General features: G+C 39.2%; 3 protein-coding genes and 1 pseudogene across 15 annotated transcripts; 1 reads left to right on the top strand and 3 right to left on the bottom strand.

The window, feature by feature from the left end:
• Positions 1 to 30,866: 30,866 nt before the first annotated feature.
• Positions 30,867 to 32,629, bottom strand: LOC147633974 (uncharacterized; annotated as a pseudogene).
• Positions 32,630 to 77,318: 44,689 nt separating this feature from the next.
• LOC147633975 (uncharacterized) lies at positions 77,319 to 125,977 on the bottom strand. The gene is made up of 2 exons (XM_086805613.1): positions 125,843 to 125,977; positions 77,319 to 77,765 (listed from the first exon to the last, which is right to left on the bottom strand). Exons 1-2 carry the CDS (start codon positions 125,975 to 125,977, stop codon positions 77,319 to 77,321), a joined length of 582 nt encoding a protein of 193 aa, XP_086661739.1.
• An 8,747-nt stretch (positions 125,978 to 134,724) lies between these two features.
• Positions 134,725 to 201,662, top strand: LOC147633976 (uncharacterized). 6 transcript variants are annotated; one of them, XR_015266957.1, is made up of 3 exons: positions 134,725 to 134,874; positions 134,954 to 134,994; positions 201,555 to 201,662. XR_015266957.1 is itself a non-coding variant. In XM_086805059.1 (3 exons), the coding sequence occupies exons 1-3, from the start codon at positions 134,863 to 134,865 to the stop codon at positions 198,545 to 198,547; spliced, it is 339 nt and encodes a 112-aa protein (XP_086661185.1). In that variant the 5' UTR covers positions 134,725 to 134,862; the 3' UTR covers positions 198,548 to 198,624. The 6 variants fall into 6 exon arrangements, 1 of the variants encoding a protein (XP_086661185.1); XR_015266955.1 differs by lacking the exon at positions 201,555 to 201,662 and adding an exon at positions 198,288 to 198,624; XR_015266956.1 differs by lacking the exon at positions 201,555 to 201,662 and adding an exon at positions 139,349 to 140,191.
• Positions 163,457 to 201,729, bottom strand: LOC147633977 (disease resistance protein RML1A-like). 8 transcript variants are annotated; one of them, XM_086805051.1, is made up of 8 exons: positions 201,577 to 201,729; positions 201,294 to 201,416; positions 200,856 to 201,181; positions 200,592 to 200,749; positions 199,217 to 200,343; positions 198,885 to 199,133; positions 163,768 to 165,714; positions 163,457 to 163,670 (listed from the first exon to the last, which is right to left on the bottom strand). In XM_086805051.1, the coding sequence occupies exons 1-7, from the start codon at positions 201,727 to 201,729 to the stop codon at positions 163,774 to 163,776; spliced, it is 4,077 nt and encodes a 1,358-aa protein (XP_086661177.1). In that variant the 3' UTR covers positions 163,457 to 163,670; positions 163,768 to 163,773. The 8 variants fall into 8 exon arrangements, with proteins under 8 accessions (XP_086661177.1, XP_086661176.1, XP_086661178.1 ...); XM_086805050.1 differs by having other exon boundaries at positions 163,457 to 163,676; XM_086805052.1 differs by lacking the exons at positions 163,457 to 163,670; positions 163,768 to 165,714 and adding an exon at positions 166,525 to 168,394.
• Positions 201,730 to 288,358: the final 86,629 nt, after the last annotated feature.

The following is a 288,358-nucleotide window of genomic DNA, read 5'->3' on the forward strand; positions in this document are numbered from 1 at the left end:
CAATGTACTTAGCTCTAGGTGTAGGAGTAGAGTAACAGTGCATAAACACCATTAACCTTTTACAAAGAGGGAGCCTTCTATTTATAAGAAAAAATGAGCCTCTAACCAAGCAAACTGATTCTAGAAATTTCCATATCAGTTTGGTCAATTTTTAACCATTTTTTGGTCACTTTAGCTTACTTTTTGGATCTAGTTGAAATAGGAGAGAGGAGAGATGAAAATATCTCATTATTTATGAGTTTAAAACTCCTCCATATATGTAAAATAGGTGCCTCCTTCATGAGGAGAGATCCCCACACTGAGGCGTCAAAAATGCATCATTTCATCTTAATATCTCTTCTTTTTTAACTAATAAACCTTGTCCTTATAGTCAACTCTTCATCTTATGTGAGCATTTACTCATTTTTGGGGTTTTTTCTTTTTTTCTTCAATTTATCTCCTCCCTACATGTGGATTAATCTTATTGGTCCATAGGAACCTTAATTGGACCATAATCTAAAAACTTCTAAAAATTTGGACCCTTAGGCTAAGGTCCTTTTTACCTATTTTCAATTAATTCCAATTACACATTGGAAAGTTCTTTTTGAATTTCTGTGTTAGGAAAAACAGCCACTAGGAAGATTTTATATCCAAAAATATCTCAATTTTAATTACCTCCCTCTAGATATTTTCTCTCTCTAGGCCAAAATAGGGTAAAATAGGATCTTTCTTTTATTTCAGAGAGGGAATAATTATAAGATCAGAAGGGGAGGTTCTTACATATGCACACCTCAAAAGCTGGAGGGAGGAATCTTACATCCTACCCCACTTAAAAAACGCGAGATGTCCTCATCTTGCAACTATAGGACAATTCTTTCCCTTAAGATCCAACTGATTCTGGGATTCCTTAAGGTCTGGTGAACCCAACAGAATCCTGGGATAAAGATCCCTTATATAGAACTCATCATTAGATAACAATTCCTTCAAATCATAACATTCATATCCTTAACACAAATATGGTCCATTAGACCGAAATTTCCATCTGAATATTCCTCCAAGGGAAATTTCAATTATACAGGTTTTTAATTGGTCATCCCTTAACTTGATTCACTAGGCCAAGTGTTAACAGTAGCAATCTGTGAGCACAATCCACAAATCTCATAGTGATTTTCTGAAGTCATTATCGTCATTCTAGTTACGAACATCATTCACAGCAGGGACTCGTCCCATTCATACTACCAGTAAAGAGCTACAGTTATACCCTCGGTATATACGGGTAGTCACGGTCCTTGAAACTATAAGGTAAATACCATCATGTCTAGGCCTCAAGCAAGTCAGGGCTTCCATATAATTGTGGTACTTCCATCTAAAGACCAAGTTACTAATTTATGATTTTCAGTCAGAATATCAATTTCTATAAATTTTATGATACAATTATAACCTTTTACTACTACTTCATAAATTTTTAACATTTTTGGCTTCTCGGTTGATCCACATTAGCCAAATTTGCTCTGATACCAACTGAAAGATCCCTATCCCCACCGCGCAATGAATTCAAGAGTGCTAGCAGTGGAAGTAGCACTTCTTGCACGGGGCAGGGTCCCTCACTCGGGGCCTCGCCCACGGATATCCGGACAAGAGACTAATCCCTCGGTTCTTACAAAACCGAACCCGGAAAAACTTCTCGCCCGAAATGCACGGGCGATTCCTCCAAAATATTTTTATTCTAACGTAGTCAAAAGCCTTAACTTATTGAAATGATCTGACCAAACCCGTAAGTCCCACAGTCAGATCAAGGAAAAGATTGCACTTGGATCATAGAGACCAACGTTTTTTTCCTCATAAAGAGGCACAGCTGTTGATTCTTTTTCATAGAATAATTTTTATCCGGGATTTACTTCATCTATCGTACCATAACAGAATTGAGTCTCATTTTAGGGATCCATCAGTCCAGCCTAACCCCATCCAGTCCCGTGGCTTAGCCAACCGTTCAACCACTGTAGTGATGGGATCCAATTAGGAATTTGGTTAGGTTTTGTCCCGAGTACCAGGGAGAAAAGAGTTTCTAGGTCCTCTAGCCGGATATTCATGCAAACTTAAAACTAGTCACACCACTTACACACCCAATTTGAAATTGCCTTTTTCACAGATTCAACTATCTTTAAAACAATCATTTAACAAAATCATAGTGTCACTGATCATAATCCTCAAAATTTCCGATTGAATTACCTCCCTCTAGATATTTTCTGTTTTAGCAAAAACCATTTTAGACACTAGGAAGATTTTTGAATTTCTGTTGTAGCAAAAACCATTTTAGACACTAGGAAGATTTTTATATCCAAAAATATCTCAATTTTGAATTACCTCCCTCTAGACATTTTCTCTCTCTAGGCCAAAATAGGGTAAAATAGGATCTTTCTTTTATTTCAGAGGGGAATAATTATAAGATCAGAAGGGAAGGTTCTTACACCTAATGCACATTTTTAAGAATATAGCCGAGGTGCTTTGGAAAACCTTCATAAGAGCAAAGGAGAGCAAGGCACAACGAGATGATTTACAAGAGGTTCAACGCATGCACCACTTATGGGTCCAAAATAGAGCAGATGGAAAGGTGAAGCTATCAGAAGCACCTTGGGTCATAACAAAGGAAGAGCAACGGCATATAAAGAAGTGCATTAGTGAGTTTCGTATCCCTACAAGATGCATGCATTGCTTGAAGGGAGCATTTACAAAGGACGATGAGCTTAGTGGCTTGAAGAGTCATGATTGGCACAAATTCTTGCAATTCATACTTCTTATAGCCATCAAGGATTACCTCAACGATGACATTAGAGCAACAATTTACAAAATTGGTGCAGTGGTGCGTTGGATATCAAGGCAAGAGATTAGTAGAGACACATTGGAAGCAGCATGGTTAAACTTCATTGAGGCTGTTACAATGGCTGAGAAATACTTTACAACAAGTATTTTAACCATTCAATTGCACTTACTAGTTCATGTGGTTGATGAAGTTACTGTGGCTGGGGTTGTCCATAACTAATGGATGTTTTTCTTGGAGAGATTTATGAAGACACTTAAAGGATTTTTTCATCAAAGAGCTTGTCCTAAAGGTAGTATGGCAGTGGGATGGCTTGTTCAAGAATCACTTGTATATATAACTGAATTTCTCAGCACATCTGATCCCGATATGCCAAGATTATGGACACAAGAAAAAGATGATTGACTAGTTGGGGAAGAGCCACAAGGGAAAGGCCTTGTGAGAACAATGGATGTAGAATTATGTAAGAAGATCAATAAATTTTGTATCTTAAACTCGCATGCTATGGAGAAATGGATCGAGAGATATAACTTGGTGAAGGCTGCAAGGGACCAAGCTCATTTGAGTTTTAGAAGGAGTCGAACAACAACCTGCACAATACCGTACCCAACAGAACTTGCACTTCTTCTAGGCTTTCCTTCTAATAAATGGCTCAAGGAGCAAACCATACTACAAGCTAAACACAATGGGGAATCAATAAGTGATGAGGAGGAGAAGCTTGCATATGGTTGTGATTTCCATGTATGTGAGTTAGAGATATCTACGCATTGTCTTTTATGTTGTGCTTTTGTGCACTTATACAATAAAAGTTCTTATTTATTGTGCTTGGAGTATCGTAAGTTTGAGACAATTTGGTCACATGGACGTCACTTTCGAGTAGAAAGAATACATAAAAAGAGAACAACATTTGATTGTAGTGTGAAGGCTAATTTCATGCAAGAAAGTCGTTCAAGTGCAAGTGATGGCAATACTGAAGTAGGCATGCTAGATTATTGTGGAACAATCCAAGATATTATCAAGGTTGAATTCAAAAAGTTTGATATGTTCATTTTTTATGTGAAATAGTTCAAGTTGGTAACTCAAGGGACGCATGTAACTGTACGCAAAGACAGGTGTGGATTTCTTCAAGTAGACTGCACAAAGATATGGACTGACTGAAGGAACACATTTGTGCTACCAGAGCACTGTGAGCAAATCATCTTTGTGGAAGACCCGACAAATCGTAAATGGTTGTTTGGGATCCAAATAAATCCACATGAAAAACAAATATTTGAAGAGGTGAAAATAGCAGTTGACTGTTTGAGGAACTCCCCCAGATCATGTGATGGTTGAGCATACACCACTAGCACCTGTTGAACAACTAGAAGAACAAGAAGAAGATATACTAGTTGAGGAAGTAGGTGAGGCTCACACAGGATTAGGATCAGATGAAGGTGTACTCATTGAGCAAATACATCTTGAATGAGAAACAGACACTAGAGATAATCTAGAAGAAGAAGAGATTCAAGCTAAGTATGATCATGATGCATCGACAACGCTCATGCTAGAGCTAGAAGAGGATGATGACATGGATGAATTACCTTCTACTACTACAAGACAATCAGTTCTACCAATTGACAACAATCATGGAGTATTTCTAGAAATAGATTTATTTGGAGCCATGGATCTCGCTGAGGACAAGCAAGCTGATGATGAACTTTAATTTCACTGTAAAACAGAGCACTTTCTAAATTGGACCTTTGTGATGAGAAGGAGCTAGCATTTTTTCTCATACAAAGAGCATAATGAAAGTTATACCCTTCTCTCTCCCCCCTCGCCCCCCCTCTCTCTCTCTCTCTCTCTCTCTCTCTCTCTCTCTTTATCTCTCTTTCTCTTTGATCTCTCTCTCTCTTTCTCTCTCTCTCTCTCATAGACATATATGCTTGTAAAGAGGTAGAAAGAGAAGGCTAAAACACACCCGAGGATGGGAACTAGCAACTATTATATATAATTTTAATTTTTTTAAATTGGACTGTTATTTCGATGTCTGTTTTCACATATATTTCGACACACTTTTTGACGCATATTTCGATGCACATATGGATGACGTGAGCAGGCGTGGAATCTAAGCATCGAAAAACAATGATTCTCTTATAGTGTCTCTATATATATTAAAAAATATTTTATTTAAAACAAAACAAATCATTCTACACTCTCCCTTCATCTTGTATACACTATAGAGGAAATATATACACATACATACATACATACATACATACATACATATATATATACATACATACATACATACATATAAATATATATATATATATATATATATATATATATATGCATATATACATACATACATACATATATATATCATTCTACACTCTCTCTCTCTCTCTCTCTCTATATATATATATATATATATATATATATATATATATGTATGTATGTATGTATGTATGTATGTATGTATGTATGTATCTTTTATTTAAAACAAAACAAAACATTTTTCAATTTAAAAAACCCAAAATCATTCTACTCTACTCTCTCTTTATAGTGTCTCTTATATATATTTAAAAATATTTTATTTAAAACAAAACAAATGATTCTACACTCTCCCTTCATCTTGTATACACTGTAGAGGAAATATATATATACATACATACATACACATATATATATATGCATACATACATATATATATATAGATATATAGATATAATGACCTTGAGCAAAATAAACCACCTTGAGTAGTGAAGCAGCTAGAAGAGGCGAAGGTGCTTGAGGAGCTCGAGGAGGCAATTAATTATTTTTTAATCAAAACAGTGTGTGTGTGTGTGTGTGAGAGAGAGAGAGAGAGAGAGTTCAGAATCGTGGATGTGGATGCGTGTGTTTGATTTATGCTCCATTATTATTTATAGTTTTCATTTCTATTATATACTGATGATGACACATATCACCTTATATACTGATGATGACACATATCACCTTGAAAACCAATATTGATGATGACACGTATCACCTTATTTATAGAAAAAAACAATCTCAATCAAACACTAAATATACCTAGGTCCTAGGTAGTACGAGATGCTGGTTTATTATTGGCATTATTACAAATTTATATCTTTCTAAGAGAAAAAAAGAAAATCTCTAAAAGATATACATACCTAGGTAAAATAATGACGCACACATCTAAGCATGATATGGCTTCTATGGGTATGCGTCTTGCGATGACGCGATGCACAATATGCATGCCTTTGTTGTTTAGTGGTGGTGAAGATGATGATCATGAGAATGATAATCGTAAGGATGAGGTGGTGTAGTACCTGCCTTTTGGCCGCATCCTTCTCTTCTCCGCACAATCACATGTCATACTCCACTTTGCCACCACCATCCAAGAATGGTCTACCTCACTATTATTAAGCTTGTTGAATTCCCAATGCTGGAAGAAATGGCATAGAGGAGCCATGGGAACATGGGACATGAGGTGGTAATGAAGAGAACCAAGTGAGAATCATACAAAAAGATAAATTATAAAGATCTAAGTTGTTATTTTTAGGGCCATAAAGCCATGTGATATGTAGCGACTCATCTGAGATATACGAGATGAGGAGCCAAAAGACACATGGATATATAAGATGTCATCCCATGAATGAAAATGTGTGGTTTTTGAGTTTATCTCTTATTCTAGTCATTTGATTTATTGAACTTTGATTATCTTACCATTATTCTAACATGCGTAGTAGAGAGCGCCATCATCGAAAAATAATGGGTGCACAAATATAGTGCACATGATGAAAGCATGGTAAGAAAGCTTTGGATCAGAGATATGGTCTCTCCAACAAGCAAGAAGAAGACATAGGATGGATGGCTAGTAGCCTTGGATGGGCCAAGAGAAAATCAAGAGCCTCAAAGAAAGAGGCAATTTGGAAAATTGTAGCAGAAATAATTTATGAAGCCTAGATAAGAGAAATAGTTGTGAAGCTCAAGAAGCAAGAAGCAACACTAGCAAGAGACGCATCCAAAGACAGTTCAATCAAAGGGGAGCTAGCCTCTAGGCTAGAGCAGCATCCAAGCTTAAGTAGGATGCAATTGAAGAGATGCAAATTCAAGCTGAGAGTATTTCAACCTACGCATGCTTCAATCATGGAGAATGAATAGCCAACTTTCATGGCTAATATGCAAAGTAAAACACAAGAAAAAGAGCCAACATGAATCTCTATAAAGCATTGAAGCTGACAAGCAAGCACATTCACAAAATAGTAGGTGCTACCAACAACAAGAATTGGAGGCTTTAAGTAGCAGCGTGAAGGAAAGAGGAGCCGCATAGGTTGAGAAATCTCAACACGCCAAGGTTGTTGCCACCCACGAGGTGCCCACTATGAAGTTTGCCAGCTCGCAAGAGGCGCTATAGTGAGAAGAAGCAAAGGAAATTAGCTCATAGTCAGAAAAAAAACTTCAATATTAGTGATGAAAGCACCATGGAAAGGTGACAATAGTACAGTTGCTAGACATATGTTGCCCACTAGCAGATATAGAGATAGGAGAGACATAGCTCATCAAGCGCTATCAGAAAATCTGAAGCGGTCCAACACAAGAGCTTACGTAGTGGAAGCAAGAGAGAGTGAATTTCGGCGCAGTAGGGCTTGTGTGGAGGAACAATGTCACCATTTGGCCATATAAGTGGTCTTCCTCTATTTTCGTGCCAAGGTACGGGAGGCTAGGGAGCTTTGTGTCGCCCGTACTAAGGCAAGGACTCGCCTCACCTACACGAGGCCAGGCCTCGTGTCACGTGTAGTGTGGCCAAGACATGGAACCAACTATCAAGGTTCCCAGCTTAGGCTTCCCATTGAGCCAATTATGTGCTCAAGAAGACCTCCTATTTATAGGTTCCAAGAACGGGAGATATTTCCATTGCATAAAGCATATGCATGCATCTCTGCTTGTTTGAAACTGTTTTCACGTGACTTGTTTTCATGTGGATGCCTATTATGACGTGTCCAGTTCATGGGCAAGGGACACCCACCCATGAGCCATGTGAATGCCCTGTATTCTGACATGGTTTGTGGCATGTGAATAGGTACAAGGTATCTGGACCCCTCCACCTTCTCTCCCCCATTATTCTCCACCTCTTCTTCTCTTGGAAGCTGGCACCTGACTCTCCTTTGCTCACTTCCCTTTTTCTGATGTGTACATGTTGAAACCCTAATTGTACTTATTGTACTTGCTAAAACCCTCACATTTGCTATACTTTGCTGAAACCCTAACTGTACATATTGTACTTGCTGAAACCCTAACTGTACCTTATGTACCTCTTGTACCTGTTAGAACCCTAACACTACCTGTTGTACTTACTCAAACCCTAACTATACAAGCTGTTCTTGTTAAAAATCAAAATTATACTCCATGTTGTACGTGGTGAAACCCTAACTGTACCAACTGTACTTGTTGCTGAAAAATCAAAACTTTACTCACACGAATGTACTTACTAAAACCCTAATAGTATAGGTTTGTGTACCAGATCTTCTACAAGTACCTATTTGTGTACTTGTAGAGTGTGAGAACCTGTTTATGTGCCTACACTTGGGAGGACCACGCCCTTTCCTTTGCAAGTTGTGCAAGCGAGTTTCTAGTACGAGAGTGCCTATTCATGTTTTGTCTTGGAATGACAATTTTGTGTTCAGACAACTCCAGGTGTATGAGGAGCCGGTTTTGGTTGTATTAACTTATTCGACGACTTCGACTTCGACATTCTTCACCCGCAAATACTTGTTTGGGTAAGATGTCTTCATATTATGCATTGCATGGATAATCTCCCTAGCAAACCCTTGGAGCTTTGTACACAAATAAAATACTCCAATAATATACTTCAGTATTGCCTTCTCCTACTGATAGAGACGAGATATAAGGAGGGGTCGGCCCATTCTCGGCCCCAATGGTGGTGTACTGTCCAATGCTTCTCTTTTGCAAATTGTCTTGAGCATTGATGTATATTTCGGTGATTATGTGTATTGTGGCTAGTTCATTTTTGAAAGATCCCTGTCCCCACCGCGCAACGAATTTAGGGGTTCTAGAAGCGAAAGTAGCAGTTCTTGCGCGGGTCAGGGTCCCTCACTCGAGGCCTCACCCACGGATATCTAGACAAGCGACTAATCCCTCAGTTCTTCCAAAATCGAACCCGAAAAAACTTCCCTCACCCCGAAAGCACGGGTGATTCCTCCAAGATATTTTTATTCTAACGTAGTCAAAAGCCTTAACTTACTGAACTGATCTGACCAAACCCGTAAGTCCCACAATCAAATCAAGGAAAAGATTGCACTTGGATCATAGAGACCAACGCTTTTTTCCTCATTGAGAGGCACAGCCGTTGATTCTTTTCCATAGAACAATTTTTATCCGAGATTTACTTCATCTATCGTACCATAACAGAATTGAGTCTCATTTTAGGGATCCATCAGTCCAGCCTAACCACATCCTGTCCCGTGGGTTAGCCAACCGCCCAACCACTGTAGTGATGGGATCCAGTTAGGCTTTGTCCTCGGGTACCAGGAAAAAGAGTTCCCAGGCCCCCTAGCCGGATATTCATGCAAACTTAAAACTAGTCACACCACTTACACACCCAATATAAAATTGCCTTTTTTATAGATTCAGCTATCTTTAAAACAATCATTTAATGAAATCATAGTGTCACTGATCATAATCCTCAAAATCTCCGGTTGAATCTTAATTTCCAATCATTCCTTCATCGGTGTACCTATGGCATCATTGGCAACCAGAACGGTCACCATCTATCCACTCAGGGGCCTTTTCGATGGTTCCTAGCTCATAGTACTTGGCAATATATTCACATATCAAAATGGAATCTCCATTGAAGATCAGCAAGATCAACCAACGGACACATATAAAAGAGACATGGACTCATCCGTTGAGGACCAATAAGGTCAATCAACCAGATCCATGCCCGAATTTAGAAAACAACACTTACTCCTTGTTTTAATATCTTCCTCAACGCACGCGTGGGTATCGTCGCTGACCCATAGCCCAAGCATGGTATGGTGAGCACCCTCTAGGATCCTTCACAGGTGACCTAGAGCTTCACTCATAGGCCACTTCCTTAGTCCCTCATCCACCGTACTGGAAGCTCACCATTTTAATCGAGCCAAGGCTGGGCCATCTTCCTTGTCCTTTCTCCTATTACATAATCACTATCCATCTATGATCTTCTAATATTTTTTTACAGCAAAACTTCATTGCACTCTCCATAGAATACCCTATCCTCACTCTCGCATTGTGTTCTACAAGAAGCACTTTTTAGCATTGCCTAACCTTAAAGAAAATGCCACTTGAAGATATATATAAGAGAGCACCAAAGTTCAGGTTACATGTAGATTTAGCTGCTGAGTATGCTACCATCCGTAGCTCAAAAAAAAGTGTTGTGACCAATGTGCCATTGGGTACTCTTCGATCACAAGGGTGAAAATGTATTGACCTCTAGACGAGTGGATTCATATACCCTATTGACCCGCTCACCAATGCTCCACCTCATTTTGTTAATATCACTACATTTCTTACGTATGTAGGTGATGGAGCTAATGCTCTATTTGGCTATTGTAGGAGGCCTCCTTTTGTTGCAGCTTAGGAATCGCGTTCAAGAGTGCATTTTCAAGGCTTATGGCATGAGTTACAGCAGCAACACAAGAAGGACATTGATAGGCTTAAAGAAGTGGTGAACAACTTGAAAACTCAGAATCAAGAGCTCCAGAAGAACAACTTGTTGCTTAAGCAGGCCTTTGATATTGAACAGGACAAGATGAATGCAGCCAAACAAGATGCACGAAACATGCAACGACACCTTGCAAGCCTGAAGAAGCTTCCAGTAGGCTTTCGATAACGGAAGAGAAAGCATCAGTCCCTAGAAACCTTGGCAACCCTAAGTGGAGCAAGAAAACGACGTGTACAAGAAACAAGGTAACTTCTATTCTTGCCATTGTTTTGCACGCCATTCTGTTTTGTGAAACATATTGATGTTATTTTGTATTTATGTTCCATGTAGAGATATTGCTGGGGATATGATGGGATATGAAGGTGGTGCTGAGGAATGTAGAGCAGGCATATTGAAACATGTTGTTAAGTTATCAGACATATCAAAGCTGCTAGAACATCCCACATGCAAAATAGCTAAGCAAATCTGAAACAAAATTTATGGAGAGCTACAAAATATGGTAAGCCCCATACAGATTATGGATGCATGTGATAGTGCTGGTGTCAGTAGGAAGGGATATGAAGCCATTTACAGGGTGTTTACACTAGGTCATCGTGCTAAAGGACTTCTACGACCCATGCTACCAACTCCATACAGTGTAACCATGGCAAGAAAAAGTGCAAACTCAGACATTGCAAACATGTTAGGTGGCTACCGTCATGTGGAGGATGCTCTGCCTGTATGTACTTCTAAGGTATTTGAATACAACAAGTACAACAATGTCTTTATTGATTTAAGGACCCTTCAAAGAGCTATGATTTCTTATTATGGTCTAAGCATTGAGGAGTGCCAAGGTTAGGCTGTGTTTGTGTTAAAGCTTGATGAGTGTCAAATTGTAAAAGGATGAAAATTAGAAAGAGTCAGCCTAACACTTATGAACAGGGCTATCAAAGGAAATCTGGAACAGGATGATAATCTTCTTGACTATAGTGCAGAAGCCTCAAATTCCAACACGGGAAGGCAATCTCAGGGAAAAGATTACTATGGAGTGCAATCAGAAAAGAATATATGGTGGTTGTCAGCATTTGAGCTTCCATAGGAGACGAATGATACATTGCGATGGTACCTTACCCGAACAAGCATCCCAAACGTCATATCATTGCAATCAAAAGGAGAGAGTTTGCATGTGGAAGATGTAGGAACATTTACAGTTGAATGGCACATGGCAGGGGATTTAAAGACATTGAAGTGTATGCTAGGATGTAAGCTAGGAGCAAATACTTTTTTTCCATGTATTTATTGCTGCCATTCAAAACCAGAGTATATTGAACGCGGCAAAGCTTCAGGCAAGGTTGCAGCCACCAAGACAACCAAATCTCATGCAAAGGGCAAGAAAAATGCAATGAGTACAATGCAAAACAAAGATCCAAAGAAACCTATGCAATGGGTTAATGGCATTATGAGTTGTAATACCAACTGTCCGCCTAATCGTGATCAAGAAGATATCTCATGGAGCCCTATATTAGAGATTCCACTTTCCCGTGTTCATATTTGCATGCTTCATGCTAGGTTATGCATAATGGACAAATCACTGAAGTTACATATCAATTATGCATGGAATATGGAGCCTGAACATCTTTGCAACAATGAATGCATCAGTAAGATGAAAGATGTCCTTTCAAGCGTGGGGCTTCATGGTGGTGCTATAAAGTTAACTAAGGATACTAAAAAGTCAGGACCGGGTCAGGATAATCCAAACAAAATATGCATGGGTGGGTCCAAAGCTAGACACCTTCTCTCAAATTACAAGGGGTACAATAGTCACACAAAATATGAGATATGGAAGGCCATTTGTGAATGCACCACTTATCGTGGGAATAATGCAGAGCTTGGTCTCAAGCGTGCAAGGCTGTGGGAGTCACTTGATAAAATGATTCAATTGCTAGAAAAGGCTCCACTTGTTGCTGAGGAGATTACAAACTTAAAGACTGCAATACTTACATTTACTCAGCAAATGGTTGATGCATGGGGAGAAACACATATCACCCACTATACGGTATTTACCTTTCCATCTATTTACTGATATTAATCGCCAAATAGTAAAATTCTGATATGATCTTTGTTTTGCAACACATTATATTTGCCCACGCACAGTTTTTTCTCGACCAATATGGTCCAATGGCAATTTGGAGCACCCAAGGAATGGAGCGCTCTCATTATCAAGCTAAGGCAGTATACTTTAAGAACACGCGACATGGTGGTGGTAAGGAAAAAAGCAATGCCTTGCATAAGATGTTTAATTGGTTTTAACGCAGTTTGGGAGGTCGACACCGACAGAAACCAAAAGGGCAGGTGTCATTTTACTACGAAAGGTTGTAAAAAATGTCAATTTGCAAACGAGCAATTACATGGCTAGCATCAAGTGCCATGCATGGGATGCGTGAGTGGTTCGGTGCACGTAGGCATATCAATCGAAAATGGGTTCCATATTAAAAAATTGTACCCTTTTTTAAGTCAAAGCTTTTTTTTTAATTTCTAGAGATATTCTTTTTATCAATAAGTTTTTTCAAAAACTATATAAACCTGTAAAAGTCAGTTTTAAAAGTACATTTTCACATTCATTCACTCGTGTAAGTCAATGGATGGCTAGAACTAAGCACACTGCATGCAAGACTGAGAACCCAAATGTACCGTCTAGTGCACACAATTTGATACAGGCAGTCGCCGTGGCACAGGCATTTCAACAAGTGCAAAAACGCATCAAAAAGAAGCATACAAGCATGGACAGAGAGGTAGAGACTCAATAGGAAGGTGTATAGCAGGATGTGTTTTCAAGACTGGACAATATTAAGGATGTCTCCAAGTAGCCTGGAGACACCGGCTCATTTAGAGCCATGCGTACACCATTCCCCCGACCTCTCTCAGAGGCTGAGCAGCAACAGCGTGTGCCCTATAGAAGAGCAACAATGCCAGATTGATGAGGAGGCGCATAGAAGAAGAGAGCAAGAGCAAGCCCTACTCCCTCAGCAGCTAGAAGAAGAGCTAAGGGTCACATTTCAGGAAGACCGGGAAGCACTTCTTTGTACTGAGCAAGAGCAGTATCAACAGGCTACTGACTTCTATGAAGCAGAGGAAATAAGTCCTCGCTCGTGAGGAGCAGGATAGGCTCTTAGCACAAACACTACATGAGAAACTTAAGAGGCATCAGCCCCAGCCTCCACCTAAAAAACAAAGAATAAAGATTTGTGTCAAGAGAAAGAAGGAACGTGCAAATAGGCAGCCAGAGGTGGAGATGGAAGAGGAGGAACGATGACAAGAAGAGGAGCAAAGTGAGAGGGAAAGACGGGAGTAGGAGGAGCAACAAAGAATTCAAGAAGCACGCAAATTAAAACAAGAACAAGAAAAGAAGAAGGCAGAAGCAAGTAAAAGAAGACAAACTCTAGATTCAGCCGAACAAGAAAGGCGAAAAAAATTTAGAAATGATAGACAACCATGGGAAGAGAGGTCGCATCCACCACCACCCCCTGTAGCCAAAAAGAAGAGAAGATGGAAACCGGGGGCCGTGGCTCTACGAGAAATCAGAAAGTACCAAAAGAGCACAGGCCCCATCATGGCAAAGGCCCCTTTTGCAAGAGTTGTAAAAGAAGTCATCGACAAGTACAGTGACAGGGTCACTCGGGTCCAGAGTACGGCACTCGAGGCCCTCCAAGAGGCGTCAGAAACAATTTTGGTCTCTCTATTTCAAGATTCGGTGCTGTGCCATGCTCACGCCAAAAGGGTGACCCTAAAGCCTGTTGACATGGCACTTGCACTACGTCTACGTCAGGATAAAGCGCTCCATAGGGAAGGCTTTATTAGATTGGATTAAGCTTTTATGCGGCCTTTGTGCCTTTTGTAATCTCCATCATTGTAATATATTTTTTTGAATCTATAAGATATTGTAAATGACTCGTTAACCAACATTTTTATTTGTTTCAACTGTGTTATAAAAGCAGACATTTCATTTCATGTACTATGGTTTGAATAGGTAAAATTGTTGATTATCTATTAAGTGCTTTAGTCAAACAGGAACAAAATTTGTATTATTGATAAGGTGATTGTGAAAACAAATATGAAATTTGATTATTATCTTGTTATACGTGGTATTGTTGTTGGCATTGAATAAAGGATCCTTACATAGTGCACAAACAAAATTAAATTGAATTTATTTTAGGACCAAAAAAGGCTTAATGCTCAATAAGGCCTCAGAAAAGCTCACGGACAAAAAAAAAGCCATTTGGGGCTCAAAATCACCTGGTGAAGTCTGGCAGTAGATACAACATATTTAAAAAAATTAAAAAAAAATATGTTTCTAGGCAGATTAATCATAAAAGTGTACACAATGCATGAATGAGTAGAAAAATTAAAAAAAAGGCCTGTGCGCTACGGCGCGAAATTAAGCCTGTCTTCAGATTTGAAATGCATAAATTCATACCGTAGCACACAGGCCTTTTTTTTCATTTTTCTACTCATTCATGCATTGTGTACACTTTTTTGATCATTAATCTGCCTACAAACATCAAAAAATATAAAATATTTGATTTTTTTTAAATTGTTCAGATTTTGTACTGCCAGATTTTAGCTGGATGTTAATTGACAATATTTGATCATTATCAATGAAATTTCATTGATCATTATCAATGAAATTTCCTACACATTCACATGGCTGCCAATAGTTTATAGGGCATAGTGCTGACACAACAAATAAACAAGAGAAATGGTTGAGAATTCTTAAAAACATTACAATTAAAAAAGTATACATTTTGTATTGAATTCGTAGAAAGAAAATTACAAGTTCATGAGAAGATTTCTTAGAGCTTCTTTATCTTGGTCACTTTGTGTGGCTTTCTCACCTAGGCTATTAGCTATAATACTAGGATTGGTTACACCTTTTCAGATTGATGTAGCACAATGGCTTAGCACATGGCCGGTGTAGTTGCCTGCAAATGTATACATAGCTAGCTCTCTACATTTGTTTGCATTGTTTGCTAGCCCATCTTCGGTGAGAACCCCACTTAGAGCTTTACACTTGATGAGCTCTGCTTGTGCCTCCTCAGAGTACTCTAAATGGATTACTCGATTCAATGATGGAGAGAGGCTAGGAAGGTAATGAATCAGGGAGGTGTCTCATCCATTGGATTGCACATGAACTCCACCTCCACGTGCAGCAAACTTGTCAAAAATATAAGCTTTCTACAAGAGAAAAAGTTTAGGTGTTCGTAACAACTCACTTATAAATATGAAGGCACGGCTTCTTAGAACTTTGATTTAACCCCACCTCAATGTCATCATCACATTGGCTTGTGCGTGGGTTGCATATGTCTATACTGCTTCCACGCTGCTCAACTGATGTATCTACATGCAAGCGCTTATGTGGTTGAAATGCTTCTTGAGGGACACTTTCATACTCTGCTGCTACATTTTCTATAGCAACAAGAGCATTTGAAACAGTTTCCTCAATTGTACGTTCTATATCATAACCTTGGAATGCTAGCGCTTTGGTAAGATTATGGTCATCAAAATCTATCTGTACACCTACAGTCTGTTGCTCAGGTGTGTCTTCTTTGTGCAGAAACTAGACCCAATTGCTAATATGCGTAGGGCCTCATCCTCCCTTAACCTCAAGGACTTACAAATGTCATCAAGGAAAAGAAATTCCTTGTTATCCATGATGATGGGACTCAAAGTGGTTACATCCAACTCAGGGATCAATTCCACAATTTCATCCCCTCGAGGTCACGATGAGGCTCTTCATCCTCAGTTGACCCTTGTTGGAGAATCACCAAGGCCATGAACGCTTCAGCTTCATCTGAGAAAACCTCTTCCACCTCGCCTTTGGATTTCTTCACAAGAGCTACTTCTTTACTCATTGCCTTTCCCTTCTTTTTTTCTCCATCCCTGGCTTCTTGCAGAAACAGTGCTAATGTCATATCCCATGAAAGGAAGGTGGTGCCTACAATACCAACCTGCAATTCATAAACGGTGTCATCTTCTTTGACCCTGTAATTGCTAGATGTAAGCCCCTTTTGAGCCTGAATCGGAACGACTTGTCACCATGGTACAGATGCCTGATTAAGTCCACTGGAACCCATTTAGTGGTGGACTCAGGCAATTGCATGACATATGGTGCCACTACATCATTCATGTACTGGACCTGCTCTTGAAAAGCCTCTGCATGAAGGTCTATAGTTCTCTGCATATAAATCGCCCCCTCAAAAATGGGGATGTTCTGACCTGCACCTGTTGAGAGCCCAATTTTCTCAAGCTTTGCGCGTAGCGAGTTAGAGCTTGAAGCCATGGCGGGATATTGAAGGGAAATAGAAATTGTGAGATCTTAAGAATGAAATGAGCTTTAGAAACCAAAACCTTTTCTTATAAAGCATTCCATTTAAACATTTAATAAATTTTTAAAACATACTTAAAAATTTTAAAATTAACAAAATTAAAATCCAAATTGGAGTGAAATACAGAGGACATTAGGGCTATGGTGCAACCAAAATTTTTGTATTCAAAAGTACACCACTACAAATTATTGCCAAAATTCACTCAAAATGTTACCTAAGTCTACAACTTAATAGTCTTTCAAGCTAAGGACCCTAGGGGGCTCCAATGACACACAGAGTGTATGTTTCTCTAACTTGTGATGCATAGGTCAATTAGAAACAAGAGAATTGGTTCCTTACATTAAAGGACATAACAATACAATCTCTCAACTGAGCGAAATTCCAATCATCATTAACTACCACTGTATGCTCCTCTCCTGGGTGGGGTGAACTTCAATATGAAGTTCTACCTCCTCCCTAGCATAGAGATCAGAGTCCAAAGCTTCCCATTCAACATGCGAGCATTTCCACCTTCTAATTGGGTACACCATAGTTAGATTTGCTTGCCTATCTGCTGATACCTGCATCTTACCATTGACATTACCGCTGAGCACTTTATTACATCGCCCTCATGTTCTGCCACCTTGGTGGTCCAATCACCTTTTAGAAATGTATCTAGAGCTTCAAAGGTCCCATCTTTGCTTATCCACATTGTTGGGGTGCGATGGAACTTGCCTACTTTGAAAATAGCAATAAACACATGTAAAGGCATGAAAAGAGATACACTTATCCTATGGGATCCATATGCAGCCTTTAGGCTTGACTGAATGTCATGGAAAATCCTGCGCTGAAAGCTCTCCATTGTGGTGGGGTTTGGAATGGGCCATTCCGGGCTATTTAGTGCAGGAGGAGAAATTGGCTCAAGTGCTCCAAACCTTCCCCTCTGTGGCACAACATATGTTGCAGCAAAGAAAAATACTCCTCTATTTGCAAGTTCGGAACTTGTTTCCCTAGCATACATAAGCCTACCTAGATCAACATGACATGCTTCGAAGGTCCCTATAAAACATTCTAGAGGCTGCCATTCCACACATGTTGAAGGGAAAACATCTGCATACAATAGAATACATTGGAGTTCTTGATATTCCCATAGTCTTCATGCAAGCATTTCTCTAAAGCAAAGAAACTATAAACAAGTTCTGAAACTTACAGTTAGTTGGGAACCGTGGTGAGTTCTCATCTTCAAGATGTATTTGGCTTGAGGTGTAAACATGTTGCACCTTTGCAAGCCGTTTTCAACCTTGTGTGCACCCCTCAAACTGGGTTGCATTGTTATCCACATGAACTACTTAAAAACGGTAGGAATCCAATAACCTTCATCATCTTGTACTTTTTTGAAAATAGCCATGGACCCGATATTGGAGGATGGCCTGCGTACACACTGAGAAGAGTCATAAATTGCCCAAAAGAAAAGAAAGTGAATGTTAAGAATATGGCAAAAAAGCAAATACCTGCTCAGAGAGAGAGAGAGAGAGAGAGAGAGAGAGAGAGAGAGCGCTAAAGCTTCAAAGAAGATCGCTACAAATCCATACACACACACACACACACACCATGCACACACACAAAGAAAGCTAAAGCTTCAAAAGAAAGCTAATGAGAGATTGCATTAGGTGCCTGCTTGCAGAGAGAGAGAGAGAGAGAGAGAGAGAGAGAGTTTGATAACAGAGCTTCCTCTAGAGAGAGAGAGAGGCTAATAAACAGAGCTTCCTCTGAGTAGCTGGTAGCAAAGAGCTTTCCTCAAAAGAAAGCTAATGAGAGATTGCATTAGGTGCCTGCTTTGCAGAGAGAGAGAGAGAGAGAGTCTGATAGCAGAGCTTCCTCTAGAGAAAGGGAGAGGCTGATAACAGAGCTTTCTCTGAGTAGCTGGTAGCAAAGAGCTTTCCTCAAGTTGGAGATGAAGATAGGGCTGCAAGTGAGGGTGTAGAGAGTGGTAGATGGGGAAAGTGGGTTAGTCTAAAAGGGAGGAGAGAGAAACACGCCCCTACTTTTGGAGGGAAAAGGGAAGTGAGGGGGAGTAACTTTTTAAAACTTTTCCTTTATAAAAATATAAAAAGAAAAGATATTGAAGATTTTCTTTGCTACTGCAGATCTGATAAAGGTAAGATTCTACCTTTGACCACAAGATTTAGGTTCTTAATCAACCCAACATTTTGAAAAGATATTGAAGATTTTCTTTGCTACTACAGATCTGATAAAGGTAAGATTCTACCTTCGATCACAAGATTTAGGTTCTTAATCAACCCAACATTTTCGTACACATGTATTTTTCCTATTGGCCTTCACACTAATTAACTCTTTAATCTCATGGTAGCTTAAAGGGCCCCCATAGACCTCAACCTTCCCCTAATGCATTTAAAAACAGATCATACATACAGTTTCTATAACGAACTCTCGTCATTCCACATTGTTCCATTATCAATCCACATTATTTAATTCCACAACCATTTCATAAGTATTCCTATTCTCATCCAGTCACATCATTTTCATCTCATTACATCTTTCCTCAATTTAACCTCATCAGATCTCATCCTCTCGCATTTACCCATATCCACATCTCATCTACCCATATCCACTCGCATCTACACATATCAACATCTCATCACATCACATTCATTCACATCTCATCCATTCAGATCACATCACATTCATTCACATCTCATCTATTCAGACCACATCACATCTCATTCATTTTACCTCACATCTCACTCATTCATATCTATCCCGATTCACATCCCATCACATCACATTCATTCATATCCATCACATTCATTCTCATCACCATTATATCATGTCACTTCTATCCACATCATATCTCATTCATACACACCTCATCTCATTCATCCACATCATCCACATCATATCTCATCATACACCTCATCTCATTCATCCACATCATATCTCATTCATACACACCTCATCTCATTCATCCACATCCATCCAATCGTTCACATGTACGACTACTCACATCTATCCATACATTCATATCTATCACTTCACATCCACATATATTCATGTCACATCACATCTCTTTACATCACATTTTATTCTTTCACATACACATCTATATCCATTCTTTCACATACATCCACATCCATTCTCACATACTCATTCACATCCATTCTTCACATAAACATACACATCCACATCCATTCTTCACTCATACACATCCACATCCATTATCATCACATACATTTACTCACATCCCATATCATTCATTTACATCCACATTTCCATGAAAGCACATCTCATCTATTCATTCACATTTATCTGATTCACATCACATCTATTCACCTCACATCTCATCACATCTATTCACCTCACATCTCATCACTCACCTCTATTCACATCACATCCATCCATTCATTCACATCTATTTGATTCTCATTACATCTATTCACTTCACATCTCATCACCTATATTCACATCACATCCATCCATCCATTCATTCACGTCTATCTAATTCACATCACATCTCATCACATCTATTCACCTCACATCTCATCACCTCTATTCACATCACATCCATCCATCCAGTCACATCTATCTGATTCACATCACATCTCATCACATCTATTCACCTCACATCTAATCACCTCTATTCATATCACATCCATCCATCCATTCACATCTATCTGATTCACACATCTCATCACATCTATTCATCTCACATCTCATCACCTCTATTCACATCACACCCATCCATCCATTCACATCTATCTGATTCACATCACATCTCATCACATCTATTCACATCACATCTCACCACCTCTATTCACATCACATCCATCCATGTATTCACATCTATCTGATTCACCTCACATCTCATCACATCTATTCACCTCACATCTCATCACCTCTATTCACATCACATCCAGTCATAGAATTTAAACATAGATTTTAAGAGAATTCTAATTTTTATATAAAGCTTCTTTATGCATCTATTTATGCATAAAAATCAACTTTTAATGAGAATAACACTTTAGAAATAAAAATAATTCCTTTATGCATCTTTCTATGCATAAAATCAATTTTGATGAGAATAACACTTTTGAAATAAAAATATTTCCTTTATGCATCTTTCTATGCATAAAATCAATTTTAATGAGAACAACACTTTTGAAATAAAAAATAATTCCTTTATGCATCTTTCTATGCATAAAATCAATTTTATTTGAGAACAACACTTTTAAAATAAAAATAATTCTTTTATGCATCTTTCTATGCCTAAAATCAATTTTAATGAGAACAACACTTTTGAAATAAAAAATAATTCCTTTATGCATCTTTCTATGCATAAAATCAGTTTTAATGAGAACAACACTTTTGAAATAAAAATAATTCTTTTATGCATCTTTCTATGCATAAAATCAATTTTAATGAGAATAACACTTTCAAAATAAAAATAATTCCTTTATGCATCTTTCTATGCATAAAAGTAAATTCAATGAAAACAACACTTTTATAATAAAAATTTTCATTATGCATCTTTCTATGCATAGAAATTAAATTCAATGAAAACAACACTTTTATAATAAAAATTTTCATTATGCATCTTTATATGCATAGAAACTAAATTCAATGAAAACAACACTTTCATAATAAAAATTTTCATTATGCATCATTCTATGCATAGAAATTAAATTCAATAATATCCATGCATATTAATAAGTGAATATGTACATGGAGTAAATTAGAATATTTCTTCTAGAATGCACAAACGGTGGGAATTACTCTTTTGGAATAACAAAAAAATAAACTTTTTCACAAAATTCTCCTTTGTATAGCTGACCATTTCTCATTTTTAACATTGTATTTTTAATTTAAATTAACCTCAAATGTAAAGGACTCTAATCTACTCAATTTTCACTTTCCAAGAGAGTAAATAATAATAAAAGTTTAATTGATCTTTTTGTTAAATATTCTAGGATAAAGAAAGGCTGAATTGTAAGGAAGAGAAGGGGATGGCCTTTTCATCAAGGCATAGCATCAGAATTTACTTTAATCATTTATAAAACAAGAAAAATCAACAAAACCATAGATTTAAATTTAAAAAGTAAGAAAAATTTAGCTTGCATAGAGTTGTAAGCTTTCCTTTGGCTTGAGGGATTGAGGGTTCTACTCTTGTTTGAATCAAGAGTGGCCACCAATTACTTTGGAGAGGATTAAGCCAAAAACAATTGAATTATCAAGAAAATTCAATGTAATTGGCTCTAGGTGTAGGAGTAGAGTAACAGTGCATAAACACCATTAACCTTTTACAAAGAGGGATCCTTCTATTTATAAGAAAAAATGAGCCTCTAACCAAGCAAACTGATTCTAAAAATTTTCATATCAGTTTGGTCAATTTTTCACCATTTTTTGGTCACTTTAGCTTACTTTTTGGATCTAGTTGAAATAGGAGAGAGGAGAGATGAAAATATCTCATTATTTATGAGTTTAAAACTCCTCCATATATGTAAAATAGGCGCCTCCTTCATGAGGGGAGATACCCACACTGAGGCGTCAAAAATACATCATTTCATCTTAATATCTCTTCTTTTTTAACTAATAAACCTTGTCCTTATAGACAACTCTTCATCTTATGTGAGCATTTACTCATTTTTGGGGGTTTTTTCTTTTTTTCTTTCAATTTATCTCCTCCCTACATTTGGATTAATCTTATTGGTCCATAGGAACCTTAATTGGACCATAATCTAAAATTTTTTAAAAATCTGGACCCTTAGGCTAAGGTCCTTTTTACCTATTTTCAATTAATTCCAATTACACATCGGAAAGTTCTTTTTGAATTTTTGTGTTAGGGGAAACCATTTTAGACACTAAGAAGATTTTATATCCAAAAATATCTCAATTTTGAATTACCTCCCTCTAGATATTTTCTCTCTTTAGGCCAAAATAGGGTAAAATAGGATCTTTCTTTTATTTCAGAGAGGGGAATAATTATAAGATCAAAAGAGAGGTTCTTACATATGCACATCTCAAAAGCTGGAGGGAGGAATCTTACATCCTATATTCCCACTTAAAAAACGCAAGATGTCCTCATCTTGCAACTATAGGACAATTCTTTCCCTTAAGATCCAACTGATTCTGGGATTCCTTAAAGTCTGGTGATCCCAACAGAATCCTGGGATAAAGATCTCTTATATAGAACTCATCATTAGATAACAAATCCTTCAAATCATAACATTCATATCCTTAACACAAATATGGTCCATTAGACCAAAATTTCCATCTGAACATTCCTCCAAGGGAAATTTCAATTATACAGGTTTTTAATTGGTCATCCCTTAACTTGATTCACTAAGCCAAGTGTTAACAGTAGCAATCTGTGAGCACAATCCACGAATCTCATAGTGATTTTCTGAAGTCATTATCGTCATTCTAGTTACGAACATCATTCAGAGCAGGGACTCGTCCCATTCATACTGCCAGTAAAGAGCTACAGTTATACCCTCGGTATATACGGGTAGTCACGGTCCTTGAAACTATAAGATAAATACCATCATGTCTAGGCCTCAAGCAAGTCAGGGATTCCATACAATTGTGGTACTTCCATCTGAAGACCTAGTTACTAATTTATGATTTTCAGTCAGAATATCAATTTGTATGAATTTCATGATACAATTATGACCTTTTACTGCTACTTCATAAATTTTTGACATTTTTGGCTTCTCGGTTGATCCACATTAGCCAAATTTGCTCTGATACCAGCTGAAAGATCCCTATCCCCGCTCTGCGCAATGAATTCAGGAGTGCTAGCAGTGGAAGTAGCACTTCTTGCACGGGGCAGAGTCCCTCACTCGAGGCCTCGCCCACGGATATCCGGACAAGAGACTAATCCCTCAGTTCTTACAAAACCAAACCCAAAAAAACTTCTCGCCCGAAAAGCACAGGCGATTCCTTCAGAATATTTTTATTCTAGCGTAGTCAAAAGCCTTAACTTATTGAACTGATCTGACCAAACCCGTAAGTCCCACAATCAGATCAAGAAAAAGATTGCACTTGGATCATAGAGACCAATGCTTTTTTCCTCATAAAGAGTCACAGCCGATTCTTTTCCATAGAACAATTTTTATCCGGGATTTACTTCATCTATCGTACCATAACAGAATTGAGTCTCATTTTAGGGATCCATCCGTCCAGCCTAACCCCATCCAGTCCCGTGGCTTTGATTCACATCACACCTATTCACCTCACATCTCATCACCTCTATTCACATCACAACCATCCATTCATTCACATTTATCTGGTTCTCATCACATCTTTTCACCTCACATCTTATCACCTCTATTCACATCACATCCATCCATCCATTCATTCATGTCTATCTAATTCACATCACATCTCATCACATATATTCACCTCACATCTCATCACCTCTATTCACATCGTATCCATCCATCCAGTCACATCTATCTGATTCACATCACATCTCATCACATCTATTCACCTCTATTCACATCACATCCATCTATCCATTCACATCTATTTGATTCACATCACATCTCATCACCTCTATTCACATCACATCCATCCATCCATTCACATCTATCTATTTCACATCACATCTCATCACCTCTATTCACATCACATCCATCCATCCATTCACATCTATCTATTTCACATCACATCTATTCATATCACATCCATCCATGTATTCACACCTATCTGGTTCACATCACATCTACTCACCTCATAGCTCATCACCTCTATTCACATCACATCCAATCATAGAATTTAAACATAGATTTTAAGAGAATTTTGATTTTGATATAAAAATTCTTTATGCATCTATTTATGCATAAAAATCAACTTTTAATAAGAATAACACTTTTGAAATAAAAATAATTCCTTTATGTATCTTTCTATGCATAAAATCAATTTTAATGAGAATAACACTTTTGAAATAAAAAATAATTCCTTTATGCATCTTTCTATTCATAAAATCAATTTTAACGAGAATAACACTTTTGAAATAAAAATAATTCTTTTATGCATCTTTCTATGCATAAAATCAATTTTAATGAGAATAACACTTTTGAAATAAAAAATAATTCCTTTATGCATCTTTCTATGCATAAAATCAATTTTAATGAGAATAACACTTTTGAAATAAAAATAATTCTTTTATGCATCTTTCTATGCATAAAATCAATTTTAATGAGAATAACACTTTTGAAATAAAAATAATTCCTTTATGCATCTTTCTATGCATAAAATTAAATTCAATGAAAACAACACTTTTATAATAAAAATTTTCATTATGCATCTTTCTATGCATAGAAATTAAATTCAATGAAAACAACACTTTTATAATAAAAATTTTCATTATGCATCTTTCTATGCATAGAAATTAAATTCAATGAAAACATCACTTTTATAATAAAATTTTTCATTATGCATCATTCTATGCATAGAAATTAAATTTAATAATTAATATGAGTAATATCCATGCATATTCATAAGTGAATATGTACATGGAGTAAATTAGAATATTTCTTTTAGAATGTGGGAATTACTCTTTTGGAATAACATAAAAATAAAGTTTCTTTCCATAAAATTCTAGAAAATTTTACCATAACCTCCTTTATATGGTTTGGCTGATTATTTCTCATTTTTAACATTCTATTTTCAATTTAAATTAACCTCAATTAGATGTAAAGGACTCTAATCTACTCAATTTTTACTTTCTAAGAGAGTAAACAATAAGAAAAAGTTAATTTATCTTTTTGTTAAACATTCTAGTTTAAAGAAAGGCTGAATTGTAAGGAAGAGAAGGGGATGGCCTTTTCATCAAGGCATAGCATCAGAATTTAGTTTAATCATTTATAAAACAAGAAAATTCAAGAAAACCATAGATTTAAATTTAAAAGCAAGAAAAAATTAGCTTACATAGAGTTGTAAGCTTTCCTTTGGCTTGAGGGATTGAGAGTTCTACTTTTGTTTGAAGCAAGAGTGGCCACCAATTACTTTGGAGAGGATTAAGCAAAAAACAATTGAATTATCAAGAAAATTCAATGTAATTGGCTCTGGGTAGGAATAGAGTAACATTGCATAAACACCATTAACCTTTTACAAAGAGAGAGCCTTCTATTTATAGGAAAAAATGAGCCTCTAACCAAGCAAACTGATTCTAGAATTTCCCATATCAGTTTGGTCAATTTTTGACCATTTTTGGGTCACTTTAGCTTACTTTTTGGATCTAGTTAAACTAGAAGAGAGGAGAGATAAAAATATCTCAATATTTATGAGTTTAAAACTCCTTCACACATGTGAAATAGGCGCCTCCTTCATGAGAAAGGATCCCCACACTGAGATGTCAAAAATGCATCATTTCATCTAAATATCTCTTCTTTTTTAACTAATAAACCTTGTCCTTAGTCAACTCTTCATCTTATGTGAGCATTTACTTATTTTTGAGAGTTTTTCTTTTATTCTTTAATTTATCTCCTCTCCACATTTGGATTAATCTTATTGATCTATATAAGAAGCTTAATTGAACTTTAATCCAAACTTTTTTAAAAATTTAGATCCTTTTTACCTATTTTCTATTAATTCCAATTGCACATTGAAAAGTTCTTTTTGAATTTCTGTTTTAGCAAAAACCATTTTAGACACTAGGAAGATTTTTATATCCAAAAATATCTCAATTTTGAATTACTTCTCTCTAGATATTTTCTCTCTCTAGACCAAAATAGGGTAAAATAGGATCTTTCTTTTATTTCAGAGGAAAATAATTATAAGATCAGAAGGGGAGGTTCTTACACCTAATGCACATTTTCAAGAATATAGCCGAGGTGCTTTGGAAAACCTTCATATAAGAGCAAAGGAGAGTAAGGCACAACGAGATGATTTACAAGAGGTTCAACGCATGCACCACTTATGGGTCCAAAATAGAGCAGATGGAAAGGTGAAGCTACCAAAAGCACCTTGGGTCATGAAAAAGGAAGAGCAACGGCATATAAAGAAGTGCATTAGTAAGTTTCGTATCCCTACAAGATGCATGCATTGCTTGAAGGGAGCATTTACAAAGGACGATGAGCTTAGTGGCTTGAAGAGTCATGATTGACACAAATTCTTGCAATTCGTGCTTCCTATAGCCATCAAGGATTACCTCAACGATGACATTAGAGCAACAATTTACAAAATTGGTGCAGTGGTGCGTTGGATATCAAGGCAAGAGATTAGTAGAGACACATTGGAAGCAGCACGGTTAAACTTCATTGAGGCTATTACAATGGCTGAGAAATACTTTCCAACAAGTATTTTAACCATTCAATTGCACTTACTAGTTCATGTGGTTGATGAAGTTATTGTGGCTGGGGTTGTCCATAACTAATGGATGTTTTTCTTGGAGAGATTTATGAAGACACTTAAAGGATTTGTTCATCAAAGAGCTTGTTCTAAAGGTAGTATGGTAGCGGGATGGCTTATTCAAGAATCACTTGTATATATAACTAAATTTCTTAGTACATCTAATCCCGATATGCCAAGATTATGGACACAAGAAGAAGATGATCGACTAGTTGGAAAAGAGCCACAAGGGAAAGGCCTTGTGAGAACAATGGATGTAGAATTACGTAAGAAGATTAATAAATTTTGTATCTTAAACTCACATGCTATGAAGAAATGAATCGAGAGATATAACTTGGTGAAGGCTGCAAGGGACCAAGCTCATTTGAGTTTTAGGAGTCGAACAACAACCTGCACACTACCGTACCCAACAAAACTTGCACTTCTTCTAGACTTTCCTTCTAATAAATGGCTCGAGGAGCAAACCATACTACAAGCTAAACGCAATGGGGAATCAATAAGTGATGAGGAGGAGAAGCTTGCATATGGTTGTGATTTCCATGTATGTGAGTTAGAGATATCGACGCATTGTCTCTTATGTTGTGCTTTTGTGAACTTATACAATAAAGGTACTTATTTATTGTGCTTGGAGTATCATAAGTTTGAGACAATTTGGTCACGTGGACGTCACTTTCGAGTAGAAAGAATACATAAAAAGAGAACAACATTTGATTGTGGTGTGAAGGCTAATTTCATGCAAGAAAGTCGTTCAAGTGCAAGGGATGGCAATACTGAAGTAGGCATGCTAGATTATTGTGGAACAATCCAAGATATTATGAAGGTTGAATTCAAAAAGTTTGATATGTTAATTTTTGATGTGAAATAGTTCAAGTTGGTAACTCAAGGGACGCATGTAACTGTATGCAAAAACAAGTGTGGATTTCTTCAAGTAGACCGCACAAAGATATGGACTGACCAAAGGAACACATTTGTGCTACCAAAGCACTGTGAGCAAATCATCTTTGTGGAAGACTCGACATATCGTAAATGGTTTGTTTGTGATCCAAATAAATCCACGTGAAAAACAAATATTTGAAGAGGTGAAAATAGCAGTTGACTGTTTGCTAGATGCTGAGGAACTCCCCCCAGATCATCTGATGGTTGAGCATACACCACTAGCACCTATTGAACAACTAGAAGAACAAGAAGAAGATATACTAGTTGAGGAAGTAGGTGAGGCACACACGGGATTAGGATCGGATGAAGGTGTACTCATTGAGCAAATACATCTTGAATGAGAAACAGACACTAGAGATAATCTAGAAGAAGAAGAGATTCAAGCTAAGTATGATCATGATGCATCGAGAGCGCTCATGCTAGAGCTAGAAGGGGATGATGACATGGATGAATTACCTTCTACTACTACAAGACAATCGGTTCTACCAATTGATAACAATCATGGAGTATTTCTAGAAATAGATTTATTTGGAGCCATGGATCTCGCTGAGGACAAGCAAGTTAATGATGAACTTTAATTTCACTGTAAAACAGAGCACTTTCTAAATTGGACCTTAGTGATAAGGAGAAGGAGCTAGCATTTTTTCTCATACAAAGAGCGTGATGAAAGTTATACCCTCCCTCGCCCCCCCTCGCCCCTCCCCCTCTCTCTCTCTCTCTCTTTATCTCTCTTTGTCTTTGCTCTCTCTCTCTCTCTCTCTCTCTCTCTCATAAACTTATATGCTTGCAAAGAGGTAGAAAGAGAAGGCTAAAACACACCCGAGAATGGGAACTAGCAACTATTATATATAATTTTATTTTTTTTAATTGGACTGTTATTTTGAAGTCTGTTTTCACATATATCTCGACACATATTTCGATGCACATATGGATGACGTGAGCAAGCGTGAAATCTAAGCATCAAAAAACAATGATTCTCTTATAGTGTCTCTATATATATATTAAAAAATATTTTATTTAAAACAAAACAAATCATTCTACACTCTCCCTTCATCTTGTATACAGTACAGAGAAAATATATACACATACATACATACATATATATATACATACATACATACATACATACATATATATATATATATATATATATATGCATACATACATACATACATACATATATATATCATTCTACTCTCTCTCTCTCTCTCTCTCTCTCTCTCTCTCTCTCTCTCTCTCTCTCTCTCTCTATATATATATATATATATATATATATATATATATATATATGTGTGTGTGTATGTATGTATGTATGTATGTATGTATCTTTTATTTCAAACAAAACATATATATGTATGTATGTATGTATGTATGTATCTTTTATTTAAAACAAAACAAATCATTTTTTAATTTAAAAAACCCAAAATCATTCTACTCTACTCTCTCTTTATAGTGTCTCTTATATATATTTAAAAATATTTTATTTAAAACAAAACAAATGATTCTACACTCTCCCTTCATCTTGTATACACTATAGAGGAAATATATATATATACATACATACATACATATATATATATATGCATACATACATACATATATATATATATAGATATAATGACCTTGAGCAAAATAAACCACCTTGAGTAGTGAAGCAGCTAGAAGAGGCGAAGGTGCTTGAGGAGCTCGAGGCAATTAATTATTTTTTAATTAAAACATCGAAAATCATTCTACACACACTCTATATATATATATATATATATATATATATAATCTTTTATTTAAAACAAAACAAATCATTTTTTAATTTAAAAAATCCAAAATCATTCTACTCTCTCTCTCTATATATATATATGTTGTGTGTGTGTGTGTGTGTGTGTGTGTGTGTGTGTGTGTGTATCTTTTAGTTAAAACAAAACAAATCATTTTTTAATTTAAAAAACCCAAAATCATTCTACACAATCTCTCTCTCTCTCTCTCTCTCTCTCTCTCTCTCTCTCTCTCTATATATATATATATATATATATATATATATATAATTTAAAACAAAACAAATCATTCTACACTCTCCCCTCATCTTGTATACACTATAGAGGAAATATATATATATACATATATATATATATATGCATACATACGTATATATGTATAGATATAATGACCTTGAGCAAAATAAACCACCTTGAGCGGTGAAGCAACTAGAAGAGCCGAATGTTCTTGAGGAGCTCAAGGAGGCAAAGGAGTGCTGAGACGAGGGGGGCAGCTAGAGGAGACAAAGGCACTTGAGGAGCTCGAGGAGGCGAAGGAGTCTTGAGGTGAGGGGGGCAGCGTCATGAGTGATGGGAGGGTTGTCTTCCTACGCAAACAACCAATAGGGCAGCTACTCTCCCTCTATGCTTGAGATGGCATTACAAGAGGGTTGAGAACATGTGGAGCTGGCGACGAACATTGCAAGAGGGTTGAGAACACCTAAGCTGGCAACAAGAAGACGTGGAAGTGGACCCAGTAGACAACCGTGGGGGTAGAACACTAGAGCTGGAGCAGTAGGCGGAGGACAGACAATGCAATCATGCGGCTGAGGTTGTATGACTAGACTAGACCCGCGATGGTGACCTGACGTCAGAGCGTGAAGTTCACGTTTCTCCAACTCGCTCGAATTCAAAATGGCGAAAAGCGTTTTTTTTTTCTTTTTAATTTCAGGCCACCTCCTTTACCCACGAAGAGGGAGGGCCACTCTCCCTTTATCTTGTATAGATTTCTTCTCACGTTTAGCAGCATATTTCTTCTTACATTCTTGATAACTGAGCTCGCCAACTGCATAAATAAGGTGTTAATATTAAGACAAGATTTTTTTAAAATTTAACAAACACATTCATCCACAAGAAAAAATCCAAAGCATACCCTCGTTGATTAAACGCATAATCAACCTTGAGGATTCAGAGGGAAGTCCGACAATATCTTTCAAACTTATCTAACTTGGAAAGTGCCTCGGTATCCTCTTTGGAGCTTAAGCAGATAAACCATGATGAACAATGTTTTCAGCATGTAAGATCGCATCTACAAAAAAAGATCCATACATAGAATTAATATGCACTTCGAGAAAATAATCAAACTTCTAATGTACAGATCAGAACTTGTGTTAAATAAACTTACTGCCATGCGCTTCATCAAATTCAAAACCAGGTTTTTGCGAAGCTCCTCCAAAGACACTTGGCCTGCCACCAATAACTTGTAACAAGCGACTTGTGTGTAAAAAAAACCCAAAATCATTCTACTCTACTCTCTCTTCATAGTGTCTCTAATATATTTTTAAGAATATTTTATTTAAAACAAAACAAATGATTCTACACTCTCCCTTCATCTTGTATACACTATAGAGAAAATATATATATATGTACATACACACATATATTTATATGCATACATACGTATATATATATATATATATATATATATATATATATATATATATATATATATAGATATAGATATAATGACCTTGAGCAAAATAAACCACCTTGAGTAGTGAAGTAGCTAGAAGAGGTGAAGGTGCTTGAGGAGCTCGAGGAGACAATTAATTATTTTTTAATTAAAACATCCAAAATCATTCTACACACACTCTCTCCCTATATATATATTTAAAATCTTTTATTTAAAACAAAACAAATCATTTTTTAATTTAAAATACCCAAAATCATTCTCTCTCTCTCTCTCTCTCTCTCTCTCTCTCTCTCTCTCTCTATATATATATATATATATATATATATATATATATATATTAAAACAAAACAAATCATTTTTTATTAAAAAACCCAAAATCATTCTACTCTCTCTCTCTCTCTATATATATACTTAAAAATATTTTATTTAAAACAAAACAAATCATTCGAGTCTACGGGCTACACAAACCTTTCCAGGAAGTGTGAACATCCTTCTTGATAACATCTAAGGCGCATGGGCGCGACTTCCATGTGAGTTTCACATGCTTCACCCAGGCTTGTGTGGGCTTTTTTTGCTGCAGCCTAGTATAAAAGCTGCAACATAGTTTGTGAGAAGTTGAAGAGAGAAAAAACATAAACAAACACAAAACAACCCTAGTAAATACCATTAGACATAAATAAAAGAAACATGTTTCAAGGATGGTGCTCTTGGTGCCCCCTTAGTCCTCGGATATACCCAACCTGATTTGTAAAGCACACAAATCCATGTGGCCTCTACAGAGTGATCAGAATGCCCATCACCTCATCTGTGAGAGCTGGAAAACCTTGAAAGGAAGAGGTTGAGAGGATGATTGAACAGCACTGTAATACATGGTCTGGGATATCAAGGGCTCTCTCAAAAACATGGAGAGCACAAATAAACAAAGTAGAGTGAAAATGTTGAGTACAACCACAAATAAACAAAATAGAGCACATTACTGTGAGTAGAGGACTGTAAACATATACTTGAAAGAGAAGCACTCACTTTCGCCATCTCCATCTCCTCAGCCGCGGCTACTTCTAGTAGAGGGATTAATTACATAACGAACCGAACAGCTTGGTGGAGGAGGGATTAATGATGGTGGGAGTTTGTGTGTGTGTGTGTGTGTGTGTGTGTGTGTGTGAGAGAGAGAGAGAGAGAGAGAGAGAGAGTTCAGAATCGTGGATGTGGATGCGTGTGTTTGATTTATGCTCCATTATTATTTATAGTTTTCATTTCTATTATTTACTAATGATGACACGTATCACCTTGAGAACCAATATTGATGATGGCATGTATCACCTTATTTATAGAAAAAAACAATCTCAATCAAACACTAAATATAGCTAGGTCCTAGGTAGTACGAGATGGTTTATTATTGGCATTATTACAAATTTATATCTTTCTAAGAGAAAAAAAAATCTCTAAAAGATATACATACCTAGGTAAAATAATGACGCACATCTAAGCATGATATGGCTTCTATGGGTATGCGTCTTGCGATGACGCGATGCACAATATGCATGCCTTTGTTGTTTAGTGGTGGTGAAGATGATGATCATGAGAATGATAATCGTAAGGATGAGGTGGTGTAGTACCTGCCTTCTGGCCGCATCCTTCTCTTCTCCGCACAATTGCATGTCATGCTCCACTTTGCCACCACCATCCAAGAATGGTCTACCTCACTATTATTAAGCTTGTTGAATTCCCAATGCTGGAAGAAATGGCATAGAGGAGCCATGGGAACATGGGACATGAGGTGGTAATGAAGATAACCAAGTGAGAATCATACAAAAAGATAAATTATAAAGATCTAAGTTGTTATTTTTAGGGCCATAAAGCCATGTGATATGTAGCGACTCATCTGAGATATACGAGATGAGGAGCCAAAAGACACATGGATGTATAATGAAGAGAACCAAGTGAGAATCATACAAAAAGATAAATTATAAAGATCTAAGTTGTTATTTTTAGGGCCATAAAGCCATGTGATATGTAGCGACTCATCTGAGATATACGAGATGAGGAGCCAAAAGACACATGGATGTATAAGCTGTCATCCCATGAATGAAAATGTGTGGTTTTTGAGTTTATCTCTTATTCTAGTCATTTGACTGATTGAACTTTAATTCTCTTACCATTATTCTAGTCATTTGATTTATGGAACTTTAATTCTCTTACCATTATCCTAACATGCGTAGTAGAGAGCGCCATCATCAAAGAATAATGGGTGCACAAATATAGTGCACATGATGAAAGCATGGTAAGCAAGCTTTGGATCAGAGATATGGTCTCTCCAACAAGCAAGAAGAAGACATAGGATGGATGGCTAGTAGCCTTGGATTGGGCCAAGAGAAAATCAAGAGCCTCAAAGAAAGAGGCAATTTGGAAAATTGTAGGAGAAATAATTTATGAAGCCTAGATAAGAGAAATAGTTGTGAAGCTCAAGAAGCAAGAAGCAACACTAGCAAGAGACGCATCCAAAGACAGTTCAATCAAAGGGGAGCTAGCCTCCAGGCTAGAGCAGCATCCAAGCTTAAGTAGGATGCAATTGAAGAGATGCAAATTCAAGCTGAGAGTATTTCAACCTACGCACGCTTCAATCATGCAGAATGAATAGCCAACTTTCATGGCTAATATGCAAAGTAAAACACAAGAAAAAGAGCCAACATGAATCTCTATAAAGCATTAAAGTTGACAAGCAAGCACATTCACAAAATAGTAGGTGCTGCAACAACGAGAATTGGAGGCTTCGAGTAGCAGCAAGCAACCGCAGTGAAGGAAAGAGGAGCCGCATAGGTTGAGAAATCTCAACACGCCAAGGTTGCCGCCACCCACAAGGTGCCCACTATGAAGTTTGCCGGCTCACAAGAGGCGCTATGGTGAGAAGCAGCAGAGGCAATTAGCTCATAGTCAAAAACAAAACTTCAATGCCAGTGATGAAAGCCTACCATGGAAAGGTGACAATAGCACAGTTGCTACACATGTTTCCCACTAGTAGATACATAGCTCATCAAGCGCTATCAGAAAATTTGAAGCTAGTCCAACACAAGAGCTTACGTAGTGGAAGCAAGAGAGAGTGAATTTCGGCGTAGTAGGGCTTGTGTGAAGGAATAATGTCACCATTTGGCCGTATAAGTGGTCTTCCTCTATTTTTCGTGCCAAGGTACGGGAGGCTAGGGAGCTTTGTATCGCCCTACTAAGGCAAGGACTCGCGTCACCTACACGAGGCCAGGCCTCCTGTCACCTGTAGTGTGGCCAAGACATGGAACCCACTATCAGGGATCCCAGCTTAGGCTTCCCATTGAGCCAATTATGTGCTCGAGAAGACCTACTATTTATAGGTTCCAAGAACGGGAGATATTCCCATTGCATAAAGCATATGCATGTATCTCTGCTTGTTTGAAACTGTTTTCACGTGACTTGATGTGTCCAGTTCATGGGCAAGGGACACCCACCCATGAGCCGTGTGAATGCCCTGTATTCTGACATGGTTTGTGGCATGTGAATAGGTACCATTAATTATGGTGGGTTGTGCCACATGGCACAAGGTATTTGGACCCCTCCACCTTCTCTCCCCCATTATTCTCCACCTCTTCTTCTCCTGGAAGCTGGCACCTAACTCTCCTTTGCTCACTTCCCTTTTTTTGATGTGTACATGTTGAAACCCTAATTGTACCTGTTGTAATTGCTAAAACCCTAACATTTGCTATACTTGTTGAAACCCTAACTGTACATATTATACTTGCTAAAACCCTAACTGTACCTTATGTACCTCTTGTACCTGTTGAAACCCTAACAGTACCTACTGTACTTACTGAAACCCTAATTGTACCAGTTGTTCTTACTAAAAATCAAAATTATACTCCATGTTGTACCTGGTGAAACCCTAACTATACCAACTGTACTTGTTGCTAAAAAATCAAAACTTTACTCACACGAATGTACTTACTAAAACCCTAATAGTACAAGTTTCTATACCAAAGCTTCTACAAGTACCTGTTCGTGTACTTGTAGAGTTTGAGCACCTGTATGAGGAGCCGGTTTTGGTTGTATTAACTTATTCGATGACTTCCACTTTGACATTCTTCACCAGCAAATACTTGTTTGGATAATATGTCTTCATATTATGCATTGCATGGATTATCTCGCTACTAGCAAACCCTTGGAGGTTTGTACACAAATAAAATACTCCAATAATATACTTCAATATTGCCTTCTCCTACTGATAGAGAAGAGATAGAAGGAGGGGTCGACCCATTCATGGCCCCAATGGTGGTGTACTGTCCAATGCTTCTCTTTTGCAAATTGTCTTGAGCATTGATGTATCTTTTGGTGATTATGTGTATTGTGGCTAGTTTCATTTTTGAAAGATCCCTGTCCCCACCGCGCAACGAATTCAGGGGTGCTAGCAGCAGAAGTAGCACTTCTTGCACGGGGCAGGGTCCCTCACTCGGGGCCTCGCCCACGGATATCCGGACAAGAGACTAATCCCTCGGTTCTTCCAAAACCAAACCCAGAAAAACTTCCCTCACCCGAAAAGCACGGTGGGCGATTCCTCCATGATATTTTTATTCTAACGTAGTCAAAAGCCTTAACTTACTGAATTGATCTGACCAAACCTGTAAGTCCCACAGTCAAATCAAGGAAAAGATTGCACCTGGATCATAGAGACCAACGCTTTTTTCCTCATTGATGAGAGGCACAACCGCTGATTCATAGAACAATTTTTATCCAGGATTTACTTCATCTATCGTACCATAACAGAATTGAGTCTCATTTTAGGGATCTATCAGTCCAGCCTAACCCCATCTAGTCCCATGGGTTCCACCAACCACTGTAGTGATGGGATCCAACTGCCTAACAGAATTGAGTATGAAAAATAGAGTGTTGTCAGCTCATTTAATAAATCTCAGCTCATTTAATGAATGGTTTTCAATCTAAAAATTTTCCTCGTTCAGCTCATTTAATAAAAGTGCTTTTTTCCTCTAAAAATTTGAAATGTTCTCTTCGAAGTTCCTACGTCATTTAATGAATGGATTTCCCTCTAAAAATTTCGCACGTTTTGGAGGTTATCTCTTCTGCCATCTCATCTTCTTCTATCTTCTTACATCTGCTTTTATTTTCTATTTGCTTCCATGGAAACCAGACGTCCTAGGTATCCCTGCTCCTCTACTCGAGCTATTATAGTATACAACAGTTTTTATATGGATAATCAAAGGTGGATTCCTACCACAATCTTTATTGTTGGTAGCTGGATTATGTTGCATACTAGGAAGCGAAAAAAACAAAGAATGAGTTCATCGACACTTACAAAGGCAGAGTTCAAGACTTCAAACTCTTTGACACAAGTAGGAGCATTAAGTAAGTCCTTATACAACATGCCTACATGCACTTAGAACTACGTCTCCAACATTTTCCTGATGGAATCCCACTCCATAGACCAAACTGTAAGTAAATGTTTTTACATTATGTTTATGTAATGTGTTTCATTTCTATACTTATTCTTCTCTTGTATTTGTCTGTATAGATATATATCCTTCAAACTTGGTTGACTGGTAGCCTATAGATAGGATTGTGGGAATCTTTGATGTTTTTCATGCATCTATTGGTGAGTAGCTATACAAAGAAACATCCAGTAGGTCTTTGGCGGCAGAGAGAGGATTTTTCTTTTATAATGAATTTTACACGGCACCTCATAGTGTTACAGGTTATGGATCTTTGAAAGCATTACCACTGCCTTCATTCGATAGTCCAAATGGCCCATACCAACAGCAGAAACAAGTGAGTGCTTTAGATTAAAGATATACCAAGATGTGTAAAGGTGTATAAGACCAAATGTAGCAAATCGTCAAGTGAAAATCGTTGTCTTTATGCCATTGCATGTTTTTGTCGACTTCTTTTATAACAAGGAGGTCAAAAAAACATTGTTAATGTTTATTTGTAAATCAAAGAAATGTTTGGATTTCTTAGGTCAAAATTGGGAAATGAAAGAATTAAATGGGGTTACCTACAAAATCCATAGGAAATCTATTGTCTGTAAATATATGATTCGCTCCCAGAATTTTATTTTGGCCTTTCATTATATGAGATGACATTATGTCAATGGAAAACTTGTAGCAATTGATGAGGACTTGGAGGATGACATTGAAAATCCATTGATGTTATTAGAGGTATGGTTTGAACATGAACTTTGACAGTACTCAATATAAGGTCAAAAATCTCATTGCGTCAAGTGAGAATAGACTTGGTAACCTCGAAAAAGTATTCATTCCAAAACTATGCCATAATCATTATTACTTATATACATTACTTTGATTTTTGAAAATAGGTACCAAGGAGAAAAGAAAGAACCATTCAATGTATAGACATTACAAGGAAGCAAGTTTTCGTGGTGCAAACGACCATCACATAGAGATAAATGGAGATAAATGTATTTTTGACAGCATATACTTACATCAATCATGATAAAATTTTGTATTTCTTAGAGCAGTAGAAACTAATACAAATATTCTACATTTTCTTATTAGATGTTTAAAACATTGATAGCATGTTCTTATTTTTTCCTACGAAGCGTGCTATTGTGTGTGGGATGATTCTTGTTGTTGGGGCGGTGAGGCTTGTCGTTGAGGGGATGCTTGCTCTTCGGGACGCTCTTGGGTTGGTTACTCTTTGGGATGCTCTTGGGGTAGTTACTCTTCTGGATGCTGTTGGGGTGGTTGCTCTTCTCGAACTGAAGCTTGCTGTCATTGTTGCAAGGTTAAAGCTTCCAAATTGACATCTTCAGATTCATCAGATTCTGGAAGCTTCGACAACAAACCTGTCGACTTATGTTCGGGGGTACTGTCATGGCAATTGTCCTGGTCGCGGCCGTGGTGGAGGGGGCACAAATACAACAGGGATATTAGGCAGCATGCTATGAATGTTGACAATAATATACTCAATGGCCTCTTCCCTGAATAGCCCTAAATCCACGGAGTATTTTGATAATCGTCGTGGATTCTACAAAAAGCCAAAAAAAATATACATGTGCCAATGAGGAAGGAAAACAACATATCATTAAAAAAAAGGAGCATGCTTACATTTTTTGCGAGTGACGAGAGAACTAAATGTAGCAGCAACTTTGCATTATAGTACACTCTCCAACGGCAACTATGGCCATCCCGTTTCTGCAAGACTTTGCATCTCACAGTCCTTGTGTGTTCTAGTAGTGTGTCCTGGATTATGGCCTCGAGAGCAGTTATTAGCTTTTTAACCGATCTGCGCGCACGAAACAATGCTGTTGTCAATACTAAAAGTTCTCTAACTACTTCTCCTTCTCTCTCTCTCTCTCTCTCTCTCTCTCTCTCTCTCTCTCTCTCTCTCCAACTCGTTTTACAATATATAAATACTGAATGTATGGACTTACTGTCTCACGGTGCCATGGAATTCTTCACCTAAATTGGTCAAGTAACAAGTCTTAGATTCCATATCGTAAAGGATCAAACTCCAGTGTGAACTACAACATGCAATTAGGAGTATCAAAAATAAAATAAAAAATATATAGTAAATATAGGTTACAATACTAAGACTATAAATGAGATTGCATGTCACTTACTCTTCATTGTATGCCATTAGGATTATTTGAGCTACATCAAAATTTATCAAACTAAACCACGTACATACATCAACCAATGAAGTATGTTGTGCAGTAAGAACTGAGGAAAGAAGGGAATCTACAATATATACACGATTTTGAACATCGAATGGGAGATTTGATACAACCAAGCTGCATAAGATTACATTATATTAGTTACTTTGGACAAGCAACCCACTTTACAATCATGATGATGAAAAGGACGTAGCAAACCTTAGAACTGTTATGATAATTCTATCGTTGACCTCCCTCAAAACATTGGACAAACCATCAATCTCCTCCGCATCGAAAGAGAAACATTGCACGGTGCCTTGCATCGGAAGTCTAACGTGAAACGAGGGGACAAAATAACTCAAAGCTCTGATATTCGACTTATGCATTTCTCGAATAGCTGATTTCTTTAACCGAGCAATTCTTGGAGCTCCTGCATCCTGACTTCGTCGCCAATTCTTCGTGCGTTGAGCCTTGTGTCACGTGAATGACTAGCCTCTGTCACTTCAAAAAAATCTAACAGTTTAGAGGAATTACATCAGTGGACATATAGGAAGCTTGCACACAAAGCCAAAAAGAAGCACCAGTTCAAAGCAATGGCGAGTAACAAAACAAAGAAATGGGAAGATTTGGATACCCATAGATCCATGATCAACATTTCAAATTCAGAAATGATCATATGCAAAATTGTCATGACATTACACGAGAGAGAACATTATTACAAGAGATAGGAATATACTACTACTCCTTAACCTACTCACTAACATCCTTGGGTGCATGAAGCCTTGCCCTTTTTGAAGATGTCTCTACAACATCCTGTAACTGGAGGAACCCTCAGTTTTGTGAATCTCAAAAGCTCCCTTTTGCCATAATCACTTAGCATATTGGGATCCTTAATCCCACACGCCAATCCATAAGCAGTATAGGCTAAATAATATTTACTCCTTAGTGCATAGACTCCAGGGCCCTGTCCAAAGATTCGCAATGCTAACTGCTTCTCCAAAAGCATGACTTTGTCTGCATTCCACCTGACGGGATATGCCCCAAGGTATCTGGATAATGTCTTGATTGCAAACAAAGGAAATTCTGCATTGTCTTTCGAGAATTTCTTGTGGAATATAATGAATTATGGAAACTTTAATCAGTTTATGTACTCTCCGAGTGCTGAGTCCATTCCGAGTCCTCCCGTGCGTTTGCCTGCTCCGCGATCGAGAAACTCATCCTCAAACACAACCAGATGCAAAACAATATTGTTGATGAGCCAACACAACAAATAGAATAAGCTACTCCAGCACGATAAAAAGTAATTAACAAGTAAACACCTGAATAGCCTGAAATTCCCCTTCAATGGGAAGGTTGGATTCATAGCTTTTTACATCCTTGTACATCATGGATAATGTGTCGGTAGCAGAATGGAACTCACTGTCCTTGACATTTGAATCCAATAAGAGATACTTATCCAAATCTAGATCCACAAAATCTTCATCTTCCTCAAGATTCTGTGCAATGATGGCCAGACAGTAGTCTTCCCTTATGTCAAAGAGAGCTTGAATATCTGTGCAATGATGGCCAGACAGTAGTCTTCCCTTATGTCAAAGAGAGCTTGAATATCTGTAAATCCCTTGCTTCCTCTATCGTAGAGGGTTGCTCGTCACCTATAACCACTAAGGTATCTTCTCTTCTGAGCGCATCAAGTTCACTTAAGTCCCTCTCTGTAGCCAAGTTTATCTCCTCCGCAATCTCTTGAACTTCATCTTCTGCTCTTGGAGGTTCCTCTGGCTTCTCCTCAATTTTTTCATTTGCAACTTCTTCATCCTCAAGTAGCACATGCAGGTAGTAGATAAATCCATAGTGGTAAGCAACAAGACGACACTTGCGATTGTCAATGGGGTACTTACTGTGTGTCTTCTTCTTATCATCTGGCACCTTTAAAACATCCCTGTTCAACTTTTGTCTCAGGGTTGTTGAAGGCATGATATCATTCACGTGCACTTACTAGACGCTATCAAACATGATTGTACCACTCAAAGTGGTCTGCTGAAATTGCTGCCCTTTCTCCTCAAGATACGAACAATCAGAAACGATCATGTCTTTGATGGAGAAATTGAAATTAAACATGCGTGAGATTTCAGGATGGCACGATGATGCTGTCGAGCTTTATACAGGAAGTCGAACAACTTTTCATCCGGTTCCTTGAAGGCCAGCATCAGACTCAACCTCAATCCCGAAAGGTTCCATCTACAGCTAGAAAATATGTTAGGAGGACGACGAAAGTTCTGTGTAAGATAATAAAGGATTAGCCAAGATCAGTATAACGCGATAAGCGTTGGAGAAATCTCATCAACATCTCTAGTCACGTTGTAGTAATTTGATGAAATATTAGTGAGAAAATGAAATTGCAAGGAAAAATGTACCAAAATCACTACAACACGATACGTGTGGGAGAATTCCCAACAAGGAGACCTCTCTTCACGTTATAGTGATTTGATGCAATATTTCAAAGGCAATGACGATTGTAACAAAAATCACTACAACACGATACGTGTGGGAGAATTCCCAACAAGGAGACCTCTCTTCACGTTATAGTGATTTGATGCAATATTTCAAAGGCAATGACGATTGTAACAAAAATCACTACAACACGATACGTGTGGGAGAATTCCCAACAAGGAGACCTCTCTTCACGTTATAGTGATTTGATGCAATATTTCAAAGGCAATGACGATTGTAACAAAAATCACTACAAGAACACAAGTAGGACAAATCACTATAACGCGATATGGGTGGGAGAGTTCAATCAATTATTTGTAAGGAAAAAATTAATTTCTTAAAAATCTAAACGATGAAATCTTTGAAAAAGTAAAAAAAGAATGACAGTAGGACAAATCACTATAACGCGATATGCTTGAGAGAGTTCACACCAAGACCTCTTCTCGCGTTGTAGTGCAAGCAAATTACCATTGTGGAGGCAAAATCACTACAGTGCGATATGGGTACGTTAGTTCTCACCGAGATCCCTCTTCGCGTTGTAGTGATTTGATGACATATTTGGGAAAAATAAATTAAATTCTTAAAAATCTAAAAGCAGCAATCTTTGATGGAATATTTATAAAACAATTATACAACTTCGACCAAATTGAAACACGGAAATATTCAAAAACATACTGCGAAATTCACTAGGAGAGCAAGAAGCAACCAATAAAGTTGACTATAGGAGAGCAAGAAGCAGGGTGAAGGTGATGACTGCGAGGAAGATTGCACGAGATGACTGCGAGAAAAATTACACGAGAGCAAGAAGCAATGAATGATGAATGTTGGTCACCTTTATCCACGGAAACTAATGGTCTTTACATGTACCATGTGCTCTGCGCACATATGATGACACGTGTCAAAATTTGATTGATTGTAATCATCATGAGTACGGTCCCACGTCCTCCTTGTGGCACGTGTGGACATGCTCTTTCGCACGTGTGTTGTGCTTGTCCTCGGTAAATGTGATACTCGTCTTCGGTAAATGTCAAGTTTCCTTGTCTTTTGTCGCCATTTCGTTCTGCCTTCTTCAGCTACGTGTATTCCTCCGTCGTGCCTCATCTACGCCATCTCAGTGATTTATCAAGCAAGCGTCCATCACTTCAACATTTTCCCTGCATAATTCTTTAGTAAGTTATCAAGCAATCACTCTTGGTATTAAATGTTATATTCAATTATATATATCATGTATTACCTACGTTCATTAGATATTGGGTCAAACGAAAGGCAATGTCTGACAAGTCACCACGACGCGAAGAATGAATTACGATTTGTTCTGATGTAGCCATAAAACAACATCTCGACTAATCAAGATATGCTTTAACTGCGGATGATATAATCTGTAACCCTTGCTCTCAGCACTGTAACCAACAAAAATGCATTTGACAGCTTTATCATCCAATTTTCTACGTTGTTGCACAGGCACTAAAGCATAGGCCAAGCAACCAAAGACACGCAAGTGACCAATAGAAGGCTTCGTGCCATGCCAAGCTTCATATGGAGTAATAGACTACAAGGCCTTAGTGGGACACCTGTTGAGTACATATGCAGCACCACACATGACAGCCTTAACCCAAAACGCATGTGGCAAAGCTTGGCTCTTGACCATACATCGTGCCATCTCCATAAGTGACCTGTTTTTCCTCTCAGCAACACCATTTTACTGAGGGGTATATGGCACTGTACATTGGTGTTTTATCCCACGACTAGCCAGAAATGCATCAAACTCTTTAGACATGTACTCCCCCCCTCGATCAGAATGGAGGGTGCCCACAGTACAATTGGATACATTTTCAACCATAAGTAAAAACTGTTTGAAGCACAAAAACACTTCGGACTTTGCGTTCAGTGGATATACCCATGCATGCCTTGAGTAATCATCAATGAAAGTCACGAAGTACAATTGTTTACCAAATGACGGAGTTTGCATAGGCCCACATACATCACTATGCACAAGTTGCAATTTGCGAGTGGCTTGCACAGAACCATCCTTTAGAAATGCAAAACGCTGCATTTTGCCCAAAATATAGCCTTGGTTTGGTTCAAGAGAGAGAAGAGATAAAAATATCACATTATTTTTGAGTTTAAAACCCATTCAAGCATGTGAAATATGCACCTCCTTTAATGGACTCCCCTTCCTTACATATGTGTCAAAATGGAATGACTATACCCAAAATATCTCATATTTTTAATATTGCTCATAGTTTTTTACTAATAAACCTTGTACATTTTCAACTCTTCATCTTATGTGAGCATTTACTCATTTTTGGATACCCAAAATATCTCATATTTTTAATATTACTCTAAGTTTTTTTTACTAATAAACCTTGTACATTTTCAACTCTTCATCTTATGTGAGCATTTACTCATTTTTGGGTATCTTCTTTTACAAATTGGATTTATCTCCTCCATACACATGGATTGATGCTATTGGCCCATAGGAACCTTAATTGGACCATAATCCAAAAATTTCTGAAAATCTAGACCCTTAGGCCAAGGTCCTTTATACCCATTTCCAATTAATTCCAAATTGCACATTGGAAAGTTCTTTTTTGAATTTTTGTTTCAGGGGAACTTATTTTAATAAGATGAGATAATTTTCTATCCAAAAATATCAAAAATTTAAATATTCTCTCTCTAGAATATTTTCTCTCTCTATGACAAAACAGGTAGAGACGAGATCTCTTATAATTCTGAAGAGGGAATTGATTACAGGGAAAGATGCTGGACATCTTGAAAGGCTAGGGAGGAATCTTACACCGCTCAAAAAGGTATTGTGCTCCTCTTCCATGTCTGCTGCATGCACCCATGTTTGTCTGAGATGGGTTCAAGAACTTGGATGATCATCCTAGTGTAAAGCATCCAATGGATGGCATTCACACATCAACTATTCAAACCTTAATGGAGTTATAATCTTAATAATTTATAATATGCAAGTTAATGAGATATATCCTAAAAATTTCTCTAAACAAAGTTTCGGTCTATCCTTCTAGTCATTCAGTCTCTCATAGTTTCTTAATTTGATCGCCCTATGTTTTTCCTCACAAAAGGTTTTATCCCCAATCATATTTCTCAAATTTACTGTTCAAATATTTTTCATGTGCACCCCCAAGATACAAGCACAATTTCATAGGATGATTGTCTCAACATGTGAGGACATTCAAACCACTTCTATGGCCAGTAGAGATGATTGATTCATCCTCATATGATAAACAATCACTTGTTTTAATCCCTTGATAGTTAACCTTTGATGAAAAATCAATCCTAGGAACTAAGATCGGCTCTGATACCAATTGTAAGGTTCCCCCTTCCAAAATAGGGGAAACACTTAAGATAGTCCACTAAGTCTTATCTTGGAGAAAATTTCCTACTCATCGACACCTTGACCATGCAGAGATTCAAGGATACGATTCATAGGTAAGACCTAGTTCTATCCTGCAGGGGGAGCGTGGTCTTCCAGAAATCAAATAACCCATAGGGTAATTGTTCATAATTTGGACAACTACTAGTCTTGATTCTTAGAGACAATGCTTTTTTCCTCATCCATGCAAGGCACAGCCGCTGGCCTAGTCTTCTAGAATAGAATTGCCTAAGAACCGATTTATCTAGCATAGGGCTTTCACTTAATATGTTGGAAACCTACTCGACTAATCGGGTCCACCCGTCCATAGGATGGTGCCATCGGGGCATTCCATCCTCCCACTTTTCACCCTACTCACGCATCAATTTGTTTTCTAATTAATCCTACCACACTGTTTGACATAAATAAACATGTTCCTTAATTAAGGCCATTTTCACAGGGTTTGTTAAAATAGCCTTTTTTCACAGTACAATAATGCCAAAGACAAGATTTATAAAAAAAGTTTATACATGAATCAATTCCATACAAGCCAAACCGGCTCTCTTATTCTTTTCCTTTATACTGCAGATGATCTAGAATTCGGCCTTCCAACCTCTACATGCTGGGGGTAAAACCCTACGAGACCATACACCTCATTGTCGACCATTGGGTCGAGGACTCAAGCCGGCCTATCACCCTCTCAGGCTCCATCGCTCGATCCTCCCGCCCCTCAGAGGGTTTTTTGAAAATTACACATATGGTGCCTTGGGATTGACACATCCAAATATTATCAGGGATTAACACGTCTGAGATGATTAGTTTTTGAAAACTACACATCTAGTATCTTGGGATTAACACATCTAAGAGCATGATCCTCTAGGAATTATACATCTGGAGTTAGTGTCTGAGATGGGTTCAAGATCTTGGATGATCATCCTAGTGTAAAGCATCCAATGGATGGCATTCACACGTCAAACCTTAATGGAGTTATAGTCTTAATAATTTATATTATGCAAGTTAATGAGATATATCCTGAAAATTTCTCTAAACAAAGTTTCGGTCTATCCTTCTAGTCATTCAGTCTCTCACTAGTTTCTTAATTTGATTGCCCTATGTTTTTCCTCACAAAAGGTTTTCTTCCCAATCTTTTTTCTCAAATTTATTGTACAAATATCTTGCGTGTGTACCCCCAAGATACAAGCACAATTTCATAGGATGATTGTCTCAACATGTGAGGACATTCAAACCACTTCTATGGCCAGTAGAGATGATTGATTTGTCCTCAATCACTTGTTATAATCCCTTGATAGTTAACCTTTGAAAAATAAATCCTAGGAACTAAGATCAGCTCCGATACCAATTGTAAGGTTCCCCCTTTCCAAAATAGGGGAAACATTTAAGATAGTCCACTAAGTCTTATCTTGGAGAAAATTTTCTACTCATCGACACCTTGACCATGCAGAGATTCAAGGATACGATTCATAGGTAAGACCTAGTTCTATCCCGTAGGGGGAGCGTGGTCTTCTAAAAATCAAATCACCCATAGGGAAATTGATCATAATTTGGACAACTACTAGTCTTGATTCCTAGAGACAACACTTTTTTCCTCATCCATGCAAGGAACAGCCGCTAGCCTAGTCTTCTAGAATAGAATTGCCTGAGAACCTATTTATCTAGCGTAGGGCTTTCACTTAATATGTTGGAAAGCTACCCGACTAATCGGGTCCACCCGTCTGTAGGATGGTGCCATCGGGGCATTCCATCCTCCCACTTTCCACCCTACTCACGTGTGTGGTTGAAAGTAGATAAGTTGAATAAATCATGATAATGATGAATAGAGAGAATTCCACTATAATGATGTTAGACGATTAAGACTTCAGCAGATCACTATGAGATTAGTGGATCGTGCTGTGACAGATTGTTCATAGCTTGACCTTTGACCCAATGGACCCAATTATGGAATGACGAATCGAGAACCTGTATAACTGAAATTCCCATGGGAAATGTTCAAGTGTTAATTAGAGATTACTGGTCTGATTGACTATTATTATGTTAAGGATATGAATGATTTGCTTTCTGATAATGAGTTCTGTATGTTTCTTCCTATAGAAGGGATATTTATCCCAGGATTCTGAGAGGGTTGACCAAGCTTTAAGGAACCCTAGAATCAGTTGGATCTAAAGTTTAACTCTTGTTGAATTTGAATTATAAATAAAATGGTCTTTTCACCTGAGTGTCTTTGTTAAGTTGGGAAAAGGGACTTGACAAAGAATTTTCGTATTGACAAGATCATGGATCGAGGTCGTCGTGGTAGAAATGTTAACCCCCGACTCGATGAGGAAGAGATTGATGAGACGATGTGCACAAGGCTCTCCACAACTTCCAAACAACCAGAACCCTTCTCAGGAGAGAAGTAGGAAACTTAGGAGTAGCAATTGAAGATTGGATCAAAGTAATGGAACATGTGACGGAGTATAATGGTGGCAGGAGCAAGATGGCCCTTGTTGCTAGACTAAAAATTACTGGAACGGCCAGGGTAGCTTAGAGGAACCATTGTGAAACAAATCACTTGAAATTAATTTTTGGAATTAAGTACCACCCTCCGAATGAGGAGATGATTTTTTACGAGATTACCCCTAGTTTTGCGAGATGAGGACATCTCGCGTTTTTAAAGTGGGGTAGAATGTAAGATTCCTCCCTCTAACTTTTGATGATGTAAAGATGTAAGAACCTCCCCTTCGGTCTCTTGCAATCATTCTCCCTTTCAGAATGGAAAAAGATCTTGTTTGACCCTGTTTTAGTCTAGAGAGAGGTAATACAATTTTGAGATACTTTTGGATATGAAGTTACTCTTTAATTTTAAGATGAATGCCCCTGAAACAGACCTTTTAAAAGAGTTTTCCAATGTGCATTAGAAATTAATTGATTATGTGCACTGGAAACCTTAACCTAGGGGTACCTATTTTCAAAAAAATTTGATTAAGGTCCAAAGAGTGTTCTTATGGGCCAATGAGATTAATCCAAGTGTTTGGATAAGAAAAATTCAAGAATAAAATAAAATCCTCAAAAAATGAGTAAATTCTCACATAAGATGAAGAGTTGACTATAATACTGGTACTTAACAGTATAAAAATGTGAATTTTGGCACCTCAGGAGGGTGTGTGGATCTCATCAAGGAGGCCCCTAGAATATCTATCATTACCCAATTTTTTTATTCAAAAAAGCGAGATATTTCATCTCTCCTCTTTCAAACTGGATCAAACAAATGGGTTTAAGTAGTCCAAAACTTATCCAAATTGGATCAAACTAAAGCTGGAAGCCTCTAGATCCCAGTTGAGCTTGGTTGGTGGCCTCCCTCACCTATAAATAGAACCCCATTACTTTGTATTTTCATCTTAGAGTATTTCCATGCTAGTGTAATTTTCATTTTAGTGTAATTCCTTCTTCCCTCCTCCTTGCCTCTCCATTGTGAAGCTTTGGGTGCTTCGCTAAACCTCTTCTTCTCTTTAAGATTACCCTCTTCTCTTGGTGGACAAGGCTCTTCCTTGAGGGATACATATCTCCTTGCAAGGTAAAGAATCAAGCATACCAAGGGTAAGCCTAAACCATGATGTTTATACTATTTTCTCTCCTCTACTTGCTTGGGAAGCATTTTATCTCATGGTTTCTTCTTAAAACCATGCCCTTCTTGAATTATGTTGTTGTTTAGATGAAGTAATGTTAATCTCATATGCTTAAGTATTGTTTATGATTTATATTCACTCTTTATGAAGGAATATTCACTTCTTAATCTCATTTCCTTACCCTAAACTCTAAGCTTATCAAGCTAGAGATGAAGGTTTATGCATAAGTTAAATTTTATGCTAAAAGAGGAATTTTGAGCATTCTCATTTCATAGAAAATGCAGGAAAACTATGGTGAAAATTTTATCATTAAAATGAATTTAAATTTATGCATAATAAATTTTATGCCAAAAGTGGAGTTTTGAGCATTATTCATTTGCCAGAAAAATAAAGGAAGTTATGCATATTTTTTTCTAGATTCATTCAAATGGGATTATAAATATAATTCATTTAGATAAAAATGAATTAGTATGCATGCATAAATATTTTATGCTAAAAGAGGAATATTGAGCATATTCTATTTTGGAAAAATTAAGAAAATAATGTAAAAATATTCATAGGGGTGCATCGAGAAAACATAGATAAATTTTAATCAGAAAGAGAAATCACGAATATATTTAACTTTTGGAATTATGAAGTATACATCTAGATTCTCAAGAAATCTTAAGTATATTTTGAACGGAAAAAGGATTTCCCAGAAAAAAGACCAAAAACATGCTTAGTTGGATGAATGTAAATACTTGTGATGACTGACTTATTCCTAGATTCCCTGGAAAAGGATTCTAGAATTTTTGAAAGGATCAAGGATCCAAAAGTGAACGAAAATTTAGATTTAAATTGAATTAAGTCGAGAAAAAGTTACCTTTAACGAAGCCAAGTGATTGGCCGAGACTTAGAATTTCTATCATTATCGAGTAACTGTACTCTTAATCTAGTTGATTGTGGAACAAAAATTCTGATAACTAATCAACGAAAGTGACCATCTTGTTTGGGAAAAATGGGATGATGTGAATGTCTGTGGAATGAAAATGTGGGAATGATGTGGGGTGATGTGAATGTATGTGGAATGATGTGGGGTGATGTGAATGAATGTGGGAATGATGTGGGGTGATATGAATGTATATGGAATGATGTGGGATGATGTGAATGAATGTGGGATGATGTGAATGAAAGTGGAATGATGTGGGATGATGTGAAATGAATGTGGGATGATGTGAAATGATGAGAAATAATGTGGAATGATGAAAAATGATGAGGAATGATGTGAAATGATGAGGAATGATGTGAAATGATATGGAAAGATGGAAATTTTGCTTGGAATCTATATTTGCATGTGAAACCTGTTATTGAAGATTGTTTTACGTCAAGTATGCTGGGGGAAGCATTTTGACTATCTTATGGAAAGAGTTTGTGGACCTAAGTGGAGAATGTTGCAACAACAGCCAGATGGAGAGTCAAAGAAGGACGTCTCATGTGGCAAGGTTGGCCAAGGTCTTGACCAACCTCAGTTCGGTTAAAATGGTGAGCTTCCAGTATGGGAATGAGGGGCCAAGGAGGCGGCCTATATGTGAAGCACGAGGTCACCTACAAAGGACCGTAGAGGGTGCTGACCATACGGTGCTCAGGCTCTAGGTCGCCCAGGATACCCATGCGTGCATCGAGGAAGAAAATGGAACATTGAGTTGGAGTTATTTTCTGAACACGGGCATGGATCTGGTTTGATTGACCTTGCTAGTCTTCAACGGATGAGTCCATGGCACCTTTTTGATAAATGGATCTTGTTGGTTGATCTAGCTGATCTTTAACAGAGAGTCCATATGGATTTTATGATATCATAATCCTGGGTACTATGAGTTATGAACTATTGAAAAGGCCCTTGAGTGAAGTACTAGGTGAGCCTAGAGGAACTGAAGAGGTGGTGGAGCGTTTTGGTTGCCGATGATGCCATAGGTACGTTGAGGAAGGAATGACTGAAATTTAGATTTTATGGAAAAAAAAGAGATTATACTCCTGGGTACTATGAGTTAGGAACTATTGAAAAGGCCCCTGAGTGAAGTACTAGGTGAGCCTAAACGGACTGACCAAGTGGTGAACGTTGGTATGCCGAGGAAGGTATGACTGGAAATTCGATTTTATGGTTGGAAATTGGAAAAGTTGGAACTTGGACCCTGAAACTGGAATACTGAGGATCATGATGGAAACAATGTGGTTTTATTGTAATTTTGTTTTAAAAAGGAGAAAAGGAAATTTCATGTCGGGTGTGTAAGTGGTGTGTCTATTTAATTTTTGCATGAGGCTAGGGGGCCTGGGAACTCTTTTCCTTGATACCTGGGACAAAACATAACTAAATTTTTATAAAGAGGGATCCCACTAATACAGTGGTTGGGTGGTTGGCTAACCCATGGGATTGGATGGGGTTAGGTTGGATTGGTGGATTCCTACAATAAAGTTCAACTCTGTTCAAAGTTACGATAGTTGAAGTAAGTCACGAGATAATCCTTGTTCTATGGGAAAGAATCAATAGCTGTGCCTCTTTGAATAGGGAAAAAAGCATTGGTTTCTATGAATCAAGTCTATAAAGATTGTTCCTCCTTCAAGTCGATCATCCAAGTGAAGGATAGCCTAGACTCTTGACCCTGTTAGATAAGTTTTCGTTAGAAGATTTTCCTAGAGGAATCGTCTTTGTTTTATGGGCGAGGAAAGTTTTTTTGGGTTTGGTTTTGGAAGAGCCTGCTAGACTAGTCCCTTGCCCGGACATTCGTGGGGTGAGGCCCCAAGTGGGAAGCTCTGCCCTGCGTGTAAGGTTGCTACTTCCGCTTCTAGCACTCTAGAGTTCGATGTGTAGAGAGGGTAGGGGTCTCACAGAAGCTTTGTATCGAGTCTCTCAATAATACTTGCTTTTATCTTATGTTCATCCATCTATAGCTTCTCTTAATGGATTTGATTGAAGTTCTTGTGAATATTGCTCCTTGGTTCTTTTTCTTGTGAAGTTGCGAGACGTGTTATAGAGGCCATCTCTCAGAACCGTCACACATTCTGGTGCCCCCACTGAGGAGTAGAGAGTTATTATATAGGACTTTGATCATTGGAATCCATCTAAAAATCAGCTCAAGACTCATGGAAGGTATTGGATACAAGACATTCAAAGGGGAGAAAGGTGAAGATATAGACTTGTTTTTGAGAAGAGTCGAGTTGATAGCACTTAGCAGTAATAGGGATGATGATGCTTACAAAGGTCTAATGGGAAGACATAAAGAGTGTTTTGAAAATGTTGCTCTACAAATGAAGAAAGAGAGAATTGGGGACTGTTAAGAGGAGCATTGAGAACAAGGTATGAAAAGGCCGATTGTAAGATTCCTCCCCCAGCCCCTCATGATGTCCAGTATCTTCCCCTGTAATCAATTTCCTCTTCAGAAATATAAAAGATCTTGTTTCTATCAGTTTTGGCCAAGAGAGAGATAATATTCAGATTTTAAATATTTTTGGATAGAAAAATATCTCATCTTATTAAAATAAGTTCCCTAAAACAGAAGTTCAAAAAGATTTTCAGAAGATGCATTAGAAATTAAGTATAATCTATTCAAGAGGCATTATCCTGGGAGTGAAGATTTTTTCAAAATTTTAAATTAAGGTTCCTATGGACCAATAAGATTCATCCAAATGTAGGGAGGAGATAAATGAAGAAATAAAAGAAAAATTCCCCAAAAATGAGTAAATACTCACATAAGATGAAGAGTTGACTAAGGACAAGGTTAATAGTTAAAAAATGGAGATATTTAGAAGTAATAATGCATTTTTGACACCTCTGCATGGGGGAATTTCCCTCATGAAGAGGGCGCCTATTTCACATGCTTGAATGAGTTTTAAACTCCCAAATAATGGGATATTTTTATCTCTCCTCTCTCCTGTTTCAACTAGATCCAAAAAGTGACCAAAATTAAATGGTAAAAAATTGACCAAATTGATCTGGAAAACTCTAAAATCAGTTGGCTTGGTTAGAGACTCCCTTTTTCCTATAAATAGAAGCCCTCTCCTTTGTTGAAAATTAATAGTGTTTTATGCACTGTTACTCTGCTCCTCCCAAGCCAAGAACTCTGAATTTATTAATAATTCACTAGTTTTTGACATTTCCCTCTTCCAAAGATTGGTGGCCACTCTTGTTACAAACAAGAGTTGAACCCTCAAACCATCAAGCCAAAGGAAAGCTCCAAGAAATTATGTAAGTAGAGATTCTTGTATTTTTCTTTATTGATTTTATGTTTCTAATGTTTATGATTGTTTGAAGTGATAAATGGATGTTATGCCTTGATCGAAAGGCTTTTCTCCTCTCTCTTCTTAGAATCAATCCTTCTTTATTCTAGTTAAGTGAAAATTATTAAAATTAAACTTTTTATAATGTTTTCTCTTTTATAAGTGAATTTTGATTAGTATAGATTACTTTAAATCAATTAGAGTTAATTTTTAAGATAAAATTAAGTAGGAAAAATTAAAAAATGGTCAGCCATACAAAGGAGGTTATGATGAAATTTTTGGAAATAAGAATTATCTTTTATTATGCTAAAAGAGTAATTCCTATCAATTCTACACTCTAAAAGTGTCATTTTCATGCATAGAAGATGCATATTGATTATTATTATTCTTATGCATAAAGGAATAATTTTCTTTTATTATGAAAGTGTTACTTTCATCAAAATAGATTTTTATGCATAAAGGAATAATTTTCTTTTATTATGAAAGTGTTACTTTTATCAAAATGGATTTTCTTTTATTATAAAAGTGTTACTTTTATCATAATTGATTTTCATGCATAGAGGTATGCATAAAAGATTATTATTTTATTGTAAAAGTGTTACTTTTATCATAATTGATTTTCATGCATAGAGGTATGCATAAAAGATTATTATTTTATTATAAAAGTATTACTTTTATCATATTTGATTTTCATGCATAGAGGTATGCATAAAAGATTATTATTTTATTGTAAAAGTGTTACTTTTATCATATTTGATTTTCATGCATAGAGGTATGCATAAAAGATTATTATTTTATTATAAAAGTGTTACTTTTATCATATTTGATTTTCATGCATAGAAGTATGCATAAAAGATTTTTTTTTATAAAAGTGTTACTTTGATCATAAATAATTTTATGCATAAATTAGATGCATAAAAGAAATTCTTTTATATTAAAAGAGTGATTTTCATCATAAATGATTGTATGCATAATCATATTTATAAAAGATATTTTATAAAATGCATAAGAAAATTTCTTTTATTCTAAAAGTGTAATTCCTACTAAATTGAATTTATGCATGGAAAGATGCATAAAGAAATCTATTTTTAGTTCAAAAGAGTTATTTTTGTCAATTTTGATTTTGTGCATAGGAAGATGCATTAAAGATTTGATTTTCTATTCAAAAGTGTCATTCTCATTTAAAATGAATTTATGCATAGGAAGATGCATAAAAGATCGATTTTTATTTCGAAAGTGTTAAAGTCTCCTTAAAATGGACTTTATGCATAAATAAATGTGTAAAGAAATCTTATATCGAAAATAAGAATTCTCTTGTATTCTATAAACAGATATGAGGATGTGAAACGAATCAATTAGATGAAAATGAACGAGGAATAGATGGAGATGTATGTATGTGAAAGAATAGATGTAGTTATATGTATGTGAAAGAAATGATGTAGATGTGGAATGTGGATATGGATGTATGGATGAGAATGTGAATGTGAATGGGGATGTATGTGAATGTGAATGTGGATGTGTGAATGTGGATATGGATGTAGATATGGAATGTGGATGTGGATGTATGTAAATGTGAATAAGGATGTGGAATGTGGATATGGATATCTGAATGTGAATGTGAATGGGGATATGGATGTAGATATGGAATGTGAATGTGGATGTATGTGAATATGAATGTGGATGTGTGAATGGGGATATGGATGTAGATATGGAATGTGGATGTGGATGTATATGAATGTGAATGAGGATGTGGAATGTGGATATGGATGTATGGATGTGAATGTGAATGTGGATGTATGAATGTAGATGTGGATGTGGATGTATGAGTGTGGATGTATGATTGTGGATGTGAAAATGGATGTATAAATGTAGATGTGAATGTGGATGTACGAATGTGGATGTGTGTGTGGAATAATGAATGCAAATATGAATGTGAATGGATATGAAGTCGATATGAGCAAATGGATGAGATGAGATGTCATGTGAATCAGAATGTGAATGAATAATATAAGATTTGAACGAAGGAGATATAATGACAAATGGATATGAGGAGACGTAATGTAAATTAAGAAAGATAGGAATGGATGTTATGTGAAGTGAATGAATCCCATGTGATGGGATAGAAAATGATGTATCTGGTCAAGAATGGATACACATATGAATTGGAATTGGATTAAATAATATGGATTAATGTGGAATAATGTGAAAAGACGAGAGTTCAATATAGAAACTGTATTTGTGACCTGTTTGTAAATGACTGTTTTATGTCAAGAATGCTGGGGAAGCATTTTGACCATCTTGTGATTAAGGTCATGGAGACCTACCTGATAAAGTTGCAACTGCTGAGACGGAGAGTCAATGGAGGACGTCTCGCATAGCAAGGTCGGCCGAGGTCTTGACCAGCCTCGGTTCAATTTAAATGGTGAGCTTCCGGTACGGTGGATGAGGGACCAAGGAAGCGGCCTATGAGTGAAGCGCTAGGTGATCTGCGAAGGATCCTAGAGGGTGCTAACCATACGGTGCTCGAGCTCTGGGTCATCGAAGATACCCACACGTGCGTCGTGGAAGATATTGGAACAAGGAGTTCTTAAGAGTTGTTTTCTGAAATCGGGCCTGGATCTGGTTGATTGACCTTGCTGGTCCTCAACGAATGAGTCCATGGCTCTCTTATATGGATCTGTTGATTGATCTTGCTGATCTTCAACGAGGATTCCATCTTGATTTTTATATGTGAAAATATTGTCGGGTACTATGAGCTAGGAACTATCTAAAAGGCCCCTGATGAGTGAAGAGGTGGTGAGCGTTTTGGTTGCCAATGATGCCATAGATACTCCGATGAAGGAATGATTGGAAATTAAGATTTAATAGGATACTTGGAAGTTTATAATCAGTAACACTATGATTTCTTTAAATGATTGAATTAAATACATTTGAATCTAGGAAAAAGGCAATTTTATATTGTGTGTGTAAGTGGTGTGACTGGAGTTAAATTTGCATGAACATCCGGCTAGGGGGCCTAGGAACTCTTTTCCTTGGTACCCAGGATAAAACCTAACCAAATTCCTAATTGGATCCCATCACAACAGTGGTTGGGCGGTTGGCTAGCCCATGGGGCTGGATGGGGTTAGGCTGAATTGATGGATCCTTAAATCGAGACTCAATTTCTGTTTAGTTCGATAGATGAAGTAAATCCCAGAGAAAAATTGTTCTATGGAAAAAGGATCAACGGCTGTGCCTCTCGAGGAGGAAAAAAGTGTTGGTCTCTATGATCCAAGTGCAATCTGTCCGTTGGGATCTAACTATGGAACTTACGAGTTCGATCAGATCAGTTCAGTTAGTTAAGGCTTTTGACTACGTTAGGAAAAAGTTATCCTGGTGGAATCGCCAGTGCTTTCCGGGCAAGAGAAGTTTTTCGGAGTTCGGTTTGGCAGAATCGAGGAATTAGTCACCTGTTTCGGATATCCATGGGCAAGGCCCCGAGTGTGGGACCCTGCCCCACGCAAGATGTGCTACTTCCGCTGCTAGCACCCCGAATCCGTTGCGCGGTGGGGACAAGGATCTCACAGTTGGTATCAGAGCTATTTGGCTAATGAGGATCAACCGAGAAGCCAAATATGTCAAAAATTTATCAAGAGGCACTAAAAGGTTGTAATTGTGTGATAAAATTCATACAATTTGATATTCAAACTGAAATTCATAAATTGGTAATTGGGTCTTCAGACGGAAGTACCGCAATTGTATGGAATCCCTGACTTGCTTGAGGCCTAGACATGATGGTATTTACCTTATAGTTCCAAGTTCCATGATACTCGTATATACCGAGGGTATAACTACAGCTCTTTACTGGTTGTATATACGAGTAAATCTAAGACTTGAAATTATAAGCATTAATGCTATCCAGTTGATGAATTCGAATGTGGTTGATATGATTTTTAAATTCTGGTTGAGAACTGATGAGTTGATTTGGATTCTGATTGAAAAATGATGATCCCTGAAAATTGGTTGAAATGTAATAAGCTAAGCGAAACCGCAATGAGGATGAATGGGACGAGTCCCTGTGATAATGTTCGTAGCTAGAATGAAGTTTATGACTTCAGCCAATCACTATTGGATTAGTGGATTGTGCTGCCAGATTACTACTGTTAACTTTTGATCAGTGGATCAAGTTAAGGGATGATAAATTAAAAATCTGAAAAATTGAAATCTCCATAGAGGACTGTTCAGATGGAAAAATTTAGTCTAATGGACCATTACTGTGTTAAAGATATGAATGAGATATTCTAAATGAATTATTAACTGATAATGCATTCTATATGAGTATCTTTATTCCTTGATTCTGTGGGGAGCCGACCTATTTAGAGAACCTCGGAATCGGTTGAATCAAAATTCGATTTGAATCATAAATAAAGAGACTTAACAAGAATTTTCGTACTGATAGGAACATGGACCGAGGTCGTCGTGGTAGACATGTTAACCCCCAACTCAATGAAGAAGGGCTCGACCTAGATGTTCGTAAAACTCTTCATAGTTCGCAACCTGGACCTTTCAAGGGTGAAGGGGAAAACTTAGGCGAGACTATGGAGAAGTGGATCGAATCAATGGAAGAATACTTCGATGTCACCGGGTACAATGAGAAGAGCAAAATGGCTCTTGCAAGGCTGAAGATAGTGGAGATAGCCAGAGTGGCATGGAGAAACCATTGCGAGACAAACTGTCTCGACCGAAATACCCAAACTTGGACCGATCTCAAGGCTTACCTCAGAAACAAGTTTTGTCCCCCAGGCTTTCTTGAAATTAAGATGAATGAGTTCTTGGAACTAAAGCAGGGAAGCCGAACAATTGAAGAGTACCATCAGGCTTTTGCCCTTCTCCTTAAATATTCCCCACAATTGGATGAAGAACAACTGATGGCCAGATTCATTCGGGGAATGAACGAGCCATTGGATACTTTAGTCAAGAATGCCAAACCTATTTCCATGGCCAAAGCAGTTCGGATGGCGAAGGATTTCGCCAAAGCCTTTGATGTCAAAGTCCCGCCAAAGCCAGCACCATCACCTTTGAAAAGGTTTTTATTCCCAGAAGATGATTCCAACCTTCCTCCGCCTAAGAGATATCAGAGTCAAACCCAGGATATGAGAAGTTCTAGAATGGAAAAAATGTCCTTTTCCCGAAACTCAATCCCCTGGATTTCAACTTCAGAAGTTCCACCCTTGAACAAGAGAGTGAAATGCTATAACTGTCAAGGGTTTGGACATCGCAGCATGGATTGCCCAACTCCTTTTGGATCAAGGTTTTCAGGGCAGGGAAATCAAGGGTCAAGATTCCAGACTCCAGCCCCTTCCTTCCAGAGTAATCAGGATTCTATCCCCGCCAAAAGCAGGGAAATCCCAGAGGTAGACCCTCTATCCAACCTGCAGTTTCAATCCAAAGTAATACAAGACCTCCACCTCAGAATAGGGGAAGTCAAAAAGAGTTGTTCCCAAATCGGCCGTCCACTTCCAAGAAAGTAACGCTGGAAGTGATTGAAGAAGAAGAAGATGATGAAAAAGATCATACTCCACCTGCGAGATGAGGACATCTCGCGTTTTTTAAGTGGGGTAGAATGTAAGATTCCTCCCCCAGTCCCTCATGATGTCCAGTATCTTCCCCTGTAATCAATTTCCTCTTCAAAAATTTAAAAGATCTTGTTTCTATCAGTTTTGGCCAAGAGAGAGATAATATTCAGATTTTAAATATTTTTGGATAGAAAAATGCCTCATCTTATTAAAATAAGTTCCCCTGAAATAGAAGTTCAAAAAGATTTTCAGAAGGTGCATTAGAAATTAAGTAGTATAATCTGTTCAAGAGGCATTATCCTAGGGGTGAAGATTTTTTTGAAATTTTAAATTAAGGTTCCTATGGACCAATAAGATTCATCCAAATGTAGGGAGGAGATAAATGAAGAAATAAAAGAAAAATTCCCCAAAAATGAGTAAATACTCACATAAGATGAAGAGTTGACTAAGGACAAGGTTAATAGTTAAAAAAGGGAGATATTTAAAAGTAATGATGCATTTTTGACACCTCTACATGGGGGAATTTCCCTCATGAAGAGGGCGCCTATTTCACACGCTTGAATGAGTTTTAAACTCCCAAATAATGGGATAATTTTATCTCTCCTCTCTCCTGTTTCAACTAGATCCAAAAAGTGACCAAAACTAACCTAAAAATTGTCAAAAATTGACCAAACTGATCTGGAAAATTCTAAAATCAGTTGGCTTGGTTAGAAGCTCACTTTTTTCTATAAATAGAAGCCCTTCCCTTTGTTGAAACTTAATAGTGTTTTATGCACTGTTACTCTGCTCCTCCCAAGCCAAGAACTCTGAATTTATTAATAATTCACTAGTTTTTGACATTTCCCTCTTCCAAAGATTGGTGGCCACTCTTGTTACAAACAAGAGTTGAACCCTCAAACCATCAAGCCAAAGGAAAGCTCCAAGAAATTATGTAAGTAGAGATTCTTGTATTTTTCTTTATTGATTTTATGTTTTTCTAATGTTTATGATTGTTTGAAGTGATAAATGGATGTTATGCCTTGATCGAAAGGCTTTTCCCCTCTCTCTTCTTAGAATCAACCCTTCTTTATCCTGGTTAAGTGAAAATTATTGGAATTAAACTTTTTATAATGTTTTCTCTTTTATAAGTGAATTTTGATTAGTATAGATTACTTTAAATCAATTAGAGTTAATTTTTAAGACAAAATTAAGTAGGAAAAATAAATGGTCAACCATACAAAGGAGGTTATGGCAAAATTTTTGAAAATAAGAATTATCTTTTATTATGCTAAAAGAGTAATTCCTATCAACTCTATACTCTAAAAGTGTCATTTTCATGCATAGAAGATGCATATTGATTATTATTATTCTTATGCATAAAGGAATAATTTTCTTTTATTATGAAAGTGTTACTTTCATCAAATTAGATTTTAATGCATAAAGGAATAATTTTCTTTTATTATGAAAGTGTTACTTTCATCAAAATGGATTTTCTTTTATTATAAAAGTGTTACTTTTATCATAATTGATTTTCATGCATAGAGGTATGCATAAAAGATTATTATTTTATTGTAAAAGTGTTACTTTTATCATAATTGATTTTCATGCATAGAGGTATGCATAAAAGATTATTATTTTATTGTAAAAGTGTTACTTTTATCATATTTGATTTTCATGCATAGAGGTATGCATAAAAGATTATTATTTTATTGTAAAAGTGTTACTTTTATCATAATTGATTTTCATGCATAGAGGTATGCATAAAAGATTATTATTTTATTGTTGTAAAAGTGTTACTTTTATCATAATTGATTTTCATGCAGAGGTATGCACAAAAGATTATTATTTTATTATAAAAGTGTTACTTTTATCATATTTGATTTTCATGCATAGAGCTATGCATAAAAGATTATTATTTTATTATAAAAGTGTTACTTTTATCATATTTGATTTTCATGCATAGAAGTATGCATAAAAGATTTTTTTATATAAAAGTGTTTCCTTTATCATAAATAATTTTATGCATAAATTAGATGCATAAAAGAAATTCTTTTATATTAAAAGAGTGATTTTCATCTCATAAATGATTGTATGCATAATCATATGCATAAAAGATATTTTTTTATATTAAAAGAGTGAATTTCATCATAAATGATTTTATGCATAAAAAGAATGCATAAGAAAAATTCTTTTATTCTAAAAGTGTAATTCCTACTAAATTGGATTTATGCATGGAAAGATGCATAAAGAAATATATTTTTAGTTCAAAAGAGTTATTTTCGTCAATTTTGACTTTATGCATAGGAAGATGCATTAAATATTTGATTTTCTATTCAAAAGTGTCATTCTCATTTAAAATGAATTTATGCATAGGAAGATGCATAAAAGATTGATTTTTATTTCGAAAGTGTTAGTCTCCTTAAAATGGACTTTATGCGTAAAGAAATCTTATATCGAAAATAAGAATTCTCTTGTATTCTATAAATAGATATGAGGATGTGAAACAAATCAATTAGGTGAAAATGAACGAGGAATAGATGGAGATGTATGTATGTGAAAGAATAGATGTAGTTATATGTATGTGAAAGAAATGATGTAGATGTGGAATGTGGATATGGATGTATAGATGAGAATGTGAATGTGAATGGGGATGTATGTGAATGTGAATGTGGATGTGTGAATGTGGATATGGATGTAGATATGGAATGTGGATGTGGATGTATGTAAATGTGAATAAGGATGTGGAATGTGGATATGGATGTCTGGATGTGAATGTGAATGTGAATGTGGATGTATGTGAATGTGAATGTGGATGTGTGAATGGAGATATGGATGTACATATGGAATGTGAATGTGGATGTATGTGAATATGAATGTGGATGTGTGAATGGGGATATGGATGTAGATATGGAATGTGGATGTGGATGTATGTGAATGTGAATGAGGATGTGAAATGTGGATATGGATGTATGGATGTGAATGTGAATGTGGATGTATGAATGTAGATGTGGATGTGGATGTATGAATGTGGATTTGGATGTGGATGTATGATTGTGGATGTGAAAATGGATGTATAAATATAGATGTGAATGTGGATGTATGAATGTGGATGTGTGTGTGGAATAATGAATGTGAATGGATATAAAGTCGATATGAGCGAATGGATGAGATGAGATGTCATGTGAATCATAATGTGAATGAATAATATAAGATCTGAACGAATGAGATATAATGAGAAATGGATGTAAGGAGACGTAATGTAAATTAAGAAAGATAGGAATGGATGTTATGTGAAGTGAATGAATCCTATGTGATGGGATAGAAAATGATGTATCTGGTCAAGAATTGATACACATATGAATTGGAATTGGATTAAATAATATGGATTAATGTGGAATAATGTGAAAAGATGAGAGTTCAATATAGAAACTGTATTTGTGACCTGTTTGTAAATGACTGTTTTATGTCAAGAATGCTGGGGAAGCATTTTGACCATCTTGTGATTAAGGTCATGGAGACCTACCTGATAAAGTTGCAACTGCTGAGACGGAGAGTCAATGAAGGACGTCTCGCATAGCAAGGTCGGCCGAGGTCTTGACCAGCCTCGGTTCGATTTAAATGGTGAGCTTCCAGTACGGTGGATGAGGGACCAAGGAAGCGGCCTATGAGGGAAGCCCTAGGTGACCTGCGAAGGATCCTAGAGGGTGCTGACCATACGGTGCTCAGGCTCTGGGTCGTCGAAGATACCCACACGTGCGTCGAAGATACCCACACGTGCGTCGTGGAAGATATTGAAACAAGGAGTAAGAGTTGTTTTTAAAATCCGAGCATGGATCTGGTTGATTGACCTTGCTGGTCCTCAACGGATGAGTCCATGGCTCTCTTATATGGATCTGTTGATTGATCTTGCTGATCTTCAACGAGGATTCCATCTTGATTTTTATATGTGAAAATATTGCCGAGTACTATGAGCTAGAAACTATCGAAAAGGCCCCTGAGTGAAGAGGTGGTGAGCGTTCTGGTTGCCAATGATGCCATAGATACTCCGATGAAGGAATGATTGGAAATTAAGATTCAATAGGATACTTGGAAGTTTATAATCAGTAACACTATGATTTATTTAAATGATTGAATTAAATACATTTGAATCTAGGAAAAAGGCAATTTCATATTGGGTGTGTAAGTGGTGTGACTGGAGTTAAATTTGCATGAACATCCGGCTAGGGGGCCTGGGAACTCTTTTCCTTGGTACCCAAGATAAAACCTAACCAAATTCCTAATTGGATCCCATCACAACAGTGGTTGGGCGGTTGGCTAGCCCATGGGGCTGGATGGGGTTAGGCTGAATTGATGGATCCTTAAATCGAGACTCAATTTCTGTTTAGTTCGATAGATGAAGTAAATCCCAGAGAAAAATTGTTCTATGGAAAAAGGATCAACGGCTGTGCCTCTCGAGGAGGAAAAAAGTGTTGGTCTCTATGATCCAAGTGCAATCTGTCCGTTGATCTAACTATGGAACTTACGAGTTCGATCAGATCAGTTCAGTTAGTTAAGGCTTTTAACTACGTTAGGAAAAAGTTATCCTGGTGGAATCGCTAGTGCTTTCCGGGCAAGAGAAGTTTTTCGGAGTTCGGTTTGGCAGAATCGAGAAATTAGTCACCTATTTCGGATATCTATGGGCGAGGCCCCGAGTGTGGGACCCTGCCCCGCGCAAGATGTGCTACTTCGGCTGCTAGCACCCCGAATCCGTTGCGCAGTGGGGACAAGGATCTCACACCGATAGTCTAGAGGTACTTTGGAGAGAGATAAGCATATTGTATCAAGGCAAGGAGGAAGAAATTCCAGCCTTTGTCAATAGGTTTGAAGGAATTTGGAGAAGAATTATAAGGGTTTTGGGAGAAAATCAAGTACCTCCTGATTTTTTAAAGAAAGACAAGTTTGTGAGACAAGTTTGTGGGTTTTGGGAGTAAATCAAGTACCTCCTGATTTTTTAAAGAAAGACAAGTTTGTGGGATTGATCCATGGTAGCATTAGAGAAAAAGTGGAGCTTAAAGATCTAGATACTTATGCTGAGGCTGTTAGAGTGGCTACAGAGCAATGGAGGAAGAAGGTAAGGAAGCAAGAATTAGCCAAGAAGGAGAGAGGAACATGTTTACAAGGGTGCCACGATCATGCAACATGAGGATTAATGGTAGACCCTTTACCTGTAAACATGCATGTGGAAAGAGAGCTTCCTGTGGAGGCTCCAAGAGCCATTGAACCAAATAGGGGCCAAGAAGATCTTCATCAAGAAATTCAAAGATACTTATTTCCATGACCTTCTTTGTTGTGAAATGAAACGCTCTGTGCAAGAAATCACTACAACGCATTGAGGGTATGACGATTAGGTCTGATATGCCTCTATCGTGATGTAGTGATTTGGACCTATTTTATCATCATAGGTGTTGTTAGGTTATATTGGGTCAAACAAAAGGCAATGTCTTAAATGTTATATTCAATCATGTATATCATGTTTTACCTACGTTCATTAGATATTGGGTCAAACGAAAGGCAATGTTTGACAAGTCACCACAATGCAAAGAATGAATTACAAATTTTTTTTATGTAGCCATATCGCGTTATAGTGTTTTGGACATACTTATTTCCATGACCTACTTTGTGAAATGAAACGCTCTGTGCAAGAAATCACTACAACGCATTGAGGGTATGACCATAGGTGTTGTTAGGTGTATTTGTTCTTGCGTTATTTTATCAAATGAAAGGGTCTCTTTGAGAAATCAATACAACCTGAAGAGTTGATGTAGATTTTTTCTGAAGTACCCATATCGTGTTGTAGTGATTTGAAGCTAATTCGTTATCCAAGTTAACTTTTTCAGTAGTTTTTGTATTATTGTCCTATGTATTTATTGAGAAGCTTACCATGTAACATTATACACATAAAAGATTCAAGATGTCCTCATCTCATGAGCTGGGGTAGTATCTAAGTAAATCCTTTTGTCTCATCCAAAGTGGTGTCCCCACACTAGGTAGAAATCTTCTTTTATCTAAACATAGTTCTTCAAGAGTCCCTTATTTCATGTGTTCGGCTCGTTTTAATGTGCCTCCAAAAGGTCTTTATTATTCTAAAGTTAATTGGCCTTATTATCCTAATTTCATGCATCCATATACCTCTCATATGATATGAACCTTCGAATTCCTTATTCTATACCCCCATGTAATATGGTACTTAACAAATTGTCATGGGAAAAAGTATGGGAATCAATCCTTTACGCAATCTAACTGATAAAGGCAATTTCATACTCTTAGTATCGTCTTGTAGAATAGCTCTATTCATCATGCACATTACTTCACATGAATCTTGCACCAATCCTCTTCTATTTACTCATAGAAATACTTGTTGAATTTGATTATCTTCAACCTTACTATCCCTATTTCTTAACCTAATTTTTGCTCTAGCTCATGATTCCTTGTAGCCAAGGGTGGGCTTGACGTTTCTCTTGAATTAGGGGACCTCTTCTTGATTAACATGGAAGAACTCATGTCCTTCTTGACATTTTTTATATTTTTAAAAAAAACTTTATCATAGTCTCTAGCTATAATTATGGCTTCTCAAATAGAGGATGGTTTTACATTCTTGACGAGGTTATTCAATGGTAGTTTAAGCTTCCAAATGAATCAATGGAGAAGAGTTACCTCATCCATCTCTCGAGCTAATCGGATAAGTTTTAGCAAGATTTTGGTGGTATTCTTTTAGGGTCTTCCCTTCTTGGGTTAGCTCCAAAGATTCATTCATTTTATCCTCTCAAAATCCTAGAGGACAAAACCTTTCTCGAAGGTGTACTTTCATGGCATCCCATCACTGATTCTGGTTCCAATGGTTAGATTAACAACAGTGCTTCCAACTAATTTGGCATTTCATATACGATTTTTAGACGCGAGCAAGGGTGAACTTGCTTCTTTCATTGTATCCATTAAAGCTCAAAACTATCAAATACTTATCATAGCACCATATTTGAAGGCAGTCAGGATTAATACATCTGAGATCTTCATTTTTTTGGGAATTACACATATGGTGCCTTGGGATTGACACATCCAAAGATTATCAGGATTAACACGTTTGAGATGATTAGTTTTCTAAAAATTACACATCTAGTATCTTGGGATTAACACATCTAAGAGCATGATCCTCTGGGAATTACACATCTGGAGTTAGCCATGTTTGTCTGAGATGGGTTCAAGATCTTGGATGATCATCCTAGTGTAAAGCATCCAATGGATGGCATTGACACATCAACTATTCAAACCTTAATGGAGTTATAATCTTAATAATTTATAATATGCAAGTTAATGAGATATATTCTGAAAATTTCTCTGAACAAAGTTTCAGTCTATCCTTCTAGTCATTCAGTCTCTTACTAGTTTCTTAATTTGATCGCCCTATGTTTTTCCTCAAAAAAAAATTTCTCCCCAATCTTATTTCTCAAATTTACTGTACAAATAACTTACGTGTGCACCCCCAAGATACAAGCACAATTTCATAGGATGATTGTCTCAACATGTGAGGACATTCAAACCACTTCTATGGCCAGTAGAGATGATTGATTCGTCCTCATATGATAAACAATCACTTGTTTTAATCCCTTGATAGTTAACCTTTGAAAAATAAATCCTAGAAACTAAGATCGGCTCTGATACCAATTGTAAGGTTCCCCCCTTCCAAAATAGGGGAAACACTTAAGATAGTCCACTAAGTCTTATCTTGGAAAAAATTTCCTACTCATCGACACCTTGACCATGGAGAGATTCAATGATACGATTCATAGGTAAGACGTAGTTCTTTCCTGCAGGGGGAGCGTGGTCTTCTAAAAATCAAATCACCCATAGGGTAATTGATTATAATTCGGACAACTACTAGTCTTGATTCCTAGAGACAATGCCTTTTTCCTCATCCATGCAAGGCACAGTCCGCTGGCCTTGTCTTCTAGAATAAAATTGCCTGAGAACGCATTTATCTAGCGTAGGGCTTTCACTTAATTTGTTGGAAAGCTACCCGACTAATCAGGTCCACCCGTCCGTAGGATGGTGCCATCGAGGCATTAATCCTCCCACTTTCCACCCTACTCATGCGTCAATTTGTTTTCTAATTAATCCTACCACACAGTTTGACATAAATAAACAAGTTTCTTAATTAAGACCTTTTTCACAAGGTTTGTTAAAACAACCTTTTTTCACAATACAATAATGCCAAAGACAAGATTTATAAAAAAAGTTTATACATGAATCAATTCCATACAAGCCAAACCGACTCTCTTATTCTTTTCCTTTATACTACCGATGATCTAGAATTCGGCCTTCCAGCCTCTACATGCTGGGCAAAACCCTATGGTACCGTACACCTCATCGTTGGCCCGCTGGTGAGGACTCAAGCCGCGGCCTGTCGCCCTCTCAGGCTCCATCGCTCGATCCTCCTGCCCCTCAGAGGGATGTCTATGCACTAGGGTGGGCTAATTTACCACACTAGCTTGGGTCCTCAGAACTAGGTAGCATCACAATCACTCGCCTCAATCGGCAAACCTCATTCTCCCAATGGTATGAGAGATACCATGGGCGAACTCCGGGCCTTACTAACATCTCCGCCGTCCGGCTATACAAGCACAAGAACGGGGTAGCGTCAAGGCAGGGAGAGTTGTACCTTTACCTTAATTTAACCAAGATAACAATCCATATACTCAACTATACCATAGGACTAGAATCCATGTTATCTTCTTAAGAAAACAATCCTTTTCACAAAGATTTTAGCATTTCAACTTGAGATTGCGAGATAAGACATTCTTTATTGAGGCATATGATGTTGTTTAAAGGAATACAAACTTTAACTAGTAAATCAATCAAATAGATCACTATTAACAATTAATAGAGAAGCCAGGGCCATACCTCAACCCCTAAGAAAAATATATAATTGAAAAACAAAATACATATATACCTTATAGAAATTTATTGTTTATCATTGTCATTGCTCGTTTTTAATAAGAGTTTCAAAACTTGATATATGAGAATAGAGAGTCTTCTAATACCTTCTCTTATGATTGAAATCATCCAATCATCCCCAAGATTTATCTCCTCTTACTCGTACTCTGACTTTTCTCTCTTTCGAAGGTCTATAGCAAAATAGCCTTCTTTGCAGGGCTACGGCATACTATTCTATCTTTAAAAGAAAAGCTATGGAGTTTTAGTCTCTTTCTCCGAAAGACAATAGCAATCTAAACTTCTTTTCTAAGATATTAGATAAGAATGAAGGGATATATACATCTCAAGCTCTAGGATTACCTTGAGGCTCCTTGCTGCCTTCTTATAGTTTTCCCTCTACCCTCACAGAATCAACAAATTGTTTTGGCCATAACTCTCTAATAAAACCTCAGAATATGGTTGTATAACCAGTCAAAAGAATCGGAAGGCATCTAATCTACAAGCTTGCGCGAGTAGAATAGGCAAAAGAATCGGAAGGCATCTAGTCTACAAGCTTGCGCGAGTAGAATAGGCAAAAACGTCTGTTTTTAGCCACAAACGTGCCATCTTTAGAAACCCGTTGCTTTTCCACATTTTTAGTATGCATGGACTCTAAATATGTAAAAGTACTCTAAATATGACCTCTTATCACCTAAATTCGAATTTCTATTTTTGGAGATATCTCTTAATAAAACTATTTTTTCCTTGTTATTTCTTTTAGGATGTTTGGAGCTAATAAATTTATTCTAACACTTTCCTAATGTTTCTAGCCTTAAATCTTCTCTAGGTGCACTCTTTTTCCTTCTTGAAATCTATATTAAAAGAGACACATACATAAATAGACTAGGAGGGACCTTACAATCTCCCCCACTTAAAAGATTCGAGATGTCCTGATCTCGGGAGCTGGGGTAGTATCTAAGTAAATCCTTTTGTCTCATCCAAAGTGGTGTCCCCACTAGGTAGAAATCTTCTTTTATCTAAACATTGTTCTTCAAGAGTCCCTTATTTCATGTGTTTGGCTTGTTTTGTTGTGCCTCCAAAAGGTCTTTATTATTCTAAAGTTAATTGGCCTTATTATTCTAATTTCATGCATCCATATACCTCTCATACGATATGAACCTTCGAATTCCTTATTCTATACCCCCTTGTAATATGGTACTTAACAAGCTGTCATGGAAAAATGTAAGGGAATCAATCCTTTATGCAATCTAACCGATGATAGCAATTTCATAATCTTAGTATCGTCTTGTAGAATAGCTCTATTCATCATGCACATTACTTCACATGAATCTTGCACCAATCCTCTTCTATTTACTCATAGAAATACTTGTTGAATTTGATTATCTTTAACCTTGCTATCTCTATTTCTTGACATAATTTTTGCTCTAGCTCATGATTCCTTGTAGCCTAGGGTGGGCTTGACGTTTCTCTTGAATTAGGGGACCTCTTATTGATTAACATGGAAGAAATCATGTCCTTCTCGACACTTTCCATTTTTAAAAAAAACTTCATTATAGTCTCTAGCTATAATTATGGCTTCTAAAATAGAGAATGGTTTTGCATTCTTGACGAGGTTATTCAATGGGTAGATTAAGCTTCCAAATGAATCGATGGAGAAGAGTTACCTCATCCATCTCTCGAGCTAATCGGATAAGTTTTAGCAAGATTTTGGTGGTATTCTTTTAGGGTTTTCCCTTCTTGGGTTAGCTCCAAAGATTCATTCATTTTATCCTCTCAAAATCCTAGAGGACAAAACCTTTCTCGAAGGTGTACTTGCATGGCATCCCATCACTGATTCTGGTTCCAGTGGTTAGATTAACAACAGTGCTTCCAACTAATTTGGCATTTCATATACGATTTTTAGACGTGAGCAAGGGTGAACTTGCTTCTTTCATTGTATCCATTAAAATTCAAAACTATCACAAATACTTATCATAGCACCACATTTGAAGGCAATCAGGATTAATACATCTGACATCTTCCTTTTTTGAGAATTACACATATGGTGCCTTAAGATTGACACATCCAAAGATTATCAAGATGAACACGTATGAGATGATTAGTTTTCTGAAAATTACACATCTAGTATCTTGGGATTAACACATCTAAGAGCATGATCCTCTAGGAATTACACATCTGGAGTTAGACCCATGTTTGTCTGAGATGGGTTCAAGATATTGGATGATCATCCTAGTGTAAAGCATCCAATGGATCAGGACATTTGAGATCTTCATTTTTTTTAGAATTACACATATGGTACCTTGAGATTGACACATCCAAAGGTTATCAGGATTAACACGTCTGAGATGATTAGTTTTCTGAAAATTACACATCTAGTATCTTGGGATTAACACATCTAAGAGCATGATCCTCTAGGAATTACACATCTGGAGTTAGACCCATGTTTGTCTGAGATGGGTTCAAGATATTGGATGATCATCCTAGTGTAAAGCATCCAATGGATGGCATTCACACGTAAACTATTGAAACCTTAATGGAGTTATAATCTTAATAATTTATAATATGCAAGTTAATGAGATATATCCTGAAAATTTCTCTAAACAAAGTTTTGGTCTATCCTTCTAGTCATTCAATCTCTCACTAGTTTCTTAATTTGATCGCCCTATGTTTTTCCTCACAAAAGTTTTCCTCCCCAATCTTATTTTTCAAATTTACTGTACAAATATCTTGCATGTGCACCCCCAAGATATAAGCACAATTTCATAGGATGATTGTCCTATGGCCAGTAGAGATGATTGATTCGTCCTCATATGATAAACAATCACTTGTTTTAATCCCTTGATGGTTAACCTTTGAAAAATAAATCCTAAGAACTAAGATCAGCTCTGATACCACTTGTAAGGTTTCCCCCTTCCAAAATAGAGGAAACACTTAAGATATTCCACTAAGTCTTATGTTGGAGAAAATTTCCTACTCATCGACACCTTGACCATACAGAGATTCAAGATGATACGATTCATAGGTAAGACCTAATTCTATCCCGCAAGCAGGGGGAGTGTGGTCTTCGAAAAATCAAATCACCCATAGGGTAATTGATCATAATTTGGACAACTACTAGTCTTGATTCCTAGAGTAGATGCTTTTTTTTCTCATCCATGCAAGGCATTGCCGGCTGGCCTAGTCTTCTAGAATAGAATTTCCCGAGAACCTATTTATCTAGCATAGGGCTTTAACTTAATATGTTAGAAAGCTACCCGACTAATCGGGTCCACCCGTCCATAGGATGGTGCCATCGGGGCATTCCGTCCTCCCACTTTCCACCCTACTCGTGCGTCAATTTGTTTTCTAATTAATCCTACCACACTATTTGACATAAATAAACATGTTCCTTAATTAAGGTCCTTTTCAAGGTTTGTTAAAACAACCTTTTTTCACAGTACAATAATGCCAAAGATAAGATTTATAAAAAAAGTTTATACATGAATCAATTCCATACAAGCCAAACCGGCTCTCGTATTCTTTTCCTTGTTGGCTATATATAGAATGTCTCTATATATAGCCCTAGGATCTCCTCTATATATACTCATCTATTGTGTGTATTCCACACACCTTTTGGGGATGCATATGACGTGTCTCTCTCTCTCTCTCTCACACGTTGGTTCAACATGGTATCAGAGCTGTAGAGCAGACCACAAGCGAGTATTTTCATCATAGCTGACAAGGGAAATCGAATTAGTAGATTTGGCCAACGCTATGTTTTTGGAAACGACGATACGATCAATTTTCGTATTCAGAATTTTGTCATTCGGAGACCGTACGACCAAGTTACGATTGATTTTCTACAGCTGTCCTGGAAGATGACGATTTCTGTCTGCTCCTGTTCTTTGGCTTCTTGTTGTTCCTCTTCTTCTCTTTTGGTGTGTGTATATGCATATGTATGCATACGGTTGTGTATTATGAATAGAAGAAGAAGCGGTATACTTCTCAATGTCGGGAGCAGCGCTTTCACAGAGGTAAGTGCTTACGGCTTTCTTTTATTGCTCAATTATGATAGAGATTGTGTGTATATGAGGGGGCATAGTGTGGGAGCACACACACACAAGCTTTTGCATGCACACACAAGGAGACTCTGCCGGTGTGCCATCGTAGAGAAGGTCATCTTCATCGTGTAATCATTCTCCCAATGGTATGAGAGATACCATGGGCGAACTCCGGGCCTTACTAACATCTCCGCCGTCCGGCTATACAAGCACAAGAACGGGGTAGCGTCAAGGCAAGGAGAGTTGTACCTTTACCTTAATTTAACCAAGATAACAATCCATATACTCAACTATACCATAGGACTAGAATCCATGTTATCTTCTTAAGAAAACAACCCTTTTCACAAAGATTTTAGCATTTCAACTTGAGATTGCGAGATAAGACATTCTTTATTGAGGCATATGATGTTGTTTAAAAGAATGCAAACTTTAACTAGTAAATCAATCAAATAGATCACTATTAACAATTAATAGAGAAGCCAGGGCCATACCTCAACCCCTAAGAAAGATATATAATTGAAAAACAAAATACATATATACCTTATAGAAATTTATTGTTTATCGTTGTCATTGCTCGTTTTTAATAAGAGTTTCAAAACTTGATATATGAGAATAGAGAGTCTTCTAATACCTTCTCTTATGATTGAAATCATCCAATCATCCCCAAGATTTATCTCCTCTTACTCGTACTCTGACTTTTCTCTCTTTCGAAGGTCTATGGCAAAATAGCCTTCTTTGCAGGGCTACGGCATACTATTCTATCTTTAAAAGAAAAGCTATGGAGTTTTAGTCTCTTTCTCCGAAAGACAATAGCAATCTAAACTTCTTTTCTAAGATATTAGATAAGAATGAAGGGATATATACATCTCAAGCTCTAGGATTACCTTGAGGCTCCTTGCTGCCTTCTTATAGTTTTCCCTCTACCCTCACAGAATCAGCAAATTGTTTTGGCCATAACTCTCTAATAAAACCTCAGAATATGGTTGTATAACCAGTCAAAAGAATCGGAAGGCATCTAGTCTACAAGCTTGCGCGAGTAGAATAGGCAAAAGAATCGGAAGGCATCTGGTTTACAAGCTTGCGCGAGTAGAATAGGCAAAACGTCTGTTTTTAGCCACAAACGTGCCATCTTTAGAAACCCGTTGCTTTTCCACATTTTTAGTATGCATGGACTCTAAATATGTAAAAGTACTCTAAATATGACCTCTTATCACCTAAATTTGAATTTCTATTTTTGGAGATATCTCTTAATAAAACTATTTTTTCCTTGTTATTTCTTTTAGGATGTTTGGAGCTAATAAATTTATTCTAACACTTTCCTAATGTTTCTAGCCTTAAATCTTCTCTAGGTGCACTCTTTTTCCTTCTTGAAATCTATATTAAAAGAGACACATACATAAATAGACTAGGAGGGACCTTACAATCTCCCCCACTTAAAAGATTCGAGATGTCCTGATCTCGGGAGCTGGGGTAGTATCTAAGTAAATCCTTTTGTCTCATCCAAAGTGGTGTCCCCACTAGGTAGAAATCTTCTTTTATCTAAACATTGTTCTTCAAGAGTCCCTTATTTCATGTGTTTGGCTTGTTTTGTTGTGCCTCCAAAAGGTCTTTATTATTCTAAAGTTAATTGGCCTTATTATTCTAATTTCATGCATCCATATACCTCTCATACGATATGAACCTTCGAATTCCTTATTCTATACCCCCTTGTAATATGGTACTTAACAAGCTGTCATGGAAAAATGTAAGGGAATCAATCCTTTATGCAATCTAACCGATGATAGCAATTTCATAATCTTAGTATCGTCTTGTAGAATAGCTCTATTCATCATGCACATTACTTCACATGAATCTTGCACCAATCCTCTTCTATTTACTCATAGAAATACTTGTTGAATTTGATTATCTTTAACCCTGCTATCTCTATTTCTTGACATAATTTTTGCTCTAGCTCATGATTCCTTGTAGCCTAGGGTGGGCTTGACGTTTCTCTTGAATTAGGGGACCTCTTATTGATTAACATGGAAGAAATCATGTCCTTCTCGACACTTTCCATTTTTTAAAAAAACTTCATCATAGTCTCTAGCTATAATTATGGCTTCTAAAATAGAGAATGGTTTTGCATTCTTGACGAGGTTATTCAATGGGTAGATTAAGCTTCCAAATGAATCGATGGAGAAGAGTTACCTCATCCATCTCTCGAGCTAATCGGATAAGTTTTAGCAAGATTTTGGTGGTATTCTTTTAGGGTTTTCCCTTCTTGGGTTAGCTCCAAAGATTCATTCATTTTATCCTCTCAAAATCCTAGAGGACAAAACCTTTCTCGAAGGTGTACTTGCATGGCATCCCATCACTGATTCTGGTTCCAGTGGTTAGATTAACAACAGTGCTTCCAACTAATTTGGCATTTCATATACGATTTTTAGACGTGAGCAAGGGTGAACTTGCTTCTTTCATTGTATCCATTAAAATTCAAAACTATCACAAATACTTATCATAGCACCACATTTGAAGGCAATCAGGATTAATACATCTGACATCTTCCTTTTTTGAGAATTACACATATGGTGCCTTGAGATTGACACATCCAAAGATTATCAGGATGAACACGTATGAGATGATTAGTTTTCTGAAAATTACACATCTAGTATCTTGGGATTAACACATCTAAGAGCATGATCCTCTAGGAATTACACATCTGGAGTTAGACCCATGTTTGTCTGAGATGGGTTCAAGATATTGGATGATCATCCTAGTGTAAAGCATCCAATGGATCAGGACATTTGAGATCTTCATTTTTTTTAGAATTACACATATGGTACCTTGAGATTGACACATCCAAAGGTTATCAGGATTAACACGTCTGAGATGATTAGTTTTCTGAAAATTACACATCTAGTATCTTGGGATTAACACATCTAAGAGCATGATCCTCTAGGAATTACACATCTGGAGTTAGACCCATGTTTGTCTGAGATGGGTTCAAGATATTGGATGATCATCCTAGTGTAAAGCATCCAATGGATGGCATTCACACGTAAACTATTGAAACCTTAATGGAGTTATAATCTTAATAATTTATAATATGCAAGTTAATGAGATATATCCTGAAAATTTCTCTAAACAAAGTTTTGGTCTATCCTTCTAGTCATTCAGTCTCTCACTAGTTTCTTAATTTGATCGCCCTATGTTTTTCCTCACAAAAGTTTTCCTCCCCAATCTTATTTCTCAAATTTACTGTACAAATATCTTGCATGTGCACCCCCAAGATATAAGCACAATTTCATAGGATGATTGTCCTATGGCCAGTAGAGATGATTGATTCGTCCTCATATGATAAACAATCACTTGTTTTAATCCCTTGATAGTTAACCTTTGAAAAATAAATCCTAAGAACTAAGATCAGCTCTGATACCAATTGTAAGGTTTCTCCCTTCCAAAATAGGGGAAACACTTAAGATATTCCACTAAGTCTTATGTTGGAGAAAATTTCCTACTCATCGACACCTTGACCATGCAGAGATTCAAGATGATACGATTCATAGGTAAGACCTAATTCTATCCCGCAAGCAAGGGGAGCGTGGTCTTCGAAAAATCAAATCACCCATAGGGTAATTGATCATAATTTGGACAACTACTAGTCTTGATTCCTAGAGTAGATGCTTCTTTTTCTCATCCATGCAAGGCATTGCCGGCTGGCCTAGTCTTCTAGAATAGAATTTCCCAAGAACCTATTTATCTAGCATAGGGCTTTAACTTAATATGTTAGAAAGCTACCCGACTAATCGGGTCCACCCGTCCATAGGATGGTGCCATCGGGGCATTCCGTCATCCCACTTTCCACCCTACTCATGCGTCAATTTGTTTTCTAATTAATCCTACCACACTATTTGACATAAATAAACATGTTCCTTAATTAAGGTCCTTTTCAAGGTTTGTTAAAACAACCTTTTTTCACAGTACAATAATGCCAAAGATAAGATTTATAAAAAAAGTTTATACATGAATCAATTCCATACAAGCCAAACTGGCTCTCGTATTCTTTTCCTTGTTGGCTATATATAGAATGTCTCTATATATAGCCCTAGGATCTCCTCTATATATACTCATCTATTGTGTGTATTCCACACACCTTTTGGGGATGCATATGACATGTCTCTCTCTCTCTCTCTCTCACGTTGGTTCAACATGGTATCAGAGCTGTAGAGCAGACCACGAGCGAGTATTTTCATCATAGCTGACAAGGGAAATCGAAGTAGCAGATTTGGCCAGCGCTATCTTTTTGGAAACGACGATACGATCAATTTTCGTATTCAGAATTTTGTCATTCGGAGACCGTACGACCAAGTTACGATTGATTTTCTACAGCTGTCCTGGAAGATGACGATTTCTGTCTGCTCCTGTTCTTTGGCTTCTTGTTGTTCCTCTTCTTCTCTTTTGGTGTGTGTATATGCATATGTATGCATACGGTTGTGTATTATGAATAGAAGAAGAAGCGGTATACTTCTCAATGTCGGGAGCAGCGCTTTCACAGAGGTAAGTGCTTACGGCTTTCTTTTATTACTCAATTATGATAGAGATTGTGTGTATATGAGGGGGCATAGTGTGGGAGCACACACACGCAAGCTTTTGCATGCACACACAAGGAGACTCTGCCGGTGTGCCGTCGTAGAGAAGGTCATCTTCATCGTGTAAGCTCGCACGAGACGCTTGCGTGAGAAGGGAGAAACAAAGGAAGAGGCTTCCCGAATCCATAAGAGGTATTTTGGTGATGCTTATTGTTGTTTTAGGGTTTGATTATGCTCAGCCTTGCTTCCCCTACCCATCTCTATCACTCCGTCTCCATGAAACATGCGGTCTAAGTACTATGCGGGCGGGAAGGGGAAGAGAGAGGAACAAAGGAAGGGCCGTCTCAAGGCCGAGTTTTGTGATGAGGATTCTTCTTCTACTCTCTTATGATGTTTTTAATACATATCCCTACTCCTCTTACCTATCTACATCATCATCTGTGGCATATGAGAAGAATAGCAGTGAAAAGTGTTTTTTTCGGCAGGCTCAGGGGGCTGTATTGCAGAGGGCATAACTTTCTGTAGGAATGTTGGATTTCAAAGATTTTTATATCAAAATGTAGCCCTGATTAAGCTCTACAACTCTTGTGTGATGCAAATTTTCTGGTTTGGTCATCTTCATGCTCAAAAATTCGCCACAAAAACCGGCAGAGAGCGGTTTTGGCAGTTTTGCAGGGAAATTTGATTTTTTTGCCATTTTGGGGGTGGATTTTGGAGGTCCTGCACTACTTTTTTGCAGGGGGTCCAAAGAGACAAAGTTGTTCATTTTGTTTCCCTCTACAACTTTGAGGGGGTAGAGGGTGGTTTTTGGTGTAAATTGAACATTGGGGAACCTAAGAGGAGATATGGGAAGGGTCCCTACGGGAAAAGTCGGATTCACCCCGAGAGGTCCCAGACTTAGCATTTTTTTAGCTGTTTCTAGTTAGGAAAGTTGAGCAGTGAATTAAGTATTATTCCTTGCAGTAAAGTATGATCAATGTGCTATGGAAAACGGTATGCTAAGGTGTTGTTTTGCATGAGATCATGCATGGTTGAGATTATGGTTGAGGGTGGAAACCCACATGGTTATGATGTGATGTAAGTTGCAGGTTTATTGATGGCGATCGGCAGAGGTCCGATAGTGAGAATTGTATTCCTGATTGGCATGCATAAGGGTATATATGATTGATATTGTGGTTGTGGGTAGAGACCCGTATGGTTATGATATGCTGATGGGTTGCAGGCTCATTTGTTTGTGATCGGCTGAGGTCCGATAGTGGAAATTGTATTCATGATTGCTATTGGTTGTACCCTGATTGTTGAGCACTTGTGGTATGCATGAGCATATGGTTGACTAGGCTGCAGAGTCCGAATTGCATTGTGGAACTCTTCTGTGTCGATGTGGTTGTTGTGAAGCAACCACTGCCATGTTTCATACTCGGTGTGGCTCTCCCGATACCGCACCGCCTCTCGAGTTGGCCGCGACATGGTGATATTGTAAAACTTATCCTTCCATGCATCTTTTCCGCCGGACCCGTAGTGCGTGGGTGTTTGGCGCGCCCTTGCATCCCTTTGTTGGGAGTGTGCTCGTTGCCCCGCCGCCTGCTCGTTCATCTTCTCTTCCATCGCCGTCTCCCACTCTACGTCGTGGACTTGGCCGGGGCGATGATTATGGTTAGGGTCTTCGATGGCCTTGCCTTAAATTGATCGTGACTTATGCCATGGTCTGTGCTAGCTATAGGAATCACATGATTAAGCTTGGACGTTCATAATGTATTTATTGACAATCCAAGGTCTTATCACATGATGGTAATTATGCCTTTCTTTTCGATCAACTGCTGATGATATGTATATGGATTTTGTTCATCCTACCTCGGTGATGATCTGATTGTTTTATCTTATGACTTCAGAATCGTTACAGTTACTTTCTCATGGTCATCTCGGCGATGATCTGATCGTTTTAACTCATGACTTAGGAATCGTTATAGTTACTTGCTCATGGTCATCTCGGTGATGATCTGATTGTTTTATCTTATGACTTTAGAATCGTTACAGTTACTTGCTCATGGTCATCTCGGTGATGATCTCATTATCCTTTTATCTTGGCGGTGATGTTGATCTCTCGTTTGATTATTCTCACAAGGAAGTTGTGTATTTGTTCTTTCTATAGCTTTGAGGAAGTTTGTCTTGTGCGTAAAGAGGACTTTATTGATGCTTAGCATGCTGTTACTACTCGAGAGGCTTTGTAAGCATGCAACTATTTCTCGAGAGCCTTTGCAAGAAATAGTTAAAGGTGCCATGTGTTCTACCTTTGCTTGTTACATTATAACTAGTCTCACAGACTTGACAATTATGATTTTAAGCATGCAAGCCTCGGTGATTCTGACAGGTTTGGTGAGTTTGTAATTTTAGTGCCTTGGTATGATGCCATGGTGGTGATGGTTACACATTTTATCGATATATGTATATGTGTTCATTGCATTGATGTAATTCACTCACTACAATCCATGATGCCATGGTGTTGTTCCATGATGATGGTTACATGTTTCGTGTTCCGTGATGATGGTTACATGTTTCGTCGATGATGGTTGACTATGTTTCCATGGATTGTATCCATGATGCCATGGTGTTGTTCCATGATGATGGTTACATGTTTCATCGATGATGGTTGACTATGTTTCCATGGATCGTTGTTTCATGATGATGGTTATATGTTTCGTTGATGTTGGTCATTCCAAGCTATATGTTTTGTTGATGTTGGTCATTCCAAGCTACATGTTTCGTTGATGTTGGTCATTCCAAGCTACATTTTCGTTGATGTTGGTTCATTTGGCTAATCTATATTGGTTGATTGTGTTTCCATGGATTTTATCCATGATGCCATGGTGTTGTTTCGTGATGATGGTTACATGTTTCGTGAATGATGGTTGACTACGTTTCCATGGATTGTTACCATGATGCCATGGTCATTGGATGCACCGTGCCTTGGCTTTGGCTCATCAGATTGACTAGGTTTATTTAAGTCTATCAATGTCTTTTGTGGTCGACAATGCAACCATGCAGGTCTAAATGGCTATAATGGTGGTCAAGTCTTGGAATTCAATCTATGGCAACTAACAAGAAATTCTGTATGAGCATATTTCCCAAGAGGTTTGATTTCTCGTCCTATCAGCTTATGAGGTTTATGTTCACATCATGTCATCTTGGCTACATACTGCCTACGGATGTCAAAGGTTTGATTTCTCGTTCCGTCATCTTATGAGGTTTACTATCCTGATTGTGAATGTCACACGTTTGATTTCTCGGCCTATCATCTTATGCGGTTTACTTTCAAGTACGTCATGTCAGAGGTTTGCTTTTTCATCCTGTCAGAGGTGTCTACATCCTAATTGTTGTTTCATGTCAGAGGTTCGCTTTTTCATCATGTCTGGTCATCCTACTTATGGACGTCAGAGGTTTGATTTCTCGTCATGTCATCTTATGAGGTTTACTTTCATATCATGTCATCTTGGAGGTTTGATCCAAGTTATAGTTGTCTCATTATCTTGACTCATAATATTGGAGGTTTGATCTTATGTCATAGATTTTTCCCATGGCAAAGATATGATTCTAGCTTTCCATGATATCCTTACTAACTAGTGTCATTTTCTATTTTAGTGTTTATTGACAGGTCAATCTTCCAAGTCAACTTCTCCAAGTAACCAGATTCTCTTACCAAATCTAGTTCATTTGCCATTGATTGGATGATCTTCCACAAGTTGACATTACCATGCATGTCCTTGCGGATGGACTATATTCCTAAGCAACCATATAATAGATACCTTTATGTCTATTTCTTTACATACATCTTTTCGTGTACATCTCATATTTCTATAACAAAATTATGGTTTTCCATTTGTTATGGAGACTTCTTCCATATTACAGGGTTTATGGATCAGCATTGTATTTGGATATTGTTGAGCTTCAATATAGAGAAGAGACTACAAAAATATTATTTGGCATCGTCACGAAGATAGACTCGCACCCAACCTTCATGAATGGATCAAGACAACATGAAGATGGATGACCTTCAAAGCCTTCATGGCTATTGTGCACATAAGAGTGATGAAGTATATATGGGAGTGATGTAGCTTCTTCGCAGCCTTCATGGCTATTGTATATATGGGAGTGATGTAGCTCCTTTGAATAATACTTTGTAACTATAAAATAATTTAATATAGCGGTAGGTGTATATAGAGCTGTGGGTTTTTCCCTTAAGCCCCCAAGGGTTTTTTCATCCACAGTTAGAGACCCTTCTTTGAGCGGGGGTGTTGGCTATATATAGAATGTCTCTATATATAGCCCTAGGATCTCCTCTATATATACTCATCTATTGTGTGTATTCCACACACCTTTTGGGGATGCATATGACGTGTCTCTCTCTCTCTCTCTCTCTCTCACGTTGGTTCAACATTTCTTTATACTATCGATGATCTAGAAATCGGCCTTCCAGCCTCTACATGCTTGGCAAAACCCTACGAGACCATACACCTCATCGTCGGTCACTGGTGGGGCGAGGAACTCAAGCCGGCCTATCGCCCTCTCAGGATCCATCGCTCGATCCTCCTGCCCCTCAGAGGGATGTTTACACACTAGGGTGGGCTAATTTACCACACTAGCCTGGGCCCTCAGAACTAGTAGCATCACAATCACTCGCCTCAATCGGCGAACCTCATTCTCCCAATGGTATGAGGGATACCATGGGCCAACTCTGAGCCTTACTAATGTCTCCGCCATCCAGCTATACTGGCACAAGAACGGGGAAGTGTCAAGGCAGGGAGAGTTGAACCTTTATCTTAATTTAACCAAGATAACAATCCATATACTCAACTATATCATAGGAGTAGAATCCATGTTACCTTCTTAAGAAAACAATTATTAGCATTTCAACTTGAGATTGCGACGATAAGACATTCTTTATTAGGGCATATGATGTTGTTTAAAAGAATACAAACTTTAACTAGTAAATCAATCAAATAGATCACTATTAACAATTAATAAAGAAGCCGAGGCCATACCTCAATCCCTAAGAATGATATATAATTGAAAAACAAACTATATATATATACCTTATAGAAATTTGTCGTTTATCGTTGTCTTTACTCATTAATAAGAGTTTCAGAACTCCATATATAAGAATAGAGAGTCTTCTAATACCTTCTCTTATGATTGAAATCATCCAATCATCCCCAAGATTTATCTCCTCTTACTTGTACACTGACTTTTCTCTCTTTCGAAGGCCTATGGCAAAATAGCCTTCTCTTGCAGGGCTACGGCATATTATTCTTTCTTTAAAAGAAAAGCTATGGAGTTGTGCGCTTTTGCCGCACAGGTCGTAGCTGGGGACTTGCCAGACACCGTATGCGAGCCACGAATGGCTGCAAGCATACAACCAGGAAAGCAAGCTCAAACAGAATGCAAAGGTGTGTCACTCACCGCTCTAACCGCCGTGAAGGATTCCCGCGTCGCACAGCAGTGAAGAAGGAGCCACCGTCGCCGCTCTACCGCCGTGCCGCTACACAGTGCTCGATCGCTCTCTCACTCTCTCTCTCTCTCTCTCTCTCTCTCTCTCTCTCTCTCTCTCACACACACACACGCAGGAGAAGGAAACCAAGGAGATAAGGCAAGAGCACTCTTGTATTCACAACACATGAGAATAAGGGTTTTAGGGTTACATTTGACTCTTATAGGTGACTTGGCCGTTCACACTTGGGCACCCATACATGGCCGGCCGACCCTAACCCTTATCCTACTGATATTCAAGGTGCGCCTCTCATCGGCGATCACCCGATCCCTTTATCCTTTGCATATGGTGCCGACAAGCCCGACCCATGACTCAAAATAGTTAAACTAATTACATGACGTAAAACATAGTACGTCTCATTGTCCATCATAGGTTAACATGCCCCCCTTCCTGATGTAGATTCCGTCCTCGGAAGCTATGGTATGGTAAGCTCGATAGGGTTGTTGTGGTAGACCGTCTGCAAAACAGGGAAGTAGAGTGAAAGTATGCTAGAATTCAAAAAATATAAAGTGTATCAATTCAAGCATGTTAGACCACAATGGATGTTGCTATGAGAACTTAGTTTAAAGGGTCACATGAATGAGCTAGTGTAGCAAATTAATAGGAGTTTAAAATTATTGAAAGTAAATCAAGAGTTAGCAAGGTGTCAAAGGTTAATCAAGGTTTATAATTGGCCTAAGTCAAGGAAAATAACCAAGCTTAATAAATAAACAAATGACCACACTGTGTTACTCTAAGGACAAGTTAATACCACGAGCCTAGGGACACAAGAAACATCAGAGTTACAGGAGCCTTTTGCCTTTATTTTTTTAATGCACGTGACAATTTTTACACATAATGGTGACCTTCCTAAGGCAAAACTAACATCGATCCTGGTACCATGTTTAACACAAGGCATTATCTAAGAATCTATTAGTTCACCTTAGGCAAGGCTACCCCCTACCAACCAAGGCATCGGTCTCGAGTAGAATACTCCTCGCCTACCAAGTATCAATAAGGCGATAGGCCAACATTAAAGCACATCATAGACTTGTATTGCCATTTATTGTAGGCTTTTTTTTTTATCTTCGCTCTCCTGAACTATAATTTGTCTTGCATCCTTTCGACAAAGGGGTAAAAGCTATGTCCTAGAGGTCAACACACACATGGCCAGGTGTCAAACATTAAGATGGTTTGATCCTAGACCTAAGACAATCGTATTCCAAGGTTAACTAAAGACTGCATGTATTCTCAAGAATATATCCAATAAGGTTAAACTCATTAATGATTCACACTAGCACGTCAGGCGACTTCAAAAACTAAGTAGCACATTGACAATTTCCATGTGGTCATGCATTATAGTTCATGCAATTAATTGAACAGTAAAAAATTAAAGAGAGTGGGCATGGAAGAATTACACTTGAAATTGGAGATCTCCTTGATTTGACGCGACAGCTTGCAATTTGATGTAGATATATTTTGATGAACGTTGCGGCAGTCTCACGACTTGAAAGCAAACCCACCTCAAACTTTTTAACCTGTACAATCAACTAACAAGCACTATACCTCGAGAGGCACATCAGTGTAAAAATTCAAGACTCGTTTAAGGACTCCAAACTAGAAACAACTTGAAAACACTAACCTACCTACCAATCACCACACTACTACTGAGGATATGGGAAGAGGATGTTGTAGAGTCCTGCCTCTAGCCCTAAGGCTAAGCCTCTATCCGCATCATCCAAATAAATAAAGTCAACCTCAGTAGTGCCATGAGTTTCATCCATCCATTCATCATTGTCAGATATTTCCTTTTCAATTTCCCATCCACATAAACTCATCAAGAATGTAACCATGCGAGGATAGTCATCTTGTGGAAAAGGAAAGCATTGGGCTAATGGGGATATGTCCTCTACGGAGTAGGGGTCAGTCATGGTCAATAGGCGAATTAGCCATTCTAATTCCTCAACATTTTCCTCTCTGGCTAGTACATCTATATGATCCCATTCAGTTTCAATTACAGGATAGCACATGTGAAATATCTGAGAAAGGTACAGATGATACCTCTCATCAAAGGTGGGAGTGGATGAAGTGTATGATGATCGTGCATCTGCCATATCTGCAAACACAGATATAGCATCAGTAGGTTTATGACAGGTCAATCTAGTTTTTGATTGGATTCAGATATTTCTCCTCTTTTTGTGCTCTTGCTCTTTTTACTATTTTTTATTTTTCTTTTCTTGGTTTTTTTTTAAAAAAATATATGAAGCTATATATATACATCCCCTTGAATTTGGCAATTACATGGTCAGGGGAGAAGGTTAAGGAGGAAGCATTAGAATGTCGAGCGTGAGTACATGCTCCCCCTTTCCTTGGGTAGATCATATTATTTGCAATGATGTTGCAGCCTCTTGGAACCAATTTGTCCAGCGGGTCATAGGTTGTGATGTGGGCAGATAGCTTTTTATGACCCTTGTGGCCACATCCAATTGTAGAGATGGTAGTGTACGCTCCCATTGACGAATGGAGGAAATGGTTTCCGACAATACTATTACAAGGGGAGATGTAGACTCATCGGTTTTTTGTTGGGTGTTGACAAGAGTAGGTGTAGAGCATGTAGAAACTTCTATATGAGTGTGTGCCTGGCATGAGGAGCTAGAAGCTTCATGTGGCTCCCCCCTTCCTGAGCTAGGTGGTAATGATCGATATCATTTGGGAATCCAAACTAACTCTGGAAGAAGTGGTGCGGAGCACTCTATTACCTTTCCCTTACCACGGTCTTGAATTGTCATTGGGGTGGCAACAATTGGTTTGCAAGGTTTTACAGGTGATGTAGAGGGATTCAGCTTGTGTTTAGGGACCCAAATCTGGTCATTCCCCTCGTAGTACCCTTGGGCTACTAATAATTTTTTTGGGATCCATCGTGATGTTACATTTCCCTTTCTCGGGTGGGTAGCTGCTTTCCTTTTACGAGGCTTCTTGGTGGCTGAACAAGATTGAGCAGGGGAAGTAGCTATTGATGAAGCTTTTGGGACCCATTTGTATGTGTTTTTTGGCATAGTAAGCGGAGCTTTAGAGACCACCCTGCATGTTTCCACTCTTGGCGTTGAAGCGTTAGAGGGGTGGCAAACAATCAAAGGTGGTTTTGCCACTGGACTTTATGATTTTTCATTATCTAACATTTGAGTGGATGACTTAGGTGCGGGATTTTGAGCGGTCAGACCTAGTGTTGGTTCTTGCGTTGTGACTCGTCTGGTTGCCCAATCGATATTGCACTTGGTGGCCATCATCCATTTGCGCCCTAAGTTTACAGTCCCTTCCATGGTACCAGCAGGCATAACCAAAAAGGAATTATGGTCCCCTTGTCATAAGCAACCGGAGTGTGTAGAATTCCTTAGACAGGGGTTTTCTTCTTGTTGATACCTTGAACTTGGATAGCACTCTTGGATAAAGGTGGTTTTCCAAGTTGACACCACACGCCATATGATAGCAAATTGTGTTGAGCTCCTGTATCCAATAATGCATTATACAGCACCTCCCCGTAAGGACTCTGTAACTCAATTGGGTATCTTAGAGGTGGGTCAGATTCCAGTGAATCCTCCTCTGCCTCCTCAAAAAATACTTGCGTAATTCCCAAGTTGGCTTCTCGTTGTCGCCTAGCACGCTGTTGACGTTCTTTGGCTTCGACTCTCGCTTGTATCTCTTGAAGCTCAGCTTGTTCTTTAGCTGCCTTCTTTTGATGGATTGCATGTAACTCCTCTTGGCTCAGGGTGTCATAGTATCTTTTGAATTTACTCCCATTAAGGAATCCAATGGTTTCGACTCCGTCTCGAGAGTCTCCACTCTAATGGTACCTTGTGGGGTAATTTCACATATTCTATACGGTCCCTTACCAGCATATTTGAGCTTCTTCTTTTCGTTATGCACTCCATACATCAGGACTTTATCCCCAACCTTGATGTCCTTGTCCTTGAGGTGGCAATCAAACCATTTTTTCCTTCTATCCTTCTCCACAAGGGCATTGTATACAGCCAATTGTCTTTCTTCGTTTAGCCGCTCAAGGATATATAGAGGCTCTACTAAGGGATTACCATCCCAACCCTCTTGAGTAGCAACACGAAGACTAGGAATGACAAATTCCCACGGCATGACTGCTTCTTGGCCATATACCATTTTGAATGGTGTGCAATTAATAGCCACTTTGTACGTAGTACGATAGGCCCATAAAGTTGTCGTAAGCTTTAGATCCCAATCCGTGCGATGAGCTTCAACTGTCTTTATCAAAACAGAGATTAAGGTCTTGTTGGTACTCTCAGCTTGGCCATTCGCTTGCGGATAGTAAGGAGTAGATTTATGATGGGATATCATGAAATTTTTGTGAGCTCCTTAATCACTTCATTTATAAAATGCGTACCATTGTCGCTCATAAGTTCAAAAGGACAACCGAAGTGTGTGATTATATTTTCAAAGAGGAACTTGGCTGTTGTCCTTGCATCTGCCTTACGTGTCACCTTCGCTTCAGCCCATTTGGTCATATAGTCAGTGGCCACAATAATATAGCGAGATTGTGTGTTTCGGGCCGCTGGGCTAATTGGACCTACAAAGTCTAAACCCCACTTTTCAAATGGTTGGTTTACTTTGATCGGATGTAGGGGCATCTCCTGATCTTTCCGCTGGGGTTTCTTGTATCGTTGGCATTCATCGCATCCCTTCACAAAGAGTGATGCATCTTGGAACATAGTGGGCCACCAATACCCTGATTGTAAGATCTTTCGCGCAGTTAAGTCTCCTGAGAAGTGACCACCGGCTACACCCATATGTGCCTCTTGCAAAATGTATAGATACTCATCCTCTCAGGCACAACGCCTAAGAACGTCATCCTTTCCTCTTTTATAAAGAGTCCCTGCTATCAGGCAATAGGGTTCGCATTCTTTGATCAGCTTTCGAGCTAGATCTTTACGAAGCTCCTTGGGTGGAAAGCCATTAACCAAAAAGTTAACAATCTTCTCACTCCATTTAGGCATTGTCTCCACCATGAACAGGGAAGTGTCAGGTAAGTCATCATCAACCCCCGTAGGAGCCTCACCATTAGGTATGCGAGACAAATGATCAGCCATAACATGTTTTTTACCAGGTCTCACAACAACAGTGAAATCAAACTCAAGAAGAATCAATAGCCATCGTGTGATTCTTCCTGTGGAGCATGGTTTGTTTACCAGATACAACAATGCTTGATGATCCACATAGAAAACAAACTTGGTGGCAAGGAGGTAATAACGAAATTTCCTTACTGCATACATCATTGCCAACCCTTCTCGCTCCGTAGTGGTGTAGTTCATCTCAGCATCGTTCAACTGGCGACTGGCAAAGCTAATGGGGTAGTCTAGCTTGTGTTCTCCAGGTTGAGTTAACACACACCCAATAGCAAAGTTTGATGCATCAATATGCACATGGAAGAGTAAATCCCAGTTAGGCATTCTCAAGATTGGAGCACTCGCCAAGGCCTTCTTTAATAGCTCATAGGCACGGTCACATTCTTCGGTCCAAATAAACTCGATGAGAAGCTTATACAATGGTCGAGCTATCTCGGCGAAGAAGAGAATAAACCTTCGATAATAACCAACGTGGCCCATAAAGCGTTGGACTCCCTTGTAGTTGGTGGGTGGTGGCAGTTCCAGAATGACCTTGATTTTACTCTCATCCGTGGAAATCCCATTTTTGGACACTATATGCCCTAAGATAACTCCGTGTTTAACCCAGAATTGGCATTTGAAAGGATTCAAAGAGATGCGATATAATCTACACCTTTCAAATATTTTTCGTAAACACATCAAGTGCTCATCCCAAGAGGAATGAACACAAAGATCATCTAAGAAAGCTTCACAGAAGTCCCTTAGATATTCCTTAAAGGCCGTGTTTATCAATCGTTGGAAAATCGTTGGAATGTTGCAGGTGCATTGGTCAAGCCAAAAGCCATGACGCGAAAGGCAAACACTCCAAACTCTGTGATGATAAATGCTATTTTAGCTTGGTCCTCGACTGCAATTGTGATCTGATTGTAACCCGAGTACCCATCTAAAAAGCTATATGCCTCTTTGCCTGCCACTCTTTCAAGCACATGTTCAGAATATGGCAAGGGGTAATGATCCCTTCTGGTGGCTGCATTAACCTTTTTAAGATCAACGCACACTCTGAGTTTCCCATTCTTCTTTGGTACGATGACTATCGGAGAAACCCATTCTGAGTGCTCAATAGGGTATATGAATCCACATTTTACAAGCTTTTCAATTTCCTCTTGTACAATCTTTGCGTACTTAGGATTCATTGGGTAGGGATGTTGCTGGACTGGTTTAGCAGTGCTAATCATTGGAATCGTGTGTTGCACCACCGAGGGTGGAACACCCTTCATATCATGATATGTCTAAGCAAATATGTCCTTGAATTCTTTAAGAAGCTACGTAAGTGCAGCTTCTTTTGCCTTGGTGAGGTCTTGAGCAATAAAAACTGGTTTAGACTTCTCACCCGGATCTGCTAAGTCTATCTCCTTAACTACCGCAGGGCCATCGTAGACACCGCTACTCCCATTGGTAGGCGTTCGTTGGGCTTTTGTGTAGACCACTTTACATTCCCCTGTGGTGAATGATTTGAAATGCTCGGGTGCGGGGTGTAAGTCTACTGGTTCTTGTTGTGCCAGGCTTTTTTCTTTCAATTTCGCTTCCTTTTGTTGCTGAGCCAACTCTTGGTTTTGCCGCCTTCTTGCAGTACGACTTAGTTTCGGCTTCTCTTCGATTTCTAATTGGGCGACGTCATGAGGTTGCGGAATACACCACATGACACTTTGGAGGTATTGTCCCCAATTATCCGCTAATTTCCGATGAGCATCACTGGCTCCTACATAACTAAGCCATTCTGTAGAGTGGATCTTTCCTTGTTTATTGCAGTGCGTACATTAGCTCGATAGCGTTGGCGCTTATGTCTCGTTTTCTTCTTACCAAGTTTTTGATTTTTGTTTCTATCAGATTCGAACTCACTTGGTCGACCTTCACTTGTGTCTCCCTCACTTTTGGATGAACTGCAGGAGGTTACTGTCCTAGGCCTTGAGCACCTTGTTTCCACATTTGGGTGAATATTTGATTCATCCCCTCCATCGGGTTCAGAGTCAGTTCCTTCTTGATATTCATACTCAGAGTTGCATTGGTCAGAGTCTTCGCCACTTTCAGTGTCAGTGGAGGTTGCCGCTTGCTCGCCATCAGGAGTCAAGTGCATAACACCTATCATGTTTATTGGCACTAACGATGGCATATCTTGCCCCTCAGGTGTTACCCAACTTGTGCCTCTATTTCCCCATGTGTCTATGGTTGCCGCTAGGTGTACCCAATCCACGTTATCTCACTCCGTCATACCCGGTAGGACATCCATATAAGGAGAATCTTTCCCATCATCAGTCTCTTTTTTGCATGTATAGCAATACCTTAATGGGGCGGAGTGAATAGTGGTATCCGATCAATTATCGATGATAACCTTGCTTCCTAAAGGATGTGCACGACCCTTCTCAAGATCAACTCGAATGACAGAGTCTTGGAATTGTAGGTAGACATGGTTTTTCGACCAGTCATGCACCATTGTGCTTCCCTCATGAAAGGACGTCCTAAGATCATTTGATATGACATAGGATGTTTGGAGAAATCCATTACAATGAAGGTATGTTTTACCTTGTATCCCAGGACCTTGATCTTAAGGTCCCTTAACATTCCAATAGGTTTAGCTATGGTTCCGTTTGCCATCTTAACCACTATGTTTGTGACTTCGAGGTGAGGTCTTCCCATAGATTCCCAACAATTTTTAGTCACAATGCTCACACCAGCACCACCATCAAGGATTCCCTTTAGAGTTAATCCCTTGGTAGTAATGGGGAGGGTTGCATTAGATTCGTCACCTTCAAAGTACTGTCCCAACTTGTTAACAGGTATTTCACGACCGAGTCTTCATCTGGGTTGGGTTGTAGATCCCAATGTTCCCCTTCATCTTGAAGTGTGTCGGGTCTATCCATATTTGCAAATTGTGGTAACCCCGCCTTTAGTTCTCCATTGAGAAATGCCGAAGAGCTAAGAATAGCTCAGGATCTCCGTATAACTTGGATATGATCGTGGTTCTGATTTCAGAGGACATGAAATCCATTAGCTTGGACACATTCAACGGTACTTTTCAAGACATCGCCCCTTGACTAGGGACTACCAGTGAAGATGGAATCACTTCCTCTTCGATGGGGTCAGGCATTCCCTCACTAAACATTCTTTCAAGCAAAAAGGGTGTTTGCCCACTTCCTGATGTCCTATCCTCACTTTCTTCCCGAATGATACTAGGTATAGCTAGCGGTTTATGGTTCCTGTGAGGCTGAACTTGTGTTGGAAACAGTGTGTTTGGAATTTTGAATTTTCTCGGGTTTGGCTCCAGTTCTCTTTGTGTTTCTTCCACCAAACCTCTTAAGTGTTGCACTTGTTCAATCTCCTCAATTGGGTTTGGGTAAGTTCCAATCTTTTTCTTGAGGGTTTTTAGCCCACTTGGCTTGTCTTGGGGAGTCTCAGTCAGTTTGGGTGGTCGAGAGGGCATTAACTGACTTGGTTGTGGGGCCGAGGAAGTTTCCTTCTGTTTCCCCTTATTTATGTACTCGCTTGATTCTCCTTCATTGAGCTCCCGAGTGGGTTCCTCCCTTAAGGTAGTGGCTTTGGTCCCCATGGTTTCTATTGAATCGGAATCATCTTCAGGATCATTCATATACACGGGGTCGTCTCCTGTCCCTATGTTAGTCTTTGAACTAGGCTTGGAGCTCGTGGCATTAAGCGATCTCTTCCGCCGTGTTTTCTTTTTCTTTGCCTGAGTGATTGATGCAGTATCCCTCTCTTCAAGAATGTAGTTTTGATTTTGAAGCATTGATCGTGTAACTACATTCGCGGGTACAACGGGTGTGGTTCCTCGTGCTTGGTTGGTGACCTCAACCAAATTCAATTGCGTAATCTTGGGTGCATTAGGATTATGTGGACATTGAGCAATTAAATGATCTATGCCACAACGATTACATGTAAGTACCGGCATTCCCGATGTGCTCCCTTGATTTGGTTGCGTTTGAGTAGTAGCGATCTTCTGTAGCCTATTAGGGCACTCCGCTACACGGTGCGGTCCACCACACTCATAGCATTGAAGAGGTGGTCTCCTCGCCAAGGTATTAAGGTTTTGCCCTCTTGTGTGGCGAGAGCAGCCGCTTGATATACAGGCTTGACTTGCCCGAAATGCCATGTAGTACTGGGGAATCATTTCAAACGTATCAATCCCATATGGAGCAGTGGGGTCACTGGCAGTGGTAACGGCACAGACTGGACTACATTCGGATTCCTTGGAACTATGTGCTGTGACGGTTGCTCGACAGGTTGTGCAGGCATTAGCGCAGGTACTTGAGGTGTGTTTGACCAGGCTAGTGGTGCCTGATTCGCCATTAAGTACTAGGCAATCTTAAGATTGATGGCCATACTTACCACATGCATTGCAATTCCCATTGAATTTGACTCTGAATGTGGGACATTCACTCGTGCTATGTGGTCCTAAGCAAACCGAACACCATTGTTGCTCTCTTCTTGGGTACATATGGCTATTTTGAGGAGCTCGATTACCCCTAAAGTATTCTTGGAGAGCCTTAGTAAGGTCGGTCACAGACATTTCAGATATCTTGGGCTCCTTGGCAATAGGTTTCACCGTCATTAGCTCGTGCCCAGATACTTGCGAACTAACGGATTTTGTTTCTGAAGACACCTTTTTACCTGCAATCATCAAGTTGTCTTCTAACTGGATTGCATTGGCAGTGACTGCTTCCCATGTTGTAAGACCTCTAATGACTAGGCCATTGTATATGTCCTCATGGCGTAATCCTCGGATGAATCTATCGAGCAGTTGGTTATTATTGAAGCGCTCATCGGGAGTGCAGCGAGAATTTAGATGCTTCAATCGACTTATAAAGTCTCTCACTGACTCCCCTTCCTCGCGTTCAGCTTTTTGGAGTTGAGATGCTACTCCCCAAAGCACACCCTCACGTATGTATTCTTTCAAGAACAATCTCTTGAGAGTGGGGTAGTGAGTGTGCTCTTCAACCCTTAAGGTTCGATACCAATCTCCGGCCTTCCCACTCAAGGTTAAGCCTAAAGCTTTACACTTATGCAGCTCATTGTGCTCTTCCAAGGAATCACACACATGCTCAAAAACTTCAATGTGCTTCCTAACATCTTCGTTACCCCACTGAAGTTTTGAGTGAGCTTAGCCACTTGTACTGCCTTGCTTCTAGGTTCTCTCTCAGGCATGCCCCGCATGTTTTCCGCAATGGATCATCCGATCGTCTGAGCAAACGCTGCGAGATCACCTAGGTGAGCAGGCATAGCTAGTGGAGGCACTTCTGGGATAGCCTGGCTGATAGGAGATAGCGTTGGTCTGAGTATGTTGGCAAATGACTTAGGATATGATATGTGACTAGGCCTAGCTCCTCTTGGATAAGGGTTGTGATAAGGCGGTCATGGAGCATACGCCATTGGGATACTAAGAGGCGTAGGAGCTACATGAGCATGAGTAGCGATAGGTACATAGGGTCGATAGGCACTGGCACGCACTGTTGTAGGTACTGTTCCACTAGGTAGTGGTGTCGTACTAACTACAATGGTAACAGGTGCGCTTTCTGTCATGCTCATCATTGGGGTAGGCATTGTGGATTCCTTAATGGAAAGTTGAGCCAAGGTTGGAAAACTAAAGTTACTGCTCGTGGGCTCAACTTGCATTGAGACTCCAGGCGAAACAACATACGAAGGGTCTATGGGACTCACCGAAGGAGTCTCCACCAATTGTGATAGGGTTGGTTGTTTGGCCTTGCCCCTATCCAAAAATCTCATAGGACCAATGGAAACTAAGTTCACTCCCCTATTTTGCCTCTCAATTTGGATAATTCTATGAATAACCTCACATATCATTTATTGTTGCTCCTCTAGATTAGTGGCGCTAGATGTAGATTGTAGGACTTCTAACCAACCTACATTGTATGTGTAACCCGTATATAGGTCAGTTAGAGTCTCTGTGTGTAGATCATATTCCCAATTTTCATTGAGAAATATCCCATCCAGACTTGGTGTGCCAAACGGTTCTCTTGAAGTGGACGCAATGTCACTTCTTATGGATTGGCTTGTAGGGACCTCTACTTTAGGAAGAGCATCGGAATGTGGTAGCTCAATAGGGCCCTCATTAAACGAAGTGGATAGAATATCCACATGGACACTCTTTGGGACGGTAGGGTCCACATAAGATGTGAATGGCGAATCTACTACCCCTTCTTCCTCATTTACTTCGCTTGTCGCATGTTCAGAGCGTGTAGCTCTACTAAAGGTCTCTATTAGACGACTAAACATGCTAGATCCGGGTTGTGGGGCCCAAACTGGCATGTTTTGGCTTATCTCCTCAAGGTTCTTGGTAGGGCGCCCTTCCATGGCTTCTGAGTCAGAGGACGAGTCACTATCCACTATTCGTGGATCTTGGGTTTCACTCCCTTGGGTTCCAGCCGAAGGCCAAGATGCTAACGTGGAGGGGATGGTGTGAGCCTTCGTAAACTGAAACGCTTTCTAGTGGCTCAGGCTCTAGCACCCGACCAGAGCGTAGATGTATGTGACGTGGTTACCCCACGGGCGTTGGTGACTACCCTTGAAGTCCACACAAGTGGTTTCTTAGGTGTTTGGCACCCCATTTTTACTTGTTTTTAGATTGTTTTTAACTCGTTTTTGACCCCCTTACTTACGGTCGAACTTGGACTAAAGCGTGTGATAGCTCGAAACGAGCGTATCGTTTAAAGGGTCCTAGCGTGCTTTACAGCACCGTGTTCGCCTATCCAGAGCTCCTGTGGTCCTCAAAACAGTCCGTTTCCCTATGGGGGAAGGGGCAAAAGCCTATTTGCTTGTGGAGGAAAGGGTGAGGGCTTTATCCCACATGCTCACTTTACTCCTTGGGGAGTGGGCTACATATAGGGCACGACTTCCCATAAGCTCTCACTTGAAAGAAAGCTATGGAGGCTCACTCTCCTATATATATATATATCAAAAGACCGAGGCCGGGGTCGTGGGTCATGGGTCAATTGGGGTTTTTTCTTTTCAAAAAAATTTTTTCCAAATAAAAAATCTTTCCTCTCCACACGTTTGGTTTTTTCTTTAGAAATAAAATTTATTTTTTTTATTTTTTAATTTTTTTTAATTTTTTTAAATTATTATTTTTTATTTTTTAATTTTTGAGATAAGTTTTCTAGGGTTTCTTTCTGGGTTTCAGCCTTGGCCGCGGCACGGTTCGCACACAGCACAGGTCTGGGGATTCACAAATCTCCCCTTGCACGTAGAAACCAGATAACAGAACGCACGCCCACACGCGGAGCAGAAAAATAACAAAAAGAAACAGAAATGTAGAAGAAAAATTACAGAAACAGATTGCAAAACACGGAAACACCTCGACAACAAACGCATAGTCGCTTTTCTACAGTGTAAATTAAACTTCACACAGCAGCCCGAGCTGTAAACTGGAGCTTGGTGCAGGGCAACTCCCCGGTAGCGGCGCCAAAAATGTACACTTTTGCCGCACAGGTCGTAGCTGGGGACTTGCCAGACATCGTATACAAGCCACGAATGGCTACAAGCATACAACCAGGAAAGCAAGCTCAAACAGAATGCAAAGGTGTGTCACTCACCGCTCTAACCGCCGGCGTGAAGGATTCCCGCGTCGTAGCAGTGAAGAAGGAGCCGCCGTCGCCGCTCTACCGCCTCTCCGCCCCGCCGCCGTGCCGCTACACAGTGCTCGATCGCTCTCTCTCTCTCTCTCTCTCTCTCTCTCTCTCTCTCACGCAGGAGAAGAAAACCAAGGAGATAAGGCAAGAGCACTCTTGTATTCACAACACATGAGAATAAGGGTTTTAGGGTTACATTTGACTCTTATAGGTGACTTGGCCGTTCACACTTGGGCGCCCATACATGGCCGGCCGACCCTAACCCTTATCCTACTGATATTCAAGGTGCGCCTCTCATCGGCGACGATCACCCGATCCCTTTATCCTTTGCATATGGTGCCGACAAGCCCGGCCCATGACTCAGAATAGTTAAACTAATTACATGACGTAAAACATAGTACATCTCATTGTCCGTTCATAGGTTAACAGGAGTTTTAGCCTCTTCCTCCGAAGGACAATAGCAACCTAACCTTCTTTTCTAAGATATTAGATAAGAATGAAGAGATATATAGATCTCAAGCTCTAGGATTACCTTGAGGCTACTTGTTACATTCTTACAGTTTTCCCTGTATAGAGACCCTGACGGAATCAGCAAATTGTTTCGGCCATAACTCTCTGATTAAAACTCAAAGTATGGTCATATAACCAGTCAAAATAACCGGAAGGCATCTAGCCTAACGCGGGTAGAATAGGCAAAAACGTCTTTTTATAATAGCAAACACGCCATCTTTAGAAACACGTTGCTTTTCCACATTTTTAGTATGCATGGACTCTAAATATGTAAAAGTACTCTAAATATGACCTCTTATCACCTAAATTCGAATTTCTATTTTTGGAGATACTTATCTCTTAATAAAACTATTCTTGCCTTCTTATTTCTTTTAGGATTTTTGGAGCTAATAATTTTATTCTAACACTTTCCTAATGTTTCTAGCCTTAACTCTTCTCTAGGTACACTCTCTTTCCTTCTTGAAATCAATATTAAAAGACACACATACATACATGGCTTAGGAGGGACCTAACAATCTCCCCCACTTATTAAAAGATTCGAGATGTCCTCATCTCGCGAGCTGGGGTAGTATCTAAGTAAATCCTTTTGTCTCATCCAAAGTGGTGTCCCCACTAGGTACAAATATTCTTTTATCTAAACATTGTTCTTCAAGAGTCCCTTATTTCATGTGTTTGGCTCGTTTTGTTGTGCCTCCAAAAGGTCTTTATTATTCTAAAGTTAATTGGCCTTATTATCCTAATTTCATGCATCCATATACCTCTTATACGATATGAACGTTCGAATTCGTTATTCTATATCCCAATGTAATATGGTACTTAACAAACTATCATGGAAAAACATAAGGGAATCAATCCTTTTTGCAATCTAACCGATGATAGCAATTTCAAAATCTTAGTATCATCTTGTAGAATAGCTCTATTCATCATGCACATTACTTCACATGAATCTTGCACCAATCCTCTTCTATTTACTCATAGAAATACTTGTTGAATTCGATTATCTTTAACCCTGCTATCCGTATTTCTTGGCCTAATTTTTGCTCTAGCTCATGATTCCTTGTAGCCAAGGGTGGGCTTGACGTTTCTCTTGAATTAGGGGACCTCTTCTTGATTAGCATGGAAGAACTCGTGTCCTTTCTTGACACTTTTCATATTTTTTAAAAAAAACTTTATCATAGTCTCTGGCTATAATTATGGCTTCTGAAATAGAGGATGGTTTTGCATTCTTGACGAGGTTATTCAATGGTAGATTAAGCTTCCAAATGGAGAAGAGTTACCTCATCCATCTCTAGAGCTAATCGGAGAAGTTTTAGCAAGATTTTGGTGGTATTCTTTTAGGGTCTTCCCTTTTTTGGGTTAGCTCCAAAAATTCATTCATTTTATCCTCTCGAAATCTTAGAGGACAAAAACCTTTCTCGAAGGTGTACTTTCATGGCATCCCATCACTGATTCTGGTTCCAGTGGTTAGATTGACAACAGTGCTTCCAATTGATTTGGCATTTCTTATAATTTTTAGATGCAAGCAAGGGTGAACTTGCTTCTTTCATTGTATTAAAGTTCAAAACTATCAAAATACTTATCACAGCACCACATTTGAGGGCATTCAGGATTAATACATCTGAGATCTTCATTTTTTTGAGAATTACACATATGGTGCCTTGGGATTGACACATACAAAGATTATCAGGATGAACACGTCTGAGATGATTAGTTTTTTGAAAATTACACATCTAGTATCTTGGGATTAACACATCTAAGAGCATGATCCTCTAGGAATTACACATCTGGAGTTAGACCCATGTTTGTCTGAGATGGGTTCAAGATCTTGGATGATCATCCTAGTGTAAAGCATCCAATGGATGGCATTCACACGTCAACTATTCAAACCTTAATGGAGTTATAATCTTGATAATTTAAAATATGAAAGTTAATGAGATATATCCTAAAAATTTCTCAAAAAAAAGTTTCGGTCTATCCTTCTAGTCATGAAGTCTCTCACTAGTTTTTTACTTAAGATAGTCCACTAAGTCTTATCTTGGAAAAAATTTCCTACTCATCGACACCTTGACCATGCAGAGATTCAAGGATACGATTCATAGGTAAGACCTAGTTCTATCCTGCAGGGGGAGCGTGGTCTTCTAAAACTCAAATCACCCATAGGGTAATTGACCATAATTTGGACAACTACTAGTCTTGATTCCAAGAGAGACAACGCTTTTTTCCTCATCCATGCAAGGCACAGCCGTTGGCCTAGTCTTCTAGAATAGAATTGCTCGAGAACCTATTTATCTAGCTCGAGAACCTATTTATCTAGCATAGGGCTTTCACTTAATATCTTGGAAAGCTACTCGACTAATCGGGTCCACCCTTCCATAGGATGGTGCCATCGGGGCATTCCATCCTCCCACTTTCCACCCTACTCACGCGTCAATTTGTTTTCTAATTAATCCTCCCACCACACTGTGTGACATAAATAAACATGTTCCTTAATTAAGGCCCTTTACACAAGGTTTGTTAAAACAGCCTTTTTTCACAGTACAATAATGCCAAAGACAAGATTTATAAAAAAAGTTTATACATGAATCAATTCTATACAAGCCAAATCGGCTCTCTTATTCTTTTCCTTTATACTGCCGATGATCTAGAATTCGGCCTTCCAGCCTCTACATGCTGGGCAAAACCCTACGGGACCATACACCGCATCGTCGGGCTGGCGAGGACTCAAGCCGGCCTATCGCCCTCTCAGGCTCCATCTCTCGATCCTCCCGTCCCTTAGAGGGATGTCTACGCACTAGGGTGGGCTAATTTACTGCACTAGGTTGGGCCCTCAGAACTAGGCAGCATCACAATCACTCGCCTCAATCGGCAAACCTCATTCTCCCAATGGTATGAGGGATACCATGGGCCAACTCCGGGCTTTACTAATGTCTCCGCCATCTGGCTGTACAAGCACAAGATGGGGCAGCGTAAAGGTAGAGAGAGTTGTACCTTTACCTTAATTTAACCAAGATACCTCTCTTAAATCCATTTCTATTATCTTAAGGGTTTTCATTAATGTGTTCTATGAGATGCACATCTTATTAGATTGTCACATATTACCATCATCCCTTGGCATGAAGAGTACTGGCTTCAGCATACTCACCACATCTTGCAGCGCTACCCTCAGCCAAGGTGGCAACCCAACTATCTCCACCCAAATAGAGCAGGCTTCCTTCAAGCTTTTGTTGATGTCAAAGGAAGGGTTGAAGGGCATTGCATGCACCAAATTTGAGCCCATAAAGAGAGGAGCTCTTGTAAGTTATAGCCGCAAACACGCCATCCTTAGAAACGCATTGCTTTTTCACATTTTTAGTATGCATGGACTCTAAATATGTAAAATTACTCTAAATATGACCTCTTATCACCTAAATTCGAATTTCTATTTTTGGAGATACTTATCTCTTAATAAAACTATTCTTGCCTTCTTATTTCTTTTAGGATTTTTGGAGCTAATAATTTTATTCTAACACTTTCCTAATGTTTCTAGCCTTAACTCTTCTCTAGGTACACTCTCTTTCCTTCTTGAAATCTATATTAAAAGAGACACATACATACATGGCTTAGGAGGGACCTTACAATCTCCCCCACTTAAAAGATTCGAGATGTCCTCATCTCGCGAGCTAGGGTAGTATCTAAGTAAATCCTTTTGTCTCATGCAAAGTGGTGTCCCCACTAGGTAGAAATCTTCTTTTATCTAAACATTGTTCTTCAAGAGCCTTATTTCATGTGTTTCATTTTGTTGTGCCTCCAAAAGGTCTTTATTATTCTAAAGTTAATTGGCCTTATTTATCATAATTTCATGCATCCATGTACCTCTCATATGATATGAACCTTCAAATTCCTTATTCTATACCCCGATGTAATATGGTACTTAACAAATTTTCATGGAAAAACGTAAGAGAATCAATCCTTTACGCAATCTAACTGATGATAGCAATTTCATAATCTTAGTATCATCTTGTAGAATAGCTCTATTCATCATGCACATTACTTCACATGAATCCTGCACCAATCCTCTTCTACTTACTCATAGAAATACTTGTTGAATTCGATTATCTTTGACCCTTCTATCCCTATTTCTTCTATTTACTCATAGAAATACTTGTTGAATTCGATTATCTTTAACCCTGCTATCCCTATTTCTTGACCTAATTTTTGTTCTAGCTCATGATTCCTTGTAGCCAAGGGTGGGCTTGACGTTTCTCTTGAATTAGGGGACCTCTTCTTGATTAACATGGAAGAACTCATGTCCTTCTCGACACTTTCCATATTTTTAAAAAAAACTTTATCAGTCTCTGGCTATAATTATGGCTTTTGAAATAGAAGATGGTTTTGCATTCTTGACGAGGTTATTTAATGGTAGATTAAGCTTCCAAATGAATCGATGGAGAAGAGTTACCTTATCCATCTCTCTGGAGCTAATCAGAGAAGTTTTAGCAAGATTTTGGTGGTATTCTTTTAGGGTCTTCCCTTCTTGGGTTAGCTCCAAAAATTCATTCATTTTATCCTCTGGAAATCCTAGAGGACAAAACCTTTCTCGAAGGTGTACTTTCATGGCATCCCATCACTAATTCTGGTTCCAGTGGTTAGATTGACAACAGTATTTCCAACTAATTTGGAATTTCTTACGATTTTTAGACACGAGCAAGGGTGAACTTGCTTCTTTCATTGTATCCATTAAAGTTCAAAACTATCAAATACTTATCATAGCACCACATTTGAAGGCAATCAGGATTAATACATCTAACATCTTTGTTTATTATAGAATTATACATATGGTGCCTTGGGATTGACACATCCAAAGATTAACACGTCTGAGATGATTAGTTTTTTTAAAAATTACACATCTAGTATCTTGGGATTAACACATCTAAGAGCATGATCCTCTAGGAATTACACATCTAGAGTTAGACCCATGTTTGTCTGAGATGGGTTGAAGATCTTGGATGATCATCCTAGTGTAAAGCATCCAATGGATGGCATTCACACATCAACTATTCAAACCTTAATGGATTTATAATCTTAATAATTTATAATATGCAAGTTAATGAGATATATCCTAAAAATTTCTCAAAATAAAGTTTTGGTCTATCCTTCTAGTCATTCAGCCTCTCACTAGTTTCTTAATTTGATCGCCCTATGTTTTTCCTCACAAAAGGTTTTCTCCCCAATCATATTTCTCAAATTTACTGTACAAATATCTTGCGTGTGCACCCCCAAGATACAAGCACAATTTCATAGGATGATTGTCTCAACATGTGAGGACATTCAAACCACTTCTATGGCTAGTAGAGATGATTGATTCGTCCTCATATAATAAACAATCACTTGTTTTAATCCCTTGATAGTTAACCTTTGAAAAATAAATCCTAGGAACTAAGATCGGCTCTGATACCAATTGTAAGGTTTCCCCCTTCTAAAATAGGGGAAACACTTAAGATAGTCCACTAAGTCTTATCTTGGAGAAAATTTCATACTCATCGACACCTTGACCATGCAGAGATTCAAGGATACGATTCATAGGTAAGACCTAGTTCTATCCCGTAGGGGGAGCGTGGTCTTCTAAAAATCAAATCACCCATAGGGTAATTGATCATAATTTGGACAACTCCAAGTCTTGATTCCTAAAGACAACACTTTTTTCCTCATCCTGCAAGGCACAACCGCCGCCGCTGGCCTAGTCTTCTAGAATAGAATTGCCCGAGAACCTATTTATCTAGCATAGGGCTTTCACTTAATATGTTGGAAAGCTACCCGACTAATCGGGTCAACCCGTCTGTAGTAGGATGGTGCCATCGGGACATTCCATCCTCCCAGTTTCCACCCTACTCATGTGCCAATTGGTTTTCTAATTAATTCTACCACATGTTTGACATAAATAAACATGTTCCTTAATTAAGATCCTTTTCACAAGGTTTGTTAAAACAGCCTTTTTTCATAGTACAATAACGCCAAAGACAAGATTTAGTAAAAAAATTTATACATGAATCAATTTCATACAAGCCAAGCCGGCTCTCTTATTCTTTTCCTTTATACTGCCGATGATCTAGAATTCGGCCTTCCAGCCTCTCTACATGCTGGGCAAAACCCTACGGGACCATACACCTCATCGTCGGCCACCCACTGGCAGACTCAAGCCGGCCTGTCGCCCTCTCAAGCTCCATCGCTCGATCCTCCCGCCCCTCAGAGGGATGTCTACGCACTAGGGTGGGCTAATTTACCGCACTAGCCTAGGCCCTCAGAACTAGGCAGCATCACAATCACTTGCCTCAATCGGTGAACCTCATTCTCCCAATGGTATGAGGGATGCCATGGGCCAATTCCGGGCCTTACTAACGTCTCCGTCGTCCAGTAAAACAAGCACAAGAATGGGGCAACGTCAAGGCAGGGAGAGTTGTACCTTTACCTTAATTTAACCAAGATAACAATCCATATACTCAACTATACCATAGAACTAGAATCCATGTTACCTTCATAAGAAAACAATCCTTTTCACAAAGATTTTAGCATTTCAACTTGAGATTATGATAAGACATTCTTTATTAAGGCATATGATGTTGTTTAAAAGAATACAAACTTTAACTAGCAAATCAATCAAATAGATCACTAGTAACAATTAATAGAGAAGCCGGGGCCATACCTCAACCCCTAAGAATGATATATAATAGAAAAATAATATATATATATACCTTATAGAAATTTATCGTTTATCGTTGTCTTTGCTCGTTAATAAGAGTTCAGAACTCGATATATGAGAACAGAGAGTCTTCTAATACCTTATCTTACGATTGAAATCATCCAATTATCTCCAAGATTTATCTCCTCTTACTCGTACTCTGACTTTTCTCTCTTTCGAAGGTCTATGGCAAAATAGCCTTCTCTTGCAAGGCTACGGCATACTATTCTTTCTTTAAAAGAAAAGCTATGGAGTTTTAGTCTCTTCCTCCGAAAGACAATAGCAATCTAACCTTCTTTTCTAAGATATTAGATAAGAATGAAGGGATATATACATCTCAAGCTCTAGGATTACCTTGAGGTTACTTGCTGCCTAACATGATCATAAATTTTTTTGTTAATAACGTGTGTTAACATGTTATTAACATTTTAACATGTTAACATGTTCCCAAAAAAGCCGGTGGGAGGTTCCTTGATAACCGACTAAAATCCCGTCGGGATTTTGCAATACTCGGTGGCCCCGTCGAGAAAATTAAAAGCCCGGCGAGTCTCACCGGGGTCGTCATCTAGCTCGGCGAGCTACAATTTTCTATATATATGGGCCCGGGGGGCCCTTTGGGAGTTCATTGTTGCTGACAGTATACACAGGTAATGAGAGTTGTGGGTGTGTGTGTTTGTGTGGGTGTGGGTGTGTGTGGGTGTGTGTTCGTCCGGGCAGCTGCCCATTGTTGCAATGCACGGCAGGATGTGGGTGGTCCGCCACACGAGGGGTGTGTGTGTAAGGCCATTCTTCGGAATGGTGCTTACCCTAGGGCACTTAGTCGGTAACGCGGCTAGTCTATGTCCTATGGTAAGTATGGCACGCCGTAGAGCGGTACTAGTCGGTAACGCGGCAAGCATAGTATCGTTATGGTGATGTCACCTTCCTTTCCCTTCCCTTTGTCAAATGCGGGCATATGGTCGGTAACACGGCCAGTGTATGTCCGTATCCTATTCGTATTCCCATAGAATCGGGCGGCATTTTGTCGTTAACACGGCAAGTTGGTGTCGTCCGCTAGTGCATATATTGTTTTTTGCATATTGCGGCATTTGATCGTTAACGCGGTCGAAAAAATGTCGTAAATTTGCTTGCATATTACGGCATGTGATCGTTAACACGATCAAAAAAATGTCGTAAATTTGCTTGATTTGACTTGTATTGTTTTTATTGTGTATGATCCATGCGATACTTGGTTGGTAATGCGGCATGAGTATTTCATGGATCAAAGTTTACATCATATTGTCTTTACGTTTAATTTCATAATATCGTAACTCGAAAAAATGAATATCTCTCTCTCTCTTCCTCCCCCCTCTCTCTCTCTCATGATACACTTCACAACTCTTTCTCTCTCTCTCTCTCTCTCTCATGATACACTTCACAACACGATAGATGTGTAGATGAGGATTTCTTTTTTTCCTCTTAAAATATACATAATCCCTAATAAATTCTTTTTTCTCCCTCTATTTACTTAAAAAATAAAACAGTATATTATTTTCCTCTCTTTAGGAACTCACAAAAATATTAAAAATGTCATCTAATGTTTCTTCTCTCTATTTGTCACAACTCTCTCTCTTCCTCCCTCTCTCTCTCTCTCTCTCTCTCTCTCATGATACACTTCACAACTCTCTCTCTCTCTCTCATGATACACTTCACAACTCTCTCTCTCTCTGTATCTCTGTCACGATAGGTGTGTAGATGAGGAGTGTTTTTCGAAACTATCTTTTGCAAGGTCTGACTAGAAAACTACTTCGAAACTATAATGCACATTGCACCCCCAATGAAGGATGCCTTTTGTACCCAATTAAGGATACTTTACACAATCAAAGATCTATGCTTGCCCAATACTCTAGTATAGGACAATAGACCTTCTCTAACATTCACAAAGAAAATCAAAGATCTATGCTTGCCCAATACTCTAGTATAGGACAATATACCCTTGTCTACTCTAAACTATATCAAGTATCAAGAACCAATACAAGCCCCTAAGCAGGACTCTTGGCTCCATCAAACCATTCATAAAGCAGAATGAGGTAGATTACCTACATAGCTCAAATGCAAAGCTGAATGACTCCAACTTTGTCCCTAAATCTCCGCAAGTATTAGCTACGAACCACACCCTACCCCCAATTCAAAGAACTAAGGACGAGTGGCTCAATAGCCTTAGGAGTGCCTATAAGGAAAGATGACAACCCCTAAGATAAGGACGTTCTTCCCAAGAGGACACTTCTAGCAACTTGAGAGCTCTACAAGTACTTTGAGGAGAGATATCACACCCCCAAAACAAGGACTATCTTCCCAAAAGTTTCACGATGGGTGTCGGGGCAGTGTTTATAAACAGAACAGAACCCCGCCAAGGTTCTTTTGTTTTCCCGGCGTACAAATCCCAATGGGCCCGCCCGGAAAACAAAACGCTTGGAGGTGTTACAGGACTAGTGGGTTCTGGTAGGTCATTGCTTAGGTCATGTGAATATACAATGTGATCACAAGTTTTAATATGTTAACAATAGGTTTTGTTAACGTGATCACGAAATTGTGAAGACGTTAATGAAATCCCTTATTTGACATAAATAAACATGCTTCTTAATTAAGGTCCTTTTCACAAGGTTGTTAAAATAACATTTTTTCACAGTACAATAATGCCAAAGACAAGATATATAAAAAATATAAACATAATTAAATTCCATACAAGCCAAACCGGCTCTCTTATTCTTTTCCTTTATATTGTCGATGATCTAGAATTCGGCCTTCCAGCCTCTACATGCTAGGCAAAACCCTACGGGACCATACACCTCTTCGTCGGCCATCGCTATGGTGAGGACTCAAGCCAACCTGTCGCCCTCTCAGGCTCCATCTCTCTTGATCCTCCCGTCCCTCAGAGGGATGTCTACGCACTAGGTTGGGTTAATTTACCGCACTAGCCTGGGCCCTTAGTACTAGCAACATCACAATCACTCGCCTCAATCGGCGAACCTCATTCTCCCAATGGTATGAGGGATACTATGGGTCAACTCCGAGCCTTACTAACATGTTCGTTGTCCGGCTATACTAGCACAAGAACGGGGCAGTGTCAAGGCACGAAGAGTTGTACCTTTATCTTAATTTAACAAAGATAACAATCCATATACTCAACTATATCATGGGACTAGAATCCATGTTACCTTCTTAAGAAAACAATTATTTTCACAAAGATTTTAGCATTTCAACTTGAGACTATGGATAAGACATTCTTTATTAAGGCATATGATGTTGTTTAAAAGAATACAAACTTTAACTAGTAAATCAATCAAATAGATCACTATTAACAATTAATAGAGAAGCCGGGGCCATACCTCAATCCCTAAGAATGATATATAATTGAAAAACAAACTCTATATATACGTTATAGAAATTTATCGTTTATCGTTGTCTTTGCTCGTTAATAAGAGTTTCAGAACTCAATATATGAGAATAGAGAGTCTTCTAATACCTTCTCTTATGATTGAAATCATCCAATCATCCCCAAGATTTATCTCCTCTTACTCGTACTCTGACTTTTCTCTCTTTCGAAGCTCTATGGCAAAATAGCCTTCTCTTACAGGGCTACGGCATATTATTCTTTCTTTAAAAGAAAAGTTATAGAGTTTTAGTCTCTTCCTCCGAAAAACAATAGCAATCTAACCTTCTTTTCTAAGATATTAGAAAAGAATGAAGAGATATATACATCTCAAGCTCTAGGATTACCTTGAGGCTACTTGTTACCTTCTTACAGTTTTCCCTGTATAGAGACCCTGATGGAATCAGCAAATTGTTTCGGCCATAACGCTCTGATTAAAATCAGAATATGATTGTATAACCAGTCAAAAGAACTAGAAGGCATCTAGTCTACAAGCAATCGCAGGTAGAATAGGCAAAAACATCTTTTTATAACCGCAAACGCGCCATCTTTAGAAACGGGTTGCTTTTCCACATTTTTAGTATGCATGGACTCTAAATATGTAAAAGTACTCTAAATATGACCTCTTATCACCTAAATTTGAATTTCTATTTTTGGAGATACTTATCTCTTAATAAAACTATTCTTGCCTTCTTATTTCTTTTAGGATTTTTGGAGCTAAGAATTTTATTCTAACACTTTCCTAATGTTTCTAGCCTTAACTCTTCTCTAGGTACACTCTCTTTCCTTCTTGAAATCTATATTAAAAGACACACATACATACATGGCTTCGGAGGGACCTAATAATCTCTCCCACTTATTAAAAGATTCGACATGTCCCCATCTCGCGAGCTGGGGTAGTATCTAAGTAAATACTTTTGTCTCATCCAAAGTGGTGTCCCCACTAGGTAGAAATATTCTTTTATCTAAACATTGTTCTTCAAGAGTCTCTTATTTCATGTGTTTGGCTCATTTTGTTGTGCCTCCAAAAGGTCTTTATTATTCTAAAGTTAATTGGCCTTATTATCCTAATTTCATGCATCCATATACCTCTTATATGATATGAACGTTCGAATTCGTTATTCTATATCCCAATGTAATATGGTACTTAACAAACTATCATGGAAAAACATAAGGAAATCAATCCTTTTTGTAATCTAGCCGATGATAGCAATTTCATAATCTTAGTATCATCTTGTAGAATAGCTCTATTCATCATGCACATTACTTCACATGAATCTTGCACCAATCCTCTTCTATTTACTCATAGAAATACTTGTTGAATTTGATTATCTTTAACCCTACTATCCGTATTTCTTGACCTAATTTTTGCTCTAGCTCATGATTCCTTGTAGCCAAGGGTGGGCTTGACATTTCTCTTGAATTAGGAGACCTCTTCTTGATTAGCATGGAAGAACTCATGTCCTTTCTTGACACTTTTCATATTTTTTAAAAAAAACTTTATCATAGTCTCTGGCTATAATTATGGCTTCTGAAATAGAGGATGGTTTTGCATTCTTGACGAGGTTATTCAATGGTAGATTAAGCTTCCAAATGAATCGATGGAGAAGAGTTACCTCATCCATCTCTAGAGCTAATCGGAGAAGTTTTAGCAAGATTTTGGTGGTATTCTTTTAGGGTCTTCCCTTTTTTGGGTTAGCTCCAAAAATTCATTCATTTTATCCTCTCGAAATCTTAGAGGATAAAAACCTTTCTCGAAGGTGTACTTTCATGGCATCCCATCACTGATTCTGGTTCCAGTGGTTAGATTGACAACAGTGCTTCCAACTGATTTGGCATTTCTTACAATTTTTAGACGCAAGCAAGGGTGAACTTGCTTCTTTCATTGTATTAAAGTTCAAAACTATCAAAATACTTATCATAGCACCACATTTGAGGACATTCAGGATTAATACATCTGAGATCTTCATTTTTTGAGAATTACACATATGGTGCCTTGGGATTGACACATCCAAAGATTATCAGGATGAACCCGTCTGAGATGATTAGTTTTTTGAAAATTACACATCTAGTATCTTGGGATTAACACATCTAAGAGCATGATCCTCTAGGAATTACACATCTGGAGTTAGACCCATGTTTGTCTGAGATGGGTTCAAGAACTTGGATGATCATCCTAGTGTAAAGCATCCAATGGATGTCAACTATTCAAACCTTAATGGAGTTATAATCTTGATAATTTAAAATATGGAAGTTAATGAGATATATCCTAAAAATTTCTCAAAAAAAAGTTTCGGTCTATCCTTCTAGTCATGAAGTCTCTCACTAGTTTTTTACTTAAGATAGTCCACTAAGTCTTATCTTGGAAAAAATTTCCTACTCATCGACACCTTGACCATGCAGAGATTCAAGGATACGATTCATAGGTAAGACCTAGTTCTATCCTGCAGGGGGAGCATGGTCTTCTAAAACTCAAATCACCCATAGGATAATTGACCATAATTTGGACAACTACTAGTCTTGATTCCAAGAGAGACGACGCTTTTTTCCTCATCCATGCAAGGCACAGCCGTTGGCCTAGTCTTCTAGAATAGAATTGCTCGAGAACCTATTTATCTAGCTCGAGAACCTATTTATCTAGCATGGGGCTTTCACTTAATATGTTGGAAAGCTACTCGACTAATCGGGTCCACCCGTCCATAGGATGGTGCTATCGGGGCATTCCATCCTCCCACTTTCCACCCTACTCACACGTGTCAATTTGTTTTCTAATTAATCCTCCCACTACACTGTTTGACATAAATAAACATGTTCCTTAATTAAGGCCCTTTACACAAGGTTTGTTAAAACAGCCTTTTTTCACAGTACAATAATGCCAAAGACAAGATTTATAAAAAAAGTTTATACATGAATCAATTCCATACAAGCCAAACCGGCTCTCTTATTCTTTCCCTACGGGACCATACACCTCATCATCAGGCTGGCGCGAGGACTCAAGCCAGCCTATCGCCCTCTCAGGCTCCATCGCTCAATCCTCCCGTCCCTTAGAGGGATGTCTACGCACTAGGGTGGGCTAATTTACTGCACTAGGTTGGGCCCTCAGAACTAGGCAGCATCACAATCACTCGCCTCAATCGGCGGACCTGATTCTCCCAATGGTATGAGGGATACCATGGGCCAACTGTGGGCCTTACTAATGTCTCCGTCGTCTGGCTATACAAGCACAAGACGGGGCAGCGTGAAGGTAGGGAGATTTGTACCTTTACCTTAATTTAACCAAGATACCTCTCTTAAATCCATTTCTATTATCTTAAGGGTTTTCATTAACGTGTTCTATGAGATGCACATCTTATTAGACTGTCACATATTACCATCATCCCTTGGCATGAAGAGTACTGGTCTCAGCATACTCACCACATCTTTCAGCGCTACCCTCAGCCAAGGTGGCAACCCAACTATCTCCACCCAAATAGAGCAGGCTTCCTTCAAGCTTTTGTTGATGTCAAAGGAAGGGTTGAAGGGCATTGCATGCACCAAATTTGAGCCCATAAAGAGAGGAGCTCTTGTAAGTTATAGCCGCAAACGTGCCATCCTTAGAAACGCGTTGCTTTTTCACATTTTTTGTATGCATGGACTCTAAATATGTAAAAGTACTCTAAATATGACCTCTTATCACCTAAATTCGAATTTCTATTTTTGGAGATACTTATCTCTTAATAAAACTATTATTGCCTTCTTATTTCTTTTAGGATTTTTGGAGCTAATAATTTTATTCTAACTCTTTCCTAATGTTTCTAGTCTTAACTCTTCTCTAGGTGCACTCTCTTTCCTTCTTGAAATCTATATTAAAAGAGACACATACATACATGGCTTAGGAGGGACCTTACAATCTCCCCCACTTAAAAGATTCGAGATGTCCTCATCTCGCGAGCTGGGGTAGTATCTAAGTAAATCCTTTTGTCTCATGCAAAGTGGTGTCCCCACTAGGTAGAAATCTTCTTTTATCTAAACATTGTTCTTCAAGAGCCTTATTTCATGTGTTTCATTTTGTTGTGCCTCCAAAAGGTCTTTATTATTCTAAAGTTAATTGGCCTTATTTATCATAATTTCATGCATCCATGTACCTCTCATACGATATGAACCTTCAAATTCCTTATTCTATACCCCGATGTAATATGGTACTTAACAAATTTTCATGGAAAAACGTAAGAGAATCAATCCTTTACGCAATCTAACCGATGATAGCAATTTCATAATCTTAGTATCATCTTGTAGAATAGCTCTATTCATCATGCACATTACTTCACATGAATCCTGCACCAATCCTCTTCTATTTACTCATAGAAATACTTGTTGAATTCGATTATCTTTGACCCTTCTATCCCTATTTCTTCTATTTACTCATAGAAATACTTGTTGAGTTCGATTATCTTTAACCCTGCTATCCCTATTTCTTGACCTAATTTTTGCTCTAGCTCATGATTCCTTGTAGCCAAGGGTGGGCTTGACGTTTCTCTTGAATTAGGGGACCTCTTCTTGATTAACATGGAAGAACTCATGTCCTTCTCGACACTTTCCATATTTTTAAAAAAAACTTTATCAGTCTCTGGCTATAATTATGGCTTCTGAAACAGAGGATGGTTTTGCATTCTTGACGAGGTTATTTAATGGTAGATTAGGCTTCCAAATGAATCGATGAAGAAGAGTTACCTTATCCATCTCTCTGGAGCTAATCAGAGAAGTTTTAGCAAGATTTTGGTGGTATTCTTTTAGGGTCTTCCCTTCTTGGGTTAGCTCTAAAAATTCATTCATTTTATCCTCTGGAAAACCTAGAGGACAAAACCTTTCTCGAAGGTGTACTTTCATGGCATCCCATCACTAATTCTGGTTCCAGTGGTTAGATTGACAATAGTGCTTCCAACTAATTTGGAATTTCTTACGATTTTTAGACGCGAGCAAGGGTGAACTTGCTTCTTTCATTGTATCCATTAAAGTTCAAAACTATCAAATACTTATCATAGCACCACATTTGAAGGCAATCAGGATTAATACATCTAACATCTTTGTTTTTTTGAGAATTACACATATGGTGCCTTGGGATTGACACATCCAAAGATTAACACGTCTGAGATGATTAGTTTTTTAAAAATTACACATCTAGTATCTTGGGATTAACACATCTAAGAGCATGATCCTCTAGGAATTACACATCTGGAGTTAGACCCATGTTTGTCTGAGATGGGTTGAAGATCTTGGATGATCATCCTAGTGTAAAGCATCCAATGGATGGCATTCACACATCAACTATTCAAACCTTAATGGATTTATAATCTTAATAATTTATAATATGCAAGTTAATGAGATATATCCTAAAAATTTCTCAAAACAAAGTTTTGGTCTATCCTTCTAGTCATTCAGCCTCTCACTAGTTTCTTAATTTGATCGCCCTATGTTTTTCCTCACAAAAGGTTCCCTAATCATATTTCTCAAATTTACTGTACAAATATCTTGCATATGCACCCCCAAGATACAAGCACAATTTCATAGGATGATTGTCTCAACATGTGAGGACATTCAAACCACTTCTATGGCTAGTAGAGATGATTGATTCGTCCTCATATGATAAATAATCACTTGTTTTAATCCCTTGATAGTTAACCTTTGAAAAACAAATCCTAGGAACTAAGATCGGCTCTGATACTAATTGTAAGGTTTCCCCCTTCTAAAATAGGGGAAACACTTAAGATAGTCCACTAAGTCTTATCTTGGAGAAAATTTCCTACTCATCGACACCTTGACCATGCAGAGATTCAAGGATACGATTTATAGGTAAGACCTAGTTCTATCCCGTAGGGGGAGCGTGGTCTTCTAAAAATCAAATCACCCATAGGGTAATTGATCATAATTTGGACAACTCCAAGTCTTGATTCCTAAAGACAACACTTTTTTCCTCATCCATGCAAGGCACAGTCGCTGGCCTAGTCTTCTAGAATAGAATTGCCTGAGAACCTATTTATCTAGCATAGGGCTTTCACTTAATATGTTGGAAAGCTACCCGACTAATCGGGTCAACCCGTCCGTAGTAGGATGCTGCCATCGGGGCATTCCATCCTCCCACTTTCCACCCTACTCACATGCCAATTGGTTTTCTAATTAATTCTACCACATTGTTTGACATAAATAAACATGTTCCTTAATTAAGATCCTTTTCACAAGGTTTGTTAAAACAGCCTTTTTTCATAGTACAATAATGCCAAAGATAAGATTTACAAAAAAAATTTATACATGAATCAATTCCATGCAAGCCAACAAACCGGCTCTCTTATTCTTTTCCTTTATACTGCCGATGATCTAGAATTCGGCCTTCCAGTCTCTCTACATGCTGGGCAAAACCCTACGGGACCATACACCTCATCGTCGACCACTGGCAACGACTCAATCCAGCCTGTCGCCCTCTCAGGCTCCATCGCTCGATCCTCCCGCCCCTCAGAGGGATGTCTACGCACTAGGGTGGGCTAATTTACCGCACTAGCCTAGGCCCTCAGAACTAGGCAGCATCACAATCACTCGCCTCAATCGGTGAACCTCATTCTCCCAATGGTATGAGGGATACCATGGGCCAATTTCGGGCCTTACTAACGTCTCCGCCCTCCGGCAAAACAAGCTCAAGAACGGGGCAACGTCAAGGCAGGGAGAGTTGTACCTTTACCTTAATTTAACCAAGATAACAATCCATATACTCAACTATACCATAGAACTAGAATCCATGTTACCTTCATAAGAAAACAATCCTTTTCACAAAGATTTTAGCATTTCAACTTGAGATTGCGATAAGATGTTCTTTATTAAGGCATATGATGTTGTTTAAAAGAATACAAACTTTAACTAGCAAATCAATCAAATAGATCACTAGTAACAATTAATAGAGAAGTTGGGGCCATACCTCAACCCCTAAGAATGATATATAATAGAAAAACAAAATATATATATACCTTATAGAAATTTATCGTTTATCGTTGTCTTTGCTCGTTATAATAAGAGTTCAGAACTCGATATATGAGAACAGAGAGTCTTCTAATACCTTATCTTACGATTGAAATCATCCAATTATGCCCAAGATTTATCTCCTCTTACTCGTACTCTGACTTTTCTCTCTTTCGAAGGTCAATGGCAAAATAGCCTTCTCTTGCAAGGCTACGGCATACTATTCTTTCTTTAAAAGAAAAGCTATGGAGTTTTAGTCTCTTCCTCCGAAAGACAATAGCAATCTAACCTTCTTTTCTAAGATATTAGATAAGAATAAAGGGATATATACATCTCAAGCTCTAGGATTACCTTGAGGCTACTTGCTGCCTTCTTACAGTTTTCCGTCTATAGAGACCCTGCAGAATCCTTAAAATGTTTTAGCCATAACTTTCTGATAAAAACTTAAATATGATCGTATAACCAGTCAAAAGAACCGGAAGGCATCTAATCTATAAGCCCACATAGGTAGAATAACCAGTCAAAAGAACCGGAAGGCATCTAATCTATAAGCCCACATAGGTAGAATAGACAAAAACATCTGTTTATAGCTGCAAATGCGCCATCTTTAGAAACACATTGCTTTTCCACATTTTTAGTATGCATGGACTCTAAATATGTAAAAGCACTCTAAATATGACCTCCTATCACCTAAATTCAAAATTCTATTTTTGGAGATACTTATCTCTTAATAAAACTATTCTTGCCTTCTTATTTCTTTTAGGATTTTTGGAGCTAATGATTTTATTCTAACACTTTCCTAATGTTTCTAGCCTTAACTCTTCTCTAGGTGCACTCTCTTTTCTTCTTGAAATCTATATTAAAAGAGACACATACATACATGGCTTGGGAGGGACCTTACAATCTCCCCCACTTCAAGGATTTGAGATGTCCTCATCTCGCGAGCTGGGGTAGTATCTAAGTAAATCCTTTTGTCTCATCCAAAGTGGTGTCCCCACTAGGTAGAAATCTTGTTTTATCTAAACATTGTTCTTCAAGAGTCCTGTATTTCATATGTTTGGGTCTTTTTGTTGTGCCTCCAAAAGGTCTTTATTATTCTAAAGTTAATTGGCCTTATTATCCTAATTTCATGCATCCATATACCTCTCATACGATATGAACCTTTGAATTCCTTTCATGGCATCCCATCACTGATTCGGTTCCAGTGGTTAGATTGACAACAGTGCTTCCAACTAATTTGGCATTTCTTATGATTTTTAGACCACTTGATACCTTTTGCAAGTGCTCATACCACTTGCAAGTGCTAAGGCCACTTGTAAGTGTTCATGCCTTTTGCAAGTTCTAAGACCATTGGAGCAAGATTCATGTGAAGTAATGTGCATGATGAATAGAGCTATTCTACAAGACGATACTACGATTATGAAATTACTATCATCGGTTAGATTGCGTAAAGGATTGATTCCCTTACGTTTTTCCATGACAATTTGTTAAGTACCATATTACATGGGGGTATAGAATAAGGAATTCGAAGGTTCATATCGTATGAGAGGTATATGGATGCATGAAATTAGGTATATGGATGCATGAAATTAGGATAATATGGATGTATAGAATAAGGAATTCGAAGGTTCATATCGTATGAGAGGCATATGGATGCATGAAATTAGGATAATAAGGCCAATTAACTTTAGAATAATAAAGACCTTTTGGAGGCACAACAAAACAAGCCAAACACATGAAATAAGGGATTCTTGAAGAACAATGTTTAGATAAAAGAAGATTTCTACCTAGTGGGGACACCACTTTGGATGAGACAAAAGGATTTACTTAGATACTACCCCAGCTCGCGAGATGAGGACATCTCGAATCTTTTAAGTGGGGGAGATTGTAAGGTCCCTCCCAAGCCATGTATGTATGTGTCTCTTTTAATATAGATTTCAAGAAGGAAAAGAGAAGAGTTAAGGTTAGAAACATTAGTAAAGTGTTAGAATAAAATTATTAGCTCCAAAAATCCTAGAAGAAATAAGAAGGCAAGAATAGTTTTATTAAGAGATAAGTATCTCCAAAAATAGAAATTCGATTTTAGGTGATAAGAGGTCATATTTAGAGTACTTTTACAAATTTAGAGTCCATGCATACTAAAAATGTGGAAAAGCAATGCGTTTCTAAAGATGGCGCATTTGCGGCTATAAACAGACGTTTTTGCCTATTCTACCCACTTTGGCTTGTAGACTGGATGCCTGCCGGTTCTTTTGATTGCTTATACGACCATATTCTGAGTTTTTATCAGAGAGTTATGGCTGAAATAATTTGTTGATTCTCTCAGGGTCTCTATACCGGGAAAACTGAAAGAAGGCAGCAAGTAGCCTCAAGGTAATCCTAGAGCTTGATATGTATATATCCCTTCATTCTTATCTAATATCTTAGAAAAGAAGGTTAGATTGCTATTGTCTTTCGGAGGAAGAGACTAAAACTCTATAGCTTTTCTTTTAAAGAAAGAATAGTATACCGTAGCCCTGCAAGAGAAGGCTATTTTGCCATAGACCTTCGAAAGAGAGAAAAGTCAGAGTACGAGTAAGAGGAGATAAATCTTGGGGATGATTGGATGATTTCAATCATAAGAGAAGGTATTAGAAGACTATTTGTTCTCATATATTGAGTGTTCTGAAACTCTTATTAACGAGAGCGAAGACAACGATAAACGATAAATTTCTATAAGGTATATATATTTTTTATTTTTCAATTATATATCATTCTTAGGGATTGAGGTATGGCCCCGGCTTCTCTATTAATTGTTAATAGTAATCTATTTGATTGATTTACTAGTTAAAGTTTATATTCTTTTAAACAACATCATATGCCTTAATAAAGAATGTCTTATCGCAATCTCAATTTGAAATGCTAAAATCTTTGTGAAAAGGATTGTTTTCTTAAGAAGGTAACATGGTTTCTAGTCCTATGGTATAGTTGAGTATATGGATTGTTATCTTGGTTAAATTAAGGTAAAGGTACAACTCTCCCTGCCTTGACGCTGCTCCGTTCTTGTGCTTGTATAGCCAGACGGCGGAGACGTTAGTAAGGCCCAGAGTTTCAAAAATCACTCGTAAACTTAGAGTCCCTATCACTGACTATGTCCTGCGGTAACCCATACAGTCTAAACAATTGCTCGATAAACTGCCGAGCTAATTGTGTAGCTATAATAGTCTTCCGGGTTGGTAACAATCTAGCCATCTTTGTCAAGCAATCTATCACAACTCAAATAGAATCGTGGCCTTGATGTGTTCTTGGCAATCGGGTAATAAAATCCATGGAAATACTTTCCCATTTATTACCTGGGATTTGCAAAGGATGTAACAACCCAGCCTGTCTAAAGCATTCAACTTTATTTGCCTGACAAATTTGACACTTGAGAACATAATCTTCAACATGCCCTTTCATCTTTGGCCAATAAAAAGTGTGTTTCACTAATGATAGTGTCCTGTGTACCCCAGGGTGTCCAGCAGAAGGGCATCGTGACACTCCTTCAGAATCTTGGACCTAATGTCCGGGATCTGTGGCACACAAATTTTGTCATTACAGAACAGTAAACCATTCCAAATCATCCACTGGCCTCCTGCAGCCTGAATGGTAGACTGCTCAGTCATCAAGTCTTGGTCAATCAATGAGCTCCCGTCCTGGATCTTATGCCAAAATGGAAAATAACTATCAGTCCTGCAAAGCCCTCTCAATGACTGAAATAAGTCAGTAGAAATCTCGGTGAATGACAAAGTATTCACCTCCCTAATCCGACTAAGCGCATCTGTAATACTATTCATGCCGCATCACACACATACTTGATTGACTGATGATCAGTCAATACCACAAACTTGGAGCCATATAAATAATGTCTCCAAACCTTGAGAGCATGAATCACAGCATAAAGCTCCTTCTCAAGGGTTGGCCAACGAGATTGAGTGTCGTCTAGCTTTTTACTTTCAAAAGCAACCGGTCTACCATCTTGAAATAAAGCAGTCCCGATAGCATAATCACTGGCATCAATTTCAAAAACATAAGGCCGACTAGGATCATGTAATGCTAAGATAGGTGCTTCCTTGACTTCACTCCCTTTTACACAATTTCACATTTCCATGCACCCCATTTGCATGCATATTCACACTTTCATCCATAAATAGACACACGTCCTTGCACACTTGCACATGTAATCGTACGTATGCATGTGCATCCACACGTTTTCACATATGCGCACATGCACAATTGCATCCGCCGGCTCACCCACACCTATCCACACGCTTGCACGTACAATGCCCCCACTCCCTCTCAAAAAAATCCCCCCCTTCCCCCTTCCCCTTCTTTCATTTTTTCCTCCCTTCTCTTAATTTACACCCATCTTTTCCTCCCTTTAAAATAAAAAAGAAAAAAGGAAAAAGGAAAAGAAGAAAAAAGCCTTTGTCTTTTTCTTCTTATTTTTATTTATTTTATTTTATTGTATTTTTTCTATTTTTTTTAACCAAAATGTCCATATTTTTTTTATTTTATTTTAGTTTTTCTCTTTAAAAAAATCCCACATATTTCTCTTTTTCCTTATTATTATTTAATTATTAAAAAACTCCCCTTGTGTTTCTTATTTTTCTCTATTAAAAAACAACCCCCTATTAGTTTTCTCTTTTTTATTTTAATATCAAACTAAGAAAAAACAAAGGAGAGAAGAAGCCCTCCTTTAACTTACTAAAATTAATTAGAAGTTTACCAAGAGTATTTAAATCATTCTAGTGTAAACATTTTCTACTTATTTATTATGAAAAACTTGATTTTATCCAATAATCAATCATCTAGGATAAAGAATGGTTGGATTTACTAAAGAAGAGAGGGGAATGCCTTTTTTTCAATGAGGCATAACATCATTTGATTTTAGAGAAGACAAAAATCATAAAAAACCATAAAAGAATTAGAAAAGAGAAGAATCTCCAACTTACATAGATAATTTGAGAGCTTTCCTTTGGCTTGATTGTTTGAGGGTTCTACTCTTGTTTGAAACAAGAGTGGCCACCAATCTTTTGGAAGAGGAAAGGTCAAAAACTAATGAATTACGAGTAAAATTCACTGTTTTTGGCACTTGGGAGAGGCAGGGTAACAGTGCAAAACACTATTGAGTTTCAACAAAGGGAAAGGCTTCTATTTATAGGAAAAAGTGAGCTTCTAACCAAGCCAACTGATTCTAGAATTTTTCAGATCAGTTAGGTCAATTGTTGACCATTTTTGGGTCAGTTTTGCTCACTTTTTGGATCTAGTTGAAACAAGAGAGAGGAGAGATAAAAATATCTCATTATTTGGGAGTTTAAAACTCATTCAAGCATGTGAAATAGGCACCTCCTTCATGAGGGGAATTCCCCCATACTGAGGTGTCAAAAATGTATCATTTCATCGAAATATCTCTCTTTTTTTACTATTAACCTTGTCCTTAGTCAACTCTTCATCTATGTGAGTATTTACTCATTTTTGGGGGATTTTTCTTTTATTCTTCTATTTATCTCCTCCCTACATTTGGATGAATCTTATTGGTCCATAGGAACCTTAATTTAAAATTTCAACAAAAAAATCTTCACCCCCAGGATAATGCCTCTTGATGAACAAATTATACTTAATTTCTAATGCACCTTCTAAAAATCTTTTTGAACTTCTGTTTCAAGGAAACTTATTTTAATAAGATGAGATATTTTTCTATCCAAAAATATTTAAAATCTGAATATTCTCTCTCTATAACAATTTCTCTCTCTCTAGGCCAAAACTGGTAGAAATAAGATCTTTTATATTTCTGAAGAGAAATTTGATTACGGGGGAAGATGCTGGGGACATCTTGAGAGGTTGGGGAGGAATCTTACATTCTCTTCCACTTGAAAAACGCGAGATATCCTCATCTCGCAATCTGGGGGTAATCCCATAACAGGTCGGCTTCATTCTCCCAGGTGGCATCTTCAAAAGGATAGAACTTCCATTTTACCAATAATTCTCTGAGAATTCTATTCCTGAGAATCTTCTCTCAAACATCAAGAATTTCTTCAGGTTGGAGTTCCATCTGCCCTTGGGTTAAAGAGGTTAGGATTTCATCATCAAGTACATGATTTGGACTTGGCACATATTTCTTTAGAAGCTTACATGAAATACATTATGAACTTTGAGATGAGAAGGCAGAAGAAGCTCGTAGGCTAAGTCACCTACCTTCTTTGTAATCAGATATGGCCCACAATATCTGGGGGATAACTTCTTGTACTTCCCAAGAGATAGAGAACTTCTTTTGGTCCGTACTCAAATGAAGACCATATCTGCTTCTTTGAATTCTCTGTCTATCCTCTTCTTATCTGCATATTGCTTCTATCGATCCTGGACAGTTTTAATATCTTTACGAATTGCCTGCATCTGCTGTTCCATGTCATCAAGCATCTGTCTAGACATCTCGACCCTAATCAATGAGTCAGACCAAGTTAATGGAGTTAAGCAATCTTGTCCATACAAAGCTTTAAAAGGGCTCATCCCGATACTTCGGTGATAAGAAGCATTGTAGGCAAACTCGACTAGATACAGATAGCTTAGCCACTTCTTGGGTTTCCTGCCACACAGCATGACCGAAGTATATCTTCGATTACTTGGTTTACCCTTTCAGTTTGACCGTCGGTCTCAGGGTGATAAGCTGTGCTGAGATCCAAGAAAGTTCCCACTGCTATGAAAAATGCAGTCCAGAACCTTGAAGTAAACTTGGGATCTCGATCACTTACTATTCTCCTGGTGGGTAGGCCATGCAATCTGAAGATTTCTTTGAGGAACACTCTGGCCACATCCACTGCAGTGTAGGTTTCTTTTACTGGGATCAGATGGGCAACTTTGGTTAGTCTGTCAACTACCACAAAAATGGAGTTGTAACCTGATTGCACTGAAGGTAATCCAGTAATAAAGTCCATACTGATACATTCCCACTTCATCTAGGGGATGTCCAATGGATGTAACTTCCCAGGCATTTTTACTCTTTCAGCTTTGACTTTCTAGCATGTCAGACATTGACGTACATGATTCAGTACATCCTTTTTCAGACCAGGCCAAAAGAAGCTTTTCTTTACAGACATGTAGGTTTTGATGAAACCTGGATGTTGCTATAAGGCTGTCATGGGCTTCCTTCAAAATTTGACTCTTGGTTCCCTCATTGGGAATGCATAGCCTGCGATTATAATACATAATGCCATCATCCAAGCTGTACCCTTGAACTTTGTTCAACTCCTGTGGAGTTTTTCTTTCCACCATAAGTAGGGTAGCAATAGGGCCAAAGAATCTATCCTGCATGATCTTCTCTCTTGCTTCAATAATCAAAGGATTTGATATTACAGTAATTGCAAGCAAGGAGGCTTTTCTGCTGAGGGCATCTGCTACCACATTTTCTTTGCCTAGGCGGTACTTGATTTCAAAATCAAATTCCTGCAGGGTTTACATCCACCTTCTTTGGCGCATGTTGAGATCCTTCTGAGTGAAGATCCACTTTAAGCTTTGATGATCTGTCATCAAAGTGAACCTTTGTCCCAGTAGGTAATGTCTCCACAACTTTAGGGCATATACTACTGAAAGTAGTTCCAGGTCAAGGATAGCATAATTTCTCTCATTATTGGAATTAGGGTTGCAGGAAAGCACACAAAGCTTGGAGAAGAAGAAGCAAGAATGCACACAACACAAAGTGTATTAGATTGTGTCAATGTACAAAAGATAAGTTAGCCCTAGAAGGATGGGCGTATATACAAGCCGGGGGAAAAAACCTCCTAAAGAGGAAAAAAGTGCCCCGACGGTCCTAAGTGTGTTCACACATATCACTGCCTATATATATATACATGAGAGCTGGCACTCATGTATAGGGGAGTGCCATGCCCGAAGTAGATCAGTCCACAAAGGGGAGCAAGCCCAAAGCTTTGCGGAAAGCTTCGAACTTCTCATGAGGAAACGCCTTTGTGAAAAGATCGGCGAGGTTGTCCTGTGTTGGCACATAGGCCAAGCTGATCTCTCCTGCCGAGAGTCTCTCCATGACATAGTGATAATGCACCTCAATGTGCTTTGTACGAGCATGAAAAACTGGGTTTCTCGCAACTACCAATGCGCTCTGACTGTCAGTGAAGATAGAGGTGGCAGACTCCTATCCAACACCCAAGTCAGCCCCATAAGCCGTCTGAGCCACACACACTCAACCGTAGCTGTGAAAGCTGCCCTGTACTACTCAGCTTCACAACTAGAAGTGGCCACAGTAGGTTGCTTCTTGCTCAACCAAGATATGCATGAGCTACCGAGCATGAAACAAAAACCACTTGTGGACACTCTTGTGTCATAGCAACCAGCCCAATCTGAGTCCGAAAAAGCATGTAAATCTGGCGGCAACGATCCCCCCTTGGGATAAAACAACCCAAGATGTATGGTGCCACTCAAGTAGCGAAAGATGCGTTTAACTGCCTTCCAATGCTGAGACCCTGGGCTATGCATAAACCTGCTCCCCTACGAGACTGCAAACTGAATGTCCGGCCTCGTAATGCATACATAAATGAGGCAACCAATAGCTATCTGATAGAGTGTGACATCAAAGTGATCTTTAGCATCATGAAGACTCAACTTCAAACCTGTCTCCATTGGAGTAGCAATAGACTTGCAGTCTTCAAGGCCAAATCTCCGCAACAATGTCTCAATATACTTTGTCTGACACAAAGCAATACCTCCATCACACTGCTTAAATTGTATCCCCAAATAATGATGCAAATGCCCCAAATCTGACATCTCAAAAGAGGCATTCAAATCAGCCTTAAAATCAGCAATATGACTCTCATTTGGTCCTGTGAGCAGCATGTCATCGACATAGAGAGCAATGATTAGATGTATATCATCCACACGTTCAACATACAAAGTGCTTTCTGTTGGACTATTCTGAAAACCATGTGTAGTCAAATATGCATGTATCTTTTCATACCAAGCTCGTGGAGCTTGCTTTAAACCATATAAAGCCTTTTTCAACCTGCACACTTTGTTTTCTTGCCCTCTTTGAACAAAACCACGAGGCTGCGATACATACACCTCCTCATGCAAATCTCCATTCAAGAACGCAGTCTTTATATCCAACTGATGTACATTCCAACCATTATGAGCTGCCAATGCACAAATGCTACGAATGGTAGTCATACGACAAGTGGGAGCAAAGGTCTCATCAAAATCAATGCCCTTTTCTTGAGCATAACCCTTTGCAATAAGCCTAGCCTTATAGCGATCAACACTGCCATCTGGCTTTCGTTTCAACTTAAAAACCCACTTACATCCAATGGCCTTTTTACCAATAGGCAAATCACACAAAGACCATGTACCATTCTTCATTATAGCATCATATTCACTTTGCATTGCAGCCAACCAATTTTCTGATTTTTGTGCCTCATCAAATGAAAGAGGTTCTTCCTCTTCACACATACTAGACACAGCCAAAGCATAACAATCTGATGCATAAGAGGCATGCTGAAAACCTGAACGAGTACGACTAGATATAGGTGCATCAATTTTACTATCATGCAAGGTTTGCACCAGCCATTTAGGCATACCTCTAGCCTGCTCATTTTTAGCCCTATCCTCATGAATTATATCCTGTAAATCTGCATCAGAAATAGGCTGATCTATGATGTCGTTTGAAATCTGCATAGGCTGAATATTTGCCTCATTAGGACTCACATTTGAATTTCCACCTTTAAATAGAGGCAACAACGTATCAAATACATCCCGTGAGCTCACACCTGTCTCTTTAGTACATGATAACAAAGGCTGCACAGCATCTTCCACAAAAATAACATCTCGACTAATCAAGATACGCTTTGACCGTCTGCGAATGATACAATCTGTAACCCTTGCTCTCAGCACTGTAACCAACAAAAATGCATTTGACAGCCTTATCATCCAATTTTTTGCGTTGTTGCATAGGCACTAAAGCATAAGCCAAGCAACCAAAGACACGCAAGTGACCAATAGAAGGCTTCGTGCCATGCCAAGCTTCGTATGGAGTAATAGACTACAAGGCCTTAGTGGGACACCTATTGAGTACATATGCAGCACACATGACAGCCTCAAGCCAAAACGCATGTGGCAAAGCTTGGCTCTTGACCATACATCGTGCCATCTCCATAAGTGACCTGTTTTTCCTCTCAGCAACACCATTTTGCTGAGGGGTATACGGCACTGTACATTGGTGTTTTATCCCATGACTAGCCAGAAATGCATCAAACTCTTTAGACATGTACTCCCTCCCTCGATCAGAACGGAGGATGCCCACATTACAATTGGATACATTTTCAACCATAAGCAAAAACTATTTGAAGCACAAAAACACTTCGGACTTTGCCTTCAGTGGATATACCCATGCATGCCTTGAGTAATCATCAATGAAAGTCACGAAGTACAAGTGTTTACCAAATGACGGAGTTTGCATAGGCCCACATACATCACTATGTACAAGTTGCAATTTGCGAGTGGCCCGCACAGAACCATCCTTTGGAAACGCAGAACGCTGCATTTTGCCCAATATACAGCCTTCACAAACATGTTTTAATGGTGCCTCAAGAGGAGGCAATGAAGCAACCATATCAAATTTCTGCAAACGCAGCAAACTAGCAAAGTTCAGATGACCAAAACGAGCATGCCATAGTTTTGCATCTGAAACTGCCTTTTCATCAGAAACTGCATTTGCTGAATCTTCCGCACACTTGTCATAAGAATTGAGCCTATATAGCCCACAAAACAAGGTGCCAGATACAATAATCGTATCACCAGAAGTCAAATCATGAACAGTACATCTGTCATCCACAAATTTGACTACTAGTCCAAGTCTAGCAAGCGCAGAGACAGACAATAGATTCTTCTTAATCCCTGGCACATACAAAGCATCTGAAAGTGTGAAAGCGCTGCCATTTGCAGCCGTAAGCATAATTTTACCAACGCCCTTCACTGGGTAAGAAGCATTATTGGCACATGTGACAGTATTCCCATTAGGGACAGCCTCAAGAGAAGTGAACATATCACGATGTGAGGTAATGTGCTTTGTAGCACCACTATCAAAATACCAAACATGAGAGTCAACAGAAACTGCCAAACATGCATCATGTACAGATGGGTCATACTGGCAATACACGCTAAACGCCCATTCTATATCCTGCACAACATTTGCAGAATCTGCATTTGTAGAAGCATCCGCTATTGTGGCTGCATTTGACTCTTTCTTCTTTGCCTCTTTAACCTTTAGCTTAGGGCAATTCTTAATGACACGATGCACCTAGTCTTTTTCTTGCCTTTATCAAGAGCCTTCTCAGACTTATTGTTGCTACCTGTGGAAGGAGAAGAAGTTGCAGACCTACTAATAGGAGAAGAAACAGTGGAAGGGACTACCTTACCACTTCTTCTCTGCTGCTGGGTAGCAATAAATGCTTGATCAACTACACGCTGCCTGGCCCTGTTTTGCGTGGACTGCGCTTCTTGCAAAGAGCTTGTTGACTAAAGTATCATACTTGACAGCATCAGGTCTGTCCTAAGTAAGAAGTCTCCATGTGGAAGCAAAAATCTAATATGTCTCAGGTAAAGTATCAAGAACAGTCTGCACAAGAGAATGATCAGGAATAATCTCACCTGTAAAAATCAACTGTTCTTTGAGATCTTTAATCTCAGTAAGAAAAACATTCATGTCATCATCTTCCTGCATAATCTTTAATTCTAGCTCTTTACGCAGGTAAGCGATTTTTGCCTCGTTTTACGACCTGCATACAAACCAGCTAGAATATCCCAAGCCTGTTTTGCTGTTTTAGCTGAACGAATATGTGGGGTGATGTTACGTTTGACAGAAAGTGCAATCAAGGCATGAGCCTGCGCATCTTTACCATCCCAACGAGCTTGTTCAGCACCGGGTAAAATAGCAGCAACAGTAGAGCTGCTAGAACCTGCAACATCCTCAACAGATCCTACATCCATAGAACCTGGACGTACATCCATACCCTGCACAATGTTCCACACTCCTTTTGTAACCAAAACATGCTGCATCATGTATGCCCAAAGAGGGTAGTTGCTGTCTCCATCCAATTTGTCATCAGCAGATAACATGCAAAATACATCATTGCTATTATCAGCCATGGCCACTGGCTGAAACTGATGCAAAAGCTACCTGTAATGAAGCAAAGACTAAACAGAAAACAACTCGTGCTATGTAGCACGGTCCACAATAGAGTATGTATACCTGTTTTGCAAAAAACTGCACTGTCAAAATTTCTGCAGAAAATGACGAAAACACCTGTGCAAAACTTGAAATGCAAAAACGGAGCCCGAAACGACCTCAGATGCGATTTCTGAGAATGCAAGGCCCTACGGGTTGATTTGTAGAGTATAGGGACCTGCAAGTGCTCGTGAAAGCTCACCTCAATCGGAGAACGTGAGTCGGAGGGTGCTGGCAATGTAGCCCTGAGAGCCGATGCCTGTTCTGATACCAATTGTTGGAATTAGGGTTGCAGGAAAGCACACAAAGCTTGGAGAAGAAGAAGCAAGAATGCACATAACACAAAGTGTATTAGATTGTGTCAATGTACAAAAGATAAGTTAGCCCTATAAGGATGGGCGTATATACAAGCCGGGGGAAAAAACCTCCTAAAGAGGGAAAAAGTGCCCCGGCGGTCCTAAGTGTGTTCACACACATCACTACCTATATATATATGGCAACACTCATGCGTTCTGAGCTTTCAGGATTCATAGGCCACTGCATGACCTTCCTGCATGAGTGCACCTCCTAGGACAAAACCACTTGCATCAGTTACTACCTCAAAGGTAGAGAGAAATCTGGCAGCTTCAGAACGGGATTGGTTATTACCAAGGAGGTCTTCAGCTTATCAAAAGTATCCTTGGTTATTACCAAGGAGGTCTTCAGCTTATCAAAAGCACCCTGGCACCTGGCGGACCACTGAAATGGGATATTCTTTTTGAGAAGGTTAGTTAGGGGGGAAGCTATGAGAGCATACTTTGGTATAAAAATTCTATACCAACCAGTCAATCCCAAGAATCCTCTGACTTCTTTCACTGTCTTTGGTTCAGGCCAATCTATGACTGCTTGGAATATCTTTGGTTCAGGCCAATCCGGAGAAATTCCATCTTTGGATACCAGAAAGCCTAAGTATTCAACGTGGTCGGCAGAGAAAGTGCATTTGCTCTTTTTTGCAAAGAGTTGGTCCTTCCTTAGAATCTCAAGAACTTTTCTAACATGAGTCTCTGGTCAGCTGCATTCTTTGAGTAAATCAGAATGTCATCAAAGAAAACTAGAACAAAATCATCCAAGTATTCTCTGAGAATGTCCTGCATTAAGCGATTGAATGTAGCTGGGGCATTTGTCAATCCAAACGGCATGACAGTAAATTCATAATGCCCATAGCGAGTATTGATGGCTGTTTTTGGTATATCATCACTCTCGCATTATCCTTTCTGTGCCTTTTCCTTTTGCTTCTACTGTTGGTTTCTTTCCTTCTCCTTTTAAGACGACAAACTTCTTTTTCCATATTTCTAGTTTCTATTGGCAGCTCCACATTTTCTTTTTGTAGTTCTTTAGTCCATCTACCCCCACTGCTGCCTCCTACGTCCTTTTCAGCTCCACTCAAGGCTAGGGCATCCGAAGCCTTTCTAGATTCTGGTCTCGATGATGTAGGTAGATCTGTATGTCTTGACCCTCTGTCCGAATTCCTGTCTCCTGGTTGATGTAGAATTATCTATTTACAGGTAGGTATGGGTGCTTCCAAGTATGCCCCCAAACCTCCTTGAGCTCCTCCAATTCATGTGTCTCCCATTGCTCCGTCCTCTCAGCCTCCAACTCGTATACCTCTACATACTCTTTGGCCTCTAGCACTACCAATCGTGCCTCCGACTTCACCAGGTCCACTTTGTCCATGTCTACTCTATTCTAAACATCTATTATTATTCTTAGGTGCTTCTCCCTAATCAAGGCACCCTGTGCTTTCATTCTCCTTTGCCTATGGCCCCGTTCAATCCTCCTACATTTGTTGTGCTCACAGGTCCCATCTAGCCATGTTTCTTTTTAATTCTTCCACCTCCTGCCGCCCTAGCCCTTTGTTGGACTCTTAGAGCTCCATTAGCTACCTTTGCAGGTCATCTACTTGGTTGGCTACTGCTCTCCTCCTACACAGCTCTTCCTACAATGGCTCTTGCTGGCTCCTCAAGGCCTATAGTGCGTTTGTGCTTTGACCACATGCCTTGTCCTTCTCCCTCATGATTGTTTACAGTTTGGTCATTTCCTTGAGGCCATCTATCACACGAATCTATGTAGGTAGTTTAAAGCTCCCTATACCTAATCCATTTTTATTGTCTCTAGAAAACTGGATGGGCTTCGTACAATCGAGGCTGATTTGGGCATTGTGGATTTTAGCTGTGGAAGCTACATCTCCAGTTATACTATGGTAGTGGAGGATGCTTCCTACTACCTGCTATTGCTCCAGCCTCTAGGACAGCAACATGAATTGGCCCAGTGCAACCAAATCCTGCTCCATATATTGACTACTTGGCCCTTCCACTCCTTCACTAGAACCACCCTTAAGGATCTTCCCCTTCTTTGTGCTGACCTTCTTCTCTCCAGCCTCTAGGACAACAACACGGATTGGCCCAGTGCAACCAAATCCTCCTCCATCTATTGACTACTTGGCCCTTCCACTCCTTCAATGGAACCACCCTTAAGGATCTTCCCCTTCTTTGTGTTGACCTTCTTCTCTCCAAGCTTGCTACTCATGTTCAGGAATGCCTCTTCTCAAAATCTGGTCTATGCTCATTTTATATAACCATCCTGCCACCACCACCGCGAATGACTTACCTCAGAGAGTAGCGAGCAAAGCTTGCTATTCATGTTCAGGAATGCCTCTTCTCAAAATCTGGTCTATGCCCATTTTATATAACCATCCTACCACCACCACCGCGAATGACTTACTTCGGAGAGTCAGCTTTTTCCTCTAATCCCTTGACATGTACTATAGAAAAGACAAGTTGGAAAGGAATTGCAGTATTTCATCATACCAACTTAGTCTCTCTTCATCTATGATGAAGAGGTGTGCATCTGGGAAATCATCCTCCATCCCATCTGGAGCTTCTCCTTACTCCAATCTAGATAGAAAATAAAACACACCCCAGGAATAAACATGTATGGTGTATGGGATGTTTTATTGTGAACTCAAACTCTTACAGTAATAGCATCCATATGGCTAGCTTCATTGTTAATTCTAGCTAGTTTACTAGATACAAGAGTGCCTTATGGTCCACATGAAATTCGAAAACATTCCCCAACAGATAATGCCTCAATTTGTTGATTGAGTGAATCATCCCTAGTGGTTCCTTTTCTATGGTGGTGGAATAATTTCTCTTAGTTTTTGACAACCTTTTACTTGCATAATACACTGGTCGGAACCATCTTTCATGTGATTCCTACATTAAAGCACTTCTTATGGCCAAGTCAGAGGCATCCACCACAAAAACGTGAAACACCAACTCAAAGTTTGGCTACTAGAGAATCGATGCCGAGGATAGCATTCGTTTCAGATTTTGGAATGCTTCATGATATGCTCCTGACTAGACATATTCCACATCCTTTACAGTTAGGCTGTACAAAGGTATTGTTACATTTGCCAGGAATCTCATAAACCTACTATACCACTTAATTAATCCTATGAGTCTTGCTAACTCCTTATTATTCTTAGGTGGTTGCAGCTTTACTATGATCTCGACTTCCGTCGAGTCCAAGTTTGCTAGTCTTTCTATGAAAACTATGTGTCTCCCCAACAAGGATCCACTTGTGACTGCAAAGGCACACTTAGCTTTGTTAAGACTCAATTTGTCCTTTTTGCATTTTTCTACACATTATTAAGTGCTTTATGTGATCTTCTTTTTTCCCAAACACACTGAAGTCATCTACAAAAACCCTCATGAAGGTGGTCAAATATTCATATAATATTTCTTGCACCATTCTTTGGAATGTGACTGGAGCATTCTTCAGTCCGAAGGTCATCACATTAGAGGTGAAAGCCCCCCATTCGATCACAAATGTCGTTTTCTCTTTGTCTTCTAGAGCCATGCGCACTTGGTTGTAATTGCTGAATCCATCCACCAAAAATGAATATATCTCATGTCATGTACAACATCCAATAGTGAGTATATGAATGGTAGAGGGAATGGATTTGTATTGTGGAGGCATTCAACTTTGTGTAGTCTATGCAGACTCTAAGCTTCCCATTCTTCTTGGGGACAACGATTATACATGACAACCATTCTACTTTGTCTATTGGATGAATCCCACTCTTAATAGCTTATCTATCTCCTCCTTGACTTGCTTGGCATAGTTAGGATTCATCTTGTACCTACTCTACCTTATTGGAATTGCATCCTCCTTCAAATTGATCTTATGCTGATAGAAGTTGGGATCAATTCCCTTCTTGTCAAAGTAGTTTCACATGCAAATACATCTTTGTAAGATCTCAACAGATAGCTCCAAGAGTTTTTCTCTAAATTCGTGACTCAGTTTTGCACTGACTTTTACTATTTTGGGCTCTTGGTCATCTCCTACTTTATCTCTTCAAGCTCATCTTCTTGCACTCTGATGTTATATCTCTTCGATTTGCCTTCTTCTTTCTTAATAACAAACATGGCCTTTTCTTACTATGCATGTATCTGTGTTATCTTGTCCTGATTGTCTTGAATTTCTTTATTTTCTCCCCCGTTTTGTTGTTTTTGATGTCCTTCATTCATTAGCACCTCAGGTTGGGTAACCAGGATCTCCCCCATTTTTATCTTCAAGCTCATCTTCTTGCACTCTGATGTTATGTCTCTTCGATTTGCCTTCTTCTTTCTTGAGAACAAACATGGCCTTTTCTTGCTATGCATGTATCTCTGTTATCTTATCCTGATTGTCTTGAATTTCTTTATTTTCTCCCCCATTTTGTTGTTTTTGATGTCCTTCATTCATTAGCACCTCAGGTTGGGTTACCAGGATCTCTAGATCATACCTTTGGACAATCTACTCTATGTCCACTTCAAAGAGCGACAACAGGTTCGGATTCTTTGTCAAGATCTGCTCTTCTTTATCATCTTCCACTCCTTCCAAGTAGTTTAGACCTTCTGCATGGAATGGTCGGCTGGCCAGACTCATCTTGTCCTTCCCTGCGATGCATACTTTCTTCTTTCCTTTTTGGATTGTAATCCTGTCAGTTTCCCAGTTGTGTTTAATTTTTCCACTCTTGAGACATAGTCTTTCTAACAACATGGGATATGCACCCGAGATCTCAGTCATCTTCAGTGAACATACATCCTGCCACTTCAATTTGCTCTCCTCTGATGATTCCAACTGGCCAAACCCTTCTTTAATCAGCCATCCTGATCTAGAACGGAGCAAGTTGCATTTCTATAATTCCTAGCTTCTTCACCAGGCTATTTGATATTATATTAACTCCCAATCCTCCATCTAGGATGACTCATAATACTGTTTGCCCTCTTATTTTTATAATCACTTCAAGAATAGATGTGTCGCAATCCTAAACTATTTCCACATTTCTACACTCTGCAAATCCAAATTCTCCATTTCTTGAATGGGCACTTGCACCAACTTTTCACTTGGCACTCTATGGCTTGGAGAAACTCCTGCCTATAAGTTGGGTACTAGATTCAACATTTAATCTAGTGTGATCAGCTTCATTTTGCTGAGATCCTCCCACAGGTCATATTCCTCCCCAGGGTCATATTCCTCCCTAGGGTTGTTGCACCTCACTTTGTTCATCTTTCCTTCTTCTTTATTGGCTTCTCTTTCTTTTTCATGACCTTCCTATGTTAGTTCTTTTATCCAGACTTGTTCCAGATTCTTTTCAAATTCCTTTTGCGAGATGCTTTTACTGCTCTAGGCTATTTTAGGCTCCAACTGGCATTCCTGAATCCCTTCTTTAGTCATCTTCACACTGCCTAGTGAGAGAGAGCTAATATAAGAGTATAAGCTAGGTTGTTATGTGTGGGTAAATTTGTCATGATTTATAACAATTTATCCTTTAAATATGCTTGAGCTTCATTATTTTATAAAAGTACTTATCTAGTAGTCATAGTTGGAAAGTTTTGTAGTTCTTGGGATGCTCAAGCATGTGTGGTTAGCTATTGGGATGATGATTCTAATAATTAGGAAAAAGGTCATTTTGTCTATGTTAATAATTACCTCTTTTAAAGTGGGAATTCAATCTTTTAATGTTAAGAATAATGGCCTAACCACTTATTTGTCATGGTGTGGTAAATTAGGATGCATTGTATAAATGCCTTTTGATTGTTTAAATTCTTGGTTGAGCTATTTTCTTGGAATTTGTGTGCTAATCTTATGGCAAGGTTATATGATAAGTCAATGTTTGGTATGAATTCTTATTTGGGTCTTTCCATGGATTAGTGAAGGGACTGAATAAGTGTGGGTGTGTCTCTAAGGGATCCAACACAAAAGATTTCAACTATTGGAATTAGTTAACAAGAACAAACAAGACGTGGATATGAGTATTAGTTCCAAGTCTTAAACATGAGAACTAGTTCCAGACTTTGTCACAAAATATAATTGTGAATCTCATTTAGGGACAATCTAGACATTGCATGAAATTTGTTAAGGATTCTAAGGATAAAAAAATGAACCCCTAGTTGAACTTTTATTAGAGACTCAATCCCACAGGGATGGAGCTAGATGAACACATTAAGATATGGAATAACCAAAGGATTAGATCGATTTATATTCATTGCTTTATGTGTATGCAAACTGAAGGACTTTTTGGGTGAGGATGGCCTCCCATCCGAAGGATGGACACCAATCTTCACGTGTGGGGGGGTGGTGATCCAAATGATTCCACTGACTTATCAATGAAGGAAAGGCATTGAGGGGTATTGAGCCAATCCCCTCCTCCACTAGGTGTGACCAAGACAAGGTCTTAGGATGTAGTCCTTGGAAAGACCATGAACCACGACTCCTGGAAAAGTCATGAAGTGGCTTGAATGAGAAATCTTAGGGTAGTATATTCATGTATTGCACCAATGGAAGTACGAAGGTCAAGCTAATAAGGTATTTGGAGATGAATCTAGTATGGGCAATCAATGAACTTGCACAATGATGAGGACCTTACCTCAAGCGAAAGAATTATTTCAAGATAAAGTTGATTTGAATGGATGTTTTTTTGTCTAAATGAACTTAAGGGAATACCTTAAATCCATCCATAGGGACCAAGTGGAGGGTGGTGGTGGCTGGATCAAAGGGTCCACAACCCAAGCTTCAATACAAGCTCGAGCCTCCTTCTTCATTTCCTTGACAGAAACGATGAAAAGAATAAACTAGAATTGTATTCCCCTTCTACCAAAAAGTTTTTAAATTGACCAAAAAATTGATATTGATTTTGAGACCCTCTTGGGTTTGGAGGAATGTCTATCCAGATCCCAAGAGGGGGAAGCTGGGTTGGGCCTCACAATACGCTTTTTCTAGCTTCTTGTTGTAAGGGCTAACCGAGGTTTATAATGCAAGCAACAAAATGCTCCTCTAATTCTTAAGATTTATAGATATCTTTATTCAAATTTTGATAAATTCATCAAGAATCCAAGATCTAAATCAATATTGTCAAATCAAGAGTATAATTTCAAAGAAAATAACAATGGCAAGAGTATAATGCAAAGGTCAATACTCCTTGTTAGGTGAGCAACATGATCAAATGGATCAAATTGACCCATTTTTCTCTAGAAATCTTACAAAAACGGTGAATGCATTGAGAATTAATAGGAGTGTAAGTTAAATTAATGAAGAAGTCACGCTAGTATTGCTGCATTACATGAATTGTTCCATGCTTTACATTTATGCTTAATTAAGAAACAATGGAGTGCTACAAATGAGATAAATAAGTGTAAATATGATCTTGTGTTTGTCAAGGTAATCTTTGTGTTTATGCATTCCAACAAGCATTTCCATATCATGAGGTGCATTGTACACTCGAAAAAGTATCCTTAGGGAAACTCAAAAGAAATAATATCAAGACTTTAAATATTACAACAAGAGGTGCATATTAAAAGTAGGTCCTAGTAGATAATATTTGGAATGGTTGGTATACCAATATCACACTTCAAAATACTTTTAGCCTATGTATAAAAATATGTAAGGGTGCAGAGTTGGCGTGCTTCATTTATAAAGTATGAGAATCAATCCTTCTCTTTTAATCTGTCCATGGTCATAACAATCTCAATGATCAATGTTCATTGATATGTTCAATCAAACAATAACTAACAAAAATGGACTCATGCAACTAATCCATTCCTATGCTTATAGATGGAGTATGAGCAAATTTCCAATAGGGCGTGAACAAGTTTTTGTTGGAATTTGGAATCATATGTGTATGCGTTCACCAATGTTGTGTTTAACCCTTGTATGTGCATGAGGGTATGGCTAAGCTTTTGCAAGAGTATACAGATGTATTTGACATGCCCAAATCCTTGCCACCTAAGGGGGATGTTGATCATGGAGTTGAGCTTGAGCCAATGAGCTTGAACCAAATGCCAAGCCGATGAATAAACCCCCTTATTGTCTCCCAAAGGTGGAGAAGGATAAAGTTGCCAAGCAAGTGAAGGAACTAATTGATATTCATTCTCCTTTGCTTCACCCATTCTCTTGGTAAAAAAGGAAGTTGGTTCCTTCCACAGATGTATTGATTATAGGGATCTCTTAACAAGATCTCTATAAAGAATAGATACCAATTCACAAGGTCCCAAAGGTGGAGAAGGATGAAGTTACCAAGAAAGTGAAGGAACTAACCGATATGGGATGGGTGGAACCAATTTAATCTCTATTTGCCTCACTTGTTCTCTTGGTCAAAAAGAAAGATGGTTCCTTTTGCATGTGTATTGATTATAGGGATCTCTTAATTAATAAGATCTCTATCAAGAATAGATACCTAATTCCTTGCATAGATGACTTCCTTCATGAGCTCAAGGGAGCAAGGGTGTTCTCTAAGATTGATTTGAGATTGGAATACCATCAAATTTGTATGAAGAGGGTGATGAGCATAAATTTGCCTTTAGAACCGAAAGGGGTCTTTTTCACTTTATGGTGATGCTGTTTGGTCTATGCAATGCATCCGAAGCCTTGATGATGAATAAGGTACGTCAGCCTACCTCTTCAAATAGGTCCTTGTATTCTTCGATGACATCTTGGTATATAGCAAGGACGAGGAAGAACACTTGAGGCATGTGAGAGAAGTATTGGATGTGAGAGAGCCAACCACCTTTATGCGATGGAAAGCAAATGCACGTTCATGGTGGCACATGAGGTGGAATACCTTAGCTATATTGTGGGCAAAGATGGCATTGGAGTGGATCCAAGGAAGGTCTAATTCTACTCAACTAAGAGGGTTTCTTTGTCTATCATCATTTTATGGGAGATAGATAATTTGAAGAGGAGGGCATTCTTTTGGGATGCCCACCACGGCTAACAAGAGCTTTGAAGAGCTGAAAAATATGCTCACTTTAGCCCCTATGCTTGTGTGTCTAGATTTATTAAAGCATTTCACCACACAAGGGTAGATGCATGTGGAAGAGGCATTGGGGTTATCTTGTATATCGACCATGGAGTGATTGCATATGAGAGAGTTGAAAGCTACACGATAAGGAGATACAAATGCATGTATGTTGATCAAGAGATGATTGCTATCTCACATGCCATTAAGAAGTGGGTGGCATCACTACCTCTATGGGAGTAGATTTTATTCGAAGGGTGCTCGATGCTAAAATATTTCTTATGTCAGCCCAATCTCTCTCCTAAGCAATGAAGGTGGGTTTCTACTCTTCAAATTATGACTCTAGATCACTTACACAAAGGGGGAAGGACAATGTGGTTGCCGATTCACTCTCTAGAATATGGGCATGTTCATTAGCAGCCATATCAGAGGTGCATAGTGATTGGATCATTGACATACAAGAGGAGTACTTGCTCGACGAAGAGGTATCTCAAACGGTAGAGAAAATACAAGATCCTTATCCATTTGGCATTTTAAACATCTTGAGACAAAAGCATACACGTCTCTCTCCAAAGTCCTTTCCAATGAAAGCATTTTCTCACGATATCATAAGTCTTGAAGAGACCCAATTGACTTGCCAATGGCATGGAATGCATTTCTTTAAGTACCTTTCATCATTCAAGCAAAAGGTGTTTGAAGAAATGCATTCCATGCAATTGGCAGGTCACTTGGGTCTCTTCAAGACCTATATGATAGCGTGAGAAAGTGCTTTCATTGGGAAGGACTTTGGAAGAAATGCCAAATGGATAACAGAGAGACATGGTTTGATTCTGGCCTACTTTGCCCTCTCACTTTGCAGCAGCGAAGGGTTGAGATAAATAAAGGGCCCAAGGAGTGTTAATTCCTCTCAAAAAAGAAAAAAGGTTTAACTAGATCTAATGCGTTTGAAAAAAAAGTTTATATTAACTGTTCCAAATCTGTCATACACCAGAGCTGTTCCAAAAAAAAGTTTATATTAACTGTTCCAAAAAGTTTATATTAACTGTTCCATATCTGTCATACACCAGAGCCAGAAAAAGAATATAAATAAATATTATTGGTCAAAAAAAAAGTTTAGATCTAATGCTTTGGAAGAAAAAAGTTTAGATGAAAAATGTGGAATAAAAAATGTTGTATAAAAGAGGAACCCTAACATTTTGAAGGTTTCTTCTACTGAGGCTTCTTCGTCCGTCTCTCTGAAGCGTGTGCTGTGTGTTGAGCGGCCTGCCTACATTCAGCTATGGCGGAACAGGTGCGGTGTCCGATTCCCTCCTCTTTTTGTCATCTACACAACCTCTCTTCCTCTCACCGTTTGCTCTTTTCTGCTGCAGACGGAGCGCGCTTTCCTCAAGCAGCCGAAGGTTTTTCTCAGGTGACTCTTCCTCTTTTATGGTCTGCTTCCTGTTTTTCTTTAGGGTTTAAGACTCCCAGAGAAGCCATTGAAGGTAGTGCTATGCCATTTAATGTCATTATAATGTGATTTGTTTGTTTTAGGTATAATTAATTGAGGGCACGGCTTGCTGTCCAATGCGAACCGAAACTTTGTCTGTGTTTTGGGTTACGGAGGCCATTCAAGGTGGGATTTGCAGGTTGTGTTGTGATAAGCATATGAGATAACCAATTGAAGCTAGGGTTTCTGGTAAATGCGAGTGTCATACTAGGGTTTAAAATCCTTAGAAGGATCCATTGAAGCTAGGTTTCCTTAGGTAAGTGCAAGTGTCACCAACTTGGACAGATTACCAAAGTTGCCATCTAGGGTAGGGTTTTTATTCAGGTTTTCCCAAGTATCTTCCTTTGTATCAGGATCCTAAGGCTCCTAGGGTATGTTTTACATTTATTTTCAAGTTATTGAGATGCGATTAGCACTTTAATAGGCCTCAAGGCTCCTGAAAAGACCTTTCAGATGTGGTAGTTTGTAGTTATGTGTTAAACTTGGTAAGAACCCTATGATATTTAGGAAATAGCAGCTCTGTAGTGGGGTTATTTTGGGTCTGATGGAGTTTATAGCCAAAGCCTCCTTAGGCATTCCTGTAGGCAGGCAGCTTGTTGAGCTGTCTTGAAGTTTTTTCTTTTTATCTTTTATTTTCTTTTTTCTTTCTTTTTTCTCTTTTTTTATTTAATACAATAAATAAGCACCAATTTTTTATTTTATAAAAAACCCTAATCCCCCTATGGCCCTCCCCTTTGCGCCCACTCCATAACCCTTTTTTAACATGAGTATTATTCCAAAAGAAAAAACACCTAACCCTAACCTCCCCTTATGATGTCAACATTCCCCCCACCCCCTAGCCTCATGCCTACGTAGCCCAAACCCCGCATGTCTCATAGCCCAACCCCTCCCCTCCCTTTGATACCCGTGCATGCTAGCTCCTAATGCCAACTCCATCCATGCCAGCTCTGGCAATTCCCCTGCGACGCCAACATTCCTCCACCCCCTAGCTTCACGCTTGTGTAGCCCAAACCCCCCAAGCCTCATAGCCAACCCCTCCCCTCCCCTGTGTGCCCCCCCTTTAACACGTGCATGCTAGCTCCTGATGCCAGCTCCACCCATGCGAGCTCTTGATAATGTCTCTTCTTGCATTGTAGCCCCCTTCTCTCTAAAACCGCTCATTCCTCTCTAGTGACTCTCCTACTCTGCCAATCCCCTCCTCTCTGGCTGGTTGTTGGAACATGTCAAATAGGTATCAAATTGTGGGATGTTCTAAGGGTCACCATTTTAGATCAAGATGTTTATCCCACATGGGAGATTTTGGTTGTAACCTTTTGGTGCCTATATAAAGGCAAGTTGAAGTTATGCACAAGTACTTTTCTCATAATCTCTCATGTCTAGATTTCTCTCTCTCTCAACTCTTGTGAGTAATCATTGTCATTAGCATTATCCTAAACCCTAATCATGATGCTTAATCATTACCATCCATCCTAATCCTATGAAGCCGTAATTTTCCTACATAGTATTAGAACCATGGTCTCACTAATCCCAATTTTCCTCTTTCACCTTTGCCAAAATACCCCTACCAAGAATGATTTGCTTGGTTCTCCCTCTACACAATGGACCAAATCATAAACTTTTTGGTTCAAACGAAAGGTCCTTCAATTGCTAAACTACACATAAAATGGCCCATCTTAAATGCAACACGCAGAGCAAACAAGCACCTTTGCACATCAAAAATTGATGAATTTCTCAAGCAATTGGACAAATTCCTTTTAGGTATGGCTTATTGATAAAAGCTACCTCCTCATGAAATTTCAAGTCAATTGATGCTCTGTATAGGTAGCTGGGAGGAGCAAAACAAAGAAATGCAGATTTTGGACATTTTTTTACAAAATCTTTAAAACCCCTTGAGGTGTTATTTAGCAATGGTTCGAGCTTCCCATAGAACAAATTGCAAGGCTTTTCATCAAGTGGATATAGTGAGAACCAATCAAACTTTTATTTTTTGTATAGTTCCATTAAGCAATGATTAAGTAATCAAGTGCATAAATTTTAGCAATTGAGGGTGCAATATTGACCTTGGAGATTTCTCCATCACTCTATTGCCTTCTTTTATAAAAGCCCCTTGGTTTGGTCCCCTAGTTTCAAGCTCCAAATACTTATAGTTTTTAGCTTAGGTGGAGCATCAATGTTTTCGTTATCTGTTAGCATGTAACCACTATGGTTGAAGGTTTGGTACATGATTATGGCTTCTTAATCTCAAAAGCAAAAAGCCTAAGGCTAGGTTCAAGGTGTACTACAATTGCCATGTCGAAGGACTAGGTTTCTCATAGTATCTTAGCACCAACATGCACCTATATGGTGAAGGTGTGTTGATGCGAGATGAGCGAGTGGAAATTGAGCCGATAATGTAAAACCATGAAGATGCCACTAAGTCCAAATTAGTGGACAACTTAAAGTCTTCAACAAAAAAAAGTCTCAAGTTGTTCAAAGAAGAAAGGTGAAGTTCAAACTGTCTACTCCAATAATGGTTCTTTCAAATTTAAAGAAGAAGATCGTTTGTTCAAGAAGAAGATGTCATCAGCACAGTGTGAAAACTATGAAGAAGTTTCAAATCAAGCCTTCAAAGAAGAGGCTAACTTTATCAAAGATTTATGAACCTTTTAAGTCTTGTGTGGTCTTGGCCAGTCTTAGTCCTTACTTCTCCTTATGTATTTATGTTATCATGTTTACTCCTTGTTTGTCAAACATGTAAAGTATTCCTTATATGGCGAAGTTGGTGAAACCAAAGCAAAAAGTATGCTTTGTAATCCAAATCACCCATTATATTAGGAATCATTATTTGAGGGGGAGTGTTGGAAAATGTCAAATAAGTATCCAAGTTGTGTGATGTGCTAAGTTTGGTGCCTATATAAAGGCAGGTTTTCTAATTGAAAGTATGCACAAGTACTTTTTGCATATTCTCTTTTGTGTCTTTTAGCAATCTCTCTCTCTCAACTCTAGTGAGTAATCATTATCATTAGCATTAACTTAAATGCTAATCATGATGCTTAATCATTCACATCCACCCTAATCTTGTAAAACCCTAAATTTCATACACACTGGTCAATAAGGAAATGACATGCTAGCAGATCTCCGGTTGTTTGTGAGCTTGGCATACGTGTTGGATAGTGTAACCATCACAGAGATAGCGAAAACCACACAAGAAGTCCTTGTAATCATCAATGATACTCCCTAAGGATCTTGTAGATCATGTAAAGATGTTCCCTACTCTGCAAGAGCAATGCCCCAATGATTCCTTGTTTTCCATCTTTGCATGGGCAAGTGCTCACAGTACTGCTTGGGCACCAAGACTAGACGTCTTTGTCTAGTTCTCGCGCTAGTTGCCCATAGCTTCATGTGGTGAGTAGTTATGCCCACAAACACCTTACACTTCTAAACCACGCTACAATTTTCTCTTCAAATACCTATTACCAAAGCTAGGGTTTGCTAGTCTTGATCTGAATGTATGTTGCTTGCTTTGAGATCCTATTGACTGGATGTATATATCCCATCTAATAGATTTAGAATACATGTTTCTTGTTGTAGCTTGCCATGCCCTACCTCAAGACCATATCATGTAGTATATATCCCATCTAATAGATCTAGAATGCATGTTGTTCTTGTTGTAGCTTGCCATGTCCTACCTCAAGACCATAGCATGTAATTTTTAAAGTACCATGTTGTGCTTGTTGTAGCTTGCCATGTCCTACCTCAAGACCATAGCATGTAATTTTTAAAGTACCATGTTAGTATGTGAGAGAGAGGTTGAGAGAGGGTAAGAGTTTAATGAGATGTTAGTCCATGACAGAGAGGTTGAGAGAGGGTAAGAGTTTAACAAGATGTTCCACATGAAAATTAGGGTCACACATTCTCTTTAGGCAGCACCTTTAGGGTTTGAATACGTATGCATTCTTTTCTTATTGTTAAATGACTAGTCAACTCTGGAAGAAAAATAGCAAGAGTAGCTATGCAAAAGTAAGAGCGCTTGATTCACCCCTTGAGTGCATGAGAGTGGGGTTTAACCCTTTATAAGCAAGCAGATTCTTGTCACCGTCATTAAGAGAGGAAGGGAAAGGCATTGATAAGTTCCTATGGCAACAGAAGAGTGTAAAAGGAAGGGTGTGTGTGTGAAAAGAGATTGACCGATCTGTTTCCTTTCAATGTTTTAACCATGTTAAGTGCAATCACTTATGGTTTCCATGCTTACCTTATTTTATGTACATACATGTGTATGGGTGTATGGGTATGGAAGCGCGAAAGTGTGTACACATTCTTGTGACAGCAAGCAAGGGTTTGTGCAACAAAGAGAGTACAAGATCTATTTCCTTTTAAGATTTTAAACCATTAAATGTACTCACTTGTGGTTTCCATGCTTACCTTCTTTTATGAATAGAAATGAAGAGGGTGTGTGTGTGTATCATAAGAGTGTGATATTCTCTTAACTTTTAAAAATAATGATTGCTCATGTTCATGCAATATTGCCTTTCTTCTCTAGCATGTTACAATGATGGTGTTTTACATTTTATCTTGGGGCTATATGACCTTGTTTAGCCGCAAACTGAGGTCATCTTTTTGGATGTCAACATAGTAAGCACATTCTTAGTGCTTTGATTTGTGTGTGAGAGAGATACATTGAGTAGATAAGAGGAAAGCATGTGAGAAAGAGCAGAGGGATTGAAAGAGAATAGGAAAGAGAGACTTTATGCATGCTCTATACTAAAGCTATTTTTGAGCACATGCACAACTATTTGCTAATGCCATATTCTTGAGGTAAGTGTTGTGGTGAAGCAAGCCCAAGCTCAAGCTTGTGTGTAGGACAACAAGAAAGAGACTGACCTCCCCATCCTCTTCCTCCTCGAAATCAAACCCGGCTTCTCTAACATCCACCACACCAAGCCTCCCCCGGCCAAGCATGTTTTGCTGACACATTTCTTCAATCAAGAGAAATCAGGGACCCCCACCTCAAAACTGGAGTAGATGAGGTAAGCTCTAGCCAGTTAATAGATTCTAATGCTATTACCATAACTCACGTGAAGAGAGAAGAAAGAGGCATAATTCATGCTGCTATATAGCACAGCAAGGTCACAAAACTAGTAGTTTTGTCCCTCGATCAATTTCAAAGGTAAAGATTTTAAGCTTTTGGCTCGTTCACAAGAACTCATTCCTTTATTTCACCCAGATGCTTGCATAAATTAGTAATCGCCACCTAGATGTAGGGTAAACCAATACAAGTGGAAAGGTTCTTATGTGCCATGAGGCGGATATAATTCAGTTCTCCTTGAATGGGAATCTGACCAAACTTAAGTTTAGAGTCTTGTCCTTAGGCATATATAATGGGATTCTTGGTATGATTGGCTCATGTAGAAATAGCTAATAGTCATTGTCACAAAGGAACTATTTTCTTCATGTATCTTTATGCGACAAGGTGCAATGGATTGGAGTAATTGGAGACCCTATCCTACAACTTATAAAGGCATCCAAGTTATTGAAGGAGCGTAGGAAGACACAAGCAATCTAGATTGTCACAAAGAAACTATTTCCTTCATGTATCTTCATGGAAACAAGGTGTAAGGGATTGGAGTAATTGGAGCCCCTACCTTAGAACTTATAAAGGCATCCAAGTTATTGAAGGAACTTAGGAAGACACAAGCAATCTAGATTGTCAAGCTCAATCCTCTAGGTAGAGTCAAATACAAAGAAACCAGAATGGTTGAGTGAGTATGCTAGCATATTTCCTGAAGATTTATCTAAAATGTCTTTGACCTGTGAAGTTGATCATGAGATATGGTTGATACCTACTGGAGCTCATCCAACTACAAAAAGAGCTTATAATATGGCCATTCCAAAAGCAATTGGACCCAAGGAATAGTTGAGGAAACTTTGGGATCAACGCTTTGTTTGACCCAATGTATCTCCTTAGGATGTGCCAATTCTTTTCCAGACAAAGACGGATGGAACTCTCAGATAATGCATTGATTATTGAGGGTTGAATATTGACTTATCATAAAGAAAAAATATAGGATAGATGAGTTGTTAGACCATTTGTATGGAGTCCTGATATTCATAAATATTGACTTAAAATCAGGATATTATGAGATCAGAATTAAGAAGCAAGATATTCCTAAGATGGCTTTTAACACCAATAGGGACATTATGAGTTCACAATAATGCCATTCAAATTAATTATTAAATACCCTTGATATCTTTAATTTATTGATGTAAGAAATATTTACAGAGCATCTGGATGATTTTGTTTTAGTCTGCTTTGATGATATTTTGGTTCTCCAAGAATGTTATGAATCATGAGAAGCATGTGATAAAGTCTTGGAAGTCCTCAAAAAGCATTAACTTTTCACCAAGAAGAGCAAGTTTAGTTTCTTTATTGATCGAATTAAATATCAAGGGTTCATAGGCCAAGAGATGGAATATCAATGGATCCCACAAAAGTGCAAACTGTCAATGGATTGGCTAGAATCAAAGACAATAAAGGAAGTCACATAATTCTTAGGGTTGACAGGGTGGTATCGAATCTTTATTCCCGAGTATACGAAGATTATTTCTACCTTGATGGCACTTCTTAAGAAGGATGTTCCCTTTCATTGTTCTTTAATGTGTCAAAGTGTGTTTGATAAGCTAAAAATCGTGTTACTATAATGAATCCTATACTGAACTTGCCAGAATTTGGGAAGCCCTTCGAAGTCATTACCAATGTCGTTGATTTCACTGTTGGCAAAATCCTAATGTAGGAAGGACACCCCATAGCTTATGAGCCTTGAAACTTAAGACCTCGTAAAAGGAATTATTATGTTCATGACCTAGAGTTGCTTGCAATAGTGCACATCTTGAAGCCTTGGTGACACTTATCTTCTCAGATAAAAAATCACCTTAGTTATAGACCATAAGAGCTTAAAATGTATTTTCACTCAGAATGATCTTAACATGAGGCAAAGAAGATGGATGCACATGCTTGTGAAATCAAGTATACATCGGGAAGAAAAGAGATGATCTAAAGCGCTTAGCAAGAAGGCCTCCTTACTCGTGGTGGTAAACGTGATTTCAAATCCTTTACCCACTGAAACTAAGGAAAAGATTAGGTCAAATAAATTATTCACCCGTATTTTTGCCTTGCTTAAGTAGGACAATAAGATGGCCTAAGAAGTAAGGAAAGTCCAAGGATTCTAGTCAGACAATGGATGTTTGTAATTCAATATCGATTGTGTGTTCCTATGCAGATAGAAATATTAGGATTCTAAATGAATTTCGTGATAGCCCTATAGCAAGATACCTTGGCTATGTGAAGCCTTTCATGGCTATAAAGAAGAGTTTATTTTGGTCTGCAGTGAAGAAGGATGTACTTCAACATGTTTGTCTACCAAAAGGATAAAAAATGTCAGGAAACTTGAATCCTTTACATAACCCGCAGATGAAGTGGGAGTGTATAAGTATGGATTTCATTACTTGTTTTCCTTTAATTAATGCAAGATATAATCGTGGGTAGATCGCTTGACTAAGGTTGTTCATCTGATTCCATTGAAAAAGCCATATAATACTCTTGATGTTACTGAAGCCTTCTTGAAGGAAATATTCAGACTTCATGGACTGCACCTAAAAGAATAGTCAATGTGATCGAGATGCTAAGTTCACATCCCACTTTCGGACTGCATTATTTAAAGTTATGGGTACTTCTCTAGATCTTAGAACTATCTACCATACGAAAACTAATGACCAGACATATCCAAGTGATCAAAGATATACTTTGAGCGTTTTGTGGATGAGAACCTAGAAGATGAAGAATTATGTACATCTGGTAGAATTTTCTTATCGAAGCATAGAGATGAGTACATTTAAGGCACTTTACAGAGAAATTATATTGGTCCAACACATTAAAAAAAGTGAAAATGATGAAGCAAATATTAGACAAAATGGATAATCAAATGAAGAAAATAAAGAAGGATATCAAATCTATTCAAGAGCATTATGCTGATCTAAATTGAACTATCAGAGAGTTTGTTGACGGTGATATGGTCTTTCTTCATATACGATCGAAGGTGGAAAGTACAAAAAGCTATCACCCAAATATTATGGACCACGTGTGATTACAAGAAGAGACTTAAAGATCAAGCTTACAAAATTTTTCTCCCTCCATACTTAAAGATTCACAATGTCTTTCACTTCAGATTATTGAAGAAGTATGTTGCACATCTAAGTCATATATTGGATGACAAGCACGTCACCTTTCCCGGTCAAGGTCATGAAATTGGAACTATAACAGTTTTGGGCAGCAAAGAAAAACCCCTTAGGAACAATATCTTAAAAGAATATTTAATCATATGAAAGTTTTTCTCGGTTGAGGATGCTAATTGGGAGAAAGAGGAAGAGTTGAGGAGATATTATCCCCAATTTGCAAGATGAGGAAATTTCGGATCTTCAAGTGGGGGAGAGTGTAAGATCCCTCTTCCCCTTACCCTAATATAGTTGAGGAATTTATTTTGGATGTAAATTTCTAGTGAGAGAAGATATTTTGATTTGAGCACTTTTAAATAAAAAATATTTATTGAGGTTAGAAAACATAATTTAATACTAATAGTCGAGATGTCATGTGTTAAATTTAAGTTTTGGTTTCTCGATGTGCACCTACACTCCCTGCACATTGGGATTAAATTAAAGAAAGAAAAGCATAAAAATCATTTTTAAATAAATAAAAATAATTATTTTTAAAAATAAATAAAAATAATTATCCGTTAAAAGATAAAATGACATATTTGTGCATTACCCTTGGTAAAGGATGTGAATAGAGTACAATTAAATAATAAGAATTATTTGTAAAAATATAAAATGAAAAATTTACGCATTACCCTTAGCAAAGGATGTGAATAGAGTGTAATTTAATTAAATTCAAGGGTGAATGGATGAAAGATTATAGTAGTATAAGTTTGAAAGGTGAGAATGAATTGCTTAGGACTAACTTTTGGAAGGAAAAATAATAATTAATGTGGAGTCTTTGGTACTCTTCTTCGGGATTATGTTCTCAACTACATGGATCTCCTTTAATATTCTTCTTCCATTAACCTGAATAGTCAACAATAGGCAATTATTCATGTGCTTGACCTATTAAGTGCTCTTCTATGGAGGGTGTTCTTTTTTTACTATTTTTTGTCTAGCTCTTTTCTTCCTTTCTAATGTCTTCATTTGTCGTAATTATTGTTATAAGTTTTCCTTGCAAATTTTTTGTTTGGCGATCACAATGCCCTACAAGGTCATCAATTGCGTGCGAGTGAGTAATATGGATCTCAAAAGGTAGTATCGGAGCAAGTGATGTAAGCAGTACGGATTCTAGAAAGGTAGTATTGGTAGAACTTTGAGTAAATTTCTTTCCAATACCAGTGCTAGGAATTTTGATGGCGCGCTTTATTCCAGGATTGGCGTATTAGATCTCATATCCATCATAGTGGTACACTAGTCTAGGGCACATCTACATCTGCATGGTTTCACTTGTAATCATTACTTTACACTCAATATAAAAGTTTTTGAATTAATGCATTTATCATGGGTAGCTCAATACAACAAAATGAACAAGAAGAATACAAGCTCTTTTCCTCTTTAGCCCATTCAAATGATATTTGAAAGCTTCTTGCGTTAAGATTTGAGAGATGGTTTGTATAGTATTTCAAAGTTGCTTGACATCAAACCCTACGTCCCTAAGTGAGTTGATTTGCACATCTTTTTAGGTACACAAATATCTAATGGGAATAAAGATGATGCTGAATAGTTTTGTAGTGGCTATTTGGGACTACCACAAGGCCCTTGTTCAAATTAGAAAAGCACCAAAATAGGTATACATGTTATATACTTCCATGCCCATCATTCCCAATTTGCTCCTCTACTATTCTAATTGCTTTGATAAATTCACTCATATTTGAAATACAAAAATCGAAGAACTATGGCCATAATGCTTACATGGATGTACTAGACAATTGTGAGCAACTCAATACTAACATGTTTTTCACTTTCACATTAAAGGCAAGACATAGAACATCTTAAACATGGGGAAGGAGCTATATTTGATTTCTCGTGGTGGTATGGGGATGGGTGTACATGGTTACCCTAGAATGGTAACGACCAATCAATTTCCATTCTCAAATCCAAGGAGCATTGAACAATGTAGGATGCTTAATATAATCTTTGCAATATATTAAGAAGAAAAGCCAAAAAAAGAGAGAGAGAGAGAGAGAGGATCGCCATCGCCATCGCCATCGCCATCGCCATCGCCATCGCCATCGCCAGCGCCTTTGCCATCGCCATCGCCAGCGCCATCGCCATCGCCATCGGTGGTCATCCCGATCTCACAATGGACCTGCTCTTTTTGTCGCCAGAGCCGTTCCTGCAAGCTCTCCGCTAAGCACCCGCCGCCATCCAGAAGGGAGAAGGTCCTCGGCCTGCATCACTTCCACGACCACCCCATCAACTTGCTGTCCTTGTTACGCCGGGAAGGTAGGTGCGCTCAAACTCGTTCTGTGAATCCCCTGCTGGCATGGCGTCTTCGCCGGTTCTGAGTTTCCACCAGGAGACTCCTCCACCACCTCTTCGCCAGTTTGTGATTCCCGACCGTGTTATGGATGGAGCGGACTCCTCGAGCCGTATTTTCAGGGAACGAGCAGTTGTTGGGCGCATCACAGGTCGCTCCATCACCCGTGCTGCCTTGCGTGACCATTTGCAGTCTGCTATGGGTACCCACCAGGGTCGTGTGCTGGAGGTCTCCTATCTCGGACGCGGGATCTTCATGGCCTTACTCTCCGATGCAGCCTCTGTGGCTGCCATTTGCGCAGTGGTCCCTATCCTAGCTGGGGGGCGTGCTTTGTATATCTTGCCTTGGTACCCTTCCTTCACTGAGGACGAGTTCGAGGCCAGGCAGATTGCTCCACGCTTTCCGCTCACGCTCTCTCTGCCTTCGTTGCCCCGTCAGTTCGTACAGGAGGATTTTGTCATTGCCTTAGCCTCTGACTTGGGGATTGTTGTTCCAGGCTCCGTCCGTTTATCAGCAGGTCCTCCTCGTGTACAGCTTTTTGCTTCCTCTGCCATTCCGGACTCTATTCTTGTTACTGGCAGAGGATCTTGTCGTTTTACTCAGCGTCTCCTCGTCACTGGCCGACCTGGTCAGTGTCTTCGGTGCCATGAGATGGGGCACCTGGCTAGGCAGTGTCCCACTCTCCCGTCGCCTCGTCAGCAGCGTCCTACCACTGTCCAGCCGGAGCGCAAGGGGAAGACTCCTATGCAGCCAGATGTTCCTTCTTCGAGTCGTCCACCACCCCTTTCCGCTCCTGCTCCAGTCGACGAGTGGAGGCCCGTTCAGCGCAGTCATAGTTTCCAGCAGAGGGAGCGGCGTGTTCCTCCAGTTCCGCCTTCTCAGCTAATCCCTGCGGCTAGACCTCTTTCACCGGCTCTCTCTTCAGTTCAGGGCACTCAGTTTTCTCAAGGTCTCGGTCAGCAGACTCCTCCTGCAGCGACAGGTCTTCTGACCCCCCCCCTCCCCTCGGTTGCCTTCGCCTCGGGCTTCCCAGCTGGCTGCCATGCAGGTTGATGCCCCCCCCCCCTGCTCCTCTAGCTCTTCCTGCGCCCCCGGTCTCCATCCCGCCCCCTTCGCTTCCTCTTCCACCTCCACTGCCTCCTCCTCTGCCTTCCAGAGTGCCTCGTGCATTTCTAGACTTCAGCCCGCCAGCTTGGGGTGCAGCGCGTGCAGAATGCAGCGGCCATGGCTTAGGCCCTTTCCTGATCAGACTCTATGTCTTGCAGCCATCAGCGAGAGTAAGTGCTGGTTTGCAGTTTGTTGGGGGCCCTTCAGGTCCGATGCACTCTTTTGTCTTACCCTTCGGAGGCTCTGAGGTTTGGTCAGAAGAGAGTGTGTTGCAGTTTGTTCGCTCCCATACTTTGTCACAGTTGCAGGGTTGGCTTGGTGCCCGTCTTGACGCCGACTGGCTCTCTTCTCTGTTCCCACGCTGCTGTGGCGCGTTAGAGTGGTTGGATGCCGAGTCCTGCTTCTGCTTGCCAGTGGTTATATGTTTACAGGACTCCTTCTCGATGCCATCCTCTATGCAGATTTGGGGCATCAAGCGGGTGGCTTCAGTCTTGCGATGTGCGCAGACTGTGGTTAGCCAGTGGCTCGGGGATGTTCGCTTCTTTGCAGAGGGGATGAGGATTCCTTGTTTACCTCCACAGGATGATGCTTTGGAGATGACAGCCTCTTCCAAGAGGCAGAGATTGTGATGCAGTCACTTTTGCTGGCTATATTACATGATGTTTTTTGATGCAGTCATTTTTGCTGGCCATATTACATGATGTTTTTTGGTGCAGTCATTTTTGCTGTCGCTATTACATGATGTTTTTTGATGCCATGATTATAGTTGTACATGCTCTTTCATGGGATGTATTGCTTCGGTCAGCTTGTTGGCTGTACATGCTCTTTCATGGGATGTATTGCTTCGGTCAGCTTGTTGGCTGTTCACTGTTGTGGTTGCCTTATACCTTTGGTTTGGGGTCTGCTGACTCCTTGCTCGTGGGTGTTTGATTTGGATATACAGTTTTTTCCTCCTCCTTGGTGCTATGCATATCCTCTCTTGGAATGTTAATGGTTTATGCACTTCGAGGATAGTTGGGAACAGAGCTTCCCGACTAAAGCGGGAGATTGCTAGCGCCACTTCGCCATCTGTAGACATCTTGCTGCTTCAGGAGCATAAGCTGGCGCATCCCTTTGGTCACCTCCTGGGCTCTGGGTCCCGCTCTTACTGGTCGCCGGCCATTGGGGACTCCGGTCACAGTTGTGGTGTTTGCATTTCCGTTAGCTCATCCTTTGTGGCTTCGGTACTTCGGCATGGTATTCTGGTACCTGGCAGAGCGATGTATGTGATTGTGAGGATTGCGGATTCTCGGATTGGCTTCTTGTCGATCTATGCCCCGACTCTTGCCAGAGCTCGTTCAGCTTTCTGGAGCCTCTTAGTGGATGCATTGTGTCCTTTGCTTTCCTCGGTAGATTCATGGGTTGTTGGAGGTGACTTTAACAACATTGAGTCTGCCCGTGACTTCCAGGCAGAGGTCGCCCCTGTGTTGACCTCTATCGCACCTTCAGAGCAGGATGCCTGGGAGAGGTTTCTTCTATGCATTCGAGCTGTTGACGCGTGGTATACGCCTTCTTTTGCCCACTTGCCTTGCTCCTTGGCCTTTTCTTGGGGTCTTCGTCGTCAGCAGGGCCGATTACTGGAGAGGCTGGATAGATTTTATGTTGGCAATTGGGCCTCCTTCCTGGGCGGCTCCACTTGCATCTGGCCTGGCACCTCGATGTCGGATCATAGCCCTGTCTCATTGACTATTTCTTTTGAGCGGCCTCATGCAGTTCGCCGAGGGTCTCGCATTCCGGACAGGCTACTCTCTGGTAGCGATCTTTCTGCTTCGGTTGCTCAGATCTGGGGAGCCGATCCCACTTCGCAGTCCTCTGCAGTGCAGTTCCTACATGCTGAGTTCCTTGCCACCTGTATCAGAGAGTCTAGTTTTTCTTGCCGGGCGGCCGCCTCCGCTTGTCGTCGTGAGGTGGCCCAGCGTGAGCGATCTCTGCTTGCACCATTAGCATCGGTGCAGCGTCTCTTGCAGTCCCATCCAGGAGATGCACATTATGCTGGTATACATGCACAGTTGCTTGATGAGATCCGGTCAGTTCAAGAGAGGAGGTCTGAGTTTTCTGGTCACGCATCTGCGGCTCGTTGGGTAGCGCTCGGTGACCGAATGAACAAAGACTTCTTTGCATCACATAGAGAGCGACCTTGTGGGACTGCTCTTCGTGCAGTCTTGGATGACCATGGGCATTTACAGACTCACCCAGATAGAGTCCTGGAGATTGCTACAGTCTATTATGCTGATCTATTCAGTGCTGATCCGTTGACAGATGACATTCAGGCGGCCAGAGCTACTGTATGGTCCCACACGCGACGTTCAGTCACTGCGGACATGTCTCGTTCCCTTTGCTCTTTGTTCACAGTCCAGGAGTTACGCGAGGCGGTAGAGGCTCTTGACCCTGCTTCTTGTCCGGGGGATGATGGCCTCTCTAGACAGTTCTTCATTACTCATTGGGATGCAGTTTCAGGGCCCTTGCTGAGAGGGCTTCAGGAGATTTATGATTCTGGGACCATGCCTCAGTCTCTTTGCTCTGGGCTCATATCTCTTATACCTAAGGGGGGGGATGGCACGCTCCTGCGACAGTGGCGCCCCATTACTCTCCTTCCTACGGTATATAAGATATTAGCTTCCATGCTGGCAGTGCGAGTGAGGCCCTTTCTTCCAGACATCATTCATGGATCACAGACTGCTTTTATCCAGGATAGATGTATCCTGGATAATATCTTTTGCTACCATCAGGCGGTAGAGTGGGCTCAGTCTACTGGCACTCCCCTAGCATTGCTTTTTCTTGACTTTGAGAAAGCATTCGATAGGGTGGATTGGTCCTTCCTAGAGGGTACTCTTGCTCGCATGGGGTTTCCGCAGCAGTGGATCACCGGAGTATCTGCACTTTACAGATCAGCAGCCAGTGCAGTGACTATTGGGGGTTTTGTTGGCAGATCTTTTGACATCTCTCGCTCTGTGAGACAGGGATGCCCCCTTGCAGTCTTTCTGTACTTATTTGTGGGAGAGGCACTTTCTGACTTTCTTCATGCCCGGCAGAGAGATATACAGGGAGTCACCTTGCCACTTACAGGCGAGCGTGACCTGATTGATCAGGAGTATGCTGATGATACTTTGCTCATGGTCCGTTATGCCATTGCTGTCCTTGATGTGACGCGTTCAGTTCTTGATGTTTATTGCTTGGCCAGTGGTGCTCGCATTAACTGGCACAAGTCATATGGTATGCTGGTTGGCTCTGAGGATGTCCCGTCTTGGGGTGTGGCAGAGGGGTTTACATGGTTGCAGCGGGGTCAGTCCTGTCGCTATCTGGGTTTTCAGGTGGGACTGGATATCTCTCCCCAGCAGCAGTTTGCGCCGGTTTTGCAGTCGCTTCGCAGAAAGCTCTGCCACTGGTCTTCCCAGCACTTGTCTCTTGCAGGGCGGGTCCTTGTGGCCAATCAGGTACTGTTGGCATCTGTTTGGTACATTGCTTCCTGCTGGATGCTTCATACGGGAGTGATGCGGCAGGTTCGCCGCCTGATTCGCAACTTCCTGTGGAGTGGCCGTGATGGCACTGTTGACACTAGAGCTAGAGTCCGTTGGGAGACGATTATCCGGCCCATTGCAGAGGGGGGCCTTGGCATTATTGATCCAGAGATGCAGTGTCGTGCTTTGCTTACCAAGTTCATTGTCCGCGCCTTGTTTCCGGGCAATGAAACTTGGAAGCTTCTTTTCAGATCGGTTTTGCACACAGTGACCCCGCAGTTGGGAACCCGCGATGGTCATTCTTGGGCTGCGTGTATACGCTATATTTTTTCAGATTCTCCTCTGCGTACAGCCCATCTGTCACCCTTCATGCGCTCCATTTTACAGATATGGATCTCCATGAGACAGGGCATGCATAGACGTTCTCCTGCCTCTCTGCCAGAGATTGAGCGTCAGCCCTTGATCTGGAATCCCCATGTGTTGGATACTGAGGGTCGCCAGCTTGGCCAGAGGACCCACATTGACTGGGCGGCTTGGGATAGCGGCCCGGCTGCTTCGATGCATGCTTGGTCACAGACGCGGCAGCTGCCGGCAGATTTTATTGGGGAGGAGTTCTCCATAGGCAGGGGTATTCTGCCTCGGATTGCAGAGATTGATGCAGCTATTCCAGAGCTTTGGGATCGTGCCATTCGGGGTTTACATGAGATGCCTGAGCACTCAGGATGGTTATGCATGTTTGGCACTGCAGGTACACCCTTTCTTGTTTGGAGCTCTCATTGTTATTGGCCTATGGTTTTTATCCCTATGGGCATGCCAGATGCTTTTGGCCATGTCAGATTACAGTTTCATGGTTTGGGTTGTCTAGAGGAGCTGCGTCAGGCTGACTGGACTCCCATCCGTGTTGTTGGCTCTTTCAGGAAAAGACGGGAGGTGGACCCGTCTTTTCACATTGGTATGGCTGCCCGTTGGCGATTATGGATCTGGGAGGGACGGCCTCTTTCGCAGCTGACTTGGGACCCCGGGGAATGGGAGTGGCCTGCTGTGGAGACCGGCGCTAGGCATACTTCCTTTTTCGGGTATTCTGTTCGGATTGGGAGGCACTGCTTGCTTCGACGACAGTTACATAGACCTACGCGTTCGGGCACTTGGCTACATGCAGGTCTCTCTCATGCCTTCCTGGCACAGTACTGGGTATCTATTTGGAGGCTGAGGATTGCTCGGCGGATCACTCTCTTTTTTTGGTTGACTGCTCATGCTGGTCTTGCTGTCGGCACTTGGGGTGCCTTGATGGGCCATGATCCCATTTGTATATGCTGTGATCACCAGGTTCAGGAGTCTCAGACCCACTGCCTCTGGTCGTGTCCTATGGCTTCCTCTGTTTGGCGAGCAGTGGCTCTTCTCCTCAGCAGAGCTGGTCAGCATGCAGGTTTCCTCAGTTGGGGGTCTGTGTTATGGCTCCTTCCTTGGCCGGGACCTCATGTGTTCTTTGAGGGTGAGGGCACTGATGCTGTGCTTATGCTTACGGCGACGGGGTATCGGAGGGGGTACCTCAGTATGATTCCTCCTGACGCCTTGCACATGGAGCATTGGCAGAGGGATGATGTTTTTATGGTGATTGCCGCGATTGCGATGTGGAACATTTGGAGAGCTCGTTGTCTCCATGTCCTTAGTCACACGCGGCAATCGACACGTGATACTCTAGTCCTGATTTGGCTCGATCTTATCCGTGCACTGCGTTCCACGTATGATGATTCCTGTCGGCCTTCACAGACAGCTCAGGACAGACTCCAGGCCTTCATTCGTCGTTGGGGGCGCACGGGTCTCTTCTTCAGGATTGTTGGAGGACATGCTAGATGGGAGTACTCTCCCCCACAGTGGTTCATATTGCACACATCACATCATCCACCAAGATGTAGCACCGACTGCTCACAGGCTTCACGCCTCCCACTGCACAGTTTGTATGCCCCCTCAGTAGGCCACCTCTGGCACTTTGGGGTTTTTTCATACCCAGTATTATAGCTCTGTGTTTCCTCAAAAAAAAAAAAAAAAAGAAAAGCCAAAAAAAAAACGTAGGATGCTGAATAATCTTTGCAAAATTAAGCCATAAACGTAAAAGATGCTTAATAATATTTGCAAAATTTAAATAGTGTATGGTCTTAGAATAGACTAGCAGAGAAGTCGGTTTGAAGAAGTACTTGATCACAAAACTTTGCTTTATACCATTTGGGAAGACATTACTAAGGATCTGCATATAAGATGTCATGTAAAAGTGCTATTTGCTTTATACCATTTGTGCAGCTGCATCAGAAAATGTGTGGTACAGAAAATGGGCTGCTGCTCGAAGACGCGGGTGTGAGTGGGCGTACCAGAGTTCTTCGAGGAAGGTAACAGCTATCCAAACCTAGCTCCTGCAGGCATGGTAGCTGTCCAAACATGCCATCCGGCAGTGCTTGTATGCCGCAACAACCCACCAGGCGGAGCTTCTCCAGCCGTGTGAGGCTTGCTATATTTCTATGCAGTGACCGGAGACTCCCGCACCAAGACAAGCCGAGTCTCATCAAGCCCGTCAGGCTTGCTACTCTTTTCGGTAGCGAGACTGGAGGCTCCTGCACTCATACAAGGAGAGGCTCGTCAAGCCCGTCGGGCTTGCTACTCCTTTCGGTAGCGACAGGAGGCTCCTGCACTCAGACAAGCGGAGTCTCGTCAAGCCCGTCAGGCTTGCTACTCCTTTCGGTAGCAGCTGGAGGCTCCGACACTTGGACAAGCCGAGGCTCGTCAAGCCCGTCAGGCTTGCTACTCCTTCCGGTAGCGACAGGAGGCTCCCACACCTAGACAAGCCGAGGCTCGTCAAGCCCGTCAGGCTTGCTACTCCTTCCGGTAGCGACTGGAGGCTCCCACAGTTATACAAGCCGAGGCTCGTCAAGCCTGTCAGGCTTGCTACTCCTTCCGGTAGCGATTGGAGGCTCCCACAATCCCAAATCTGAAGCCTCTTGAGAGAGCGCAGATAAATAATGGCATCCACGTCTATAAGTGTTTCCCAACGAGATATTGCCAAACCATTCAAGTTGTTGAGAGGCCGCATCACATTTCAAGATCTACAAAATAAAGAGAGGATCGTGAGAAATCTCCTTTTACAAACTGTTGACGACAGCACATCTTTATGTTGAAAATGTAAAAAAGAATGAAAATGCTGAAACTCTCATCTCGAAATGGTATTTTCTTATCCTCTTTATGAAAGGATTTTACCACGCCTTTCACACCAAAGTGAGATGTGATGAATTATCACACGGCTACTACAAACAAGCATCCATGAAAACAACTAATGAAAGCATGCAATCACAACAACTATTTTACCTTTAATAGTCTCTATCGGGGATATACTTGGATGGCATTCTTGAAATAATATGGCATCACATACTTGGATGGCATTCCTAAACTAACATGCCATCACATTTACCACATAACATTTGGTAACATTGATAGTCTAGTATTTGCATGGTAATATATAGACAAGTATTGGTAATATAGAGGGGAAGCAACTTAAAAGAGAGAATATCCAAAAACATAAACTATGTTTTGGCATTAATACATTTTATGACATGTAGAGAGAATAGGAATAAATGATAAAACAAAATTACTATGAGTTTGAACTTCCAAAGAGGAGCGTTGGTGTTGTCTAACTTCCTACCAGCATCACATTTTATTGATGTCATTTCTCCTACTCTAGTAAGGAGAAAAATAACCAAAAAGTGGAGTTCAAGGACTAGACAGTGGGAAAAGAACAGAGAAGTGGTGATCAAGAACTGATACTTTGATACCATGTAAGAAGTGCATCTTGATACTTACAACAGATGGTGGGAAAGCTTAACAATTGTGTGCACATGGAGGAGAGCATTCAATGGTAATCTATAGATGTTGTAGAGAAGACTATATGATGGGAGAGACAAGGGCTAAATGCTTGTGGACTGTATATAGAGATGGTGTCTAAATGCCCATATATATAGGCTCCGAGACACAACCATGACTATATCGCATTGGTCTGCACACATAATCGGTGCCACCATATATGGTGTAGACTTAGCTCGGGATGTGTAAAAGTTTCCCCCATCTCCCATGGCCATCGAGCTCACCTTTGCCTTATTTGGGCCTTGCAACCTGAAGTATGGTACCATATAACCCTAGTGCAGTCCATTTCTCAACTAATGGTCAGCAGCTACCTAAACACTATCTAGCAATGTATGTTAGATCTTACCATCAAGCCCACAACGGCCACCATTAGTGTCAGGACTAGGTTGGGATATCCAGGCTGCACATACCTGGCTTTCTCTTATAATGGGAAGCTTACAACAAGAGCTAGCTAGAATCCTTACAATTGAGGGTGGAGCATTGATATGCAACAAAAACCACATAGAGAAAAGTTTACAAGACCATTTATAGAGCACCCAAGAATATCCTACACAGCTAGTCATATAGTGGTGGTTCATACACACATCATGAGGCTGTTGATGTCAACTGTAACGTGACACATGATGATGTCATATTGGCAAGGGGTTCCACGGCCGGAAGCAGAGGAAGGGGAGTTACCATCGATCCGAAAGGACCGGGAGGCCCAGACACATATGTGGGATCGTGTCAACACCAGGGTCCGTTCTTCAGGCTGGGAAGGAGATATCGTCAGAGGACATGGCCATAACGTTGCTGTCGCACTTGCCCTCTTCGTACTCAACATTTTACTCGTCTTTGATTACGAGTGGCAGGCTCAGCACCATCACGTGGGAGGAGCTTGTGCCCATGGTCCTGGACCAGGAGGAACGATTCACGAACCCTCCTCAGGGTGAAGGTTCGGAGGCCTTAACTGGCCAACGGTCGAAAGGCCATAACACGGGCAAAGGGAAGGCTTCGTTGGAGAAGTCTTCTGAGAAGAAGTCCGTTTTACTGACCGAGTGGATTCTAGATAGTGGTGCTTCCAGGCACATGACTCCTTTCCGTTCCGGTTTACAAGATCTCTGCAGGCTTTTTGGTCACATTCTTACTGGAGATACATCCACTATCCCAGTTCACAGTGAGGGCACGATGGAGATAGTTCTCGATAGTAGAGGGGGGAAGCATTCCTCCCAGGTGTTGTATATTCCGTCACTTGGTTTTCATCTGTTGTCAGTGCATCAGGTTTGCAAGACTGGCGTATGGGTGGAGTTTGATGAGCACTTTGTTGCTCTCCGGGACAAAGCAACATGCTAGGTGGTTTGGGAAGGCAGAGTGGAGAATGGAGTTTACAAGCTTTCACCACTCTCTCTCCCAGGTCCTCAGGTTTGTGATGAGTGGCAGTCTGGAAATGGCCACTTAAGTGTGCAGGTACAAGCTTTCCGAGATCAGATGGTGGATAGCTTGCCAGTAGATGGCAACAGTTGGCAAGAACTTTCCAGTACTGATGTTGATAGTTCTTGTGTTTGTCAGTCAGAGGAAGCTAAATCACTTATGCTCTCATTTCTCGTAGTATTCGGGACAAAGCACCTCCAGTAGATGAGGATGTTCTTTCCACGGGGACCTTTCAGAAAGCCAGGCAAGTGGCAGGTGATTACTTGCAGAAGGAGGTGGGTTCTCCAGGCTTTGTGGTTCCAGATTCAAAGGGGGTGTTTGACAGGTCTCAGAAGGCCTTGCGTGGTCTTCAGTAGGTTTCCAAAACTTGTTTGTGAACCATAACAGGTGTTGATCCTTGTGAGCTGTGTCATGCCTCTTTGACTCAGAACCAGTATGGTTCATTGATCTGGTTGATGAACACCAGATTGGACAGGAGCTTCCGGATGAGGCAGTTGAGCTCATGGTCGTAGATGACTCTTTGGGAGGCAGATTGCGTTTCCTGTGGTTTTTGTGGCATGCGAAGGATCATGGACTCTTGTACACAGGAGGGGGATTATTGGATGGAGTCCGACTCCACGGTTGGAGTGACTCAGTTTGGGGAGGAGATCTGGATACGACGAGATCTACTTCAGGCCCAGGAGCAGTTTTACGGAGCAGTAGGAGACATTCATCTTTTGCCTTATCGAGTACAGAGGCAGGGTATCGGGCTGTTTGTGATGCTGTTTGTGAGGTGGTGAGAATGCAGAGGTTGCATAGTAGGTTTGGGCTTCCACTGGAGGTACCCATAGTCATCTAGAGGCACTTTGATCGTGAACAGATCGTTGCTGATGACATCTTGCAAGAGTTCTGTTCGGACGGAGGACAGTACGGTGGACCTCTTCACGAAGTCGCTATCTCAGGATTTGCTCAGGCGGCACCCCAGCTCCCTGTGGTTGGTTTCACAGCCAGGAGCTGAGAGGGGGGTGTTAGAAGTCATCTCCTGTCTAGATTTATACACCAGGGCCTTTGTTATGGGTGTGCCCGCCCTTATGAGGTGTTTTATCATTTTTCTTCACTCGCATTTTTTTCCTATTTTTTCCATTTTTCTGTGGCTTGGGAGGCATCCCATTTGCTGGCCAACTGCTGAATCGGTCCACGACCCCATGCCAAAGGTGGCCGACTGCTGATGATCTGGCCAACTGGATGTGTTGCTGGTCGTGGAGTTTTCAGGGCCAGTCGGCTGCCTACCAGCAGGCCGACTGCTCATGTGGGGGCATATAAATAGGCCCCCAGTCCCCATATCATTTGTGTATCATACTGGGATCTTCTTGTGTATACAGAGCAGAGTTACAAGTGTATCATTTGTGCGACAAAGAGTACAAGATCTATTTCCTTTTAAGATTTTAAACCATTAAATGTACTCACTTGTGGTTTCCATGCTTACCTTCTTTTATGAATAGAAATGAAGAGGGTGTGTGTGTGTATCATAAGAGTGTGATATTCTCTTAAATTTCAAAAATAATGATTGCTCATGTTCATGCAATATTGCCTTTCTTCTCTAGCATGTTACAATGATGGTGTTTTACATTAACCTTGTTTAGTCGCAAACTGAGGTCATCTTTTTGGATGTCAACATGGTAAGCACATTCTTAGTGCTTTGATTTGTGTGTGAGAGAGATACATTGAGTAGATAAGAGGAAAGCATGTGAGAAAGAGCAGAGGGATTGAAAGAGAATAGGAAAGAGAGACTTTATGCATGCTCTATACTAAAGCTATTTTTGAGCACATGCACAACTATTTGCTAATGCCATATTCTTGAGGTAAGTGTTGTGGTGAAGCAAGCCCGAGCTCAAGCTTGTGTGTAGGACAACAAGAAAGAGACCGACCTCCCCATCCTCTTCCTCCTCGAAATCAAACCCGGCTTCTCTAACATCCACCACACCAAGCCTCCCCCGGCCAAGCATGTTTTGCTGACACATTTCTTCAATCAAGAGAAATTACGGACCCCCACCTCAAAACTGGAGTAGATGAGGTAAGCTCCAGCCAGTTAATAGATTCTAATGCTATTACCATAACTCACGTGAAGAGAGAAGAAAGAGGCATAATTTTTGCTGCTATATAGCACACCAAGGTGACAAAACTAGTAGTTTTCAATAATCATGTCCCTCGATCAATTTCAAAGGTAAAGATTTTAAGCTTTTGGCTCGTTCCAGAAGAACTCATTCGTTTATTTCACCCAGATGCTTGCATAAATTAGTAATCGCCAAGACGTAGGGTAAACCAATACAGGTGGAAAGGTCCTTATGTGCCATGAGGCGGATATAATTCAGTTCTCCTTGAATGGGAATCTGACCAAACTTAAGTTTAGAGTCTTGTCCTTAGGCATATATAATGGGATTCTTGGTATGACTGGCTCATGTAGAAATAGCTAATATTCATTGTCACAAAGGAACTATTTTCTTCATGTATCTTTATGCGACAAGGTGCAATGGATTGGAGTAATTGGAGACCCTATCCTACAACTTATAAAGGCATCTAAGTTATTGAAGGAGCGTAGGAAGACGCAAGCAATCTAGATTGTCACAAAGAAACTATTTCCTTCATGTATCTTCATGGAAACAAGGTGTAAGGGATTGGAGTAATTGGAGCCCCTACCCTAGAACTTATAAAGGCATCCAAGTTATTGAAGGAACTTAGGAAGACACAAGCAATCTAGATTGTCAAGCTCAATCCTCTAGGTAGAGTCAAATACAAAGAAACAGAATGGTTGAGTGAGTATGCTAGCATATTTCCTGAAGATTTATCTAAAATGTCTTTGACTTGTGAAGTTGATCATGAGATATGGTTGATACCTACTGGAGCTCATCCAACTACAAAAAGAGCTTATAATATGGCCATTCCAAAAGCAATTGGACCCAAGGAATAGTTGAGGAAACTTTGGGATCAACGCTTTGTTTGATCCAATGTATCCCCTTAGGATGTGCCAATTCTTTTCCAGACAAAGACGGATGGAACTCTCAGATAATGCATTGATTATTGAGGGTTGAATATTGACTTATCATTAAGAAAAAATATAGGATAGATGAGTTGTTAGACCATTTGTATGGAGCCCTGATATTCATAAATATTGACTTAAAATCAGGATATTATGAGATCAGAATTAAGAAGCAGGATATTCCTAAGATGGCTTTTAACACCAATAGGGACATTATGAGTTCACAATAATGCCATTCAAATTAATTAATACCCTTGATATCTTTAATTTATCGATGTAAGAAATATTTACAGAGCATCTGGATGATTTTGTTTTAGTCTGCTTTGATGATATTCTGGTTTACTCCAAGAATGTTATGAATCATGAGAAGCATGTGATAAAGTCTTGGAAGTCCTCAAAAAGCGTTAACTTTTCACCAAGAAGAGCAAGTTTAGTTTCTTTATTGATCGAATTAAATATCTAGGGTTCATAGGCCAAGAGATGGAATATCAATGATCCCACAAAAGTGCAAACTGTCAATGGATTGGCTAGAACCAAAGACAATAAAGGAAGTCACATAATTCTTAGGGTTGATAGGGTGGTATTGAATCTTTATTCCCGAGTATACGAAGATTATTTCTACCTTGATGGCACTTCTTAAGAAGGATGTTCCCTTTCATTGTTCTTTAATGTGTCAAAGTGTGTTTGATAAGCTGAAGGTCGTGTTACTAATGAATCCTATACTGAACTTGCCAGAATTTGGGAAGCCCTTCGAAGTCATTACCAATGCCGCTGATTTCACTGTTGGCAAAATCCTAATGTAGCAAGGACACCCCATAGCTTATGAGTCTTGAAACTTAAGACCTCGTAAAAGGAATTATTATGTTCATGACCTAGAGTTGCTTGCAATAGTGCACATCTTGAAGTCTTGGTGACACTTATCTTCTCAGATAAAAAATCACCTTAGTTATAGATCATAAGAGCTTAAAATGTATTTTCACTCAGAATGATCTTAACATGAGGCAAAGAAGATGGATACACATGCTTGTGAAATCAAGTATACATCGGGAAGAAAAGAGATGATCTAAAGCGCTTAGCAAGAAGGCCTCCTTACTCATGGTAAACGTGATTTCAAATCCTTTACGCACTGAAACTGTTTGTCTGCCAAAAGGATAAAAAATGCCACGAGACTTGAACCCTTTACATAACCCGCAGATGAAGTGGGAGTGTATAAGTATGGATTTCATTACTGGATTTCCTTTAATTAATGCAAGATATAATCGTGGGTAGATCGCTTGACTAAGGTTGTTCATCTGATTCCATTGAAAAAGCCATATAATACTCTTGATGTTATTGAAGCCTTCTTGAAGGAAATATTCAGACTTCATGGATTGCACCTAAAAGAATAGTCAATGTGATCGAGATGCTAAGTTCACATCCCACTTTCGGACTGCATTATTTAAAGTTATGGGTACTTCTCTAGATCTTAGAACTATCTACCATATGAAAACTAATGACCAGACATATCCAAGTGATCAAAGATATACTTTGAGCGTTTTGTGGATGAGAACCTAGAAGATGAAGAATTATGTACATCTGGTAGAATTTTCTTATCGAAGCATAGAGATGAGTACATTTAAGGCACTTTACAGAGAAATTATATAATGCCATTGAATTGGTCCAACACATTAATCAGAGTGAAAATGATGAAGCAAATATTAGACAAAATGGATCATCAAATGAAGACTATAAAGAAGGATATCAAAGCTATTCAAGAGCATTATGCTGATCTAAAGTGAACTATCAAAGAGTTTGATGAAGGTGATATGGTCTTTCTTCATATACGATCCAAGGTAGCAAGTACAAGAAGCTATCACCCAAATATTATGGACCACGCCTGATTATAAGAAGAGACTTAAAGATCAAGCTTACAAAATTTTTCTCCCTCCATACTTAAAGATTCACAATGTCTTTCACTTCAGATTATTGAAGAAGTATGTTGCACATCTAAGTCATATATTGGATGACGAGCACGTCACCTTTCCCGGTCAAGGTTATGAAATTAGAACTATAACAGTTTTGGGCAGCAAAGAAAAACCCCTTAGGAACAATATCTTAAAAGAATATTTAATCATATGAAAGTTTTTCTCAGTTGAGGATGCTAATTGGGAGAAAGAGGAAGAGTTGAGGAGATATTATCCCCAAATTGCAAGATGAGGAAATTTCGGATCTTCAAGTGGGGGAGAGTGTAAGATCCCTCTTCCCCTTATCCTAATATAGTTAAGGAATTTATTTTGGATGTATATTTCTAGTGAGAGAAGATGATATTTTGATATGAGCACTTTTAAATAAAAAATATTTATTGAGGTTAGAAAACATAATTTAATACTAATAGTCGAGATGCCATGTGTTAAATTTAAGTTTTGGTTTCCCGATGTGCACCTACACTCCCTGCACATTGGGATTAAATTAAAGAAAGAAAAGCATAAAAATCATTTTTAAAATAAATAAAAATAATTATTTTTAAAAATAAATAATAATAACTATCCATTGAAAGATAAAATAACATATTTGTGCATTACCCTTGGCAAAGCATGTGAATAGAGTACAATTAAATAATAAGAATTATTTGTAAAAATATAAAATAAAATATTTACGCATTACCCTTAGCAAAGGATGTGAATAGAGTGTAATTTAATTAAATTCAAGGGTGAATGGATGAAAGATTATAGTAGTATAAGTTTGAAAGGTGAGTATGAATTGCTTAGGGCTAACTTTTGGAAGGAAAAATAATAATTAATGTGGAGTTAAGCATAGTGAACTAATAGATAACTCTAAACGTGTGCATAGACGTGTTAGTTAACTATATGTATGGGTGGATGCATGTAAAGTGCTTGAGAGCATGAGAAAATGGATAGATGCATGAAGATTCAAGTAAAGTTGCATAAAGATATGATGGACTTCTAAGTTGACAAGACTAATAGTGCATGAGAGGCATACATTCATCACTTTCAAATATAAAAAGAGTCCCTTCCCCCCCCCTCTTTCCCTTTCCATGAGAAATCCATAAACTTTTCATTAAGCTAGGAGAGTACCCTTTTTCTTAGTTTATAATGCAATAAGTGCCAAAGTGAATCTAGGTTAGATTATCAAGGTTCAAAGCAATCATTTGAGCTGCAAGAGGTGGATTATTAAAGTTTGCACAAGTCTTGGGATCTATAGAGAAATTTGTAGAGTTTTGAAGGAGCAAGGAGTCAATATTTTTATCCATTATTATAAAAGGTCATCTACAAACCCAATTTCCCAAGGTACAACTATCCATTATTCATAAACTATATTTTCTCATCCTTTTGTAATACAAATTGGATTTTAGTAAATTAAAGAAACTTATTATTTGTTCACATTTTAGGATTGGGGTTAGGATTCAACTATGGTGGCTAAAACAATGGGATGGCCATGGTTAAGTAAAAGAGAGTACACGACAATGATTACATTACACTAGAGTTCTATATTGATGACTATCATGACTTCTAATTTAGTTTCTACCATGTATTCTAGCTAACCTTCTTTTATTCAAGCATTTACGTTAATTCATAATTTAATTTTCGTTCCTCTACTATCCTGCACACGAAGCAGGTAAGGAGTCTTTGGTACTCTTCTTCGGGATTATGTTTTCAACTACATGGATCTCCTTTATTATTCTTCTTCCAATAACCTGAATAGTCAACAATAGGCAATTATTCATGTGGTTGATCTATTAAGTGCTCTTCTATGAAGGGTGTTCTTTTTTTACTATTTTTTGACTAGCTCTTTTCTTCCTTTCTAATGTCTTCACTTGCCGTAATTATTGGACCTTAATAAGTTTTCCTTGCAAATTTTTTGTTTGGCGATCACAATGCCCTACAAGGTCATCAATTGTGTGCGAGTGAGTAATATGGATCTCAAAAGGTAGTATCGGGGTAAGTGATGTATGTAGTACGGATTCTAGAAAGGTAGTATTGGTAGCCCTTTGAGTAAATTTCTTTCCAATACTAGTGCTAGGAATTTTGGTGGCGCGCTTTATTCCAGGATTGGCATATTAGATCTCATATCCATCATAGTGGTACACTAGTCTAGGGCACATTTACATCTGCATGGTTTCGCTTGTAATCATTACTTAACACTCAATATAAAAGTTTTTGAATTAATGCATTTATCATGGGTAGCTCAATACAACAAAATGAACAAGAAGAATACAAGCTCTTTTCCTCTTTAGCCCATTCAAATGATTCGAAAGCTTCTTGCTTTAAGATTTGAGAGATGGTTTGTATAGTATTTCAAAGTTGATTGACATCAAACCCTACATCCCCAAGTGAGTTGATTTGCACATCTTTTTAGGTACACAAATATCTAATGGGAATAAAGGTGATGCTGAATAGTTTTGTAGTGGCTATGTGGGACGACCACAAGGCCCTTGTTCAAATTAGAAAAAGCACCAAAATAGATACATGTTATATACTTCCATGCCCATCATTCCCAATTTGCTCCTCTACTACTCTAATTGCTCTGATGAATTCGCTCATATTTGAAAGACAAAAATCGAAGAACTATGGCCATCATGTTTACATGGATGTACTAGACAATTGTGAGCAACTCAATACTAACATGTTTTTCACTTTTTCACTTTCACATTGAAGGCAAGACATAAAACTAGAGTGAAAAATTGGAGCAAAACATCTTAAACATGGGGAAGGAGCTATATTTGATTTCTCGTGGTGGTATGGGGATGGGTGTACATGGTTACCCTAGGATGGTAACGGCCAATCAATTTCCATTCTCAAATCCAAGGAGCATTGAACAATGTAGGATGCTTAATATAATCTTTGCAATATATTAAGAAGAAAAGCCAAAAACGTAGGATGCTGAATAATCTTTGCAAAATTAAGCCAAGAACGTAAAAGATGCTTAATAATATTTGCAAAATTTAAATAGTGTATAGTCTTAGAACAGATCTGGCAGAGAAGCCGGTTTGAAGAAGTACACATTACTAGGGGATACGAGGATCTGCATATAAGATGTCATGTAAAAGCCCTGTTTGGTCTCCTCATCACTATAGGGGATGCTGCATCTGAAAATGTGCGGAGACCATGCGCAGCTGCATCTGAAAATGTGTGGTACATCAGTTTCTTCGCAAACAAAAGTGACACACTACTTCATTATTTATTTTTTGTCGCAACCGCACGTGTGAATACCTCAATTCAATAAATCCTGATGTCTTCCAAACCCTCCAATCGAGACAATCGTGAAGGTAAAGTTTGGACACGACCGCCAAATTCCAACCGTGTCAGGCTGGTGCAGTGAACGATATCTTCTGGAAGGCAAGAACAGCCCCGAAACCGTAGCCACAGATCCCTCAGCCCAGTCAGTTGACAGAGTTGGCTCGGCAAAGCCTCCACTTCGACGGAACAAAATTGCAAGTCGAGGGACGTCAGCTTGTTGGAGATTTGATCTGGCAAGGAGAAGAGGTGTGTAAAATAGAGTGGGCGTTGCCCAATTTTGTGTGCTGCTGCTCCAAGGAATATTGGGCTGCTGCTCGAAGACGCGGGTGTGAGTGGGCGTACCAGAGTTCTTCGAGGAAGGTAACAGCTATCCAAACTTAGCTCCTGCAGGCATGGTAGCTGTCCAAACATGCCATCCGGCAGTGCTTGTATGCCGCAACAACGCCCAAGGTGGAGCTCCACCAGCCCAGTGAGGCTTGCTATATTTCTAGGCAGTGACCGGACGCTCCCACACCAAGACAAGCCGAGCCTCGTCAAGCCCGTCAGGCTTGCTACTCCTTCCGGTAGCGACTGGAGGCTCCCACACCCACACAAGCCGAGCCTCGTCAAGCCCATCAGGCTTGCTACTCCTTCCGGTAGCGACTGGAGGCTCCGGCACATAGACAAGTCGAGGCTCGTCAAGCCCGTCAGGCTTGCTACTCCTTCCGGTAGCGACTGGAGGCTCCCACACCCAAACAAGCCGAGGCTTGTCAAGCCCGTCAGGCTTGCTACTCCTTTCGGTAGCGATTGGAGGCTCCCACACCCAGACAAACCGAGGCTCGTCAAGCCCGTCAGGCTTGCTACTCCTTCCGGTAGCAACTGGAAACTCCCAGACAAGTCGAGGCTCGTCAAGCCCGTCAGGCTTGCTACTCCTTCCGGTAGCGACTGGAGGCTCCGGCACATAGACAAGTCGAGGCTCGTCAAGCCCGTCAGGCTTGCTACTCCTTCCGGTAGCGACTGGAGGCTCCCACACCCAAACAAGCTGAGGCTCGTCAAGCCCGTCAGGCTTGCTACTCCTTCCGGTAGCGACTGGAGGCTCTTGCACCAAGACAAGCCGAGGCTCGTCAAGCCCGTCAGGCTTGCTACTCCTTCCGGTAGCGACTGCAGGCTCTCACACCCAGACAAGCCGAGGCTTGTCAAGCCCGTCAGGCTTGCTACTCCTTCCGGTAGCGACTGGAGGCTCCCACACCCAAACAAGCCGAGGCTCGTCAAGCCCGTCAGGCTTGCTACTCCTTCCGGTAGCGACTGGAGGCTCCCACACCCAGACAAGCCGAGGCTCGTCAAGCCCGTCAGGCTTGCTACTCCTTCCGGTAGCGACTGGAAGCTCCCAGACAAGGCGAGGCTTGTCAAGCCCGTCAGGCTTGCTACTCCTTCCGGTAGCGACTGGAGGCTCCCACACCCAGACAAGTCGAGGCTCGTCAAGCCCGTCAGGCTTGCTACTCCTTCCGGTAGCGACTGGAGGCTCTTGCACCAAGACAAGTCGAGTCTCGTCAAGCCCGTCAGGCTTGCTACTCCTTCCGGTAGCGACTGGAGGCTCCGACACCGAGACAAGCCGAGGCTCGTCAAGCCCGTCAGGCTTGCTACTCCTTCCGGTAGCGATTGGAGGCTCCCACACCCAGACAAGCCCAGGCTCGTCAAGCCCGTCAGGCTTGCTACTCCTTCCGGTAGCGACTGGAGGCTCCGACAGAAAGACAAGTCGAGGCTCATCAAGCCCGTCAGGCTTGCTACTCCTTTCGGTAGCGATTGGAGGCTCCCACAATTGCGAATCTGAAGCCCCTTGAGAGAGCGCAGACAAATAATGGCATCCACGTCTATAAGTGTTTCCCAACCACATATTGCCAACCATTCAAGTTGTTGAGAGTTCGGATCACATTCCAAGACCTACAAAATAAAGAGAGGATCGTGAGAAATCTCCTTCTACAAACTGTTGACAGCACATCTTTATGTTGAAAATGTAAAAAAGAATGAAAATGTAGAAACTCTCATCTCAAAATGATATTTTCTTATCCTCTTTATGAAAGGGTTTTACCAAGCCTATCACACCAAAGTGAGATGTGATATGAATTATCACACGGCTACTACAAACAAGCATCCATGAAAACAACTAATGAAAGCATGCAATCACAACAACTATTTTACCTTTAATAGTCTCTATTGGGGATACTTGGATGGCATTCTTGAAATAATATGGCATCACATACTTGGATGGCATTCCTAAACTAACATGCCATCACATTTACCACATAACATTTGGTAACATTGATAGTCTAGTATTTGCATGGTAATATATAGACAAGTATTGGTAATAAAGAGGGGAAGCAACTTAAAGAGAGAATATCCAAAAACGTAAATTATGTTTTGGCATTAATACATTTTGTGACATGTTGTAGAGAAAATAGGAATAAATGATAAAAATTATCGGTAATTGAGGTATAATATTTTTAAAATAAATATAGTGTATAAAACTTAGTGATACTAAGAGTACCAAGATTCTTAATCTCAAAAAAATTTAAATAAGAGCATTGTTTGCTAATGTGCACACGTGTGTGCAACCATGATAGCAATGAGTAATAAATGGAGATAAGGGAATTTTTAAAAAGATCCCAAAAATGAGTTCAATATACCCTAGTGTAAATATCTGACATAAAATATAATGATTACACCTAATAAAATGGTTAAAGACTCACCTTAGGCAAGGAGTGTGCACATTAATTGATAAAATCTCCTAAGGTTAAATGGACTAAGGTTCCAAAACCATGGTTTTATGAAAAACCAAAGATGGATTTGTTAGGTGGAAAGTTGAAAAACCAAGTAGTAAGTTGTTTTTAAACAGTGAGATGCCACCGTACAATCTCTAAGAGTTAACTTTAGTATATGCAGGCCCATGCAAATTGATAAGCCTTAGTCTAGCATACCATAGCACACAATTAACTAATATCGACACCATTTTAACTAGTTGTGAATCATCCAAACTCAACATCAAGATCCAGCCTACCATTACCTAGTTGAGCCCACAAATTAACTATGCAATGGAGCCACTTGGCACAAGGCTAGTTGGGCTTGCATAAGGATTAGTTGGCCTATTAAAAGCCCCCTTCCTTAGAGAAAAATTCGTGGGTTTTTAATTAGAAGAGGATGATCATCATTAAACAACTCTAATCTAAGCTTTAAACATGCTTAGTTCATAGCTTACCTTGGAAGCAATTAGTAATCACGTTAAATAGAATTAGGGTGTCATAAAGTGCAGCTAGATGCTAGATTTTATCATTGACTGAGACAAGTGTACAATCACAATTTACTCAATGCAGCAGTGACCAATGGGTCCACAGCAAGCCCCACTATCCTTCATCAACCCAAGCTTGATCCGATGAACAAAAGGAAGTGGAGAAGAGACAAAGAAGGCCATATCAATCCCTAGAGAAACACTTGCCTACTTCTGAAGCTCCCAACCATCAAAGAATTCATTAAATTTTCCTATCATAAACAATAATAATTTTTCCTTGAATATTTAGTTCTCTACAAAAGAGAAATTATCAAGAATGAAATAAAAGAGGCTTTCCTATATGTGCTCCTTAGGATGTATATTCTAATGAGAAATTATTGGTGTGGAACCTTATAAGTTATTATTATGCTAGTGAAATTCACCTTAGAGTAGACTTCCAAAATTTATCTTGAAATGAAAGCTTAATCCATAATTAATTGATAGGGTTGCATATTATGTAAACAATGTATAACCGTGGATTGTGTTTGTAAGCTCTATTTTTTCGCTTACGTGTGTATACATAATAAAAAGGGGAATTCTAATTACGTGTGTGTCATTTCACATCGGCTCCATAGGCCCAATGAACGATGGCACGCTAACCCATGGGATTGGATGGAGTTAGACCGAGTCTATGGAACTCGTCAACATTGATAAAGGATTTAAATTCTAGAAAGTCGGTAGTTGGGTGGAGTGTGGACCCGAATTACGAGGTAAACCTACAGACCAAACTTGATAAAAAACTTAGAAACTCAAGAACAAAATTTAGAATTAACTTTAGATTATAGAATCTTTAGGGAAATTAAGGTACAACTATTCCCTTCATAATCGAGGAATAACACATTGTGTTGAGTCCAAGGGAGCCGCCGATACCGTACTTAATTCCTACCATAAGGTCTACGTACTCAATTGCTACAATAATGTATATTCTTGAGAGCTATATTCGGAAAGCTCTTAGATTGCCAAGTAACAGGATATTGATGGATGGAGTGAGTTCACTCTACCCTTAGACTAGACTTTCACCATGGTTTCTCTATGAATGGAATATAGCGGTCTCATAAAAATATAGGTGTCATCTTTAGGTTGCTACTAATATTGTCAAAATTAGCAACAGTCCAATGCTCAAGGAACTCTTGACAGTAATCTATAGAAATTTGATACGAAACTACAAAATCTTAGAATTTTTTCTAGACAGATCAGAGTTATTTTCTTCCTTCTAACTAGGAAATTTTATTTTCTATATTATACCCTAGGGAATATAAGCCATTGCCACGAAGTCCTAGAATCTATACAGCAATGGATCTGCAAAATGAGTCACTATGTAAGACACAAGATTTTCCATTTAAAAACAAATAATGTCTAGAAATTTGAAGAAATTCATTAATAATCTATATACATAGAGTTCATTTTCTATATAGAAAATTGAAAACACTCCTTAATAATCCATACAAAGAATTCAATTTTTGTACAAAAAAAAAAGCGTGAAGACATGTCATGTGCATGCCCAAGTAGAGTTGCACTTCGCCATGCTTTTTCCTTGCAACCACTTTTATGAAATATTAGAGGGTGAATGTGGTTTCATTCGAATAATTTTGATAGCACATTAGGCACCCATACGTGTAGTTAAGCCACAGAGTTTGGAGTAGTGCCTACCATTGAACAAGACCAAAAGACAAGCAAAGGGGCATGGAGCAAGGGTACACCATGTCCCCAAGTGCTCCATGTATAGCAAGAGGGCATGTTATGTGCATATCCATATACACATACTTGTTCCTTGTAGCTACCTCTTAAGCATTCAAGGGTGAGTGTGATTCAATTTAGTAGCATTGCCCACCAAATTGGGGCCTGAAATCGCACAAGGTGTGTCCCAATGCATAGGGCAGTTGTTGGGCACAATATGAACATGTAAAATGACATTTTGGCGACCTAAAAACTGGTAGCGGCTTGCATATAACCTGCCATTTTAGATCCCTATATAAAGGAAGATCAAGGCTCATTCATGGGAATTCAACGACAGGGACTGCAAATCATAGTAGGCTAGAAGCAACAACCAAGGCATCTAGATCACCACTAAAGACATATCTTTTGCACCTTAGAGCACACAGTGTGGGGAACAACAAGGCAATAACGTTTCGTATGCATTGTAGCTGGTTTGCAAGTTGCAATGCATACTAGATCATATCTTGATAATGTAGATTTGGCATCATCGTTGTACAATATTCATGTTTGGGAATATACAATAGATTAGGACTTCCACATCTCGTCTACTGTGTATTTTCAAATTTGATTAGTATTACTTTGTGTCTGCTTCGCATTAATCACAACCAGCTTTCGTTTTGGCATGTAACACATCACAATCGTAAAAATGGAGCAAGAGTGTATCTGTGTCCAACCAAACATTAGAGATGGGTTTGGTGGTGATGTAGTTTCGTTAGGCCTCATTATTGACTTAGGCTCCACATCAAGCCCCATTGTTGTGTCTCATGGCTTAAGAGACGACAAAATTACCATGAGTCGGAACTTCCAAAGAGGAGAGTTGGTGTTGTCTGACTTCCTAGCATCACATTTTATTGATGTCATTTCTCCTATTCTAGTAAGAAGAAAAATAACCAAAAAGTGGAGATCAAGGACTAGACAGTGGGAAAATAACAGAGAAGTGGTGATCAAAAACTGATACTTTGATACCATGTAAGAAGTGCATCTTGATACTTACAACAACAGATGGTGGGAAAACTTAACAATTGTGTGCACATGGAGGAGAGCGTTCAATGGTAATCTATAGATGTTGTAGAGAAGACTATATGATGGGAAAGACAAGGGCTAAATGCTTGTGGACTATATATAGAGATGGTGCCTAAAGTGCCCATATATATAGGCTCTGAGACACAACCATGACTATATCGCATTGGTCTGCACACATAATCGGTGCCACCATATATGGTGTAGACTTAGTTCGGGATGTGTAAAAGTTTCCCCCATCTCCCATGGCCATATTGAGCTCACCTTTGCCTATTGTGGGCCTTGCAACCTGAAGTATAGTACCATATAACCCTAGTGCAGTCCATTTCACAACTAATGGTCTGCACCTACCTAAAAACTATCTAGCAATGTATGTTAGATCTTACCATCAAGCCCACGACGGCCACCATTAGTGTCAGGACTAGGTTGGGATATCTAGGCTGCACATACCTGGCTTTTGCTTATAATGGGAAGCTTACAACAAGCATAGAGAAAAGTTTCCAAGACCATTTACAGAGCAACCAAGAATATCCTACACAGCTAGTCATACAGTGGTGGTTCATACACAGATCATGAGGCTGTTGATGTCAACTGTAACGTGACACATGATGATGTCATATTGGCATCATGCTGATGTGGTACGTAATGACATGACACTTACGGCATGCTAATGTGTCATTGACTAATCACCGTTCTGTACTTCTTACTGTGAGTGGTTCTAAGCTCTTGTACACAATCAGCTTTTGTTGATTCATACGAAAATCGTTTATAGCGAGAGTATGATGTCCTAAAGTTCTCTCTCTCTCTCTCTCTGTGGAGTTGGGTGGCTTGAGCCTTAGGGATCAGGCGAGGGAGATGGTGTCCTCCAACCTGAAGGTGCTGCTTTTTATGTTTCTTCATGTTTCAGTGTGCAGTACCACTTTTCCCCTCCTACAGAGATCGGAATTGTGAAAGATGGAGTTAGAGTATAGAGTATGCATACACTCTAGGGCTCAAACTGAGTGGATCCGCATGGAGGCTAGGATCTGTGCCTTTTGGAGTATAATCCATCAAGACATCACTACCCTTCACGATCAGTGGGGGAAGTTGCAAACTAGCTCTAACCGCATGCAGAAGCGACAAGAAGCTTTCTTGAGGCTCTGGCGGCCTAGCCCTTTTCTCACAGATAGAGGTGGTGATCCCCACGTGGCATTACAGACCACATGTGTGGTTATTCCCTCCTCCTCCCCTTGTATGAGATAGCCTTCTCCTTATAGACAGACCAACCGGAGGAGAAGTGCATCTTTCTCCACCTTTTGATTCTTTGATTCCCGCTCTGTACATGGGAGGCGGGTTTGTATCTAGCCCTTCGTGGTTGTATTTAGCCCTTGGAGACAGGTTTTTTGTTAACTAATAGAAGGATCATTTTCTCGAGAAAAAAAAAGGTTCTGGAACTATTTGCTTATAGACGCAAAATGAGTTGATGAAGACTACTTCAAAGATTACCCACAACTTCTTCAAGTGTATCTTGAGGCTTTTCATTCAGGCCAACTGTAGAAGCTAGGGAGGAATGTCACCATCTAATTGCGGTCTTCCCCTATTTTATGCCAAGGTATGGGAGGACAGGGAGCTTCGTGTCGCCTATAATGAGGCTAGGACTCATGTCACCTATGAGAGCCCACGCCTCCTGTCACTTGTAGTGTGGCAAGGACATGGAGCACACTGTCAAAGATCCGAGTTTAGGCTTCCCTCTGAGCCAGTTTTATGCTCAGGAATACGTTCTATTTACTTGTTCCAAGAAGAGGAGATATATCCATCTCTGCTTACTCCAAAATTGATTTCCTATGACTTGTTTTCTTGTGACTACCTGCTATGGCGTGTCCAGTTTGCGGGCAAGGGATGCCCACTCGTGAACCATGCGCCCTGTCTTCTAACTAATTTGTGGCATGTGAACAAGTGGTAAGCATCATTTCTAGCCTTATTTAGATTTGTAAAGTTTTATAACCTTAGAAGTTCACACTCAATTTAAATACTAGACCGCCCGTTGGTCAATGCTCGGACCCGAGTTGCTCCTTAACTCTTGTCCAGCTAGCCTAGTCAGCACCCTCACTCCCTTTCACATCCATGTGAGGCCACTTACCCTATACTTAAGGGGCACTGCCATGTAGCACGAGAAACACTTTTCCCAAGCTGTTTTCTAATCTACAACATAGCATTTGAGGAGATCCAACATAACTAAGTTTTCGGCCTTTGCCCATCCATTTGGGAGTGAAAAGCTAACAAGATGACCAGCTTTGTTGCATGCACAGAAGCCTTTCTCTACCGATCCACAGTCTTAAGCTTGATTAAGAACAATGATGCTAATTATTGAGATAATTAAGATAAAGGAGAGAGAAGAAGAGAGATTGGTGTCAAGATTTTCTTTTATTCATATGGTACAAAAAGGTTGCATGAATGCTTGTACATGTGTCAGGGCTATGGTCAGCAAAATAGGGGTTCACCCCTCATCCTTCTACATATCTTCTGCTGAGCTAATGATGAATGAGTGCTGAATGAACTTGATCGAGTGACTTGACAATGATTGATGCTTATATATTATGCTGAGGCACATGTTGGCCAATAGAGATACTATCGGCTAGTTGCTTTGGACAAAAATTCACTAAAATCTTCATTAAATGCTACGCTTAGCTGGATGCTGTCCAAACCGAAGGTGGTCTTCACCTAACTGAAGTCGCCTGCTTCCTGGACCCCCTAGAAGGCTACCGACTACTGTATGGTAGCCTGGCTAGCTATCATACAAACCCCTCCTTATGCTGTCGATGATGATGATGATGATGTGGTTGATGATGTTCATGCTAATGCTGATGCCTTTATGTTAAAGATGTTGATGACGACCTAGATGCTGAATTAACTGTTGTACTAATCAAGGATTAAGAATGTTCATGCAAATAATTAGCCATGACACGAGCGTGCATGTGACAAGCTTAGTGCTCATATTGTCAAACAGAGCTCTCCAAAAGAGACTTGTAGTCTTGGGATCTCTATCTCCCACAATGGACTTAGGCATACCATGGTGTTTGAAAACTTGTGCCTAAAATATCTTGGCAAGAAGTGAGCTTGCTTGCAAGACCTGTCAACAATGGTCCAAATAGCATCATTGCCTTGCTGAGAAAGAGGCAAATCCATTGCAATACTTTCCCATGGCAATGAGAGAATAGGCAAAGGCTAAAGCAAACCAGGAGCATTTTGCCTGTCAAACTTGACTTTCTAGCAAGTGATACATGCACGTACATATGCCTCTATATCTTTGCACATTCTTGGCCAAAAGAAGTAACGCTTAATCGTGTGTGTAGTAGGCATTATACCTCCATCTCCTACATACAGAGGAGCATGGCCCTCATCAATGACCTTTAGCCTCATGTTTGACACAACACATAAGCAGTTATCCTTCATGAGATACCTCTATTTGATCACATAAGAAGCATGTACATCTCCAGCTACTAAATCAGTCCATATGCCAAAAATGGCGTTTATGGTAGACACAATTCATGCATGGCAGACAAGTCTCCATTTGAGGGAACTAACATTGCATCCACGTATGGCTTTTTGGATTCTTCTTTCCTGGAGTATATATAATCTGAAAATGAAACATATACAAGAAGTTAGCCATCCTCATGTGCATCTCCAAAAGCTTTGTTTGCATCAAGAAGTACCTTAGCTTTGATGATCTGTCTTGACCATAAAATCAGCCCCAAGAAGGTAATGTTTCCAAATAGTCAAGGCATGAATCACAGCCAACAACTCCTCATAGATGCCCAACGAAAGCTCTACATCATTGAGTGGTGCAACCAAAAAGTTCTCATGATCAAGGTAACCCTAAGTATGTATGCGCAACTTCCCAATGATCGGGGTTACCTCCCCTATCTACCCAAAGCAACTGCCATTTCCACAAAAATGAAATTATCTGTGGCACAATCATCAAACATACAGAGAGCGCACTGATCTTTGAACTGTCCCCATGCTATACCATTCTCTTTATTGCCATATTTTGTATTCCCTTGTATGTTAGGACGGCATTCACATTTACCTTTGGTTGCTTCTCATTTTCCTTCTTCTTACATTGTGAGCATTCTGCAAGCAAGAGTCATATCTTCTAGTCCTCTAGTCACATTCTTTTGGCCCTCTGGGACACAGGGTGGAGTATGCATTTCTGCTGATAAGCAACTTTTGTCGAGAGTTGACGCAAGCAACATTATCATTGGACGAGCTCAATGGGTGAAGAGGATAGTGTGGGCTTTTCGAACATATACGCACCGTACACCACAGAGCCTCCTTCTAGAGTATAATTCATCAGTCCCTTCCGCAAGTGGATTTTTGGGTATGGACGAGGATTTTAACATGCTAGAGTCAGCATAAGACATGCTCAAAGGTGGCATGGCTACAGTTTTTGGTAGAGGACTACTTGGCTTGGGAGCAGTTGCTTTTGGCTCTTAGGAGGCAAGACCCTTGGCATCTACTAGAGTTTGGACGCAGCCTAGGGAGTCTGGGTTTCTCAAGATCCGATAGGAAAATTATTGGCTAGCTTCTTATTGACCCCCTTAAAAGCAAAGGATATTCACTTGCAGTTCATGGCGCGGATGAGTACTCCGCCTTACTCACCTTCTCTATTAGACCTCATGGCAGTCTGGAGAGCAAAGGCCCCTTGGAGGATTTCAAGGGATGCACCTTGTATTTGTGCAGTACCAATCCAAGCATCAATCCCACCAATGTCTACTAGTCACTGGACTCCATGTTCTTGCCATAGATGGGAGATTTGCAGCAATATTGCTATGTGGCACATCTGGAGAGCTCGATGCAACAAAGCCATTGAGTATAGCAAACTCCCCTTGCCAACACAGTCCATCCAGAGCATCTAGCTCGATATCATACATATCCTCCGTGGTCAGTCGGAAAGCTTCAAGGTGGCTTAGATCACATGCGGAAGCGTCGGGAGGCCTTTCCGAGGATTAGGTGTCATGGTCCCTTTCTTACTAATATTGGTGGTGAGCCCACTTGGTACTACATACCACCATTGTGGTTGTTTTTCTTGTTAGAAGTCATCTCGTCTAGATTTATACACCAGGGCCTTTGTTGTGGGTGTGCCCGCCCTTATGAGGTGTTTTATCATTTTTCCTCACTCACCGCAATTTTCCCCTATTTTTCTCATTTTTCTGTGACTTGGGAGACAGCCCATTTGCTAGCCGACTGTTGAACTGGTCCACGACCCCATGCCAGAGGTGGCCGACTGCTGATGATCTGGCCGACTAGATGTGTTGCTGGTTGTGGAGTTTTCAGGGCCACTCGGCTACCTACAGCAGACCGACTGCTCATGTGGGGGCATATAAATAGGCCCCAGCCCCCATACCATGTGTATCATACCGGGATATTCTTGTGTATACATAGCAGAGTTACATGCCTACATCTCTCTCTTTTGTGCTGTATTTTTTCTGCATGCCTTTTTGCTCGTGTTCCCAGATCTGGTCATCATCTCCGCTGCGTATTCTGACATGGTATCAGAGCCCTAGGCTCTAGATAGTCCTTGGGATTTGTGTGAGCAAGAGCGGGACTGTTGTGTGGCTGATTGGTGGACCGTATGGGACTGTTCGGGAAGAGGAGAAGCAAGAGGAAGGCCGGCTGATTTGCTGGACAGCCACTTGCAGGTGATAGTTCTTCTTTGTTCCGACCCACCCACCCTTTTCAACGTACATCCCCGCAATGGCAGATCTGTTTGAGATGGCCGAGAGGCATGTGAAGATCCCGACACTCCCCACGTTCCTGGTGGACCGTCAGTTGGACGGGAGCAACTACGGCATATGGAAGGTTATAATGGAATCTGTTCTGGAGTCTTACGACCTCGCTGATTTTGTCGTTGTTGGGGTTCCACGGCTGGAAGCAAAGGAAGGGGAGTTACCGTCGATCCAAAAGGACCGGGAGGCCCAGACACACATGTGGGATCGTGTCAACGCCAGGGTCCGTTCGTTTATCTTTCTCAACTGCACACCACAGGTAATCAATCATGTAAAGCATATGATGCTAGCCAGAGGTATATGGCAGCATTTGGCTTCTCTTTACAACAAGGTATCGCCCATGAAAAGAATTTCCTTGGAAGTACAGATGCGGGTTATGAGCCCTGCAAAGTCGTCGACGATGCGGGAGCATATTAACAAGCTGTAGGCTCTTCAGCCTGAAGTTCTTCAGGCTGGGAAGGAGATATCGTCAGAGGACATGGCCATAACATTGCTGTCGCACTTGCCCTCTTCGTACTCAGCATTTTACTCGTCTTTGATTACCAGTGGCAGGCTCAACACCATCACGTGGGCGGAGCTTGTGTCCATGGTCCTGGACCAGGAGGAACGATTCACGAACCCACCTCAGGGTGGAGGTTGGGAGGCCTTAACTGGCCAACGGTCGAAAGGCCATAACACAGGCAAAGGGAAGGCTTCGTCGGAGAAGTCTTCTGAGAAGAAGTCCGTTAACTGACCACGAGAAACTAAAGGCAGAGAGGACCTGAAATGATTGTGGCAAGAAAGGCCACTACTGGAGGCAGTGTCCCAAGCGGAAGACCGAGGAGGATGAAGATTCCTCAGCAGCAATCATGAAGACTCCGGCTTTTGTGCACCTAGAGGTGGTGGACACCGATGTTTCATTTTCTTCAGGCAGGGAGGAGATTGGAGGACTCTCCACAATGGATGCTCGGGAGTGGATTCTAGATAGTGGTGCTTCGAGGCACATGACTCCTTTCCGTTCCGGTTTACAGGATCTCTGCAGGCTTTCTGGTCACATTCTTACTGGAGATACATCCACTATCCCAGTTCACAGTGAGGGCAGGATGGAGATAGTTCCCGATAGCAGAGGAGGGAAGCATTCCTCCCAGGTGTTGTATGTTCCGCCACTTGGTTTTCATCTGTTGTCAGTGTATCAGGTTTGCAAGACTAGCATACGGGTGGAGTTTGATGAGCACTTTGTTGCTCTCCGGGACAAAGCAACAGGCCAGGTGGTTTGGGAAAGTGGAGTGGAGAATGGAGTTTACAAGCTTTCAGCACTCTCACTCCCAGGTCCTCAGGTTTGCTCTAATGTCTCGTAGTAATCGGGACAAAGGACCTCCAGTAGATGAGGATGTTCTTTCCAAGGGAACCTTTCGGAAAGCCAGGCAGGTGGCAGGTGATTACTTGCAGAAGGAGATGGGTTCTCCAGGCTTTGTGGTTCCGAATTCAGAGGGGGTGTTTGACAGGTCTCAGAAGGCCTTGCATGGTCTTCAGCAGGTTTCCAAAACTTGTTTGTGAACCATAACAGGTGTTGATCCTTGTGAGCTGTGTCATGCCTCTTTGACTCAGAACCAGTATGGTTCATTGATCTGGTTGATGAACACCAGATTGGACAGAAGCTTCCTGATGAGGCAGTTGAGCTCATGGTCGCAGATGACTCTTTGGGAGGAAGGATTGCGTTTCCTGTGGTTTCTGCGGCATGCGAAGGATCATGGACTCTTGTACACAGGAGGAGGATTATTGGATGGAGTCCGACTCCACGATTGGAGTGACTCAGTTTGGGGAGAAGATCCGGACACGAGGAGATCTACTTCAGGCCCAGGAGCAGTTTTACGGAGCAGTAGGAGACAATCATCTTTTGCCTTGTCGAGTACAGAGGCAGAGTACCGGGCTGTTTGTGATGCTGTTTGTGAGGTGGTGAGAATGCAGAGGTTGCATAGCAGGTTTGGGCTTCCACTAGAGGAACCCATAGTCATCCGGAGGCACTTTGATCGTGAACAGATCATTGCTGATGACATCTTGCTAGAATTCTTTTCGACGGAGGACAGTACGGTGGACCTCTTCACGAAGTTGCTATCTCAGGATTTGCTCAGGCGGCACCCCATCTCCTTGTGGTTGGTTCCACAGCCAGGAGCTGAGAGGGGGTGTTAGAAGTCATCTCCTGTCTAGATTTATACACCAGGGCCTTTGTTGTGGGTGTGCCCGACCTTATGAGGTGTTTTATCATTTTTTCTCACTCCCCGCATTTTTTCCCTATTTTTTCCGTTTTTATGTGGCTTGGGAGGCAGCCCATTTGCTGGCCGACTGCTGAACTGGTCCACGACCCCATGCCAGAGGTGGCCGACTGGATGTGTTACTGGTCGTGGAGTTTTCAGGGCCAGTCGGCTGCCTACAGCAGGCCGACTGCTCATGTGGGGGCATATAAATAGGCCCCCAGCCCCCATACCATTTGTGTATCATACCGGGATCTTCTTGTGTATACAGAGCAGAGTTACACGACGCCTACATCTCTCTCTCTCTTATGCTGTATTTTTTCTGCATGCGTTATTACTCGTGTTCCCAGATCTGGTCATCATCTCCGCTGCGTATTCTGACATTTCTCTCCTCCCATTATATGAGATAGCCTTCTCCTCTTCGAACCACCAACCGAACGAGAAGAACATCCTCTCCCTTGCCTTTTTTTATGTATCTTGACTCTCGCTCCCCGTGTAGGCGAGTTTGTACCTAGCCATTAAGGCTGTCTTTTTTTTGGTAACTAATAGAAGGATTTTTTTCTTTTTTTTAAATAAATCTACAACATCCACTCTCCTAATCAACACCGGGTAATATTGGGTGATCCGAATAACTTGGAGGATGGATGAAAAAATAAGCTACGCCCTAGGCTAGTCCTCATCAACAACACCAAATATATCCAAATAAAGAGCTTGCCTAAGACGTTGCCAAATCATATGTTGTTTGGTACTATGTTGTGGAGATGTAATATAACTTCTCGTGTGGGTGTGCTAACTACTCCATTGCATCCTCCCTCTGTTGTCACGCTAAAATGCTTCCTTTACTAAGGTGGTGATGATAGAGCTTCCTTTGCCTAGATGGAGGCAAGAAGAAGATAACCTTCATTAGATGGCTTTCTCTCGCAAAAGGTTGATGGAGAAGAAGCTAATGAAGGGAGAAGTGTTGGAGTATGCACACATAGAAGCATAGACAAAGAGAGAGAGAGAGAGAGAGAGAGAGAGAGAGAGAGAGAGAGAGAGAGAGAGAGAAGAAAGACAGAGATTATAGACAAGATCGGATTGATTAGCAAGAGGTTTATAATGGTGACAGCCAACAAATTGGGTATTACAATGTGCTTACGAAAATAAATGATAAACAAGTGTTGAGAAGAGGCCTTTATAAAGGAGGCCATGTAGATGGCCGACTAGCATCATGAAGCTCGCCAAGAGCATTAAATCAACCCACAACTAGTAAACATGAGTTAAAATACATTGTAGCCAGTATAAGGACCACTTCCCACACAAAGAGATGCACAAAATTCTTACACCCCCTCTGCAAATCCACCCCCTCTGCAAATCATAATGTGCATAAGTCTCAAGAACACAAGGTGATGAAGATGGAACCATGCACACTCTACTATTGTGCAGTATTGGATACAGCTCGAACAGAGCACCTACTAACCCGACTCCTCGAAATAAAATGCCACCTTGAACAGCACAAAAATCTACTTGAGTTTGAATTCCCACACAAATGTGTCGTGAGCTCCAAGTATGAAGAATGATGAGCTGACAGACAAACCACACCCATAATCCCCCAACAATGAACTATGAACACATTACAACCCAAAACCTTGAACAATGAACTCATAACACATCGTGTCTATAATCTCTGCTACACCAAGCAATGAACTTGGTACACAGCTAGTTCATAGCTCCCAAAGTTGCCCTTGTCCTACCGGATTTTTCATGCTTAAAACTCCGACTCACAATTCCCATGCACCAAAAAATAGAGCTGCTAACAACCCAATATCCCGCCCACAAGTCTCCTTTGGCTAAAGGACATGGGGGAAAACTATCTATATAACTAGAGAAGAACACCATCCTGGTCCTCTTGGGCCAGAAACCACCCTAGAACTCCTAGATGAGTCACTAGAAGCATCTAAATCACTATTCTGTGTCCTGTTTTTGCCTTTTTCTAGGATGAAGACCTGCCCTTGTCCGTGTCCTTCTTTAACAAGCAATCCTTAGACAAATGTCCTTTCTTCCCACACGAGTAGCATCGACTCTGACCTTTCTTCTGCATTGTAGCAAGTGCCTGATCCTAACTATTAAGAGATACCTTTCCTTACCTTGTGGACGTGGACAAACTTTTCTTCCAAGAGAAAAGAGCTGAGTTCATCAAAATCCAACTTGCTTTCTGTGACCTGGCATCGCAAAGCCCTAGAAACCTTATCGTAAATTATTTTTGAAGGATAAGCGCAGCCAACTGAGCAGAGGACAAGGTAGCACCCATTACCGGTAAAGTGATCATGTATACCCTTGGCCTTCATTAAAGACGAATGCATCAAACTACAAACAAAAAATACCAGACTATAGAGTTGCCCTTCTAGAGTAACTGCTCTCATCGAGGAATCTCGAGCATAGAGATCCTCTAGCATTGACAAGGGTTTGCACAACCGGTAAGACCTCCTTCATAATGGTTCGCACAAGCACCGAGTGTGCCTTCAAATCACAATCCTCCCACTCTTGCAATTCTGCAAGGAATTCATTCTCCTGAACTTAGACAAATTCAATAAGTTTTGCATACTCATTCCATGCAAGCAGATAGCCACAACCGAAGACATAGCTCGATTGTTCGTTTGATTTTGGCTATGTCCTCGCTTGTTCAATCGATTTTTATATCCCATTGGTGATTTGTCACGGACGGTCACATTAGACAGAGATCCTAAGTTCACGTCCCATTTTTGGAGAGCGTTGTTTGACAATTTTGAGATCAAGATGCAGCTATCCAGTACATTTCATCCACAAACAGATGGCCGAACAGAAATATACAATCAATTGGTCTTTGACGTTCTCAAGTCATACTGCCATGACCAATAGTCGAAATGAAAACTCTACCTTCCATTGGTACAGGCAATCCTAAATGATACTCATCAAGTATAGGTCAGACACCATACGAAACAACATTTGGTCATCTATTCTCACCTCTTTTAACAAGAAAGGTATCACCTGTCACGTGCATCCCGCACTTGGATGCCACGTAGACATTTCTGTACAGAAGGTGCAGGACCTGGGATGGTGAACTGGTCCCATGTGAGCCCAGTCCGGGACGAGTCAGCCAGGGATCCATCTCGGTCGTCCAAGGTCAGGTGTGCATTGTCCTGCACATGAGTCCAAGGTCAGGTGTGCACTGTCCTGCACATGAAGCAGTGCCAATCGGCGCTGTGAGTCTCCCTCTGGAATGATGTCAGATGTTCTGTGTATCTGGTTTGCAACTGGATGCCAGACCTCTGTAGGCATGTAGGTTTGCATGTAGAGATGGGGCCAGCCCATAGGGCTACCCCAGTGCGAAGATTTGCACTTGCACCCTTAGTGTGGGCATGGGGGAGGTGTAGAACCACCCCCAAGGGGCCAGGAGGGCCCAAGCTGTGCCCACCAGCCATGGCATGGGCTGGAAGGGCTGTCGGCCAGCTCTAGAGCTTCTGGACAGGCAGCCGACAGGGACAAAAGCCCTATCCAGCAGGTCGGCCAGGTGTAGGGGCACTCCCACACCTCTGCGCATAGTACCCAGCAGCCTGGAAACTGTCCAGCAGGCAGGCGTAGAGTGGCCAGCATTTATTATAGTGTGAAAGCATTTTATTAAATAAGACCCAGTCGTGGAGCTTCTTGAAGCTGGCCGACTGGATGCAAAAGGGGGTATAAAAGCCCAGCCAAGAAATCAATGAGGGCATCTCATAATTCACCAAGTTCTCCAAGCAAACAAGGGCCAGGACAGCCAAGAGGTTGCTAACGCAAAGGGGTGAAGGACTAAAGGTCAAGGGCAGGTTTTCCAGCCAAGAAAAGGTCAAGTTTCTGTATTTGTTTTCAGTTTTACATCATTCTAATAAAGCAAATACACCATCCGTGGTGGGGGCCCTACAGAGGGTAATTGGGACCCAATACTGTGTCCTCTCCATCTCCCCCTTCTCTCTCTATTTTCTGCACATCTCCTTTCAGTTTGGTGCGTTAATTCCGTCGCGAAAAGAGTGCTGATTTCTGAGTTTTGAAGTACTGATCCTTCTCCGAAGCTTCCGCATATTACAGTGGTATCAGAGCTCACTTCAAGGACGAAGATTCAGCAAAGAAAACCAGAAAATTTTTTCGCTCGTGTGGTTGGTTTTTAGACGCCGGTGGACTACCCCTTTTGGAGTGACTCCTGTCCCTCGAAGGACGGTTGGTTTTTAGCCTCCGGAAGTCTCCCACACAGATAGTGGATGGTCAGATTGCGTTCCGGAAAGGAATTGCATTTTCCCGCTATGGCGAGTTTCGGCGACGAGAGAACCAGAACCATGGGACCAGAGTGCACCAGGCAGCCCCGCTAGGGCACCCGGCTTGAGTGTCACAGACATGTTCTAGTAGATGATGCGAGCAATCGTAGACCAGACAACCAAGTTGGATGAGCAGAAGGCGCGGATTTTGGCTCTGGAGGAGCGTTCTCGCTCTCCAGCGTCGCGTTTTCCATCTCCTCCTCCCTCTCCTTCCGTATCCCAGATACCAGATCCTCGTCATAGGGACCCTCTCGCAGGGTCACAGCCGCAGCCAAGCTCCTTGCTTGAGATGCAGATGCGTACATTGGAGATTCGACAACGAGAAGACGACGCCATGCGACGAGTGGAACACGAGCGTTACCTCAGAGCTTTGGACGCCAAATTGACACCGGCGGCGCCCTCGAATCATTTTCCCGAGAAAATGAATTTCAGTAAGTATAATGGTAAACTCGATCCCACTACTCTTTATTCATGGTTACATCAATTTGAAGCTTACTTTGCCGCAGTTAGGAAAACAGATATTGACAAAGTGATCTTAGCTAGTTGGTACTTGGAAGGTGAGGCCATTCCTTGGTTGACTCAGTGGGCTCATGCCCACACCAGAGCAGGTATGGCAGCTTATGTGTGGGACGAGTTCGTCCCCGACCTTAAGCAGCGGTTTCTACCGCCCCACTACCTTGAGCGACTCGAAGACGAGTTCAGGGGAGCGCGTCAGAACGAGCAACCAGTCCTTCAGTTTGCCAATAAAATTTCGACCTTGTGTCTGCAATTAGGCTTATCTGATACGGACAAGAAAGGGCAGTTTTTGTATGGCCTGGACACGCAAATCCAATGGGAGGTGCGTATGTTTAGGCCAGCCACCTTTGAGGACGCACTCTCGCTTGCGCAGAGTGCAGAAATGAAACACAATGGTGGCAAGCCCAAGACTTCCCAGCCGGCTTCTCCCAAGGCTAACGCCTCGGGGGGCAAAAGCCAGAACCAGACGGGGTCTTCCCCAGGACAGAGCCCGGGAGCCTCTGGCTCCAAGAACTCGAACAATGCGTCTAAGCTTACTCCAGACCAGAAAGCGGAGGCAGGCAAGACAGGTGGCAAGTTGAGTGCTGAGGAGCTTGCTCAGTACAGGAAGGAGGGTAGATGTTTCTTTTGTCACACAAAAGGACATACTTCTCGGGATTGTCCGAAGAAGCCTCCAAAGGCCGCCGCCGCCTCCACAGCTTCCGTGGTGAGCACAGCTCCCACACAGACCCCAGCGGCTACCCCTAGTTCTTCAACCCCCGGTGCTTCAGTTGGAGCAATTATTAGCCGGGAGCTCGAAGATAAGCAGAAGGGCGCCCATGACCAGGAGTATGAGCGCAACGAATTGCTCAAGTCCTTTGGCTACATAGGTGGCCAGAGAGTCGTTGTCTTGTTTGACAGCGGCAGCACGGAGGATGTGATCACGGAAGAGGCCGCTAGGCGTGCCCGTTTCAAGCTGACTCCGGTGGACAAACAAGTTGAGGGTTTTAGCACAGGTATGACAACGAGCGTCAAGTATGAAGCTCTAGGTACTAAGTTAGTGATTCAGGGCATAGAATTTGTGCGTGACTTTATGGTTGCCCCTCTTGTAGGAGCAGACATAATTTTGGGTATCCAGTGGTTTCACAAGTTTCTTCCTGATGTCAAGTGGGACAAGCACACGTTCCAAATCGATCGGAATGTGTCAAACACCCCGGTGACCATTAAGTGTGAGCCAGGTATTCCAAACTTTCTGCTCATAAGCCACTTGCAGGCTAAGCGAGCAGTCAGGAAAGGCGCACAATGTCCGATGATTTACATCCAGACAGCCCAGACGGTGGCCAGTGCTTCCGAGAAGTACTCGGTTCTCCATGAAAAGTTCCAGAAGATTTTTCTTCGGGACAGTCTCCCTCCCCAGCTCCCCCCGTCCAGACCGGAGGATCACAAGATTGACCTCCTCCCAGGCTCGGAACCCCCGAGCAAGTTTCCGTATCGCCTTTCTAAGGCAATGGAATCGGAGTTGGACCGCCAACTCCAAGAATTGTTGCAAGCTGGCTTCATCCGTCCCAGCGTGTCGCCATTTGTAGCACCGATCTTGTTTGTCAAGAAGAAAGATGGGTCTTCTCGGTTGTGTCGATTATCGTGTACTCAACAAGCTGACTATCAAGAGCAGATTCCCGATGCCTCGAATTGACTATATTCTCGAGAGGCTGAATGGAGCTAAGGTGTTACATTCCCGTAACGCCGCTACGGGCGTTACCACAAGAGGGGATGGCCTCTGGCTCACCACCCAGCCATAGAGGAAGAATGAGGATTGCCCCTCATCCCCCAGGCTATATAGTGTGTGGCCTGCCGTCCACACTAGCCTGGCCGTGGCCGCCCATGACTCCGCATGGGCGTCCTCTCCCACTGAACCCCGGACATGGCCATCCGGTCTGCCGTCGGTCACAGGCATTACAGCCTACGTGACATTACCCCCCCCTTAAGAAGAGTTTTCGTCCTCGAAAACAAACTGGAGAAACCTTTTGGAAATTGCACTACGGCGATGCATCACAAGAATTAGTTCTAAAGCTGAGAGATACTTTCTCTCTTAGAGTAACATCTTTGCACAAGCATATGCTCTAGAATCTTGTTGAGTTTCTAACTACCATCAATCTACGGATGGTTAAACTCCACTCTAACTCAGAGTAAATGTAAATGTTTTGAAGATTTTCCTTCAAATATAACAATCAAACTTCCTATCTCTTATGCCATACTATATATGCGAGCAGATCATATAGTATGTGGAGATATTTGATAAAGATTCTTGCACCACTACGGGTGTCTGGAATTACATCCATTCACTTACAACTCTTTGTTGCTATTACCAGACATATCCCTTCAAGTATTGTCTGGACTCACACAACTATTCGAGTTTATGTGATATTTGAGGATATCCCTCCTTTCCCTTAAGAAAGGTTTTTGTCCTCAAAAACTGTACTCTCAAGCGGACTACGCGCTAGTGTCATAGGTCCAAGAACAAATCTAGACTGTGTTAAATATATTTTTATTCTTGAGTCCTTCCAAGAAACTTTTAAACATCTTGCACCGAAGATGTGGTATAGTGTCTACGTACATATGGTGGTACTATTGATAAACTGTTTTGCAACAGATCAGTGGTTTCACACTTGTAACAAAGTGCTTCATTGTTGCATATTATTACCCTTCATAAGCGGTTACACACTCATGAATTATTTGGGTGGGTTGTACCATCTATCAAGAAAAATTCTAAACTACTAATAACCACATTATCAATCCACAGATAATGATTGAGCTTGCTGCGAAGCCATAGATTGCTAGATAATTGATGGTAATTACACAAGCCCAATGTCTCATTACATCATACATTCAATATAAATGCAAACATCACATTACTTCATGATGATGAACTTAGGAATTTCATCCTATCCCTGTTTGGTGTTGGTATGAAGTATAACTATGAGAACATTATTTGCTGCCTCCTCATTATAGCGGCAAAGCTACCTACCCATCACAGGTGGCAATCTCTACCAAGCTATAACCAATGACAAGCAAATAAATGAGTACTCTTGTAAGTTCTTCATAACCATATCTCGCACCAAACTCATAATCACTACGGATTAAATGCCAGGGCTTGCAAAATTGAATGTTATCTGATAGGTAGAGGGAATCATCAAACTACGGATGATTTGACAACTCACTAGGACTAGTGATGTGTAACTTTTAAGTTACTCCACTCTCCTTGCTTATTCCATACCATCGAACAAATCGGTCTCTTGATTTGACCAACGTCAACATATTTATGAGTACCTCGATACTCATGGATTGTGGTTCGGTAATTTAAAATGTTGATCTAGAGTATCTTTCACTCGAGGATCTTAATGTTATTAGCAGTTATGTATTAGTAGTGAGTGACTACGTACCCACTATCATCACACTAGTAGCTCCATACTAGTTTGTGAGTAACTCCGTACCCAATGGCGTACCTCCCCCGAGTGGGAGTACCATATACAACCATCTATAACAAGATGATTAAGTCACTTACTGCTCAGAAGTGACTACACGAATTGACCCCTCCATTGCACATTGCAGTACAATCTCTGGTATTACAACACGAATTTTTGGACCTCCTTATCATAGAGGTCAACTTAAAAACTAGTGCATAGGTCTTGTGGAGTCTCGGCTGACCTAACCACACCTAACCACACCACTGGTGACTTCCTACAAAAAATGTGGCGCCGCAGTCACCACCTATGTACTTTAACTCCGTAAAGTACATGGTCTTCATCTATCATCTATGGAAAGTTGTAAAACATTTCTGCGATGGATTTTTATCACCCTAAAATTACTGTGCACTATTTTAGTGTGAAGAGCTTTTTTCTTGGGTACCATGGTTCACCCCAAGCTCATCTTTTGTAAATTCTCCGATTTAACAAAAGATATGTCTGCCTCCGAACACTCCAATTCAGCCCCAGACTTTGAGTTTACTTCTTAACACTCCGGTTAAGTCAAAACTCACCAGATACAGTAGGATTTACCACTAAGCTCTCCGGCTTAGCCTCCTATCCTAACTAAGCCCGAGTTTATGTACACTACATATGTCGGCGGATCCGATACTAACAACAACCAGGCTCATCTGGAGTGAGATACTACTCACTATTGCCATGTAAAACCTTATTAAATCCTAGAAATGCTCCACTCATTCCTTAGGGATCATACGACTTATAGGGTTTACACGCACATGAACTTTGTAAGCAAAATAGCCTGTCATGCAATATTACAATTGCTTATGTAGGAAAGTAATATATTTTCCAAATTCATATGGTAGCAACTAAAATGTGCTCACAATCGCACACTTATGTTGAACATAGGCAAGACTACGCTTGCAAAATGCTATAGGGCGTCCCCCATGCATGAAATTGTCCAACCAAACTAGTCTTACTGCTAACCTCTAGATTTAGATCACTCCGGAACTAAATCACTTTGTTAGCACTAGCACACCATCATAGTCTTGCTACCTAGAGCTTCTCCGAACTCTGTAAAACTGGGTTTTATCCCAACTTATGGCTATATTTGGTAATTTTCAAAGTTCAAATTTTATCTTGCACACTTTATCACTACAGACAAGTGTACATACAGACCTGTCAAAGAGTCAGTTACATGCACAAGCCTTGGCGTCCCATTCCACCAAGACTACAATCGATTCCGTGAGAATTTGATGTCCCATACCATCAAATTACCATCAAACCAATTGATGTGACATATAAAAAGGCTCTTCCCCCTCGAAAGATCACCACAAACTCTCGAGCACTGGGATGTCGACGCATGGCAATAAAAAGAAGAGAAAACCATGCTAGTAAGTTTAAGAACAGTTCGCTTCGTCGATCAACTTCTATACGGGCCAAAGCTCTCTTGTTGCTAAAAAACAGTAAGCAACTTGTTTGGACACAAGGCATAACCACATCAAGACTACGCTTGTACATGGTTCTCATTTGCCAAAGTTTATCACAATCTTCTAGCAACTGTTAAAAGATCGTGAAGGGTTATGAGCACTACGGCTCAATTAGGCTTACCTAGATTTCTCGTGATAAGCACTTCGTCTAATTTGGGCACAACTGACGCCATTGCCGGTCCTCTTAGCCCCAGTAAAATACACCGCAGTTTTAGATTTACACTATAGCCAAACTACGTGACTTTGATGGTCAACACTAAGTCTATGCTCAGCTTAAATTTAGTCTTTTGAACCAAATGTGTGATCACCACATGTGCTACTTTCGAGGCGCTACAGCCATAGACGTGTTCACTAGGCACAACGGCCATAGAACGGCTTTCTCTCGAAGGACTTGGCACTACGGCCGTGGGATTTGTCTCTCGCTTAGTACGCGACGCTACGGCCGTGTGCATATATCATCGTGTGTGTTTCACACACACCCCGCACACACATTTAAAGCATGTGCGAGGTTACGTTATGTGGGAACCTCCCCCAGAACATTTTTAAAAAAAAATTAAGGCTCTACGACCTTATCATGATCGTGTGGTGCTCGTGTGGTGAGGGATGCTCGCAATGAAGGCAAGAGAGAGAGAGAGAGAGAGAGCTAGTATCTTTACTTGCACACGGATGTGTGTCGCCTCTGGGCTGTGTTGTTGTGGCCACACACTGTGGCTCTCGGCGATGCTAAATGCACCGTTATCCGCTCGTGTCTTCTATGGTTTGCTATACAGACTGCACACGGCAAAGTTGCACCGTTGTTCAGTGGTGGCTCTTTGGCGGCCGCACTATTGTGTGTTTATCAAACAAAGAGAGGTCATCTCTCTAGCTAGGCCACCCCCGCTATAAGCTCCTTGCCTTACACGGGCATAGTGGCCAAGCTTGTTGTTGCCGCTTCCTCTTCTTGTCTTGCAAGCACCCAACAGATGTGGCATAGCTCACTGTCTTGCAGCGCACAACACATGGTGATGGTCAAGCAGTGCTTTCTTCTCTTCTCTTGCAACGCGCCCATCACATGGGAGTAGCACTCTCTTTGTTTGCAACACCCCCAGCAGACATGAGCTTCTTCTTCTTCTCTTAGTGGCGCTAGGCACTACAAACATATAACAAGAGAGAAGAAGCATCCGTGTGCTGGGCGATGCAAACAGTGAGAGAGAGGTCATCTCTCTAGCTGGGCTGCCCTCGCTAGCTCCTTGCCTTATCCTCATTTGCAATTGTTGCAAACGCAGAGAGAAAGAGCTTTTTATAGGTGAGAGAAAAAACTCAGAGAGAAAATAAAATAAAAGAAAATGATTTTCTTTCTTCTCACACACAGTTTAAAATTGTAGAGTAAACAACCATTGAAAAATAAAAATTGAGATAAGACTTATCTCTTTCATAGCCGATTCATGTGCGAGAAGTGAGCGATCGATCCAACCATGCTCTGATACCAATGTTACATTCCCGTAACGCCGCTACGGGCGTTACCACAAGAGGGGACGGCCTCTGGCTCACCACCCAGCCATAGAGGAAGAATGAGGATTGCCTCTCATCCCCCAGGCTATATAGTGTGTGGCCTGCCGTCCACACTAGCCTGGCCGCCCATGACTCCGCATGGGCGTCCTCTCCCACTGAACCCCGGACATGGCCATCCGGTCTGCCGTCGGTCACACGCATTACAGCCTACGTGACATAAGGTGTTCTCTAAATTGGATTTAAAGAGTGGGTACCACCAGGTATACGGATTGTAGAGGGGAACATCCCCAAAACAGCCTTCCGTACAGAACGGGCCCACTATGAATTTGTGGTCATGCCATTTGGTTTGACGAACGTCCCAGCTACATTTAACCGCATGATGATGCGTATTTTCCGGGAGTTGATTGGAGAGTGTGTGTTCATATTTATGGACGACATACTCATATTTTCAGCTACAGTTGAGCAGCATGACATTGATGTGGAGAAAGTCCTTAAGTTGCTGGAAAGCAACGAGCTCTATGTCAATGAAAAGAAGTCAGAATTTTATCTGTTCCAGGTACATTACTTGGGATATATAATTAGTGCCGAAGGCATTCGACTTGATCCGGCTAAAGTGGCCGAGATTGTTAACTTGGAAGTACCTCAGACCGCTTATGACATTAGATCATTTGTGGGTATATGCCAGGCATATTCCACCCACATTGACAAGTTTTCTGATCTCTCGGCAGACCTCACCGATCTGCTAAAGGGAGTGAAAACAAGAAGGCAAAAGATTCGAATGACTCCACGAGCGTTGGAGGCATTCCAGAACCTCAAGGTGGCTTTGTCAGAAGCGCCTTGTTTAGCCCTTGCCTCGTGGGACGAACCATTTCAAGTGATCACCGATGCGAGTAACATCGCAATTGGAGGTGTATTGCAACAGAATGGTCATCCAGTAGCTTACATGTCTCGTAAGTTATTGCCCGTCGAAAAGAACTACTCAGTCTATGATCGTGAACTCCTAGCAGTTATACAGGCCTTGAAACATTGGAAACATTTCCTGTATGGCCGTGACTTTAGCGTTTGGAAGGCCTTTCCAGTCGTCGTTAACCAGGACTTCGTCTTCAGTACCGGAGGCGAACAGAGTGACGGAGTCTTACCAGGAGATCCTAGAGTCCGTTAAAGACAGATTGGCTAAAGCGCAAGAGGCCTACACTCGACAGGCCAATAAAGACCGAAGGGACATGAAGTTTTCGGAAGGGGATTGTGTCACCAATTGGCCGACCATTTGGTCCATCTCCAGTTTTTGCGTCTCGTTCACTTGAGGCCAGGCCGGTGTCTCGTGTGAAGAGGCCAGTATTTTGCTGACATGGACGGGAGCCAGACTGGTGCCACCCGTGTGTTAGCAGGATGGTGTCGTATGGACGGGAGCCAGATCAGTGCCACCCGTGTATGACCTGGACTGTGTTCGATCCATGGGACTGTCACGCCATGGAAGAGCCAGTATTCGTGCCGTGTTTTACCTATGGGACTGTCACACCATAGGGAGACTCGTGCCTGGAACTGTGTCTTACCTATGGGACTGTCACTCCATAGGAAGACCAGGTTTTTATGTTTTATGTCGTGCCAGTTTTGTGCCGACAGATATTTTGTACTTGTTCCATGAACGGGAGATATGTCCATGTTACTATTTGCACATGCACACATATTTTGCATGTTTGAAACTGTTTTCGCATGACATGTATTTGTGTGTTTGCCTGCCTGACGTGTTACTTACTGAGCGGGGACGCCTACCAGTGAGTCGTGAAGTCTGCCCTGTATTCTGACGAGTTCTAGTGCATGTGAACAGGTGGTAAGTATGTTACACATGTTGTTTTAATGTTTTTTATCCTAACCCTTTATTTTATAAGGTTAGGTGTTCACACTTATTTAAAAGTGGGCACCCCCTTTGGGCACCCACTTTGGGGCCAAGGTGGGGAGCCCCACTTTTAAGTGAGTGTGGGGGTGGGCATGGTCACCTACTCCCACTAGTCCCCCCACATGCAAACGTGGGTATCACAAAGTTAACTCCACATTAATTTTATTAAAAAAAAGCCCTCTCCATCAAGCGTAGAACAACATCGCTTTCACCTTTTGACGTGAGATCTTCCGGCGATCAACTTGCTTGCGTGAAGGAACCGGCGACCACCTCTTCGCTGCTGCCTCCTCCATACAAGCTGTGCATGCTGCTGTACGGTTGCTTCTCCCTTCCCTACCAGGCGGCTGATGTACTGCTGCTCCTACAGGTGGCTGCTCCTACAGGCTGCGCTGCCTCTCTCCTTTGCTTTCAGACGTGGGCCACCTTCACAAGGCACTGCTGCGCAAGCTTTTTACAGGCGGCTACTGACAGGCTGCCCTATCCTCTGCACTACAGGCTGCAGCCAAGCCCCTCCACATACTCCCTGGCGGCTGCTGAACTTTATACGCTTTTGCTCCAAGGCGGCTGCTGACAGGCTGCACTTCAGTACCTTCTGCTGGCGACTGGAATCCCTACTAAGGGCTACGCTGGTTGTCTAGTGGGCTGCCCACCACACAAGCAAGCAGCTGTGCAGGCTGCATCCTCTACAGGCGCTGCTCCCTCTGTCTACTGCGGGCGCCTCTTTCTCAACAGAGCGGCTGTGTGCTGTGAATCCTCTTCAACTGTGTGCTACAGGCCGGTGGCTGCAAGCTACCTCTCTCGACGTGCTGTGCCTCGGTGTATTTCTCAAGTAAGAGCGCACATGGGTATTGGACTTCCTTCTGTCATCCACAACAAGTAAGTGAATTTTCAGATTTAAATAAAGTACTTTGTATTAAATCTGTTAAGGGATTCATTCCCTCTACGGCCACACCCGTTCGGTGCCGGGTTGTCCAAGCTATATTGGCGAACCTCGGTCCAAAGGTGCTGAGATCGGGAGAGCCAGGCGTTAGTACGAGAGCGCCTGTTTGTGCGTGGTCTCGGAACACCAGTGAGGCGCTCTCTGCGGAGTCCAGTGAAAGCACAGGACCGTAGCGATTGGACCACACTAGTGGTCGTTCTGCTTCGAGCTTCTACATCGAAATTCGAGCCTATTTGTTTGGTACTGTTTTCATATGTACATGGACATTATCTGGTTCTTGGAACCCATGGAGCACTCCCAATAAATATATCATATATTGAGGGGGGGGGTCGGCCCGTTCCGGCCCCAGTGCTGGTGTCCATCTTTCCATTTCATTTCATTTAAATTTCAAGTTGTTTTAAGTTGTCCATTTCAAATTTGTGGTTTTAAAGTTGTGCTATTAAGCGTGTGGGTGTCCAACGGAGTCTTTCCCACTTGACGGGATCGGTTTCAGATTGGGTGTATCTTCAGATTATGAAGCAAAGATTGAAGCAGGTGGGCAAGCGATGCCCAAAGTTGTCTTTCAGGAGCTTCGGACCATTTCCCATCCGGAAAAAGATTAATGAGGTGTCTATGCAGTTAAAGCTACCTCCGAGTTGGACTATGCACGATGTATTTCATGTCAGTTGGTTAAAGCCATATGCAGGTCTACCCCCTTCAGAGGTCAAAGACGAAGCGGAACCAGACATTATTGATGAAGCAGAAGTAATGGTTCCAGAACAGATCCTTCTGCACCATTTCAAGCATGGCTCAGGCCGAAGACTACGACAGTTTCTCACGAAGTTTCAGGACCGAGGAACTCATGAAGCGGTATGGATCGACAAAGAATTTTTCGACGACTATCCGGCATTATTGACGGATTATTTGGAGGCTATGCAGCTTCCGTCAAGTTAAGCAGAAGGGGATGTCACGTGCATCCCGCACTTGGATGCCACGTAGACATTTCTGTACAGAAGGTGCAGGACTTGGGATGGTGAACTGGTCCCATGTGAGCCCAGTCCGGGACGAGTCAGCCAGGGATCCATCTCGGTCGTCCAAGGTCAGGTGTGCATTGTCCTGCACATGAGTCCAAGGTCAGGTGTGCACTGTCCTGCACATGAAGCAGTGCCAGTCCGCACTGTGAGTCTCCCTCTGGAATGATGTCAGATGTTTTGTGAATCTGGTTTGCAACTGGATGCCAGACCTCTGTAGGCATGTAGGTTTGCATGTAGAGATGGGGCCAGCCCATAGGGCTACCCCAGTGCGAAGATTTGCACTTGCACCCTTAGTGTGGGCATGGGGGAGGTGTAGAACCACCCCCAAGGGGCCAAGAGGGCCCAAGCTGTGCCCACCAGCCATGGCATGGGCTGGAAGGGCTGTCGGCCAGCTCTAGAGCTTCTGGACAGGCAGCCGACAGGGACAAAAGCCCTATCCAGCAGGTCGGCTAGGTGTAGGGGCACTCCCACACCTCTGCGCATAGTACCCAGCAGCCTGGAAACTGTCCAGCAGGCAGGCGTAGAGTGGCTAGCATTTATTATAGTGTGAAAGCATTTTATTAAATAAGACCCAGTCGTGGAGCTTCCTGAAGCTGGCCGACTGGATGCAAAAGGGGGTATAAAAGCCCAGCCAAGAAATCAATGAGGGCATCTCATAATTCACCAAGTGCTCCAAGCAAACAAGGGCCAGGACAGCCAAGAGGTTGCTAACGCAAAGGGGTGAAGGACTAAAGGTCAAGGGCAGGTTTTCCAGCCAAGAAAAGGTCAAGTTTCTGTATTTGTTTTCAGTTTTACATCATTCTAATAAAGCAAATACACCATCCGTGGTGGGGGCCCTACAGAGGGTAATTGGGACCCAATACTGTGTCCTCTCCATCTCCCCCTTCTCTCTCTGTTTTCTGCACATCTCCTTTCAGTTTGGTGCGTTAATTCCGTCGCGAAAAGAGTGCTGATTTCTGAGTTTTGAAGTACCGATCCTTCTCCGAAGCTTCCGCATATTACATCACCATCTCTAGAGGCCAAGAAGATAATCGAGACATTCTCGAAAATCATTGAGACAATTAGGAGCGCCTTGCCAAAGCTTAGGAAGCATATGCCCAACAAGCCAACAAGTCGAAACAAGATGTCAACGTTAAGAAAGAGGATTGGTTTTATCTCCGCATCTTGAAAAAACGGCTAAAGCAACTGGACATGCATTATTCCAAGCTTCGACCCATTTCCCATCATTCAAAAGTTAAGTGATGTTTCTGTAAAGTTGGACTATGCATAATGTCTTTTATATTTCTTGGTTGAAGCCATATATAGGTCCATAGCAGGATATAGCAAAAGAGTATTAACTTATAATCGATGAAGACGAAGTCATGTAGGTAGAGAAAATTCTCCTCCACAAATGGAAGCATGGTTCCGATCGAAGAATATAGACAATTTTACATGAAGTTTAAGATCGGGTAACTCATGAAGTAGTATGGTTGGATGAAGAGTTCTTTCAAGAGTATCCCCAGTCATTGACGTACTACTTGGAAGCCCAGAATCTGCCAAGATTAGGTCAGGCATTAGCAAGCATGTAGAAGGTAGTAGGATCATCTATGGGCCAATCCATAAACATCATAGCCCAAAAAGGCTTCATTTAGGCATTAGAGAATCCTAGGCAACTAGTCGGCTACTTGATTATGCACCCACCTATAGTCAACGAAAACAAGCTACAATGGGCAACCAATCGACCAGTATGACAGAGGCCTGGGATAGCAAACGTAGATCTAATGCTAATAATATAGCAAGCATAACATTTCATATTGTCAAAAACAATATTTTGTCCATAATAAATAAGTCGACAGCTTATGACTAGACTAACCAATAGCTTGTAGGCATATATAAGCAGTTGCATAATTCACTCAACCATTCAGTCTTCAACAAAGCATTTCATAGTTCAAGCATCAACAAATCATCCTATCAACTCCAAGCTATCAAAGACGTTCTTCTTCAACATTTAGCCAACATATGTATAGACCTATAATTATTTGGACTAGCATTAATGACCGAAGAATCTTCTGCAATGTCTTGGATTGATGGATATTCAGTCGACATACGGTCTTCCTCATCCTTGCGTTGGACTCTTTGGTAGGTATTTGGACCCAATACTGTGTCATCTACTTTACTCTTATACTCTTTGAATTGGATGCTAAAGAATCTCACCGCATAAAGGTATAAAAAAGAACTTGTTGTGCGTTACCATGATCAACCTCAATGCATGTAACATCGATGGTCTCTTTTCTCCTTTTTTAGAAAAGTGGTTCTCAATCTGTGGGTCTAAATCGAGCAACATTGAATGCAATGTGATCATGAGAGTAAAACTTGGCCATGCAACATCCATAGATTCTCGCTTCCAAGGATCCAATGAACCAAGAATAGTTCTTTGGCCACCTCGTGATGGTGGTGCCATGGGAACAACAAAAGGAACAAGATAATTACCCAAAGTAGGGCCAATACTCCTTGCAGGTGGAGCTCAAAACACTTCGAGCTTTCCTATAACTCCTTCTCCTTCTCTATTGAAACTAATTGGCAAAAAGCCACATCATTGCCAAGTTCATGCATTAAATGAGCTCGCACATGATTGGCATCTCCTGTCTTTGCTTGCTTGCAATACTTGCACTTAAATTTCCTGGCGACTCCACTTGCATGTCTCATCACAATCCACCTCTTCCCACCATGGCCAAGTAAATTGCTTCTTGGACTACTTGCTGCTTGAAGCTCTAGGTGCTATTGAATGATTGATGATTGAAGAAGAAGATGAAAGTGACAATGAGGAGGAACACACAGTCACTGCTGTGCACAACCTGTAAACTTTTTAAATATAAAGGAGCATGAGTCTCTGTTCAATCTCAGGGAGGAGCCGAAGCATACAGAGTAGTAGGCTGAAAACCTTTTTATTCATTCAAATTATTCAATCCTTGTCAAAGATACAAGTTGTTTGAAGATATTTTAGTACCCTAGGTACTATATTAGGTATCCTTGGTACCTTATAGGTATACTTGAGGTACCTTATGTACCTTTACTCGCAGGCCGACATCATTGCATGCCAAGCCGTCACATGGAACGGCCATTCCTGAAACAGAAACACCGTTCCCACAACGACAACCCATTCCAGTTGTATGCTATGTCATTAGCTATTCCCAACCATTCCGCCGTTCCACGTGAAAGGAAAACGCCGTTTTGGCGTTCCAAACCACAGCAAACGACGTTTCTTGTGACTATGACTTAGTCTCAAAGTCACTCTTATGGAGTCACTAATTTATTTCTAGGATTCATCAAGGAAGGCTATTCCCTGCCAGCCCATTGCAAAGCTTCTTCCATCTACTCTCAACCCTCGAGTCATCAAAAGCCTTGCTTGTTATCGCTTTCTTGCTTGTCAGGTCATTACCATCTCAACCTCGTCATTTTCAGTCCCCCGTGTGTCGGCTTGACACAAAGGCGACAAACACAAATTTTCCATAACACAAATCAGCTTGCATATTCCAGCCTGTTTCCAGCATCAAGTGGACCATTTGCCCTCCAAGCTCAGTCGCCTGTCCCAGATGCATAAAATACGCAAGTTGTATGCTAATATCTGATTGTTGTCTAGCCTGTTCCAGTAATTCCTTGCCCTATGCACGCAATTCGGAGCACTTACAACATTGACTCGGTCATCAAAAGACACGGGAAGGTTTAAATCAGCTCAGTAATAAAGATAGGTCTGAACAGCCAATCCACACGCCGTCTCAATCTGTTAACAACAGGTCTCCAGTTACCCATCAGCCCAAACTTGAAGTTTCAGTAGATGAAGTCTTCATGCAAGAATATAAGTAAGTACTTGATTGTAAAGCAATGTGACCGACTTTTCCGACAATATAAGCAGATCCACTTTTCGGTGGGAACCCTTGGTTGGTTGAGACCAAATCTTGGCCTAAACCTGCCTCTTATCAGAGCCCAACAAGACCAATTTTCGTGCACTTCCCAACACTGCTATCAAAGCATCAAGCTCTACATGAGGTAGGTCGGAGCACAAGAATACTAGTGTTCATGAGCTTCTCGATAGTAACATCGGTATTATAGCTAAGGTTGTGGTGAGTACAAGTACAAGGGGCTTTCACTTGCTTGATCCTTTCTTGCTTGGTCACATTGAGGCCAGGGAAAACCATAGAGCCTTAATTGCCTTACATCAAGCCCATGTCATTTCGACAAGTTTGCAAATGAACACAAACCAGCTTGCATGCATCTTCCACCCTGTTTTCAGCATGCCCTCCATACTCAGTCACCTGCCCTGTATGCATCAAAGACGCAAGTTGTATGATGTTCTAGTAGTTCTTACCTTATGCACGTACTTTATAGCAGTTTATAACATCCACTCAGTCGTCAAAAGAGAGGAACGAAGATCTTGGTCTGAACAGCCCGACTACAGACTCCCACAATAGATCTAAAGTTTCTTTCAACCTCCCTCAAGATCTTCAATCAACTCTGTAGGAAGTACTTACTTCGTTGTGCAGTAGCGAAATAACTTCTCCAACACGAAAACCCTCACTTCCTCGTATAATAACAAAAAGACCAGTGTTTGTGAACTTCCGTGTCATGCCACTCGTATCAAAGCTAAGGCTACGCTGAGAGTGAGAGTACAAGGGGCTTTGACCTGCTTGATTTTTCTCTTGCACGGTCACATTGAGGCCAATGCAAACCAAAGGCCCAACCCCATGACATCCTTTGATAGCCCATTCCATTCAAAGAAGTCTCAGCCATCTTCACCTCCTAAACCAAATACTCAAAACCAAAGACCCTCCTCAGGCTCCATCCTGAGATAAACCTGTTATAAACACAATTCAACTTGCATTTTTCGGCCTTGTTTCAATACCAAGTCAATCGCCTGCCCTCCATGCTCAGTCCCCTGCCCTGTATGCATTAAATACAAGTTGTATGATATTACTTGATTTCTCTCCAGACTGTTCTATCACTTCCTTGCCTTCTCCATGGAGAAGGCAGTAAAGACAAGTCTAAACAACGCATCTACAGACTATTTACAATAGGTCTGAAGTTACCCATCGTCCTAACTCATCGACCTGGACCTACGTTTCAGCAACTTACATCATCTTCACGTACGTTTGAAAGTAGTGCTTGATTGTGTCGCAGTGTAAGACTTTTCCAGCAACCAATATATGTAAAGACCACTTCCAGTGAAAGCCTTTCCAGGGTTGGTTGGGACCCAAACTTGTGTAATACCTTATAATTGTATATCTCTTTCATGCATTATTTGCTCATATTTAAAGTTGAGTTTTTCACTAACATGACCCTGTCATATAGAGTTTTTTCATGTAAGATTCATGCAGGCAGCACAGCTTTTACATCCAAGCTAGCCAAGTGGGACCTAACCCACAATTCAATGCTTATGTCATGCCGATTTAAGTGGCCAAGTTATAGAAGAAAGGACCTAACTATTGGAATCCTTGGCCAAGTTGCATCAAAAGTTCACAAGGCCCAGTCAACGAGGCCATGGAAAAAGACCTTAATTCACTCTAATTGTATTTTGACCCTTGTGGACTTTGGATGTAAAATTCCCACCCTAGAATTAGGCAGGGTGTTGATGTGAGGATAAGATCAGAATGTGGATAGTTTGTATTCTGACTTTTGCTGATAATGTTATCACATGTGTTTACGACAAGAAAAGGTCCTAAATTTTTAACTCTCGAAGTCTTTAGAGTCTTTGAAAATCAGACCTAGTTGAAAGGCCCTCTCTTTCTAAAGCCGTCATGATATGATATGATGGGAAGTGGTCTAGCTCATGGATGAATAAGCATCTGTGTGCTCGCCATAATGTACACCAGCTCGAATAGGATCTATCCCATTCAGATTATCCTTTTTAGGAGAAAAGAAAAAAAATAAAAGAAAAAGTATTAAGAGATGCAAGGAGAAGGTTCTGGCAGTACCTTCAAGTCTTGCACATTTGCAACATTGTACCATGAGAGCTCCTTAAGGGCTCTGCATGCACTCAAATCAAAGGGCCTGGCTGTGTCACTTCTCATCCCACGCACCACCGAAAGGTGCCTGAGCTTGGCTGCTTGTTGGCAATCCCCTTTTATTTTGACATCTTGTAAAACGCGCAAGCGCAGCATTCGCTGAAGCGTCTGAGCTTCCACTGTCACGTTCATCAACCCCACGACCTTCTCCAGCGCACCCTGCACACCACCACTCTTCAAACTTCAATCTTCAATTATACATATGTCAAAACATACTCCCATTTATAATCTGCCCCCCTCACCAAGTTAGTAGTCTCCTCCAAGTCAGCCTCGCCTCTAACACGGATCTCCTCCTTGTCGTCTGCCACCATCCGCAACCCCATTGCCTTGAACACGTCATGCACTTGCACCCGATATTCGTCATGCATGGCCACATCATGCATGGCCAGATATTCATCATGCATGGCCACATATTCGTCACTTCTCTTTTCCACAAGTGCACGCTGGCGAAGACAGTCCAAGTGGCTTGGGCTCACCTGACGCTCAGCACTTGACCATGTCACGCCCACCGTCGTGATGGCAACGACGATGTCCAAGAATTTCTTTCTGATCTCTAGGTCCAGATGGTCTATGCTGAACCGCAAATGTGAATACAACGGATCCTGGGCTCCTCCATCCAAAGGTACCGCTGCTCTCATGTCCTGGGCAACTCTCTCCCAAACCTTCACGTCCCTCGGACCCTCGTTGCTTTGCCCAATGTAACGGCCCACCACTGTCAACGCCAACGGTAACCCATCGCACAACTCCAGCACGTCCCTCTCCAGCGCCTCCATCTCAGCATTTGATGAACACTCCGCATGCTGCATGCCAGCTTGCCGCACTTGCCTCCACAGCAGCTCTCTCGCTTGCTCCTCATTCAACTTCTTCACAGTAATGATGGGCTGGTGGTCACTGATTTTGAGCCTCCCTGCTAGATCTTTACAAACATGCTCGTATCTTGTAGTTACAAGAATCCTGCTTCTCTCTGGAAAAAATTCTGCTTCAGGGAGCCATAATTCCTTCATTATATCTAACACATTATCCAAGTACAAGAATACAGGCTCACTAATTTTTTTCAGCTCCTCTTTCAACTGGGATACGCCATCCATTAGACTGGAAATTGTGGGTGTGCTGTGCCCGCATATTTTGTCCAGGATCTCCTTTTGAATTTTCTGCAGTCCATCATCCTTAATTTCCCATGGCAAAACCACGTGACAACACCGATATAACCGACTTGTCCCTTCTGGCTTTTTTTGGAACTCCGAAAAGATAGCCCCTCCCAATGTAGATTTTCCAATCCCTCCCATCCCCTGTAGGAAAACCACCACTAATTGGCTGCAATCCCTATTCAAATGTGCCATGGCATTTTGCATTACTTCCTCTCCTCCGACTGCAAAAAGTCCACATCCAAGGCAAATTAACATCGTTCAAAGCAATGTAGTAAAAAATTCCCTCTCAAGGAAGGCAGTAGGCAGTGTGTTCTTATGTTGACTGGGGACTGGTACCACTATAATACCACTTTTTATATATTGAGTAAGAAAGAATTGATGTGGTTTAGACGATCCAGCAACCAAAAATAGTTATGACCCACGAACATATATTTTGAGATCTAGTACAGAGACAAGATACACACGGTACCTATTCCATCAACGGGAGTGAAGGTATATTGACGATGTAGCCTTGGACCCTCACGAAACCTAATTTTATCCATGTGTCTTCTGATTTCTTCGAATGCTCCATCCAAATCCTTCTGCAAACCAGCTATTGCGTCTTGGATCGTTGAAGCCTTCAAGAACCTACAACCTCACAACTCTTGTTATTAAGTCTGCATTGCGAAGGAGTCTTTGCTTACTTTCAGAAATACTGATTATCACCTAACCCCTTTAATTACATGCATCTTACCTTGACAAAAGACGCTTGGGACCATCGCCCTGCGCCATGGAGCTACATATGATAGCACACTGGAATGCTGTTTGTACGCTGTCTTGGAGAACCTTGATGCCATCATCCTTGATACTGGCCTGCCATATCTCTTTCGTGTATTCCAGTAGAGAAACTATTCTACGTAGAAGTCGTAAACAGTCCTTCCAGTTCTGCGCAGTGGCGTCGATCCTTTCAAGTGACCAAGCGATCAAAGAGAACCCAACAGCCACACAATGCACTCCACCAAGTCCTCCGAGGGCTTCCTTCAATAGAGGCAAAAGTAAGGTTTTACCTGTCTCAGCAACCTACATGACACATTAAAGGGAGGTTACGACGACACCATGCAGCCATCAATCAAAAGGAGAAGATGCTCATGATCATGGCATGCCATCAAACGATAATATGGTCACTACTTACTTCACTAGTAAAAGCTTTGGGGAGAGTCTCCATGAAAGACGTGGTCTGCCCTTTATAAGAGTCCCAGTGTGACGCTAAACGATGAATGTTTGAGGGGTGATCCGCCAGCTCCAGACGGCCAAGCTGAAGTGTATTCAAAAAGAAGCTCGATTGAACGGTCAGGAAAAACATTATCCTCCTATAAAATCAATAAGCTCCAGCTATCCCCGAATTAACAAACCCACAACTTATTCAAATTTGCTACTCAATATATATATATAGGAAGCAAGGAGTGCTGTCGGACCTGCTCTTTGATATCAGCCAACAATCTGTGAAGGTCCTCAAGAGTCGTTTCCTTCTCCTCGAAGACAGGCAACTTGGCAGCAGTTGATTCAGAAGGTGAAGCGGCGGGCTGATTGGGGCGGCAACACAGCCAATTGACGATACATCTCTTCATTTCTTCTAGATTGCAACTTGTACTGCGAGCGTGGAGAGCAAGCTAGCGAGCAAACAAAGCTTTGGAGAAAGCTAGGTAGAGGCCGTCACAGAAAGAGCCCAGAGGAGGCTACGAACTAATTTAATAATCTTGTAGAAGAAGGAGAAGAGGAGCAAGAAGAAGAGGAGGCTTCGAACTACTTTAATAAACTTGTAGAAGAAGAAGGAGAAGAGGAGCACTAAACGATTCTTTCTTTATAGACTGTAGCTAGAAGGGGGGGAAGTGCTTGAAGGCGAGTCCGTGAAGCATCGTGAAGGAAGGGTCTCATCAATCACGGAGGGGAAATGTTAGGCGTGGAGTGAAGGCAGGCCTTAATTTGTAGCCCATCGAACACTTTTCACGAAGGGTCTCATCAATCACGGAGGGGAAATGTGCTTGTAGGCGTGGAGTGAAGGCAGGCCTTAATTTGTAGCCCATCGAACACTTGTGCTGCTATTGCAAGCATCATTCATTTCATATGCATGTATGTTCACCAAGGCATTGGCCAAGAACCCTTGCTAGACAATTGCATCATGAATTTGTTTTTCTTTGTCACTTGCTCCTCTACCGCCCACATGCCTAGTCTCCCAACCCGTCCACACGGGAGTGGAATGGTAACCATAGAGTGAGCCTTTAATAATTTGAAGCCCATATTGGTAATGGGCATGCTTGTATATCAAGGCACCACATTTTGCATATGTATATCCACAAAGAGAGCTCCTCGAAAACTTCGTGTGCTTTGAATAGAGCACCAAACTTGGCATACATATGCATGTGGATAGATATGTGTCTTCTTTTATATATACTGTCTTTTTTTTTATTTAAAAAAAATTGTCAAGAATCATGGGTTTACATACACTACTCACACACCCACAACTCCGGTTACATGGACGTGCAACACCATAGAGAGTACGGATCGAACCCACACCTCTGCTTTAATCACTCCATTTACAGCCGCATTTGCATAGATAAAGTGTGTACTAGGACAACCGCTTGAGGGTGAGTGTTGGAGAATAGGCCTTATCCAAGAAGAAAAGGATAACTGTGAGTGAATACCTATAAAAAAGCAACATATGTATGTGTGTGTCACCCCACTCATACAGTGGTCCACCTAAATATCTAGATATTATACTCGTATTGACCTAAGCAATGATATCATGCAAGAGAGGCTCTAAAGCCTACAAAAGCATTTGTCATATATGTGTGCGTGTCACCCCACTCTTACAGTGCTGCACCTAAATATCTAGATATTATACCTTTATTGACCTAATCAATGATGTCATGCAAGAGAGGCTCTAAAGCCTACAAAAGCATTATACTTGAGTGAAGAAATACAACACAAGTCACATCATTTGAGTCGTGCAAAACTATCTCTTTATTTGTGTAATGTCTTTCTCTCCTCTCTCTCTTTCTTTACTCCAATGCCATAGCCATATTTTAGTACAAGCCACCTAAATATCTAGATATTATACTTGTATCAAGTTATTCCTTTGTATGATTTTGATTACTTCTTGGGTTTATGAAAAATCACTTTTCTCAAAACTATCAATTTAATTAGTCACTCATTGCTAATCATTTCTTTTCGTTCCTTTTTATTGTCATTTCCCTCATGTTTCCTTTAACCATACTAGGTGGATATTACGTCATCACACTAGGTGATGACCAATTGTCTCACCTAATGTACATGACCTTAGTGTGGAGTAAAGGAGGGCACACACACACACCCATACACACAAATAAGTCTCCTTGAGCAAGTTTTTAAACAATCCTTTACAAGGTTCCTCTCTCTCTATCTCTCTCTCTTTCAAATTGGTATCAAAATTCTAAGATCTCTCTCTTTCAATGGGGCCAATAGAATTCTCGAGAAACTACTTGAAGTGTTGCGGAAACTCCTCTATGTCCCACAAATGGTGGTTGGTGCATCTCTTTCAAGATAAGCTGTCTGTAAGGTTGAGTAACACACAATCTTTTCTCAAAGAAAAGATAGCCATCATTATGAGAATAACTTCCTTGAGCTGTCCAATTGTTTTCATGCAATTTGATCCATATTTGAGAAAAATCTGGATCAACTTCATAAGTTTCTTTCATGAGGACAAATGGTTCACTTTCAATTATAGAAATGTTGTTGATATTTGGTCTTCGACTCAAAGCATCGGCAACAACATTTTCTTTTCCAGGTTGATATTGAATCATAGGTTGGAAACTTTGAATGAAAGCTGCCCATTTGATATGCCTATCTGAAATAAGAGGTTGCGTAAGCAAATGCCCAATGCTTTGTTGGTCTGTCTTGATAAGAAATTCAGAGCCCATTAGGTAATGCTTCCAGATTTTCAAAGCATGCACTACTGCTGCTAATTCCTTGTCATAAGTGCTATAATTTTGCTTTGCAGGCTTAAGCTTTCTACTTTGATAAGCAATAGGATGGTTGTCTTGCATAAGAACAGCTCCAAATCCTTTGCCACTAGCATCAGTCACTACTATAAAGAATGGTCTTTGAAAATCAGGTAGTGTTAGAACTGGTGCTTGTGTTAAAGCATTCTTGAGTGTTACAAAAGATTGATCTTGCTTATTAGTCCAATTGAAATTTGTAGCTTTCTTAAGGAGTTCAGTCAAAGGATGAGCAATACAAGCAAAATTCTTGACGAACTTCCTATAATAACTACATAAGCTAAGAAAAGATCTAAGATCATGTATGTTTCTAGGCGTAGACCAAGAAGCAATACATTCAATTTTCTTAGGATCTACACGAATCCCTTCAGCCAACACTATATGACCTAAGTATTCAATCTCCTCTTGAAAGAAAGAACTCTTTTCAGGATTGACATACAATTAATTTTCTCTCAAAAGGTTGAACACTTGTTCCAAGTGTTGTTCATGCTCTTGTCGATCCTTGCTGAAAACAAGAATGTCATCAAAGAACACTATAACAAAACTTTGAAACTTAAGGAATATACGATTCATCATACGGCTGAAAGTAGCTGGAGCATTGGTCAAACCAAATGGCATAACCAAAAACTCATAATGACCAGTTTGGGTTCTAAAAGTTGTCTTGAAAATTTCAGATTGAGTCATATAAACTTGATGATACCCAGACTTTAGGTCAATCTTGCTAAAGACCTTTGATCCTCTAAGCTTATCAAGAAGATCATCTACCCTAGGAATAGGATATCTGTTCTTGACAGTAATCTTATTCAATGCACGATAGTCTACACACATTCGGTAAGTTCCATTCTTCTTCTTAACAAGAAGTACTGGAGCTCTAAAAGGTGAACTACTAGGTCGAATAAGGCCTCTCTCTAGCAAGTCTTCTATTTGGCTTTGGATTTCTCTTTGCTCTAAATTGTTGACTCTATAGGGAGCTTTACAAGGCGGGGAATTTCCAGGCAATAAGTCAATACTATGATCCTCAGGCCTAGACTTAGGTAATCCTGGAGGCAGATCTTCCATGAAACAGTCACTAAATTTGGAGATAAAAGAATTAAACTTTGGTCTTTTGGATGTGTCCAACTCAGCATCAAGCTGGTTAACCCATACCATATAAGTCTTGTCTCTTTTTCTTAGAGCTCTCTTTGCTTGAGTGTGACTCAACAAAGGACTCATTTCTCCTTTGACTTGACACTGGAGGATAATATTTTCATTGTCCTTCCTTAGAGAAATGCTATGAGTGTCATAGTCTATAATAGGATTGTATTTGTGTCTCCAAGGCATACCCAAAATTATATCTACCCCTTGTAAAGGTGCAACTAAGAAATCCCTCTTTTTTGTTAAAGGTTTGATGCATAAATCCAAATCTTTTACCTCTTGCATGCAATTATACTTTGTTCCAGTAAATGCTGCTTTGACTTTAAAGTGCGTAGGTGAAGAATGAAGATTTAGTGCTCTAAGTACCTTTTCAGAAATGAAATCATGTGTACTACCATCATCATGCAAAATAAGAACTTCATGTCCATTTATTGTTCCTTTTATTTTAAGCAAAGAATGAACATGAGGTTTACCTTCTTGTTCTGAGTAATCTGGATCGGAATTACCCTCTTGCTTGAATGATTCTTCTTCATTGTCGTCTTCTTCAATCATGTTGACTCGAGCTGCTGCTGCTGGTGTTGAATTCTTGGTACGCTCCGGACAATTCGGTGCTATGTGACCTTCTTTGTGGCACTTGAAACATTTGATAGGAGATGTCTTCGGTTTGCCACCATTGACTTTCTTATTGGTACTCATGTTGCCTTTAACCTCGTCCTTGCCTTTGTCATAACCTGGTTTATACATCTTCTTTGAAGCATAAAAAGATTTAGTAAATGGTTTAGAAGAAGTACCCTCATGTGCTTTAATCTCTTAAGGAAAACCATTTTTACGTTCTGAATTAGTTGCCAAAGATATTGCAGAAGATAGTGAATGAGGTCGAAACATATTCACATCGGCCCTAATGGTAGATCTAAGGCCCGATATGAACTTCCTTTTTTGATCCTTCTCACTAACTCTATCCACAACCTGCACCCAAGCTAAAATGACCCTAGCATCCTTCTTTCCATCATAATTTTGAAATGTGAAAGCTTTCCGACTATCTTGGATTCTTTTTGTGACCTTTGTGCTTGCAATGTAGCATTTACAGCCCTTTGAATAGTGTCATCTTCGTCATCAAAAGATAGCGAAGAGTCACGCTTGCGTCTACGATTTGAGAGCTGTCTCTCCAATTCAATACGCTTCTCTCTTTCTTCTACAATTTGATGTTGTAAAGAAAGGAGTTGCTCTTGAATTAATGGCGAGATAGGCAAATCTGCCATAGTGCTTGTGCAAATGATGTAGATAAATAAAATTTTACTTTATTTGATGTAAATAAATAAAGCAAAAATGAGTACTTATCTTGTTTTTCTCCCGCAATTCGATCTTGGTTGAAGCTGAACAAGACGTTGTTCAATGGCTGAATTGAATTCTCGTCGCCTCAAACAAATCCCGAACGATTCCGCGTGATTCAAGAGTCTTGGGCTAGTCGAATTGTTGATGAAATATTTTTTTTTGCACTTTGAAACCTGCTGAAACAATCCTGTAAACCTTGCCCAATCTCTGTAATATTTATCTGAAATTTTCAGAATTTTTCAGAAGCGATCTCGAAATTTTCTGGCCTTTTCTAGGCAATTTTCAAGCCTTTTTAAAACCTGTAAATCACTTTTCTGCACCCAAAAATTTTTAGAATTGGAAACCTTTGAATTTCTCCTCAAATTTGAAAATAGAGAAAAGTAGAGGTTCAAAAAGTGATGTGACTTGCATGGGAATTGGGAAAAGTAAGCTTGATTAACTTTGGGATTAATGAGTATTTAGGCTTATAGAAGCTTTTGATTATTTTTTTTAAAAATCTCTTTCACAAGCCGTTTTGCGCCGGCAGGCTGCCGCCGTGCGCCTCCTTGTCCAAAAGCTTTTTTGAGATTTATTTAATAGCTTTTTGCATGCTTAATCTGCTCCATCCATTATAGGTTTGCTCAACCTTGAAGCTTTCTGATTTCTGAGAGATACCCGTGAGGTTTATGGCTATGAGGATTTCATCCATACGGTCAGATTTTGATTTCACTGAGTATTTGGAAAAATCGCTTTTTGATAGAGAGGGATGGTTTTGTAGGGTGGTGAGTGGGTTTGAGAGTAGATCTAGTTTTGAATCTTTGACCTTTGGGTAAAGACCTGCAAAACACCCTTCTGTCCACTGGAAAAATTCCTGCACTTTCTTGATTTTTGAGAAGTTGAAGCCCTTTCCTACCTTCTCCACAAATCTCCTAGCCCAAGCTCTGATGCCACTGCAACCGGAATCTTATTCTAGGAATTGATTGTGGAAAAGTAGAGAATTAATTCAATCATAAAAACCATTGCTTGTAAGCTTCAACTAAATCAAATCAATTGAAAAATTAAACACTTAAACAAAAATACTTAGCTCCAAAAAGACCATATTGGGTGCAATCTTTCCCCCTCTTGTGTGTGGCCTCTCCCCACATAAGAGTATTTCTTTATTAGCTTTCCTTTTCACCAAAATTAGGCCATAGTCTTCAAAATACAAGATGTGCTTTTTAGAGAGCACGGCACTCTTCTTTAACAAAAATAGAGTGTCAAATTGGGACTAGGGTAAAGCCATAGGCTTTAATAAATTCCACAAAAATAAATGTATCTTTCCTAAAGTTCAAAATGGAAAAATCATTTGATAAGGTTACAAGCTACTATGCTTGCCAAAAATGAAATGTGATGATCCAAGACATTTCTTCCAAAGTAGACTCTTCAATTCCCATAGTCTTCATCACCTGAAAATATAAGTCCAATTAATTATTAAATTAATCCCACAAATATTAAACAAGCACAAATCATCACCAACTCATGACTACCAGGCGTAAGTATCCCAGGAATTACCCTGCCATACAAACCTAACTGAAATAATCATAGGTGGCCTCAAACATACATCATATACCGCACGTATTAATATTTATAGTGGTGTCACCCACGATATTAACCTAGCCGGCATGACGCAAGAGTAATCTAGGCGTCCCCAAATTACTCAAGAGGGGATAAATAATATTTTTCTAGAGGACTTAAAATATATTCTCATGACACTACCATAGATAGAGGGGTAGGAGTCTCACAACCTTTCTTCTTGGTTTTTTACGCTATTGTACGCAACATGAAATTGACTTATTCTCTTGACAAGGCGGTTCTTATTAAAAACATTAATATTTTTTATATTCAATATTGAAGATTTTATGTGCGTTTATAGATTCTTATCATTATAAGTCCTTAATCCCTAGGAACCTTGTATCCAAATATCTTACTCTATGTCTTTTTAGACCTAAGATTAAGTTATTCCTTTGTATGATTTTGATTTCCTCGAGTTTATGAAAAAACACTTTTCTCATCTATTAAAAACTATCAATTCAATTAGTCACCATTGCTAATCATTTATTTTCATTCCTTTTTATTGTCATTTCCCTCATCTTTCCTTTAACCATACTAGGTGGATATTAGGTCATCACACTAGGTGATGACCAATTGTCTCACCTAGTGTACATGACCTTAGTGTGGAGTAAAGGAGGGTACATAGACACACACATAGAAACAAACAAATCTCCTTGAGCAAGTTTTTAAACATTCCTTTACAAGGTTCCTCTCTCTCTCTCTCTCTCTCTCTCTCTCACTCTCTCTCTCTCTCTAAATTTGGAGTGAAGTTGGAGTTAAAGGTCTATGATTCACTCACTCACTCACTCACTCTCTCTCTCTCTCTCTCTCTCTCTCTCTCTCTCTCTCTCTCTAAAGTTGGAGTTGTAAGATTCCTCCCCAGCCTTCGAGGTATACAGGAGTAAGAATCTCCCTTTCTGATCTTATAATTATTCCCTCTCTAAAATAAAAGAAAGTTCTGTTTAACAAAGGAAGACCCTTTTTCTAGAATACTTCTCAAGAGTCCCACCTGTTTTAAGGATTCAGAACAATGAGTTCAGAAGTGAGAATCGATGTTTTGGATATCAAGGATTTGGTCTTCATTCGAGTACGGCCCAAAAGAAGTTCTTTATCTCTTGGGGAGTATATGAAGTTATCCCCCAGATATTGTGAGCCTTATATCTGAATTCAATGAAAGTAGGTGACTTAGCCTACAAGCTTCTTTTATCTCTTCATCTCAAAATTCTTAATGCCTTCTATAGAAAAATGTGTCAAATCCAAATCATGGAAAGACGGTAAAACTTCAGTGGCAAGTTACCGTTGGCTTCTAAGTTACGCTAGCTCCTTCCTTTATATAAGTCGTAACTTTTACTTGTCGCTCACAGTAATCTTACTTCCATCGATCTCCTTTCTTTCTTAATCTCCTGCATGGCTTGGCAACAAGAACTAGTTTTATCCATAATGATTCCTCACCTTCAAGACGCAAGTGAATCTGTGAAGAAGGATTTTATAGAGCAATATGAGCGCTCACTTTTCCCTCACTTGGGAACTTCTGTAGCGCAGACAAAATGGCGGACCTATCAAGACATAACTAGGGTAATACCCTGGGGTCAGCAGCACTTTCGTAACAATGTCCGCTTGGCCATGGTTATTGAAGCTTTGGGTTTGGGTCCCCGATACTACTGCGTCATGAGATCAAGGCATCCTGGGTTTTCTGAGCGGGTCTTCTTACTAGCGTGTTTTCTTCCTCATGAGAAGATATGCCTTTACCCCGTTTTTGGCTTGCCTCTCAGAGGTCCTTTTGTTAGATCACCTCATACCACTGAGATAGGTGCAGCAATAACCAACAGAATTATTCCCATAGATGAGTTACCTTATACTTGTGCAGCTTGTGAGGACTGCTTTTGTGATCATATGATGGACGGGCTTATGGAAGTGTAAAGAGTTCTTCTATCTTTACTGTATAAGTTTCGAGAATGAATAAAGTTTAAATCTTGTTCTTATTTTGAATCTTGCTCTCTTTAAGACGTTTCTTGGTGGTTAATCTTGATTAAAATTTTTCTCTAAGTCTCATATTCGTGCATCTTGCAAAATTATCCCAGTTTGTGAGATGAGGACATCTCGCATTTTTTTAAGTGGGGTAGAATGTAAGATTCCTCCCCCACCCCCTTTTTGATGTCTAGTATCTTTCCCTCTAATCAATCCCTCTTCAGAAATATAAAGACCTTGTTTCTATCTGTTTTAGCCTAGAGAGAGAAAAATATTCTAGAGAGAGAATATTCAGATTTTGAATATTTTTGGATAGAAAAATATCTCTTCTAATTCAGATGAGTTCCCCTGAAACAGAAATTCAAAAAGAATTTTCCAATGTGCAATTGGAATTAATTGAAAATAGGTATAAAGAACCTTAGCCTAAGGGTCTAGATTTTCAGAAATCTTTAGACTATGGTCCAATTAAGGTTCCTATGGACCAATAGCATCAATCCATGTGTAGGGAGGAGATAAATCCAACTTGTAAAAAGAAAATACCCAAAAATGAGTAAATGCTCACATGAGGTGAAGAGTTGAAAATGTACAAGGTTTATTAGTAAAAAACTATGTGCAATATTAAAAATATGAGATATTTTGGGTATCCAAAAATGAGTAAATGCTCACATAAGATGAAGAGTTGAAAATGTACAAGGTTTATTAGTAAAAAACTATGAGCAATATTAAAATGATTCCATTATGACACATATGTAAGGAAGGGGAGTTCTTTAAAGGAGGTGCATATTTCACATAAGATGAAGAGTTGAAAATGTACAAGGTTTATTAGTAAAAAAACTATGAGCAATATTAAAATGATTCCATTATGACACATATGTAAGGAAGGGGAGTTCTTTAAAGGAGGTGCATATTTCACATGCTTGAATGAGTTTTAAACTCATAAAAATTGAGATATTTCATCTCTCCTCTCTCCTCATTCAAGTCTAGTTCCAAAAAGTTAGCTTAACTGACCTAAAAATGGTCAAATATTGACCAAACTGATTTAGAAAATTCTAGAATCAGTTTGTTTGGTTAGGAGCTCAATTTTTCCTATAAATAGAAGCCTCCCCCTTGTTGAAAAATAGTTAGTGTTTATGCATCGTTACTCTACTCCACCTAAGCCAAGAACTGTGAATTCATTTAATAATTCACTAGTTTTTGGAGCTTCCCTCTTTCTTCAATCCCCATTAGTGGCTCCATCAACATACTTAACCAATTGATTGGTTGGGGGCCTCTACCGTGAACAAAGAATCAAGCAAGTTGTAAGGTAATTAGTGAATATTGATCTTTCTATAATTTCTCAATGTTTCTCTCTTCTCAACCCCTCTCAAGCTTGAGAAGTTTAATTGGTATGGTTTTTTTTAAATACTATTGAAGTTTGAATAGTAGTGAAGAGTTACATAAGTTAATATTTGCTATTGAAGTTAATTTTCATTTATGTTTAAATTCTAATGATTTTTAAGTAAATTCTCTCTCTCACTCAAGAAATGGTCATACTCATGACCCGTTCTCAATCCAAATCAAGCTTTTCATAAAGCTTTTCCTTAACCCAAGATTAAGCTATGCTTGAGACCAATTTAATGGCTTTTTTCTATGCTTTTAGTTTATGCATATTGATGATTCAATCCACTATAGATTAATGATCCAATTAGAGATCATTTTAATTATTTCCTTAATGATAAGCTTTATCCCTTAGAAAAAATTGAGATTTATCAGTCATAGCAGCGGAGCTATGGCAAAATTTTTATAAAAATTATGCATAAAATAATTTCATTCAAAGCATAAAAAGAGGACTTCCTACCATATTCTAGGAATTATCATCCTAGATTAATTGAAAGAATTTCATTATAATCATGGAGAAATTGAATTTTAATATCATGCATAAAGGATAATTTTTTTTATATCAAAAGTGTTACTTTTATCATTTTTAATTTTCATGCATAGAAGTATGCATAAAGGAAAAAATTTTATATCAAAAGTGTTACTTTTATCATTTTTTAATTTTTCATGCATAGAAGTATGCATAAAGGAAAATTTTTATATCAAAAGTGATATTTTTATCATTTTTTAATTTTTCATGCATAGAAGTATGCATAAAGGAAAATTTTTATATCAAAAGTGATACTTTTATCATTTTTAATTTTCATGCATAGAAGTATGCATAAAGGATAATTTTTTTATATTAAAAGTGTTATTTTTATCATTTTTAATTTTCATGCATAGAAGGATGCATAAAGGAAAAAATTTTATATCAAAAGTGTTACTTTTATCATTTTTAATTTTCATGCATAGAAGTATGCATAAAGGATAATTTTTTTATATCAAAAGTGTTACTTTTATCATATTGGATTTCATGCATAGAGGTATGCATAAAAGTTGAATATTTTATTATAAAAGTGTTACTTTTAGCATAATTGAATTTCATGCATGGAGGTATGCATAAAAGATATGGGAAGTGATAAGGTATGATAAGATGCATGTGGATGTGGATGTGGATGTGGATGTATGAATGTGGATGTATGGATGTGAATGTGGATGTGGATGTGGATGTATGAATGTGGATGTATGGATGTGGATGTGGATGTATGAATGTGGATGTATGGATGTGAATGTGGATGTGGATGTGGATGTATGAAGGTGGATGTATGGATGTATGAATGTGGATGTATGGATGTGAACGAGGATGTAGATGTGGATGCATGGATGTAAATGTGGATGTGGATGTATGGATGTATGCATGTAGATGTGGATGCATGAATGTGGATGTATGGATGTGAATGAGGATATAGATGTGGATGTATGGATGTGAATGTACTTGTAGATAAAGATGTATATATGTGAATGGGAATGTGGATGTGGATGTATGTATGCATGTGGATGTGGATATGGATGTGTATGTATGAATGTGGATATGGGATGTGGATGTATAAATGAGGATGTGAAAATGGAGATAAGCATGTAGATGTGGATGCATGAATGTGGATGTATGGATGTGAATGAGGATATAGATGTGGATGTATGGATGTGAATGTGCATGTAGATATGGATGTATATATGTGAATGGGAATGTGGATGTGGATGTATGTATGCATGTGGATGTGGATATGGATGTGTATGTATGAATGTGGATATGGGATGTGGATGTATAAATGAGGATGTGAAAATGGAGATAAGCATGTAGATGTGGATGTATGGATGTGAATGTGGATGTGGATGTGGATGTATGAATGTGGAAGTATGGATGTGAATAAGGATGTGGATGTGGATGCATGGATGTAAATGTGGATGTGTATGTATGGATGTAGGCATGTAGATGTGGATGCATGAATGTGGATGTATGGATGTGAATGAGGATATAGATGTGGATGTATGGATGTGAATGTGCATGTAGATATGGATGTATAGATGTGAATGAGAATGTGGATGTGGATGTGGATGTATGTATGTATGTATGTATGTGGATGTGGATGTATGAATGAGGACGTGATAATGAATGTATGCATGTGGATGTGGATATGGATGTGTATGTATGAATGCGGATATGGATGTGGATATGGATGTGTATGTATGAATGTGGATATGGGATGTGGATGTATAAATGAGGATGTGAAAATGGAGATAAGCATGTAGATGTGGATGTATGGATGTGAATGTGGATGTGGATGTGGATATGGATGTGAATATATGATATGTGATGTGAAGGAATCTGAAGTGAAGAGATGGAAAATGATATGATTGGATGAGTACACATATAAATGAAATGTGGAATAAGTAATGTGGATTGCATGAGGGATAATGTGGAAAAATGAGAGTTAATATAGAAATTGTATTTGTAAACTGTTTGTAAATGGCTGTTTTATGTCAAGAATGCTGGGAAAGCATTTTGACCGTCTTGTGATTAAGGTCGTGGAGACCTAACTGATAAAGTTGCAACTGCTGACGGAGAGTCAATGGAGGACGTCTCGCGTAGCAAGGTCGGCCGAGGTCTTGACCAGCCTCGGTTCGATTAAAATGGTGAGCTTCCGGTACGGTGGATGAGGGACCAAGGAAGCGGCCTATGAGTGAAGCGCTAGGTCACCTGCGAAGGATCCTAGAGGGTGCTGACCATACGGTGCTCGGGCTCTGGGTCACCCAGGATACCCACGCGTGCGTCGAGGAAGATATTGGAACAAGGAGTAAGAGTTGTTTTCTGGAACCGGGCATGGATCTGGTTGACTGACCTTGCTGGTCCTCAACGGATGAGTCCATGGCTCTTTTATATGGATCTGTTGGTTGATCTTGCTGATCTTCAACGAGAGTCCATCTTGATAAGTGATTATATTGTTGAGTATTATGGGCTAGGAACTATTGAAACGGCCCCTGTGTGGACAGGTGGTGAGCGTTCTAGTTGCCAATGATGCCATAGATACTCTGATGAAGGAATGATGGGAAATTATGAATCAACTGGATAATTTGGGAGATTGTGATCAGTGGTACTATGGTTTCATTAAAGGATTGTTTTAAAGTTAGCTGATGCTAAGAAAAAGGCAATTTTCATATTGGGTGTGTAAGTGGTGTGGCTAGTTTTATGTTTGCATGAAATTCCGGCTAGGGGGCCTTGGAACTCTTTTCCTTGGTACCCGGGACAAAACCTAACCAAATTCCAAATTGGATCCCATCACTACAGTGGTTGGGCGGTTGGCTAACCCATGGGATCGGATGGGGTTAGGCTGGACTGATGGATCCGTAAATCGAGACTCAATTTCTGTTATTACGATAGATAAAGTAAATCCCGGATAGTAATTGTTCTATGGATAGGAATCAACGGCTGTGCCTCCTTGGTGGGGAAAAAAGCGTTGATCCCAATGATCCAAGTGCAAGTTTCTTCCTTGATCTGACCAAGAATCTTTATAGATGCAGTCGGATCTGTTTGATCAGTAAGAGTTTTGACTACGTTAGAGTAAAAATTATCCTGGTGGAATCGCCCGTGCTTTCCGGATAAGGGAAGTTTTTCCGGGTCTGGTTTTGGAAAAACCGACGGATTAGTCTTTTGTCCGGATATCCGTGGACGAGGCCCCGAGTGTGGGACCCTGCCTCGCGCAAGAAGTGCTACTTCCGCTGCTAGTACCCCGAATCCGTTGCGCAGTGGGAACAGGGATCTCACAGTTGGTATCAGAGCGAATTGGTTAATAAAGATCAACTGAGAAGACAAATATGTCAAAAATTTATGTAGAAACACAAAAAGGTTGTAATTGTGTGATATAATTCATACAATTTGATATTCAAACTGAAATTCGTAATTTGGTAGTTGGGTCTTCAGATAGAAGTACCGCAATTATATAGAATCCCTGACTTGCTTGAGGCCTAGACATGATGGTATTTACCTTATAATTCCAAGAGCCACGACTACCCGTATATACCGAGAGTATACTGCAGCTCTTTACTGACAGTATATACGAGTAAATGTAAGACTTGAAATTATAAGCGTTAATGCTATCCAGATGATGAATTCGAATGTGGTTGATATGATTTTTAGTTCTGTTTGAGAATTGATGAATTGAATTGGATTCTGATTGAAAATTCTGATTGAAAAATGATGATTTTTGAAATTAGTTGAAATATAAAAATATGAACAAATCCACAATGAGGATGAATGGAACGAGTCCTAGTGATGATATTCATAACTAGAATGATGATAATGAATTCAGCAAATCACTATGAGATTAGTGGGTTGTGCTGTCAAATTGTTACTATTAACACTTGATCAGTAGATCAAGTTAAGGGATGACAAATTGAGAACTTGCTTGACTGAAATTCCCGTGGTTGGAGGAATGTTCAGAAGGAAATTTTTCGGTCTAATGGACCATTATCATGTTAAAGATATGAATGATATGATCTGAATATTAATGATGAGTTCTATATAAGGGATATTTATCCCAGTGTTCTGTTGGGTTGACCAGAATATAAGGAACCCCAAAATAAAATTGGATGTTAAGAAAAAGAGTTGTCCTCTACCTTGCGAGATGAGGACATCTCGCACTTTTTAAGTGGGGTAGAATGTAAGATTCCTCCCCAGCCTTCGAGGTATACAGGAGTAAGAATCTCCCTTTCTGATCTTATAATTATTCCCTCTCTAAAATAAAAGAAAGTTCTGTTTAACAAAGGAAGACCCTTTTTCTAGAATACTTCTCAAGAGTCCCACCTGTTTTAAGGATTCAGAACAATGAGTTCAGAAGTGAGAATCGATGTTTTGGATATCAAGGATTTGGTCTTCATTCGAGTACGGCCCAAAAGAAGTTCTTTATCTCTTGGGGAGTATATGAAGTTATCCCCCAGATATTGTGAGCCTTATATCTGAATTCAATGAAAGTAGGTGACTTAGCCTACAAGCTTCTTTTATCTCTTCATCTCAAAATTCTTAATGCCTTCTATAGAAAAATGTGTCAAATCCAAATCATGGAAAGACGGTAAAACTTCAGTGGCAAGTTACCGTTGGCTTCTAAGTTACGCTAGCTCCTTCCTTTATATAAGTCGTAACTTTTACTTGTCGCTCACAGTAATCTTACTTCCATCGATCTCCTTTCTTTCTTAATCTCCTGCATGGCTTGGCAACAAGAACTAGTTTTATCCATAATGATTCCTCACCTTCAAGACGCAAGTGAATCTGTGAAGAAGGATTTTATAGAGCAATATGAGCGCTCACTTTTCCCTCACTTGGGAACTTCTGTAGCGCAGACAAAATGGCGGACCTATCAAGACATAACTAGGGTAATACCCTGGGGTCAGCAGCACTTTCGTAACAATGTCCGCTTGGCCATGGTTATTGAAGCTTTGGGTTTGGGTCCCCGATACTACTGCGTCATGAGATCAAGGCATCCTGGGTTTTCTGAGCGGGTCTTCTTACTAGCGTGTTTTCTTCCTCATGAGAAGATATGCCTTTACCCCGTTTTTGGCTTGCCTCTCAGAGGTCCTTTTGTTAGATCACCTCATACCACTGAGATAGGTGCAGCAATAACCAACAGAATTATTCCCATAGATGAGTTACCTTATACTTGTGCAGCTTGTGAGGACTGCTTTTGTGATCATATGATGGACGGGCTTATGGAAGTGTAAAGAGTTCTTCTATCTTTACTGTATAAGTTTCGAGAATGAATAAAGTTTAAATCTTGTTCTTATTTTGAATCTTGCTCTCTTTAAGACGTTTCTTGGTGGTTAATCTTGATTAAAATTTTTCTCTAAGTCTCATATTCGTGCATCTTGCAAAATTATCCCAGTTTGTGAGATGAGGACATCTCGCATTTTTTTAAGTGGGGTAGAATGTAAGATTCCTCCCCCACCCCCTTTTTGATGTCTAGTATCTTTCCCTCTAATCAATCCCTCTTCAGAAATATAAAGACCTTGTTTCTATCTGTTTTAGCCTAGAGAGAGAAAAATATTCTAGAGAGAGAATATTCAGATTTTGAATATTTTTGGATAGAAAAATATCTCTTCTAATTCAGATGAGTTCCCCTGAAACAGAAATTCAAAAAGAATTTTCCAATGTGCAATTGGAATTAATTGAAAATAGGTATAAAGAACCTTAGCCTAAGGGTCTAGATTTTCAGAAATCTTTAGACTATGGTCCAATTAAGGTTCCTATGGACCAATAGCATCAATCCATGTGTAGGGAGGAGATAAATCCAACTTGTAAAAAGAAAATACCCAAAAATGAGTAAATGCTCACATGAGGTGAAGAGTTGAAAATGTACAAGGTTTATTAGTAAAAAACTATGTGCAATATTAAAAATATGAGATATTTTGGGTATCCAAAAATGAGTAAATGCTCACATAAGATGAAGAGTTGAAAATGTACAAGGTTTATTAGTAAAAAACTATGAGCAATATTAAAATGATTCCATTATGACACATATGTAAGGAAGGGGAGTTCTTTAAAGGAGGTGCATATTTCACATAAGATGAAGAGTTGAAAATGTACAAGGTTTATTAGTAAAAAAACTATGAGCAATATTAAAATGATTCCATTATGACACATATGTAAGGAAGGGGAGTTCTTTAAAGGAGGTGCATATTTCACATGCTTGAATGAGTTTTAAACTCATAAAAATTGAGATATTTCATCTCTCCTCTCTCCTCATTCAAGTCTAGTTCCAAAAAGTTAGCTTAACTGACCTAAAAATGGTCAAATATTGACCAAACTGATTTAGAAAATTCTAGAATCAGTTTGTTTGGTTAGGAGCTCAATTTTTCCTATAAATAGAAGCCTCCCCCTTGTTGAAAAATAGTTAGTGTTTATGCATCGTTACTCTACTCCACCTAAGCCAAGAACTGTGAATTCATTTAATAATTCACTAGTTTTTGGAGCTTCCCTCTTTCTTCAATCCCCATTAGTGGCTCCATCAACATACTTAACCAATTGATTGGTTGGGGGCCTCTACCGTGAACAAAGAATCAAGCAAGTTGTAAGGTAATTAGTGAATATTGATCTTTCTATAATTTCTCAATGTTTCTCTCTTCTCAACCCCTCTCAAGCTTGAGAAGTTTAATTGGTATGGTTTTTTTTAAATACTATTGAAGTTTGAATAGTAGTGAAGAGTTACATAAGTTAATATTTGCTATTGAAGTTAATTTTCATTTATGTTTAAATTCTAATGATTTTTAAGTAAATTCTCTCTCTCACTCAAGAAATGGTCATACTCATGACCCGTTCTCAATCCAAATCAAGCTTTTCATAAAGCTTTTCCTTAACCCAAGATTAAGCTATGCTTGAGACCAATTTAATGGCTTTTTTCTATGCTTTTAGTTTATGCATATTGATGATTCAATCCACTATAGATTAATGATCCAATTAGAGATCATTTTAATTATTTCCTTAATGATAAGCTTTATCCCTTAGAAAAAATTGAGATTTATCAGTCATAGCAGCGGAGCTATGGCAAAATTTTTATAAAAATTATGCATAAAATAATTTCATTCAAAGCATAAAAAGAGGACTTCCTACCATATTCTAGGAATTATCATCCTAGATTAATTGAAAGAATTTCATTATAATCATGGAGAAATTGAATTTTAATATCATGCATAAAGGATAATTTTTTTTATATCAAAAGTGTTACTTTTATCATTTTTAATTTTCATGCATAGAAGTATGCATAAAGGAAAAAATTTTATATCAAAAGTGTTACTTTTATCATTTTTTAATTTTTCATGCATAGAAGTATGCATAAAGGAAAATTTTTATATCAAAAGTGATATTTTTATCATTTTTTAATTTTTCATGCATAGAAGTATGCATAAAGGAAAATTTTTATATCAAAAGTGATACTTTTATCATTTTTAATTTTCATGCATAGAAGTATGCATAAAGGATAATTTTTTTATATTAAAAGTGTTATTTTTATCATTTTTAATTTTCATGCATAGAAGGATGCATAAAGGAAAAAATTTTATATCAAAAGTGTTACTTTTATCATTTTTAATTTTCATGCATAGAAGTATGCATAAAGGATAATTTTTTTATATCAAAAGTGTTACTTTTATCATATTGGATTTCATGCATAGAGGTATGCATAAAAGTTGAATATTTTATTATAAAAGTGTTACTTTTAGCATAATTGAATTTCATGCATGGAGGTATGCATAAAAGATATGGGAAGTGATAAGGTATGATAAGATGCATGTGGATGTGGATGTGGATGTGGATGTATGAATGTGGATGTATGGATGTGAATGTGGATGTGGATGTGGATGTATGAATGTGGATGTATGGATGTGGATGTGGATGTATGAATGTGGATGTATGGATGTGAATGTGGATGTGGATGTGGATGTATGAAGGTGGATGTATGGATGTATGAATGTGGATGTATGGATGTGAACGAGGATGTAGATGTGGATGCATGGATGTAAATGTGGATGTGGATGTATGGATGTATGCATGTAGATGTGGATGCATGAATGTGGATGTATGGATGTGAATGAGGATATAGATGTGGATGTATGGATGTGAATGTACTTGTAGATAAAGATGTATATATGTGAATGGGAATGTGGATGTGGATGTATGTATGCATGTGGATGTGGATATGGATGTGTATGTATGAATGTGGATATGGGATGTGGATGTATAAATGAGGATGTGAAAATGGAGATAAGCATGTAGATGTGGATGCATGAATGTGGATGTATGGATGTGAATGAGGATATAGATGTGGATGTATGGATGTGAATGTGCATGTAGATATGGATGTATATATGTGAATGGGAATGTGGATGTGGATGTATGTATGCATGTGGATGTGGATATGGATGTGTATGTATGAATGTGGATATGGGATGTGGATGTATAAATGAGGATGTGAAAATGGAGATAAGCATGTAGATGTGGATGTATGGATGTGAATGTGGATGTGGATGTGGATGTATGAATGTGGAAGTATGGATGTGAATAAGGATGTGGATGTGGATGCATGGATGTAAATGTGGATGTGTATGTATGGATGTAGGCATGTAGATGTGGATGCATGAATGTGGATGTATGGATGTGAATGAGGATATAGATGTGGATGTATGGATGTGAATGTGCATGTAGATATGGATGTATAGATGTGAATGAGAATGTGGATGTGGATGTGGATGTATGTATGTATGTATGTATGTATGTATGTATGTATGAATGAGGACGTGATAATGAATGTATGCATGTGGATGTGGATATGGATGTGTATGTATGAATGCGGATATGGATGTGGATATGGATGTGTATGTATGAATGTGGATATGGGATGTGGATGTATAAATGAGGATGTGAAAATGGAGATAAGCATGTAGATGTGGATGTATGGATGTGAATGTGGATGTGGATGTGGATATGGATGTGAATATATGATATGTGATGTGAAGGAATCTGAAGTGAAGAGATGGAAAATGATATGATTGGATGAGTACACATATAAATGAAATGTGGAATAAGTAATGTGGATTGCATGAGGGATAATGTGGAAAAATGAGAGTTAATATAGAAATTGTATTTGTAAACTGTTTGTAAATGGCTGTTTTATGTCAAGAATGCTGGGAAAGCATTTTGACCGTCTTGTGATTAAGGTCGTGGAGACCTAACTGATAAAGTTGCAACTGCTGACGGAGAGTCAATGGAGGACGTCTCGCGTAGCAAGGTCGGCCGAGGTCTTGACCAGCCTCGGTTCGATTAAAATGGTGAGCTTCCGGTACGGTGGATGAGGGACCAAGGAAGCGGCCTATGAGTGAAGCGCTAGGTCACCTGCGAAGGATCCTAGAGGGTGCTGACCATACGGTGCTCGGGCTCTGGGTCACCCAGGATACCCACGCGTGCGTCGAGGAAGATATTGGAACAAGGAGTAAGAGTTGTTTTCTGGAACCGGGCATGGATCTGGTTGACTGACCTTGCTGGTCCTCAACGGATGAGTCCATGGCTCTTTTATATGGATCTGTTGGTTGATCTTGCTGATCTTCAACGAGAGTCCATCTTGATAAGTGATTATATTGTTGAGTATTATGGGCTAGGAACTATTGAAACGGCCCCTGTGTGGACAGGTGGTGAGCGTTCTAGTTGCCAATGATGCCATAGATACTCTGATGAAGGAATGATGGGAAATTATGAATCAACTGGATAATTTGGGAGATTGTGATCAGTGGTACTATGGTTTCATTAAAGGATTGTTTTAAAGTTAGCTGATGCTAAGAAAAAGGCAATTTTCATATTGGGTGTGTAAGTGGTGTGGCTAGTTTTATGTTTGCATGAAATTCCGGCTAGGGGGCCTTGGAACTCTTTTCCTTGGTACCCGGGACAAAACCTAACCAAATTCCAAATTGGATCCCATCACTACAGTGGTTGGGCGGTTGGCTAACCCATGGGATCGGATGGGGTTAGGCTGGACTGATGGATCCGTAAATCGAGACTCAATTTCTGTTATTACGATAGATAAAGTAAATCCCGGATAGTAATTGTTCTATGGATAGGAATCAACGGCTGTGCCTCCTTGGTGGGGAAAAAAGCGTTGATCCCAATGATCCAAGTGCAAGTTTCTTCCTTGATCTGACCAAGAATCTTTATAGATGCAGTCGGATCTGTTTGATCAGTAAGAGTTTTGACTACGTTAGAGTAAAAATTATCCTGGTGGAATCGCCCGTGCTTTCCGGATAAGGGAAGTTTTTCCGGGTCTGGTTTTGGAAAAACCGACGGATTAGTCTTTTGTCCGGATATCCGTGGACGAGGCCCCGAGTGTGGGACCCTGCCTCGCGCAAGAAGTGCTACTTCCGCTGCTAGTACCCCGAATCCGTTGCGCAGTGGGAACAGGGATCTCACAGTTGGTATCAGAGCGAATTGGTTAATAAAGATCAACTGAGAAGACAAATATGTCAAAAATTTATGTAGAAACACAAAAAGGTTGTAATTGTGTGATATAATTCATACAATTTGATATTCAAACTGAAATTCGTAATTTGGTAGTTGGGTCTTCAGATAGAAGTACCGCAATTATATAGAATCCCTGACTTGCTTGAGGCCTAGACATGATGGTATTTACCTTATAATTCCAAGAGCCACGACTACCCGTATATACCGAGAGTATACTGCAGCTCTTTACTGACAGTATATACGAGTAAATGTAAGACTTGAAATTATAAGCGTTAATGCTATCCAGATGATGAATTCGAATGTGGTTGATATGATTTTTAGTTCTGTTTGAGAATTGATGAATTGAATTGGATTCTGATTGAAAATTCTGATTGAAAAATGATGATTTTTGAAATTAGTTGAAATATAAAAATATGAACAAATCCACAATGAGGATGAATGGAACGAGTCCTAGTGATGATATTCATAACTAGAATGATGATAATGAATTCAGCAAATCACTATGAGATTAGTGGGTTGTGCTGTCAAATTGTTACTATTAACACTTGATCAGTAGATCAAGTTAAGGGATGACAAATTGAGAACTTGCTTGACTGAAATTCCCGTGGTTGGAGGAATGTTCAGAAGGAAATTTTTCGGTCTAATGGACCATTATCATGTTAAAGATATGAATGATATGATCTGAATATTAATGATGAGTTCTATATAAGGGATATTTATCCCAGTGTTCTGTTGGGTTGACCAGAATATAAGGAACCCCAAAATAAAATTGGATGTTAAGAAAAAGAGTTGTCCTCTACCTTGCGAGATGAGGACATCTCGCACTTTTTAAGTGGGGTAGAATGTAAGATTCCTCCCCAGCCTTCGAGGTATACAGGAGTAAGAATCTCCCTTTCTGATCTTATAATTATTCCCTCTCTAAAATAAAAGAAAGTTCTGTTTAACAAAGGAAGACCCTTTTTCTAGAATACTTCTCAAGAGTCCCACCTGTTTTAAGGATTCAGAACAATGAGTTCAGAAGTGAGAATCGATGTTTTGGATATCAAGGATTTGGTCTTCATTCGAGTACGGCCCAAAAGAAGTTCTTTATCTCTTGGGGAGTATATGAAGTTATCCCCCAGATATTGTGAGCCTTATATCTGAATTCAATGAAAGTAGGTGACTTAGCCTACAAGCTTCTTTTATCTCTTCATCTCAAAATTCTTAATGCCTTCTATAGAAAAATGTGTCAAATCCAAATCATGGAAAGACGGTAAAACTTCAGTGGCAAGTTACCGTTGGCTTCTAAGTTACGCTAGCTCCTTCCTTTATATAAGTCGTAACTTTTACTTGTCGCTCACAGTAATCTTACTTCCATCGATCTCCTTTCTTTCTTAATCTCCTGCATGGCTTGGCAACAAGAACTAGTTTTATCCATAATGATTCCTCACCTTCAAGACGCAAGTGAATCTGTGAAGAAGGATTTTATAGAGCAATATGAGCGCTCACTTTTCCCTCACTTGGGAACTTCTGTAGCGCAGACAAAATGGCGGACCTATCAAGACATAACTAGGGTAATACCCTGGGGTCAGCAGCACTTTCGTAACAATGTCCGCTTGGCCATGGTTATTGAAGCTTTGGGTTTGGGTCCCCGATACTACTGCGTCATGAGATCAAGGCATCCTGGGTTTTCTGAGCGGGTCTTCTTACTAGCGTGTTTTCTTCCTCATGAGAAGATATGCCTTTACCCCGTTTTTGGCTTGCCTCTCAGAGGTCCTTTTGTTAGATCACCTCATACCACTGAGATAGGTGCAGCAATAACCAACAGAATTATTCCCATAGATGAGTTACCTTATACTTGTGCAGCTTGTGAGGACTGCTTTTGTGATCATATGATGGACGGGCTTATGGAAGTGTAAAGAGTTCTTCTATCTTTACTGTATAAGTTTCGAGAATGAATAAAGTTTAAATCTTGTTCTTATTTTGAATCTTGCTCTCTTTAAGACGTTTCTTGGTGGTTAATCTTGATTAAAATTTTTCTCTAAGTCTCATATTCGTGCATCTTGCAAAATTATCCCAGTTTGTGAGATGAGGACATCTCGCATTTTTTTAAGTGGGGTAGAATGTAAGATTCCTCCCCCACCCCCTTTTTGATGTCTAGTATCTTTCCCTCTAATCAATCCCTCTTCAGAAATATAAAGACCTTGTTTCTATCTGTTTTAGCCTAGAGAGAGAAAAATATTCTAGAGAGAGAATATTCAGATTTTGAATATTTTTGGATAGAAAAATATCTCTTCTAATTCAGATGAGTTCCCCTGAAACAGAAATTCAAAAAGAATTTTCCAATGTGCAATTGGAATTAATTGAAAATAGGTATAAAGAACCTTAGCCTAAGGGTCTAGATTTTCAGAAATCTTTAGACTATGGTCCAATTAAGGTTCCTATGGACCAATAGCATCAATCCATGTGTAGGGAGGAGATAAATCCAACTTGTAAAAAGAAAATACCCAAAAATGAGTAAATGCTCACATGAGGTGAAGAGTTGAAAATGTACAAGGTTTATTAGTAAAAAACTATGTGCAATATTAAAAATATGAGATATTTTGGGTATCCAAAAATGAGTAAATGCTCACATAAGATGAAGAGTTGAAAATGTACAAGGTTTATTAGTAAAAAACTATGAGCAATATTAAAATGATTCCATTATGACACATATGTAAGGAAGGGGAGTTCTTTAAAGGAGGTGCATATTTCACATAAGATGAAGAGTTGAAAATGTACAAGGTTTATTAGTAAAAAAACTATGAGCAATATTAAAATGATTCCATTATGACACATATGTAAGGAAGGGGAGTTCTTTAAAGGAGGTGCATATTTCACATGCTTGAATGAGTTTTAAACTCATAAAAATTGAGATATTTCATCTCTCCTCTCTCCTCATTCAAGTCTAGTTCCAAAAAGTTAGCTTAACTGACCTAAAAATGGTCAAATATTGACCAAACTGATTTAGAAAATTCTAGAATCAGTTTGTTTGGTTAGGAGCTCAATTTTTCCTATAAATAGAAGCCTCCCCCTTGTTGAAAAATAGTTAGTGTTTATGCATCGTTACTCTACTCCACCTAAGCCAAGAACTGTGAATTCATTTAATAATTCACTAGTTTTTGGAGCTTCCCTCTTTCTTCAATCCCCATTAGTGGCTCCATCAACATACTTAACCAATTGATTGGTTGGGGGCCTCTACCGTGAACAAAGAATCAAGCAAGTTGTAAGGTAATTAGTGAATATTGATCTTTCTATAATTTCTCAATGTTTCTCTCTTCTCAACCCCTCTCAAGCTTGAGAAGTTTAATTGGTATGGTTTTTTTTAAATACTATTGAAGTTTGAATAGTAGTGAAGAGTTACATAAGTTAATATTTGCTATTGAAGTTAATTTTCATTTATGTTTAAATTCTAATGATTTTTAAGTAAATTCTCTCTCTCACTCAAGAAATGGTCATACTCATGACCCGTTCTCAATCCAAATCAAGCTTTTCATAAAGCTTTTCCTTAACCCAAGATTAAGCTATGCTTGAGACCAATTTAATGGCTTTTTTCTATGCTTTTAGTTTATGCATATTGATGATTCAATCCACTATAGATTAATGATCCAATTAGAGATCATTTTAATTATTTCCTTAATGATAAGCTTTATCCCTTAGAAAAAATTGAGATTTATCAGTCATAGCAGCGGAGCTATGGCAAAATTTTTATAAAAATTATGCATAAAATAATTTCATTCAAAGCATAAAAAGAGGACTTCCTACCATATTCTAGGAATTATCATCCTAGATTAATTGAAAGAATTTCATTATAATCATGGAGAAATTGAATTTTAATATCATGCATAAAGGATAATTTTTTTTATATCAAAAGTGTTACTTTTATCATTTTTAATTTTCATGCATAGAAGTATGCATAAAGGAAAAAATTTTATATCAAAAGTGTTACTTTTATCATTTTTTAATTTTTCATGCATAGAAGTATGCATAAAGGAAAATTTTTATATCAAAAGTGATATTTTTATCATTTTTTAATTTTTCATGCATAGAAGTATGCATAAAGGAAAATTTTTATATCAAAAGTGATACTTTTATCATTTTTAATTTTCATGCATAGAAGTATGCATAAAGGATAATTTTTTTATATTAAAAGTGTTATTTTTATCATTTTTAATTTTCATGCATAGAAGGATGCATAAAGGAAAAAATTTTATATCAAAAGTGTTACTTTTATCATTTTTAATTTTCATGCATAGAAGTATGCATAAAGGATAATTTTTTTATATCAAAAGTGTTACTTTTATCATATTGGATTTCATGCATAGAGGTATGCATAAAAGTTGAATATTTTATTATAAAAGTGTTACTTTTAGCATAATTGAATTTCATGCATGGAGGTATGCATAAAAGATATGGGAAGTGATAAGGTATGATAAGATGCATGTGGATGTGGATGTGGATGTGGATGTATGAATGTGGATGTATGGATGTGAATGTGGATGTGGATGTGGATGTATGAATGTGGATGTATGGATGTGGATGTGGATGTATGAATGTGGATGTATGGATGTGAATGTGGATGTGGATGTGGATGTATGAAGGTGGATGTATGGATGTATGAATGTGGATGTATGGATGTGAACGAGGATGTAGATGTGGATGCATGGATGTAAATGTGGATGTGGATGTATGGATGTATGCATGTAGATGTGGATGCATGAATGTGGATGTATGGATGTGAATGAGGATATAGATGTGGATGTATGGATGTGAATGTACTTGTAGATAAAGATGTATATATGTGAATGGGAATGTGGATGTGGATGTATGTATGCATGTGGATGTGGATATGGATGTGTATGTATGAATGTGGATATGGGATGTGGATGTATAAATGAGGATGTGAAAATGGAGATAAGCATGTAGATGTGGATGCATGAATGTGGATGTATGGATGTGAATGAGGATATAGATGTGGATGTATGGATGTGAATGTGCATGTAGATATGGATGTATATATGTGAATGGGAATGTGGATGTGGATGTATGTATGCATGTGGATGTGGATATGGATGTGTATGTATGAATGTGGATATGGGATGTGGATGTATAAATGAGGATGTGAAAATGGAGATAAGCATGTAGATGTGGATGTATGGATGTGAATGTGGATGTGGATGTGGATGTATGAATGTGGAAGTATGGATGTGAATAAGGATGTGGATGTGGATGCATGGATGTAAATGTGGATGTGTATGTATGGATGTAGGCATGTAGATGTGGATGCATGAATGTGGATGTATGGATGTGAATGAGGATATAGATGTGGATGTATGGATGTGAATGTGCATGTAGATATGGATGTATAGATGTGAATGAGAATGTGGATGTGGATGTGGATGTATGTATGTATGTATGTATGTGGATGTGGATGTATGAATGAGGACGTGATAATGAATGTATGCATGTGGATGTGGATATGGATGTGTATGTATGAATGCGGATATGGATGTGGATATGGATGTGTATGTATGAATGTGGATATGGGATGTGGATGTATAAATGAGGATGTGAAAATGGAGATAAGCATGTAGATGTGGATGTATGGATGTGAATGTGGATGTGGATGTGGATATGGATGTGAATATATGATATGTGATGTGAAGGAATCTGAAGTGAAGAGATGGAAAATGATATGATTGGATGAGTACACATATAAATGAAATGTGGAATAAGTAATGTGGATTGCATGAGGGATAATGTGGAAAAATGAGAGTTAATATAGAAATTGTATTTGTAAACTGTTTGTAAATGGCTGTTTTATGTCAAGAATGCTGGGAAAGCATTTTGACCGTCTTGTGATTAAGGTCGTGGAGACCTAACTGATAAAGTTGCAACTGCTGACGGAGAGTCAATGGAGGACGTCTCGCGTAGCAAGGTCGGCCGAGGTCTTGACCAGCCTCGGTTCGATTAAAATGGTGAGCTTCCGGTACGGTGGATGAGGGACCAAGGAAGCGGCCTATGAGTGAAGCGCTAGGTCACCTGCGAAGGATCCTAGAGGGTGCTGACCATACGGTGCTCGGGCTCTGGGTCGCCCAGGATACCCACGCGTGCGTCGAGGAAGATATTGGAACAAGGAGTAAGAGTTGTTTTCTGGAACCGGGCATGGATCTGGTTGACTGACCTTGCTGGTCCTCAACGGATGAGTCCATGGCTCTTTTATATGGATCTGTTGGTTGATCTTGCTGATCTTCAACGAGAGTCCATCTTGATAAGTGATTATATTGTTGAGTATTATGGGCTAGGAACTATTGAAACGGCCCCTGTGTGGACAGGTGGTGAGCGTTCTAGTTGCCAATGATGCCATAGATACTCTGATGAAGGAATGATGGGAAATTATGAATCAACTGGATAATTTGGGAGATTGTGATCAGTGGTACTATGGTTTCATTAAAGGATTGTTTTAAAGTTAGCTGATGCTAAGAAAAAGGCAATTTTCATATTGGGTGTGTAAGTGGTGTGGCTAGTTTTATGTTTGCATGAAATTCCGGCTAGGGGGCCTTGGAACTCTTTTCCTTGGTACCCGGGACAAAACCTAACCAAATTCCAAATTGGATCCCATCACTACAGTGGTTGGGCGGTTGGCTAACCCATGGGATCGGATGGGGTTAGGCTGGACTGATGGATCCGTAAATCGAGACTCAATTTCTGTTATTACGATAGATAAAGTAAATCCCGGATAGTAATTGTTCTATGGATAGGAATCAACGGCTGTGCCTCCTTGGTGGGGAAAAAAGCGTTGATCCCAATGATCCAAGTGCAAGTTTCTTCCTTGATCTGACCAAGAATCTTTATAGATGCAGTCGGATCTGTTTGATCAGTAAGAGTTTTGACTACGTTAGAGTAAAAATTATCCTGGTGGAATCGCCCGTGCTTTCCGGATAAGGGAAGTTTTTCCGGGTCTGGTTTTGGAAAAACCGACGGATTAGTCTTTTGTCCGGATATCCGTGGACGAGGCCCCGAGTGTGGGACCCTGCCTCGCGCAAGAAGTGCTACTTCCGCTGCTAGTACCCCGAATCCGTTGCGCAGTGGGAACAGGGATCTCACAGGAGTGAAGTTGGAGTTAAAGGTCTATGATTCACTACCTTATCCATTATTTTTATATTTTTAATATTTTTTTTATAGGGATCGTTAAAGGTTTGGCCCCTTTTCTTCTACTAATTTCTTGATGACAATTCACTTAGTCGTGTGCTCAATTCTTGATGACAATTCACTCTTGTGTTTGCACCTACTCACCCTAGACAACCTTAAATGTGAGATAACCTTAAATGTGCCTCTATAGTAATGGTCAATAAGCCTTGAAGTTCTTTATTCTACCTGCTCTCTCTCATATGGCTTGTATCCATACAATTCTAATGCCAAACTTGTTGAGCTGCTCTCCACTCTAACCTCCTTGGCACTCGTACTTACACTACATGTGCCCCTCTTAATGCACTTCTAAAATCCATTGGCTTGTGAGATTAGTGAGCATATTTACTCCTTGCGGCAGTGGAATGATATGCCAATTGCAAATTTGTCATGTTTTTAACTTGCATACCTTGACTTAGTGCTTTTCTTACTTGGTGAAATACTTTCATGTTTAGATGGTGGCAGGTAACAATTTATTCCCTTCAGGATTACATCTTTCGTAAGATTAGTGGAATCTTTACTTCAAGTTTTCTATGGCAACAGACATGTATAGTCTCTTTCAAATAGTTACAATGTATCATTTCCTCTCTCAGAATGTAAGTTAATAGCTTTGTCATATATTTTCGTACTTGTAAGCCACTATAGGTTTCATTTGATAATATTGTTGTATTTCATAAGACAATGAAATATTATTATATTATTTCATTGTCTTATGAAGGCATGGTAAACTTAACAAAGATACACACACACACACACATGTTGGTTTTGGCATGAGATTTCCTTTTCCCTTTTTCCTTAATTTTTGTTTTTTTTTCTTATGTGAAAATTGATGGTCCCTTTTTCTTAACGCTTTTTTCCCCTTTTGTGAAGGTATTTCTTTTTAAGCATATAAAAGTTGAAGAGAAAAAATGGCTATTTCTTTTTAGATGAGTTTTTTCTCTTACAAGAAGGCTATGTTTTGGTCTTATGAGAAAACAAATTCAAAAAACTTATGTGGCTTTTTTTGGAGGGCTTTTTGGGCTAATGTTAATTTTTTCTTGTAGTTGGATAACTAATGGAGGCCTTGGTGTTTTCTTTTAATGAACTGTATCTTTTTTTTATTAAAAATTTCTTGGCAAGAATCACGGGTTTATATACACTACTCACACACCCAACTCCGGTTATATGGACGCGTAACACCGTAGAGAGTACGGATCGAACCCACACCTCTGGCTGGGACTTCCTCCACTTTAACCACTCCACTTACAACCACGTTCTCATAGATGAAGTGTGTATTAAGACAATGCACTTGAGGGTGAGTGTTGGAGAACAAGTCTTATCCAAGTAGAAAAGGATGTGTGTGTGTGAATAGCCTCTAAAAAATCAACATTTATATGTGTGTGTGTCACCCCACTCTTAGAGTGGTCCACCTAAATATGTAGATATTATACTTGTATTAACCTAAGCAATGATACAAGTATAATATCTAGATATTATACTTTTATTGACCTAAGCAATGATATCATGCAAGAGAGGCTCTAAAGCCTACAAAAGCATTGTCATATATGTGTGCGTGTCACCCCACTCTTAGAGTGGTGCATCTAAATATCTAGATTTAATACCTTTATTGACCTAATCAATGATGTCATGCAAGAGAGGCTCTCAAGCCTACAAAAGCATTATCCTTGAGTGAAGACATACAACACAAGTCACATCATTTGAGTCGTGCAAAACTATCTCTTTATTTATGCAATGTCTTTCTCTCTTCTCTCTCTCTCTCTTTCTTTACTCCAATGCCATAGGCATGTTTTAGTATAACCCACCATTGCCTCTATGCAAGCAACTAACCCGAGGTCTGATTTTAAACAATCCGTACTTACACTACATATGTCCATCTTAATGCACATTTTAAATTGATTGGCTTGTGAGACTGTGACCATATTTATTGTAACTCTAACTACCTTTGTTCCTCAAATTTTTTCCTTCATTTGGCTGGTCATTGGCCTTCACTTATTATGAAATTGATTTAGAATGATGAATTAGATAAATTTTTGAATAAGAAATTTCTTTGCACATGCCCTCAAAAACAAAGAATTAATTGATCATAGATATTCACCTTAGCCTACGACGAGCGATAAACCAATAGGAATATGCATGATCTATTGTGGATAGATTGGTAAATGTAATTATACTTAGGATACACATAAAATTGTTTGATGAAAAGAATTATGGGTAGATTCCTATTAGTATCCTAATCATAGATTAATGAAACTAGATTAACCTAAAGTTAATTTAATAATGTAACCTTAGGATAAAATTTACACTAAGGGATAAAACACTATATTTTGATGTTTGTGTATCTAAATTTAATAGGCTGGACCTAGGATAGCACAAGTTAAATTGCCTTGATTTTTAATATTACTTAGGGTTAAAATGAGATGTGTACCAAAATGTGCACATAATTATGCACATTAAATTGTGCACATAGATGTGTACAATTGACCCTATGAGGATTGATTTAAGATAAATACTTTAGTTCAATTGGAAATTTTTGGGATTAAGATCTAGAATTCTTTTTTCAAATTGGTACAAAGAATTCTTGATAGAGAAAGGCTCTAAACGGAAATCTAGAGATAGAAGAGGAGATTCTAGAGAGGGAAAGGGAAGTGATCTTCTAAGCAAGTAGTCTTAAGGATAAGATTATGTTAAAAACCCTAAATTTTAAATTTACTTTGGAGAAGCAAGTTATATCAAATATGATTAGATCATTCCAAAGGAAAGCATACTTTTAGAGAGAGAAACATCCAATTAATCCCTAAATCAAGATATTAGAGTACCTTAATCAGAGTAGTATTATATCTCAAAAGTAAACACTAGAAGTAGCCAAATAATATTTTTTAAAAGAATGAACAAGGACCAGAATTGAAATCAAGAACCAAAAAGTAGGGATTGATCTGTAAAGGCCTAATCCTTAAGAACTATGAAGATAATATCAAGGGAAATGAACTTGAAAAAAAAAAATCAAGATGAAATAAATTCAATGAACTTTTAAGGAAGAGAAGTCTTTAAGAGTAATCCTAGAGATTTTTGTACATAAGCTTAAGGAATGAACATAGCAAATAGGATAATAATGGCTTTAGAATAACTCTTGTTTCTATACAAAAAGTACCTTAGAATGACCACCTTTGTACGTGAAGGACTTCAAGAAAAGTTGACGAGAATAGAGGCTTGGAAATGATCCTCCCAAGAAGAAAAGAATCATGAGAAGACCTCACCAGGATATGTTATGGCTAGAGGAATTCGACTTGTTCGGTTTGATTGGAGAGCTATGGTGTCTTATAAAGCTTGTGATGGTTTATCTCCAAAATCAAAAAAAAAATATGGCTCTTAGAACGAGAAAAAAACTTGAAGTTTTTGAGGCTATTGTATGCAACATGAAATTGAGCTATTCTCTTGACAAGGAGATTCTTATTGAAAACATTAATATTTTTAATATTTAATATTGAATATTTTGTGTGCCTCTATAGATTCTTATCATTATAAGTCCTTAATTTCTAGGAACCTTGTATCCAAATATCTTACTTTATGTCTTTTTATACCTAAGATTAAGTTATTCCTTTGTGTGATTTTGATTTCCTCTTGGGTTTATGAAAAAAACTTTTCTCATCTATTAAAAACTATCAATTCAATTGCTCACTCATTGCTAATCATTTATTTTCATTCCTTTTTATTGTAATTTCCCTCATCTTTCCTTTAACCATACTAGGTGGATATTATGTCATCACACTAGGTGATGGCCAATTGTCTCACCTAGTGTACATGACCTTAGTGTAGAGTAAAGGAGGGTACACAACACACACACATAGACACAAACAAATCTCCATGAGCAAGCTTTTAAACATTCCTTTACAAAGTTCCTCTCTCTCTATCTCTTTCTCTCTCAAATTGGTATCAAAATTCTAAGAGATCTCTCTCTCTCTCTCTCTCTCTCTCTCTCTCTCTCTCTCAATTTGGAGTGAAGTTGGAGTTAAAGGTCTATGATTCACTACCTTATCCATTATTTTTATATTTTTAATATTTTTTTATAAGGATCGTTAAAGGTTTGGCCCCTTTTCTTCCTTCTAATTTCTTGATGACAATTCACTTAGTCGGGTGCTCAATTCTTGATGACAATTCACTCTAGTGTTTGCACCTAATCACCCTAGACAACCTACTCACCCTAGACAACCTTAAATGTGATAACCTTAAATGTGCCTCTATAGTAATGGTCAATAAGCCTTGAAGTTCTTTATTCTACCTGCTCTCTCTCACATGGCTTGTATCCATACAATTCTAATGCCAAACTTGCTGAGCCGCTCTCCACTCTAACCTCCTTGGCACTCGTACTTACACTACATGTGCCCCTCTTAATGCACTTCTAAAATCCATTGGCTTGTGAGATTAGTGAGCATATTTACTCCTTGTGTCAGTGGAATGATATGCCAGTTTTAAAATTGACATGTTTTTTACTTGCATAGCTTGACTTAGTGCTTTTCTTACTTGGTGAAAGTTTGTCTTGTTACATTGAAATGGGGATGGGTAATGACACCTACCTTCCCACTTCTATGAAATAGTGTACTAATAACTACTTTCATGTTTAGATGGTGGAGGTAATAGCTTATCCCCTTCAAGATTACATCTTTCGTAATATTAGTGGAATCTTTACTTCAAGTTTTCTATGGCAACACACATGTATAGTCTCTTTCAAATAGTTACAATGTATCATTTCCTCTCTCAGAACGTAAGTTTAATAGCTTTGTCATATATTTTCATACTTGTAGGCTACTGTAGGTTTCATTTGATAATATTGTTGTATTTCATAAGATAATGAAATATTATTATATTATTTCATTGTCTTACGAAGGCATGGTAATCTTAACACACACACACTCACACACACATGTTGGGTTTGGCATGATGATTTCCTTTTCCCCTAATTTTTGTTTTTTTGCTTATGTGAAAATTGATGGTCGCTTTTTCTTAAGGCTTTTTTTCCCCTTTTGTGAAGGTATTTCTTTTTAAGCATGTAAAAGTTGAAGGGGAAAATTGGCTATTTCTTTTGAGACGAGTTTTTTCTCTTATAAGAAGGCTATGTTTTGGTCTTATGAGAATAAAATTCAAAGAACTTATATGGCTTTTTTTGGAGGGTTTTTTGGTCTTATGTTAAATTTTTCTTGTAGTTGGACAACTAACGGAGGCCTTAGTGTTTTATTCTAATGAAACTATGTCTTTTTTCTATTTAAAAAAAATTGGCGAGAATCATGGGTTTATATACACTACTCACACACCCAACTCCTGTTAAATTGATGTGCAACACCATAGAGCGTACGGATTGAGCCCACACCTCTGGCTGGGACTTAATCCACTTTAACTACTCCACTTACAGCCGCGTTCACATAGATAAAGTGTGTACTAGGACAATGTACTTGAAGGTGAGTGTTGGAGAACAGGTCTTATCCAAGTATAAAAGGATAAGTGTGTGAATAACCTCTAAAAAATTAACAGATGTATGTGTGTGTGTCACCCCACTCTTAGAGTGGTCCACCTAAATATCTAGATATTATACTTGTATTGACCTAAGCAACGATACAAGTATAATATCTAGATATTATAGTTGTATTTACCTAAGCAATGATATCATGCAAGAGAGCTCTAAAGCCAACAAAAGCATTGTCATATATGTGTGCGTGTCACCCCACTCTTAGAGTGGTGCACCTAAATATCTAGATATTGTACCTTTATTGACCTAATCAATGATGTCATGCAAGGGAGGCTCTAAAGCCTACAAAAGCATTATACTTGAGTGAAGAAATACAACACAAGTCACATCATTTGAGTAGTGCAAAACTATCTCTTTATTTGTGCAATGTCTTTCTCTCTTCTTTCTTCTCTCTCTTTCTTTGCTCTCTCTTTATTTGTGCAATGTCTTTCTCTCTTCTCTCTTCTCTCTCTCTTTCTTTACTCCAATAGGCATGTTTTAGTACAAGCCACCATTGCCTATGTGCAAGCAACTAACCCTAGGTTTGATTTTGAACAATCCGTACTTACACTACATGTCCCTCTTAATGCACATTTTAAATTATTTGGCTTGTGAGACTAAGACCATATTTATTATAACTCTAACTACCTTTGTTCCTAAAATTTTTTCCTTCATTTGGCCTTCACTTATTATGAAATTGATTTAGATTGATGAATTAGATAAATTTTTGAATAAGAATTTTCTTTGCACATGCCCTCAAAAACAAAGAATTATTTGGTCATAGATATTCACCTAACCTAAGATAAACCAATAGGAATATTCCTTATCTATTGTGGATAGATTGGTAAATGTAATTATACTTAGGATACATATAAAATTATTTAATGAAAAGAATTATGGGCAGATTCCTATTAGTATCCTAATCATAGATTAATGAAACTATATTAACCTTAAGTAAATTTAATAATATAACCTTAGGATGAAATTTACACTAAGGGATAAAACACTATATCTTGATATTTGTGTATCTAAATTTAAGAGGTTGGACCTAGGAAAGCACAAGTTAAATTGCCTTGACTTTTAATAATATTACTTAGTGTTAAAATGAGATGTGTAGTATCGAAATGTGCACATCAAGTATGCACATTAAATTGTGCACATAGATGTGTACAATTGACCCTATGAGGAGTGATTTAAGATAAATACCTTAGTTCAATTAGAAATTGTTAGGATTAAGATCTATAATTCATTTTTCAAATTTGTACAAAGAATTCTCGATAGAGAAAGGCTCTAGACGGAGAAATCTAGAGATAGAAGAGGAGATTCTAGAGAGAAAAAGAGAAATGATCTTCTAAGCAAGTAGTCTTCTAAGCAAGTAGTCTTAAGGATAAGATTATGTTAAAAAACCTAAATTTTAAATTTACTCTAGAGAATCAAGTTATATCAAATATGATTAGATCATTCCAAAGGAAAGCATGTTTTTAGAGAGGGAGAAATATCCAATCAGTCTTTAAATCAAGAGATTAGAGTACCTTAATCAAGAGTAGGATTATATCTTAAAATTAAAGTCTAGAAGTAGCCAAATATTTTTTTAAAAAGAATGAATAAGTCCTTATTTTCTAGGAACCTTGTATCCAAATATCTGACTCTATATCTCTTTAGACCTAAGATTAAGTTATTCCTTTGTATGATTTGATTTCCTCTTGGGTTTATGAAAAATCGCTTTTCTCATCTATTAAAAACTATCAATTCAATCGGTCACTCATTGCTAATCATTTATTTTCATTCCTTTTTATTATCATTTCCCTCATGTTTCCTTTAACCATACTAGTTGGATATTAGGTCATCACACTAGGTGATGACCAATTGTCTCACCTAGTGTACATGGCCATTGTCTATATGCAAGATGGTAAGATGAAGTACCTTGCACATGTACTTTATGTTTGAAAAATTACAAAGAATCTGGTTTATGGTGACCAGATGATTGAGTAAGGTTTGCAAGCCTGATTTAACCCTGATGGCTCTTATGTAGAAGACTTTAAAGATAGGTGTAGGTTGGTTGCAAAAGACAACAAAGTGGGAAGAATGTTTACATTGAATGTAAATATGCCTAAAGTGAGTGCTACAATGTTTGCAAATGGTTGAGTTGTTGCAGATACAGACATTTGGCATGTAAATGTGCAAAGAATGAAGTCTATCCAGACTCAAGAAATTGTAACAGGGCTACCTAAGTTTAAGGCTGAAGGTATGCAGAAAGTACGTGAAGCATGTTAATTTGGAAAGAAAACAAAGTATGTATTTCCACATGACAGAAATGTGAATAGGAATGTACTAGATGTTGTGCATTCAGATGTATGGGGTCCTATGAAGACTATGTCTATGGGTGGCTGTAGGTACTACGTAACATTCATTGAGGACCACGAGGAAAGTGGGTGTAATTCATGAAGGAGAAGAGTGAAGTGTTTACTCATTTTTAGAATTTCAGAGTGATGCTAAAAAACAGACATGAAAGCATGTGAAGTGCTTAAGGTCAGATGGAGGGGGAGAATACTTCTCCAATGAGTTCTCTGAATTCTTTTGCAAAAGAATGGTATCCATAGACAATTTACATGTAGATACACTCCGTAGCAAAATGGAGTTGCTGAGCAGAAAAACAGGAACATTGCAGAGATAGCACAAGCATTGATGGTAGAGAAAAATATGCCACATAGCTATTGGGCTGAGACTGTGTCTACATCAGTTTATATCAAGAATAGGACTCCTATTGCAGCCATACATGATATAACGCTATAGGAGATGTTTACTAGCAAGAAATCAGATTTGTCTCACTTAAAAGTTTTTGGATGTATTACATATGTGCATGTGCCAGATGAGTTGCGTACTAAGCTAGATCCAAAGGAAGAAAAATATGTGTTTATTAGGTATTCCCTTGAGCAAAAGGGATATAGATGCTATAATCCTACTACATGTGAATTGAGGGTAAGTAGGGATGTTATATTTAATGAGTAGGGATGTTATATTTAATTGAGGGTAAGTAGGGATGTTATATTTAATGAGTAGCAGGGATGTTATATTTAATGAGATGAGTAGCTGGTATACTGCTGAAAAAGATATTGTTGGGGCTAATGTAAGTAGAAATATGGTTGCACATAATGCAAGTTAGCAGTCACAGTCATTGAGTGGACCAAGAGAGTCCTCATCCAGTGGCTCTGTTGATAGAACATGGAGTGGTAGGCTATGCCATAATACCAGTCTTGGAAATGTAGTTGGTACATCACATAAAGGCAAGGGAACATGCAAACAAAGCACATGCAGAAAAAGTAAGAACATTAAATGACATGCTCAATGCTAAGTCCTTGGAAATGGAACAGATGTCCAAGAGCCATAAACAAGAAATGGACCAACTCACTCAGCATAAGGACATCCAAGTATTGGCAGTAGAAAGGCTTAAGAGAATTGAAGAGGCTCAAGGGTTAGAAGCATTTGCAAGAAGAGCACAGGAAGTAGCCACACAGAGGTTTTGAGGACTTGGTTGCAGCTAGAATGGTGAGCTAGAATGGTTTGAGAAATGGCAATATCCGATCTTCTCTCAACCAAAGACACAAGGATACAAGAATTGGAGCACCAACAGGTAGTTAGGGAAAGAAGCGAAAGACAAGAGCCAACAGACGAGTTACGACTACTTCTTGAGTGAGCCTCGGAGATAGGTTCGTTGGCCGGTGACTCCTTGGGTCCCTCCTCAAACTCTAAACTTTTTTTATCTACACTAACCCTCTCATTACTTCAATATGAAATCAACTTGTCTGAAGACTTAAGCCTAGGAGATTTAACACTAATTAAGCAAAATACAAAAAGAGATGCCGAACCAACCATTATTATGGGTATTTTTCGGGGGGACATAGTACTAACTAACCCAAAAGATATCTTCTTCTACCCATTGCATCCCATTGTGTTCAATCTATGTAGTTGGTGTATGTAAGATTCCTCCCCAGCCTCTCAAGATGTCCAGTACCTTCCCCTATAATCAAATCCCTCTTCAGAAATATAAAAGATCTTGTTTCTACCTGTTTTGGTCTAGAGAGAGAAAATATTCTAGAGAGAGATTATTCAGATTTTGAATATTTTTGGATGGAAAAATATCTCTTCTTATTAAAATAAGTTCCCCCGAGACAAAAGTTCAAAAAGATTTTCAGAAGGTGCATTAGAAATCAAGTAAAATCTGTTCAAGAGGCCTTATCCTAGGGGTCCAGATTTTTTTAAAATTTTAAATTAAGGTTTTGAGGGGCCAATCAGATTCATCCAAATGTGTGGAGAAGATAAATAGAAGAAATAAATAAAATCCCCCCAAAAATGAGCAAATACTCACATAAGATGAAGAGTGGACTAAGGACCAAAGGAAATACTTAAAAAATGGATTTTTGACACCTCACAATAGGAATCCCCCCCTCATGAAGGAGGCGCCTATTTCACATGTGTGGTGGAGTTTTAAATTAGCAAAAATTGAGATATTTCATCTCTCCTCTCTCCTAATTCAAGTCTAGTTCCAAAAAGTAAGCTAAATTGACCTAAAAATGGTCAAAAATTGACCAAACTGATCTGGAAAATTCTAGAATCAGTTTGCTTGGTTAGGAGCTCACTTTTTCCTATAAATAAAAGCCTTCCCCTTTATTGAAGCTTAATAGTGTTTTATACACTGTTACTCTACTCCTCCCAAGAGCCAAGAACTGTGAATTTCTTAATAATTCACTAGTTTTTCACCTTTTCCTCTTCTAAAGAATTGGTGGCCACTCTTGTTGCAAACAAGAGTAGATCCCTCAAACCATCAAGCCAAAGGAAAGCTCCCAGAATTTCATGTAAGTTAGAAATCTTACTTTTTCTTATTGTTTTAATGGTTTTCTAATTTTTGTTATCTTTAAAATGATAATGTGATGTTATGCCTTGCTGGAAAGGCTTTCCCCCTCTCTCATTATTAAAATCAGCCCTTCTTTATCCTAGTTAAGTGATCTAATAGTTGGAATTAAACTTTTCATATTGTTTCTTTTTTAAAAGTGAAATTTGATTAGTTTAGAGTGCTTAAAATCATTTGGGGATAATTTTTAAGTAATTTTAAGATAGGAAAAATTGAAAAATGGTCAGCCATACAAAGGAGGTTATGGCAAAATTTCCTAAAATTTGGTGAAATAAGTTTTATCTTTTATCATTCAAAAAGAATAATCCCCAACATTTGTGTATTCTAAAAGTGTTATTTTCATTCTAGGCATAGAAAAATGCATAGTAGAAATATTTTTATTATAAAAGTGTTATTTCTTTTAGATATAAATTCTATGCATAGAAAGATGCATATTGGTTATTTTTTTAATAACAAAAGTGTTACTTTCATCAAAATGGATTTTTATGCATAAATAGATGCATAAAAGAATATTTTTTAATTATAAAAGTGTTACTTTCATCAAAATGGATTTTTATGCATAAATAGATGCATAAAAGAATATTTTTATTATAAAAGTGTTACTTTCATCAATATTGATTTTTATGCATAAAAGAATATTTTTATTATAAAAGTGTTACTTTCATTAATATTGATTTTTATGCATAAATAGATGCATAAAAGAATATTTTTTATTATAAAAGTGTTACTTTCATCAAAATGGATTTTTATGCATAAATAGATGCATAAAAGAATTTTTGTAAATTATAAAAGTATTACTTTCATCAAAATAGATTTTTATGCATAAATAGATGCATAAAAGAATATTTTTATTATAAAAGTGTTACTTTCATCAATATTGATTTTTATGCATAAATAGATGCATAAAAGAATATTTTTTATTATAAAAGTGTTACTTTTATCAAAATGGATTTTTATGCATAAATAGATGCATAAAATAATATTTTTTTATTACAAAAGTGTTACTTTCATCAAAATGGATTTTTATGCATAAAATGATACATAAAAGATTTTTTTACTTGTAAAAGTGTTATTTTCACTAATATCAATTTTTATGCATAAAATGATGCATAAAAGAATTTTTTTAATTGTAAAAGTGTTAATATCAATTTTTATACATAAAATGATGCATAAAAGAATTTTTTTTAATTGTAAAAGTGTTACTTTCACTAATATTGATTTTTATGCATAAATAGATGCATAAAAGGATTTTCTTTTATATAAAAGTGTTATTCCCATAGAAGTTGGATTTTATGCATAAATAGATGCATACATAATTTTTATATCAAAACAAGAGTTCTCTTTAATCCTTTGTTTAAATCCCATGAATATTGGTAAATGAATAAGTAAATACTCTGTGAAAGAAAATTCTACCGTTTCAAATTCTCTAGGATGGTAATGAGAAAATTCAGAAAACCTATCGAAGTCGGAGAAATATTACCCTTTGATAAAGATAGTTCAAGGAGAACCTTTCCAGACTCAATCCCTTGCATCAGACTATGACCAAGACATAACTCCTTCATCAGTTTCAAGAATAGACGATGTGACCAGTTCAGTAATCTACACTCAAATCACCCACTGAATCTGAAACTAAGTTGAGATCTTTGATTTTGATCTGAGGAACAAGATTACAGAATTCGAGGAATTCGGCTTGGGAATCCAGACCTGTGATCTAGAAGTATTGGGATACAGATTTAAGAAATACCCATTGTATTCAAAAGTAATTCAAAACTAAAAACTTGCATAGAAACCCAGTTTTCTTAAAGGACTGTCTTACGCCAGAATGCTGGAAGGAGCATTTGGTATATGTGTTTTTCTAAGGGAAGTTTGGTTGTGCAACAGCTGTTCAAAGGATGGCTCACGCGATAAAAACCTTTCCAAGTCTTGACTATCCTAGGTATGGTGTAAAATGGTGTGCTTTCGGTATGATGGGCGAGGGCCGACGAAGCGGTCCCTGAGTGAAGTGCCAGGACACATAAGGAGGATCCTGGAGGGTTCTGACCAGGTGATGTACGGGCTCACGGTGCTTAGGAAACCCATGCGTATGTCGTGGAAGATATATATATGTGTATGTTGACGAGAAAATTATTGTAATCTGTTATTACTAGATCTCGTTGTTGACCTGCTGGTCTCAACGACGCAGAGTCCAGAGTGATACTGTTTTGTGAGAAACAAGGATTGAATGGAAATTTTGAGTTATGACATCTGTAACCAGTAATTGTTTGTTAATGGATTGTTTTATAAATTAAAGTGTAAAGAGGAGTGTGTGAGTATCTGTATTCTAAAGCAAAAGTTAAGAAAGGCTTTCAATTATGGGTGGGTGAGTACTTGTCTGGTTCTACTATTCTAGTGGTTGGGCGGTGCTTGGCTGGAATCAGTAGAGTTTTAATAATAAAATTGATTAATAGGAATATGCTTAGAACTCGAGTAGTTAATTAGAATCCTGAAGACTTCTCTAAAGAATAAATCAACGGCTGTGCCTGATTCAATTAGGAAAAAAATGTTGATTCCTTCAAAGTTAAGTTTGTAACAGTTTTCCTTCTATCTGGTTTTATCAGATGAAGGTAGTTCTTTATCTTGACCTCGTTAAAAGAATTCGTTAAGAAAATAAAAATGGTGGAATCGTTCCCATTTTTCGGGCATGGAAAGTGTTCCCGGTTTCGATTTTCGGAATGATCACCAGCTTAGTCTCATGCCCGGACATTCGAGGGCGAGGCCCCGAGTGAGAAACCTTGCCCCACGCAAGAGGAAGCTACTTCCGCTCTACCGTCCGGGAATCCGGTGCGCAGAGGGGGTAGTGGGATCTCACAGTTGGTATTAGAGCGTGTTGTAAATTTATGTAACAGCAGCAGAAATTGCTTAAAATTTTTAAAGTAAATCTGAGAAATAATGTTTTCTCTTGTTAATATTATGTTGAAGGAACTTCAAAAATTGAAAACTCATAAATTGAATTGGAATTTATAGATGGATACCCTGAATCTATCTAGCATTCTTGAACTCTCCCAGAGTCAAGATATGATAGCCTTTGCATTTGAGCACCTCATTAACTCTGCTACGACCCGAGTAAGTAGAGTGAGACTCGCATGTCATTTTGAGAGTCTTTACTTTCCTAATCCTCTTGAGCGACGTCGGTATATGTGGTTCTTTGGAGGATGATGTATTAATGTCAGTACCAGTTAGTGTCAGAGGCTCAGGCAAAATATTTCCTTAGCCATGATTCTGATAAGGCTAGGGCTTGTTCAACGTGTACAACTCTTTGATCATTCACTCAGAAACTTCAGAATTTCATGCCAAGTTTTTAGGCTTCTTAGCCGCTTTATCCCTAGAGATAGAATTACAGCAGCTCTTTCTGTAATGAATCGTGTGTACCATGGCATGTCTCCTTCACAATTTCGCTTCTTTATGCGTATACGATTGAGACAGTGATTTTGGGGAGCCGTGATGCTCTATGTATATATCAAAAACTTTTGATAATAAATGATGTTTTGTAAAAAAATTCTAAATTATTTTCATGATTGTGAATATGGTTAATCTTGTTCAAGAAGTATGATGAAATAATTATTTATTTAAAGAATAAATCGTAAAAATTAAATAATCATAAATCTGTTGTCAAAGTTAAGTTGACGAAAATCTCATTTTGTCAGAGTCATGAGGTGCGCGGCCTATGCAAGGCAACCGAATCCTCTAGCTGATGGACGAAGAGTTAGATCCGGATGTTCGAAAAGCCCTGCACAGATCCCAACTTGGTCTCTTCAAGGGTGAAGGGGAGCAGTTAGGTGAAGTAGTGGAAAAGTGGATTGAGGCAATGGAGGAATACTTTGAGGTAACTGGCTACAATGAGAGAAGCAAGATGGCTCTCGCCAGGTTAAAGATTGTGGAAACGACCAGGGTTGCTTGGAGGAATCATTGCGAGACTAACCGTCTCGACCGGAATACCCAGACCTAGACCGATCTTAAAGCTTACCTCAGAAAGAGGTTTTATCCTCCGGGCTTTCTTGAAACTAAAATGAATGAGTTCTTGGAACTGTTCCTGGTGCTTTGGGCAACCAAATGGGCTGCCCACAGCCCCATGCCACTTCCTTATTGCTCCACGCATCACATTGGCTGACCATAGCCGGACAATTGAAGAGTACCATCAAGCTTTTGCCCTTCTCCTCAAATATTCTCCTCAATTGGATGAAGAGCAGCTGATGGCCAGGTTCATTCAAGGAATGAACGAGCCATTGGACACCTTAGTGAAGAATGCCAAACCTGTCTCAATGGCTGAAGTAGTACGAATGGCAAAAGACTTTGCCAAAGCCTTTGTTGTTAAGGTCTCGCCAAATCCTGTACCCTCTTACTTTAAAAGATTCCAAACCCTAGGAAGTACTTCAAACTTTCCTCCCCCAAAGAGGCAGCAAGGCCCAATCAGAATCAGGATACTGGGAGATTTAGAAGTGAAGGAAGACCCTTCCCACAGAACACTTTCTGAGGAGCCCCACCTCTTTCACAAGGATCTAGAGAGGGATGAGCTCAGAAGTGAGAACCGGTGTTTTGGATGCCAGGGTTTTGGTCACTAGCTGAAAGACTACCCAACTCCTGCCATGTCAAGGGGACAGGGAAGTCAAGGACCCAGAGTGCAGAGACCAGCCCCTTCCTATCAGTAGCAGTCAAATCAGGATCTCGCCCAAATCAGGGGAATCCTAGGAGAACTCCAGCTCACCCGTCTGCCTCTGTCCAGAGTAGCCTCAGAACTCCTTCCCAGAACTGGGGCAACCAAAGAGAAAGAGTTCCGCCTCAGATTGCAGCAACCAGAGCAGTCATAATTGCAGAAGTAGTGGAAGAGAAAAGAGGACAGATTTATGCTCCAATTGAAAACCAAGGGCCAAATTGCCAATTCTCTGTCATTCATACTCCAGTTGAGTATCAGGGTAAGCCTTTTAAGCTTTTGATTGATTCAGACAGTACTCATTCTTTCATTTTCCCTGGATGCTTGTGTAAGCTAGTCTTAGATCACAAATTAGGGAAACCTATGCAAGTTGAATTGGCAAGTGGGAAGATTCTTTTCACTCACCTTGAGACAGATCGTATTCAGTTCAATCTAGATGGGAATTTAACTGACTGTCAGTTCAGAGTTATACCTTTGGGAGTTTTTGACGGGATCCTTGGAATGGATTGGCACCACAAAAATCAAGCAGACATTCACTATCATAATGGAACCATTTCCGTCCGTGACCTTCACGGTTCAAGGAACCGGAATTTCAGGATCCCCAAGTCAGCAATTAGTAAAGGCTTCTAAGTTACTAAAAGGACTTAGAAAGAAGCAACGCATTATCTTGTCAAAATGAATCCGGTGGACTCAAAGTTAAAAGCTAAAGAACCTGAATGGTTAAGTGATTATGATGATTTATTCTTGACAGAGCTAACAGAGATGCCTCCAATTCTTAGCCAGTAGCCTTGCGCACGTACAAAATGCCAGTTCTTGAAGCCATCGAACTCAAGGAACAGCTTAGATAGCTATTAGAACAAGGGTTTGTAAGACCCAGTGTTTCACCTTGGGGTGCGTCAGTTCTCTTTCAGAAAAAGAAAGATGGAACGCTAAGACTCTATGTGGACTACAAAGGTTTCAATCAGCCTGACAGTTAAGAATAAGTATCTTATCCCCAGAATTGATGAGCTTTTGGACAGGCTAAGTGGAGCCCATATCTTCACAAAGATACATCTCAAATCAGGGTATTATCAGATCAAGATTAATGAGCAAGATATCTTGAAGAGAGCCATCCATACTTGGTATGGGTATTATGAATTCACTGTTATGCCGTTTGGATTGACAAATACCCCAGCTACATTCGCTTAATGCAAGACATTCTCAGAGAATACTTGGATATGATTTTGTTCTTGTTTTGTTTGATGATATTCTGATTTACTCAAAGAATGCAGCTGACCACATGAAACTCATGTCAGAAAAGTTCTTGAGATTCTAAGGAAGCACCAACTCTTTGCAAAAAAGAGTAAATGCACTTTCTCTGCCGACCATGTTGAATACTTGGGCTTTCTGGTATCAAAAGATGGAATTTCTCCATGGCTCTGTAGGAATTGGAAAACCTGATGGTAAAATGCAAAAATGTGGAAACTGTTAAGGACTGTGACACGTGCGTTCTAGAAGTGACCATCAAGATTAGAGGACAAATAGTGGAAAGGGTTATTCTGGGTAGAGGATCGAGAGTGAACATTATATTAGATAGCCTGGCCAAAAAACTGGGTATCACTGAATTACAGCCATCCCCATTCCATATCCGCATGGCTAACTAGAGAAGGGTCTGACTAGTCGAAATAGTCAAAGGAGAGCAAATGGAAGTGGCAAAATGCATATTCACTCCAATATTCATAGTCCTCAAGATGACAACGATAGCAGGTACGTTTCCCATGCTGTTGGGAAGGCCTTGGCTTAGGAGTGGAAGAATAAAGCATCACTGGGAGACAAACAAGATCGCGACCAGAAGAGGCAAAAAGAAAGTCTGCACCTTAGTGGCAGGAAAAGACAAGCTAAGGTCGGGAAGCCGACCAATGCCTGCAGAAGTCCTGAACTACCCAAAAGGGGTAGAAGATGACAAAGAAGAGAAGATCTTGAAGGAGAATCCAAATATTTTATTCCTATTTGAAGTAGACATAGAGAGGATTATGTAGAGGTATGATACAGAGGTCTTGGTAGCTCATCCTCTGAAGTGATAGTCAATAAGGAAAGCACTTGTAAAAGAGGAAGAAGACACTCAGGATAATGTGAAGGGGCTATAGGCAGAATAAGAAAATATCATGGTGGCTCTAAAACAAGAGGAAGTCGAGCTCTCAGGAAAAGGAATATCAGAGTTCAAGAAGAAGATCTTGAGGAGGTGAACCTAGGGACAATCAGGATTAGTGCAAAACTGAATTAGGAATTTAGAGGGAGACTCTTGTTGCTTAATTCCTACAAGGATGTGTTTTCGTGGAACTATTTTGATACGAAGGGGATTGATCCCAGTTTCTACCAGCATAAAATTAACCTAAAAGAAGATGCAACCCCAATCAGGCAGAGCAGATGCAAGATGAACCCAAACTATGTCAAACAGGTGACAGAAGATATTGACAAATTATTGAAGGTAGGGCTCATCTATCCTATGGATTGGGCGGAATGGCTATCATCGATAGCCATTCTCCCAAAAAATAATGGGAATCTTAGGGTGTGTATCGACTTCTCACACTATATCCAACCCATTACCATTGCCTTTCATTGATTCCTTGCTGGATGCAGTAGTAGTGGGACATGAAACATATTCTTTTCTAGATGGATTTAGTGGGTAAAATCAAGTGCAAATGGCTTAGTAAGATAAAGAAAAGATTGCTTTTGTGGCATAATGGGGGCATTTACATACAATGTGATAACATTCGGGCAAAAAAATGCTCCTACTATATTCTAGATTATGGTTCAAGAAATATTTTATGAATATCTAACCAGCTTCATGAGGGTGTTTCTGGATGACTTTAGTGTGTTTGGGAAGAAAGAAGAACACATTACACATCTCACAATGTGCCTAGAAAAGTGCAGGAGGGTCAGACCAAGCCTAAATCTAGCCAAGTGTGCCTTCGTTTGTAAGCCAGTGGATCTCTCTTCTTGGGACATATAGTGTCTAGAGAAGGACTTGTGGTGGATCCCGGCCAAGGTCACAGTCATCGTGAAACTGGATCCCCCTAAGAATGCCAAAGAGCTTGCAAGATTCATGTGGCTAATCAAGTGGCACAGTAGATTCATGAGGTTCCTAGCTAATGTGGCAGTGCCCTTATACAACCTCATGATGAAGGATGCATAATATGTCTGGTCCTAATCCTATCAATAGGCATTCCAAAATCTCAAGAAGATACTCTCAGCAACTCTCATCCTCCAGCAGCCCAACTATGACATGGTGTTTCATGTGTGTCGCGACGCCTCTGATGTAGGCATTGGCAGTGCTTTGATGTAGGAAGCACAAGAGGGATGGTACACACTATGCAAGCAAGAGGCTATCTAGATCAAAAAAGAACTGCTTCACATAGAGAAGGACTCACTAGGAATGATCTACTCCATCAAGAAATTCAAGCACTACTTACTGGGTAAGATGTTTGAGCTTCATGTAGATCACAAAGCTCTCCTATACTTAATAAATAAACTAGACGTGGTGAGAAAGTTGGCCAGATGGATTCTTTTGCTGCTGTGCAGGAGAAGAACTAGAAGGGGTGAAAGAAAATTTCCCAGATGCATAGCGTTTCCTCACAGAAGGAGAAAGACTTAGTTGGTACAACAAACTGCTATAATTCTTGTCTTACTTGTCCTTTCTGGAGTATATGTCCAGAGATCAGAGGAAGAAGCTGACTCTCCAAAGCAAGTCATTCATGATAGTGGTTGGGCAACTCTACAAGATGGGCATCGACCAAATTCTGAGGAGATGTGTCCTTGAACAAGAGAAACTAGCTGTGTTAGGAGAAGCACATCAAGATGTAAGTGGTGGGAATTTTTTTGGTCAGCGACGACGGCGGCAGGAAAGTGTTCCAAGCAAGACTATGGTGGCCATAAAAGATGCACACAAGTTTGCAAGGGAGTGCAACATGTGTCAGAGGCTAGGGAAACCGAACAATGTAGACATGATGCCTCATAATACAATCTTGCAAGTTGAGCCATTCTAGAAATGGGGTTTGGACTTTGTCGGCCCATTCAAACCAGCTTCTCAAAGGACAAGAAACAAATACATCTTGGTGGCCCACTGTTTATTGCACAAAATATGATTCCCATGTTAAAGATGTGCCATTGTTTATGCAGGATGGTAAGGTGAAGTATCTTGCAAATGTACGTCATGTTCCAAACATTACAAAGAATCTGGTTTCAATTGGCCAAATGATTGAGTAGGGTTTGCAAGTCCGATTTAACCTTGATGGCTATTATGTAGAAGACTTTAAAGAGAAGTGCAAGTTGGTTTTGCAAAAGGCAATAGAGTGGGCGGAATGTTTACATTAAATGTAAATATGCCTGAAGTGAGTGCTTAGTAACGTTTGTAAATGGTTTAGGAGTTATTGTAGATACAAACATTTGGCATAAGAGAATTGGGCATGTAAATGTGCAAAGAATGAAGTCTATGCAGACTAAAGAAATTATGAGGCTACCTAAGTTTAAGGTTGAAGGTATGCAAAAAGTATGTGAAGCATGTTAATTTGGAAAGCAAACAAACATGTATTTCCACATGACAAAAATGTGAGCAAGAATGTACTAGATGTTGTGAATTCAGATGTATGGGGTCTTGCGAAGACTACGTCTATGGGGGGGCTGTAGGTACTATGTAACATTCATTGAGATGACCACACAAGGAAAGTGTGGGTGTATTTCATGATGGAGAAGAGTGAAGTGTTTACTGATTTTTCATGGCTGACAGAGCCAACGTCTCTTTATCGACAAACCTCATCAAAGGATATGGCAATATGCTCTAAAGCCTCATCATCAAATGCCACTCCACAAAAGCTTCATCAACAACAACACCATGAGTCTCAAATCTATAGCCTCAACCAATGTGAAGGAGGGCCCAAAACCTTCCAATTCCACCAAGAAGAAAAACCACCAAGAAAAACAAATCAAAGTATCTTAATAGTATCAAAATGTGGGTGGAGAAGTAGCTACTTGTAGCACAAGGCTACTACAAAGGTGCCAATCAAATCTCGGTGCCTTCACAGTCAAAGCCTCTTCCTCAACATAGCACTTAGAGGCCAAGGAAAAATAAAAGTTCTCCATAACACCGTCTACAAAAGCCTATGCGAGTTCCTCAAACAACTCCAATAAGTCAACCAGTGTGGGTACCAAAAAGATTATTGCAAGCACAAGGGTAATACCAAAGCTTGGATTCCCAAGAGCATCAAAAAGTCCCCTAAGTCTATACAAAGAAAGAAACATCAGCACTAAAGTCATCAGCCACACCAATTTATAATGTTCATCAAAGATGGGTGCCTGTGAACGTGCTTCAACAACAAAGGTATTATGATGGTAATACCTTCATATGGCTACCAAAATCGAACAAAGTAAAGAAAGTCTCACTAGTGACTTCAACCCCAATAGTTTCATCTAAAGTTCGACAAGAATGGAAACTCAAGCAACACTAAAAACAAGCCACTCAACAAATACACAAGAGCTTGCATGTCCATTCAAACCCAATGGAAAGCAACCAGAAGTTGTACCTACCGCCTCGACAACACTTGTGCCAAAAATTCAAGATTCCATTTCCACATCTACAAATAGAGACTTATGAGCGCATCAAAGACAAAATCACAATGCTCTTTTCACCCCTCTAGATCTGAAGCATAATTGTAGAAGCTACGCGTGGCAGACATAAGCACCTATTCTCTAAAATAGGGAATAGACACAAGAACCGTTGATCGCAAGAAGGTGGTAGCAAAAAGAGAGAGAGAGAGAGAGAGAGAGAGAGAGAGAGAGAGAGAGAGAGAGAGAGAGAGAGACACTAGGGTGTCACACATATGGCCTACCTAAAAAAGGTAAAATATCAGAAGTAACTCCTAATAATCGTCAATAGGCCAATACAATTTTGTTAAGCTTATAGCTTACTATTATTTTGGCTAAGTTAATATAGCAGTTGCTCCATGAGTGCATATCCATACTCATACACTTGAGGACATTTGCACCAAAGCCTCATCTAGACAACTTCCAGGTATATCTTTGGATGGGGGAGCATGGTGGGCAAAAGCCTGGTCAATGCTACAACCCATCGCCTCGAACTTTCCTTCAAATTGCAAATCTCTCCCCAAATACAATTCTTCACAACTCATGATCTCCAATCCTTAGTGAAGATATATATATTAGCCTTGCAAGTCAACGTAATTCTTTCAATCCTTACCAAACAAGTGGCTACTTCAACATAAAGCACTTCAATAAGAGTCTATATGACTCAATTCTTATACTTCATGTATATCTACTTCAGAAGAGCACTTAAATATCATAAAATATAAAAAACATATGGGAAGAAGCATGCAAGAACATGCCCTACTCAACAACATTTAACAAGAATCCTGCCACACATAGGGACATCATCGAAGACTAATTTCTTCAAATGATGAATGTTACTTCAATGAATCAAATGAGGAACTGAGAAACACAATCTCATTCTGATGATTTTGTCTACGTTCCTCCGAATCCTTACTTCTCTTCTCCCCCATCATTAACATCTCTTAGCTTCCCCACTAACACAAATCACATGTAACCTAGCTTATGACTGCCAAAAACAAAGTGAACCAAAAAAAAACTATGCTCACAAAAATATAAAAATGCAATCATTCGCAAAACACCCACCCCCCAAACTCGTTATGAATTCCCAATAAACCACTAACCTTTTCATTTACTAACTAGCCCTTCTTATTCCTTCCGGAGGAACAAAAGACCATTAAACAATCAACATCAAAGCCATCTACAAGCATGTCAATTCTCCCCACATAAAAGTTTTCAACGTGATCACAAGGACGCGATTGCCATCAAGAAGGGAAGAATGTTAACCCATTTCTAGGGTTAATAAGAGCTACTACCATTATCAACGAGATCAAAATCTAAACTATCCTCCACCTGAATAAACCAAATAGAAGGAAACTATCACTGATATAATTTGATCATCTGAGCAATTCAACGCTTTTTTCCTAATCAAGATAAGGCACAGCCGTTGATCCACTCAATCGAGAAATTTATCAGGGCATTAACTATCTACATGAAGCCTAGCGTAATCCTAGGATTTTTTTCTAATCAAGATTAGGCACAGCCGTTGATCCACTCAATCAAGAAATTTATCAGGGCATTAACTATCTACTCGAAGCCTAGCGTAATCCTAAGATTTTTCAGTTTGATTATTAAAACTCCATGATTCTAGCCTAATCCCATCCGGCCCATGGGTTAGCCACCACCCTACCACTGGAACCGGTGGAACCAACAAGTACTCACCCACCCATAATTGAAATGCCTCTCTTAACTTTAGCTTTAGAAAACAGATACGCACACACTTCTCTTTAAAACTTTAATAAAAACAATCTATTGACAAACAATTTACTGGTTACACATGTCATACTTCAAAATTTCCATTGAGTCTTTGTTTCTCACAAAACAGTATCACTCTGGACTCTCCGTTGAGACTAGTGAGTCAACAACAAGATCCAATGATAGATTACAATAACATTGGTCTATCATACAATATCTTCCTCGACATACGAATGGGTGTCCTCGGCACCGCGAGCCCATGCATCGCCTGGTCAGAACCCTCCAAGATCCTCCCTAGGTGTCCTGGCACTTCACTCAAGGACTGCTTCGTCGGCCCTCGCCCATCGTACCGGAAGCGCACCATTTTAACCATAACGAGGCTGGTCAAGACCTCGGCAGGCTTTCTCGCGTGAGCTGTCCCTCGAACACTCCCCGCTAGCTGTTGCCACCGAACTTCCCTTAGATAAACATATATGCCAAATGCTCCCTCCAGTATTCTGGCGTAAGACAGTCTTTTAAGAAAATAGGGTTTCTATGCAAGTTTAGTTTTGATTTTTGTTTGAAAACCATGAATAATCTTAAATCCGTATCCCAATACTTCTAGATCCAGGTCTGAATTCCAAATAGAATTCCTTGAATTCTGTGAACTTGATCCTCAGATCAAAATCAAAAGTCTTAGTTTCAGATTCGGTGGGTGTTTTGAGTGCATTTTTCCTTAACTGAGCACATCGTCATTGATGAAGGAATTAGATCTTGGTCAATAGTCAGAATGAAAATCACTCTTTTAAAAAAATATCTTTTATGCACCCATTTATGCATAAAAACCATTTATGATGAAAATCACACTTTTAACATAAAAAAATATCTTTTATGCACTCATTTATGCATAAAAACCATTTCTGATGAAAATCACATTTTTAATATAAAAAAATATCTTTTATGCATACTTCTATGCATGAAAATCAAATATGATAAAAGAAACACTTTTATAATAAAAAAATAATCTTTTATGCATACTTCTATGCATGAAAATCAATTATGATAGAAGTAACACTTTTATAATTAAAAAATAATCTTTTATGCATACTTTTATGCATAAAAATCAAATATGATAAAAGTAACACTTTTATAATAAAAATTAATCTTTTATGCATACTTCTATGCATGAAAATCAAATATGATAAAAGTAACACTTTTATAATAAAAAAATAATCTTTTATGTAAACTTCTATGCATGAAAATCAATTATTATAGAAGTAACACTTTTATAATAAAAAAATAATCTTTAATGCATACTTTTATGCATAAAAATCAAATATGATAAAAGTAACACTTTTATAATTAAAAAATAATCTTTTATGCATACTTCTATGCATGAAAATCAAATATGATAAAAATAACACTTTTATAATAAAAAAATAATCTTTTATGCATACTTCTATGCATGAAAATCAAATATGATAAAAGTAACACTTTTATGATAAAAAAATAATCTTTTATGCATACTTCTATGCATGAAAATCAAATATGATAAAAGTAACACTTTTATAATAAAAAATAATCTTTTATGCATACTTTTATGCATAAAAATTAAATATAATAAAAGTAATACTTTTATAATAATACTAATTTTCTTTTATACAAATAATCAAAATGCATCTTCTATGCATGAAAATGATACTCTAGAATATAGAAACCATAAGGATTACTCTTTTAGAATAATAAAAGATGAAATTTATTTTACTAATTTCTAAAAATTTTGCCATAACCTCCTTTGTATGGCTGACCATTTTTCAATTTTTAAGTCTCTAAAATTAATTAAAAGTTCACCAAGAGTATTGAGATTATTCTAAAGTAAACATTTTTCTACTTATTTAAGACAAACATTATAAAGAACTTGACTTTAATCATTAATCTTTCACCTAGGATAGAGAATGTGGATTAAGGTCATGGAGACCTAACTGATAAAGTTGCAACTGCTGACGGAGAGTCAATGGAGGACGTCTCGGTTTCATTTACTGGCCCTAGAAGTCTTAAGACTCAGGAGAGCTATGGGATTACTAGGAATTCCTAACCCTTGGAGTCTTGAAATCCTATTTGGACATATATATGTGACTATTATGTGGAACACCAAGTTTTGGTCACATGACCATATCTATGTGCTCTACAAGATTTGGTCATGTGACCTAAACATATTTGGACATATAAAAGAGCTCTCCTAGTTTTGATCAAATGACCAAATGTTTGAGAGCACTTAAAATAAGACCAAATTAATAGATGAGGCTATTATGTGAAACACCATGTTTTGGTCACATGACCATAACTATGAGGGTATTACGTGGAACACCAAGTTTGGTCATAAGACCATATCTATGTGCTCTACAATATTTGGTCATGTGACCATAACATATATGGACATATACATGAGCTATACTATTATAGAGCACTGAGAAGAATATCTGGTCATGTGACCTAAACAAATTTTGACATATACATGAGCACTCCTATTAGAGAGCACTGAGAAGAAGATTCGGTCATTTGATCTAAACAAATTTGGACATATACATGAGCTCTCCTAGTTTTGGTCAAATGACCTAATGTTTGAGAGCACTTATAATAAGACCAAAATTTAGGAGAGAACTTTGAAATGGCTCTGACCAAATGAGTACAAGATGCTATTACTTGGAACACCAAGTTTTGGTCACATGATCATTTCTATGTGCTCTACAAGATTTGGTCATGTGACCAAAACATATATGGACATAGACATGAGCTCTCCTATTAGAGTGCACTGAGAAGAAGATCTGGTCATGTGTCCTAAACAAATTTGGACATATACATGAGCTCTCCTAATAGAGAGCACTGAGAAGAAGATCTGGTCATGTGTCCTAAACAAATTTGGACATATACATGAGCTCTCCTAATAGAGAGCACTGAGAAGAAGATTTGGTCATGTGACCTAAACCAATTTGGACATATACATGAGCTCTCCTATTAGAGAGCACTGAGAAGAAGATTTGGTCATGTTATCTAAACCAATTTGGACATATGCATGAGCTCTTCTATTAGGAGAGCACTAAGAAGAAGATTTGGTCATGTGACCTAAACAAATTTGGACATATACATGAGCTCTCCTAATAGACAGCACCGAGAAGAATATTTGGTCATATGACCTAAACAAATTTGGATATATAGATGAACTCTCCTATTAGAGAGCAATTAAAAGAAGATTTGGTCATGTGACCTAAACATATTTGGACATATACATGAGCTCTCCTAGTTTTGGTCAAATGACCAAATGTTTGAGAGCACTTATAATAAGCCTAAAATTTATGAGAGGACTTTCAAATTGGCTGCGAAATTAGTAGATGATGCTATTATGTAGAACACAAAGTTTTGGTCACATGAACATATCTATGTTGTTGAAATATACAAGTGAATAGGTGTGTGTGGGAACAAGCCCTTGGCTGCTAGAGGCTGTAAAAGAGAATCTGTAAATGTGAGAGAACCTGTGAAAAGGTGAGAAGAATCTACTGGGAGAGAATAAAGGGTAGCATGAGGAGATTTAGGAGGTGTGGAGATATTCTGGGAGAGGTGGAGAGAATCAAGCAAAAGAGGTGGAGTGAATCAAGGAGAAATCAGTGGGATTAGATGCTTGGATGTAAACTCTATAAATTGAGACATTGGCCTAATGAGAACTTGCTGGTTTTTGATTATCCATGCCTACATTAAGCTATCAGTTAATTACTCACTAATCATGTGTTAATTATCATCTAATCTCTTTATTAATGATGTTGATTCTAGCATTTGATCCACCATAGCTTATCACATTGCTATACTTTTATTATGGTATCAAAGCCTAGCCTAGAATCCATCAATTTGTGAGCCCATTATCTTGCTAATCACCTAGCTAATTAGGATTAGTACAAAAATAATATTTTTACCTCTTTTTCAACTAACCTCTGCACCCCCAGCCCCACAGTGGAGGAGCTCCCTCTCCTTGTAGGCTCAACATTAGCTCAAATGCTTCTAGCCCAACATAGCTAACTCAGTGGTGCTCCAACCAAGTGAATCAGCACAGCAAACCACCGACCACAGCTCCCGTTTTTTGCAGATTTGCAGGCACCATTTTTTCTGAGGAAAAATGAGATCTTGTCTTCTCCAGTTGTAGTGGGTCTAATTTCTCTTAGCCCCAGGGGTTTCCAAGCATGCTCTATAAGCTGGTGAAGTTAGAATTTGATTTGATCAAGTCTACAGTGAGATCCAAGGTCTTCATCAAATCTACAGGTGACTTTGGTAAAACAAAGATTAAGCATTCAATGTTTGGTCAAATCTTGTGTTTCTTGGCTTAATCCTCTACTAGACTAATTGCTATTAATGGCCTTGAAAGCATTTGAGCTCATTTGAACTCTAAGGCCTTAGATCTGGGCTCCCCACATACTCTGTTTTTTGCACACAAAACAGAGGATTAATTTGCTAATCAATGATTAATCAATACTAATCACTATATTTTGGTGCAATTGAGGGTTGTATCTAATACAGATCCCTATAACTTCAGATTACAATTCGAAGATGGTTTGATACTCCAACCATTCCGTACAAATGTAAATCTGGTAAAATTATGCTGATAAATTTATGGTAATCATCATTTTGCATTTAACCCTTGGTTAATGCCTAAAAATCACACTCAAATTCAAGATTATTTACAGCCAGAGTTGTATTTGGGAATGTGCATAAGAATGAATGCTATATGCATTATGTATTGGGCACATTACATTAGTGTAAAAATGGGATCAGACACCGCCCTTGTCCAGAATAAGGCAAGAGGTAAGACCTCCCACGTAGATTTGGGTTTGCATTGCATAATGACACAAGATAAACATCAAAAGCCCAAAAGAACTGTCAACAAAACATTTAAACATGTTGCTCACATGGAGCAAGAACTGACGGACAAGCTCATGGCCCCAGCCATGAAAGAAGAACATCTCTTTCCAAGAGGAAGATCCACACTAAGAAGAAAAGCTAAAGGAAGCATTGAAGGAAGGCATGGACGTGTGAAGAGAAGCTACCACAACAAGAAGACTGAAAGAAGAGGAAGACATGGACGCGTGAAGAGAAGCTGCCACGACAAGAAGACTGAAGACAAGAGAAGATGTGAGGCTCCAAAGAGTGAGGAGCCATGTGAAAATCTCTAAGAGAGCTCTCCTAATAGAGAGCACTGAGAAGAAGATTTGGTCATGTGACCTAAACAAATTTGGACATATACATGAACTCTCCTATTAGCAAACACTGAGAAGAAGATTTGGTCATGTGACCTAAACAAATTTGGACATATACATGAGCTCTCCTAGATTTGGTCAAATGACCAAATGTTCGAGAGCACTTATAATACGCCAAAAATTTATGAGAGGACTTTCAAATGGCTGTGACCAAATTAGTAGATTATGCTATTATGTAGAACAGAAAGTTTTGGTCACATGACCATATCTATGTGCTCTACAAGATTTGGTCATGCGACCTAAACATATATGGACATATACATAAGCTCTCCTATTAGAGTACACTGAGAAAAAGAAGATTTGGTCATGTGACCTAAACAAAATTGGACATATACATGAGCTCTCCTAATAGAGAGCACCGAGAAGAATATTTGGTCATGTGACCTAAACAAATTTGGAAATATACATGAGCTCTTCTATTCGCAAGCACTGAGAAGAAGATTTGGTCATGATCTCTCCTATTCGCAAAGCACTGAGAAGAAGATTTGGTCATGTGACCTAAACAAATTTGGACATATACATGAGTTCTCCTAGTTTTTGTCAAATGACCAAATGTTTGATAGCACTTATAATAAGCCCAAAATTTATGAGAGGACTTTCAAATGGCTATGACCAAATTAGTAGATGATGCTATTATGTAGAACACAAAGTTTTGGTCACATGAACATATCTATGTGCTCTCACAAGATTTGGTCATGTGACCTAAACATATATGGATATTAACATTAGCTCTCGTAGTTTTGGTCTGGTTGTCAAAACAATCAACTCCTAGTTTTAGAGCACTTAGAATAGGTTTCATTATAGACCCTCATAGCCTCAATAGCTATTTAATTTCAATAAGATTTTGTTACATGACCAAAAGATGGAGAGTATTTTGTCCTTATAAATCCTATTTGATCACAAGACAACACTCCAAATTGTTATCACATGATAGCACTACCATATGTTGAAGAGCACTAATTAAGAAGAGTGTGTCACATGACAAGAAGATTGTAACATGGCTACATGTATTAATGAGGTGGCTTAAGTGTAAATAAGCCCAATAATGGCCCATGGGTCAACATACATTGTAATAAGGTGGCCAACACTATAAAAGGGCCCTTGGATGTATCATTTACACTTTATGATCTTAATGGAACTTTGGTGCCAAGCACATGTGCAAGGTGACACTCTCTCATGTATGAGTGTGCTTGGTGAGCTACACCCATGTGGACTCCATGTCATGAGTCTAATCCATCATTTATCCTCCCTAATCTCCCTCCTCTCTTGCATTGATATCAAAGCATTGGATTTGATCCATTGATTTTATACCATTTGCTTGATTTTCATGTGACTATTTCCTTTATTTTCTTTCATTTCTTGATTTTCTTGGTCTTTCCTTGGTTAATTATTTCTAATCATGCTCTAAATCTATTTATCTTGAGGGATTAGGGGAGATTTGGGTGCTAGAGGCTCCATTTTGGTCAATTTTGGTCAAAAATTGGGCCATGGGACCAAAATTTGGGGCAGGGGACCAGAATTTGGGGGAAGTTTGAATTAATCCACTTGCTAATTACTCTGTTAATGATTATTAGCAAATTGTTCTTCTATGCCAAGATTCACATGGCTCTACTCCCTCATTCCTTCACTGTTTAATGCCATTAATGTGGGGGTTTTACTGCTCTCCAAGATCTATCCAATGCATATACCATAATGGGGCACATTTTGAGCGATTTTTGAAAATTTTTTGCTTTCTTTCTTCTTCCCCTTACTCAAACCCTAGAACCATAGGGTTTCTTGACCATTCACTCAGCCTACCACCATTTGAAGCCTTTGTGTGTGTTCTTCGCTTCTTTGTGTGACATGGGAAACCATCCGAAGGGACATGGTTTCCCGCGGAACCTCCCCCACACCTAGGAGGGCCTAACGTGCCTCCCGGTGCATGAGTGCGTTCCTAAGGTGCCTACTACCATGGGTCTGTGCTTTTCCTCTCCTTGCACCTCCTCCCCATATAGAGGCATAATATGCGGGGCGGTCTAGCACACCCTCAAGGCACCATGTCCCTTCGGATGGTTTCCCACATCACACTTTGGCCCATAAGGCTACCCTCGGTAGCACCAACTGCACGAACAACCTTACGGCTCAATTTGCTATGAGCCAAGAGCTTAAAGCTCTTTATTAACAAGTCCTTGGGCCCCCTTAATCATCATCTTAGAGTATGGCATCCATTTTGGGGATTTCTTATCTTCTTCTTCAATTAGGGTTTCACATGAAGTGAGTGAAGAGTATGGAGCATCATTACATTGAAGAACCTACAAATCTACATCTCTTGATGATCCTATTGTACATTTTAACATTATGGAGAAGGCTACATCAAGGAAGCAAGATTTTCATCAAATTCATGGGAGGACTCTTCTTCATCAACTCTCAAGCTCCCATTGAAGCTGCAAATTGAAGAAAGAAGCTTCAATCGTCACCATTTATTCACCGAGATTGATTCCATTGGTAAGTGATCTTTCCAATTGGTGCCATCTCTCTTCATTTCATTGCAAATTGGGGCTTATTCCATGGCATTAAGAATTATGGGAATGCAATAGCCCATCCATTGAGTGCTAATGGACACTTGCAATATGTCATCCATTGATTGCTAGGGATTGGCCATAGTGTGGTAAGAAACCATGAAGCACATCTATTGCAATATGGGGATGCATGAAGCACCTCTTATGTCATTTGGGGATGCTATGGGCTTGTGATCAATGCTCAAGTATACTTTGGACCATGCTTCATGCCATTGAATACCATTTGAGAATGTTATTGGTTTGATAATCAATGCTCTAGTATGCTCTTGGCCATGCTTCATGCCATTGAGTCATTCACTTAGAGCCATTGATATTCTCACTAGTGCTTGGAGTTGCATTGCCAATGGGATTGATGCTATATATTAAGATCAATCGACTTGTAATGGTGTTGATGTTTTGGATTTGTGGAAGCAAGGGATAAGCATGAGTTCATGCTAGATCTTATTGTAAATCATATGAAATGTAAGGCATGAGTCATGCCACATACTTGTAAGAACTCCAACCTAATCATTTGATTCAAGCAAGCACACCTCACTTCACATTGTACCCACTTCCAATTCATAGAATCTAGAAATGTGGTGAGGGTACCTCAGGCATTGGAGGAGAGGCCCAGGGGGAGAATGGCTTAAATGTGCCATGCCGGGATTGTCGAGTAAAGCGGTACAGTGGAGGATTAAGTACATTGGTGGTGAAGACTTGGCCCCAACCCTTGGCTTGAGTACCGATCTCGCTAGGGGGGGTGGGAAGGGCTTGGCCGAGAGATTGGAAAGCCTCGATGCGCATCACCGACTTACTACATTGTGTGGTCTTCAAATGCATGTGGGCAATGGGGCCCTAACGATCAAGATGTATGGTTACATGTTTTGGGCACATGAGATGGACACATGCAAAAAGGCATGAATACATGCAATGGGATTATGCCAGGTTTGGTTGTAATGCAAAAGGAATGGTTATGGGCATAAAGTGCTTCAAATTGGTTGATGTTTATGATGGTTGTTGTTGCAACAATTGGCAATTTGAAAATTGGTCCTAAAAGCGAGGAAATGTTGCCGAAATTTCGTGAGAATTCCCTGTTTTTGGGTAGTAGAAAAAACCCTAATTTAGTCACACGAGGGTTTAAGGACATCTCCAAGCCAATTACACCATCTTAAAGCACTCCCAAGAGCTTCGTATAGAGCCCTAGAAATCAAGAATCTGACATCCCTAGGGTTCCTAAATTAGGGTTTTGTAGAAAAAAGGAAACCCTAATTCAGTCATAAACCCTAAAAAAAATTTCAAAATCCTTTTGCATATATTCATAGTACTCCCTTAGGCCTTCCTATCAAGCCAACAACCTCTTGATTCCGACACCATTTGGATGGTCAATCGAGCATAGTTGACTTTTTCCAAAAAGTCAAAATAAAGAATACTTAGAGGTTGACTTTGGTCAGACTTCTAATACCATCGCATAGCTCTTGTCAAGACCTACCTATTGCACTAAAGATGTCCAAATCGAAGGAGTTTCATCCAAATCGGAGGAGTTTCGTCCATTCTACAAGCAAAAACTCATTTTCAGCAGTACCTCTGTAAACCCTAAAACAAAGAGTACTTGTGCATGTCGCACGGCCATTGTGCTTGTAGAATTGGATACTAGGGTTCATTAGCGTTCTATAGAGCTATAGAGCACCCAATTTGGACACCGTTTGAGTGTGCTACGAGCCAAATTGGTGAATGGCAGCCATGCCGCGTGGAAATGGCAAGAAGCATATGGAAGGTTTCCAAGAGGCAATACAAGAGGCTCTTGTGAGGAGCATGATTTGCATAGTGTGGCAGAGGATGAAGGTGGTAACAATCATGTTCATGTGGACAACTTGGATGAGGTCAATGAGCAAGGCTTAAACATGGGCACCCATGAGAGAGTGCATATGTGCGAAAACCCATTAGCAATGAAATGCAAGCCATGATGGCAATGATGCAAGCAATGATGACCACAATGATGGATGATTTTCGCAAGCAACAAAGGGATGCTCAGATGCACCAAGCCATGTTGGTGGACACACTCCTTACCAAGATTAAGGAGGATGAGCTCAATCCAGCTACTAGTAGGGCACATAATGCATATGAAGAAGAGTTCTCGCAACTTCATGGAGGTGTGGGCACTTCAAGGTCTACCAAGGCAAAATCGGGGCATTTTCATTGGAGGAGGTACAAGGGATGGCAACAAAGATAATGCTCACCCACCATCTTGGAATGGAAGAGAGTTCAACAGGTCATCACCAAAATTTGGTCCTACAAGCTTCGCCGTGGGACATGATAAGGACAAGAGCAAGGTGGATGACTTTCCTCACACTAATGGATTGTGGGGTCAACGAAGACCATCCGCTTGGATGCACCGTGAGAAGAAACTCATGAAGGCAATGATGAGTTCAAGGGCATGAAAGATAAGATCGTGCTTACCAAGTTCAAGGGTGAAAGCGACTCCATGAAGAATTTGAGGAATGGGTCAAGTGGACATGTACTTCCATCTCAACCCGAGGACCGAAAGGGCAAAGGTTTACTTTGATACTCTTCATTTGGAGGGTTATGCGCATACTTGGTGGCGCCATATATCTTCTCATGGATATGAGATCACAACATGGACAGCTTTCAAAGAAGAAATGCGGGAACCGTTCACATCGGAGCTACTCAAGAACAAGGTAGTGAGTGCTTGGAATGATCTTGAGAAAAAAGGGCTGAGTGTTTGAGTGTATTCACATTGCTTCCTCAAACTTGCATTACATGTGGAGGGAGTTAGTGAAAACTACAAGATGCTCAACTACATCAAGGGTTTGAATCCAAGCATTGGAGCAGATGTGAATGCACAAAGACCACTTTCTCTCAAGGAAGCCTTGACATTAGCAGAAATCTACGAGGAGAAATATGCTCACATATGGCAAAGCAAAAGTGTAGCCACATGTTTTGCATCCATCTCATCCACATATGAAGGCTTCATTTGGACCGAAACTGGGATCTACTATCCCAAGATTGCCAATGGTGTATGGAAGAGACGGAAGGACAAATTTCAGATTTGGTAATGCCTCTTCCAAGAGTGCTATTGGTGATGGTGGGAAGCCTTCAAGTGGTACAACCAAGAGCAACATCATTAAAGAAGATCACATCAATGAGCTCAAGGCAAAGTGGTTGTGCTTCAAATGTGGAGAGAAATGGGGAAAAGAGCACTACAAGGTGTGTATAATGGGAAGAAGTACTCTTTGAGCATGATACTAATGGAGGTTGAAGATGAGGTGCTTGAAGAGAAAGAGGAAGGTAGTAGTGCCATTTGCCATGATCCCTAGGTGGACGACCATGATTGTGATCATGAGATTGATGGTGAGTTTCCATTTGATCCAGGTGGTTGCCATCATGAAGATTAATGTGGTGAGTTTCCATTTGATCCAGGTGGTTGCCATCATGAAGATTATGATGATGGGGTTACGTCTAATAGCAAGTGCTTTGCCAAAATAGTCCAAGACTACGCTATGTACACTCTCCTAATGACTCATATGCCAGATGCATGAGCAAAAGCACTTTGAGTATCAAAGCCAAAGTCAATGGTAGGGTGGCACATGTATTGGTGGAATAGTGTGGCAGCACTCATAGTTTTGTCAATCTGAAGTCATTGTGCAATCTCAAGTTGCATCCTATGGTTTCGGATACAATGCATAATGTGCAAGTGGCCAATGGGGCAAAAGAGGAATGTACAATGGTTTGTTATGATGTGGGAATTCGGCTTTTCAAAAGCTATACCTTGTGGACCTAATGGTGTTGGGCATGGGGCGATTGATATCATCATTTTGGATGTGATTGGCTATCCACACCTGGTATGTTTAATATGAATTTGCAGTAAGGTTTCATGAGCTTTATACATGGAGAAGAGTGCATCACATTGTGGGATTCATACAAGCCCAAGCTACAATTGATCAACTACACTAAGCTCAAGAGTGAGCTCATGAGGACTAGTTGCATATATGCATTACAGCTTTCTCATGATGATGCCAAGGATGGTGAGAAGAGGGTAATGCATGAAGACATGAACAAGATTTTGGAAGAGTACAAAGATGTGTTTCAAATGCCCAAGAGTCTACCACCAAAGAGGGTTGTGGATCATGCAATAGAGCTTGAACCGAATGTAAAGGCGGTGAACAAGCCTCATTTATAGAAATTACAGCATGGTACTCATGAATATTTGCCCAAATTCAAGCTTCAAAATGGTCTCATTTACTACAAGGAGAGGGTCTATCTGTTGCCTAGTTCAAGGTACAAACATAAGGTGATGGAAGAGATGCATTCCTCTCCTATGGCTGGTCATTTGGGCCTTTCAAGACCTTTGATAAGATACGGAAGAGTTTTTATTGGAAAGGGATGTGGAAGGACATACAAGATTATGTATTGAAGTGCATGCCTTGTTAACAAAACAAGGATCCCACACACAAACCGGGTGGTTTGCTATAGCCATTGCCTAGTCTCGAGTCTCGAGGGGAAGTGGATGCACATCTCATTGGATTTTGTCACGGGTCTTCCTACAAACCGGGTGGTTTGCTACAGCCATTGCCTATTCCCGAGGGGAAGTGTATGTACATCTCAATGGATTTTGTCACGGGTCTTCCTCACACAAAGAAGGGATGGGACAGCTTGTATGTGGTGGTGGATAGGTTGACCAAGGTAGCACATTTCATCCCTACAAAGGTCAAGTACACAGCATCAATTTGTGGAGTTTGTTTTTAAGTTGCATGGTATGCCTCAACAAATTGTGAGTGATCGAGATGCCAAGTTCATGAGTTCATTTTGGAGAACACTTTTTGAGATTTTGGGTACCAAGTTGACTCCTAGCACCACTTATCACTCGGAAACGGATGGCCAAACGGAGAGAGTGAATAAGTGGATGAAGACATACTTGAGGCATTATTGCCATGATACACAAAGTGCATGGGATGATTGGTTACCTCTTGCGGAGTTTGCATACAATAACACTCATCATGTAAGCATTGGTTTGTCACCTTATGAAGCATTGTATGGGTACAAAGTTAGCATGCTAATGGTGGTTGTCAAGCAAGAAGGGATCAATCCTAATGCAAGGAAAGAGGCCAAAAAGATGCAAGCATTGCTTCAACTATGTAAGGAGAATATCAAGAGAGAACAAGAAAGGATGAAGCACTATGAAGATGCCCGAAGAAGACCTTTGAAATTCAAGATGGGAGATTATGTGTTCTTGAGGATTCCAAAGTCAAGATATGGTTCTCTCAAGGGGGTAGTACGAACACCAAGCTAGCTCATCACTACTATGGTCCCTCTACAAGGTCATAAGGAGAGTTGGGGAAGTCGCATACCAACTACTACTTCCGCCAACCACACGTATACATGATGTTTTTCATGTGTCACAACTCAAGGCTTATGTGGGACCGGAGATGCAAGTGTTTGAAAAGCTACCACCTATGGATGAAGAGGGCATGATTGAATATGTATATCGGAGAGAATAGTGGGGCAAGAGAGAAAGGGTGCTTCACAATCGATCCATTGATGAATACTTGGCCAAATGGAGAGGATTGCCTCTTGAGGAAGCTTCTTGGCAACCCACTCCCATGTTAGAAGGGTTTGATGGGCTTTTGGAAGCATTTCATGCATGAAAATGGATGCCAAAGGAAGTAACATGCTTGCTATAATTTTATGTTATGACAGTTTTTGAGGTCCCTTGGAAGTATGCTATGTGCTCTCATGCACAAGATTAATCCTCCTTAATCTCTCTCCTCTCTTGCAAAGATGGGAGATCAAGTTGAAATGGTTGTGACCCAATTAGTAAATCAGGCTATTATGTGGAACACCAAGTTTTGGTCACATGACCATATCTATGAGTTTTATAAGATTTGGTCATTGAACCTAAACATATATAGACATATACATAAGCTCTCACAATTTAGGTCCGATGACCAAAACAAACGACTCTCCAATAAATATAAAATTTGGTAACATAACCAAATCTTTAGAGAATGCCGTAATGAAGATAATCAAACAAGGGAGATGTAATTAGGGTTATAGGACCAAATCTAAAGTTGAGGCCAAAATGAGGAAGACCAAGTTTACTTCACATGACCAGATCATTGTGCACTCTAGGAAGACCAAGTTTACTTCACATGACCAGATCATTGTCATGTTACCTAAGCATATGTGGTCATATACATAATCTTTCCATGTTTTGGTCTTGTGACCAAAATAATGGACTCTCTAGAAAATACCTCATTGATATCATGAAATGACTGTTACCAAATATGTAGAAGAGGATATTATGTGGAACATCAGGTTTTAGTCACATGACCATATCTATGTGCTCTGTAAGATTTGGTCATGAGACCTAGACAAATACATCATCATTCCATGTTTTGGTCTTGTGAACCAAAACTAATGGGCTCTCTAGAAAATACCTCATAGAGATCTTGCTGATAAGTTCAATAATATGAGGTCACAAGACAAAATCTTGGAGAATAGATAGACTAGGTCTCATTACCAAACTGATAAGTAACCAAAGACTTGATAATTCAAATAGAATAGCTTACAAGACAAGATATGGGAGATCAATTAGAATTATTGGTCTTATAAGTATTGAAAATAAATATGGATGATGTGCATTGTTTTCAAGTACAATCAATTGGTGGTTTTAGACTAAATCTCTGTAAAGTAGACTTTAATCCACATTTTTTATTTTTACTTGGTTTGGAGAAATAAAATGTCAAAAAGAAAGAGTTCAAACATAGAAGGCAGTTCAAGAATTGAGTTCATTGATGGAGTCAATGATAATATGGCTTGGACATGGCATATTGACTACCACAATATGGATGGAAAAAGTACAAAACACTTGTTTGTACTCAAGCCCAAAACAGACAAATATAAGAAAGTTAGTATGGTTGAAGGGATTTCAGAGAGTATTGTAGGAGAACAAGGTATTGCTTGTGTGCGCATAGATACGAAGGATTCAGCCAAGTCATATCTACTAGACACACTCTCTTATGAAGAGGCCAAGATGAAAAATGATGGTGATGATAACATGTTTGTTAGAGGCTAGAATATAGATGAAGAAGATGATGAGCCATTAACATAGCAAATCATTAATGCTTTTGGGAAAGTACAAGAATATCTCTCAGGGGTAGCAGAGGGAAGAAGCCAAAGAAGAAACAAACAGGAAGAGAACAAGATCAAGATAATCCAACAATCTTGAATGCATTGGTGAAGCCAACGAGAGAGACATCAGTGGTGGCATTTGGTGAGATAGCTATCACTGTGGACTATACACAAACAAAAAAGAAATTGATAAAGAAGAGCAATGAAGGGCGATCTGGTTTGGTGGCATATGAGCGCTTCTATCCATTTGGCTTATAGAAAACATTTTCCATACCAGTGAAGAACTGTGTTGCAGCTCTAGCAAAATATGTTTACAGAAGACTAAACATTGAACATGTAAAGAAGTTGGCACTTGACTTTGGTCTAAATTCTAGACCACCTACTACGTGTGCTGATTTGATGCCATTTGATGAGAAGTCTATGGAACCATTACAATTGGTGGACATGGAATAGCTTCAAAGTTACAAGTACTAGATCCTCTCTGGACAAAACTCAATATATGCTGCAAGGGTATTCACAAAGGGTACCATTGATGAATCACTGAATCAACGTAAGAGCTACTATGTGGAAAGAGCTACTAGGATACTGGTAGACTGCCCTCCATAGGAGAGTGTGGAGATATCGAGGATAGCCAATCTAGAGTCACAAAACATAATGAGATAATCTCCATATCAAGATAATCTTAAGCAAGTTTGTGATCAATGGATTGATTTTAATAGACCACCGAAGCCTCACCAAGGTCAAGTGAAGGGGAGTCAAGTACGATCTGAGTGGGATGTAAGTATATCAAATTTCCTTGATGTAATCGGTAGCTAGATATTAAAAATCTATTGGTGATCATATGTATGCTATAATGTTTTCCTATATTAAACAATAATTGGTTATTATTTGAACTCTTTAATCAAATATATGAAACTATAACAAAACTAAAAGATTTGGTCATGTGAGCAAATATAAGGCTTTGCAAGATTTAGTTATATGACTGGTATGATGGTAGACATTTGGCTAACAACGATAATATTTTTTTGTAATAGCAATTCATTCAACTGGCAAGAGTGGCCTTTGGTGACACTGTGGCTACAAAGGATGCACATATGATAATATGTGCTGATGATATGTTTCAAAAATGGATGAAAATCATGGATGGTTACTGTGCAGGTAGTCTACCACATCGTCTAGAAAATCAAGCACCACTCCCACAAAAGGTGTCCGTCAACCCACAACTCAAATGTTCAAGTGCTTGCAAGGACTAGATGAGGATAGTTTTAGAATCATTGACGATGAGATTTTAGAGTCAAAATTGTATTAGCAAAGATAAAATATGACACAGATCAAATGGACTTGGCAAGTAGGGCCAGACAAATGAAAGAAGATAAGGTGTTGCAAGAAGAGCTTGTTAAGGTATTTGAAGAGCAATCTATTGACAAGATTCAAAGGACATGGAGAGAATGCCAAGAATACTACAACATCACGATAGATCTCTATCACAAGATTGCCGGGTGTTGTGAAATATGGTTGAAGAACAGAATTGCACGTCAAGATCAAAAGGAGGAATTGCCAAAGTCAGTTAAAGGCTATATCCAGTGGATAACAGGTTAAAAGGAAGGAACAAACATCAACAATGATAAATATCCATGGAGTGTGTATCAAGTTGGGCCAAACATGGAGGAGGTAGAATTCTTAAGGAACCAATGGCTATTGGTATGGTGGTAGTGGATGCAGCATATGGGCTAGGTAACAAGCTTTGGAGGATGGACAGGTTTGAAAAAATGCTAATTGGATTGATGTGCAATGCTTGTGAACTAGTTCAATTCATCCTTGTGGAATTTGTTAATCTAGATCAATTATGGGCTCTAAGAAATGCATTGGAGAAGGTGGTACCACATGGAAATTGGTAACGTTGACTTCATACATGCCAATGATGAGAAATCACATGTGACAAGTTCAATGGATTCATTCATGGCACACATGTAGTTTTGAGTAAAGAGAAGGAATTCACAGACTATAGACGCTATCAACAAAGAACCCAATCTAGGCCTCATATTTTGGATGATGCAAAGGTTGTGTTAAGTAGCAATGATGAGGAGGATGATGATGATAGAAGTGATCAACCTACCAAAGAGCGTGTGCTATTGCAAAAGATGGAACATGCCATAAGTGAAAGTATTATAGCATTTTGCAGAGAAGATAAATGCATAGTTGATGTATTCACAGGAGGTAGAGCTGCAAAAATGGCATTAGCCAATAAAAGAAAAATAGTGGCTTTGGTGTCTAATGTGACAAAACTGAGGGAGACAAAAGCAATGCTATCAATATATGCTGAGATCCACCCTCACATTAGTTTGTGGGTTGGGATAAAAATGAAGGTGACAGTACAACCACTCGAAGAAAATCTAATGCATGATGGGTCTGGAGCTGAGAATCTACCTACATTGACAATTGAGAGTAAAGAGAAAATGTCAAGCTTTGCAGATCATCTACTAGAGGGTGTTCAATCAAGTGTCTGAAATGTGACATCCCTGTTCCCACCGAGCAACAGATTCGGGGTACTAGCAGCGGAAGTAGCACTTCTCGCGCGAGACAGGGGTCCCACATTCGGGGCCTCGTCCACGGATATCCGGACAAGAGACTAATCCGTCGATTTTTCCAAAAATCGGACTCGAAAAAACTTCTCTTACCCGGAAAGCACGGGCGATTCCACCACGATACCTTTTTACTCTAACGTAGTCAAGACCATTACTGATCAAGCTGATCCGATTGTACCTATAAAGATACTTGGTCAGATCAAGGAAGAAACTTGCACTTGGATCATTGGGATCAACGCTTTTTTTCCCATCAAAGAGGCACAGAGCCGTTGATTCCTATCCATAGAACAATTACTATCTGGGATTTACTTTATCTATCGTAATAACAGAAATTGAGTCTCGATTTACGGATCCATCAGTCCAGCCTAACCCCATCCAGTCCCATGGGTTAGCCAACCGCCCAACCACTGTAGTGATGGGATCCAATTAGGAATTTGGTTAGGTTTTGTCCCAGGTACCAAGGAAAAGAGTTCCCAGGCCCCCTAGCCGGATATTCATGCAAAAATAAAACTAGTCACCCACTTACACACCCAATATGAAATTGCCTTTTTCACAAATTCAATCAGTTTTAAAACAATCCTTTAATGAAACCATAGTATCACGGATCATAATCTTCCAAATTATCTGGTTGATTCTTAATTTTCCATCATTCCTTCATCAGAGTATCTATGGCATCATTGGCAACTAGAACGCTCACCACCTGTCCACTCAGGGGCCTTTTCAATAGTTCCTAGCCCATAATACTCAGCAAAATAATCACTTATAAAAATCCAGATGGACTCTCGTTGAAGATCAGCAAGATCAACCAACACATCCATATAAAGAGCCATGGACTCATCCATTGAAGACCAGCAAGGTTAATCAACCAGATCCTTGTTCCAATATCTTTCTCAACGCACGCGTGGGTATCCTAGGTGACCCAGAGCCCGAGCACCGTATGGTAAGCACCCTCTAGGATCCTTCGCGGTGACCTAGCGCTTCACTCATAGGCCGCTTCCTTGGTCCCTCATCCACCGTACCGAAAGCTCACCATTTTAATCGAACCGAGGCTGGTCAAGACCTCGGCCGACCTTGCTACGCGAGACGTCCTCCATTGACTCTCCGTCTCAGCAATTGCAACTTAATCAGTTAGGTCTCCATGACCTTAATCACAAGACGGTCAAAATGCTTCCCCAGCATTCTTGACATAAAATAGCCATTTACAAACAGCATTTACAAACAGTTTACAAATACAGTTTCTCTATTAACTCTCATTTTTCCACATTATCCCTCATCAATCCACATTGCTTATTCCACATTCCATTTATATGTGTACTCATCCCATCCCATCATTTTCCATCTCATCACTTCAGATTCCTTCACATCACATATCATATATTCACATCCATACATATATCCACATCCACATCCACATTCACATCCATACATCCACATCTACATCCATGCATCTATTTTCACATCCACATCTACATTCACATTCATGCATCCTCATCCATACATCCATATCTACATGCACATTCACACCCATACATCCACATTCACATTCACATATACATGCATACATCCATACATACACATCCACATTTACATCCACATTTTCACCCTATCACAACCCATATACATCTTATCCCATCACATACACTTCTTACCTTATCCCATACACATCCTATCACTTCTTAACTCATCTTATCACATCCTAACTCATCTCATATGCATCTTATCACATCTTATCACTTCCCATATCTTTTATGCATACCTCTATGCATGAAATTCAATTATGCTAAAAGTAACACTTTTATAATAAAATATTCATCTCTTATGCATACCTCTATGCATGAAATTCAATTATGCTAAAAATAACACTTTTATAATAAAATATTCATGTCTCATGCATACCTCTATGCATGAAATTCAATTATGCTAAAAAGTAACACTTTTATAATAAAATATTAATGTCTTATGCATACCTCTATGCATGAAATTCAATTATGCTAAAAGTACCACTTTTATAATAAAATATTCATCTCTTATACATACCTCTATGCATGAAAATCAATTATGCTAAAAGTAACTCTTTTATAATAAAATATTCATCTTTTATGCATACCTCTATGCATGAAAATCAATTATGCATAATATAAAAATTAATTTCTCTAGGCTTACAATGAATATCTTTCAATTAATCTAGGATGATAATTCCTAGAATATGGTAGGAAGTCCTCTTTTTATGCTTTGAATGAAATTATTTTATGCGTAATTTTTATAAAAATTTTGCCATAGCTCCGCTGCTATGACTGATAAATCTCAATTTTTCTAAGGGATAAAGCTTATCATTAAGGAAATAATTAGAATGATCCCTAATTGGATCATTAATCCATAATGGATTGAATCATCAATATACATAAACTAAAAGCATAGAAAAAAGCCATTAATTTGACCTCAAGTATAGATTAATCTTGGATTAAGGAAAAACTTTATGAAAAGCTTCATTTGGATTGAGAATGGGTCGACTATGACCATTTCTTGAGTGAGAGAGAGAAATTACATAAAAACCATTTGAATTAAACATAAATGGAAATTTATGTAACTCTTAACTATCATTAATCAATTAACTTCAATAGCGTTCATCAACTTATGTAACTCTTCACTACCATTCATCAATTAACTTCAATAGCATTCAAAAACCATTCCAATTAAGCTTCTCAAGCTTGAGAGGGGTTGAGAAGAGAGAAACATTGAGAAATTATAGAAAAGATCAAAATTCACCACTTACTTTACAAATTGCTTGATTCTTTGTTCACGGTAGAGGCCCCCAACCAATCAATTGGTTTAGTATGTTGATGGAGCTACCAATGGGGATTGAAGAAAGAGGAAAGCTCTAATTTCTTACAAATTGGAGAGAATTTTAGAGAATAGTAAATATTAGTATTATTTCAGCATAGTCCTAGAATAGTAAAATTTTCCTCCTTTTTTTTCAAAGGACTCATGTTCTATTTATAGGAGAGGGAGGCTCTAACCAAGGCTAACTGATTTCTAGAATTTTCTAGATTCAGTTTGGTTGAATTTGGACTAGATTTGGACCTAGTTTGGTTCCTTTTTTATTCGGTTTGGTTCCCTTTTGATTTGGTTTGGTTCACGAGAGAGGAGAGATAAAAATATCACATTATTTTTTAGTTTAAAACTCATTCAAGCATGTGAAATATGCACCTCCTTTAATGGACTCCCCTTCCTTACATATGTGTTAAAAATGGAATGATTATACCCAAAATATCTCATATTTTTAATATTGCTCATAGTTTTTTTACTAATAAACCTTGTACATTTTTAACTCTTCATCTTATGTGAGCATTTACTCATTTTTGGATACTCAATTTATCTCATTTTTTTGATATTACTCATAGTTTTTTACTAATAAACCTTGTACATATTCAACTCTTCATCTTATGTGAGCATTTACTCATTTTTTGGATACTCAATTTATCTCATTTTTTTGATATTACTCATAGTTTTTTACTAATAAACCTTGTACATATTCAACTCTTCATCTAATGTGAGCATTTACTCATTTTTGGGTATCTTCTTTTACAAATAGGATTTATCTCCTCCCTACACATGGATTGATGCTATTGGCCCATAGGAACCTTAATTGGACCATAATCCGAAAGTTTCTGAAAATCTAGACCCTTAGGCTAAGGTCCTTCATATCCATTTTCAATTAATTCTAATTGCACATTGGAAAGTTCTTTTTGAATTTCTGTTTTAGGGGAACATATTTTAATAAGATGAGATATTTTTCTATCCAAAAATATTCATAATCTAAATATTCTCTCTCTAGAATATTTTCTCTCTCTCTATGCCAAAACAGGCAGAGACAAGATCTCTTATATTTCAGAAAAGGGAATTGATTACAGGGGAATATGCTGGACATTTTGAGAGGCTGGGGAGGAATCTTACATTCACTCCCACTTGAAAAACGCGAGGTGTCCTCATCTCGCAAACTTGGGATAATTTCGCAAAATGCACGAATATGAGACTTAGAGAAAAATTAATTAAGATTAACCACAAAAAAAGTCTCAAAGAGAGTAAGATTCGAGATAAGAACAAGATTTAAACTTTATTCATTCTTGAAACATATACAGTAAAGATAGAAGAACTCTTTACACTTCCATAAGCCCGTCCATCATATGATCACAAAAGCAGCACTCACAAGCTGCGCACGTATAAGGTAACTCATCTATGGGAATAATTCTGTTGGTTATTGCCGCACCTATCTCAGTGGTATGAGGTGATCTAACAAAAGGACCTCTGAGAGGCAAGCCAAAAACGGGGTAAAGGCATATCTTCTGATGAGGAAGAAAACACGCCAGTAAGAAGACTCGCTCAGAAAACCCAAGATGCCTTGATCTCATGACGCAGTAGAATCGGGGACCCAAACACAAAGCTTCAATAACCATGGCCAAGCAAACATTGTTACGAAAGTGCTGCTGACCCCAGGCTGTTACCCTAGTTATGTCTTGATAGGTCCGCCATTTGGTCTGAGCTACAGAAGTTTCCAAGTGAGGAAAAAGTGAGCGCTCATACTGTTCTATAAAATCTTTCTTCACAGACTCGCTTGCGTCTTGAAGGTGAGAAATCATCATGGATAAAACTAATTCCTGTTGCCAAGCCATGAAGGAGATTAAGAAGAAGGGAGATCGATGGAAGTAAGATTACTGTGAGCGACAGGTAAAAGTTACGACTTATATAAAGGAAGGAGCTAGCGTAACTTAGAAGCCAACGGTATCTTGTCTCACTGAAGTTTTACCGTCTTTCCATGATTTGGGTTTGGCACATATTTCTATGAAATACATTAAGAACTTTGAGATGAGGAGGTAAAAGAAGCTTGTAGGCTAAGTCACCTTCTTTCATTGAATTCAGATATAAGGCTCACAATATCTGGGGGATAACTTCTTATACTCCCCAAGAGATAAAGAACTTCTTTTGGGCCGTACTCGAATGAAAACCAAAACCTTGGTATCCAAAACACCGATTTTCACTTCTGAACTCATTGTTCTGAATCCTTAAATCAGGCATGACTCTTGAGAAGTATTCTAGGGAAAGGGTCTTCCTTTTTTAAACAGAATCTTTCTTTTATTTTATAGAGGGAATAATTATAAGATCAAAAAGAGAGATTCTTACTCTTGTATACCTCGAAGGCTGGGGAGGAATCTTACATTCTACCCCACTTAAAAAAGTGCGAGATGTCCTCATCTCGCAAGGTAGAGGACAACTCTTTTTCTGAAGATCCAATTTTATTCTGGGGTTCCTTACATTCTGGTTAACCTAACAGAATACTAGGATAAATATCCCTTATATAGAACTCATCATTAAATAACAATTCATTCAGATCATATCATTCATATCTTTAACACAATAATGGTCCATTAGACCGAAAAATTTCTTTCTGAACATTCCTCCACGGAAATTTCAGTCAAGTAAGTCCTGAATTTGTCATCCCTTAACTTGATCTACCGGTCAAGTGTTAACAGTAACAATTTGACAGCACAACCCACTAATCTCATAGTGATTTGCTGAAATCATTATCATCATTCTAGTTATGAATATCATCATAGGGACTCATCCCATTCATCCTCATTATGGTTTCGTTCAGATTATTATATTTCAACTAAATTTCAGAAATCATCATTTTTCAATCAGAATTTTCAATCAAAATCCAAATCAATTCATTAATTCTCAAACAGAATTAAAAATCATATCAACCACATTCGAAATCATCATCTGGATAGCATTAATGCTTATAATTTCAAGTCTTAGATTTACTCGTATATACTGTCAGTAAAGAGCTGCAGTTATACTCTCGGTATATACGGGTAGTCACGGCCCTTGGAATTATAAGGTAAATACCATCATGTCTAGGCCTCAAGCAAGTCAGGGATTCTATATAATTGCGGTACTTCCATCTGAAGACCCAATTACCGAATTTTAGTTTGAATATCAAATTGTATGACTTATATCACACAATTACAACCTTTTTGTGTTTCTTGATAAATTTTTGACATATTTGTCTTCTCAGTTGATCTTCATGAGCCAAATCGCTCTGATACCAACTGTGAGATCCCTGTTCCCACCGAGCAACAGATTCGGGATACTAGCAGCGGAAGTAGCACTTCTCGCGCGGGACAAGGGTCCCACATTCGGGGCCTCGTCCACGGATATCCGGACAAGAGACTAATCCGTCGATTTTTCCAAAAACCGGACTCGAAAAAACTTCTCTTACCCGGAAAGCACGGGAGATTCCACTAGGATAACTTTTTACTCTAACGTAGTCAAGACCATTACTGATCAAGCTGATCCAATTATACCTATAAAGATACTCGGTTAGATCAAGGAAGAAACTTGCACTTGGATCATTGGGATCAACGCTTTTTTCCCCATGAAAGAGGCACAGAGCCGTTGATTCCTATCCATAGAACAATTACTATTTGGGATTTACTTTATCTATCGTAATAACAGAAATTGAGTCTCGATTTACGGATCCATCAGTCCAGCCTAACCCCATCGAGTCCCATGGGTTAGCCAACCGCCCAACAACTGTAGTGATGGGATCCAATTAGGAATTTGGTTAGGTTTTGTCCCAGGTACCAAGGAAAAGAGTTCCCAGGCCCCCTAGCCGGATATTCATGCAAAAATAAAACTAGTCATACCACTTACACACCCAATAAGAAATTACCTTTTTCACAGATTCAATCAGTTTTAAAACAATCCTTTAATGAAACCATAGTATCACGGATCACAATCTTCCAAATTATCCGGTTGATTCTTAATTTTCCATCATTCCTTCATCAGAGTATCTATGGCATCATTGGCAACTAGAACGCTCACCACCTGTCCACTTAGGGGCCTTTTCAATAGGTCCTGGCCCATAATACTCGGCAATATAATCACTTATAAAAATCCAGATGGACTCTCGTTGAAGATCAGCAAGATCAACCAACAGATCCATATAAAGAGCCATGGACTCATCCATTGAAGACCAGCAAGGTCAATCAACCAGATCCATGCCCGGTTTCACAAAACAACTCTTACTCCTTGTTCCAATATCTTTCTCGACGCACGCGTGGGTATCCTAGGTGACCCAGAGCCCGAGCACCGTATGGTCAGTACCCTCTAGGATCCTTCGCAGGTGACCTAGCGCTTCACTCATAGGCCGCTTCCTTGGTCCCTCACCCACCGTACCGGAAGCTCACCATTTTAATCGAACCGAGGCTGGTCAAGACCTCGGTCGACCCAACTACGCGAGACGTCCTCCATTGACTCTCCGTCTCAGTAGTTGCAACTTAATTAGTTCGGTCTCCACGAACTTAATCACAAGACGGTCAAAATGCTTCCCCAGCATTCTTGAAATAAAACAGCCATTTACAAACAGCATTTACAAACAGTTTACAAATACAGTTTCTCTATTAACTCTCATTTTTCCACATTATCCCTCATCAATCCACATTGCTTATTCCACATTCCATTTATATGTGTACTCATCCCATCCCATCATTTTCCATCTCATCACTTCAGATTCCTTCACATCACATTTTTTTACTAATAAACCTTGTACATATTCAACTCTTCATCTTATGTGAGCATTTACTCATTTTTGGATATCTTCTTTTACAAATAGGATTTATCTCCTCCCTACACATGGATTGATGCTATTGGCCCATAGGAACCTTAATTGGACCATAATCCAAAAATTTCTGAAAATCTAGACCCTTAGGCTAAGGTCCTTCATATCCATTTTCAATTAATTCTAATTGCACATTGGAAAGTTCTTTTTGAATTTCTGCTTCAGGGGAACGTATTTTAATAAGATGAGTTATTTTTCTATCCAAAAATATTCATAATCTGAATATTCTCTCTCTAGAATATTTTCTCTCTCTATGCCAAAACAGGCAGAGACAAGATCTCTTATATTTCAGAAAAGGGAATTGATTACAGGGGAATATGCTGGACATTTTGAGAGGCTGGGGAGGAATCTTACATTCACTCCCACTTGAAAAACGCGAGATGTCCTCATCTCGCAAACTTGGGATAATTTCGCAAAATGGACGAATATGAGACTTAGAGAAAAATTAATTAAGATTAACCACAAAAAAAAGTCTCAAAGAGAGTAAGATTCGAGATAAGAACAAGATTTAAACTTTATTCATTCTTGAAACATATACAGTAAAGATAGAAGAACTCTTTACACTTCCATAAGCCCGTCCATCATATGATCACAAAAGCAGCACTCACAAGCTGCGCACGTATAAGGTAACTCATCTATGGGAATAATTCTGTTGGTTATTGCCGCACCTATCTCAGTGGTATGAGGTGATCTAACAAAAGGACCTCTGAGAGGCAAGCCAAAAACGGGGTAAAGGCATATCTTCTGATGAGGAAGAAAACACGCCAGTAAGAAGACTCGCTCAGAAAACCCAAGATGCCTTGATCTCATGATGCAGTAGTATCGGGGACCCAAACACAAAGCTTCAATAACCATGGCCAAGCGAACATTGTTACGAAAGTGCTGCTGACCCCAGGCTGTTACCCTAGTTATGTCTTGATAGGTCCACCATTTGGTCTGAGCTACAGAAGTTCCCAAGTGAGGAAAAAGTGAGTGCTCATACTGTTCTATAAAATCTTTCTTCACAGACTCGCTTGCGTCTTGAAGGTGAGAAATCATCATGGATAAAACTAATTCCTGTTGCCAAGCCATGAAGGAGATTAAGAAGAAGGGAGATCGATGGAAGTAAGATTACTGTGAGCGACAAGTAAAAGTTACGACTTATATAAAGGAAGGAGCTAGTGTAACTTAGAAGCCAACGGTATCTTGTCACTGAAGTTTTACCGTCTTTCCATGATTTGGGTTTGGCACATATTTCTATGAAATACATTAAGAACTTTGAGATGAGGAGGTAAAAGAAGCTTGTAGGCTAAGTCACCTTCTTTCATTGAATTCAGATATAAGGCTCACAATATCTGGGGGATAACTTCTTATACTCCCCAAGAGATAAAGAACTTCTTTTGGGCCGTACTCGAATGAAAACCAAAACCTTGGTATCCAAAACACTGATTTTCACTTTTGAACTCATTGTTCTGAATCCTTAAATCAGGCGTGACTCTTGAGAAGTATTCTAGGGAAAGGGTCTTCTTTTTTTAAACAGAATCTTTCTTTTATTTTAGAGAGGGAATAATTATAAGATCAAAAAGAGAGATTCTTACTCCTGTATACCTCGAAGGCTGGGGAGGAATCTTATATTCTACCCCACTTAAAAAAGTGCGAGATGTCCTCATCTCGCAAGGTAGAGGACAACTCTTTTTCTTAAGATCCAATTTTATTCTGGGGTTCCTTATATTCTGGTCAACCCAACAGAATACTAGGATAAATATCCCTTATATAGAACTCATCATTAAATAACAATTCATTCAGATCATATCATTCATATCTTTAACACGATAATGGTCCATTAGATCGAAAAATTTTTTCTGAACATTCCTCCACGGAAATTTCAGTCAAGTAATTCCTCAATTTGTCATCCCTTAACTTGATCTACCGGTCAAGTGTTAACTGTAAGAATTTGACAGCACAACCCACTAATCTCATAGTGATTTGCTGAAATCATTATCATCATTCTAGTTATGAATATCATCACAGGGACTCGTCCCATTCATCCTCATTGTGGTTTCGTTCAGATTATTATATTTCAACTAAATTTCAGAAATCATCATTTTCAATCAAAATTTTCAATCAGAATCCAAATCAATTCATTAATTCTCAAACAGAATTAAAAATCATATCAACCACATTCAAAATCATCATCTGGATAGCATTAACGCTTATAATTTCAAGTCTTAGATTTACTCGTATATACTGTCAGTAAAGAGCTGCAGTTATACTCTCGGTATATACAGGTAGTCACGGCCCTTGGAATTATAAGGTAAATACCATCATGTCTAGGCCTCAAGCAAGTCAGGGATTCTATATAATTGCGGTACTTCCATCTGAAGACCCAATTACCGAATTTTAGTTTGAATATCAAATTGTATGACTTATATCACCACACAATTACAACCTTTTTGTGTTTCTTGATAAATTTTTGACATATTTGTCTTCTCAGTTGATCTTTATGAGCCAAATCGCTCTGATACCAACTGTGAGATCCCTGTTCCCACCGAGCAACAGATTCGGGGTACTAGCAGCGGAAGTAGCACTTCTCGCGCAGGACAAGGGTCCCACATTCGGGGCCTCGTCCACCACGGATATCCGGACAAGAGACTAATCCGTCGATTTTTCCAAAAACCGATTTCGGAAAAACTTCTCTTACCCGGAAAGCACGGGCGATTCCACCAGGATAACTTTTTACTCTAACGTAGTCAAGACCATTACTGATCAAGCTGATCCGATTATACCTATAAAGATACTCGGTCAGATCAAGGAAGAAACTTGCACTTGGATCATTGGGATCAACGCTTTTTTCCCCATGAAAGAGGCACAGAGCCGTTGATTCCTATCCATAGAACAATTACTATTTGGGATTTACTTTATCTATCGTAATAACAGAAATTGAGTCTCGATTTACGGATCCATCAGTCCAGCCTAACCCCATCCAGTCCCATGGGTTAGCCAACCGCCCAACAACTGTAGTGATGGGATCCAATTAGGAATTTGGTTAGGTTTTGTCTCAGGTACCAAGGAAAAGAGTTCCCAGCCCCCCTAGCCGGATATTCATGCAAAAATAAAACTAGTCATACCACTTACACACCCAATAAGAACAGATTCAATCAGTTTTAAAACAATCCTTTAATGAAACCATAGTATCACGGCTCACAATCTTCCAAATTATCCGGTTGATTCTTAATTTTTCATCATTCCTTCATCAGAGTATCTATGGCATCATTGGCAACTAGAACGCTGTCCACCACTCAGGGGCCTTTTCAATAGTTCCTAGCCCATAATACTCGGCAATATTATCACTTATAAAAATCCAGATGGACTCTCGTTGAAGATCAGCAAGATCAACCAACAGATCCATATAAAGAGCCATGGACTCATCCATTGAAGACCAGCAAGGTCAATCAACCAGATCCATGCCCGGTTTCACAAAACAACTCTTACTCCTTGTTCCAATATCTTCCTCGACGCACGTGTGGGTATCCTAGGCGACCCAGAGCCCGAGCACCGTATGGTTAGCACCCTCTAGGATCCTTCGCAAGTGACCTAGCGCTTCACTCATAGGCGGCTTCCTTGGTCCCTCATCCAACGTACCGGAAGCTCACCATTTTAATCGAACCGAGGCTGGTCAAGACCTCGACCGACCTTGCTACGCGAGACGTCCTCCATTGACTCTCCGTCAGCAGTTGCAACTTAATCAGTTAGGTCTCCACGACCTTAATCACAAGACGGTCAAAATGCTTCCCAAGCATTCTTGACATAAAACGACCATTTACAAACAGCATTTACAAACAATTTACAAATACAGTTTCTCTATTAACTCTCATTTTTCCACATTATCCCTCATCAATCCACATTGCTTATTCCACATTCCATTTATATGTGCTCATCCCATCCCATCATTTTCCATCTCATCACTTCAGATTCCTTCACATCACATATCATATATTCACATCCATACATATATCCACATCTACATCCATGCATCTATTTTCACATCCACATCTACATGCACATTCATGCATCCTCATCCATACATCCACATCTACATGCACATTCACACCCATACATCCACATTCACATTCACATCTACATGCATACATCCATACATACACATCCACATTTACATCCACATTCTCACCCTATCATAACCCATATACATCTTATCCCATCACATACACTTCTTACCTTATCCCATACACATCCTATCACTTCTTAACTCATCTTATCACATCCTAACTCATCTCATATGCATCTTATCACATCTTATCACTTCCCATATCTTTTATGCATACCTCTATGCATGAAATTCAATTATGCTAAAAGTAACACTTTTATAATAAAATATTCATCTCTTATGCAACCTCTATGCATGAAATTCAATTATGCTAAAAATAACACTTTTATAATAAAATATTCATCTCTTATGCATACCTCTATGCATGAAATTCAATTATGCTAAAAAGTAACACTTTTATAATAAAATATTAATGTCTTATGCATACCTCTATGCATGAAATTCAATTATGCTAAAAGTACCACTTTTATAATAAAATATTCATCTCTTATACATACCTCTATGCATGAAAATCAATTATGCTAAAAGTAACTCTTTTATAATAAAATATTCATCTTTTATGCATACCTCTATGCATGAAAATCAATTATGCATAATATAAAAATTAATTTCTCTAGGCTTACAATGAATATCTTTCAATTAATCTAGGATGATAATTCCTAGAATATGGTAGGAAGTCCTCTTTTTATGCTTTGAATGAAATTATTTTATGCGTAATTTTTATAAAAATTTTGCCATAGATATAAATCTCAATTTTTCTAAGGGATAAAGCTTATCATTAAGAAAATAATTAGAATGATCCCTAATTGGATCATTAATCCATAATGGATTGAATCATCAATATACATAAACTAAAAGCATAGAAAAAAGCCATTAATTTGACCTCAAGTATAGATTAATCTTGGATTAAGGAAAAACTTTATGAAAAGCTTCATTTGGATTGAGAATGGGTCATGACTATGACCATTTCTTGAGTGAGAGAGAGAAATTACATAAAAACCATTTGAATTAAACATAAATGGAAATTTATGTAACTCTTAACTATCATTAATCAATTAACTTCAATAGCGTCCATCAAATTATGTAACTCTTCACTACCATTCATCAATTAACTTCAATAGCATTCAAAAACCATTCCAATTAAGCTTCTCAAGCTTGAGAGGGGTTGAGAAGAGAGAAACATTGAGAAATTATAGAAAAGATCAAAATTCACCACTTACTTTACAAATTGCTTGATTCTTTGTTCACGGTAGAGGCCTCCAACCAATCAATTGGTTTAGTATGTTGATGGAGCCACCAATGGGGATTGAAGAAAGAGGAAAGCTCCAATTTCTTACAATTGGAGAGAATTTTAGAGAATAGTAAATATTAGTATTATTTCAGCATAGTCCTAGAATAGTAAAATTCTCCTCCTTTTTTTTCAAAGGACTCATGTTCTTTTTATAGGAGAGGGAGGCTCTAACCAAGGCTAACTAATTTCTAGAATTTTCCAGATTCAGTTTGGTTGAATTTGGACTAGATTTGGACCTAGTTTGGTTCCTTTTTGATTCGGTTTGGTTCCCTTTTGATTTGGTTTGGTTCAAGAGAGAGGAGAGATAAAAATATCACATTATTTTTTAGTTTAAAACTCATTCAAGCATGTGAAATATGCACCTCCTTTAATGGACTCCCCTTCCTTACATATGTGTCAAAAATGGAATGATTATACCCAAAATATCTCATATTTTTAATATTGCTCATATTTTTTTTTACTAATAAACCTTGTACATTTTTAACTCTTCATCTTATGTGAGCATTTACTCATTTTTGGATACTCAATTTATCTCTTTTTTTGATATTACTCATAGTTTTTTACTAATAAACCTTGTACATATTCAACTCTTCATCTTATGTGAGCATTTACTCATTTTTGGATACTCAATTTATCTCATTTTTTTGATATTACTCATAGTATTTTACTAATAAACCTTGTACATATTCAACTCTTCATCTTATGTGAGCATTTACTCATTTTTGGGTATCTTCTTTTACAAATAGGATTTATCTCCTCCCTACACATGGATTGATGCTATTGGCCCATAGGAACCTTAATTGGACCATAATCCAAAAAATTTTGAAAATCTAGACCCTTAGGCTAAGGTCCTTCATATCCATTTTCAATTAATTCTAATTGCACATTGGAAAGTTCTTTTTGAATTTCTGTTTCAGGGAAACTTATTTTAATAAGATGAGTTATTTTTCTATCCAAAAATATTCATAATCTGAATATTCTCTCTCTAGAATATTTTCTCTCTCTATGCCAAAACAGGCAAAGACAAGATCTCTTATATTTCAGAAAAGGGAATTGATTACAGGGGAATATGCTGGACATTTTGAGAGGTTGGGGAGGAATCTTACATGAAACATCCAGTATTATTAGGTAGCTTTTTGTTCATCGTCAGTTTATATTTGAGAGCAGTTAGAAATTTGGAAAGAAAGTCTTTTTGAATTTGAAGTAATATTATTTTGTTGTTCAGTTTGTATATGGGTGTATACTTGTGTTTTTAATACATTGGAAATAATAATTTGTTTAATTGTTAAGTGTAATCTCTTAACTTTACACTGTGCATGAACTTCATTTCCTCTCATAGTAAGACTGTTAAGCAAACAAAACTATGCTCTCAAAAATATTATGAAATATTTGGATTTAAGATTACAGTCAACATGGGTCCTTTGCCTTGATGGCTCTGAGACCATATCTAAAAACCAAGAGCACGTTATTTTGGATAATAAAATAGATGTTGTTCACAAATTTGGTCATGAGACCAAAACTTGAAGAAAACATGATACAATAACTCTATAATCTATTTTAAGGGCAAGCTATGTAAACAATGTTTTGAAAGTAGATTTTATGTTATGTGCACATACCCATGTTAAGTTTGTGAGTGGATTTTAGCTTCGTGCCTTGTGAATTTAATTCCATGGCCAACGATGAGTCTTTGGAACAATTATGTTAAAAGGTCTGTTTTTGTGTGAAACAGATAATATCTTAGCAACACACATACGGGATAACCTAAAAGAGAAAGAATCAAATGAAACTACACCAAAGATGGCTATTATCTTCGATCTGAATAGAGTTGCTTCACCAAATCAAACAAATATACAAGCTTACGTTGTGGCAATCAATGGATTGTTCTTCGTCCACAATGCATGGAATTTTTGGATGCATTGTTTATGAGGTTCCATGTTGGAATATGGTCAACTGCAATGCAAAGGAATGTTTTTACTATAGTGCAACCTTTGCAAAAACATGCAGGAAAATAGTTGCCATTTTTCATGGTGTGGGGCCAAGAAGAGTGCTATATATATGACTGTGAGAAGATTTATAGGCATGATAAGATGGGGGTTGAAGCAATGTTTAAACCTCTCCTAAAGTTTTGGAGCCAGTGGGGTGGTCATTGCTTCATTGAGAGAACCGTGCTCATTGATGAGAACCCTTATAAGGGTTGCTTAAGTCCAGCAGGAAATTGTATATTTCCTTCATCGTTTGATGTTGATAATGGGGATAACATTTTGACAAAACACTATATTCGTGAGTTTGGGAATTTCCCAACTCCCATTTTTTGAATGCTAAAAAGGTGGGACTTGGATAACATGCCTATAAGTTTTTCAAAACCATATCATGTGACTTATTGTTGGAAAGCGCTTGGAAAATGGAATCTAGTGAGCTATAGAGCGCTCAATTTGGAGTAACGGTGTTCAAGTTATGATTAATCCAAAGATTTGACCACATGTTTCAAACTTATGGGAAATTTCCATATTCCCCAATATGGTGTTACAAAAGATCTATTACAGTATTTGCTACATTTAGATATTACCAAAGACATGTAAGATGTCATAAACTTCAACAAGTATGGACAAGAACCGGTCCAGTATGGGCATGCACTATTTGAGCATTTTCGAACGGGTGATACGAGAATGGGATGAGATGAACAAGCACTATAGTATAGATGGAGGACATGATGTTACTTCAAGCTCATCAAGCAAGCAGACTCCACTAGATCACTCTCAAGAACATGCAACATGTAATCAACTAACAACAACAAGTACAATTCGTGCTCCACCTGTTTATCTAAGTAATATACAGTTAGTGATGGTACAAAGAATCCCTCCAACTAGCACATTAAAAGACATGGAAGCAATGCACTATGCGACAAAACTAGGGTATAATAAAAAGTTTATCGTGGGAGTTGCAGCTAAGAGTTTTATATTACAACTACAACAGTACTACCATCATCACACAAAGAGCAACTAGGTTTATTTTTTCCTTCCCACTATGTATATTAAGGCTTTAAATTAGTATGCTTGTAACATTAATTTAAACTGACTCCATTGAAGTTTTCCCTTTGTTATTTTTCATAGGCGTGAAGATTTTACAGAAACTAAAGCCAGTATGTGAATATAAAATCAAATGGGATGATCTGCGAGACCACCACATTTGCCTATCAAACTCGAAGAGATCTTCTACATAAAAGATGTGGCCTATATAGTGAGAACTTCATTAATTACCAGGAGCTGGCCTAGGATTGTTCATACACTCAAATGTGGAAGCTAGAAGGACATTATTGCACTATGGTGGCTTAAAATATTTTCATGCTGATTGGTTAGTGTAAGATTCCTCCCTCCAGCTTTTGAGGTGTATAGGTGTAAGAAACTCCCTTCTGATCTTGTAATTATTCCTCTCTTTGAAAGAGAAGAAAGATCCTGTTTTACCTTGTTTTGGCCTGGAGAGAGAAAATGTCTAGAGAGAGGTAATCCAAAATTGAGATATTTTTGGATATAAAAATTCTCCTAGTGTCTAAAATGGTTTCCCCTGAAAACAAAAATTCAAAAAGAACTTTCCAATGTGCAATTGGAATCAATTAAAAATATGTATAAAGGACCTTAGCCTAAGGGTCTAGATTCTCAGAAATTTTTGGATTATGGTCCAATTAAGGTTCCTATGGGCCAATAGGATCAATCCAAGTATGGGGAGGAGATAAATCCAATGAATAAAATAAAATACCCAAAAATGAGTAAATGACGACATAAGATGAAGAAGTTGACTGAGCACAAGGTTTATTAGTTAAAAACTATGAGATATTACTAAAAAAATGAGATATTTTGGTATAATGATACATTTTTGACACCTTGGTAAGGAGGGGGGGATACTTCAAGGAGGTGCCTATTTCACACATGTGGTGGAGTTTTTAACTCAAAAAATTTGTGATAGTTTTATCTCTCCTCTCTCCTCTCTCTTGGATCAAACCAAATCAAAAGGGAGCCAAACTAGGTCCAAATCTTGTCTAAATTCAGCCAAACTGAACCTGGAAAATTCTAGAACCTAGTTGGACTTGGTGAGGCCTCCCTAATAGATCCTTAGTCTTTTGTAAAAAAATTTGTGAACTATACCATGCCAGTATTACATTAAAATAATGATATTTTTTATTATCTCTTAAAAATCATCTACTTTTGGAGAGATTGGAGCCTCTCTCTCTCTCTCTTCAACCATCCTTGGAGATTTTCTTTCAACACACTAACCAATTGATTGGTTGGGGGCTTCTTCTAAAAAGATAGAGAAGCAAGCAAAAGCAAGAGGTAAAGTGTAATTTTATGGTTTTTCTTTCTCTACTATTATCAATGTTTTCACTTCTCAACCCCTCTCAAGCTTGAGAAGTTTCTAAATTAAGTGTTTATAATGCAAATCAAGCTTTTCTTAAGAGTTGTAATGAATAATTAAGAAAAGTTTACATTTATGCTTAATTAGGATGCTTTTTATGTTTATCTCTCTCTCCCCCAAAGAATGGTCATTCCTATGACCGATTCTCTATTCAATTGATGCTTCTCATGGAGAAATTCTCAATTCACAAATCAAACTCTAGGCTTGTGAAGTTAGAGGTTAAGAAAATAGTTTTTATACTTATATGCTAGTAAATTATGGTAATCTTATGAGTTAAATCCATAAATTAGATTTAAGGTTAAAAGATAGTTATACTATCATAATTATATTACTAAGTCTTATTCTTTTCAAAAATATTAAAAATTGTCAGTAATAGCAGAGCGGAGCTATGGAATTTTTTTTTAGGAATTGATACATAACGTAAAAAGAGGACTTCCTACCATATTCTAGGATTAAATATCCTAGGCTAAAAGAATGATTTTCATCACATTCAATGAAAAACTAATTTTTAAGGTTTATGTATAATTAAATAATTAAAAAAAGAGAAAATTATGGTAATTTTATTTAAATGATAAAAGAGGAATTCCCATGACATTTGGAATTAAATCATTTAAATAGGAAGAGTGAAATTCTTAGCATATTGGAATTAACGAATATTTTATTTAAATTTAAAGAGGAATTTCAGATAAAATTTTTTTATGCATGAGAAGTATTTAAATGATAAAAGAGGATTTTCCATGATATTTTGAATTCAATCATTTAAATAGTAAAAGTGAAATTCTTAGCATATTGGAATTAATGGATATTTTATTTTAGATAAATTTATTTTATGAGAAATATTTAAATGATAAAAGAGGAATTTCCATGACATTTGGAATTCAATCATTTAAATAGTAAAAGTGAAATTCTTGGCATATTGAATTAATGGATATTTTTATTAAAGAAAAGAGGAATTTTAGATAAATTTTTTTGATGATAAAAGAGGAATTCCCATGACATTTAGAATTCAAGCAATTAAATGTAAAAAGAAGAATTCCCATGATATTTGAGATCCAAGAAATTAAATGGAAAAAAGAGAAGTTTTTAGTACAATTCAATTTATGAATATTTATCAAAAGTGAAAATATGGGT

This window comes from Cibotium barometz, chromosome 11 (assembly GCF_041138505.1).
Source record: "Cibotium barometz isolate CiBa-2024 chromosome 11, ASM4113850v1, whole genome shotgun sequence".
In the NCBI taxonomy this organism is placed as follows: domain Eukaryota; kingdom Viridiplantae; phylum Streptophyta; class Polypodiopsida; order Cyatheales; family Cibotiaceae; genus Cibotium; species Cibotium barometz.

Coding starts and splice junctions, on each gene's coding strand:
- LOC147633975 (XM_086805613.1), bottom strand. CDS start 125,977: ATGGACAAAGTGGACCTGGTGAAGTCGGAGGCACGATTGGTAGTGCTA. Junction 77,766..125,842: donor AATTGGAGGAGCTCAAGGAG/GTTTGGGGGCAT, acceptor ATTTAAGGCAAG/GCCATCGAAGACCCTAACCA.
- LOC147633976 (XM_086805059.1), top strand. Junction 134,995..198,261: donor CAGCCGAAGGTTTTTCTCAG/GTGACTCTTCCT, acceptor CCTGTCATATAG/AGTTTTTTCATGTAAGATTC.
- LOC147633977 (XM_086805051.1), bottom strand. CDS start 201,729: ATGAAGAGATGTATCGTCAATTGGCTGTGTTGCCGCCCCAATCAGCCC. Junction 200,750..200,855: donor CCCAAGCGTCTTTTGTCAAG/GTAAGATGCATG, acceptor GTGAGGTTGTAG/GTTCTTGAAGGCTTCAACGA. Junction 199,134..199,216: donor TGGAGGAGACTACTAACTTG/GTGAGGGGGGCA, acceptor GGTGGTGTGCAG/GGTGCGCTGGAGAAGGTCGT.